A 286,001-nucleotide genomic window follows, 5' to 3' on the forward strand; every position below is an offset into this window, starting at 1 on the left:
CAGGGCATCCAAACAGGCCCTTCTGAATCAGCCAGAGCCTAGGTCCACTGGGAGATGGAGGCTGGATCTCCAGCAGCAGGCCACTGTATAAACTTGGGACATCCTGCAAGGGGTGGTACTACTGTACAAGGGGGAGTAGAGTCTCCTGATGATGAAGGTATGCCAGCCCATGCCCAGGAGGACTCTGCTTCGGGATATAGAAAAGAAAGTGTACAGGGGAAGCATCCTTGAATGTGGACAAGGGCAGAGTATTGTACCTTTGACATCCTGATTCCTAGCCCAGTTGAGAGTAGCCTAGATCTCTGGGCAAAACTGCTCTGAGTCCAGAACACAGCTGGGAAGGGAGTGAACATGAAGACACTCCCTCAGCACACAGCAAACATGGCTCCAGGGGAGCAAAATGGCTGATGAGGACCTGTAGGTCACCTCAATGTTCAGGTTGGGGATCAGACTATGATACCTCAAAGCGTGGCATGTTGATCCAGAGGAAGGAGGCTCAGAGGCTAGGTCTTTATTCTCTGTGCCTCTCTCTCCTGCACCCCATCACTCCCACTCCTTCCAAGCAGCCAGAAAGAGCAGAATTCCAGCTCTTCAGGCTAGAAGTTCTCGCCCAAAGCCTGTGACCTCCCAAACCTTCCCATGGAAGAGCTAGTGACCCCTCCGAGGACCTACTTTCTCTAGTTGTAGATCAGAAGACCCTTATTCCCACAGGGGTCCCCCCACATGTTTGGGAGGATGGAACAAAGCCCAGAGAGACCAAGACAAAACCTAATATACAGACCTCACTGGGTCTTCAGCCTGACATGTAAGCCTCCATATGATACATGTCTATGAACTGTAAAAATTTTGCTGTTGAATCTATGATAAATAGGGCATTTTCAAGCTGGACCCTTAGCTCAATGAAGAGAGTGTTTGGCTAACCCGCACAAAACACTGGGTTGCAATCCCTGTACTACATAAACTGTTTATGGTGGTAACCTTAGCCCCCAGGAGATGGGGGGTGGGGTGGGAAGATCAGGGGTCCAGGGGTCATTCTCTACTAAAAGAGAGGTTTGAAACCAGCCTGAGATCATTGAGATCCTATCTCAGAACAAAACAACAAAAACAAAGAAGTCAAGCCTGGAAGTCTTTATTTTGAAGCCTCCTAGGACCCAGAATGTTCTGATAAAGAAAACCTGTTCTGCCCTTCTCTTGCTGACCCACCCTCTGACACCAGAATGTTGGGCTGCTGTGGATGGGTTCCCATCTTACGCCCATACACCCCGTGGCCTGGATGCTTCAGTGAGAAAAGAGCGATCCAGGATTACAAGGAACCACAGCACTAACCATTCAGCTTCCAGCCACATCCTCCCCACAGCCCTCGACCTAGGGAGTCTCCAAGAAGACTATCTGAATGTTCAGGAAACAAAACGTCTCTCCAGTGTGTAAACAGATCCTCTTGGGGTTTACCTGACACTCTTAGTGACCTGACAGCCCTTGGGTCACTATAGTATTGCTTCCATGCTCCCAGGAGGCAGCAGATCCATCTGGTGAGCATTGCCTCTGCCAGATAGTTCCAGTCACAGGGTTCCAAGAATGGGGGACTCTAACACAGAGTAACTTTTCTCAAAGCTCTTCACAGAGAGTTGGGGTGAAAGAGGCAGGATTTGGCATCATCTATTTTTGCTGAAAAGCAATTTGTCTGTGGAAAGTACATATAGCTTCATCATACAGCTCGTAGGCCTTTCTGGGTGCATCCATGCGCCAGCTCCTGGTCTCTCTGGTCAGCATGCTGAGCAGTAGAGGTGAGCAGTACAGTGTGGTCAAACACACGCTCACAACCTATGCTCTTTGGCTCCACCACCCTTAGAGCTGATTTCTGGAGGCGCCTTAGCCCCACACTGCACCAAGAACAAACTAGAATTGTGGCCACCTTGTGTGCGACTAGTGTCCAGGGTACAGTGAGCCTGTCACTCAGCGCCACAGGTTCAGGGTGATGGAATTCTTTAGCCTAAACCTTGGTAATATAGCACTTCACATTCACAGTACAACTTAGGAAATTTCTGGGCAGGCACAGAGGGTGGGCGCCATTGTGCCTTGTGTCACTAAGAGCTGCTAACTATGAGACATTAAACTATTCTCCTTATGAACTCCAGTCATAGCAGCTCCTGGGAGCATGGTAGAACCTGGGAAGGACATTTTAATATCTTGACAAAAGCCTCTGTGTACACATGGTTTAGATTCTGAGGGGGGAGAATTCTGATTGTTCAATATCAGTGCTCGATATTCTTCTGTCCTAGAGCCTAGAGATGTAGCTCGGGCAGTTGGATGACTTGAGCTGTATCCCAGAACCCAGGGGAAAAGCCAGGTGTGCTGACATGTCTTTGAAATCCCAGCATGGGGTCAGTGAAGGCAAGTCAAACCTTTGCACTTATTGTCTAGTCAGCCTACCCCACTTGGTGAGTTTCAGGTCACATTGAGAGACCTTGTCAACCAACTTGAGGTTGACCTTTGGCCTCTACATGTGTGCACCCACAGTCCTACACCCACAATATATTTTGTTTCTATTCACATACTCATAATTGTATCTACTCCCTCCATGGCAATATTTTAGGAAAAAAAACCCAGACAACCATTATGAAAAGTCTCTGCCACACAGTGCTGATTTATCCAGATCAGGGCTATTTCAACTCTTTCTGCTTGAGATGGTCTATAAAATAGGATACAGTTTAAACATTTATAATAATAAATCATGAAGAAATTAACTTGAAAGCAAGTCTCCATCTGTCATCTATAATTTTACCATTTATTAAAGAAAAGAGAAAAAGTTTCATACTAATGAGATTAATGTGTTAAAGACTAAATGTTGGCAGAAAATTTGATACTTCAGGACACGAAGCATCGTCAGAGTTTTCCAGAGTTCATCAATATTTTGATTTTATAATCGTCACTGCTGTGAACTCAGCTTCACATAAATAACATAGTACAAAACGGAATAAGTATACCGGAGGCATTTCAGAAATTGTTGGGGATTCGGTCCTAACCCCAAGCCAAAATTTGTTTAACAAATTGTTAAATGAAACTCAAGTCAGCATCTTGAACACCAGTTTTTAAAAACCAGCATTCCAATGCAGCCAGAGATCACACCAATTTGATCCGTGCTGGGAGAGATGGTAGGAAAATATTAGAAGTCGTTGTTCCCTGTGATTAGGCCATCAGGTTTCTACTGAGTCAGAAAACTGGATTACAGAGAATGTAATCAGTCCGTAGCACACACAAGTCTTGACTCTGAGCCTAGGTGTTTCAGTGTTTGGTTGCTGTTGACTGGCATGACATCATGCACAGTGCACAGGCATGTGCTTTGTATGCAGAGCTGAGGCTTTGGTGAGGTCTCATGACATAACACAGCCAAGCACAGCCAGAAAGACCTCAGATTTGTTACATATTTGATTCTGAATTTTTGCTCATTGTGCATTTTGAAAACTTTTATTGTAGCCAAATTTTTGGTGATCTCTGCATTCATCCATTGGCATCTCCTTCCTCCGGTTTTTTGAAGGTTTCTCTGTGTAGCCCTGGCTCTCCTAGGATTTGCTCTGTAGACCAGGCTGGCTTCAAACCCAGAGGTCTTCCTGCCTCTGCCTGCAGAGTGCTGGGATTAAAGTTGAGCATCACTGCCTGGCTTCCACATTCATTCTTGAGCCACAGTTTTAAGACCCTGAGGCTGAGACACAGTGAGTGGTCCATGAGCCGGCAACAATGATATTGGAGCCATGTTCACGTGTTACTAAAAACATATAGCTGTTTCTACCCAACAACTATACAGTCAGGGAGCAAAGCCCTTTGGGCTTCTGGAATGAAAACATGAGATTGTATGTGTCATCTCTAGAGCTGTGCCCTGTCAGGGGAGCAACAGCACTCACCTTCAACAAGTGTGGAAACCACACACTGCATCTCCCATCTAGAGACCCAGGCTGTGTGTCTCTAACAGGGTAGTCTCTATTTTCTGCTGGTTTGAAATGAAGCTGACTGTCAGAATCCAGCAACTAAAACTACTTTCCAAAGCAAATGCCTTAAAAATTGTAGACAAGCTGTACCGATAGTGTGGGAAGCTCACCCATGGTACCCAGATCCCCTGAGGCTGGAGCTACAAAGGGTTGTGAATCTCAGCGGGGATGCTGGGAATCCATCTGGGTGCCTGCAACAAGTGAGCTTAACCACTGAGGCAACTCTCCAGCCTCTCCACCTTAACTTTTGAGCCAGAGTTTCTCACTGAACCTGGAGATTGGCTAGACAGCAAGCCCCTGGATTTTCCTGTTTCTGTTTTCCCGGTGCTGGGATTAGAGATGTATGCTAGCATGTCAGGCCTTTTGCCTGGATGCTGAGAATCCCAAACGAGGTCTCCATGTGAGTGTAGCCAGCACTTTGTCTGCTAAGTCATCTCTGCAGCATCTTCCGTGTGTCTGCTGCAGAGGTGACACCCTACTCCTTCCCACATAATCAAGAGAGAGTTTCCCTTTTCTCCACATATTTACCCATCATGACCAGCATGGACTCACGGGTTTAGATTTTCTTCAATATTTGTTTTGAAGGGAGCACCTTAGGTTTAGTGGGAGTGGCTGGTACTGAAAATTGTCCCCCATGTTGTCCTGACATTGTGATGCTAGCCTCTTTCCTCTTTTCTGCCTTTCTTGACTTCCTATTATAGCGAGATGTCCCAGACACATCCAGCATTCTCCAGGTGTATTGTCCAATTGTTTCTCCACAGAAGCAGTGCTTACAGTGGAGCTGGCACAGTCTCAGGGGCTGGAGCTCTAGGCACAACTTGGTCTCTTTTCTTGTTGCAGTGATGAAACACTCTGACAAGGGCACCTTGAGGGGGGAAGGGCTTGTTTGCCTCATAGTTCAGGCAACAGTCCATCATGGCGGGAAGCCGCAGCAACAGGAGCTTGAGGGAATTGAGAACAAGAGAGGCTTGAGTGCATTCTGGTACCTCTTTCACTTTCCCCACTTCATGAGCAGTCCCAGATCCTCTGCCCCGGGAATGTGAGGCCTACAATTAAGATAAGTCTTTAGCGCATCAATTAATGTAATCAAGATAATACCTCAGAGATATAGTCAGAGCTATAGCCAGAGGCTGATCTCTGAGGTGATTCTAGAGTCTGTCAAGCTGACAACACCAACCACTACAGGGTGGGAGGTATGCTCATGTCTGGGGGCTGCAACTGACCAAAGCCCATATATGTATCTATATCTGTATCTATATCTATCTATCTATCTATCTATCTATCCACATATATATGTATCTATATCTGTATCTATCTGTATCTATATACATAAATACACATATATATGTATCTACATCTGTATCTTTCTGTATATATAAATACACACACATGTATCTATATTTGCATCTGTATCTCTCTGTATCAATCTGTATCTGTACACATAAACACACATATGTATGTATATATTTACATTGCTTGAATATTAGGGGTAGATATGTGTGAAGTGAGTTCACTCTTAGCTTTGAATCTAGTCTGTAGGAACATTCTTTGCCTTTCTCTGTTCTCAAATAATGAAATTCCTAATTCCCCAAACAACAGCTTTAAGATTTGCTGGATGACATAATGAATAAAATAGTTTAATCTCTATACCTATTATGCAAGAGAAAAAAGACAATATAAGGAAGGGTCAAAACTATCTGCAGTTCTTTTATTCTCTAGGCTGAGATGTATAAAGTCCAAGCACTTTGTTTAAACATTACAAAAAGGCTGGGCATGGTGGTGCATACCAACCATTCTAGAATTTAAGAAGCCAGAGACAGAAAGATCAGGAGTGCCTGGTCATCCTTGGCTACACGGCAAAAACTACATAAGGACAAACATTTATTCTTTGGGTTCCCTTATGTTCTTCACCGGCAACAGTTGGGTTCAGATATGTGGTTTGGGATTTGTTTTTCATTTTCCTCTCCTTCTCCAGTGCTTTATTTTTGTCCTTGTATAATTCTTTTTTTGAGTCAAGATTTCATATAGCCCAGGATGGCCTCAAACTTGCTATGTAGCAGAGGAAGCCCTTGAACTTATGCTTCTTTGCCTCCACCTCCTGAGTGGTGGGATTATAAGCATGCGCCATCAAATCTGGTTTACGTGGTGCCAGGCTGGAGCTCAGGACACGCAGTCAAGGCAAGCTCTCTGCCAAACGAGCTACATCCCCTTATTTCTTATTTTAAACATGTAGATCATTGTCAAACTTAGAAAAAGATTCAGAGAGGTTGCTCCTCCCATCTTGTGTGTCTTTCTCTAGGGGTCCTTGTGGCTCACTAATCTTTTTCTTTCTTTTTTAATGAGACAGAGGTTTCATACTATAGCCCATGCTGGACTTGAATTTTCTATGTAGCTGAGGCTGGCCTCAGTCTTCCTGCCTTAGCTTTCAAACGCTGCCATTTACAGGCATGAGACACTATACCCACTATACCCAGCTTTGGCTCACAAATCTTAATGTTTTCTGATTTATCATTAGTGTGTGTGTTTTACCCAAACAAGCAGATATATTTATGTTTTCTTATTTTCTTTCATTTTTGTATATATGTAAAAAAAAAAAAAAACCAGCATATGATAATGCTCTCTGACACTTGCTTTTTTTGTATCATAGCATGTCCTGGAAATCACTGTGTATCTGTTCACAGAAGTCTGCCTTATTCTTTTTTATAGTCTTGCTGACAGTGTTTTGTCAAGCTTTTGAGTTTTTGCCAGTTTGTAGGGGGATAAATAGTATCTCTGTAGTTTTAATTTGAAATGGAGTGAAACTTAACATCTTTGCACACACTTATGGGCTCTTTTTGGAGCTTTACTGGGAATTGTTTATAGTGTCGCCCATTTCTTAGAGAATCCCCCCTCCTTAGTGTTTAAGTTTTTTACATACCAGAAATATCTTTCCTTTACCTACGTATATGGACATAATCTCCTTCAATTTGCTGTTTGTGGACATCTCTATTTTTGTAAGACACACACAGTTAATCCCGACTAGTTCAATCGCTTTTTAAAAATGTGTGTGTGTGTGTTGTGTGTGTGTAACATGATATGTGTTTGTGGAAGTGTGTGTCATGGCATGCATGTGAAGATTAGAGAACTAACTATGTGAGCTCACATCTTCCACCCTGCTGGAGATTTGGTTTCTTTGTTGCTAGCTGGCCTGCAACCTTCTCGGAATTCTCCTGTCTTCATCTCCCACCTCATCAGAGGAGCTGTTGTGAGTCCAGTCATGCACTGCCTCGTCAGACTTCCTGTGGGTCTGGGGATCTGAACTTAGCTCCTTACACTTGCATGGCAAGTATGTTACCCACTGAGGCACTGAGGCACTGAGGCACCGAGGCACTGGGGCACTGAGGTGCCCAGGCTTTCTACTGGTTTAAGTAAGAGGTATCTAATACAAGTGCTAAGGTATGTCTTGGTTATTCAGCACCATTTCCCCAAGGTGCATGGAAGTCACCTTTGATGTGTAGTGTTGAAATTTCTTTTACTCCTGGAGTATTTTCCTGATGAAAATTGTTGAAAGATATCTATTAAACTGAAAGGTCCCTTTTGGTGGTGATGGTCTCAAATCCAGAGCCTTGCTCATGGTAGGTAAGAACTTAGCTCTGAGTTATATCCCAGCAGAGATTAACCTTTTTGGAAGCTAGGGGGAGGATGAGACTGTTGTTTTGAGACAAGGTTTCTCTGTGTGGCCCTGGCTATTTTGGAACTCTCTCAATAGACCAGGTTTGCCTTGAATTTAGAGATTACCTGCCTCTGCCTCCTGCTTGCTGACATTAAAGGTATGTACCACTACAGGCTCATATATTAACATTTTAATATCACTTTTTTTTTTTTTTTTTTTTTTTTTTTTCTTTTGATGTTTCCTTCTCAGGGATTCCGATTCAGTGAACTTGGTTTGTCTTTGTCTTTCCTGGCTCTCAACAACTTCAACCTGAACTTTTTTACTTATTCCTCTCATCTCTGATCTCCTCCCTCCCTTCCTTCCTGTCCTTTCTTTCCTTCTCTCCATCCTTCTCTTTGCAAATGTGTGTGTAGTGTGCACATGTGTATATGCATGTTTGATTGTGTATGTGTGCATGTATGAATACATGCACATGAAGGCTAGATCTTACATGTTCCTGTTGGGTAGGGACATGTCATGCATGTATACATGTGTGTGTAGGTCAGAGGTTGACCTGTGGTGTGGTCTTTAATAGCTCTTCATCTTATATAGTGAAACAAGGTCTCTACTTACACTAAGGCTTGCTGGCTCTGAGCTTGTTGAACTGGACAGCTTGCCCTAGAGACTACCTGCCTCTACCTCTCAGGCATCATATCACAGGTAGGCTACTAAGCCTACCCACATTTTGGGTGGGTTCCTGGGGTTCTAACTCCTGGTCCTCATTTGCATGGCAAATACTTTAACTTCTGAGGCATCTCTTCAGACTGTTATTATTACTTCTTCCTCTTCCTCCCCTCCTCCCCCTTCTCCCCCTCTTTTTCTTCTGCCCCATCTTCTTTGCCTTCTTCCTCCTCCTCCTTGCTTATTCTTCTCTTTCTCTCTGTCTCTCTCTGTCTCTCTGTCTTTCTGTTTCTCTCTCTCATTTATATCAATCTTCCTGGCTCAGCCTCCTGAGTGCTGAGATTACAGGTAACACAACCACCATCAGTCAATGTGTGTGTGTGTGTGTGTGTGTGTGTGTGTGTGTGTGTGTGTTGTGGAGCAAAATCAGATGAAATGTTAGGATTCCTTCTCCATACTCAGCAATATGATCAATTGTCTGTTTTGGTTTTTGCAGTAGCAGTTTTGCTATCCTTTGACTTCACAGATAGGAAGCATTTGGGGGCAGGGCTCTGGGTGGGGACTTTTGCTTCTGTCCTCTGCAGTTTTCAACAGATGATGATACTGTGCTGGGGGAGGAGCCACTCTTGTCTTTCGTGTTCTTTGGGGTTTGTCCTGCTTCCTCCTCACTCCCTTCACTACCAGGCTTCTGAGGGGCAATGGTTGCTCCCACTTTTCTGACTTTCCCCAAGACTTTGGGCGTTACAAATCTCTCCCCTGGTCAGTACAGAGCGTGGATTCTAGTACTTGGAACAGAACTTCTCCTTATGGTATGACAAGTCTGTCTTCTGTGAAGGGCATCTGCAGGAATGGGGTGTCTGGTAGAATAGAGTGTCTGCTGAAACGGGGTTTCTTCTGGAATGGGGTGTCGGCTGGAACTAAGTGGCTCTTTCACTTCTGAGAAGTCTGAAGTCCAGACGAGGCTCAAAATCTTAGTAGCCAAAGGCTGTGCTCTTTGTTCAGGATTGGACTACTGTCCAGGGAGTCCCTTTCTCCTGCAGTCTGTGCAGAGCTCAGAAATATTTGCAGGCTCTCAAGTCAATGAGAAAATTCTTTTCCAGACACAGGGACTTAGAGAGTCACAGGGCACAGACAAGGTTACAGTCACCAGAGCTGCTGTCAGAGAACTCACTGCTGCCTGCTCTATTAAGTGGGTTACTATGCTGACCTCATTCCTTCAAGAAAGCAACCCTTAAAAAAACCAAAAATATTTAAAAACATAAATTACCATTTATCTCCCCCTTTTCCATATTTATTTAAAACCATCTACCTTCCTTCCCTGTCTTATTCTTGTTCAGACCGCAGGGCAGTGCATGCCTGCTATCTCAAGACTCAGGAGCCTGATGCAAAAGGAGTGTTGCGAGTTTGAGGCCAGCTTGGGCTAGTTGGTGAGTTCGAGGCCAGTCTGGGTTATAGAATGAGGCTGTATTTTTTTTTTTTTAAAAGGCAAAAATTAAAAATAAAACCCCAAAACTCACTATTGCCCAAATAGTAAATGAGACGGACTGCGGGTTGGGGCGACCTCTGCAGATTGGACCATTCCAGGTCTTTGGTGAACCGCGCGCCCGCGGCCTCCACCTGCCAGTCCCGGGGGCGCGCAGTGGGCGGGGCGCCGCTGCCATGGAGACTTGGCCCCACCCCCGCGCCCGCCCCTCAGCGTCGATTGGTCGCCCTTTGCTCCCTGACCCCGCCGCCGGGCCGCCGCTTCCTGCCGGGCGCCGAGCGCCGAGCGCCGCCCGCCGAGCGCCGCGTCTTCCCGCGCCGCCGCCCCGAGCTCCGCCCGCCGCGCGCTCCGCCCGCCGCGCCGCCAGGCTGCCCGGCGGCCGCCCAGAGCGAGGATGCGGCGGCGCTCGCGGATGCTGCTGTGCTTCGCGCTGCTCTGGGTGCTGGGCATCGCCTACTACATGTACTCGGGGGGCGGCTCCGCGCTGGCCGCGGGCGGGGGCGGCGCCGGCAGGAAGGTGAGTGCTGCGAGGCCTGTGCGCCGACCCGGGCCTGCGGCTGGGAGTCGCCGTGCACGGAGAGTGCTCCCCAGCTCGGGACAGCAGCCTCGGGGACCCTGGCCGGGACGCGCTCCTCAAGTTTTCTCCGGGCCCTCAGGCCAGCGGCGCGAGCCCCGGCCCAGTCCGGCTCACCCGGGGCTCTGGGTGCAGCGACTTGCCTCCCGCACGCGGGGCGCGGGCACCCGGAGCCACGTACCGCCCTGCACCAGGATCTTGGAGGCTGTTATCTCGCTGGCGACACTGCGCTCCACTCCCTGTGCTGCTGGGATTGTAGGGACAACCCTCCCTCCGGACTCTCTGCCCCCTGTTCCATACTCCGCCCAGCTCACCCCGGAGCCCCACTCCCTGCTCTGGGATCTTGGGGATCATTGTCACCCGAGACCCGGTGCGCCCCGAGCCACGTTCCGCCCAACTGGAACCCGCGACCCTCGCGTCTTGTACCCAGATCTTGGGGATCTTGGTCGGGCTGGAACCCTGGTGCTCCAGCGATCAGAGGCATGATTCTGCCCGATCCCCCTTATCCGGCAGTGAGGACGTTCCGAGATCCTACCAGACCTTCCTTCCCTCTTACTTGCTACGCTGCCCACTTCGGCCCTGGCCCCTCACGGCGGCGGGAACTGTCTAGTCTTTTGCGCTTGCATTTCCTAGCTCCAAGTCCCTCCTCGGTGTGTGTGTCTGATGGGTTCGGTGGTGAGGCCGTGGAAACCACAGGTCGCTTAGAGCTTACAGGTTCTGATTGAGCAGTCGTCTCGGCGGCTTGAGTACCTCGGCGTGAGGTCCTTGCCTTGGTTGGCGCTGTCTGGGCTGTTGTCTTCTCTCCGGAGGAGTTTGTGATGTTTTACTAGCTAATGAGCTTCAAAATATAGTTACCTTTTCCAAAGATTTGTAGCCTTCCTTACTTGATTATGAGTAACACTACAACGACCAGAAAAGAATGGAAGTAGACCACGGCTGAGGAAGCTAGGGCATAGGGTCTTGAGTAGGATGCACTGTCCATGAGCCGACTTTACCCCTAGTCGGATGCTGAATGTCAAAGGCACATGGCTGACTCCCTTTTTCTCTGGCATCTTCAAGTTATTCCTAGCTGCAGTTACCGAAGGAGGGAGGGAGGTGGAAGTGCCCTTTTGGCTCTGGAAGGGGTTCATGATTCGTTTTTATTTTCAGTAGTGAAAGTGGAAACAGTGTTTCCCTATGTTTGGCTTGTGTGGGGTTGACTCTGACTCTCAGCCCTGCTTTCTGAATGGTTGGTGTGTTGGGAGCCCCTGCTAGGTTTTAAGTCCAGTACGTGTGGCTGGTGGCAGCAGCCGGTTTTTTGAAAACCATTGTGACTCTGAGCAAATGTGGTTTGTACCAACTTTGCTTCCCCAGGAGACTTCCCTCGCCTTGGGAATAGCCTGGCTGCCGACAATGGACAATGCTTTTTTCCCATCCACACAAAGAAAAAGCAAACTGAGGAAGCCCTGGATCAGCACAGGTATATAGAAAGGCACCTGTGGCATTAGCCTCCCAGGGATGTCACCCTACTGCTGTCACATACTGCTCTGGCAAGCAGTTGGCTGGTCTCCCCATTAAAATCCTCTGGATGCCTCTGAGGTATAAGCTTTAGGTTTGAAGAATGCCTAAGACCTCTTTGTGATCTGATGGAGACCCAATAGAAAAAGCAAGTTGAGGACCTGGGTTCTGTTGTCAGTGAGCCATAAAATGTAGCCCTGGCTCAGAGCATCATGGTTTAGTGATCTGCGGGCCAAGGAAGTGATGTGTGAACCACAGTAGATTTGGAAATTCCAGTAGTGCTCCCACTGAGGTAGCAAGGTGGATCCTGAGAGAGGCAGAGGATGCCCCCAAACTGTGGAGTGCCGTCTTGAATCCCTTAGTGGCTTTAAACACTAGAAGGCTCCCCACATTTTGTTCATCCTCTTTCTTGATAAGAGGAAATGTGTGATTCCTTTAGCGTGTACGACATGAATGTGAGGATAAGAAGAGCAGCGTTACTGAAAGCTCGTAGGTTTTTTTTTTTTTTTTTTTTTTTTTTTTTTTTTTTTTGCTGTAAGTAGACAGCATTTTTTCCCTCGTATTTGGTGCTGATCATGGGGGAAGGGGGGGCTCGTGCTCCATCTTTGTTAGTTCTTCATGCTCTGCTGTTTTATTCTCAAGGGGCCCCAGGTCTCAGGATTGTGCTTTGGGGACTGTCTGAGGGCATCCTTTTAGGATCTCTGCTGCTTCAGCAGCCAGGCCAGACTGGGCACTGTGTGCCCTGCCTGCTGAACAACTCTGAGAACTGCTGTTCTCCATTTAGCAAAACCCAGGAAGTCAGCTCACCTCAGACTACAGACTGAATGAACTAAGGAGCTGAAAACCAACTGTCAGCATTTGCTGGAAAGCCCAGACTTGATGCTGAGGCTCCACGTTAAAGCAATTTATGCATAATGTTTAAAATTGCATTTCATTTGTGTAGGTATCTCCCCCTGCCATATTTACTCTCGCCTCCCTAAACTGATGATTTGCACTTCAAGAATGCCTTTCCTTTGAGCATCTTAAATGCTTTAAAATTTTAATCATGTTAAGTTTCCCTGGGGCCCTGGTATGCTGGCAGTGGATGGAGCTGCAGAGGAGGGAAGGGATTGCTGTTGAAAGGAAGCTGCCTCTGGCTGAAGTGTAGCAACAGGAAGGTTCCCAGTCTGAGTGAGAGCGGTGAGCTCAGCTGAGAGACTGGGGGTCCGTTCATGGACTGACTGAGAGCTTGAGGTACTGCTCTTCCTGGGAGCTGGGCCTCAGGTGCAGGTGTTTGGCGGTCAGGGTTAGACAGGAAGCATTGGGGAGGGGCTTCTGTTGGAACTATAGAGGGGACACTCACTGGGAGAACAGTAGGTTCTAAAAGCAGAGAAGGGACTTGAGCCTATGCTGTTCTGTAGAGGGCTTTCCACGGCAAGCTGGCTCACTCGATCATGTGGCTGATTTTGGAGGGAACCACTACCATCTTGAGTAGGTGTACAAGTGGATGGTGGCAGCATGGTGGCCCCAGCAGTGCTGGGGACATCTCGCTTTCTTCCTTTTGCTCAGTGACCCTTCCTCATCTCTGGCTCTCTGTTCTTTCATCAACGTTAGGAGAGCCACATCCTTATACCATGGCTTTGTTTGTTTTATTCTTTATTTATTTTAGTTCTTAGGATTATATGCTATTGATAAGCGACCAATAACCGATACAGAAAGAAGGAAAGAAAGAAATGAGAGGAAAATCCCCTGGCCCCAGAAAATGGGGTGAGCCAGAATCCTGTGAGGCCTTTCTTTCTGGCAAACTGTGTGCCTTGGTGTTTTCTTTGCATACCTCCTGAGGGACGGGTGTACAGGGTTCCTTCAGAGTTTGCATTGAACCTTGGGTTCTGTTAATGAGCCATTTGTGGGGAAATTCTAGGGACATCTGTCCCAGCTCTGGACCCAGCTGTGGTGTCATAAGGGGGTTCCTGGTAGCCAAGGTGGGTGGGGTGCGTACCCTGACTTGAGGGGAAGTCCATGATGGCAGAGAGTGTTGGACCTGTGCCTGAATCTTGGCAGGACAGGCTCCAAACTCCCCACTCTTCCTGATCCCTGGTTAGGAGGCGTGTCTGGGGTTATCCAAGGCTGACAAGAGGCTGCCACACGGTGTCCTGACCTTTGTCAGCAGGGTACCAGTGATAGGCATGCAATTTAAGAAAGGCCACTTGCACTATGTATGACACAGACCTGTCATCCTGGTACTTAGGGGTGGAAGCAGTAGGATCAGGAGTTCAAGGTCACGGTTTCTTACATATCACCTTCAAGTCTAGGCCAGCTTGGGCTCTATGAGACCCTGCTCTAAAACAATGGTGAGAGTGCAGTGGAGGTGGGAAGACTGCCAGGGAAAGCCCAGCATAGCCTCATCTACCCTGTAAGATAAGCCTCCTTAAGGAAAATAAAGTCCCCTGCTCCAGAATTCTGTTGTGGCTGCCCAGGGGAGTGCAAACACTTTAGAAACAGATTGGGACCCACAAACACTAGAAAGATACCCAGTTATGCCCTGGACCCTCCAGCAAAGGTGAAAATGAACCTGTTTACCAGGCGCTAGGGCCATCAGTCTGTTCTGCTTGCTGGGTGAGCTGCTGTGGGGTGGCGGTGGCGAGGCCCTGGAAGCAGGGAGAGTTTTTCTGAATCTTTTGGTCTGCTGGAAGAAAGGGAGTGAAGGGAGTTTGGGGTGGGGTGGGGGTCGGGGGTAAGGATGGGGTTGTTGGCTGCCCTTCTTGTCAAGGAGGTCTGTGAGAGGCGGTAGGCAGACAGGGATGCATGTAGCTTCTCTGCTGCCGCCCTAGTCTCGGGTTTCTAAGAAACACAATGTCAGCCCAAGGCTGCTGTGGTGCTCCTACCCAAAGTCATATTCAGAGGTGGCTGCCTGGGCACTGGGGGAGGCTCACACAGAGCTCAGGAAGGCTGCAGGTGTTTCTGGCGAGTTCTTGGTCAGTCTCCTGTGGGCTCAGCTGAAAACACCGGGAGAGACCTGGGCCTTGGCCCAGCCTACTCCCTGAGGTCTTGTCTTTGTCTCCCCATGCAGCTTGTTTGAGAACTTAGCTTGATGGTGACACGGAGATTTGCTGGCTAGGCAGGGAGGAGTCATGCCAGGCCAGACAGTCCGGTAGCCACTGTCTTGTCCACTGTCCCAGGCTCTAATTGCTTGCTTCTCCCTGCCCACCGTCCCTGTATTTTTGAGAAAGTCAATCTTCCTCCTGTCCCCTTTCCACACTGAGCAGCTAAGGGTGAACTCTGTCACCCACTATGGTTCCTGTGCCCACTTCCCTGTCTTGTCAAAACAGGTGTTACAGGTGCTGAGTGCTGGAACGCTCACCTCTTGTCAGTGACTTGAGGTCTGGCCTTGCCTTGAGCAGAAGTGCTTGTCTACCCACATGGTCTCGGCTCCTTCCTGCTCAGGTCCCTTTTGATGCAAGAACTCAGTAGTGCTTCCCACAAAGGCTGCCAGGAGCTTGAGAACAGGCTGGGCCAGGTAGGCAGCTTGCCTAGCTGGATGGTCACTGCTACTCTGATGTACCAGAGCCGCTCACCACAGCAGAACTTGACCTTGATCTCTCTGGGTGGGAAGACTTCCTGGCCTTTGGCCTGAGCATTATATTTAGGAGGTGAGGGCGGGTCAGGCTTCAACATCAGTCAGCTCACCTGCTGGAGCCCTTTGCTCTTTTAGGTTCCCATCCTGGAGTGGGTCTGGATTTGCTAGCACCCTCCTGACGTGGTCTGGACTGTAGAGCTGGCACCTCCATACTTAGTCTTCTGTAATCCTTTTTCTTCAACCCCAAGGCTCCCTTCTTTGTAACATGCTCTGTAGTTTGTGTGTCATAGGGAAACAAAGGACATTCCATTGAACCGAATAACATGCTTTCTTATCATTCAACGTTTTTATTTTCTACATACCGATAAAGCCCTTTCAGACTTAATCAGACATTGATTTTTCTATGTACCACTCTTGCACACAGACACAAAGGAGATCATAAGTGAATATTTGGGGTCAGGCATCCCCGAAACTTTTCTGAGTCCAGCCACTTTCTGTTTGCTTTTCTCCGTTGTCCACTGTGTCACCAAGATCGTTGGTGACAGCATTTCCCAAGGGAGGGGGACCATAAAAGTGCTAAGGGTCATTGGCTCTGCCTCAAGGCAGCTTGGCAGTTATATAATTAGCCACCCCTAATTCTACACGCCTCCCCTGAATCCTGCTGAATTCTCCATTTCACTGGCTGCTTTCGGCTTATCCTGACAGGATTTCTAGGGATCGCTGTTTTGGGATTTTCTTTTAAGCTTTTGACATATGTCCTGCGGATTGCGATGCCGAACCTGTGGTGATGATTTGGGGCCCTAGCCTGGCTTACAGAGACTTGGGTGGTTTGGGGGAGGCTTACTCCAGTTTCTCATGATCAGTGGTAAGCAAGGATTGGTCATCTCAGAATGGACCAGTCAGGGCTCTACTCTTTGTCATCTTTGAGAGCCCAGTTGCTCTCTGGGCCTCTATGTGACAGAGGAGGCTGGCCTCTGTCTACTCTGTTCCCAGAGTCCTGATAGATGTTTACTTCTTATTTCAGAGAGCAACTGAGAGTGTGCACCCATTCAGAAAACATGCTGGAGTATTCACCATATAAGAGGTCCCCTTGGGTGCCAGGTTGCAGAGGGGCAATCGTGTCTTACATTGAGATTTCAGTTAAAAGGTAGCTAGTGTATTTTGAGGTGCCCCTTTGGTGGATGAGAAACACGCAGTGAGGTTTTATCAGTGTTGCTCTGAAGTCCTGGAAGATCCTGACAGGAAAGCATTCACCATTTGTGTTGATTGATTTCTACTCCTAGTGATACCCCACCAGGAGCACTTGTGGCTGAGTGTGAACCAAGGTAGACACAGGTCACTGTCACCTAAGCTGCCTTCAGTAGCTCACAGCTTTTTACCTAACAAGGCTGGTGTGGCCAGTCAATGGGGGGTTTCTTGATTGCCCTGTATATCTGTGTCAGTACCCTGCCTTTTCTGTAAGGTGTAATTCTTGGTGACTTCAACTTATATCAGCCTTGACACTGTAACTCCTGAAAGGCTCTGAGTCCTGCTGTCTGTCTTGCTTCTCTGTAGGCCTAGGGCAGCACTGGGCTGGCAAGTTTTTCCTTTGAACACATTGCCAGACTGTCCCCCAGGTCACACAGTAGCACAGTCAGACTGTTTTAAGGTCTCAACAGCTACCTATGATAAGGCTTCTGGGAAATCCAGCACTGGATGGGCTGTTTTCAATCTGCCCTTGACACACAGGCACAGATACCAGGTCTTCCTCTTGTACTCAGCCACAGTTTCGGGCCAGGAGTGCTGATTACAGGGTTATTGTCTGCTTATCCTCTGTCAGAACTGCTGATGTAGATGAGCAGAAAGCTTGGGTGGTCTGAGGACCAGGCCCGAGCCTGGCACTGTGAAAGGGTGGTGACCTCAGCTTACCAGCCTTACCACTGAGCTCACAGAGGCAGGTAAGGGCTGGGGTGGCGCAGTCCTGACAGAGGAGAGAGACCAAGAACGCATAGCGGTAGCATCAGGGAATAGCATGGCCACCGTCCTCTGCCTAGGATGGCGTGAACGAGTTGATGTCCTTTGTTTTAGGAAGGGATGAACTATCTACCTTTCCTGGCTTAGGCTGTCATCATATCAGTAGTGTTTGATTTTAGAGTTTTTCTCCCCAACGGGACATGGGCGGCACACACTGTCATTTGCCTGTTCTGGCCGCCCAAGCTGCCTGGGTCCAGGAGCCGGTCCAGTGGTTTGCAAACAGTAGCTTCTTTGCCACCTGAGCACTGAGGCATGGGGATTCTAATGCTCAGGGCTGCACAGAAACTCTGACGGCCACCTTGCAGGGTCTGGAGACAACCTGGAAACTGCACTGGAGCTGCCTCTGGGTTCCTGTGTAGGACTGGTATGACGTGGCAAAGAGGATATAGCCAAGTGGCTTGGGCCTCAGCCAGGCTGCCTGCGTATAAATTCCTGCTTCCTGGGTGGCTCCGTGACCTCAGGGAAGTCACTTAGCCTTTCTGTGTGGTTTTATCTTTTGCCTGTCTCAGCAGTTTCCAGTGTACAGCGTGTTAGTATGTATAAACTGTTTGGACTGGCCCTGCTGTGCTCACAGCAGATGTGACGCTTGTTGTTAGTGCTAAGTGTTAAAGGTGGGAGCCACATAATGACGGACAGTGAAGGGAGCCTCTGCGCCATGGGGATGTCATCTCGTACAGTGGGTTGCTTGGGAAGAGCTGAGATGAAAGGACCCTGCACCCTTGCTCCTTCCTCACCTGAGGATGGCAGACTGGGCGGTGTCCCACTGTGAGAGCCAGTGCACAGACCGCAGCCTTCACTCCTCATGGTGAGAGCCATAGTGCACAGACTGCAGCCTTCACTCCTCATGCTGGGTTTCTCAGTTCTTTCCCAATTTCACCCTTTCATCCCTTGTAACTTGTCTTTGAAAATTTGTATCAGGATGCATGTTTTAACTGTGTAGCTGTGTAATTAATTTTTAAAACTAATTGTTAGTTGGTTATTTCAACATCTTGAGTGGTTACTATCTGAAACTTTCCCACAAACTTTCTTTTGGTTTCCTCAGTTCAGCTCTGCTTGCCGTTGGGATGGTGGGTGACCGACACAGGCAAGATAGATACAGAATTGTGACTGCACAGCACAGCTGCTGCAGGGCTGAGGCCTGGTCGGCCAATTGGCTCAGCGTTTACACAGTTACTCTTGGATTGCAAATTAGCAAATTTTACTTCATAATGATTGCAGCAAAGAATAAAGTCTGGATGTTGGTGAGGATGCTGGGCAGGAGGAAGGCCATCACTCAGCCCTGCGTTACCCTGGAGTGGCTCTGGGTTCCTGTCTGCACGGTTCACAGTGAAGAGGGGCGTGGTGGGGTCCGTGAGAGATGAAGGTGGGGTCCAAGGGTGCAGTGAGGTTCCTTTGCTGCCTTCACATGCTCATGTGCTCTTTCTCCCTCCTGCTGGAGATGGGCTTTCTGGGAGCAGCCACAGCTGAGCTGGCCGATGGGGAACAGTGGCTTTCCCCATCTTCCTGGACCATCTCCCTTCTTTGGGCCACCTGGGGTTGTCTTGGATCTAGGAAGGCCCCTGTTGTTAAGGAGACACTCTGGGTCTGTGAGGCTGTGTTTTGAGTTGGACCTATTTTAAGGTGTTTCCACAAGCCAAAGTATAGTGTCCCAGGGCAGTGGCAGTCGAAGGCCTCAAAGACTAACAGGTGGCTTTGGTGAGCGGACTGGGGCTACTGAACACGGTTTGGTTTGCTTTGCCTTTCTGGCGCCAGAGGTATCCAGGCAGGCTCTACTCTTCCCCCTTGAGGTCCTCCAGTGGTCCATGCCCATCCCTTGGTGGTCCACTCTTGAGATTATCTGATGCACCCTGATGTCTCTAGGTGGTGCCCTCCCCTAGGTCCCCTGCCTCTAGCCTCCCGGCCCCCAGTCCCTAATACATTAATGTGTCCCTGAGAGGCCAGTGTAGAACTGTCCTCCCAGCCCCCAGGTCCCTAATGCATTAGTGTGTCCCTGAGAGGCCAGTGTAGGACTGTCCTTCCATCTGAGTCATCCTAACCTGAACGTCTGTGGTCACCTGCAAAGGCCTGTTGACCTTTCTTCATGGAAGGAGTTTTGGATAATGACCTGCATCTGAGATTCTAGCCACTCCTCCCGTCACCTCCCAGCTAGCTCTGTGTCCTTCTGCCCCATCCGCATGTGGTCCTGTAGTCCTGGGAGGTGATGGACAGTATCGAATGTGGAGGGTAACTGAAGTGGAAACCTGAGGGTTCTTTGAGAAGTCGGTTAGATGGTGTTTTGCTGGGGCAAACACGCGAAGGAACATTTCGTTAAAGTGGACACAGTTGTGAAAGGCTAAGGCAGACTCGTGAAGGAAGGTTTCGCTGAAGCAGACACAGGAGAGAGGAAGTTCTGCTAAAGCAAGCACATGTGAAAGGACATGTTATGAAGGATTCTTTGCTAACGACACACATGTATTGGTCTGCCTTACACTGTGTAGTTGAGTTGCATTTCTTGGAACTCCATAGAGAGACACACACCAAATACCTCTGGTGATGTGCTGCAGTTTCTTGCTGCTTCCCTGACTTGAGCTGATTCAAGGCACGTGTGAGACAATGCACATGGAGGACACGTGATGTCTGGAGGGTGTAAATAGGACTCTACAGAGTGACAGAGACAGCTTGGCTTGCTGGTGCAGTTAGCTGTGCAATGCTTACAGGTCTCTCATCTTCAATGATCTTTGCTTCCCTGAGAGAGGCACAGCTGAGAATGTCTCCTGGTCTCCTCCTGGTCCCTTCTGCTGACTTGAGCCTAGGCTGAGGCCTGGTGTCTCTGCTAGGTCAGGTCACTGCTGTTGTTAACCCTGCTCTACCAAACTCGACTGCTGGTGTGTCTGTGAGGTGTTTGCCAGTGGATTGAGCTGCCACTGCCTGCTAACCTATGAACTTAACTGCTGATTTCCAGACAACACAGACAGGAGTTGCTCCGAAGAACCTTTCTTTTCCGCTACTTCTGGTGGGTGGTAAGTTACAAGGAAGGTTATAGTGTTTAAGAACCATCATTAAAATTAGGATTTGAAAAAATTAAAGTTACGGGTAACTGAGTGTTAGCTCTGTCTGTGGCTATAGGTAAGTTGGGTGCCATCCATGCTAAGGTGAATATTTTTGGTGGTTCTGCTGATTTGGGGTTACCTGTGCTCTGTAAGTCAGCCGACACACTCATTGGGTCTGGTTATTTTTAGTCTTTTGGTGGTGCCCTGTCCAGGGTGTGTGTGTTTGTTTCCATCGCCCCAAGGCAGTTCATACAACGCTGTGTGTCTCTCTCCCCCCAAGAGGCTCTTTTTGTCCCCTCTCAGTGTTTGAGCTGCGGGAGAGTCTGGCTCAGACGCCTCTCCTATACTCTGTTTTACTCCAGCATGACAACTATCTGTCAAGAGGGAGGCTTTGCACAAGAAGAATAGCTGACAGAGTCTGGAACGTTGGCCATCCTGGCTGATAGTCAGAAGGCCATAGGCGGGAAGGCATGTAGTAAAAGCCACTCAGCAGCTGGGCTGGTGAAGGGAGTAGGCTGTCTGCAGCCTCGAGTGCTCGCAGTGTGTCAAGGATTTAAAGCCCAACTCCAAGGCATTGGTACGTCCTTCAGAAAGCTGCCTTATGCTGCAGTCAGGGAACATGTGTAACATTGAGCGTTCTCAACATCTTAACTCAGTGTGTCTGGACTGATTGGGACCAGTTGTAGCTTTGTGGCCCAGAGTGGTAGCTATCCCCGTGGCCTGTTAGCCTTAGTGGGTGGTTGATAGCCCAGCCTACTGTCCGTCTTCTCCAGCCTGGAGGAAAGGGCACTACCAGATGCTATGCGCATGCTGTTGGGTGAGCTGGGCCTCCCTTCCCAGAACCCAGTGTATGGGTTCTAAGTCTTTTTGCCCTTTTATACTGGAATCTGCTGTGTGAAGAGGTCCTCAATGCTGGTCAAGGTCAAGAGTCAGCCTTGTTTCTGAGGTGAACTTGATTTTCTCCCCAGGTGCAGTGGGTACAAAGGTTAGGCGAGACCCCACTTCTCTTGAAGCCCTTCACTGAGGTTGCGCCAACCTGCCTCAGCTGTGTTTGCATTAAGCCGTTAGATCCTGGTGCATCTGTAAGTGGAGTCGCAACCTGCACTCGATGGGGAAGAGGTAGCTGCACAGTGCAGAGCTAGGTCAGGGAGTCTCCTAAGACTCAGGATCAGAGTTTTGGTCATTGCTCTCAGGACAGTCCTTCCCTCTGAGCCTCTGAATTCTTAGTGTCCTAGCTGAGTTTTTGAAACTGTTGCTACAATATTGTTACATTGGTAAAGCTTTCAGACAGGACAGAGATAAATTTCTGTGTTTGTGTGTGAAATGTTGTTGGGGATATCATGAGAGGGCACTTGGAGCCCATACACAGGTTCACCCCCAGTCAGAGCCCCTGAGGAATTAGACTCTTGCTGCACTAGCAGCTAGTTTGACGCTGAGTGAAAGGAATAAAGGAAACCTACGTTCCTTGGTCTCAGCTACTTCCTTGAGGGGTAAGATGCTGCAAATCCTGGAGACTAATGGCTCAGAGCTGTTGAAGACTCACTGGTTATCACTTGATAAGCCCTTACACATGCCAAGGACAACCCAGTGTTCTGTGACAAAACTTTTCCTGGGGAGATACAACACACACACACACGTGTACTTGCTCCATGTAGGGAGTCCACCACAGACTAAAGTATGGAATCTACCAGAGTCCAACTTGGTGGACCAGTGAGTTTTATTGGGGTTACCTACAGGAACATGGGTGAGGGGTCACTTACAGGAGCAGGATGACTCAAGGACAGTGCATCATCAAAGGCCACCCCAGCATGGGTGACGGCTCACAGAGCTCAGCAGCTCAGCATGTGTTGAAGAGTGCCCTTTCCAGGTGCTGCAGTTGGTCTAAACCTCTTCCAGGCAGTCTGGCTGATTTCTGCTTCCTTCAGTGCTGTCAGGAGTGGAGCAGCCGGGGGGGGGGGGGGGGGGGCTTTTCTAAGGCTTCTCGTGCTGGGTGGGGTCCTCTGATCAGGGTCTTGTCTGATACTCTCGTACTGTTACGATGGCGTCTGGTCTTCCGATTTGGAAGACCCAGTTACTGGCCTCTACAGTCAGAGTTGCTTCTTCTCACAGGAGTCTCAGTGAACTTGCTCCTTCCTTGGAGAACTCATTCTCAGCCCCAACCCATCTGCCCCTGCTGTGACACGGAGCTAGGGCTGCACCAAGCTTTGTCCCAGCACAGTGCCGACCTCCACTGGAAGGTGACCTGAGAGGGAGGGATCAGTGAGGGGGAGGTGACAACTTGGTCCCTCTTTGGCTCCTGTTGCCCCTGCTGTAGTCTTCTTCATGGCACTAACAGACTTTGCTCCTCACCCCAGGAAAAGAGCATCTCACCCTGTGGTCTCTGTCCCAGGGACTTTAACCTCAAGTGTCCCAGCCCTGGTAGGTGGGTACAGAGGCTCAGTCTGACCTCCCTGGATTTCCTTATACCAAGGTAGAGGCTGCTTCTGCAGTTGAGCCCCCCACCCCCCGACATATGTAAAAGTCACTTGACCACCATGTTACCCAGGTGGCCATTTATGTGGGGACTGCTCTATTGGAGAAATACCTGTAGTTCTGGGTAGATTCTGGCTGATTGTGTGGCCTGCTTTCCAACACTGTAGTCAGCATAGATGCATTCCACTTATTTAGACTGTGGTTCATGAACGCTTAACGGAGTTGCACTCGCTCCTTCTGACCTGACTATTGGTGTGTGTCTCAGAGATGCTCTCCTCTGTCCAGCCATGTTCCTACGCCTCAGGGAGATCGGATGGGCATCTGAGGGAACAAGTGTGAAATCACAGTGCTCAGCCATCTAGGTTGCTCACCTGTAAAGGTACTGGCTGCATGTCTTGCTTGGTAAACCGCTGAACAAAAGCAGTGTGGTGCAGAAAGGGTTTACTGGGTTTACAGGTCCCAGCCCATCATAAGGGAAGCTGAAGTTTAACTTCAGAGGAATAGCTGCTTACTGGCTTGCTTTTGATACAACCCAGGACTACCTGTCCAGAGATGGCCCCACCCACAGCGGGCTAGGCCCTCTCTCATTAATCACTACTCAAGAAAATCCCACTGGCTTGCCCATGGGCAAATCTGATGGAGGCAATTCTTCAGTTGAGGGTCTCTCTTCCTAGATGACTCTAGTTTGTATCAAGTTGACAAGAAGTGACAGCACATAACCAGCACAGTGCACAGGACCTGTGTTCATGCGTGACCTTAGTTTAATTCCCAGAAACCACTGTGAAGGAGAAAACCAGCTTCTGAAAGCTGTACACACACACACACACACACACACACACACACACACACACACACACACCATACACGCGTACAATCCTAATACAATTAAAACTTCATATACAGATTCAAAACCAAAACAGGAAGTGTAGGACCATGTGACGTGGGGCATGATGCGAGCGTGGGAGGCAGAACCAGTGAAGGATCCGGATCCTGCAGCTCCTGGGCTGATCTTGGCTCTGCTTCTCATCTGTGTTTAGTTAAGTGTTCAGCAGGGTCTAGCATGATAGATGGTGTCCCCAGGTCAGTCAGCAATCTGGGGCCGGGGGAGGGAGGGCTGCTAGGACCCTCCTGGTTTTGGCCTATGAGTCAACAGGTCAGAGAAACCCCTTCAGTTAAGCATACTTGTATATGGGTAGCCAGAACAAGAAAGGCAATCATTCACATTTTCTCCAAAACCGGGTAGCTCCATATGAAGAGTTGTTGTTTTTCCTCAAGATAGTTTGTCTGTGCCACTCTGTCCTGGGGCTCGCTCTGTAGACCGGGTCTTGAACTCACAGAGATCCACCTGCCTCCATCTCCTCTTATTGCTGGGATCTAAAGGTGTTCGACACCACTGCCTGGCTTGAAGGGGTTTTTGGTAGCCTTTCAACTTGGTTAAGACTCATGTGGTGCTGAGTTCAAGGTTGTGAGAGACAGTTCTGGTTACCGTTCATGGGGGGTGGGGTGACAGGGAGTGAAGGTGTGCTCATGTCTGTGTTCATTTAAGGAAGCGCCTGGATCTGATGTGTGGCTCTGCCCCAGGCCAAGGCGAGGATTACTGCCGCTTGGCTCTAATAAGCAAGGAAGCCTTGGCGAGCAGCACACAGATCAGCATGGACCAGTCCGAGGCTCGTAAGCCCAACGCCAAACCTGAGGCTCATTAATTATTAACTTGGGGCAGGAGTGTCTTGTTGGTTTGTGTGTAACCCATTGCCTGCCCAGGGTTCCTGGACCACCAGAGAACAGCTTTCAGGCTCTGTCTTCACAGATGGGAAGTGGATTCTGGGTCGTGACCCCTCCTGTGTTACCTGTGCTCATAGCTCTTCACAAGGTGGTCAGGGCCGAGTGATGCCATGCAGGTAAAACCGGGCACATTTTAGAGATCCCTAGAACTCATGATCACCTGGCTGCCTCTGCCACTCCAGAGTGTTATCAACACATTGTTCTCAGTCTCCAGCTGGGTAGCTGTGCAGTGTTGACAGGCAGTGACTTAGCCACTGGAGCTGAGAGCTGCCCCCAAATGTGGGCAGGTCCCAGCAGGTCCCAGGGGATATGCTTATGCCATGAGGGGTCAGATAGAGACCAAACACACACCCCTGATGCAAGCAGTCAGAAGGCAGATGCAAGTGGATCTCTGTGGCCAGTACAACCATCTCAACCCTGCCCCTTGCAACAAACAAACAAACTCCACAGGAAACTCTCTCACCAAACCAAACCTTGGGAGGCTTTCTTGCTGCCCTGTCTCCTCCAATAGAAAAAGCTGCCAGGGGGGATGAAGGGATCTCTGCGGTGTTGCCTAGGGTACAGGTGGTGTTGATGCAGATCCTGCCTGCTCTGCTCCTCACAGTTTGAATTCTGAGATGGCTGGGTCTACATCCTGGCAAGTGTGAGGAATTCTGGCTTCAGAGGGTGGTGGCCTTCAGCCCCGCCCCGTGTTGGTGAGTGGTCTGCAGCATCAGGGGATAGCACATTCTGCATCCCTGATTCCAAGGCTCCTTCTCACACCTGGGCCTCATGGACTCGGGACAGCCTGGTGCCTGAATGGATATGACCTTGGGTCTGGCTACCCTGTGTCACTAGCTGGGAGCCCAGCTGCCATGCTTAGGCATTCTGCCACTGTAATGGGGGAGGGGAGCCGTGTGGAGGGCCAGGTAGGTTGAGGCCTTTGGCAAATAAAGGCCCAGCACCAGGACCAGCAGTCTCCCAGGTAGACTTCCATGCCACCCAGTCCCCAAGGATCTGAGATGCAGACCCTTGTTCAGTCCAGTCTGTGGAGACCGGCAGCTTGAACTGCCTGCTGTGATGGACTCTAATGTTCCTGTGGATATGCTCAGTGAGGCCCAGCAGAGTGGGGCCTTACTCGGCTGGACATGGCAGGGGCTCATGGGGGTTCTCACCAGCCTGATGCTGCCTAGATGCTTTTGGTTTAAGACAGCACCCAAGTTAGACGGCACCACAGTTAGCACCCCAGTTAGCTGTGTGAGCCTTCCCATTCTAGCACCTACCACATTAGCTGAGAGAGTTCTCTCTTTTAAGAAGGTTCTAATTACTGAGCTACAATATTAACACATGTTATCTGTGGTGATTAGGACTAAGGCAGCCTGGCTGTGCAGCTTAGTCATCTGCTTAAGTGGCCAGCAGTGTGTCAATGCACAGCTTATCAGGGACCCCGGGGCAGGGTAGTTAGAGGAGTGCTGGCAGCCTCCCTGCTCCTCCACGCCTCCTGCTCCTCCCCTTCCTCCTTCTTCCCCTTTTCTCCCTTCCTTTTTGGCTCCCCTCTTCCTCCCCTGCCCCTTTCTCCTCCCTCCTGTTTTCTTTCCCCTACCCCCTTCACCATGCACCCCACCTACCCCACTTACCCCGCCTTTCTTTCCTCCTACCCCTTCGTTCTATTCTGGGCTCCTCTCTTCCACTTCCAGTCCTCTCTTCCCCTCCTTCTTCCCCTTCTGTCTCTTCACCAGGCTCTCTTTCCCCTTCACTGATGACTGATCTCAGCTCAGAGGCAGCTGTGTAGTGAGTCACTCTGAGTGATCCTGGTGGCTGAACCTAGAAGTCACGTTTCTCTCTGGGTTTGATCCACATGGATTCTCCTGCCCAGCCTCCTTGAGAAAGCTGAGACAGCTGAGGAGTGTATCCCACAGTGAGTGGTCCCTTCTTGCATCTGGTGGTTAAGACACAAACCAAAGGCTCCTCCCACTGTAATTAATGTTTGTTGTGAGGATTTCAAAACCACAGTGAGTGCTCTAGAGTTCACGGAGAAGGCAGAGAGTGGCAGAGAGGGAAAGGGCTCATTGGGTATTGCATAATTCTAGCCCAGGGCCATAGATGGCTTCATCTAATAATATATGCCAAATGGCTATTATTGTTTGCTGTGCTGGGATTCGAACGGCTGTTGTGTGTATGAAGCAAGTGCTATGCCACTGAGCCACACAAAGTAAATAAACTAAAGTGTAATAACAACAAAAAAGATTCATGGATGGTAGGCCTTTTGTTAGACTGTTTTGCAGAAGAGTAATAATATAGTATCTTTGTCTATTCAGCTAACAGAGGACTTTAACTAAGGTTGTTTCTTTTTGGCTGTTACAAGTAACACTGTTTCTTATAGTTTCACATTCAGGTGAAACATTCTGTATGGAATTTTAAACAATTTTATTTTAGAGAAGTAAGGTAGCATGTACCAAAGTACATTGTATTAGAAACAAAGACGGGTTGGTGATGTAGGGCAAAGTATATAGTAAATCTTTAGCTTGCCTTCTGCAAAATAGTTAATGTAACTAACTATGTATCTGTATTTCAAGGATCCATATGAGTTACTATGTGAAACTTCAGATGAGTTACTATAAAAAGGGGTGTATATGTGTTTATAGGGGACTTATATGGCTAGGTGACCCTAGGTGATCAATTGACTAATTATAAATATTAACACTAGATAATACATCCTGGTTTATGTGTGTGTGTATGTGTTCTGTAAATATCTACAGTAGTTTTATCATGATTTAATTCAAGACACTTCAGGCACTTTCTATTCTGTCCTTGCCAAGGCTTAAACTGTCTGGCACTGTTTGTGGAGTGAGGTTTGAAGCCATTTCTGAGTTGTGTGGCTTCTAAGAGTAGTGGTGCCTACTTGGAACTGGCTTTCTTTGTCTCTTGTCTTTCTCCTTTTATGTAATTCTGTCCTTACAAGTATGACATTCATGAGGAGGAGAAGCATTCTTCCCTAGACCTCCTACACACAGGCGTATAGCTTGTAGGTTTGCTGTATCCATTCCCAGGATGTGTTTGTTGAACATTTACTCCATGCACATGGCTTACCGTGATGCGAGGTGAGCCACAGGAACATATACCCCAAGACCAATCTGAGGTGGGGGAGAGTTTTCAGATGACGTGGACTGCACACAGAGCCATCCTGGGCCAGCCGCTCTGTCTTCTAGATGCATAGACTAAGGTTGGAACTCTCCTGCAGGCTTGTTTAGCTATAGGCTTCCAGTTTTTATTGTATTGTATTTCATTTTACTTTTACAGCCTTGGCCTTTGGCTGCCTCTAGCCTTCCTAGCCTTCTGCACTGTGGCCAGGTATCTTTGGGAAGCCGGCCTGTGCAGAGTTGGGTGAACACTCCGCTCTTCTAATGGCAGAAACTGTCAACATGTCCTTCCTCTGGGGCTGATGCCTGCAGGAAGGGCACTGTCCCTCCTGCAGTGCTCTTGAGACATCTGCCTTCCAAGGAGCTGCTTTCCCTGGGCCTGGTGTCTTGGTCACTGCACAGGTGACTAGTTAACTCATGTGTATTCCCTCCCTCAGAGGCCTAGGCTCCTCTGGGTAAGAGCTCCTGCTTCCCTGTGAGTGAATTCCCAGATCCTTCCAGTTTGAGTTACAAAACTAGGTTGTTCAGCAAATGATTAAAAAGTGAGGAGTTTGGTCCTGGCAGCAGTTTTAATTTGCTATAATTCTAGGCAGCTGCCCAAACACCGTGTTGTCTAGATTTTTGAGTGCATTTAAGTGTTTCTTGAATGGGTCCAAAGGATGTGGGTGGAACTTTATGCAGCAACTGTGAGCCTGGTACTACATACTTGCATGTAGACACATATAGGGAGTTGCAGGGGTGGTGTGTGTGTGTGTGTGTGTGTGTGTGTGTGTGTGTGCGTGTGTGTTTCACACCTGAATGTCTGCTATCTTAGGAATGCTTACAATTCTTGCCTGCCCTTGACTGGTTTCTTCTTTTTAGAGAATTGAGGTCCCTAGCCTGTGTCCAGCTCTAGATTCTAGATACCATGATTCTGATCCTCTTAGTTGTCTGTGTCCACAGAGAGCTTCTCACCTTAAGTATACATGGTCTAGGGCATGTTGGTGTGCATGTGGTTCCCAAGCCTGCTAAGTGTGCTGACATGGAAGACTCCTAATGCTTTATTAGTCCTGTCAGGCCCACCCCGCTGCAGTCAGAGCTGCAGATTCAGAGAGCAGCAGTTCAGGACCCCTGTGGCTCATTATAGAGCAGGAAGACCACATGCTGCCTCCCAGTTCATTCGTAGCCTGGGGCAGAGATGAAGAATCTGTGGCCAACAGCAGAGTCTTGGGTGGTGGATGTTGAAAGTAGCTGGCTGCCTTGACAGTGTAGGTGTGAGAACTTTCCTTTGAGGGGCAGTGGGAGGGTGGGCCAGGGGAGCAAGCAGGGACAAGGTGGCAGTGTGGCGGCGTGTGTCATGCTAAGGTCTTCCCAAGACTTCACAAAAGGTGTCTCATGATCAAGTTAGGTTTGCTCTTGGAGACCTCAGGCACCTTGCCTCTGTCCCAGTCTTGTGCAGAAAGTAGCTGCTGGCAAAGGCAGGTATGGCCTTTCTTTCATTCTTTAGTGATTGTTCCTCAGATGGCAGGAAATCCAGAAGTTGTAGGTTTTCATGATGTTCGTGAGCTCTCAGTCCGCACACTGGAGACCTTTGTGTGCATCCTCCTCCTTAGATGTTTCAGACCTGGCCTCTCTGGCTCCCTTGCAGCTGCTGCGGGAGGCGATTCATTCCCTTGGAGAACTAGCTGGAGTTAAGAACTGATGTGCCTCCCTGTTGAAGGGCTTGCTTGCTCTTCCTAGGAGAGCCTGACTTCCATCAGTTTCATCTTTAAAAACACTTGTTAGCATATAGTAACTGTACACGATTGTGGGTGTTCAGGTTTCTATGTTCACCTCAGGAACCTTGGGAAGAAAACCCAGTCTTGTGATTGGCTCTGGGCAGGAATGGGTGGGTGGCTACAGTCATCGGCTTCTTTGATGAGATTTCTGTTCCAGGAAGCTGACTGTGGCAACTTACAGATGTAATTTCTAGCTAGCTGGGAGGCTGAGGCAGGAGCATCACAAATTCAAGGCTTATCTTGACTACAGACCAAGTTCTAGGTACCTGGATGACGTAGGGAGGCCCTGTCTCAAAGCAGAGTGAACACAGGACAGACAGACAGAGATGACTCAGTGCAGAATGCTTGTTTAACTTTATTGAGGTGCTAAGTTCAGTCCAAAGCACCACAAGCCAAATTCCCCAGGACCAAAATGAAACAAAGTCAGAAACAGAAGGATTTTCAGTTGAGATTGGTTGAAGAGAGGGAAGGGCTGGGGAGAGAGAAAGTGAAAGAAACCCTGGCAGGCTTAGTATGTGGCCCCAGGAACATGCGTGGTTGGTAGCTTTAAAACAGAAATCGCCTAGCCCCAGCCCCCAGAACTTAGTCATTTGGCTCTGATCTGATTTGGACCTTAATTCTGGAACGACCCTGTGAGGTTTGGAGGTGCTTTTCCCCCCTCCTCCAGCTCTTGACTCTCAGCTGCTGCCTCTGGCTGCAGTCTAACCCTGGCAGTGGTGTCTCAAAGGAACCATAGCTTCTCCTTCACTCAGAGTTAGGGTTTTCCACAAGAAAGGCCACAAAGTCGGCCTGATTACGCCATTGAGGGTGCACCGTGCTTGGCAGTGGTAATCCTATACCTGTCCTTTGGATGCAGATGAAGACCCCAGACCTGCTTGGGCCACAAGGCTGAGAGGTCAGCTGGGGTTCCTCTCCTTCCCCACTAAACTTCAGTGGAACTACATCTAGAATGGTGGCTTTCAACCTTCTTAACTGTGCAACCCCTTGATACAGTTCTTCATGTCGTGGTGACCCTAGCCATTCACTGGTGCTTCATAACTGTACCTTTGATGTTGTGAATTGTAAGGTAAATAGTTTTGGAGATAGAGGTGATCCGAAGGGGTCATGACTCACAGGCTGAGGCTGCTGGTCTAGAAAGTCAGAGTCTATCTTCTGAAGGATCAGCGGTGGAGGAGGCTGGAAAACTGCCTCTCTGTCGTTATGGGCTAGGTCGTGAGAACAAGCTGGCAGCCTCAGGTTGTGGCTGTTATTCCAGCCCACAGGTCTTGCTTCTTACTCCTGGGGCTTCCTTTACCGCTTCTGTGTGCCTCAGGATAGTGACATCTTGAGACACCCCCCTCCCTGTTCAGGTACAAAGTGTGATGTGCAGAGTGGGTCAGGAGAGGAGGTCAGGACTGCGTCGTGCACAGCTACCTGCCCCACCATTGGCTTTTCTTAATAGGTTTCTGAAACCCTGGAGAGCAGATGCAAGTGCATGGGGGCTCACCCACATTTCCTGCAGACCCCGGGCTGTCTCCTCATCCGGTCCCCAGTGTTAGGGGTTGTTTTGCATGTAGTCTTTGGCCTGCAACTCTGCTCTCTGTAGGACTCCTTTTGATGGCACTCAGCTAGAGATACACTACCCAGGGTTCCTTTAGTCCCTCTGTTTCAAGTACAGGTTTGCATACTTGGAAAATGAGTCACAGAGGTGCATCGTACCCTGGTGGGTCTAGGGCTACAGCATCTGGTGCCTCTTCGGCTCAGTGCTCCTTCCTGAGGTGTGTCCTGTGGCTGGGGAGGGAGGGAGGGCAGCCCTGTGCTTTTGGCTGCTTAGCATTTGCCTGTTTAGTTCACCTGGCTTTTCACAAACAGCAGTCTGATGCGTTAGGTGTGGGTAGGGTGGAGGGGCCGACTGCAGTAGGATAGGTGATGGAGGACCTGCAGGAAGCAGTCACCTCCTTGGCCCCTTCTGGAAGGGTGTGTTGGAAGAGGCCCAGGGTACTGTGTTGTCCCAGTAGCTTCAAGTGAGAGGCTCTCCAGGCTAATCCATGGCAGCTCAGCAAGTCTCTGGGGGGCGGACAGGATCTGAAGTCAGCCTTGTCCTGGGGATAAACTAGGGGAGTCTATCAGAGCACTGCCTACCTCTCATTGAGCCCACTTTGGCTTTGACAATCCCCAGGCTTGAGCTCTAGGCTGCCCTGGGGCTCCTGTTGGGTCTTTCACAGATTCTCAGGAGGACTCCCCACCCCACATTTTGCTTCTCTCAGTGGCTGCCTACCCTACAGCCATTGTACTGGAGGCCCAGTGAACCCAGGGGTTTCTTCCCTTTCCACTCTCTCCTGTCAGTAGCCCTCTAGTGAAAAGTGCCCTGCTTTTCAAGGTGTCTCAAGGATCTTCACAATTCAGAACTTGCCTCTCAGGCCCCAGGGGCCAGCATCTGGCTGACTAACAAAGCTGATCATGTGTTCTGTGCACACTAGATGGTGATCCCACAGAGGAGTCAGCAGACGTCAGTCCGTACCCCTATGCCTCCTAATTTCCAGGCCTCTGTAGCATAGTGAATGCAATAAGGATTATTCCCTTCTTCAGCCTGCTCTTGGGACCTTCCTTCTCCAAAGCTCGTGCAATAGCCGCTGGTTACCTCTATACACAGTTGGTTGCTCACTCTGTGAGTTGTCATTTCCAGGGTTTTCCCATGGTTTCCTGGATGTTGGCTTACAATTTCTTCTCAAGCCATATGTCTCTGGATACCATGTCAAGTCCCTTATAAGCTGGGCAGGCCTGTGGAGGCAACCTCTCACTGTGGGAGGGTTTCAGTGAGAAAAGGAGCTGGGTGGAAACGCTGGGCAGGCTGCCCGCCTTAGAGCTGTGTGTCTCTGTGCACCTGAGGCTCCGGGTCCTGCAGTGTGCCGGAACTGACAGTGGCTTGGCACATTGCCTGGAAATCCAGCTGCCTGAGGTGCTGAGTTTGGAGCTTTCTGTTTTGTTAGCTCCAGTCCCCTGTGAAGCAGCAGGTACCATTCATTTCACACGAGCAAGGCACAGAACCACACACAAGGGATGAATAATGCCAGGGCATCTGCTGTGTGGCAGATAAGAGCAAAGGTATATTGCTTGGGGCTGTGCAGTGATAAAGCTTCTCTTTCTTGGCTCTGCTGACCCTAGGGTGCCGGGCAGTGTGCCTCTGCCTCAGTGAGGAATGAGCCTGCCATGTTCCCCTCCGTGGGGCTGGAGTGGGTGTCCATGGATGCTTCTAGCAAGTCCATCCTGCATACCCTCTCATTTCATCCTGGTAACAATACTCACCAGGCAATGTTGTTAGCCCGTAGTTCCCATGGCCAGGTAGCACTGAAGAGCTCTGCTGAGGACCTGGGACTAGAGGAGAAAGCGGCTCCTGAAGCAGGGCCAGGCCTGGGCTCTTCAGGCCCTCTCTGCAGGAGGCTGCGTCCCTTCAGAATGGTGGTGCTAAGATATGAAGTCTTAGGTCTACAGGGAGGAGTCTTGCTTGGTTGGCAGCCAGAGGAGACTCCCCTAGAGTGTGAACAGACTTGGTGTCTGAAGGGCAAAGATATGTCATTGACTCTGTGTGTGTGCGCGCTCACATGTGTGTACATGCGTATACACGTGTGTACATGTGTGTACGTGTGTAGACACGTGTGTGTACATGTGTGTGTGTATACATGCGTGCCATTCATTAAAAAAGAAGAATCACAGCACTGAACTCCCACAGTGCCGTGGTTAAGAGGAGTTTCCACCCTGCTTACTGCACAGAGCTTTTGGAGAAGGTTTGTTTGTTGTTGTTTGTTTGTTTCTTATTAACGAAACCAGCAGTTGTCTGAGCTACTGTTCATTAGACTTGAGGCAGTACAAGATTGGAGAAGACAGAAGCAGGATGTGGCAGTCGCTTGGGGGTGATAGGGTGAGGCTGCGTTTTAGGGGTGGTCATGGCAGGAGCTGGGCTCAGCTTGGGTTTCTGAGTTGTCTTCTGGGTCCCCATATTTGTGCAGGTACAAAGGTGAATGTTACTCTGTGAGGTGTGCTGGAATCATGCATTGTTCAGACAGACCCCATGGCAGAGGCCCTGGCTTACCCGAGAATGGGACGCTGCACCAAGATCCACACGGAAGGCTGTGCAGGCTGTGCCACAGGAACTCAGCTGAACGCTGTGAAGTCAGCTACCCCATGAGGCAGCAGGGATGATCCTGAAAGAGCAGCAGTTCCAGTCAGACACTTGAAAGAACTCCGGAAGAAGACAGCCTAGGGCGTGTGTCCTTTGTGTGTGTTGATTTGTGTAAGTGTGTATGTGCACATGTGTGGACAACCCCAGACATTGTTTCTCTGATGCCAGTCACTCCCTGCCTCTTTTCTAACTGTACTGGGGTAGGGGGACACAATCTGTCCCTGGTCTGGAACTCACCAAGTAGCAACCTGGCTGGCTTTGGGAGGAGATGGCCCGAGACTAAGCCCTGGGAACCTGCCTAGTACTTGTCAAGGATTTGTGACTTGCTGTGCGCCTGTGAGTGTGTATGTGCATATGTGTACGGGTGCCCACAGATACCACAGAGGGCATTGGATCCCCTGGAGTTGAAGTCACAGATGGTTTGGAGCTACATGCAGCCTCCAATCCAACTCCTCCACTCAGGGATCGAACCCAAGCCCTCCCAGCTTTCAGCAGGCTCTTTACGAAAGTCTTTCCTCTCTTCCTCATTTTTGAAGGTGGCATCGTTATGTGCCTGACATGTGTGAGTTCTGCATATGATGAGTGAGGCTAGTAATGACACATACGAGAAAGAATGTACACAAGGAGAACACGGGACATGCAAGCCGAGGCACACTGGAGAACCCGCAGTGGCCTGGGGCTCGCTTCTGCCAGTTGCCCTTCTGCTGCTGAAGAGCTGTCTCTCTCTCACACTGTCCCTAGCACAGTTGCCCACCCACCCACTTCCCGCTGTCTGTCTCCTCAGTGAGCCTGGATGGGTTTGGAGGCTAGCATCTGGATTAGCAAACCCTCCTGAGGCTGGACCACTGGGCAGGATGCCTGAGTGGTGCACCGAGTCCCTGCCTTTGTGGTTCTCTGCTGCTCTCTTGCCTTCTCTCTGAGTGGCGAGAAGCCCCCTTGTCCCCCCTACAGTCCCTCACAGATTTCCTGCTTCAGATTCCTGTAGCACGGGACCCCAACTGGATATTGAGACAGATGGCCCTACAGTGAGAGGCCAGTGTCAATTGGATGTGGTCACTTACAGTCTTGTAGCCAAGGGCCTTCCCTTCTTCTTTATGGCAGCTGTGCTGATCAGGGCAGACTTCAGGGCAGACTTCAAGTCTGACCTGCCTGGGCTCCCGACTCTAAAGACATCGGCAGTGTCCGTGTGTACCACATCAAAAGCACCCATGACTTACTGTACCGCTGAAGATGCCTAAGATTCCAGTTGTCACCGTGGTCACTGACATTCTTAGGAATGCTGTCATTCCTGGATCCTGGGGAACAGCAGAAAGCCTCTCATGCACCCCGAGGCCAAGACTGAGGGTATCTTGACCTCAAAATTTATTCTACGTACCCCAGCACAGGGTTACTGGTGTCCAGTGGCTCCTGGTGCCTCCTGCCAGTGTCTGTGAGCTAGCAGAACATGCTGGGGAACTTCAGTGCCCCTAAACTCCTCTTCCAGGCAAAGGTGAGTGCAGACAGCAGCCCTCATGCTGGGAGTGGCAGGTGAGACAGGAAATTGGTTGCTCAGAGACAGGTTTCCTCTGATCCCAGACTGCTCAGCAACAGCCACCCTCCATCCCCAGCCCCACCCTCAGTTTGCTGTGTTTGCTAGTCCAGGTGTTCTGAGATGCCAATCCTACACCTCAGTGCCACTGCGTTGTCTACAGAGAACACTGCGTTTGGTTCATTTTGTTTTGATTTTATTGTTGTGTATGTGTGCATGTATGCATATGTGTATGTGACGTGTGTGTGTGTGTGTGTGTGTGTGTGTGTGTGTGTGTGTGCATGTGCGTATGGAGGTATGCAGGCATGTGTGAGCAGGCAGAGGCCAGAAGAGGGTGTTGGGCGTCTTCCCATATTGCTTTCCACCTTAGCTTTGAGACAGGGTCTAGCACTGAACCCAAAGCTTGCTGTTTGGGTAAGGCTGTCTGAGCAGTGAGCTCCCAGGATCCATGTATTCACGCCTTTTGGGGCATGTGAAGTCTCGCTCACTGGGGGTTCTGGGTATTTTCACAGGTCCTTGTTTTCATAGCAAGCACTTGTATTCATGGAGCTGTCTCTCCAGCCACAGTTTGATATTTGGAGATAAGTATCAGGTAGCCCAGGTTGGCATTGGACTTATGCAGTTGATGCTGTCCTTGAACCTTCTGCCTCCACCTTCCAGGTGCTTGAATAACATGATTGTACACCATACTTGTCACCCAGCGTGAGGACACTGTTTGAGGACACTGTTTTAAGGAACTTAGAAAAGGCTGCATTTTGCTCTGTCATTGATAGAAATGGCTTTTTGACACATGAAGAGCAAGCAGGAAGCGTCTCAGACACACTGGGCTGTATGTTTGTGGACTTGTGGGGTGGGAACGGTTTCCCAGAGGAGGGTAGTGATATCAGGCAGAGGCAGGAGGTGTGTTTGAAGAGAGCAGGGAGGAAAGGGGGATGTGGTTTGGGTAGTGATGTCTGTGTGTAAGGCCACAGAGAAAGGCCTGAGCACAGGCTGCTGTCATGAAGCCTGGCTGCTGCTGTTATGGCCAGGGTGACTGAGGAGGAAGGTGGTGCCAGCCCCACAGAGATGCGTTCGATGGGGCTGGAGGCATATGATAATCCTTCAGGTTTGCTGGTGCACTGCTGTGGGTGCAGGGCCTGTGGTCCTGTTTCTGTGTGTCCTTCCTGTAAGTTACCGACAGCAGAGAGAACTCTGTTGTGTGTTCCAGGCCTGCTGAGAGTGACAGTCATGTTCCACAGTTGCAGGTCAAGGAAGAGGAGGGTCTCTTCCTTAAGCGTGCCCCCTTTTATCTCAATTCAGCTTATAAATCACCGAGAAGATCTTTTGGTGGTTTTAATTTTTGTGATTCCCGCCTCCCTTCCCGATTGTGTTTTTGCCATGTGTTGGGGCGAAACGCATCCCTGTCTCCACAGTGTGTCCTGAAGATGAAACAGCATTCAAGGGTGCTTTTGTCTAAATCACAATGGTTGTCACTAAAACCAAGGCCTGGGAAGGCCAGTGTCATTCCAGGGCAGAACACAGTCCTGTTGTGTCTATGCCTGACCTCTGCACTCTGTTCCACATGTGACACTAAGTGGACTGACTGGCCTTGTATGAGGGCCCAGTGTGGGATGAGAGCACAGGTGCGGGAGGAGAGCACAGGTGCACAATTTGAGCCTGGCAGTCCCATTCAGCTATACTTTTTCTGGTATTTTTATCCTCAACACATTTATTTTTCTGGAGACTTCTGTGGCAAAGTAACCCTAGAGATGCAGTTGTATTGACTGTGAATTGACAGTGATGAGAATATCATTACTGACTTAGACAGCTAGGAAGGACTGCAGAATCCCTGCCAGGCCTTTGGCTCAGGTTCCTTCCTGTACGAATGAACAGCACCTACACCAGGCAAAATATAGTGAAGCTGGGGTAGCCATGCTTGGCTTGTGAGGATACATAAGTATGTGTACACATGTATGTACTGTACACATCCACAAATGTGTGTGCACACTAAACACGCAATTGTGCTTAGTTCCATGTGGAAATGTAATGTGTATGTTTGTGTATGTGCATGAACATGCATGTTTGTGGGTAAGCACATGTGACACACATTGGTGCATTTACATACATGTATTCATACATGTTCATTACTCCCATTTGCGCTTGCACATATGTTCGTGTATTTCATGTGCATCCACAACATACTATAGTACACGTTGTGCACATAATATGCCACACATGGTACATGCCTATTTGTGTATGCTCATATCCATATGTGCATGTGACATGTGTTTGCACACATGCACTAACGTTCCAGGTGAACTCCCCAGAGACAGCCTGGCCACAGTGTTTTCTCAGAAGCCTGTGTGAGCTGACTTTCTCTTCCTGCAGAAATCACCAGGGATCCCTTAGTCCTGCCTCCCCTCCTCCACTCCATTAAGTCCCAGTGCCTGCACTTGAATGGAAATGTTTGCTGTTACACTTCTCGGTTTGATTAGCTTGTTGGATTAAATTAATTGTCAGGCTGCCTGGAACTAAAGCCTCTGAAAATGAAAACTGCTTCACTCAGGACATTTCTGCAAGATGAAGAATGGGAAGAACTTCCTGCGGAGAAAAGGCCGGGTCACCTGAATCTGGGGCTCTGGACCTGGGGCTGGCTTCAGAATGTACTGCCTGTCCCTGCTCCCCAAAGCCGGGATGTACACACCTGCAGGCTCCTTTTGTTCTGTTTTAGATGTGTCTCCCGTTTAGAGCCTCTTGGATACAAGTGAAAACAACGCAGGACAGGAGTAAACTGAAGAGGGAGTGCTTTGGGGTAGGAGGGCATCTCACTTCACTAAGAGGAAGGCTGCCGGGAGCTGGAACCTGGAGTCAGCCTGGGGATCTTGTATCTGTCTGTCCCCAGTCCAGCTTCTCAGTCTGGACTGAGCCTCCTTGAGGGAACCCACAAGCCTGATTTAATATAGGCTTCTGCCGTGGCCCATCTGCAAAGGGAGTATATGTCACGCAGATGTGGATAGCTGATAACGGACAGAACTTGAGTCATCAGATAGGAAAGCGTTTTGCTCCTATGTGTTGTGTTTGTCCTTAGCCTGAATGGCTAGGAAGGAGAAAGGAGGGGCAGTCAGCACAGGTGTTAGCATGCAGGAACTCTGCCCTGAGAGTTCCCTCTCTGGGCTGGGATTTGCTTTCTTACACAAGTTAAACATGGACCTTTGAGCTTCTTTCTGGGGTTGAGGGCAGTTCAAGTAAGGAGAGTGACAGGGTCATCTGTGTGTGGAGGCACACTGTACTGCTAAGCTTCCATCCAATCCTCTGGGGTACTCAGGGCAGGAAGCTCGTAAAGCCCAGGATGACCCTGGTCTGCTCTTGGGCTATGGGCCAGGATGAGAACTCACACCGAGCAAGCATCCAGAAAGCAAGCCGTCCTCGTGGACTTAGCAAAGTTTTGCCTGCATTCTGGATTCTGTTCTGAATTCTGCTGCCCATCTGCATGGAGTAATAATAATAATGACCACACCCAGGAAGCCAGAGTGACAGCATCAAGGTCTGAGCTCCTTCTTACTGCTGATCATGTGTGAGCATACCTTCTAGGTGCTTCCGGCATGAAGAGGTGTCCACCCCACCTGGCTGGCCAGAGAAGCAGAGCCCTAAGAGCAGACTTGTTGGGACAATTCCTATGATGCCCAGAGCAGCTGCTGGACTCTGCACAGGCAGCAAAATGAGCTGTTTGTACTGTGCTTGCGGCACTATGCCTAGGCTGTGTCTGTGGCTACAGGGTGCAGCTGCCATGCCTAGGTGTGTGGGGAGAGACTGTGGCTAGCCTTCCTTGGGTCCAGAATGCCAGCACCGTGAAGCTATAAAGCAGCATATGGGTACAGACTGTTCATTGTGTTTGGCATGGCGGCTGTGTGATGGGACAATCCTTACCAAGAGGGCTGGGAGCCAGAAAGGTCTCTGGCCTCTGATGGTGCCTGAGGGCCTTTCCTGGGTCAGATGTTCACGGTTGAGATCTTGTCTTCAGAGGCCCAGGGAGCAGTGCACAGGCACATTATGTCTGGTGGGAGGAAAGAAGTCACTGTCTCTGGGTGGGGCCCTTGGGGGGGCTAGCATATGATGTGCAGCCCAGAGTACAGAAGGTACCCAGGTCTCAGCATATGAACAGACACAAGTCGTCCTGTGCCTTTTTCTGCAGAATAATGGCAGCACGTGCCAGGTGTCTGACTCACCGAGAGAGGCAGTGGACGAGGCCTAGGTCCCCTTGCATGTCTGACATGAGGGCCAAGCCTGGGTCTCTGCCTCGTTCTAAGACAGGCTGCTGTTCACACAGGTTTCCTTTTGTTGCAAAGCTAGGTTCAGCTACAGTTGTAGGCCCTGACCTGCTTCCTTCTAGCCCTGGGTCAGGTTCTCAGGCCATGACATGTTCTTAGACCTCTGTTAAGATCATATTTCTATCAGTTTCCTGCCATGACGATGCCCGGTTTGGGCAGTCCAGTCTCCTGCATTGCCTGGTGGCCTCAGAACTGTACACCTGTGGAGGAAATGTACATTTCTCAGTCAAGTTCAGGGCTGCCTTGGGTTCATCCCCAGGTTTTACCTCCTTGGCCTTGCCTCTGAGTGCCCTGAGGCAGGAGACTCCTGTTGAACCGGGAACCCTGAAGAGAATGCTGGACTGCCAGGTGGCCTGGTGTGCTGCCTGATGCTTTCTTCCTGCCTGGCCTACCGTCCCTTCTACTTCTGTGCACTTGGCCCAGCTAGACTGTTGTGAGTGCTGCCACCAGGTGTGGCTGGCATTTGTTGCTGCTCTGCCCTTTCCTTTCAGGAGGGCTGGGGAGCGTGGGGGGGGAGGCAGTGTCCAGAGTCAGGCCAAGGTAGCTCGTCCTAGGCTCCTGGCTTCAGTGCTAGTCCTGCCGCATGGCATGTCCCTTACCCAAGCAGGCGTGAGGAGTGGAAGGCAGTGGTAGTTGTCCACACCCTGCCAGCCTGTGTCACACAACTCTGCAGGAGGAGGGAGGGGTGTGAACTGGTCCCCTGTCTCCCAGTGACACATGGGTGTCTGTCAGAGCAGGTCAGGTTTTGGCACCTGTGACTTTTACCTATGCCCGGGGTAGTTAGCTGTCACACACTTCTTCCTGGAAAGGGCTGGCCTCCGCTCCTCCTGGCGTTTCACATGATGCCTCCGCCCATCGGAACTCTGTGCTCTAAGTGGAATCCACGAGCCTCCCTCCCTGTGTCACTGTGTCTCTGCCAACTGAACACCAAACCCTGTGGCTCACAATCATGAGCCAGGCTTGCAGCCCATGTTCGTGCATGTTCTCTTAGAGACTTGGAGCCCTGTTCCTCGGGGTCCTTCCCTTGACTGTCTCCCTCTAGCTCCTCTACTCACACAAGCTGCTTTCCAGGGTCAGGTCCCCGCCCGTCACCCCTGTCTGTCACCCCTGCTTGTCACCACACCAGCCCAGCTGATGCTGTCATGGCTTCCACCCTTCAGTTAAACATTTTCAGTGGCTTCCTCCGCTCTTTAAAAAATGTCTTTTTATCTTATTTTATGTATTTGGGCACTTTACCTGCATGTATGTCTGCACTACATGTGTTCCTGGTGCCTTTGGTGGTAAGAAAAAGGTGTTGGGAGACCCCTAGAATTATGGACGATTGTGAACCACCATGTAGGTGCGGGGAATTGAACCAGGGTCCTCTGGAAGAGCAGCCAGTGCTCCAACCTAAGGAGCTATCTCCTCAGCCACTTCTTATTGTTGTTGTATATGTGAGTATATTATAGTCAGGGGCACAGTGTGTGTGTGTGTGTGTGTGTGTGTGTGTGTGTGTGTGTGATGGCAATGTTGTGGAGTCAGTTGTCTCGGACTACCTTTGTATGTGTTTTGGGGATGAACTCAGGTCATCAGGCCTACACAGCAAATGTCTTTACTGGCTGAGCTGTTTAGGCTAAAGGGCTTACAAATGAATATCTGTGTATGGCAGAACTCTTCCTGGAGTGGAAAGATGCAACACACACATCCACTCACCACACATATGGAGTACACAACAGACCAAAGTCCACTGAAGTCCAGCTTGGTGAACCAGTATGTTTTACTGGGGTTCCTTACAGGTGCAGAAATGATTCAAAGACAGCTGCATCACCCCAGCATGGATGATAACTCACAAAGCTGGGAACCTGGAGCACACTGCATGACCTGCAGGCAGCTCCACGGGTTAGAGAGTGAGCTTTCCAGGGTCCTCAGTTGGTCTAAATCTCTTCCAGGCAGGTCAGCTGGTTTCTGTTTCTAGGCAGCTGGTCTGGTCCAGAGTTGTCTTTGCAGCTCAGCTTTTATTGCTTATCCATCAGGAAGGGGCCTGGTCAGTTTCAGGTATTTTCTGAAACTATTCTTAGTTGTTTACTCTTCTATTTAAAGAGCGTCCCTGTAGGCTAGAATGTTTCAATCTAGGAGGAAACTGTTACACAGTTTCAGGCTAGTTAAAGACCTTGGCTTCCTCTCCAGAGCCTCTAGGAGCATCCCTGAGACTTAAACACCTGATGTTGTTGCCCTGTGTTGTGTCTCCTGTGATTATTCCCAGAGCCATGAGAAGCAGGTGGTAGCCACGTGGATTTACCTGTGTCCTCTCTGGGCACCAGGCCAGCTGTTACCTTTGCTTCTCTTCTTTCATCCAGAGTTGTGGTCTTCCACATGCCTGCTGCACGATTCCTAGAGTCCACAAGTGCACACGGGATTCAGGCAGAACCTTGGATCCCACTCGGAATTATACTGACATAGCACCTGTGGGCCAGCGCTCCTGGCTTAGAACAGACGCTAACAGCCAAATCTGTATAGATAGCCCGGTGCCATCCCATCTGCCCACTTGTTGGGCCTCCCTCTCTCTCATGTTTGTGCTGACTGTTGCTTCAGTTCTGGGACCTTTCTGTCAGTTGTCATCTTGGTAAGGAGGTGCCGGCCAGTGCTAGGTACTCAGCCAGGCAACAGGAGCCCTGGCAAGGATATATCTGGCAGGGCTTTGTTTTGCTGCTAAATACTAGTGCCTACCCTGGTCCCAAGAGGTGTTTCTTTCAGACTTTCCTGAAGGTGGATGGCTGTCTCTTCATGTATCTATCCCTCCTCCAGAGGAGAGTCACAGGGAGAGATTGAGAGCTATCATTTGCACTGGTCATTGTTTATATCTATCCAAGGCTTGAGTCTCATGACAGCTCTAGGAGTTCAGTGTCATTGTGAGCTTCACTTGACAAGAACTCACTGTGGTGGTTTGAATGAAAATGGCTCCCATAGACTTATAAGGAACAGCACTGTTAGGAGCCGTGGCCTTGTTGGAGGAAGTGTGTCACTGGGACTGGACTTTGAGGCTTAAGCCAGGCCCAGTGTTTCTCTCCTCTTGTTGCCTGTTGATGCAGATGTGACACTCTAAGCTACCTCTCCAGCACCATGTCTGTCTGCACACCACTATGCTTTTCACCATGATGATAATGGACTAAACGTCTGAAACTGTAAGCCAGATCCTATTAAATGTTTTCCTGTATAAGAGTTGTCATGGTCATGGTGTCTCTTCACAGCCATAGAAATGCTCACTAAGATGCCCATGGTGAGAGGAGTTAGCAAAAGCAGAAGAGGGATGCTAACTTCAGACCTGGGCATGTGGCCAAGCATGAACCTGCGCTCCTGAGCAGGATGGTGGCCTCCTGAACATTGGTGGAGCCAAGGATGGTGGCTGTGGGAATTGCAGAGTGCGGTATTCCTCACACACCTTTAACACAGCACCCCAGCCACTATGCATAGAGGGTGCTTAGGGAACCCGATCTTCTGCTGTTATTTGGAAAAGCATGCTATACAGCTTTCCGTCAAAGGTTCTTCCCCGGACTGAGGGTTAGGGGCTAGGTAAGAAGCCCAAGGCGGATGGGTAGTGACTGCTCTTCATACCTGTCTCTGCCCCCTGCTGCTCTTTCCTCTGTCTGATGTTTCTAGGTGTACTTCTTTCAAATTATTTTCACTTTGAGATTGTAATATAGTTACATTATTTCTCCCTTCCCTTTCATTCCTTCCAAACCCTCACATCTACCTCTCCTTGTTCCCTTTCAAATTTGTGGTCTCTTTTGTTCATTGTTATTGTGTATATTCATAAACATGTAAATACAAGCTGCTCAGTCTGTATTTTGTTACCTGTGTGTATGTTTTTAGGGCTGACCACTGGATTGGATAACCACGTGGTGTGCTTTTCCCTGGGGAAGACTTTCTCCTGCTCTCAGCATTCATCAGTTGTGTAGGTCGAGGCCCTGTGCCCCACCCCATCCACTTCAGCTTGTCTTTTGTTCTTGTTCAGCTCAGGCACAGGCACTTCTGTTGGTGAGACTTTATGGGTGTAGCTTCTGACATTCCAGGAGGCACAGCCTCACAGCAAAGTCCCCATTCCCCTGGATCTTACAGTCTTTCAGCCCTCTTTTCTGCAATGATTCTTCAGCCTTAGGCAGAAGCTACATTGTAGATATATGTATCCATTGGGACCTGGGCTCAGCTGAAGTTGCATTGTAGATAGGTATCCACTGGGACTCGGCTCTGCTACTCTGCATTTTGATTGGTTGTGGTTTCCTGTAATAGTTTTCATCTATTGCACAGAGAAGTTTCCTTGGTAAAGGACAGTGACTACACTTAACTTCGGTACAAGGAATATTTAGAATGTAGTAAGGGATTATGATGGTTTATACAGTAGCAGGTTCTCTAAGAGCCATGACTTTGACTTCATTAGTTCTGGGTAGTTGGCTAGGTTTCCAGCACTAGGCATGATTCTCTCTTGTTGAGCAGGACTTAAGCCCATTTAAAGAGCTGTTGGTTACTACCAAGGTAATACATGCTACTGCTGCATCCTGAGGGTCGCTGTGCCATGCCAGTTGTGGCTCCTGCGTGTTGTTGCTGGGTACATTGTTGGTTGGCTCCTTCCTTTAGAAGCTTTCATGGCACTTTCTGGTACCATGAGAACTAGTCTTCAAGGGGAACATTTCAGGTCAGTCCTAGTTCAGGGGTCCCTGGGCCCTGTGTCTGAAGCGCGTGGTGTCTTCAGCGATAGGCACTTACCTTCCACTTCTAGGGTACAGTAGCAATATAATGTTTGGGGAGTAAAAGGCCTGCTGCTGGGTTGTTTGTTTGTTGTTTGTTTGTTTTGTTTTTGTTTTTCCGAGACAGGGTTTCTCTGTGTAGCCCTGGCTGTCCTGGAACTCACTCTGTAGACCAGGCTGGCCTCGAACTCAGAAATCTGTCTGCCTCTGCCTCCCAAGTGCTGGGATTAAAAGCGTGCGCCACCACTGCCCAGCCCTACTGGGGTTTTTGTTAGGTGATTAAGTGTTTTAGGTAGATTCCTTACAGCTTTTTCAGACACCCTTGCTGTCATTTTCTATGTCCCCCTCCTCCTTCTGTATTTGTCTCCCTCCTCCCTAAGGAGGGCTGCTTCTTTTCTCCATGCCCCATCAGGTCTCCTGGACCCTGCTAGTCCCCTCTCTATTGCTCCCACCTCCACCCTAGCAATGGGTCTCTCTGCTTTCCTGGTTCCTGCAGTTACTCCAAAATGTTTATGTATGCAACATCAGAAAATTTGGAGCTGGGAGCTCTGCTGAGAGAGAACATGTAGCCTTTGTCTTTATGAGTCTAAGCTGCCTCACTCAATACAGTCATTCCTGGTCACATCCGTTTACCTGCACAGTTGATGGTTTCATTCTCCTTTACTCTAGCTGTACTTCTTAACAGTTTTCCTCTTGAGAGTAGGAGGCCTGGAGTCATGGTTGTACAGTCAACACGCAGGAGTGTGTGCGCACGGACATGTGGATGCGTTTTCCTCCAGAGCGCTTTTAAAAGGTCTCCACTATTATTAACGTGAATTTGTTATTCATATTTAGGTTAATGTGGATGAGTAAGCTATGAATCCATGGTGCGTGCCTGTGTGTGCATGTGCGCATGCGTGTTGGGGGTGGGGCTCTGCACAGATCTGATGAATATGTCTGCCTGACTCCTGAGTGTTGGCATCTGTACACAGAATCTTGTCTCTGTGTAGGCTGTTGTTCATAGTCATCTTGGTTGGCTGAGATGCTCCATGTCTCTCAGCAGCAGCAGCTCATTTGGGCTCGCACTGGGGAGGTGTGTCCAGGGACGACTTGTCAGGAGGTGGCTGGCTATGAAGTCAGAGGACTGGGTAGTGTGTGTCTTTGCAGAAATGTGGATCTACAAAGACACTGCCGAAAGGATGGCTCTGCCTCTAGTCTTGACGGGTGCTGTCCTGTTCAGAGCAGGTTGGAGTTCTGGTTGTTTGGCTTGGCTTGTTTTCTTCCTCTGTGACTTTCTGATCAAAATGAAGTTACCAAGCTTGACTATCCTGTGTCCATGGCTCTTAGCTATGGTTAAATGTCAGAACTTTCCAAAAATGAACATGCCTTTGATCTCAACAGCCGTGCTTTTAGTTTCAGGGCCATCTATCTCGGGAGCTTCCACCATATGGCTGATGGCACTATCATGGCGCACTGCTTGGAGCTCACCACAGTGGGCTGATGCTCCGGTCTTTGTGGGAGTTCCAGGGTTTGAAGATTAATGACTCATACCATCCTGCCTGAGGTGTGACTCACACAGTGAGGTTCAGACATCCGAGCCTTGTAGATCACACCTTTGATTTCTGGTCCTGCCATTTCTTCTCGGTCCCAGTGGTATTATGTTGGAGCACCTGTGGAGACAAACCTCACTTTGTTCAATAGACCTCTTTCCCTGGTTTTCTTATGTTCACAGGAGGAAAAACCTGCATTGTCTATAAAGCAGCAGGAGGGCTGTGTCCTTTTCCTGTATTGCAGGTCATAGAAATGCCCCCTGTACCCCACCCACAGTTTTGTATCCCAAGTTGGTCTTGAATTTGCTATACAGCTGAGGATGACTTTGAACTTCTGATCCTACTGCCTCCAACTAACAAGTGCTGGAATTACAAGCCTATGCCACCATAGTTTGTACAGTGCCGGGGCTGCAACCCAGGGATGGATTCATACTTGCTAGGCAAGTGCTCTGTCAACTACACTGTATTCTAGCCCCATAGGAGTGTTTCAACTGCTATTTCTGGGGTTGTTCTACATTACCCTTGTGGTCACGGTTTTGTTAGACTCTTCGTTCTGAAAATGGCCTGAACACTTGACAGGCACACTATGAAACCAAACCATAAAACCACACCATTGGGCATTCTGAAAATAAAAACCATCATGTCATTATAGTTTCTTTGTTGTTCTGGTTCTGCAGTGAACTCAAGGCCCACAGATGACCTTCTCTGCATGGTCCGGTCTCCAGTGATGACATATAGCTGGCCTGAGAGAATTTCTGCTCACTATCCTCTGGACTTCTCACAAGCTGCCTCAGCTTTAAGCAGTAGAAATGGCTGGGTGTGGTGGCATACATCTTTAATCCCAGCATTTGAGACGCGTGGGAAGGATGAACTCTGAGTTTGAGGCCAACCTGGTCTCATGTTGACCTCAACCTAATGAGTTCGAGACCAGCCAAACTTATATAGTGAGACTCTGTCCAACACCAACCAACCAACCAACAAAACAAAACCCAAATAAACACAGTGACTGTCACCAGAGCCACATACTGTCAGCTCTGATTCAGATGGAGTCAAATGAAGTCCAAGGCTGGCCAGGTACTTCTTTGAGTTTTTTTTTTTTTTTTTTTTTTCCTCCATTATTTCTGTTTCTAACTTTATCTCCTACAAGGAGACAGGGAAGAGGAAGACACCAGCACCCAAGAGCTGAAGGCTCTATGACCCCAGCTGTGGTCATTCCAGGCTTCTAACGGGCTAGCATTTTCCCTTGTTGCTAGTGGTAAACCACATACTGTGAAGAAGCTTAAAAAAATGCAAGCAGGACCTCTTCCAAAATCTGCCCATGGCGTGAGTCATGCTTAGAGGCAGCCATGGTGGGACGTGACAGGAGCTGTCCCCAGCTGCTGCTGCCTGGCCTTCTTCAGGGATTTCGAACTGAGGGTATGCCTTCCCAGTGGTTCAGAGCACGCTCAGTCCCTCCAGGTCCTTGGAGATGGGGTGTGATCAGAGCCCCACTTCCTTTGGCCTGAGCTCTTTGAGTGGTGTCAGCAGTCACAGTGGTGCAGGGTTGTGTGGTCTGCACTCAGGGCCCATCGGGCGGGGTTCACTCTGTTACAGGATGGAGCACAGCCACTTGGGTCTGAGGTGGTCTTATTCTCAGGTACCCAGCTTTATTTAGTTTGGGGGGCAGGTGGGACAGGCTAGTTAAGGTCTGGTGCCAGGTAGCTGGACACAGCCTGCTGTCCACACCGTGAGATCACTCTTCTGCTGTCTGTGAACTGTTCTCAGCCAGACTCCTAGATGTTGCCCTCCTGGCTGAGGTTATCAACCTGTAACCCATAACCTGTTATGTCCTGAGCCAACATTCTCTGTCCTTAGCATTTGACCCAAACGGTCACGTCTGCTGGCGGCCTGGGACTGCAGTGGAGGAAAGGACAGAAGCCATTAGTGGGGTCAGAAATCAGATAGAGCCTGCAAGCTGTTGGGATGAGTCCCTGGCCATGTGTAACAGAGGAAGGCGCGGCACGCAGAGGAGCAGAAGGCACTGCTTGAGGCCCTCACAGTTTTCGAGTCGCCCTCCTCCGAGAGTGCCAGCTTGAGTTCAAGTGTGTAACATGTTTTAAATTGAAGGCAGATGGGTAAGGAGAGGGGGGCTCGCTATGCTTTGAGCCGAGGACCTGTGTCTAACCTTGTGCTGTGTTTGTCAGGCCAATCGCGAGTACCAGAAGTGCTACAGGGCCTGAGCCTCCGTCCGCCCAGGGCTTGGTCTTTGGAGGTTGTGGGTTTTGATGGGCAGCAAGAGAGCCCCATGTTAGAGAGACCAGCAGCCGCCTCAGCCGGAGAACACTGGCTGTGAAGAGTAGCAGAACTTTGGGTCAGATGACACTGAGAGCTTAGAACCAGGTGCCCGGCATCCATCTAAGTGGATAAACTGCTCTCGCTTTCATATCTGCTCTGCCACGTGGTGTCTCCAAGGCTGAGGCCTGCACGGCTCACCTTCTAGAAGGGTTTTTATCTCTTTCCTGTTTGTTTCCCTACTTCCTTGTTTCAGGCACCAAGCTGACAGGTGCTGGGCAGGATGGTGGCCTCTCTGGTGCTCAACCAGATGGAATCACATGCCTACACACGCTATGAAACCACCGGGTCAGGTGCAGGCTTGGCGTGCGAGGTGTTCAGCAAAAGCAGAGCCACCCCAGAGGTGAAGGGTCACGTGGATGGGGCTGTGTTTGCTGCTTGGATGGCTGAAGCCAGCTGAGAGCAGATGGGACCACTGAGCCGTGGGGATGAGTAGGTGTGAAGTAGACTCAGGGAAGGGGAGGATGGGTATAATTTGAGGAGGAGGGGCTCTTCCTGCCATGGTAGGAGTGGCCTCTGAACAGACATAGTTCTGGCTGTCACTTTGTAGGCCCACAGGAGCAGCTGTTCTCTCTGTGGCACAGGTCACTGTCTGGTACTCTGGAGATCAGCCCTCTCCATCACTGCAGCCACAGCTTGGTGGCAGGTTCAGATCCTGGTGGTGGGAGTACAGACATAGCCTCTCGCTCCTCAGGGTAGACGTAACTATTTTGTACTGCTCAGGAGTCTGGGAAGACTTGGTGAGCAGAGGTCTCCTGTTGTGGACTGAGGCAGGGGTTTTGGCCCCTCCTGTTTGGGAAGAGGGTCTCTGCAGGGGTGAGAGGCTCCCCTCACATCCCATGTGAGCTCTGCCCAGCTGAAGCTGGGTGTGTCAATACCTCTCCACACACACCAGGCTCTCCCTTAGGCTTTGGGAGGTTGTCTTAATAGCTTGATTTAAAATTCATGACAAAAGGCTCTTCCATTTTGAAGAATGGCAGGTATGTGAGCACCTCGAGGCGGGCTGTGATGTTCCAGGGCGATGCGTTCTGCTTAGACTCCATCGGAACGATTTGTCGTCCGCTCCGCATGCACTGCCGGGTGCGGGAGCCTTTTCGAGGTGTGAATTATTGGTGGGTGCTATAACTCATTCCTTGTTACCACGGCAATGCTTACGTGGCGTGAAACACGAGCCGTGTTGATGAGTTTCAGATGGAGCCCCTCTCCGCAGCGCCCTGTGAGGATCCTGCAGCCCCAGCACATGCTGTGATGGGGTGGGGTAGAGTGAATGCTCCACACACATGCAGGTCTTCCTGCCTTCTCTGTAGCTGCTCACGCAAATCTGCTGGGTACAGGAATGGCCACTGAGTTCTAACTAGTGTCTGTGGAGTTAGTTCTCTGCCGCAGGCGCTGCTGTTTCCCACGCCCCGCCCCTGCTGTTGACTGTGGTTGGGTTTGTGGGTATGCTCATGGAGGCAGGAGTATGGTTTCCTCTACACTAGAGGAACTGGACAGTATCGCTTAGTTGAGACAGGGTCTCTCACTGGGACCTGGAGCTTGTCAGTTGGGCTACGCTGGTGGGCAGCGAGCCTCTGGAACCTGCTTGTCTCCACCTCCCCAGCTCTGGGGTGGTAAGTGTGGTTCACTAGCCTGACTTTTTCTCATGGATGCTGGGGTTCAAACTCTTCCAGCTGAGTCATCTTCTTGGCTCATGAGAAGCTCCCAGGGACAGCTAGTGGCCTTGCGTGGTCACAGCTACATACCCTGGCACGTGTTTGAGTCAGGAGGAGTCTCCAGCAAGACCCCTTCCTGAAGCCTGCAGCCCACATGAACTAGTTCTGCTAACTCTGGTCCTGTGCCTCTGCCTGCATCCCCGGGAGAGGGGGCTGTTTGGGGTGCTGTCACAGCTTCACAGGGTGCTTGCTGTTCGTTTGTAGTCTGCTTTTAAGCTGGCCCATTTGGAATTAGCAGACTCGTCTCGTGCTCAAAATAGATTATGCTGCCAGGAATCCAAGCCAGAGTCTGAGTGTGGGTAGCTGGGCTGTCGCTGTTCCTTACTGCCCTCCTCTCCTGTCCTGCTGCCTGCCTGCTGCTGAGGAGTGAGTACAGACATGGAGCTCTGAGAAGGGAGCAGCGGGTCCAGGAGTCCTGCAGTGGCCACACTCCCAACACCAGCAGGTTCCTGTACTACGTGAATCACTTGTTGTCACAACCTTGGGTCTCAAAAGGCACACACAGTCCCTGGCCCAAGGCTTGGCAGATGGGTGTTTCCTCTGTGGCTGCCTGAGGGCAGAGACCAGTTTGCTTGTTGGGATTCCACAGAACAGGAGTGATTGCAACCCCAGGATGTGGTGAGAGCCTAGCAAACAGATCTGTATGACCTCTGTGTCCCTACTTGTGAAGTGGGAGTCAGGGGAGATGGCCCATGAGTGGCTTCTAGTGGCTTTTGTCCACCACAGTTGTCTTAGTTACTTTTCTGTCCTATGAACACGAATAGAATCACCACCAAGGCAACTTATGAAAGACAACATCTGATTTGGAGCTCACAGTTTCTGAAGGTAGTACAGTTCATGACCGACAAGGCAGGAAGCATGGCAGCAGGCAGGTAGGCATGGCATTGGAGCTGTAGCTGACAACTTATGTGTTAAAACAACAGCCAGGAGGTAAGTGGAGGTAGGGGTTGGTGCCTAGGCTGACTGAGAATAGCACGAGCTCTTGGAACCTCAGAGCCCACCCCTAGGGACACACCTCCTCTAGCAAGGCCACACCTCCTAACCTTCCCACACAGTTCCACCAATGGGAAACAAGGATCAGATATAGGAGCCTGTGGATCCGTTCTCATCCCAGCTACCACAGCAGTCTGAGGGTTGTTTGTACTTAGAAGCCTCTTAACTGTCTGGAGACAGTTGAGTGCCCTCACCCTCACCCTGTAATAGATCTCATTGCGCTGGCTCAGTGGTTCACATGCCGGCAAAAGCACCTTAATGCCTTGCACACGCTCTGTGTGCCATGCAGTATATACTGTTGTTAACGACGCTGACGCCGTTTGATCACAGGGCTGCTCCTGTTTTCCCTGGGCTCAGCATCCAAGTTGCTGTGGTGCCATAATTTAAGCTAAGAACACACAGGGCAGGGCTCATGCTTAGCTGTGAGGGATCTAAAGCCTGCCATTTAACCCCACTGTGAGGTGAGGTGCCTCAGGAGACCAAAGTTGACACAGCCATTTGGCTTCTACTGGAAAGGCAGCCATATGAATCGCATGCCTATCTGAACAGGAAGGTCTTGTGCAGAGTGGGACAGGCAGGCGGGAGCTTCTGTGCAGCTATCCCTCCAGGGACTGTGGCTGACTTGGGATTCCTACTCAAGTAGATATGGGTGTGTCAGCAGTGGATCTTGTGTATTCAGAGTCAAGTTTGGTGGATCTTGGCCAAGCCACCTCATGAGTTCATGGAACAGAGCAAAATGGCAGACCAGGTCAGAAGACTCAGGGGCCCGAATAGAAGGAGGGTGGGCTTTTGGTTGGGTTTTGGGGGCTGAATCTCTGGTCAGTAAGGTGGAGAGCAGGATGTAGAGAGAGACAAGGGCTCGAATGATCAGAGGGTGCTCTCTGGCTAACCCTGCTCCCAAGCAGTTTCCACTGCCCCAGAGGACATACAGCCCTGGGGAAAGTTATGGAACTATGTATCCCTCCAGCTGGTCCTGGCATGGCTGTGACTACCTATGTCTCCATTTGGGGTTTGGCAGGCCCGGGTCTTGATAATGGTAATGTCTTGGGCCTAAATAAGGGAGTGGTGTGGCGTCAGCAATCAAGAAGCCTTGGGGTCCTTTCTTCAAACCAAAGATGGATCCTTCCCTAACCGGCTTGTTTCAAATCCCTTTTCCCTTGGGCGTCTCCAGGCTTTGCTGGGGCTAAAGAGCTTTTTGGAGACAAGTGGGCACTGGGCAGCTTCTAATTGTCTTGCTCTGCTAGGCCTCTTGAGAGCCTGACATAAGGCAGGGCTTATTCTGCCCCCAGGAAGTCTGCAAAGGCTACGTCTCAGGATTGTCAGCAGCTGTCCAGCTGGTGCAGGACCTGTTGCCCAGCTGTGCCCCTTGTCCCTGGGGCCACAGGCTTGCTGACCTCTGTCCCAGTACCTTCAAGAGTACTTACAGGGGGTTCTGTGCTGGTGGCCACAGGAGAATCTGATCTTCCCAAGTAGATGTGAATCACGCACCATGGATTCTTCCTTTTCCCAGTGCAGCATCAGGACTGATCTGGGTAGACGCTTACGTCTTGTCACAAGCCCTCAGGATGGGCTAGTACTACATTATAACTCAGCCCACACTGAGAAGGAAAGAGCAGGGAACCCATGTTTGGCTCAGGAGTGAGGCTGTGGTTCAGCTCTTATTGCCTTTCATGAACCAGAGTGAGATGTCTGCTCCCCTGAGTTCCGGCAGAAGGTGGAGGTTTCGTCCTGGCATTGTTAGCTTTAGAGCGCAGCTCATTCCGATCTCCCACAAACCCTTTTCACCTTTTCCTCCTTGGCTTTTCTTTAGTGATGATGTCACGGGAACGTGTACCCACTCATCTCTTGCCTTCCTCCTTTCCTGTCCCTGCTTGCAGAACAGTGTGTGGGAGCAGAGGCCACTGTTTGCTGTGCTGCCGGGGTTACTGTCCTGAGAGACCCTGCCATCATTTTCCAGGCACCATCCCGTCTGTCATCCCTGTTCCCAGCACTGAGATGAGGACACTGGGTGAAAAAGTACCAGGTTCCATCACTGTGTCTGAGGTGTGCTGGAAAGCCGGCTGCTTTTCCCTCCATGCTTCCCTGTCCACCTCTGTGCCTCATAAGCCAGGATCCATGGCCCGCTGCACCAGGCCTGGAGGAGATGCACCTGCTCACCTCCATGGCCCATGGTGTGGAAGCAGGCTGAAAGAGAGCCTGCCTTTCTCCACATCGCTGGGAAACAGCACAGGGCTCGAGTGGAGAACTGAGACCGAGGTTCCTGAGAACTGCGGTGTTTTGAGTCATTGTGGAAATATCTATTCAGCGTGAGTTTAAGCTCTGGAGGCCTGTATCTCTGATTCACAGGCTCATCATGGCTTTGTACAGTGTTGGGAGGCACCAGGACACAAAGGAGACTAGCATCCCTAGAGACCACACGACAAGTCCATCCCATGCCACTTCCCCAAACCCTCCTGTCCTCGGGTGCTGGCCCTCCTAACAGTGGACCCTCGTGGAGGGTTGTGGGCTGTGTGGAGGGCAGGGCAGGGTGGTCCGGTGGATCCTTCGCTCACATTTGTAGGCAGTTCTGAGAAAGCAGCGTATGCAGACAACGTTCTGTCAGTAAACAGTGTGTGGCCAGGAGGTTCAGCCAAGGATCAGATGTTTATTTCCATCCTGGCAATGCCTGGTTCTGACATGCTGTCCACAGCCGTCACCTCTGGACAGAGTGCCCAGGTAGCTGTGACTGGACTCTGCCCTTCCGGGAATAATGGGAACATAGTGACCATGGTTTCCCATTTGCAGGCACGTCCTGTTCTGTAGAGATTTGGAATCAGACTTAGAAGTGAAGGACAGTGTCCCCGCTGTCCCCGGTGTCCTACCGTGGCCGTTCCCAGGTTAGGGCTTTTCTGTACATAGGTCACGATTCCCCTTCCTCCTCTTCGCACTCTGTCGCTTGGGGTTACACAGACTCTTGCATTCTTCTAACCCTGCCCCTTAATAGTTAAACCCACATCCACCCAGTGGTAAGTCATTGAGAATAACAACTGAGGTGAATTTAGAGCGCCGTGTGCCCTCACCGTGCCTGGTTCAGTGTCCGCCTGTATTTCTGGGACTTCCCTTACCAGAAGATAGTGCTGAGGGGGGAGAAGTAAGATCCATGTGAGGTTCCGTTGTCTCTGCCCATGCCACCAAACAATTCTAACTTTTCCTGAAATACATATGTACCTGGGCAGACCACAGGCTGGACAGGAATATCTCGGAGTATGGATGGAGAGGCTTCTGATTTTGCTTCCTGGGGATCTGTGGTTTCCAGAAGCTCTGAGTGAACAGGAACTAGGTCATGCCAGGAGACTGGAAAGAGCTGATTTGTCTTAGAAGTGTGGGTACCTAATACTACATCTGGAGGAAGAGAGACCTTAACATCCTTAGGGCACATGGGTATGAGTTGTGTTGGCTCTGATACATCCAGCTCTGGTGTGCCTGTGTGTGCATGTGTGTGTGTGTATGCTTGTGTGCATGTGTGAGTGTGTGCTTGTGTGTATGTGTGCATGTGTGTATGCACAGACATACATGTACACTGTGTTTTAAGTTGTGGTAAAGCACACACAGTCCATATCACCTGTCTTTAAGCATGCAGTTTTCTGGCATTAGTCACTGCTACACTGTCATTACCAATGGTCCCTCACAGACTCTGCTTGTCCTTTACAGCTCTCTGACTGAGCAAGCCTCATGCAGTGGGCACACTGTCCTTTTCTGAGATGTGTTTTGCTGACCAGCGTCTTTAGGGTCACCTGCCATAGTATGTGTCAGATTGGCCTCCTTTTAGGGATGGATAGTATTCAGCTGTGGAAGTGCACACTCTGTATATGTGGATGGATACTAGGCTGGCGGTATAATTCCACAGTAAATATAACATGGGTCCTCTTCCACCGTATTGTCTCGTCTTCCCGGGTTTTCCTGGAGGTGTCTTGGTGACTATACAGTATACTTAGTACTCGGCCAGTCAGACAGGGAAGTCCTTGTCACCCTGTTCAATCTGAGATGAGCTGCACTTGGGGGCAGGTGCTGCTGCGGACAGGGAGCCTGTAGGAGAAGGTTCTGTAGACACCAGTCAGACAAGGGTGTCTCCTCTCTCCCTGACCAGTTCTCTTTCCTACACTTGTGTCCTGCTTCTACTATGAACCAAGACATCACAATAAAAGGCGGTTGTACTCATGTGTAGAGATGGTTTGCACTCCGGTACGGTTGGGCCCACTTGTGTTTGCCAAGGGGAGGTGGTTCGGACGTTGTAACTGGGAAAAGTGTATATGCTGGGCAGTCAGGTCCTGAACAGATTTGAGGCAAGTTTTGTAGTCATAAATTCTGCACATTCGTGGGAATATCTACCTAGTTAGATCTACCTATCTCCTGAAGAGAGACAGTCTGTTTTCCTCAAAGGTGATGTCAGATATGAGGCAGCTTCAGCTCCTGGCAAGGTAGATGTCTGTGTGACAGTATTCTTTGTCGGTGTGATAGCCCATCAGTGGGATACTCCATCAGTGAGATACTCCATCAGTGGGGTTTGGAAGCTCAGCGAAGGCCTCTTCTCTTTATGACTGCCCTATGTAACCATGTGCAGCACAGGTCTTTATATGGTACTCACACATCAGTCTTTAAGGTCAGCCAATGTTTCCTGGGCACAGACTGTGTGGTTCAGTGGTTAGAGACTTCCTGTTGGCTTTGTCATTGGCTGCTGGGACAGGTGAGTTGACCTTCAATGGCCTGCTCCCTCATGGGTGAGGACAGGTGGGCTGACCTTCAATGGCCTGCTCCCTCATGGGTGAGGACAGGTGGGCTGACCTTCAAAGGCCTGCTCCCTCATGGGTGAGGTGGATGTGCAGAGTGAGTGTCGCTCAGGCAGCTGCTGAGCATGGGTAGAGATGTAAGACTTGGCTTCCGTGGGTGGAGCAGGGTGTGTGGGGTTTGCCCCAGCCTGGGTTTCCCTGTGTAGTGTGTTTCTAGCTTTGGAGAGTCAACATTTCTTGGGATGCTCAAACCCTGCACTCCTTTGCCAAGCTTGGGCTTAAGTGTTCAGTTACGTGGATTTCAGAGCTTTGTAACCAGGCCCTTTCGGTGTGGTTGTGACATGGGGTGCTGAGGCCGAGGAATGTCACTACAGATCAAGTGGTGGCCGTTTCTCTGGCAGGCGGCTCCCTGTAGACGTGTCCATCCTCTCTGTGTGTGGGTTTGTTGTTGTTTGTTTTGACACATGGTCTCATGTAGCTCAGGCTGGCCTCATACTCACTGTGTAGCCAACGATGACTTTGAATTTGTGATCTTCTTGCCTCTACCACGGAGAGGCTGGGATCACAGGTGTGCACTGTCGCTCCCAGCCTGTGTTGTGCTGGAGATTAAACCCAGGGCTTCAAGCATCTAGTCAAGCACTCTGCCAGCTGAGTCTCATTGTTCTTTATTTAAAAGGGGCCTCTGCATGAGTTAATCCCAGAGGACATAGTCCCCCCACTTGCATGCCTCTCATCCAGTGCTCTGGAAATATATTCCAGGGTGCACCCCCACTGCCTTTCCGTGTACCAAGGTCAGTGGGGAAGGCCTGAGCATCCACCCGTGATCCAGGCCAGCGTGGTGCCCAATGTCGGTCCCTGCTGCTCTTGGCTCTGTCTCTCCTGAGGGTCCCTTCTCTGCTCCCATCGACCCATGGAAGCTCATATGTCTTGGCTGAGCTAAAAATAAATTCCTTTTTCTAGACCAGGGATTGTACAGCCAGCATCCTCTCTGATGTGTGGAGCTGGACACGGGAAGCTGATGATATCACAGGCTCTTGCTTCTTTTCCCTTGCTGTTCATGGGTGTCTGTGTGGAGCCCTGGGGTGCAGCCACGTGGCGGCTGTTCTCACCCATGCGTGTTCACCACCATCTGCTTCCCCAGGCTTGTGATTCCCCCCTGAGTGTGAATGGTGCTTTCATCTGTGGAAGCAGCGACTGCAGACTTGCCTCTGCCACTTGCTGGAGCGGTGTGTGAAGCCTCACTGTGTGCTCTTCCTGGCAGGGCTGGCTTTGGTGGTGAAGTGTCAGGTTTGGCATGTTAGCTCACGTAGGGGTGAAGCGAGGGCTGCCCCCTGGTTCCTGGCCTGTATTGTGTGTGTGTTCCAGAGGTGGCTCTGGTTTGGCATGTCGCTGAACCTCTTGAAGGGAGACTTGATTCTGGGGTGAGCTATGTGAAGAGCACATGCCGGAGCCTTTGCTGTGTTTGCTGCAGTAATCAGTTACAGGCCCTTGATTTGGAGGACGCGAAAGCACACCCAATGGTGCCTATGAGTGACTGGCAGTCACACGTGTGCACCTGGCCCCAGATCTGCTTACCCAGGTGAGGGGATGAGCACACGTTGTAACTTCCTGTCCAGGGTGGGGAGCTGGAGCGGAGCTGTGTGCAAGCATGAACACCGCCCAGCTTTCTTCTACACTAGGGCTGATTGGTAGGTCCTGCATGGTTCAGCAGGGCACTTTGGGGGTGGTCCAGCAGGGTACCTTTGGGGGTTTGCTACCACCCACTTGACACACATGCTCTTTGATGGGCTTCCCTGCCAATTCAGACCTTGAAAACCCACCCTGAAGTCACATGTGATGGCTTGCTCCTGTAATCTCAGTGCTCGGTGGGCTGAGGTGGGAAGAGTAATGGGTTATTCAGGTTAGTCTGGCCCGCAGTGTAGACCATCTTATCTAGGAATCTGCCCTGCTTATGCTGGGATGAACTGTGCAGTCTGCTCGAGGGTGGCCACAGGGCTCTGCAGCTATGGGGACCAGGTGATGGCTCTGCTCCCCTGTGTGGAGCCTGGTGACTTGCAATAGTCCTGTCCCAGAGGCTGTCTGTGTACCTGTAGCCTTTAACCTCTGTTCCTCCATCCCCTGAAACTTACAGGATCTCTAGGATGTCTGGCTGATGGGGGACCAGTGGGGCCGTGTCCTCACAGAATTTTCCTGCAGCCTCATAGGTCCTGGCTGCCACCTGTTGAATACAGCCCTGCATGTTAGATCTGAGACAGGGTGGTGGTCTGTGTGTCCACCCTGGTGTCCCAGGAAGCTCCAGGTGATGTCTACTTCAGGAATGTCAGCACAGGTTACCATGGAGACAGCTGTGGTACAGTACTTTTGTAAAGCAACAATCTCCCCAACGGTCGGGAATACCGTGAAGTAGCCCCGGAAGAATGTGCTGCAGAGCTTCCTGGCTTGGCCCTGTGCCCACCACACTGACTACAGGAATAGAAACAGTCCACAGTTCACGGTGGCTTGGCCTGTGAACAGAGGCCGAGAGGGCTCACCAACCCTCTCCCCCAGGGCCTTTGCTCCCTTGCTTCCTGATTCTGGCATGGTCTCCTGGCTTCACTGCACCCGATGTCGGGCAAGAGCCTCACCTGCCATCCAGACACTCGGGCAAAGTTTTCTAGTTGACAGTTGTGGCCCCAGTAAGTAGCTCCCGGAATTGCTATGGAAAACAAACAGCAAGCCTAGAGCAGTCTAGTGGGCAGTGTGAGTCTGTCCATGGGTTGAGCCTGTGTTACTGTGAGTCTGGAGGAAAGTCTGGAAGGTTCAGGAAGATGGGTTGTCAGAGCCATCTGGCTGGTTCTCTTGCCTGTGGGTCTCTCGCTGAACCTGATCTCTCACGTCCCCTGCCTCCCTGGGATACAGGGTGCTTTCACCCCTGGAGCCTCCTACTCCATGTACACCCCAGGAGGACTCTGCTCTTCCTGGGCCTTCTCTCCCCCCACCCCCAATCAGGCGTAGCACATCCCCTCTTGCCCTGTGTCTGCTGCCTCCACATGCCCTGCACTGAGGAACAGCTACCTTCTTTTCATGTGTGCAGCATCACAGTATTGACTGTCTTTCAAATCTTGAGATGGTCTAAAATTAAATGATGTAATCATGAGAAACGTTCTGTGCCCCGCCTGGGACAGATACAGCATGAAGCCCTGATGTCTTTCCCTCACCACAGGGCATTTCTGTGGCTGTCCTGATATTCATATAAAGGCATACGGGAACAGTCCAGCTTGAAGCTCATCCTTGGGCCCACTAAGGGCCTGGCGTGGCTTCTTTCTGTTTCTGTTGTATACACATTTCTACACATCAGAGGGGGCAAAACAACAGGCCTTACAACGACCTTGCTGTTCTATCCTTTTGAAAAACAACATCCCATTTTGTCTGAGGACTCCTAGACCCACCAATCACCAGTGCAGAGTCCCCTTGCAGCCCTCCCCTGCCGGCTCTTTGAGTCTACACAGAGGTCTGTGTCTGAGGTTCCTTTTGTCAGACCCATGAGCTCAGGCTGTCTGGGCTGTTCCCCACCCCTGGGAGATGGATTATAGCCATTGTTCTTGAGGCCTCCTGGCAGGGCTGACCACAGGGGCTGAGTTAGGCGAGGCCTGGCTCCCCAGAGGCGTTGGTCTGCATTCACTTGGCCTCTGCCTTGTGTCTGGAATTGATACGTTAATAAAAGCCCTGGTGCCCAGCCCCTCTTACGCACGTATGCAGATTTATTGTGTGGTCTGTCTGCCCGAGTGTCTAACTTATTAAAGACAACAAAATGGGTTCTTTTTCATCCATTATTTGAAGAGAATAATAAGTCTCTGTCAGATTAGCTTCTTGGGACTCAAAGCTCAATAGTGGCTGTCTGTGGAGCTCTTGGGCCAAGAACTCACCTCATCCTGAAACCGAGAATTGTATTCTGAATATCTTAAATACTTTACTGTTCAGCCCTGGCAGAAATCAAGCGGATAGAGCCCCTCAGTCACATGGGGCTATGTTCTTCTCTGTGTGGGGCACACTTACACAGAGAAGAAACACGGTCCCTTGAGCTTGCTGGCCTCTGCACCTGCCCTCCCAGGGCTGGTTCACAGCCAAAATCGCCAGGCTTTTTAAGATCAAGCCACTGAGGATGGGAAGGAAGCCAAAACCAAGGGGGCCCTGGGACCTCCTTTTCATGTACTCTGTCCCCTCAAGAAAATCTCTGGGGCAGTAAGCACTATTCTCCCGAATGAAAATGTAGGCCAGAGTCCTAATCCCCATGGCCTCAGGATGGGGTTATATTTGGTGACAGGGTCTTTGCCGAAGAAGTCTAGTTACAGTGAGGTCATTAAGGTGGCCCTAAGCCAGTGTGACTGGTGTTTTTATAAGAGGGAGACCGTGGGCACTGAGACACACTCACAGAGGAGGTGATGAGAGGATATGGGGACTAGGCCACCTGCAGGCGTAGGGGAGGAGCCTGGAGCAGTCTTCTCAGCCCCCTAGGCCCTGGATGCCCAGAGCTATGAAAAATAAACTGAGCCTCCCAGATTGGGGTCCTTTCAGGGCATCCCCAGATTCAAGTGATATCTTCTGAGTTATAAATTAACTTCAAGACATGAGCCATTTAGACTACACCCTCTCAGTGTGAGGGCCTGAAACCTTCGCTGCTTGGACTGTTGTCTGGGGTTTTGTTTCTAGCACAAAGACCCTTCTGGGCAGGCTGGAGTTTTGTCCAGCTTTGAGCACAGGCCCTGGGGAGGGAGCATGTTTCTCTCTGTCAAGTAGATATCACTGGGATTTGCTGAGGTTCTGCAGGGAAGTTGGGTTCTGCCCGCCTCCGGTGGGTCGGGGCCTTGGTTTCTGCTGTGACGTGTAGGAAACAGGCCTCTGAGGTCATGGTTTCTCACTCCCAGGAATCACTGCAGGTGATCTGTCCAAAAATTGAAAATTAGAATGTAATCCAATAGGCAGCTTTTTCAGGATGACTTCGTTCAGAGGCTAAGATAAATTCTCAACTGTCCCATACTCTTTAAATAAAGATTCATACTTGGGGGGTTAGTGGATAGGTCTCCCTTCCCCCAAAATGTTATATGTTGTTTAGTCACCCAGAGTTTCCTCTATGGGACTGTTAGAACTCTCTCAGTTATGGGCAGAGCATGGCTCTGTGAGGCCTGCAGTTTTTTTTTATGAAACTCCATTTCTGAGAGAAAGAGGATTTATAACCCCAAATCAGGTTCCAAAGAAATAGCACCCAAGGGATGGGCTACAGGCCATGGAGAACATTCTGGTCTATCACGGGGCCTGAGGAGATGGCCTGGATGGTAAAGTCCCTGCCGTGCAAGCATGGGAAGCTGGCTTCCCAGAACCAGTATGAGCAGGCTGGGTGTGCTGGCACATGCTTGCAGTCCTTTCCATTGCTGGGTGTGCTGGCCCACTGGACAAGCTCTAAGTCACCAAGAGACCCTGTCTCAAAAAACAAGATGGGAAGACATTGTGAGGTTGGTCTCTGGCTTCCACACACATGCACACACAAACATGCATACACATGTACACACTGAGAAAGCTATGTCAGAGTGTAGACAAAGGTTCATTAGAGCAAGGACTCCCTTTATATGGAAGCCCTGTGTTGGATGAGAGGACACCATCTGCTGGTTGGGGAAAGAGGCTAGCACAGTACCTGGGACAGCCTGTAGCTGCATAGCTGTGACAGTGGGCTAGCACAGTGCCCAGGGCAGCCTGCATTGCATGGCTGTGAAACTGGACTAGCACAGTGCCCGGAACAGCCTGCAGCTGTGTGACAGTAGCTGCTTATTGACTTGAAATGCAGGGAGGCCTAACCCCTTTTGATTGGTGTGTGTGTGTGTGTGTGTGTGTGTGTGTGTGTGTGTGTGTGTGTGTGTGAGAGAGAGAGAGAGAGAGAGACAGAGACAGAGACAGAGACAGAGACTAGCAGTGGCCTGGGGCTGGAGTAGTAGAGAGAGAGACAATGTGCGCAGCAGCTCCCTTGGGAGTATCTACTTCCTTGCCCATATTGGGCAGCTCCCAGTGGTTATGGGATAAGGCCTGCCAAGGTGTCCAGGTCATACATACCCAAGTCAGGTTATGAACCAGCACCTATAGCCTCATCTGTTGTTTTCTAAGAAGCCCTTCATTTGCAGCTACCTAGGTGGACCACCATCAGCCCGTTGGCAAGGCTGTGGACAAGGTAGATTGTTAAACAGGTGTGAATATAATAAGTATGAGGAGGACCAGCCTTGGGCTTCAGGCTTGGGAGGCAATGCTCTCTCCTTCCAGTACCTGTGGGCCACAGGCAGGTAGGCCTGTGGGCTGGCCGGGGGCCTGCCCTGTGTGTGTGTGGGCTGAGTAGATGAAACAGGGCACCCTCTGACCTCACCTGGCCTGGACAGGGCACTAAGGCCCCTCACTGGCTGTTGCCCTGAGCTGTCACCTAAGAGCTCTTTTACTCAGGACTTGCCCACACTCTGTCACCAGTTGCTCTTCTCTGGTGACTGTGATTTCCTACGTCTGAGGCTGAAATGTTCAGTGCTTCCTGGAGCTCACTAGAAGCATCAGGAAAAGGCAGGATTCAGGAATTCAGTGAGCCCAAAGCTGGTGGGAATTTCCCTGCTTGCTTCACTTTCTTTAGCTCTTGCTCCGCCTTCCTGCAGTCTGAGGAAGCCCTTTGGGATGTAATCTGGTTAGATTGAGAGCCACCAGACTTTCCCTAATAGGAGAAAAGGAAGCCACTCTGCTGCTTGATTGGTCCCTGAGGGCCACCTCCAGGGAATGGGATACTGTGGTCTTGGGATGCCACTCCGCCTAGTGTCATTTTTGTTCTCACTAGGTAGACTGCTCTTTGATGTGATGAGTTTATGGTCACATGTGGAGTGTGGCCAAATGTATCGGTCATTCTGAAGAGAAACAGTGAGGTCACCCACCTACCTCACCTGTAGGCAGGCTGGCCTCCTCTCCTCCTGAACAGTGACACACTGGATGGAGCATAGATGGCTTGGCTGGCTCTTGATGGAATCCTAATGATCAGAGTCTAATGTTTGGCTCTGGAAAAGGCACCACCTCCCATGACATGGGGGAGGCTGGCTGGATATCTCTGGAAGCCAGTGATCACCCACCAGGTGCCCAGTGTGTCCCAGGACCATCCTCCCTCCCCACCCCCTGATGTGTCTCCCACAGCTTCATGCCACAGGAAGGAGTGTTCCTCTTGGTGTTGGGTTCCTACCTGGTATTACTGCCGTGTGGTCTATTTTAGACGCGGTACCTGGAGGTTGTCGAGGTCTTAGCCTTTATCTGCGTTGGGTAGCAAGAGAGCGAGCTCAGGGAAGGTGTCGAGGTGGTTGGGACCACATATCATGGCTTAGACTCTGGCAGCTCAGGGTGGAATATTGGGGGTCTCTGGCCTCTTCCTTCTGGCATGGTCACATGAGAGATGGCATCTACACATAAGGACTTTTGTCAGTCTCCGTGCGTACCCACTCTCCTGGGTCCCCCATATTTACAGAAGAGTGCAGCACCAGATCAGCAGCTGGAGTTGTCTGCCATGGTGCCCACAAGACCACATAAGCTTCTCACCCAGGGAAGGAGGGCAAACCGTGGCCATTTCCAACTCACTGCAGTCCATTGCTCCAAACCAGTGTTCTTCATGACACATGTCAGGATGTAGTGCCAGACGTCAGATCGTGGATAGGAGGCTCCTGGCTTCATTTGAGCATTAGAATGTGGGCCCATGGCTTCGACTCCTTGGGTTTTGTCGATATTCCTCTGCTTCTGTCATATGTGTCATCCTCCCTAATCCCCCTGTCACCCTAGATGAAAACATGACTCCTGCTGCTCTGAGTCTGTGGTAAGAACTTGAGTTCGCCGCAGAGCAATTGCCATGTTGGGAATCACCCCGGTGCCTCATGAGGATCAAACATGGTGTGTGACCATCACAGAGGTGGCTTTAAGACAGGTGAAAGTAGGTCCAAAGTTCTGAAAATAATGAGAGGGGATGGACAGGACCCTGTGCTGTTGGAGCAGCTGTGGTCCAGCCTATAGCCAGCATGTGCCAGAGGGTGACCATTTATCTGGCCACCCAGACTGCCCCAGGACTGTCCCTAGGAGGTGGAGAGAGCTGGCACCCTGCCCTGGGCAGCTGCTATTTCACTGATATATACAGTGTTTGCCCTCAATTCTATCATCTGGGTCTCAGTTTTCTTTTCTTTTGAATGGGATGCTGGTACTGTTCCACAGATGTAGTAAAGGTCACACACAGACTTCAGGGCACCTGAGAGCTTGACAACACCAGCAAGTGGGATATCCACAGGAAGCATCAGCTTTAGGAAGGCAGTGTCATCTGTGTCACCAAAATGCTGATGTGGCGTCTGGTAGGAGCATCTGGCTCTCTGTGCACGTGGCCAGCCTCCTATAAAGACATCACCACCCGATGTTCTCCTAACAGTCCAGCTGTGGCTGTGTGCTCATGGTAAGAGCTGTATTCTTACAAGGCTACTTTGGCTTCTCCTTGGCCAGTTTTTTTTTTTTTTTTTTTTTTTTTCCTGAAGAAAATAGATTTAGTATGGAAAGTGATGTTTACCAAAAAGATGTAGAGACAGACCCAGCATTGCTCAAGTGTAGGCTACAGGGGTGTCTCTGGGTACTCACCTGAGTCCCTGGGGACCTTTGGATTCTGGGCTGCTGTGTAGACTACACCTGAGGAGCAGAGACGGGACCTATAGCATTTCTGCGAACAGCTTTCTTCTTGCCAGGCACTGTTGGCAGCCTTAGACCAGGCCTGGCCAGATCGTCTGCTGCTTCAGTAATGCAGAGTACCATGTAGATTTATGATTCTACCCGTAACATATTTGTGCTGGGTTTAAAAATTATTCATGAGAATAATTTAAGAACATGAAGGAGCTGGAGAAGTGGATCTACCACCCAGCTTTCTCAGCCAGCATGAGCTTCTCCGTGTCTCATTCCAGGCTGGTCCATATGGATGTGTATTTTTAGATAGTTGTTTTATTGTGTACATAAAATTTGGTCTCCTGCTTAACACAAGCATTTTGCATACTTGATGTGATCTCTATCATTATAATTTTTAATGAATGCATAATATCCTCTTAAGGGGCTGTAACATAAATTAACTGCTTAGTGGAGAATATTTTAAGTTTCTTCTCTACTTGTGTAAGTAATACTGTAGTATTTACGCTTAGAATGTGTTCCTTATTTGGGATTAGTTCATTGTAATAACTCTGCAGAAGCCCTTGGGTAGATCTAGGAGGGGGAGTGAAGCCCAGTCTCAGGGCCTAGAAAGCTGTGCCTGTCTTCAGGGCTGGGGGTCACTGATCACTCTCCTTGGGGGACATGCGAATACTGAACAGCGTAGCCACGACAGGACACAGGACGGTTGGCACTCGGGGAGGCCAGCCTTTGGACCAGGTGTGGTAAATCCGGCTCCTATGTTACATTGTAGCAGCCAACTTTCACCTTGTGCTTCCTCATTGGGAAAACCAGGGCAGCGAAGCACAGATGTATTGTGAATGAAGGCTGTGTTCAGTAAAAGGCAGATCAGATGGGGTGAGGTAGCAGACTTAGCAATGCTAGTTGAGGCTGATAAGGTGTGATAGCTAAAGGTCTCCCACTTCAGCTGGGACCTTGACTGGAAGATGCTGGTTCTGCTCCAAGAGCTGTGTTGCACTGACCCCTCTGCTCCCCTGATCCAGATACACTGATGGAGAAATCCCTGGATGCTCTGAAGAAGGTGTCTTCTGAAGTGCTACCAGGGTCCATGGTGGCTGCATGGGACCTGACCACCCAAGATACAATGGACCTGCCTTGTAGGAATTTGAGGCTGACATGGAGAGACAATCTTCTGGTAGTGAATAGGGCAGGAGGCAGCATGGTGTGAAGCATGAAGGATAGTGATGTGCCAGGTTACAGACACGCCAGCCAGGGAGACCCATCTCAGTGTCTGTTGCCCTCTGCTGCCCCCTCACCCTTGGCTGTACACTGTGAAGTGCCGTCTGTCTGTTGAGACTTTCCACCACGTCCCTGTCATCTGGTCGGAAGTTCTACTTTATTTTAAAATGTGATCGACTGGTATGAGTCACAGGGGAAAGCATTTGCTAAAAAACCCCTCCCTTGCATGTGGAAGACATTTTCCAGTCAGCTTTTGACGTGTGTCACTTGTGTCGTATGAGGGGATCTGCTTAGACTGGAGCCGGAAGCCCAGAACAAGCAGAACTAGGGCCAAGAGAGAGCTGTCCACCACACTGCACAGGCAGGCTCTCCATTTACTGGCAGGGAATGGATGTGGGTGCCACGCCCAGGTCACACCTAGCTCACCCACAACTCCACCCTTGTATCCTGAGGCCCCTGCCTCTGCCTCCAGGAACAGGACCAAAAGCTGAGTTGGCTCCCAGACTCCCACTCAGAATCCAGAGTGAGGTCACGCTGCACGTGAGCTGCTTACCTGTGCTGTCCTCTCACCGGCCTCCGTGGACGTCACTGACCATAGATAGGGAGCACCAGCTGCTCTTAGAAGGAGGGATGCAGTATGAAATAGGTCACTCCTAGGCCTCTCCCCTCACGTCTGCTAGGGCCAGCTAATCTGTCTTGTAACACATTGACTAATTTTCCCAAGAGATTTCTATCTTAGCTTCCTTAAAGGGAAATGGGGGTAAGATTGCTCAAAACTGCCATTCAGAATCTCCAGGACCCCCCCCCTCCCCGCCCCCTGGCCTAGGATCCACCTTCCCTTTATGAAAATACGGTCTCTGAGCATTTTACTTGTAATTTTTAAAACTTCAGATTTGGAGAACCTTGTGAATATTGTGTGGAGTTCCCATGTGCCCCTCATTCCGTTCTTGTGTACACAGGATGCCAACATGGGTATTTTAATTAGAGTTTTTGTTTATTCACTTGTCTCTGTCCAAACACCCAGGTGTGGTGACTCACGAGGAGTGTGTGTTTGGACTCAGAGTGCATAAGGGTACGTTTTCCTTTAGTGTTTAACCTGGCCTCAGGCTCCTGGGCTCCTACCATGTCACCTAGGTCCTCCTCCCCAAGGAGATGCTCTTTAGGTCACACTCAGAGACCTGCCCAGACAAAGCCAGGCTGTGACAAGGCACTGTGACAAGGTGGCTCCTACTGGGAGCAAGGTGGCATTGCACCATGTCCCTGTGGTACCTTGATCCTCAAGTAGTGCAGCCAGAGTTGCCTGAGGTGACAGACAGAACCGCTTAAGTCGGATCTTCCCCACTGTGTCTCAGGAGCCCTGGCCGACTGCTCCCGGAGGACTGGGTCACTAGCAGCCATTGCTCTTGCATGTGGCTGAGAGCATTTGGACAGAAGAACTCTGATGGCATGTGTGGTTGAGCGTGCAGGGTGCCATGCCAGATTGTGTGTGTGTGTGTGTGTGTGTGTGTAAGGTTTCATAGTGCAACACTAGTTGTGCCGAGTGCTCCCGAGACTTGTCAGCAGCTTTCCTGTGAGCACACATAGTGAAATAAATGCACAGACGGCCCTTGTCTGTGGTTTGTGGTCAACCGAGTGTATACAGAGCACACTAACTCACACCTCACTGAACCTTGCCCTCTGCCCACCAGAGCAGGACAGAGTCTACAAGCTGTGTGATGCAGTGAGCATTCAGGTGGGGCAGCATCTCAAGGCTGCCTGGGACCCCTCTGGTCCCAGCCAGGTCCTCCCTTGAGAGTGTGATCGAGTTGAGTAGGAGAAGCCATTGAGACTAAGCCCAAGTCTCAGAACTGGGTTTTTCATCTCCCTCAACTCCTGACTCTTACCCCTTCATGTCTTTGAACTCTGAGCTGAATGCAGGTTCTAGTGCTGTTAGCATGGGCTGGGAAGTCTCTGGTAGACTCTTCCTGTTCTTCAGATGCGTCCCAGTGCCATTTCTTTATGGTGGAACCTATGTATGTCCCCAGGAAGATTGACTACTTTACACTGTGCACGTGGTGCTAACGGCGCCCGAGAAGATCCATGGATCCGAGGGCTCCATGAAGCATGCGTGTGGAGCTAAGCCCCTCCTCAGCAGCCACTGACGGGGGAGGAGGAGGAGCTAAGCCCCTCCTCAGCAGCCACTGACGGGGAGGAGGAGGAGCTAAGCCCCTCCTCAGCAGCCGCTGATGGGGAGGAAGAATGCCCCTCATCTTCAGCCCAACCCATGCTCCTGGCAGGCCTTGAACTCACAAGTAAAGCCCAGTTGCTCTCCGAGGCAGAGGGGTCAGTGTTGCTGAGGAACCTGTTGTTGGGAAACCTGTAATGTAGTGTGATCCTCCCGTGGGAGTTGGGGGCCTCTCCCAGACTCTGGGTGCCCCTTCCTCAGTGGATTAGAAGCACGTTGTCTGGTTGGGTGGGTGGTTTAGTGTACTACTTTGGGAGGTTGTAAGAATTTTAGGAGATGATGAAGTCCATCTCTATAGTGCAGGCCTGGGGGTTGTGACCCAGCCTTTCTGTCTTGTGTCCCCAGTCTTCTGTTCTCGTCGCTTACAACCACAGGCTGTCCCAGCCGTGCCTCCCCTGCCGTGATGGACCATATCCACTAAAACCGTGAGCCAGAGTCAGTCCTCTTCCCTTACGTGACTACTTGTTGGGTATTTGGTCACAACAAGAGTAGCCGGCAGCCAAAGTAAGGCTCTGATCCAGCGAGCAGGAGGTGCCTTGTGCTGTCTGGGGAGCCCTGTCATCTGGGGGAGCCTGTCTGGGGGAACCTGTGGGTTTCTTCTGTTCCATCATGGTAGAACCACCTACTCTTAAGGACTCAGAGGTAGCCGGCAGTCCCTGCATCCGTCTGGGTCCCTTGGTGGAAATACTTGGCTGTTCTGCTCAGAAAGCCTGGCTTCAGGCCGAATGTGGTACCTCTGGGTTTGAGTGTCTGAATTTTGAGGTGAGCTCCAAGTCTGAGTAAGCCTCTTTCAGAATCTGGCGACCTGGCTTTTTATAAACACACGTGCTGCTGTTCTGGTCAGCCCTGGTGATAATTACTGAATAGTCTCTAAATGACGCTGACAGGTGACATTGAGGAACCCGACATTCTGGAGTATTTTGGGGACTTGTTCTGTGCCTGACCATATGGTCTAGTAGCTGAAATGATTTAACATCGACAAAATATGTTTCAGAATGGGAGATTTAAAACAGCCTGTTTATTTTCTCTTTCCTTCCAGAGGAATATTTTTATGCCTGTTACAAACATGGCAGAAGCCATGTGTTTACTGCCTCCACCCCACGAGCATAGACCTGTCACTAGGCAGACCCCGTCTTCTGTCCTCATAGCAGGAGAAGCACAGGCCCTGGTTCTGCCTGGACTCGTGGGCTCTGAGCAGGGATTTCACCACGTGGAGCATTAGGACATTTTCAAGAGCCCTGCTGGTTTAGATGCATTGTTAAGATCTGTAGATGCCGGAGCCTCAGAGGGATGACGGGATGGCGGGACCAGTGAGGGCAGAGCGTGCGAATAGCTGCATTCATCGTTAGCCATTCACCACATAACCGAGGGCACCACACCGCCAAGGGTGCACAAAGAGATGTGAGACAGTTGCTGGGACCACAGGGGACCTGGGGGTCTCGAATGCTCCATGCTACTGTGAAAGGCCACCAACGGCAGCAAACTCTGGCCACGGGCTCGCTTAGCCTCCCAGGTTTGAAGCTCAGTGAGTAGCCAGGGCCCATTATCACTGACTGGACCTTGCCTGGCACCCCAGGCTCAGGCTCAGGCTGTGGGGGGGAGAAAGTGTGTTTTGAGAAAAATGCTGAGAGTCGACCTGGATATGTTGATTCTGTGACTGCCACAGACTAGGACTCGATTGGGGAGCCACTGGCTCCGAAGACCAGCTCAGCGTTCGATCTCATTCAAGGCGAAGTAGTTGATCTGAGAGCCAGAGTATTTGAGAGTCGGAAGGCCTGGTGGGAGGGAAGTATTATTAGTCAGAAAATCTAACAAACCAGCTATGAAATAGAAGTGGGCTCTTAATTAAAAGATAGCACCTTGCAGCCCTGCCGGGCCGGAGCCGGCTGTTTTAGTTTCTAACATCCTTCCCTTCATTGCACAGTCACAGTCTGCTGTGTTCCTTGGGTCACTGCACAATCATCACCAATGGTGGGTAGAAAGTTTATTTATAATGCAATAATCAGAAGAGCTGATTGCAAGGATCGTTTTAGAATCTTCTGGCTGTAAGAAAAATTGTAACTGGAGCCCAGATGCATGTTCAAACATTTGTCACCGTGTGAAGCAGAGGGCTGGGAGCCCGAAGAGGCTGAGACGCGCTGGCTAGGTGGCCAGTCCACGATGTGGTTTGGAGCAAGGGGGTCAGTGTCCACTGCTAGTGTCCCCCACCCCAGCCCCTTGCACACCCTTCCCATGATAAACCAGCCTTATCACTGTGCTGCAGAGGCCAAGGGAGGAAGGAAAGGCTGCAGAGAGAGGAGGGGCTGAGGACAGGATGACTTCCTTTAAATGCAGATTATATTAAATGTCAGGGCAAGTGACATTGGGAGGAAATCTTAGATCTTGCACAGCACATAGCAAACACACACAGCAGCCCTGTCCAGAGAGTTTGGCTACATGGGAGCAGGCTGGGCTGCCAGGGAAGGTTCCTGCTGCCAGGCTCCTCATCTGCTCAGGAAGTGGTCTTCCACAGGGCTGGGCCCATGGGAGGTCTCGTGTTTGGGTTATGCACAGAAACTCTTCTCATTCACAGCAATCAGACTGGAGTAGGTGGAACATGCGCTAAGCTGTGTGGTGGTGGGGCTGTTGTTTAGTTTGATTTAATGTTGATAAATGACAGGCGATTGCTTGTCCAGATGGGTGGGGATAAATTCCACCAGAGCTCTCGTCTTGCTCTGCAGGCTGGCTCCCCGGCAGTCCCCGGCAAGTTCCTGGTGTACCGGCCATAGGATTAATGTGCCCTTTGACATCTTAGGAGCTCAGAGGGCCTAGACCTTTGAGATTTCCCAGGAGCCCTGGTTCCATGACTCAACCAGTACGACAGTGCTGTGCTCAGCACATGGCTGCTACGGTCCTCATTAGAGTCCTGCAGAGATTGTCCCATACTTTCTCCCTAGAGCCTAGTCTAGACGTCTGGGTGATGATGAGGGCTGTCCTACCATGGGAGCACTCCCGTAGGAGCACTCCCTGCTCGCGGCTGTGGTCCCCAGCGTGATGGCATCACAAAACCACTTTGAAGTGGAGAAGCTGAGTGAAGGTGAGGGACAGAACCAGACGACTCACTCAGTGTCTTTGTTTCTCCAGGGCGACTGGAAAGACATCGATCACCTTAAAAAGAAAGACCTTCACTACAGCAGAGGAGACGAGAAAGCACAGGGTGTGGAGACCCTCCCTCCAGGTACCCTGTCTGAAACTGGGGCTGGTCTTTCATGTTGTTAACGGTCTGAATATGGTGCTGGGAGCGGTGGCTTGGGGCAGAGAGTGGACGACTTAAGCTGCTGGGCGCTGCCCAGGAGCTCACCTTGGCTTCTCCTGTCAGGACCTTGGTGTGTGGTCAGCAGAATTTATTAAAGAGAAACAGAGTAAAGTATAAACAATAGGGTCTGTCTGAACTTCAGTTCATGAAAAAATTTCAAATTGACTTGATTTTTTTTTTTTTTTTTTTTTTTTTTTGTCATTAAAGAGTTTTAGGTTCACAGCAAAGTTGGCAAAAGATCCAGAATATTCCCATGCCATGCATGCGGCTCCCCACTGCCCATCTGTATCTCACTGGAGTGGGACACGGGAAGAGTCTGTGAACTACATTAAATCAGGGTCACCACCAGAGTCCACAGTGAGGGTCATGCTTGGTGGTAGGGCACACTCTGTGTGTGTGTGTGTGTGTTTGTACACATGTATGTGGATGCCTATAGAGGCCAGAAGAAGGTGTCAGGTCCCTTGGTTTTGTAAGTCACAGGAAGTGGGACAGAGAACTCAACCGCAGTCCTCTGCAGGAGCAACGCCACTCTCTTAACCGCTGAGCCGCCTCTCCAGCCCTCGCTGGCCGAGTTCTAGCACTGGGCGATAGTCGACTGCCTGCTACAGCTTATTTTTGCATTCACTTGCTGAATGGCGTCTTGGTTGCTTCTAAGTTTTGGCAGTTGCAAATAAAGCTACTATATAAATACTAATATTTCCGAACGCGCCTTCTGTTCCCAAGGGAACAAGGCAACGGCCGATTCTAAATAAGTGACCCCAGCCTAGGAACGTGAGCTGGGTGGCCCTTGACGACATTGTCCACCATGGAAGAGATTCCGTGAGGTTTTATAATTGTAGAAAAGAAAATGTCATGAGACAAGGTGTTCTCCAGCACCACCAGCGAGGACAGCCGGGAGACAGCGGCAGCAAATCGGGGTCTCCTCCAGGGTTGTGGACACCGTGTTCCAGATACAAGGATTGCACAGTATCTGTGAAGAGACTCAGGGAGGGAGGGAGAGGTGGTGCTGCTGTACACCCATTTGTGTGTTGCCTCCTAGAGTTTTATTTATGTCTAAGGCCCCCTTTGAGTTAGTGTTTGTGAAAGATGGGAGGTGTCTGTCTAGACTCCTGAATTGATCTGGTAATGGGCGTCGGCTGTTGAAAGTTTACTCTTTTGCTGGGTGGTGGTGTACTCCTTTAATCCCAGCTCTCCAGAGGCAGAGCCAAGCTGTTGTCTGACTTCAAGGACAGTGAGAGTTCCAGAACATCCAGAACGAATGAAGGGAGGAAGGGAAAGAGACAGACAGACAGAAAGAGGCATGACACCGAGACCGTGGAAGAAAAGGAAGAGGACCTTCAGAGGGAAGAAGGTGCCAAGCTGAGTAACTCTAGTTCAAATCCCAATGAGGGAGGTAAAGAAGGGTGGACTGCCTCCATGGAGCTTTCAGCAATTGAACTCCAGGTTACCTGATAAAGTATCTTGCTATTGTCTCCTTCAGTGTTGAGTCTGATGAGGACAGAGCTTTGTATGCTTGGAAGGAGACTGTAACCACAAAATTTATTAAACTGGAAGCACAAGAAAAACACCTTTCTCCTTCAGGTTCAAGAAAGTACCAGAATGTTTATGAGGATGTCTTAGAAGCAGTTCAGTCCCAACTGCCATGAAGGAAATACAGACTCAAGTAGGCTCTTAACAACCGGCTCACATCAGGGACTAATGGGTGAATTTGAACACAGCAAGCGGAGTCCTGACTAGAGCTCTGCTGGGCCCAGATGCTGTGAATAAACTGCGGCTTATTTAGTCAGAGTTGCAGATGAGTTGCTTTAGACCAGTGATGCTAACTGTGACCCACAACCGCAAAAATCATTGTGATGCTACTTCATAACTGGAATTTTGCTACTGTTCCGAATTGTAATGTAAATATCATATATGCATGAGATCTGATATTTGACTCCAGGGAAAGGGTAACTCAACCCCTAGCGGGGTTTCCACCCACAGGTTGAGAACCACTGCTCTAGATTCTAAAAGATGAAATTGATGTTTGGACGTTTTAATGTTAGTAAACTTGAGTTACTTTTCCTCCATTTCACTTCCATTCCTGCATTTCAAAGCTGCTTTTTCCTCTTTCAAGACTTGATTGTTAATGGAAACAATGTTTCAGACAGAGGGGATCTAGTGTATACTTAAGTTTTCCCCTGAAAACTTGTGTTTGTCATTAGAGATGAGTTTTTTCTAGGTATGAGGGATGCAGTCTCCATACTTAAGAGTCATGGGGTGGGGGTGGGGAGAGCTGGAGAGGTGGCTCAGCAGGTAAGAGCACTGACTGCTCTTCCAGAGGTCCTAAGTTCAATTCCCAGCAATCACATGGTGGCTCACAACCATCTGTAATGGGATCCAATGCCCTCTTCTGGTGTGTCTGAAGACAGCTAAAGTATACTCACATATATAAAATAAATAAATAAATATTTTTTCTTAAGAAAAATCAAGTGTGTTTAGAACAAAACAAAATGGTAATATTGGAGGTAAAATGCTTTTGGATAAACATAAGCCTGTTTTATGGCCTTTCTTAATTTGAACTCTTTGCCTTAAATGGTAGACTTTTAGACGTTTGCACAAAATACAAAAAAAAATTGTTTTGGAGGGTTAAGAAATAGAAGGTTGTGTGAATATGTGTGTAGTTGTCTATGTACACACATACATGCATGCATACATACATACATACACGCATGCACACAAATGGGCTGACTGGTTCTAGAGTGTTAAATCTGCCCTGCAGGTTAAACCCTCCATTGCAATGGCTGTCTTAGGAGGTTGCTAGTCTTGAACTGTATGTACACATCAGTAGCCACACTGCTTCCCAGTGATAGCAGCCCCGGAAGCACGCTACAGCCTACTAGCACCAGAACGCATGTGTTCAACTTGTATGTCTACAGAGCTGCTGTGCATGTAAGGGTAAGAAGCTGCCACTCTCAGGTAGCCTGCTGGGGGCTCGGGTTAAACAACCGATGCCTGTTAGGGTAGGTTGGTGGTTGTTAGGCTGGCTGGTTGTTAGGTTGGTGGTTGTTAGGTTGACTGGTTGTTAGGCTGGCTGGTTGTTAGGTAGGTGGTTGTTAGGTTGGCTGGTTGTTAGGTAGGTGGTTGTTAGGTTGGCTGGTTGTTAGGTAGGTGGTTGTTAGGTTGGCTGGTTGTTAGGTAGGTGGTTGTTAGGCCAGCTGGTTGTTAGGCCGGCTGGTTGTTAGGTTGGCTGGTTGTTAGGTAGGTGGTTGTTAGGCTGGCTGGTTGTTAGGCTGGCTAGTTGTTAGGTTGGCTGGTTGTTAGGTTGGCTGGTTGTTAGGTTGGTGGTTGTTAGGTTGGTGGTTGTTAGGTTGGCTGGTTGTTAGGTTGGTGGTTGTTAGGTTGGTGGTTGTTAGGTTGGCTGGTTGTTAGGTTGGCTGGTTGTTAGTTTCTGTCCATTTGCCACTTGTACTATGGAAGACAAAGCATTTTCTTTCAACAGCCTGTAATCTTTATTAATGTTGGGCCCAAAAAGAAAAAGATGTTATAAAAATGGAACAGATCTATAGTTTGGGGGCAAAATGATAAAATTAAATGTGTAGGTAACCTATTTATATACTGCTATAAAGTATTTTCTAAAGAAAACTATGCAAAGAAGCTATTACATACATCAGACACATATTTAAAGATTTGCTTTTTATCCTAGATACCAGGAAGATAAAGATGAATGAACATATTCAACCATGACATTCTGTGATTCATTAAGCAATACAAACTTTCATTTCATGGAATTTATCTGTGAATGCTGATTTAAACTGTCACTTGTCTTATCATGTGTGGACATGAGTTCTGTGGTCAAAATATAGGAATTTGAACTAATGTTGACTTAATTTGTGCTGTATCATCTTTTCACAGTTTACTTTTTCTCTGTTATCTTTCCCTTGTCAAAGTCAGCAGACTGTGTATGTGTATTTCTGAGGTTTTATTCAGATCAGTTAATATGTTTATGTATTTTACAAAAACCATAATTATTGCAACTTTATAGAAAGTCTTAAATTTGGGTGACATCAGTCCCTGACTTCATTTTTCTTCCTCAGGATGGCAACATCCCTTCTGGATCTTCTGCTGTTCCACTTCAAATTTAGAGTCCGTTTATTGATAGCCACACAATAGCTCACTGAGACTTTTATTGGTGTTGGATTTGTAGATCTGAGAGAACTGACTTTGACAGTGATGTGTTTCCTGCTCACAGACATGGCGGACATGGCCACTTGTCCCGTTTTCCTCTGGTATCTTTCATCAAAGCTCTGTAGTGTTCTTCACATAGCTCTTATGCATAGTTGTCCAGATTTAGATTTAAGATTCCTTTTGGGGAGTTCCAGGGTAGATGATACTGTGATCCTGACTTTTACTTTGTTCAGTGCTGATCTACAATGACCCTAGTAACTACAGTGACTCTAGTAACACTCTCATGTCTTGCAGTCTTGCTGAAATTGCCTCTAGATAGTTTGTTGTTGCTTCTTTCATACTTTATATACAAATAAGCACGGCATTTGTGAATAAAGATGGTCTTGTTTCTTCCTTTCCATCCATGTAGCTTTTCTTCTTTCTTGTCTTACTCCATTCACTAGGATTTTTGGTACAGTATGAAAGGGGATGGGCCACTCGCCTTTTTTCTCATCAGTGAGACAGTTGAATCCTCATATTTAAGCTGTGGATTTGTCTCAGACATGAGTTTGCTGGGAGTTTCTGTCTTGAAGGAGTGTTGGGTTTTGTCAGGGGCGTTTTCTGCATCGTTCAATATGGTCGTTTGCGTATATGCTTCGTTGATTGTTGTTTACCCAGCCAACCATGCATAACTTAAAAGTCCCACTTGTAGAATGGAATTCTTTTTATACATTCCCTGATTTAATTTGCTAATGTTTTGTTGAGGATTTTTGCATATGTTCATAGAAAAATGTGGTCTGTAGTTTTGCTTTCTTCCCTTGTCCACCGGCTTTGGTGTTAGGCCAGTTCCTTCCAGTTACTGCCCACAACTGCTGGATACCCAACTGAGGAGCCACCAAGCTCCCAGAACCACTCACTACCACAGCCCACACTCCCTGCAGAAGGAAAATGTTCACAAGGAGATATCCTCTGCACTCTGATGCACTTCAGGGGGTTGTCCTCCGGAAACAAGGTTTTTAGCAATACCTAAAACATCATGGTAGATGGATTAGCATTACTCTGGGGATGACTGGGGATGACTGAAGTCGGACCCTGCAGTAAACATGACTGCTTCTGTCGAGGGCTTAAGAGGAAAAATGGACTACAGGCTAGCCTGGGCTACATAGAGAGACCCTATCCCCAAAACAAACATGCAAGCAAAAGAACCGTGCACAAGTTAGAGAAGACTGGAGATTTGCTCATGAAGATTTGGAGCTGCGCAAAACCTCATGGATGTGGAGCAGCTGCCTCCTGCTCACGGCTGTGAAGCTGCTCATTCCATAGCATCGGTAATTCCAGACCAGTTCTGTGCGTCTGTCCTGGAGCATCTGGCAGTTCTTTAGATCTTTTGATGGGGTACTTTTTATTGCTTTGAATTTCCAGTTTTTTCATCCCTAATAATGAGTTATTTTAGGATGCTTTATTTCAAGAGAAGTCCCCCACAGTGGCTGTCTGCCATGACAGACACCCAGCAACGGCATCCTCCTCATCCCTCACTGAGGGCAGGCTTGCTTGATGCAGTCCTGGCCTTCCTTTCTGTGCTGGGCGCTCGCTGGAGCAGGAACATCATGAGGTTTTTCTTTTAAGCAGAGGAAAATTAGGTTCAGTTTGAGATCAGCCACAGAGTTGAGGGGCTTCAGAGCACAGGTCTGTCTGTGGGTTGTTGTTTACTTGCTTTCCCCTGCTGTCCAAGGAGAAGGTGGTTCTAGTTCACACAGGTGGTTGTCCAGGGGGCTAGCATTTGCTTGAGCTGCCTCTGCTAGGGAGTCCGTATCTGTGCTGAACTCAGAGCCTTGGAGCCCCTGACTTGCGGGCTCCTGCCTATTGCAGACACCTGTGGTGATCAAGTGTGCACCCATCCTCAGGTGCATGTCTTAGGTACCCCGCCCTTGACCCCCAAAGCCTCTAAAGCCCATGTGCATGTGTCTCTCGGTGCCTGGTTTCAAACATGCACCTAGCCATGTTAGTTCTGTGAAAATTCATCATAGATTGATGCAATTGTTGTTTCAAGGATAGGGCTTAATAAAAACAAAAATTTTACAAAGAAATCTACATTATTTTAAGTTAACATGTGTTAATATGAGTCTTGTAAAGGCCGGCACCTCCTGATCGAAAGTTCTGCAGTCTTTTCAGGTTCACTTATAGATGACTTGTTAGAGACTTGACATCCTCTTTTCTCTGGCCCTGAGGAGTCCTCTGGCCTGGTCACCCAGGCCCAGAGCTGGGTGAATAGCATTCCAGGGCCTTTGTTCCCTATGTAGCAGGCCTATGGATGCAGCCACCAGCTTGCACCGGGTGAGACCCGGCCAAGGGCAGGTGATGTGGGAAGTCCTTGCACTGAACTGGCGAGTCCAAGGATCGCAGCCAGAGGTGTGACTCATGAGCCCCACAGGAGGATCTGGAACAGAGAAGCCTCTGCAGCTCAACTATGTCTAACTAAGATGTTTAGTTGCAGTCCAGAACTCAAGCCAGACCTGCAGTCTGAATGTCAGGAGGCCTCTCAGGAAGTCATCGTGGGTAAAGAGTAGAGGAAGCTGTGGGTGGCCTGAGGGCAGACAGTGGCCAGGACAGGAGAGCATAGAATGGCCCAGAGGACAAAGGTGTGGGTGTCCTCCTGACAGCACCATCCCTAGGATCACCTCTTTGTGGCCCATGGGGACTCATCCCTTGTCTTTCAAGGGCAGTGGTGGTCCAGGCTCATCCTTTCCTGACTCTGAGCTGTTGTTTCCATGGCTGCGGTCTGTGGGCTGGGAATGATGGGCAAGGGCCTTCCTGCATCCTCTTATTGCTAGCCTAGCCCTTCCTCCAGCTTGTCTCCAATGGCCATCAGAGTCAATACAACAGTGAGTGGACAGGAGAGGAAGGCTACCCCTCTGTCTCACGTACCTGGGGATGGCATTACAGGGAGCTTCCGGGTCTGCGTAGGCAGTTGTTTTTATCCCGAACAGCCTAGGCTTTGGACGAAGGCTTCCTGTTTCCTGATTGCCAGTTGGCCATCTTTCCTGGTCTGCTGCAGCGGGGAGAGTGACTGCCAGCATGAAGCTGTGCTCCACCAAGTCACACTCAGCCTCAGCTGCTTGGTCCAGGGTGAGACCGCAGTAGTAAGGCAGTAGTCGGCAGGGTCTGTGACATATTTGGTACCTAGGGTGCCGAGAGTAAGAGCTAGCAGGTGGCCAGGGCTCTGATCTAGGGATTCTCATCCCATTTTATGGGGAGTAGTAGAAAACTGGATCAATACCAGGATGAATGGGACCTCATGGCCAGTGTTCCTCAGAGGGCATGGTCTTTACGGTGGCCTAGGACTAGCTGTGCACAACTAAGATAGGCAGGGAGCCCTGCTGGCTCCCTGAGGCTTGCCATTGAGACATGGCAGCCTTTCCTGTTCCAACCCAGACAGTGGAGGCTATAAGTCACTGTGGCACCTCCCTCTCCCTCTCTCTCTCTCACTGTCCCTCTCTCTCTTTGAGACAGGGTTTTTGTGTATAACAGCCCTGGCTGTCCTAGACTTAATTTGTAGACCAGGCTGGTCTCAAACTCACAGAGATCCACCTGCCTCTGCCTCCCAAGTGCCAGGATTAAAAGCTTGCGCCACTGCTCCCAACAGCACCTCATTTTTATGGCTGGTCTCCATATATACAACGGAGTACAGTTCAGCTCGAAGGTCATGTCTGGTCATGTCTGAGAGAAGTCCACTCATCAAGCAGACCTGCTGATGAATGTTTTCACACCCCTGGCCAATGAGTACCTCCTCCACAGCGGCTTGGGTGATGTGCCCCGTGGTGCTCGCAATGTCTGATGTACACTTTATTTCCCTGCCGCCTCCTCTGAGATGTTATCTCAGGATTTTCCATTAGCCCAAGGTGGGGCGTCAGGGAGTGGGGCTCTGACTGGTGACTGAAGCTTCTTCCTTAATCTTCTTTCTTAACCTATCATAAGATTGACAGTTTCTTTTCTGAAACTTGTAATTTCTAAAATGGAAAATTTTAAGATGTTAGGAGTACAAGCGGCCTGTAAATACCAGAATACGGTTCATTGTCCTATCCTGTGACTGGTTCTGCCTAGTTCTCAGCTCTCTGTTCCTGGCTGCCTGCCTGTCTGTGTGGGCTGGGCTCAGGTGTGGGCCTCGCTTACAGGGCATGGGCCAGGCTGCAGTGGAGGCCAACAAACAGAGGAGCTGGAACCTGTCCCCTGAGCTTTCCTCCTCTGTTTTCTGCGGTCTCTGCCCCAGGAGTCTTCAACCCAACAATTCTGCATGATACAGGCCAATTTCTACAATGTTCTCCAGCCCAGTGTTTTTCAGATTATGGGTTTCAAACCATTATTAGATGATGAAGTCAATTTTCTGTCACACCCACGTAAAAACATCGGCTGCACCTGTGCCCTCCCTGTCTCTGCTGAGGACGAGTGTTAACCGTGAGCCTCTAACCATTTGTAGGAATGCCTCACAGCTTCTGAGGGCTGAGTTGATGCATGTCATCATGTCACAGCTAAATGCATCTCAGCCCCACTGTCGTTCTCACCCCCTACTACGCTTTCTGAAAGGAAATGATACTTATGGCCTTGTGACTTCACGTCAACATCATAACAAGGTGGGCCTGTGTATGCAGCTGCATGGTCATGTGACTTCACATCAACATCATAGCAAGGTGGACCTGTATATGCAGCTGCATGGTCATGTGACTTCACATCTACATCATAGCAAGGTGCACCCGTGTATCCAGCTGCATGGTCATGGTCAGAGGAAGGGACTGCTGGAGAGTAATGGCATTGACCGAGGTGCCACAGGAGCTCCTGACCTCACTGCAGACAGGCCTTCTGTGGAGCTTTCTGGTCCCAGGTTTAGATACGTTCCTCTAGTCCGTCTCCCTCACCCTCGGAACAGGAACACTCCAGTGAGGCCAGACGGGAGCCTGCCTCTGCTCATCTGTGCCTTTGGAACCAGCCTGTGACTAGTGCCTGAGACACCGAGGCAGGCGTGTGAGATGGCCTGCAATTTCATGGTCTGATAAACCACATAAAACCCTCTCCTTGACCACGTGTCACTCCTAGAGAAGGCATAGGACTCTTGACTCTAGGGAAAGTGCCAACAGAAAGGAGCTGAAGCAACACTGGCTGAATGTCTGCGGGATGGGCAGGCTATGCTAGAGCCATCCGCCCAAGAACAGACCTGCATGTGAGGAATGACTGGGTCCTGTCTGCCATGCTGGGCTGTCTCTGACAGCCACACTGTTAACTTCTCCACAGAGCCAGGCATCCTAAGAGCTGCAGAGAGTACGCCTAAGGCGGCCTCACAGAAGGCTGTGCAAATGTCCTTTCTTAGGATGTGGGCGTTTTCTACATTGTAGGAAAATGCCCCTCTCCTGATGGCCAGCGATTCTGCTGACAGCAGTGGGATTTGGGGAAGAAACGTTTTAGGTGTATTGCATGCACAGGCTGCTGCAGGAATGAACGATGAACATCCATAGCCCAGTGGAGTTAACGCTTCCTCTTCACAGGGAGGAAAGAGGAGAACGCGATGATTCTAGTGAGGTCCAAGAACATACATCAATCCTGGGCATGGTGGCAGGGGCATCATCCTTAACACCTACTGAGTTTGAGGGTAGCCTGAGCTACATGAAACCAACCAATCAAAAGAACCTACAGCACTCTGGGTGGTGTGAGTCTAGCACCCACCTTTCCACCTGCCACTGACTTTCACCTGGAGCCTCCATTTGTAGGAGGCCTAGAGCATCTCCCTCCCCCCTGCTGCACCCTCAGCACCATCTCAGGGTAGCCCTGCTCTGGGCACTGGTTTTGGACTCCAACAGTCCAAACATTTATCCTGTTGGTGCCTCGTTGCACGATTGAGTCCTTTATTAAGTTATACACGGATTGTTTCCTTTGCCTGCCTGGGATGCTTTGGGGGCATGACCAAAATCTCTGGGAAGGTAGATAAACAGAGAACACACCCTTCCCAGAAAGAGAAATGGTGCCTGAGTTGCCAGATGTGTCTTGGGGGAAGGGGGTGCTGAGTGAAGCCTGAGCCCCGGGCTCATCTTGTAGAGTCTCGGCTTCCAGGTGACAATGTTCAGGGCCCTCTCAGCTACTCCTGATTACAGTTGTCATCCTGTGAACGAGGCCACTGCTGCTTGACCTAACACTTGCTGCCGTCTCTGCTGACACTCTGGTCTCATGTCCACTTGTCCCACACCCTCTGCTTTGCTTTTTCCAGGCAAAGTCCGGTGGTCAGACTTTAACCAGGAGGCATATGTTGGCGGTACGATGGTTCGCTCAGGGCAGGACCCCTACGCACGCAACAAGTTCAACCAGGTGGAGAGTGACAAGCTGCACATGGACAGGAGCATCCCCGACACCCGGCACGACCAGTAAGTCTCTGCAAGCACGAGGGGGAAGAGTGGAGCAGGAAAGATCCCGAAGCAAGGCTCGTGGCTCTCGGCTGTCTGCAGAGGCGGCAGGCTGTTGGCCAGCAGCAGAATCAGAAAGAGAAGGCTGCATGGGCCTTTTACTTGTTGATCTCTTAGTATTTTTAAGCTACACTCATAAAACACTGTTCACGGTCTTGGGAGAAAATCTAACTTCCTCTTACTGGACCAGCTGTAGTAGGGAACGTTCTGGAAACCAGAGAAGAGATTAACTAAGGTCTCAGCAGAGCTGGGAGGGACCAGGAGGCAGGAGGACAGGAGATAGTGCTGTACTCCAGACACTGTGGAGAAGGGCCGTCCGCATGCTCCTCAGGATTTCAGGATTCGGGTGGAGGGCACCCTGACTCCACCAAGCTCAGCTGGAAGCATTCTCAGTCACTGGAGACTATTCTGCCATCGCTTAAAGGAAAGGAGCACTGGCAGTCTTGGTCATCTCCCCCACAGTTGTCCTTATGTCCCAGAGGAGAAGCAGAGGCACCGGAGCGGGAGGTTCTGACAAAGCCAGAAGGGCCAGGAATTGTCAATTTGACAGGATTATATTCGCCTCGGAGACAAGGCTCTGGCTGTATTTATAAGGGAGTTCCTAGATTAGGTTAAGTGATGTGGGCCTCACCTCATGTGGGCGGCACCACAGTGTGAGCTGGGGTCCCAGGCTGAATGAAAACAGGAAGCTAGCCAAGCACCATGTGCCTCTTAGATTCCTGGCACATGCAAGGTGACCAGCTGCCTCAGGTTTCTGCTGCAGGCCTGCCCCACCATGGTAAACTGCACTTAGCACTGTGAGCCAAAATACACCCTAATTTCTTCATGTTATCAGACCTGTTTTTTTTTTTTTTAATCATAGAAGTGAGAAGGGAGCTGATCTGGGGTTGCAGCCTCGGAGCTCAGCAGTCAGGGTAAAATGTCACCTGGCCACTTGAGACGACAGAAGTTTGAGCTCCGTGTGACTGCTGAGCTTTGTCACCAGCTGGTGCTAGCTGGTTTTCCCACTAAGACTTCACCATGGCTCATTCTCCTTTGAGCAGGAAAAGGCGTGATTTGGGGGCTTGTCAGCGTGGGGCTGGGTTCTGAGCTGCTGCTTCCTTTGTGAGCGTCTAAAATTCCCTCAAACTCTGCAGAAGGTTTTTCTTTCAGTATTTTTGTAATGTTTGTCCGACCTAAGTTTTGATTATTCCTCCCAGGATGGGTTGATTTCTGCCTGGTCTGTGTCTGCCTCCTTTGCTGTGTTGAACCCGTGTGTGTGTGTGGGGGGGGGGGGGGGAGGGGTGCTTCCCCATTGCTTGGATTGGGGTAAATTAAATCCTGACAGGCATTGACCACTCGTGTTGGCCTGGGGAATCCATCTCAAAGCATCAGGCTTTCTATTCAGCTCCCTAAGGTTTCTAGAGCAGGGACAACATGGCCCTTTGTGTGAGAGTCTGACTTTAACTCTGAAGAGCTCACACAGCAGAAATCGGCCTCCTGTGGCTGTGGAGTTGGAAGAGGACCAGTGAAAGCAGATTCAGGGTGAGACACCCAGACCCTATCTGCCTGGTGTTTCCATCTGTGACTTCTGTCCCCTGCAAAATGGCAGGATAGCAATTATTTTGTGCTCTTTTGGCTCACAGGACCCCACCAGAACTCTTTATTCCCTCTGACCAGCAGCCAGTGGAGCATGGGTGTTTATGGCTGAATTGACATAGTGAAGTCCCGAGCCTCCAATGTGTCTGTATTTGGAGATAGCTTCTTTTATTAGGCATGGTTAAGGTTAAGTACACTTGTGAAAATGGGCCCTGATCCACTGGGATCCCAGTAAGAGAACAAAGGGGAGGAATTGGGTAGGGGGAGGGAGAGGGAAATGGAAGACATTAAGAGTGAGATCGTCCCCTGGCTGTGTGAGGATGTGTGAGAAGATAGCCAGCTGTCATCCCAGAAATAGTCTATACCGAGCACCAACCCTCAGTCATTGGAAGGTCCCCATGAGGTAAACAAAAGCAGACAGAAGAGAAGGCTACCTCTGTGGGCAGCCATGGCCCAGCAGGTCCTGAATGACTCAGAGATCACAGTGTCTGTGGGTCTGTGAGCCTTCCTCACATCCTTGGCAATTGGATATGAGCCAGGCAGGTCTCTTAGCTTGTGAGGCCACTTAGCAGTGCTTCTGTGTGAAGCGTGTGCAGCTTCCAAGCAGAGCTGGAGGTTTGGGGATGTCTCCTCTCTGCCAGGAGCTCGAGGGAATTTAAGATTTCTTCTGCTGGGACACCAGCAAGCCCACATTGGAAACACACTGTCGGGGATTTCCTCCCCTGGCCAAGCGTCAATTGCCTTTGTGTTTGTTCCACTAAATCCCACGGGACTGAGGTTGTTAGGTGAGGGCACAGATCCCCTCAGCCTTCGGACACCAAGTCAGGCTCAGGGTTCCTCTGTCTCTCTTTATCTTGAATTTCAAATGTTGGGACTTTGAAATGTGCTTGCATCTCAAACTAAAAGATGGCCCTGAGATTGTGGTGTCCTGCTGAGTCCCCCAGAGGAGCATCTGAGAAGGCTCTGCCCTTGTTACAAACCTGTCTGTCCAGCTGTCTTCCAATCTAGAATGTCTCATCTTTCTCAGTTTGCACAGCCTGGTTGCTCAGCTCTGGTGCTCTGAGAGATCTGACATAAACCCTTCAGAAGGTCTGGCTGTAAACAGAGCTCATACTTGCATCCCTTGGGGATGGTACACTCGTGAGGGTGTCACTAGCTTCCAGCAGGATGTTGTAGGTTGGTTGAGTGTTGGCACGCTGTGTGTGCTTGCTGTCCCTGGGTCATCAGCACTGGCCATGTTCTGAGAGGGCCTGGCCGGGATTGGAACTATGGGGCTGGTCATAGCCCCAACTCTGCTGTTACTCTATCCAGTGAACACTGCTAATGCCCAGAGTGGGCTGTCACAGGAGCTGCCAGCACAGACTGAGTGAGGCCTGTGAGACCTATGATTTTCCCCTGTGAGGCTTAAGACCTGGGTGAGGGCAGTGTAGTCCTGGAGTGACTGAGGAACCAGAAGATCCTTGGTCTTCAACGTCTTATAAGTGTATACTGTTGGAGGGTGTCATCTCTCTGGTAGAGATGTCACATGAAGTCTGTCCATCACAGGCTTTGCTTCCTGTACACATTCTTGAACCTTCTATGTGATGAGTATGAAGGAGCCTCTAGTTCACTTTGGGACCTCCATCTGTTCTGACAAGCTTTGTCCTGTGGGAAGACAGTTAACCCTTGTGTGTTTGATGTGTACTCTGGAGAACTGAGTTTAGGCCAATATTTCAAGGTGTGCAGAGTCCTGCTTGCTGTACCCTCTTCTCCTGCTCTCCCTTTAGGTGTTTTTCTTAGCAGCTAAACTGTTATCGTAGTTTCAGCTACAATAAACTAGAGTCCAAGCTGAGAGAATGTTTGTTACATTTTGAGTAGCATACTCACCAGCCCATCACACACATACACACACATACATACTCACATACACACACATACATACTCACATACGCAACACATACACACACACACAAACAGAAAGAGAGAGAGAGAGAGAGAGAGAGAGAGAGAGAGAGAGAGAGAGAGAGAGAATGAGAACACACAACACTCAGGACATCTTAATTGCCCTTAATTTTAGCAAACACCCTTCATATCCAAGCCTTTCTCCCTACCCTCATTCCTTCTACCTCCCCATCCAGCCTGGGACCCTTGTCCCTCTGTGTCCCATAAGTGCTCAGTGGCTCCTCTTGGCACCAGCTCAGGGCAGTAGATCCTACTGTTGTGTTTCACTTTGTTTCTGAGGCGCTCCCCCAGTTCCAGCTGAGAGTGCAGACCTCTTGGATGGCGGTTGCTTCTGCATCTCTCTTTGCTCTCAATCACTGTGTCTCCCACTGTTGCTGGTGAAGATTAACTGTGACTTGTTCTTTATGGAGCAGTGTGTCTTTGCCTACAGTTGCACTTGAAGATACGTCTCTACGCATGCTTTTTAGTAGTTTGTAAGAACACGTGGACATTGCCTTCTGTGATTTGAGCCTGTTTGAAGGGTTCGAAGGTTTGAAGGGTCTGAGTGCCTGTAACTCCCTCCGCCACCCTTGTGAGCCCCTCCTCTCCCTCCAAGGCCCTTGTCACATTATTGGGTATTCCCAGTGGCTGTCTGCCCTCTCACGTTCTTATTGTTTATTCCTCTGTCTCCATGGAGCCTGCTTCCTGCTCAGTGACTCTGGCATGTATTAAGTCTGCTTGAAATCCTTCTGTAGACAGAGGACATATAAGATTCTCTTATCCTGGTAGTGAATAGGTACAGAGATATTCGAAGGCCATACCTGGTGTTTCCATCTCCTAAGGAAGATCTTTGCAAATGACATAGGCAGATCATTTTTGTGCAATGCAGAAGTGGACCACAGGCTAGGTTTCCATTGGGAGGGAGCAGTCTGGAAGTTTGCAGGTCTTTCTTCTTCTAGGAAGCAGCTCCTAGGATTGTCCCCCTAATCTCGGTCCCATTGTATCAGCAAGTCCTGACTTGCGTTCTGGCCGCCTGTACAAGACCATTGCTCTGTTGGACATATTCTGCCCTGGCAGGGAAGGGAAGGGCAGCAGGAGCACCGGCCCCAGTCTCTCAGTGCATCTGGCTGCCTGCAGTCTCTCCAGCACTTCCAAGGCAGTTTATGCATCTCATCCCTGCCTCTCTGCTCTCCATGAGTAGTTTTATCCAGAGCAGAGAAGTTTATTGTCTCCAAGTGCAGAGGAACACCTGAGTGTTTCATTTAACATTCTAATTTAGCTTGAAATTCACAGGTCCTGCATTTCACCCTGAGCAGAAGTGTCGTGAACACGAGGACAGATGGCATGCATTGATACGGGAATGGAGAATGACTTTGTTAGTAGTTCTGTCACTTGTTACTCTCAGACCACAGTGGAGATGATCTCTGACCCTGGGCTTTTATTTGCAGAGCAGTCACAGTATAACGGCGACTGTCTCTCGGCCGTCAGTAAGCTCAGACATCTGTGGAAATATGAAAGGGCTTGTGAACCCCTGGCTTCCGTGCCAGTGTTGGTCATTGCTGTCCTGTGACCAGTGGCTTGAGTGAATCAGCTTGAGCAGACCAGGCTGTGCTCTGGGCAGCTTTGTTCTTGACTCATGTGGCATGCCACACCGACCTTGAGGACTGACCCTGGGTGTACTGTGTTGCTTCATTGCAATCAACAGAAAGACGGTTTAAGGAAATACCTTCGAAACCATGACCTGGCTACTACTGAGGGAATCAGAGCAGGGAAAACAGACTCAGCAGGCTAACCGGATAAATCAGGTCAATCCAGGCTGTCCTCTGTCAGCTGCCCATTTGAAAGCCTTCACTTCACCATTGTGAAGAGCCCCTGGGTGTATGTGTGTTTGCAATACTGGGATTGAACCTAGGGGCTTACACATGCTAGCCAAATGCCCCTCACTAGGGTACATGTTCAGACCTCTTTTTACTTTCTATTTTGAGACAGGGCCTCACCAACTTACCTCAGCTGCTTTCTGTAGTCACTCTATAGCACAGGTGGGCTGTAAGCTTGGGACCCTTCTGCCTCTGCCTCCTGAGTATCTGGGCTTCCAGATACATAGTGCAGGCCTGGCTCATTTGTCTTTGAAATGGAAAAGCTTCATGTAGTGTAGGAAGGTGGCAGAATGGTGTGAGGGTCTTGCCTTTCTGAGTCAATCGGCCTACACGCCATGCTTGGTCACGAGTTACAGCATCTCTTGCTGGTCAACAGTCAAGGACATTGATTAATGAATGATACCTGTCTGTTCTCTGTTGCAAACCATGTGGTCTAGAGATACTGGACCTTGGTGATGGACCACACGGTTGCCCAGAACCCCCACCTCAGTCTAAAAACTTACAAAGTTCAGACTTCAACAATAATAGCCATTTACCTTAATGTATCCAAGCAATCAACCACAAGAAGCTGGTGTGGCCAGAATGTATGTGCACACACATGTATATGTGTGTGTCAATGTGTGTGCGCCTATGCGTTTTCTATGGAAGTGAGTGCTGGAGGCATGCTGTAAGGATGTTGGCTTGCCCTCTCTACTTAGGCCCATTTGTGCCACAGTCACAAAACGCCAGTGCTTGCCAGGGTAGAAATGTGTCTGTCTTTTCCAGAGGATCACAGGGCCTGTGGGTTTGTTATCTGGAGAGGAGCTGGTTTCCACTCCCAAGATAGCACCTTGGGTGCTTTGTGCTCAATGAGAGGGAAGCAGAGGGTGGGGGGGTCAAACTTCTTGTGGAATAATGTATGTCAAGACTTGTGATGCCAGGGCTTGCCCATGCGCCTGCTCGTTCTCTCAGGGCTGGTGTGTGTCTGGCATTGGTGGCAGAGAGGACATGGTATGTGTCTGACAATGCACTGCAGATACACGGGCATCCCACAGTGCACTGCACACACACGGGCATCCCACAGTGCATTGCACACACATGGGCCCCCACAGTGCACTGCACACACACATGGGCCTCCCACAATGGACTGCACACACACACACACACACACACACACAGACACACACACACACACACACGTCTCTCACTGCTTCTGCCTGCAGGGTTTTTTCCAGCCCTCCAGCCCCTTCTCATGCATTAAGATTGGATCAAAATTTGCTACCAAACATGAAAAGAGTTGCCCACCCATGGCTTTTTCTCTCTGTTATGATGTAGCTGTAGGGGAGGGGGACTGGGTCCTTTCTAGGTGATGAGAAGCAGAGGGTCAGTGACAAAGGATCTCCCTGGTCTATGCAAGGCATCCAGCTTCACCTCTAAGGGGGCTGCAGCCACGAGGAAAGGTGTGGTTTGGAGGTTACCTTGTCCACCTTGCCAGATACCTGCTAATGGCTGCTTCTGTGACTGGTGTGCTGGCTCTCTGGCCGCTAACAGAGGGCCTTGGGCACCCAGGACTGCAGTTTTCTGTCATGGCATACTCCCTGGAGGCTTGCACACAGTGGTATGCTCAGGCAGAAGCCCTATGTCCTCACCTGAGAGTTTACTTCCTGTCTCATGCTTGGCCTTAGTGGTGCCAATCCATGGGAATCAGAGTAAGATGATGGCAATGACAATATTGGGGACAAGCGTGCTGCCAGTCGCCATGGCTGCTGGACTGTCTCTCAGGCAGATCTGAGCTGGATCTGTCACATCTTGTGTGGAACAGCCTGCGTTGTAAACTCCCTCTGTCCTCCTTCGCTTTAAACACTCCTGGTTTCTCAGACTGCCTTTTAAGTTATTATTTTGAGAGTGTATTTTTTAAGTAGGTACATCTGTTGTATTTTTTTAAAAGTAAAAAGGAAACCGCACCAGAAAGCTAAGAAGCAGTCACAGTCTCTGAAGGTTGTCCCTCCTGACTTGTTCTCTATCCTGCTGTTTGCTCACTGACTTGTCCCACCCCTCTCCCCCGCCCCCCTGCCTCCCATCCTGCTGTTTGCTCACTGCCAGGGAAACCCAGCGCCCATCTGCCTCTGGGTCTCACATGAGAAGCAATTCACGGGGTCTTTTTGTGGCTGTAGCTTCCATTCTGTGTGGCTTTGTGCCGCCTAGTTTATGTGCAAGCACGCAGCTCTCCCGGAGTGGACTAGGACGTCCCTTTCTTTTTTTGTGCTGACCATGTTGGGTGAATACTTTTTAGACATGTCTTTGCTTGGTTCTGACAAGGTCCCAGCATTTATTCTGTGTAGGGTCTACACTCTAGGCTGGTGGAGCCTGCTGCTTAGTTAGTTTCTAAGTCAGACTTTGTGGGACAGCGCCCTTGTCTTCCTCCTCCAGTTCATGGCTGTGGTAAATAACTTGACTAAATTGACTGGAGGGCGAAGGCATGCATCGCTGCTGTGCTTCCATCTTTGCACAGGGCTTGTTTCTTACACTTCATCTGTGAACACCAGCCACACCCATGGCCACTTTAATGATGCTAATCCTCTGATGGCCTCTGAGAGATCGCCCATGATGTTGGCGTGCAGCGACCTTTTGTGTTACTTGAAGATGTCTGGAGAGTCTGTCTGCCAGAAGACAGTGCTGTGCCTGCCTGCGCTGAAGTCTCCAGCAGTCATGAAACCTTTGTCTCTCACCATGTGGAGAAGTGAGTCTTCTTCCCTCTCTCCTGTCTCTCATCCTTGTCAGCAGAGCTCCTGTTTGTCTCAGATTTGCTCGTGGTGGAAGGAGAAGCCCCTGCTCACCCACTGGGTTCTGTACAGACTACTTTGTGTGTGTCCCCCTGCAGAACTGCTCTCGGGTCCTCACATGCCTGTTGTCACCTTGAAATCATGGTCGCTGTGATTACCCTCACAAGATCAGGATTTAATATTCTCTGGAGGGAGCTTGCTAAGATACGTGAGCAGCTAACACTTCGAGAGGGTGGAGACCTCTTCAGTTTTATCGCTTCCAGGAACTTTCCTATCGCCTACCCCCAAACTCTCTGGCTCTCCACTGGTCTTCCAAGGACACCATACTTGGGGTGAATACATGTTTGTTCACTTCTTTCTGGAAAGTTCTGTAACACCAGTGCATTGTGGTCCACTGGCCCCCTTAGGCTCCTCCCACATACAAGAGCTCAGGCTGCAGCCTGCCTGAGTCTCTTGCATCCCCGTATTGTGAAATGTAGTATTATCATTTCAGTTATTTTTAAGCCTACTTTAAAATAACCAAAATATTGCTGTTTCCCGCTTGTCTGGAGTTCTGCTCTGACTTTCCTTTTTTAACCCAGCGTGTGTTTAAGCAACAGCTTCACAATTGTATGAATTTTTTTTCTTCCTGTCAGTTTAAACTTAAGTCATTGGTTTCCTTCACCCCACTCCTCATCATTCAGGAGCCAGATGTTACAGCTGTGTGATGTTATTTTCTTGCCCGATACCTGTGACCTTAGTGTCACCTCTCTGTAGCTGGGGATTTTGCTGCAGATGTTTCTAAGAACATCACACATGTTTCTTCCCGCTTGTTTCCCACAGCGGCTTTAGAAAGTAGGTGTGTTCATTTCTGTTCCCGTGTCATATCGATGAGGGAACTGAGAATCAGAGAGATCTGGTTAAGCTAAGCAATGGGGGCAGCATGAGCATGCCTGTCTGCAGGGCCATGTCTTCATGTCCTCACTCTGTGTGTGTGCACATGTGTGTACATGTGTGTGCGTGTGCACATGTGTATGTGTGTGTGCAGATGTGTGCGTGTGTGTTTGTGTGTGTGTACATATGTACCTGTGTTCAGCTTAGACTGGCCAGAGGTAGGGTCTCTTCCTTTATCATTCTCCACTTTACTGTTGAGATAGGGTCTCTCGTTCTACCTGCAGCTCACTGATTTGCTTAGGCCAGCTAGTGAGCCCCGTGGACCTGCCTGCCTCTACCCTCTGTCCTGTAGTGCTGGGGCCTCCTGAGCCTGGCTTTTCCATAAGTTCTGGGAAGTGAACTCAGGTTCTCACGCTTGTGTGGAAGTGCTTTATTGACAGGGCCATGCCCTGGTCACGCCCCCAGCCTCCGTCTTCTCACTCTCGTGTTTTCTAGGTGTGTTTAACACGTTTTTAAAGTACCCAGAACTGTCTCAAGAGTGCAGAGCAGGCCTACTGCAGCAGCCTGGTTGTTTGTGCTAGAACTGATCCTGCTGACGCTTGGACACCTGTGTCTAACGTCACAGGCTTCTACTTATTTCTAAAAACATCTGTGTAACCGACTGCAGCGCTATAATCTGGCATACGGGAAGGAACATAAACTTACCCACTGTGTAACGTTTTCTCTTTGCCATTCACTTCGGCCTGTGTGGCACAGACAGGCTGCTGTATGTTTCTTCCTTTTGGGGTTGGGCCGGGGTTTGCTCATGCTAGGCCAGCGCTGCACTGCTAAGCCAAATCCCCAACCCTATTTTCACTTTTAATTTTGAAACAGAGCCCACCAGATTCCCCATTCTGTAGCCCAGCCTGACCTTAAGATCGTCTACCATAAGCCTGGGCCTTGTTAGTGGTGGACACAGCAGCGTGCCCTCTGGCCTTGCCGTTTAGTCTCCTCATGTGTTTAGGGTTTCTGTTTCACCCTGAGTCTTCACCTGGGCTCAAAGTACCTGAGACTGAATCAGTTCCGAAGGTAAAAGTTCGTTTGGCTCATGGTTCTGAGGCTGCTGCTCTAAGAGCACAGAGGGGCTGCTGCTTGGCCCCCGATGAGAACCCAGACAGAAGGCAGCCGTGGGGAAGACGTGGGCAGGCTCCATGCTCCTGGTCTCCCCTTCCTTCCTGCAGACGTGTGGATCTTGGATCTTTTGAGTCAGTCGCCGCCTTTGACGCAGACACGGTTTTGTTTGCTAGCCGTTCCTTGCTTTATTTTGTCCCTCCAGTTGGTTGACAGCGTTTGTTTTCTACTTATAACTCAATTAGTTGTCATTTTTAGCAAGAATGGTAATTAGACAAGTACTGGTTTAATACGAAGACTGAAACTGCCTGTTTTTAATGAGGAGCACATGTGCTTGTCTCTGCCCCACACTCTTTTGGTTTTGTTTGAGATATTTACAATCATCTGAATTTTTGTGATTTTCTTTTTTAATTTTATGTGTATGAGCATTATGCCTGCGTGTGTGTCTGTGTGTCATGGTGAGAACAGTACTATTGGAGGCCCAACATTCAGATCCCCCGAAACTGGACCTACACGTGGTTGTGAGCCATCGTGTGGGTGCTGGGAATTTATCCCCAGTCATCCGGGAGAGCAGCCGCTGCCCTTGATCACGGAGCCGTCACTCCAACACCCTCTAATCATCTTTCCAGAGAGTTTTATCTGGAGAATGGAGAGATCCCAAATATGGCTCTTGAGAGGACCCAGGTTTCATTCCCAGCACCCACATCAGGCAGTTCACAAGGCTCCAGGGGATCCAATACCCTCGCCTAGCCTCTGAGGGTGCTGCATATACACTCACATACATGCAGCTAAGATTTCCATTTGCACAGTGTTGTACACACAAGGTCCAAACCTGCACTGGTGTGGGGCAGTTTTATGCTTCCTCCTGTTTTGTCCCCTAACTTGTTACACCTTTAATTTTTTTTAATTTTAAGACATCTTTTCGATTTTATTTGTGTGTGCGTGCACACATGGTAGTGCACATGCAGAAGTCAGAGGGCGACTTGCAGGAGGTGGTTCTTCCACTGCACGGGTCCCAGGAACTGAACTCCAGTTGGTGAGCGCCGAGAGCTGAGCGGCTCATGGTTGCTGCTTGAAGAGATGGGGTAGTGATGGTGTCCTGTCCACAGTATGGATGGTGACAGCCCTCTGCTTCACAGCCACCTCCACACACCCAGGGATTAAACACCTGTCCGTCCTTCATCTCTGAAAACAGAGGCTCCAGCACAGCCTGCAGTTGCCAGCTGATCTGTTTGTCGAGCACAGAACATTGAAGGCATCTGTGGTCATGCAGTTCCCAGACCACCTGCTGGGCGGGGCTCAGGCTCCTGCCCATCCAGGGAGAAGAGCCACCAGAGCTAAGAGGCTCTGGCATCTGGCCGGGAAGAGATAAGCATAGAGGGGAAAGTAAGCCACTCACCCAGACAGTTCCTGGGAAGGCTGCCCTGGAGCTTGGCCACTTGGATACCAGAGGAGTGGAGAAAACAGAGGCATGGATGGCTGTGCGTGAGGCAGAACCGGGCCTTCCTATGCTGTAGAGGCTGGAGTTGGAGGGTGTCTGCAGCTGAGGACCAAGGCAGGCATCTGGTCAAGCAAGGGAACGAGTGCATTGAGGTTCCTGTTGGCTGCTCTGCAGTTGAACTCCTGGGAGAGCCCTGTCATCAGGAGGGATGAGTTTAAAGCACAATTCTCGCCTCACCTCTCAGAAGTGGCTCCAGCTCAGAGGCAAGTGCACACCGCCGGCGAGGTGCACACTGCCGCTGAGGCACTCTTAGATGGAGGAAGCACTCAGAGTGCTGTCTTAGGCTGTTATTTTCTCAAAGTTTTCCATTAAAATCTAACGTCTGGAGAACGGAAGGCCGTGGAGAGTAGGCGATGGTCCTGATGAAAGAGTTTCACCGCCTCACGTGATGGCGCAACTTGTGGAGCGCACCTGATGAGGCTCTGCAGGTTCAGACTTCCTCTGTGAGCTGGCACCCCCCTCCCTGGCTGTCCAAGCTGAACTGTGCTGGGCCCAGCTACTGGCCCTGTGCGTGCTCTTGTCCTGAACCCTCAGCCTCCCAAAGGGCACAGAGCCTTCGGAGGCAGGGCAGCCAGTCGGGCAGTCTGCGTCTTGTGTCGTGGGGTGATGAGTACTGTGAGGAGTACTGTGAGGAGTACTGTGAGGAGTACTGTGAGGAGTACTGTGAGTACTGTGAGGAGTACTGTGAGGAGTACTGTGAGGAGTACTGTGAGGAGTACTGTGAGGAGTACTGTGAGTACTGTGAGGAGTACTGTGAGTACTGTGAGGAGTACTGTGAGTACTGTGAGGAGTACTGTGAGGAGTACTGTGAGGAGTACTGTGAGTACTGTGAGTACTGTGAGGAGTACTGTGAGGAGTACTGTGAGGAGTACTGTGAGGAGTACTGTGAGGAGTACTGTGAGTACTGTGAGTACTGTGAGTACTGTGAGGAGTACTGTGAGGAGTACTGTGAGGAGTACTGTGAGGAGTACTGTGAGGAGTACTGTGAGGAGTACTGTGAGTACTGTGAGGAGTACTGTGAGGAGTACTGTGAGTACTGTGAGGAGTACTGTGAGGAGTACTGTGAGGAGTACTGTGAGGAGTACTGTGAGTACTGTGAGGAGTACTGTGATGAGTACTGTGAGGAGTACTGTGAGGAGTACTGTGAGGAGTACTGTGAGGAGTACTGTGAGGAGTACTGTGAGGAGTACTGTGAGGAGTACTGTGAGTACTGTGAGGAGTACTGTGAGGAGTACTGTGAGGAGTACTGTGAGGAGTACTGTGAGGAGTACTGTGAGGAGTACTGTGAGGAGTACTGTGAGGAGTACTGTGAGGAGTACTGTGAGGAGTACTGTGAGGAGTACTGTGAGGAGTACTGTGAGGAGTACTGTGAGGAGTACTGTGAGGAGTACTGTGAGGAGTACTGTGAGGAGTACTGTGAGGAGTACTGTGGTTTTGAACTTGGCTCCTCTTATGTTTATAGTACGCGGTGTCAGGACTGTGGACGTGAGAAGACTGTTTTAGGTTAATAATGGTGACATGAGACAAACAAACCCAGGGTGATTCGGGCTTGTCAGACCCTGGCAGCCAGACCTTAAGAAGCTTTATTTCAGAGCAGCCTGCAAAGGTCATTAAGTATTTTAGGGCTTGGCTCTCTGGTGTTAGAAGACCCAGGGCAGTCTAGGTAGATATCAGGGCTGGCTAGGAGCCACCTGGGGCCTGGATGTCCTGTCCCTGCTGTTGGGAGAGCCACCTAGAACATTTTGGTTAAGCAAGCATTATATAACAGCTAGTTTGGTTCTTTTAACTGTTTTTTGACGTCTGCCTCCATTTCTAATTCAGAAGTTATCCAGTTACTCACCTAGGCTTCTAGAAGATTCCATAGCAACCACCTTGAAATGTGAAGCTGCCCATACTGTTTTGCTGGGCAGAGCTTGAGACCTGCATCTAGCCCAGGTAGGGATGGGGTGGGGCTGTTTCTGGCAAGCCCATGCTGCATATCTGACTGCGGCTGAGTCTGCTGTGTGTGCTGTTGGCTGTGGTCAGAGGTGGGGACTCTGCTTCCACAGCACTCTGGTGCCGTGAGTAGCATCTCTCCAAAAAACCACGAAACTGGATCTTCTGACAACTGAGCCGCCCCACTCCCAGAGATCTACGTAGAGGACAATCAAGTCAAGATCACATAAACAGACACTTGCGCTTTGATGTTTATTGCAAGGGCTAGTCACAACAGGACCATTACGGAGGCAGGCCAGGTGCCACCAGCATGGGGAAAGGCAAGGAAAGTAGAGATGTTTTCAGCCGTAAAGAAGGAGCCGTCATGCCGTCTGTAGGAAAATTGATGCAATCACATTAGGTGACTCAGCTCTGTGTGTGTGTGTGTGTGTGTGTGTGTGTGTGTGTGTGTGGTCAGCTGTCTGTAGTCTTCCAGCAGCTGCCCACCCTGGATGTGGACTCAGGAGTGGGGAACGTGTTTCCAGCTCTGGCTTGGCAAGCACTCTGGTCACACAACAGGTTAGATAGCTGTTCCAGACACTTTGGGAACATTGTATTAATTGCCATGGCAGCCATTGAGATGACAGACTTGTCTTCTTCCCCCAGCTGAGAGGAACTGTGGGTCAGAAGCTGGGGGGGTGGGGGATTGGATGGGGATGGGGAAGGGGGAGGGGGGATTCAGGTTTCCAATGAGTCACTGCCTCTGCCCATGGCCTGCATCCCAGTGTTCTGGTGAAAATGGTCCTCCCTGCATTTTTCTGCACCAGCTAGAAAGCAAAATGATCTACCTTAAGTTCTTCAAATGTACTTCTTACGGATAGCACGCTGTGGAAACTCACACATCGGTGAGTGGCAAAGACAGAAGTCAGAGCAGCCACGGGGCTCCCAGCCACTTTATCTTCCCACCTCAGCAGCAGAAACAGACCGCAGCTCAGGACAGAGGGGGGCACATCCCACTGTCTTCCTAGATCCAGGGGTCTGCTCGCTGTTCCCAGTTCCTCTTGACAGAGTAGAACTCCCCACATCTCCAGGTGAGGACTAAATTCATTCAAGTCATTTGTGTTCCTTATATGGGGTAGCCTGGTTTATTCCAACTCAAGGTGGCAGAACAGCAGGATAACCCTGAAGCAGAAGGAAATTCAGGAGGGAGGCTGCAGTGGGATGAGATGAGAGTAGAGTGAATCACGGCAAAGGGTGAAGAGCATGGTGACTCAGTGCACGGTTACCCGTGCTCCTTCCTCCTTCACAGAGAGTAGGTAGGGTGTGTCTGCTCCTAGGTGGGAAACCTCCATAGTGTGACCTGAACACAGCAGGGTTGTGTGGCAAAGCTGTGAGCCCAGGCCAGTGGCGACTGTCCTCTCCATCAACTGAGTGCACGGGGGTCGATTTTAGGTTGTTCAGGAATGCACACATATGCCTTTTATGTGTGTGATTAGTTAAAAACATACCAAGAGGTGACTGAGCACCAAATCTGGGGTAGCATTTCCCCGCCCCCTGACAATGGGGGTTGGGAAGGGGCCTGAAAGGATGGTAACTGTTGCCTGTGAGCTGCCATAAAGACTCGACCACAAAATGAAGACCCTCTTGCTTGTCACGGTCCATCCATGAACCAGTAAGCTACATTACTAATGTCCTGACGTCCATCTTAATTAGAGTTTCCATTGTTGAGAGGCGACACCATGACCAAGGCAACTCTTAGAAAGGATAGCATTTAATTAGGGCTGGCTTTTACAGGTTCAGAGACTCAGTCCATTATCATCATGCCAGGAAGCATGGCAGCATCCAGGCAGACACGGTGCTGGAGGAGAAGCCAAAAGTTCTACATCTTGTTCTGAAGGCAAACAGGGGAAGGCTTCTGTCTTTCAGGCAGCTAGGAGGAGGGCCTCGAAGCCCACCCCCACAGTGGCACACACCCTCCAGCAAGGCCACACCTCTTAATAGTGCCACTCCCTGGGCCAAGCATATTCAAACACATGAGTCTATGGGGGAACATTCCTATCCAAATCACTACAATGTCACCTGAGGTGAGGTTGCCTGTGAAGAAACCCAGGGACCCTCGTCATCCTGCTGGCCTTCTTGTTGCCAGGACTTGACCCTCCTCTTGGCCATGTGACATGTTCTGGCCAACTTCCTCCTGTGTGTCTTCAGCTTCACCCTTGTGATGCCCATGGATAATGCCAGGACCAGTAAGGCCACACAATGTCAAGGACTGGTCACAGTGACATGTGTTAGTCTCTACCAACAGCATTTAGGATCATTCAGTGTATGTCTGTCTGTCCCTGGGAATCAGCTGGAGCTTTGATTGGCTATCAGAAAAAGTAAAGCAGAGAAGATGAAAAGCCTTAGTGCTTGCATGTTTGTAAGTGTGAGGCATGTCCTGGAGAAGCAGGATCCTTCTGGAACTCTTCAGCCAAACTAAGGATTGTAAAAGCCTTTTAACTTGACTTTTTAATTTTCATATACGTACATTGTATTTATGTAGTTTTCTCTAGCCCCTCCTCTGTCTCCTCCCAAATCCATGGTCTCTTTCTCATTATTGTTAACATGCGTGCATGTGTATACATGCACACACACACACACACACACACACACACACACACACACGTATATAAATACAACCTGCTGAGTATTTGGTGTTGCTTGCTTGTGTGTGTGTGCGTGCATGCGTGTGAGGGGGTGGGGGGGTATCTGGCTTGTCAAGTTGCTGTTTTAATGGGCAGGAAGCTTCCAGAATGACAGTGTCAGTACCATGTCTTTGGAGCCTCAAGTGAACCAGGGTTCTGAGTGGGCTTCCCCGTGTGTCTGGGAGAAGAGAATCCGTGTTCCCTTGCTGTCAGCTCTCAGTCCTGCCTGTCTGAGAGGAAGCACCCTACAGCTGACTGACTTGTAGCAGCTGCCACCCAGGTTCCCACTGTCTCTCTACAACAGCAAAGATGGGCTGACAGGGCCAGGCAAGACTCTTTAAATGCAAAATTAATTGCTTTTCTTTTTAAAGTGGTTCCCCTGGGGGCCCATCTGGGTTGAGTGTGAGGCTTATCTGGATCTGTGCACACACTCACTCCACCCATGGGGTGTGAGATCCTTCTGCTTGTCCTCCTTACTCCTCTTCCTTAAGAATGGGATCCTGCTCGCTTGTGATTGCCCAGACCCGAGCTTGGAGCCTTATGAATATGCAGGGGAGTTTTAATAAAATGGTGTGAAGCAGCCTGCTTGTTCCAGCAAATGCTTCCAGAGCCCCAGGAGACTTCCAAAAGCTCATGGAAGATGAGCTTCCTGCAGAGCTGAGGAGAATGAGAGACTAGGGCATGATTGGATGGGCCCGGAATCCAGCACTCTGAGAGTGAAAACATGCTACCCCATCTCCTCGCACTCCCACTCAGCCCTGAGTCAGGAGTCTCCCAACCCGACCCAGGGCTGCCAACTCAGTCCCTCCTGGGCTAAGTGGGGACCTGGCTACTGAGGGCGGTGAGCCTCCAAGCACAGAGCCCCCCCTTACAGCATTACACATTGGCCTCTTGACAGGGACATCATTCGGTCATTTGTTTGCAGTTGAAACTTGATAGATTCTTTAAGCTACCTTCTGCTAGTTTTTATCAATTGGCTTGTCCATGAAGGCTCATCTACAGTGAGATCAGATGCTAACTGTAGAATTCATTCCCCAACTCCCCACAAACAACTGCTATACATTTTTTGTGTGTGTGATTAATTAAAAAGAGTGTACTATAATGACTAAAATTAACCAAAGACGCGTCTTCTGCAATTGCAGCCTGATTGCTTTATAACTGTGCTGCTTTTCTTGCCGGTGCTCTTAGTCTGCAGGTCTGGGCTCGTTTCGTCAGTCCTGGGGAAGCACGCTTCTCAGTGCTTACCCTCTCCACTCCTCTCTGCTGCTGTCCGGCGGCTGCTACGCCAGCATCCAGCTCGTTGCTCAGCCGTTGAGTGTTGAGCCATGACTGAGCGCCAGGGTTCCTCCAGAATCCACCTCCTTCCCCACTGATTTCCATTCAAGATAAATACTAATTGGGGGATCTGATGAGCTGCAGGGTAAACTGAGTCTTCAGTGTATGGGACCATGGAAGGCTCTGCCACCCAAAGAGATGACCAGGGCAAGGAGGGGCCCAGAGGCAGGGTCTGGACCCCCTTGGGCTTGGAGGGTCCCCTCTTCGGTTCAGTACACCTGTCAACCTGGCTGCTCTGCGGGGCTCCTTCTCAGTCTAATATCACTGGCGTCACCATTGGCTACTCAGGACTTGGCTACACTTAGACTTAGCTGGTCGCTTCCCACGGCTCTGACGAGTTCTTCACCCTCCCCGAGGGATTGTGTAGAGACTCTGGGACACTGCTCCTTGCCAGCGTCCCCAGAGTGGCCTGGAGGAGTCCTCACATGACTTCTGCTGAGCTGGGCCCTACGTCACTGGGTGTTTTGACCATGTTATACTGGAGCAGCTTCATCGGAAGAGGCGTGGCTTTAAAACTGGCCTTCAGGGGCTCAAGTGTAAGGCGTCTACAGTCAGTGCAGAGGCCTTGTGCCACCTGCCATCTTTGCAGGCCCAGGTCACTATGGCCCTGTACTTGAGATAGTCCTGATGTGCCTGTCCACCTGCCAGTCTGGTTTCCATGAACACAGCCTGCCCCTCTGTCACCAGGTTACTGGGAAGAGGCCTGGCAGGCAGTGTGAAGGACGGTAGGCAGTGGGTTCTTTGATACTGTGAGAGCCAATTACCCAAGCGGCACATTGCCTGTAGCAGGCAAAGCACAAGGTGAGAAAAAAGCAACAGCTGGCTTTGGTCCTTCAGGAAAAAACCCATTGAGAACTGAGGCAGGCATGCGGCTGAGGAGTGTCTGTCTGGAAGTGGGAGGATTTCACTGCTTTAGAACACGTGTCTTACGTGTTAGAAATCTGTCCTCGGTTCATACAGCTTGCAGAACTCCATTGTCAGTAAGCAGAACCTGGTTGTATCTCCTGCTTCCATATGCCCATCTATGCCAGAGCCTCCCACAGCTGGCAGGCTAACCGCAGTCTCTCAGTCTTGGCAGCCCGTTGTGCTTATGAAGCAGGGATGAACCATCATTGCCAGGTGTGTCCATTGTTCACAGGACAGCCTTTCTTTTTCCTCAGGTGTCAGCGCAAGCAGTGGCGAGTGGACTTGCCAGCCACCAGCGTGGTGATCACATTTCACAATGAAGCCAGGTCAGCCCTGCTGCGGACGGTGGTCAGGTGAGGCCAAAATTCCCAGGGTCTCATGGGGAGTGTTTGGGGTACCTGACAACAGCTGCATCTCAGGTGCATCAGCTGGGGCTGCAGACAAGAACGTCAGATGCCAAGCACTGGGAAGCTATTGGCTCCTCTAGCCAAGGCTGGGGACCAAAAGAGAGGAGACTCCATTCAGAGCTCTGCCCTGACAAGGCTCCATCCCTCTGTCTCTCCTCAGTGTCCTCAAGAGGAGCCCACCTCACCTCATCAAGGAGATAATTCTGGTAGATGACTACAGCAACGACCGTGAGTTTTATCAACCTTCCTGGTCTGGGTGTCTGGGGGAAGTGGCCTAATGCAGTCTGGAGGGAAGCAGGCGCCTAGAGCAGGAAAGAGATGTCCTGCAGAGCCCCCAGGGGAAGGACTTTCCATAGGTGACCAAGTATGTGGCCTTCCAGCCTAGAGCCCTGTGTAGACTCAGGGATCACTATTGTCTGCCTCTTTTCTCTCCTTAGCTGAGGACGGGGCCCTTTTGGGGAAAATCGAGAAAGTGCGGGTCCTCAGAAATGACCGGAGAGAAGGTAAGAAAGTCCCCCTCTCTCGGCACTTGTGAGGCGGTTTCTCGTTGGTGTGACAAATGCAATTTAAAGAAACAAATTTATTTTGGCTCACAATTTCAGGGGTGCAGTCTACCGTGGTGACAGGAATGTGAGGCCGCTGGGCACAGTGGGCCCACAGCAAGCAGACAGAGATGAGCGTGGGTGCTCAGCTCACGGCTCCTACTTACACAGTCCAGGACCACAGCCCATGAGATGCTGCTTTTGACCTGACCTTAGAAAACTGCTCTCAGACATACCCAGATGTCTGTCTCCATGGTGATTCTAAGGCCTGTCAGATTGATAGTCAAGACCAACCATTACATGGCAGCCTCTGTATTAGTGCAATACCCTCTCTTGCTCCAGAGGGAAGGGAAAAACATGCTTTATTCTGAATCAAATGCAAATGTTGTGGCCTAGAAACGAAGAGTCAGATTGTTCTGAATGGCTTCTGCGGTGGAAGAGGGGCCATGAACTTAGTGACAGAGTACAAAGTCGTAAGTCGGCGCATAAACAAATATATTGGTGCGGACATTAATTGAACAAGTCACAGTAGAGGGGAGGAGCCTCTGCCATGGTGTCAGATGCTGTATATTGTGGTTGGTGGTCAGCAGGGATCTGATGGAGATCCATCGGTCATAGGATGCTTGGTCAGCAGTGATCTGATGAAAGTCCGGTGCTCATATATGCTGGAAATCCTTGGTCAGATACAAAGCTTGGAAGTGAGCAGACAGGCCAGTGGGGCTGAGCTGGCTCAACAGTTAAAAGAGCACTGGCTGCTCTCCCAGAAGACTCAGATTCAAGTCCCATACCCACATGGCGGCTCACAGCTGTCTGTAACTCCCAGTTTCAAGAGATCCAGCATCCTATCCTTACAGATATACATATGTATAGGCAAAGTATGCCCATACACATACAATTAAATTTTAATAAAAACAAGAGAGGCCAATGGCTTATGATCTACAACATTCAAACTTTCTGTGGAGTTCTAGTCAGTGGTCCAGTTGGCATGGCCTTCTACCCAGATACAGCTTCTTCAGAGATTCCAGTTCCCACCCACCTTCCTAAGCCCACTGAAACTACTTCAGGGAAATAGCAGTTTTCCCTCCACCACAGCCACCCGGGAGCCCTGACCCAGTAGATGCAGGAAGACTAGTCAAAGCCTAACTAATTGGAATCGTTTGCACATGAGACCATATTTTCAAATCACATTTGTATTTACACATTTGTAAAATGTGTAAATTGGCCTCTGTCTCCCACTCACGGCCTGGGAAGTCGGTCCCATCAGCAGCTTGGCTGCAAAGGTTTAGAGAAAGCGTTAGAGCTTAGCCTTGAGTACTACAGTGTCCCCATGTCCCCGGCATGCCATAGAATCACAAACTCAACTCTGACAGCTCTCTGAAGGACAACTGTCCCAAACGGAGCAAGAGTTGTCACCTCACGCTGATGTGACACTGCAGACGCCAGCTGTCTGTCTCATCTGTGTGGGAAGCTATGGGGAAAACTGACTTCCTGCTGCTGGGTCTGGGAGCCTCTTGGGGCATCTCAGGCGCTGCTATTTGGCCTCCCCTTCTTCCAGTTTCCAGCACTTACAGAGAAATGACACTCTCGACACACCACGGTGTGAGGCCGACATGGACCCAGGAGTGGCATTCATGTCCCTGGTTGGTACAGACTATCCTCCAGGTCTCCACTTGCAGCTCCAGTCATGGCAGGAGAGTGTTCTTGCAAGGATCAGTTTTTGGGTTTTTTTGTTTTGTTTTAAAAAAAAAAAAAAACTTTTTTCTTTTTCCTCTTTTTTTCCTTTACTTTATGTGTATGGGTGTTTTTTCTGCTTCTGTGTACTACATGTAAGCTCGGTGCCTGCAGAGACCAGAAGAGGGCGTCAGATCCCTAGAGCTGGAGTTACAGACAGTTGTGAGCCATCATGTGGGTGCTGCAAATCACACTCAGGTTCTCTGGAAAAACAGCCAGTGCTCTTAACTGCTGTGCCACTTCTCCAGCCCAGCAAGAATCTTTATATATATATATATATATATATATATATATATATATATATATATATATATATATAAATATATATATATATTTAAATATATATATATATAAATATTTAAAAATCGTGTGTGTGTGTGTGTGTGTGTGTGTGTGTATGCGTCTGTGTGTGTGGGTAGGTCACATGTGCAGGTACCCATGGAAACCAGAACAGGGCATCAGGTTCCGAGGAACAAGAGTTACAGAAGGTTGGGTGCTGGGAACCAAACATGAGTTCTCTGGAAGAGCAGTGAGCACTCTTAACCACTAAGCCATCTCTCCAGCCCCCGGGATCTTAAAAAAAAAATAACAAATAAAAAATCATTTATTAAACAGTGTATGCTTTGCGCTGTGCTAGACACTAGAGAATGCAAGGATAAAATGTGACAGTTATTATTCCTGCCCCTCGGTGCTTGCATTTTAATTTAGGGGATAAATACAAATGTGAAACTATCACGCAGACTGCTAGAAATTGCAGGGCAGCACATCAGTCATGGCAGGCTCAGAGCACTGCAGAGTCAGAGGAGGCTCACTGAGTGCAGAGGAGGATGGTCCTCAGTTGGGGCGGAAAATGATCTAAGCAAAAAAAGAATCTCCTAAGAAGGCAGAGGTGGGGGCTGTGAGCAGCAGAAGGCTCATTGGACTCTAATCAGTGCAGTGGCTAAGCCGCTGCTACCCAAGCCGGGCCAACAGCTCACCACAGAGAGCAAAGCCTTCCTCACTCTGAACATCTGCCGAGGACGAGGGCTTGAGTCAGTCCCTCAAGCCGGTAGTAAACCCAAGACTATGTGGTTCCCGAACAGCCTACCAAATAACTGGCTTCAAACTCAGTTTTTGCCCCATTCTCTCACCTGAAAAGGGAAAAGACCAACAGGGCTAAGACAAGAAAGCAAGAGTAGGAAGGAGGGTGGAGGGAGGAGGAACTGAAGACACATCGTGTATTTGTGGTCGACAGCTGGTGAGTCAGTTGAGCTGGCCAGAACTCAGAACAGCCCATCCACATGTTAGCCCCTGCTTTACTTCAGCCAAGTTGTTCTCTAGGGAGGAGCCAGCACCTCTGTGCTGCGGCGGGTGGTGAGACTGCAGAAGCCAGATCATGGCCTGGGTGTCCCAGAAGTGTGTGTGACCACTGAGCAGAGAAGCACATGAGGCTCTAATGCACGACTGAGCTGTGTGCACACTAATCTCAAGCTCCACACGTGAACCGTGGCACAGATGACAGAGTTAGCAGCGGAGAATGTGGTCCTGAGGGGCCACATCTGTAGCCACTCTAAGGAAGTAGACTCAGCTTGTGACAGTGAGCTTGCAGTTGGTGCCATGTCGGTAAGCCCTGAGAGCCTCCAGTGTCCCCTCCCCCTTGCTCCCCTCCCCTGTCCTGTTCCCTGCACCATGGCTGCCCCCTTTCATCTGTTAAGCTGTATACTCTATAATGCACATAGTACAGTGTTAGACATCCCTCCTTAGACCCTCAGTTATGTTTTAGAGAAATTAAGAGAATAGAGAGGCGGGCTATAAGACTCTTCCCGAGTCAGCTGCTCCCTTCCACACATTCCCATCTCTGTGAGTGGCGTTTGGCCCCCAGCCCAGACACTTCCTTCCAGGACTCTCCCACCAGCTTCTTCATCAAAAGAGTCTTTCCCTCGTTATTAAAGGGTGTTTTCACGGCCTGGAGACTTGATTGTGAGTTTTTCTCTCAGCTCTTTAAAATGCTGTTGCAGGGTCTACCTCTGTCTTCCTTTTCTTCTTTTCTTTTCTTCTTGTGTGTGTGTGTGTGTGTGTATCTGTCTGTCTGTCTGTGTCTGTGTGTGTGTCTGTGTGTTTGCACACATGCGTGCATCCATGTCCTCAGAGGCTAGAAGACAACACCTGATTCCCCAGAGCTAAAGTCACACATGGTTGAAAGCTACCTAGCATGGGTATTGGGAACTGAACCCCAATCTTCTGAGCAGAGAATGCGTTTAACCACTGAGCCGTTTCTCCAGCTATTTTTCTTTCAGAACGTCGTCATAATATGTATTGTTGTCCCTTGCACATGACAGGCTGTTGGCACCAGCAGCACTCCTGAGTCTTTATCGACGCCTCTGCAGTCAGATTTGATCCTCCTAGCCCTCGTTTTTTAATACTTACTCTGTTTCAGGTTTGCCAAAATCCTTTTGATACTTAAGTCGGTGCCTCACAGATTCAGGGAAGGGTTGGCCATCAGCCTCAGGGCTGTCTACCGTCATTCTTCAGCTCTGGCAGCACATAGCCACTCCCCGTCATCTCAGACACTTAAGCCTTTCACTCCTTACATTTTGTTCCAAATCCCTGGGAGATGTGTTTCTGTTGACCGTCCTCAGGCTCCCTGTCCGACTGCCGTCTCCACTCTGCCTTGAAGATCACTCAGTCTCCCACTGGAGAGAACTTCACTTTTCGACTCTGGAATAGCTGTTTGACTCTTCTGCTGAGGTTTTCCACCTGTTCACTGCTTAACACCATCATTTCCCACGAGTTCTTGAACATAGTCACGGCCATTTTAAATCTTCATCTCTTAATTCTAACATTGAGTCAGCTCAAGGTGACTTTCAGTTGAGGACTTTCCCCCCTTGGGTGTGGTCTACAGTCTCCCACTCCTCCCGTCTTCTGATGTTTCGATGTGTTCTGAATGACATAGTAGATAGTCTGAGTCGTTTCATTTTCCCCCAAAGAGTGTTAAGCTTTGATATTCAGGGAAGTGCAGTGACCAGCTGTGTTCTTCCCCTCTGAGACACAATACCTAGAAAAAGAAGTGTAGAGGGAGAGCCTTGTCTGGCTCATAGCTTAGGGCTCTCAGTCTTGGTCCTGTTACTTAGGCCTGAGGTCAGGTCCAACACCGAAGTGTAGAAGACTTTAGTGAAGTGGGGCTGCTCACCTCATGGCACGCAGGAAGCAGGGGAGAGACAGGGCTGGGCATTTGTGCCCTTCTACTGACCAGTATCCTCCAGCTGGGCACTGCCTACTTCTCACCAGCTCCATCTGCCATAGTGCCACCAAGTTTGAGAAGGATGGCTTATTCACTGTTAAGACTGGCAGGCTTACCGTCCACTCATGTCAAGGTACCTCCAGCTGGGGACCAAGGCTTTACCATGTGAGCTTGTGTGCAGAGAGGGTAGGCTTAATATCTCAGTCGGACACTGAAGACTTGGGCTGAAGGGGCTTCTCTGTACTTTGCACAAATGCATTTTGGGAAAATCCTCTATTTACAAAACAGTTGTATTCTAACTGTAATCCTGGGATTTTTGTGGGAGGGCAGAGGTGTTTTCCAAACTTACTCAGCAAGGCTCAAATCCCAAACCCTGTGTCCACTGGAGTAGAGAGCAGCTGAGGCTCCTCTGGCTGTGGCTGTCCTTAGGCTGCTCTGACCCTGTGGCACCTGAGCCAGTTGTTGGCCACAGGCTTCCAGGGCTTTTCACCAGATTAGGGCCTTCTTTCCCTTTCCAACCTCAGTAGAAGCCCTGCCCTTGGTCTGCTGACACCTCAAGCTGAAAGGACTGCACTGCAGCAAAGGGGACCGTACTCTGGGAGGAGAGAGCAAGCCCATGCAGGCCTGGGTCTCACTCCGCCATTCCTGCCTTCAGGCATTGAATCCCCTCAGGTTTTGTCTTTGAGTGACTTCTCGGAAGCCCTTTCAGCAGTTCCCGCTTGCGTTCAGATCCACAGCGGTCGCAGACACCTGAGCAAGGGCTTGAATGACTTAGAGTTGGAAATCTCATCTTTTTTGCCCCGATGTAGCATACAGTTGATAAGAGTCACTGAAAATCCATTTCTCCTGTAGATAAAGGAACTTAAAATACTCGTCCTTGCTCATCGTAAGAAGCCGCATCCCGCCCAGGTGTAGCGTGTCTTCTAGACTCGGTACATGGCTGGTGATAAGACTGTACATGAAGTACCTGTACTGACTGACCACAAGCCGTTTGTGCAGACTGGGGCCAAAAATGACACTGATTTTGTGTCACAGCCTCACAGGGTTTTGACTTGATGCCCTGGTGTCTGAAGACAAAGCCGTTTGCGATGCAGTTGCAGGTGCACCAACCTGGCACTGTTAGCTCTCAGATGGTGGAGTTACAGCTTTCCCATCCCAGCCAAGCAGGGACCTGGAACCATGACAGCAGGGTGTCATCCTCAGGGTATCTGACAAGGGTGACTTCTTCCTCGGGGACAGTATCCTTAGGAGTCACCTGATGAGTTGTTTGAAGTCCTGCTGGGAATCTGCCCCAGTGACGGCTGAGCTGTTCACCCACAGCTGGTGTATAGCTCCTCTGTGATGGGGCCTGGGGGGCTGCTGGCTGTGCCAGGCTAGCTCTCAGGTGGAGCCCCCGCCCCTCATGCACTCTGAATTATCTCCACAGGTCTAATGCGCTCTCGGGTCCGGGGTGCTGACGCTGCCCAGGCCAAGGTCCTGACCTTCCTAGACAGTCACTGCGAGTGTAACGAGCGATGGCTGGAGCCGCTCTTGGAGCGGGTGGCTGAGGTGAGCCTCGGTCACACAGCGGGTGCTGCCTAAGCTGGCTGGGAGTTTTCTTGTCACTAGGAAGGATGTGATGCCCCAGACATTGTTTTCATGATGTCCCATTGGTGCAGAACAGTCACTGCAACCAAAGAAGACAGCTTCCATGGAGCTGGCAGAGGCCTGGGAAGAAGAGGTGGCCGGTGGGAGACCTGCCTCTCGCACACGCGCACGCGCGCACACACACACACATGCACACAAGCATGCATACACGCAGATACTCATGATCAGAGGAAGCTATGTGGCTATCAGGATAGCCCATTGGCAAGAGTGCCATGTGGTAGGATGTCTGGGAGAAGGCCTGGTCGGTGCGGTGATACTCCTGTGCCTGGTTAAGGACAGACTAAGTAGCTGCTCTAGGCCTACAAAGAGAAGCAGACAAGCTAGCAAAGTGCCCGGCGGGCTTGTCGCGTGACCTTTGGCTGTCCCGGGCACATTGTGCCTTCCGGAAGTGTCCTGCGCTGGTACTGTGTTTGGCCCAGTGTTATTTTTCTTGCCCTCTGCTTGTCTTACTTTCGGTCCTTGCTGCCATGAAAGTGCTTCCTTGGGGACAGTGAAGCAAACGAAACGAAAGGAGGCAGAGGTTGGGACGCTCTGCCTGACACCGTAGAACAGCAAATCACAAAGCACTGAGCAGCCAAAAACTGCCAGAAGTCCCACCTCTGCCCTGTACTGGGCTCAGTGGCACGCTTGGTGCTCGCCCTTACCTGATAAGTGAGGAGACTGGGCTTCAGGGGTCTTCAGTAACATCCGGAATCACGAAGGAGGCCGGGTCCCCACTGGGCCCTTGGCTGGGCCCCTCTTTAACACACTGGCCTGTGTCTGACCCCCAAGCCCCGTCCCTGCCATGTGCCCCCAGCTTGGCCAGCTGAGGAGGGGGGCCAACATGATGGGTTCCTGTGATTCTCTTCTCATCAGAACGAGTATAAAGCAGACTAATCTCGTCTATCCAGGGCCAGCCTGAGGGGGCAGGAGGGTGGGCTGCAGAGTGATGCTCTAGTCTCCGTGGCCCAAACCTCGTTTCCCCATCAGCCTGCCAGCAGGCAGGGCGGGGCTCTGCGATGCCCTTGGAGAGTGCTTCTGAGCGCTGTGCATCCCGTTGCTGAACTTCAGCTAACAAGCATCCTCTAACTCAAGGACCACACGCCCTTTCTCTCTTATGAACACTCAGCGTGAGGCAGAGCTGAGTAGGAAGGTCGGACAAGGTCAAAGGCCTCCTGTTTGCCCTCACACGGCGGCACTGTAGAAGGTACAATCACAGAGGAGTTGAGTTCGGAAATGAAAATTCCGGTCAGCTGCTGCGGAGGTGACCCCCTTCCTCTCATGCCACCTGTCCCCAGAAACCCTTCCTGGCTCTGTAGTGCAGGCACTTCAGCCGTGAGTTCCTTCCTGAGCTTCACTGGTGCAGCTCATGAGAGGGTGACAGGCAGAACGTGACTGAGCTTAGCTCTGTGACACTGAGATCTACCCACGGTTGAAAGTCAGGACTCAGGGCCACTGCACAGCCCAGATCTGTGTCAGGGAAAAGAGGCAGCAGAATCGTCCAGTCAGCTGTCCCCTTTCATGCCACCACCCTGCACACCTTGGGACAGTGGTGTCTGCTGGGAAGGCCCGTTGGGATGGCAGCTCCTGCTTTGCTGGAGACGTAACAAGTATCTTTCCTTCCTTTCTCCCTCACAGGACAGGACCCGGGTCGTATCCCCCATTATCGACGTCATCAACATGGACAATTTCCAGTACGTGGGCGCCTCTGCTGACCTCAAGGGCGGTAGGTGTCAGCCTCGATTGGTCCACCTGCTGGCTTGTTCTGGCTGGCTGGTCCTCTGACCATTGCTGTCCCGTGGTCAGCAGTGACAGTGATAGCAGGGCTCTGGCTGGTACCTCACTGAAGGACTGGCCCTGCTTCCCTGGCAACACCACCCCCACCCTCCACTGTGTCATCCTCTCTCCCAGAGCTGCTGCTACTAAAGCTAGGGGACCCTGTGATGCTCCGGGGACTAGAGCAGAGGAGCCTCTACCCACTGGTGGGCTGGCCTGAGAGGCTCCAGAGCTGGGACCAGCAAGAGGCGGGGCCTGAGACACTCTGTAGGGCCAAGGACTAGCTGACTGGGCCTGGAACCTGTCTCTGTGTCCTCTGCCAGGGCCAGGCTTCCTCTTGTAGCCTGCCAGTTTGCCACCCCAGAGTCCTGCCATCCTGCTGCTGGCCCCTTACCACCTACCCACCAGTCCTACCTTTGTGCTCAAGTTTGGACGCCGGCCCTCCCTTCTCAGCCACCCAACCACAGCCTGCTTCACCACTGGGTGGCCTTTGTGTGAATGGACCAGTGTCTTGTAGGGCCACACAGCCTACAAATGTTACCTTCTGGTTCCCCTCCAGGGACCCAAGAGAAATTTGTTCAAGTTTCTCCTTTGCTTCTTAAGAATTGTTGAGACTCCAGTGCCTCTCTGCTGGGAGGGAAACTGCAGTAGACACTACTGTGGAGTCCCTGCTGCACACAGGAGGGAGCAGGTTATACTGTTCCCCAGGCTAGCCCCTAACTCACAAATAGCAAGTGGTAGGGTGGCCTAGGGAGCTAAGCTGGCCTAGAACCCAAGCTCCTCCTGTCTTGGCGGCTCTCAAGAGCACTGCTACGATTACAGGCCTGTACTGTAAGACTCAACATGTCAGATCTTCGGTCACTGTGGGAGCAGTTTTAAAGTTAGGGACCCCGAAATGTCCTGGTCCAGGCCTGAAAACACATGGGTCCCACAGAGGTACTAGGTGGTACTAGGTGCTGCACTGTGGTTCTGGGAGCCAACTACGATTCATCTAGCTCTGACTCATCCCAGGCTTGTGTGTACTTGTCCCCAGGCCCCCAGGCTTGTGTGCACTTGTCCCCAGGCCCCCAGGCTTGTGTGCACTTGTCCCCAGGCCCCCAGACTTGTGTGCACTTGTCCCCGGGTCCCCAGGCTTGTGTGCACTTGTCCCCAGGCCCCCAGGCTTGTGTGCACTTGTCCCCGGGTCCCCAGGCTTGTGTGCACTTGTCCCCAGGCCCCCAGGCTTGTGTGCACTTGTCCCCGGGTCCCCAGGCTTGTGTGCACTTGTCCCCAGGCCCCCAGGCTTGTGTGCACTTGTCCCCTGGTCCCCAGGCTTGTGTATACTTGTCTCTGGGTTTCCAGGCTTGTGTGCATAGTCCTTATAGGTGCAGTGGCATCTCACAGACACCAGTCCTCATGTTTCACATTTATTCTTACATTTGAATATTAGAAAATCCCAGCCAGGCATGGTGGCAATGTGTACAATCCCAGAACTCAGGGGGCTGAGGCAGGAGGACCGCTACAAGTTCAAGACCAACCTAGGCTATACCCTACATCAAAATTTTTTTAAAAAAGTTAAAAATAAAAAAAAGGTCAGAGGGGCAGGAAAGCTGGTTCAGAGTTCAGGAAAGTGTACTGCACTTCAGAGGGCCAGAGTGCAGTCCCTAACACTCAAGTCAGGTGACCTATAACCCCAGCTGCAAGGCCTCCAGCCCTCACTTCTGACTCCATGGACACCAGCACCCATGTGCACAGAACTGCACACAGACATACCTATAGTTTAAGGTTTTTAGAGGAAACCTCAGAGCTCTGTTTGATTTGGAGGGCTGGGAAGATTTCACTGTGCTCCATACTCATCAGCCACACGGTCCTCCCCTCCCCCCTCTTCTCCCCATTTTGGTTGGTTAGTTGGTTCGCAGTGAGTTCTATCCACATGTGTTCATTGTCAAGCCCACTAGGACAGGGCAGCCAGGTGTGAGCGACTATCTCCTCTCATTGCCCTTCTTTTCTGGGCTGGCAGGTTTTGACTGGAACTTGGTGTTCAAGTGGGATTACATGACACCAGAGCAGAGGAGATCCCGGCAGGGGAACCCAGTTGCTCCTATAAAGTAAGTGCAGCCTGTTGCAGGAAGCCCTCCTGGGAGAGCCCAGATTCCAGCCCCTGCTGCAGTGTGCATTCAGGATGGTGGGGCTCTGTGCTGCCCACCCTCTGGGTCCCTGGTCTCCCCTCAAGGCCAGCATCCGCCACCAGGTCACACCGCGAGGGAATTTAGGTGCTTTTCCTCAGTCACTAGCTTACAAGACGTCTCTGCTGGCTCTGCGTTGGCTCATGTTTATGGTGAATGTCACCATGTCACCTGTAGCAGAGCGGCACTGTGTGCTGCGGCCTTGAGGGTCACTTCTGAGGCTCTTACAATGACCTTGTAAGTCGAGGCATGTAAAAGCCAAGGGTCCCAGCCCCTGTGGGACCCCAAGCAGTGACTAGAGGCCAGTGGGGGAATGAAAGGCCCCTTAAAGTACAGCAGAGGATGGAGATCCAGCCTGTGGTATGGTCTAACCTTGCCCTTGCTCCCCTTGTCTTTCAGAACCCCAATGATCGCTGGCGGCCTCTTCGTGATGGACAAACTCTATTTTGAAGAGCTGGGGAAGTACGACATGATGATGGACGTGTGGGGAGGAGAGAACCTGGGTATGTGTGCCCTTCCCCCACCCCACTCAACCTCACCCCCACCCCACTGTGGTAAATGGGGAAGAGAGAGGTTGGGTATGTGTGTCTCTCCCCCACCTCGCTCAAGGCCTCAATTTCACCATGGTAAAGTGTGGAAGCGGGGAGAAGTTGGGCATGTGCGCCCCTCCCCTACTCTGTTCAAAGCCCTAACTTCAAGTTTTGGAGGCAGAGCAGCAGGTCAGCATTTAGGGAGGCCCAGAGCAGCCAGCCACTCAGTGGACAAACCAGCTCTTAGATGTGTGTGCGCGCACATGCGTGCAAACACACACACACACACCTGACCACAGGGATGGCAGGCAGTAAGACGTGGGCCTCCTGTCGGGTCATCCCTGCACAAACACCAGATGCTGTCACCTCCTTTGACCTGGGGGTTCTGAATACATGCCTCCAAAACTGAGAGGTAAGCCGTTTCCGGGGCTCTGGTTAACTGTAGGATACTAACGGGGTCGGGCAGCTGCAGGTTTGGCTGAATGTCATCATGCATGTCACATGGATGGGACCTGATAGTCAGACCCCTCTCCACTACTTTTAGGAGTCATTCTTTTTTTTTTTTTTTTTTTTTTTTAAATGACCCATGGAGATCATGTTTGCCCCGGAATGGGACATGGACACTTTACAGGTGGCGGTCTGCGTGGGCAGGCGCCTCAAGTGTCTGCACGACGGATGGAAAAACTACTTATCTTGTTCAGTCTTCGTCTCCCATCTTACTTGAGGCCTTTGATTTCAAGTGCTTGTCATTCAGAGCTGACTCCCCTCACTATCAGGAGTTTAGTTTCCTTCGTCCTTACGCAGGTGTGCCCTGGGAGGAGAGGGGGCCAGGACAAGGAGGGAAAGCCTCATCGCTGTCACTTTGAGTGGGTTTTCTTGTGACAGAGACTTTGATAGCTTCGTTGGCTTAAAAGAGCAGCTTCAGCTAGCCGTGTTCGAACGTGTCCTTTGAAGTTAAAGTTGGTGGAGACGGTTCATCTGGGAGGACAGCTCTGCTTAGCATGATGAAAGCCGCTGCTAGCTCTGGCACCCGGGGAGGAGAGGGAGGGTGGAGAGTCCGGCTCCTTTCCATGTTCTAGTGCAGTGTTGGGCCTGGGTGGGCTTGGGTGAAGTTTTGTGAGCAAGAAAGGCTTTGAGGTAGTGAACCCAAAAGCTTCCTGAGCCTCTTGCACTGTAGGTTCCAACGGCTGGAGCCACCCAGTGGGCCAACCTGTGTCATGGACTCAGGAGGCCACATCTCAGGGACCTGAGAGCACAGAGTAACAGACATAGCCAGCCAGCCTCCCATGGGTCTTGCTACAATTAGGGCAGGTGACTGTCCCTGGTCATGCTGGTACATGAGAGAAATAGGCAGGGACTCTTCCCCCACCCCCCTTAAGGATGGCCGAGTGCATCCTGGTACTCTGTCAGTTTACAGGAAGTAGCGTGGAGGAGCATGGTCTGTGCATACATCTCTAGATGACAGCTGCTGGGATACATGTGGTCGTAGTCTGGGAGGTGTCTGCTTTCAGACAAGGAGTCATTGCTGGGAGACCTCTTGTCCCACAGTACTTTCCATGAATGTTCAGTCTTGGGTGTGCTGTGGAGGCGGCCTGTCCAGGATGCATCCAGTGTCTCTATAAATGCTCCAGATCCTGCTCTGGGGAAGCACCCCTCACGGGGGTTCTCCTCAGCAGTGAAAGTGAGACATGGTAGGTGGCTAACCATGAGGACAGCAGCTATTAGTTCTAATGGTTGCCAACTTCCCTTCCTATCAGAGATCTCATTCCGAGTGTGGCAGTGTGGCGGCAGCCTGGAGATCATCCCGTGCAGCCGTGTGGGTCACGTGTTCCGGAAGCAGCACCCGTACACATTCCCCGGTGGCAGTGGCACCGTCTTTGCCCGGTAAGACATGAAAGGCCAGACCAGATGTCTGCTGTCTGCTCAGAAGACCCTGGGACTGGGTGGGGACAGTGTCCCTTGATAGGGATGGCCCCTGAGCTGAGGAGAGGAACAGTGGCTAGCATGCCAGGTGGGATTCCAGTGAGAGAAGCTCTCTCAGTGCGATCCGATCTGTGGAGGTCTCAGGAAGACTTCATCAGGGAGGGCGTGCTGTGGGGGTTGGGGGAGAGGGGGATAGCTGGAGTTATCCTAACTGGGACATCATGGAATGGTCACAAAAACCTACACAAATCCCTCAAAGGGAGAGCCTGAGTCTGTGCTGTCATTCATGGTGTTAAGAACAGGGTTGGCGTCTGCCCATCACGTACTGCAGTAACCAGTGCCACCGCTGGGTTATTATTGCAAGGAGCGGCATTGTTGGCTAACTGTCCAGGTGCTGACACATCTGGGACCAAGGTGTCAACCCTTGCCACGGGCGTCCTGATGCCCCACATAGTGAAGGGTAAGAGATGAGGATGAAGCACAGAGGACCAATTCCAGTCTGGTGACAATAGAGCCCCATGGCCTGGCCCCTGCTTCAAGCTCCTGCCTCTTGCTGCCATCTGATGCAAGTCAGTTTGAGCCTGCGTTCTGGAGGCGCAGACATTGAAACCATATCAGAAGGAAGTCACAGTGCACTCCAGCCAGAAGACATGGAGGCTCACACCGACGGATTACCAATGGGCAACAGATGTGAGGAAACAAAGCAAAACAGAAAGGCTGCTTGGTCCGACCAGGCTTTTCCTGGGAAAATTTTCCAGTTTTTACATTGTAGCTCACACCTTTAATCCCCATGCTCAGAAGCAGGTAGATGTCTGTGAGTTTGAAGTCAGCCAAGGCTAGATGGTGAGGCCTGTCTTAAAAAACCAAAAACCTGTGAGTCAGACCTCATGGGGCAGACAGTGTGGAACTGGGTCTCAGGGAGCAGAGAGCAAACCCCGTAAGCCGGACAAAAGGCTTCTAATGCTCATCTGGCCGGCACCACAGGGACGAGAACTTGGGGTGAATAGGACAGGCAGAGGGACTGGTTTGACAGGCTGAGGACACAGCACTAGAGTCCAGGCTGCTGAGGTAGGCTGCTCAGCCTGTCAGAGGCTGCAGGATGTTTGGGCAGCTCCATCCATGGTCACTTGATGATGGTTTCTGGACCTGTTTAGACAGAAGTGGGTGGTAGTGTCCTGTGAGGCTGCTCACTGCACAGCAGACGAGACACGGGACGTGGAGGGCAGGGACGGCCCCATGAGCATGGCTCCACCCCCCAGTAATGCGGCCATCTTCCAACTCTGCCTAGGAAGGTGGCCAGTGGTCAGGTCAGAGCCTTCTGGATCTCATCAGTCTGCTCCTCACAGACACACCGGGACCCAGAGGTCCATGTCAAGTCATCTGGGTGCTGCACCATGCTCAGACCTATAACCTGTGAGGGAGCGCTCCACAGCCACCCCTCAGGGCTACTAATTTCTCCATTATAAACTGTGAAGCGAGAACATTTCCACACGTATGTCATTCCTGGTTATCAACCTTGAGGTAAATTTCTGGGGTTAGCACCAGGAGTCCAAAGATGAGCGCATTTACAGCGTCCTGTCTCTCAGTGGCAACAGTCCACCCCTCCCCTGCTCGGGGACAACAGGACTATTTGTCACTTTATGTGGAAGACGGAGGCCCCAGGTGGAAATGGATTTACTAATTACAGCTCAGACAGTGTGACAGGCCCAGCGTTTAAAAGGCCTTACTGCAGAGAAAATGACCCACCTACAGGGTGACCACTTCCTGCTGCCTTCATCTTGGAAGAACATGGTAGGCTGTGTCTCCCCTCGCCTGAGCAGAGGGCCTGTGGCTGTCTGCTGATGGCGGCCCTTCCTAACTGTCATGGAAGCACAGCACGCTGTCTTTAAGCACTAGAGCTAAGGCCCCAAGTCTGCCCAGACCTGGGGCCTGATGCTCCTACTTCTGTACACTGTCATTTCTAATCTACACGATGTTACCTCAGTGGAGGGGCGGAGAGAGTTAGGGTAACCTCGTTCACTTTCCCAGTGTGCCGGTGGTGCCATATCCACTCATGTTGTGGAAGGCTGGGGTGACCAGACCCTCACGCTGTGGTCTCCACTAGAGGCTCCTTCTCTGAGGCGCAGCAGGGATGTCTCCTCAGTATGTCTGTGCCATCCTGCTCAGGCTGACTTGTGCTGAGTGACGGCGCCTCAGTGAGGGGCATGCTGCAGCTGCACCGTGCCGCCCTCGAGGCACTGTCCTCATTCACACTCCGGCAGACGTACAGGGACAGGTGACTCGTGACGGCTCAGGATGGCTGACTTTGTTTTCAGGAACACGCGCCGGGCAGCTGAGGTCTGGATGGATGAATACAGACATTTCTACTACGCAGCCGTGCCTTCTGCACGCAACGTGCCCTACGGGAAGTGAGTGCCGCCCGCTGCCCTTCTCATGGGGACCCTGGCAGAGGTGGGGTAGCTGGTAGTGTCCACAGGGGCCTCCAGCATGTCCCAGTGGGAGGTGAGCCGGTCCTGATCCCCCGAGGCTGGCCAGCACACGCTATCCCATGTAGGCCACCCGGCATCCAGGAGTGAATGTATTTTCCTTTCCTCCAGTATTCAGAGCAGACTGGAGCTCAGGAAAAAGCTGGGCTGCAAACCCTTCAAGTGGTACCTGGACAACGTCTACCCCGAGCTGAGGTAAGTCCTGGGCCTGAGTGCACTTTGTGACTAAGGGGGCTGCAGAGGCTTCATGTTTGCTCTGAGTGAGGCTGGGAGCTAGCTGCCAAGGAGAGCACATGGTCCCACCCCACAGGTGCCCCTCGCTCTGTGTGAGCCTGGGAGAATCCCGAAGCACCCCAGATTTGGCTTGTCCCTTTCTTAAGAGGTAGACTATGGAGGCAGAGGCTGTCTCCCGTGAGTGCCTCCTCTGCACACAGCTCCCTTCGCCTGCTCCTGCCTTCTCAGTGTAGAGCAGCATTAACAGTGATGCTGTCCCAGCTCCTACGGGAGGGTGAGTGACAGACAGCCTCAGCTGAGCCTCGCCTCAGCACCGCACTTCCCTCTAAGCTGGCAGGAGCTCTGCCCTGAGGGCACCAATGGACCAGTGGAGGAACAGCGGGCCTCTGGCCACAGGTGCTGCCGGGTGGTTCTCATCCTGAAGGACCCGCTCATTTCATCATTTCCACAGGGGAGAGCCAGTTGAGGGTTAGAGTGTGACCCTTAATCAGGAGACCGCAGCCAGTGCGCCTCAGAGGTGAGGCCAGGCTCTCTTCTCCTTCCTAAACACACAACTCTCCATCCACTCCATGCATTTGTGTAACACTTCCACAGGCTGTGCCCTACTGGGCAAGATCTTGTCTGTTGAGAGACATGAAGAGCCAGATGTGGCCCCTGTGTGTGCTTTCTGAGGGACAGTCAACAACCCACCTTGTTAGTAACTCACTCACCAGAACATGAGGAAACGGCCCCTGCTTACTGTAGTTGTTTTGAGATGGCAGGGCGGGGCGGGGAAGGTGCTCACTCTGTAGTCCAAGCTGACCTCAAACTCACAGAACTCCCTTCCTCGGCCTTCTGAATGCTGGGACTACAGGCATGTGCCATCATGTCTGGCCCACTTAACAGTCTTAAAGAGTTAGGAATCCAGAGGCTGGGGCCACATCACGTCCGGGTGACGCGAAGCTGTCCTGTTTCTGCTGTCTGATTTGAGGCCACGTGCAGAGGCCACGGTGAACAGGAAGCACGGGGTGCGGAGGTGGCCTTGGCTCTTACAGTGAATGCCTTTCAGGGTTCCAGACCACCAGGATATAGCTTTTGGGGCCTTACAGCAGGGAACCAACTGCCTGGACACCTTGGGGCACTTCGCAGATGGAGTCGTTGGAATTTATGAGTGTCACAACGCTGGTGGAAACCAGGTAGGTGGGAAGCGTGCTTGTCCCGCAGACCCAGAGCCTCAGCTAGAAGCCCTGGGCTCCATAGAAAGCCCCGGCTCTGCCAGCAGCCTCAGGACCAGCTGGGATGTTGCAGGTATTGCATGGTGTCTTGAGCGGCTCACATGCGTGGGCTGTGCTGCGCTGGTCAGCGGTAGACTGAGGTAGCATCAGCACATGTTGTTTAGGCTACAACTTCCTGCCAGCGCTGTCATCCCTGCTCAATCCACTACCATGTCCCAGACCTGCATCTGCTCCCGTGTTTGTCCCTGATGGTCCCTGCTTAGCATGTGCTCAGCTTCAGCCTCCTCAGGCCGAGGATCAGTGCCTGATGGTGAAGACCAGCAGACGTTGGGTTCTGACCCTTGGCATGGTTTATACCTGGGATACTTCACCCCACAGAGCAGCGGGGGTCCATGAGCCCCTCCTCAGTGCTAGGAGTGTTGTGGAACTACAGTTAGCAGGTGACTATGCACAAGACCTCTTGATGTGCCTACTATGGATTATGTCTTCAGTTTTATTTAGCTGCCAGGCTGGTGATTGGCATTCCAGTGCTTGGAGGAGACCCAGAGCAAAGATGGATGACACCAGCAGGTGTCCCTACCATGACCGAGTCCCCTCTGTGTTGATAGAGAGTGAAGGTTTTTAGATCAGGTGCCACGAGGATGGGGACCACCCTTCCTGACTTTAAGCAGCACAGCACAGACAGCAAGGACGGGGCTCTGTTATCCAGTTTCCAGCTGAGCCTCAGCAGCACAGCGGAAATGAAAGAATCAATGGCCACACTTTTTTAAGGATGGCAGCTCATAAAAGCATTTCTTAGGTATTTTACAAATTCAGGTTGCTGAAGGGTCAGCACAAGGTGGCCAGCTCTGCTGCGTGCAGCCCTGCCGCGAGCGTGGCCAAAGCACAGTTAAGTTCAGAGTATTACCCATCTTAAAATAAGGAAGTACACAGTATCTACATGTGACCTTCCTGGCCAGCTGTGGCCTCCAGCATCTTCCCATATGTGTCATATGAAGACAGTCTTGACCTTGGTGCCCAGAGGTCCCCAGAACTTCTGACCACAGGCAGGTGTGTCTCCAGCTGTTGCCCACACATCCTAGAGTTGCATCTCCACACCCTGGCACATCTGGAAGGAAGCACACTGGGTAGAGCAGACAGACTATATAAAGCTATATAAAGACTATATAAAGCTACCCTTTACTGTGGTGACAGAACCACAGACAGAGGGGTCCTTCTGACTCACGTCCCATGGGGTACATGGGAGTATGAAGAAGCTGGTCACCTTGAGTCCACAATCTGGAAGCAGACGGTGGACAGAAAGCAAGGCTGACTTCAGAAGGGCCTTCCCCAGTGACTCACAGTGCATATGTCTTCTGTGAGTTACTTCCTGACAATGTACAGCAGCCCAGAGGGACAGTCCTATTCCATGGCAGGGAGAAAGACAGAAAGGAAAGATTGGACCAGCCTGCCTCCAGGCTCACTGGACCCTCTTTTTCCAGCCTCTTCCCCCTCTCTCTTCCCAACTTTCTGCACTTCTCAGAGAGTCAGGCGCCCTCATGTTCCAATGTCAGCCCTGAACGCAAGTTCCATCTCATTTGGGTTTCACTGTTTTGCCGTCAGCAGATCACTTGCTCATAGACAGCAGGCTTCCCTGGCTCATCTGTCACCTTTGGCCTTGTGGCAATCTTTGCAGCCCTTACAGAATACATTGATGCAGCTTCAGTTTTCCCTTCTGAGGGACACAGAGGTCAGTGGAGCCAGAGAAAAGACAGGAAGCCTCAGGGCCTGGGCAGCTCAGTATCCCCATGGGATGCTGTGCTCACTGATGCCTTCACTTCTGGATCCTGGTGCCCTGTGTGGGTGGCTGTACCCTTAAGGATCTGGTTCTTAAGTGACTTTAGGAAGCCCTGTCTTCTGGCTATACATGGGACCTTCTACCTGGCCACTGCCGCTCATAGATGTCACTCTCTCTTTGTCCCCAGTCTTCCAAGCTTTCACATGATGTTGTGTGGTATTCAAAAAGGCTGTTGACAGCCCTGTCCTCTGTGTACACATGCATGTGCATGTGTTTGGGTTGCTAAAAGCACAGGCAAAGATATTTAAATGCATTCTGACCCAAATTTCTTGTCTGCAAAGTACATGTGTACACACACACGCCTCATGCAGCTCTTGTGCAAAGGCTTGAGACAGTTCAGCACATGGCAAGCATCCAATTAGGAGGAGCAATGCTGTGTGTTGATGTGTAGACTGTCCTGCAGTCACAGGACTTTGTGAGTACCAGCAGCAGGTGCCCGCAGACTTCAGCCATGTAGACGTTTGCTGAAAGCTACAATGTATCATTTGCAGACTTCAGCCATGTAGATACTTGCTGAAAGCTACAATGTATCATTTATGGAGTTTTCACAGACTCAACCTACATTCATCAATCTGCTTCCAAAGCAGAGTCGTTCCAAAACGATGTGGGAGGATTTGTGGGTTAGAGCCGAAGACAACGGCTGACCGGATCTCTAACTTGCACTTTGAGCTAAAATGCTTAACACAGTTAGCTAGTCACTCTTGATCCATCTCATTTTGGTCACTGTATTAACAACTGTTCTGACCAAATACTTAACAGAAATTACTTAAGGGTGTGTGTAGTCTCCTGGATGCAGCTGAGGCAGCAGAAGTGTGCACTTACTTCCCCAGCTTCCCAGAACAGACTGACAGCTGGGGCCCACATATGCAAATGCATTTGCCACTGAAACCTAACGGTTACCAAGGCCTGCTCAGCAGCCAGGTGTAGCTTTGTCTCTCAGCTGGGAGCACCTGACTGGCTCAGAGTTACCCCTGGAGTCCTCAATCAAGTTTCCCGCATGACTACAGCTTGACTTGAGGTGTACCTCTCCTTGTCTCTCCCAGGAATGGGCCTTGACAAAGGAAAAGTCGGTGAAGCACATGGACCTGTGCCTTACTGTGGTGGACCGCTCGCCTGGGTCACTTATCAGACTGCAGGGGTGCCGAGAGAACGACAGCAGACAGGTGCGTCTGAGGTCCCAGGCTTTCATGGCGTTGGCAGTGACGGGCCGAGTGCTTCTCCACCTCACACCTGTGGTTTAGTTGCTGCCATTCATCCTCTGGAAGTCTCATGTCACACAGTCCCAGGCTCCTTTCCTTGTCACTTATCTTACTCCGAGCTCACAGTGAGATCAGAGTCTTAGCCCTGGTGACAGTTGAGTGGCCTCTCTGTATAGTGCTTCTTCCAGGGACCAGAGCATATTGCAAGCCTTGGAAGCTGGTTCTGTCTGGCATATTCCCTGGGGATTTTGGACAAACCACCTTTCTGAGCTCTGGGGTGACAATCAGAGTGCAGGCATTAACAGTCCCTTCTAACCCGCCACAGGGGATTATAGCCAGTCTTCTCATAGTCCCTCCCCAGAAGACAAATGTAGGGGGAAACTGAGGCACATGGGCCACCAGAGCCCTCATTCTTCCAGCCACCTGATTGCACAAACGGAAGCAGAGGCCCAGGTTCCCTGCCGCCACCACCTAGCAGTTGGTGGTGAGGGGCCACAGTCAGCATCTAGTTCCTGTTTGGATCCTAGGTGTCAGAGAAACGCAGAGGGTCCTGTCTCCTTAGTCTATCCCCAAATCTCTGCTCCCAGCCCACCCTGTGTCCACTCTCTGTTAGTACAGTTGTATAACTTGAGTCAGACCCTATAGAATAAGATTATAAATGTTGAACCAGGAAGGCCACTGTCCCCTGGACCCACTTAGCCACCTAGTCAAGCCTTTCGGCCGTAAGACAATGGTAAAGTAAGACTTTGATCTGATCTGTTAAGCTTTAAGAAGGAAGAGAAGATAGAAACACCTACCCCATGTTCTCTGTGGGGGCCTTAACTGAGCTTCTAAGACAGAGAAAGCTGCACTTGGTCCTGGGCAATGAATCCAGCCTCGAGCCTTCACCTGTGGGGACGTGGGACTGCTGCTCCAGTAAACCCGCCACACTGCAGCATCCCATCAGGTGGATGCCAGCATCGAAGACGCTTTTCAGGGACAGCTGGGACTTGTTTTCTTAGTACCCTCTGTCTAGTAGATGCTTCGACACATGACAGACAGCCCCTTCCCCCCCAGAAGCCAAAATCAGAGTGTCTTCTCTCCACACGCTTTGTCAGGCTGTAGGCATGCTTTCCATGACAATGAAGGGGACACCAGAAAACTGACAGCAGCAGGGACAGGGAGGGAGGCAGTGCAGGTGGCAGAGCCTCTCTCAGGGTGACCGCCCCTGACTTCCACAGTGGGCATCTGATGAGCAGGTGGACAATATCCTGGGGGCTGAGAAAGGGCTTTGTGGCAGGTCAGCCTCATGCTGCGGGCCCTGCTTTGCTGCCCCTCCCCCAGCCTGGCATTGAGAGGCAGCTCCTTGACCTGTCTCTGTGCTACTGCACTGTCTGGCCAATGAGAACACTGGGCTTCCAGGCACTTGTATGTGTGCATTTGCACAGTGGAAAGGGGAGAGGAGGCAAGAGTGAGAAAATCTAATTCCACCGTGTCAGGGATTTAGAAATACTTGCTCCAAGGAGCCTTACTGCATGTGTAAAACAGGAATTCGAGCCACAGACCTTGTTAATGAAAGGGGAGCTGTTGGGAGAGAAAGGAAAGTGTGTGTGAGTTTACAAATGAAAGCACAGATGTTTAGGGTGCTTCTATCACTTGGTAAACAAGGTCAGGCTGCCTCAGACTTGAGGCTGTTAGGCCTTTGTGATGGCAGAGTGGGTGGGTGGACTTGCCGACTGCGGTCGGTCGGTTGAGTGTGCTAGCATTTGGAGGAGCATCACGGTGGTGACATGTGGGGCATGCAGCACAGGGGCAGCTGAGACTCAGGAACAGAGAGAACGAGGGAGGAAGTAGCAGGTGTGTGCCCAAGAGTAGCCTGCAGACACTACACTGCCCTAAACTCACCCCCTCACCCTCCTGTGCTCTCTCTGTTGCAGAAGTGGGAGCAGATCGAAGGCAACTCCAAACTGCGACACGTGGGCAGCAACCTGTGCCTGGACAGCCGCACTGCCAAGAGCGGAGGCCTGAGCGTGGAGGTGTGTGGGCCAGCCCTGTCACAACAGTGGAAGTTCTCGCTCAACCTGCAGCAATAAGAGGCCCCCAGGCCCACCGTCCACCCGCACACCGGCCCAGTTTGGTGATCACATTAATTATGTTTTTGAAACTTTCCGCAAAACTATATACCTCAGTGCTCCATCATGGTCTGAAAGTCTCAAGTCTCCAGTCTCCAGCGAGGCCTGAGCAGGGCCGACAGCTGTGCAGAAGAGGGGATGAGCCCCTGGGGCTCAGGACAGAGGGTCCCTCCCAAGGCTGGCACCCTCCGCCTCCCACTTTCTGCTTCCTGCTCACACCCCAGCAGAGGAACAGCCCAGTGCTGGCCGGAACAAGTGGACAAGCAGCAACCATGTTCATATCGAGGACAGAGGGAGCAGGGCAAGAGCCCTTACAACGAGAACTAAACAATCTCCAGTTTGGTTGTTTTTTTTTAATCTATTCAAAATCATGTGTGTGAACCAGGCATGGTGGCCGGTGCCTGCAGTTCCATCACTCAGGAGGCTGAGGCAGGCAAGACCCTGTCTAAGGAAAAAAAAAAAAATGATTTCCATAAAGCTGACCTTTCCTTGTCTTTCCCTGTCCCTGCACCTGGGCTCAGCTGGCCTCCCAGCCACGTCCCCTCTTCTGTTGACATACTTGCTGTGTTTGAACGTAAACTTTCCTATGGTGGGACACTAAATAGATACATATAAAGAGAACCATGGTCTGATCCCAACGCTTTCCCTAAATCATCTTGTGACTCGCGCAGCGCAGCGCAGCCATGCAAAGGTGCCTGTGCTTGCATCTCTGCCTCTGCAGCCTCACCAGCCGGCCCATGCTGCTCTTCCAGTTGGGGGCATCCCAAACCACTGGCCCCGCCCGCAAGCATCAATGTTTAACTTCAGCGAGGGGATTGCAGCTGGGTTAGAAAGTCCGCTTCGTGCCCATTGTCATCTGTAAACCTAAATAGCTCACCGATTTTGGCAAGTATTGCTTTGGGTTTTCTTTTAAAATTAGATTTCTTTTTCTTTAGGAAAACTCAACCCCACAGCTTCTAACTAATGTGAGCCAGCAGGACCCAACTGCCTTGTGACAGCCCAGGGATACTAGGCAGCTGTCACATGCTATCCCTAGGCTCACAGTGGTTTGAGACCCTGTACATTGGGTCTTTGGTACTAACTAAGCTGCCAGCAGAGCACAGGAGAGCAGCCCTTCAGCCTGGGGGTGGACCCACGTGTCTGTAGCCCTGGTATGGTTAACACCCCCAGTATATCCACAGGCTGCTGTAGGAACTGTGGGTAGAGCTCAGATCACAAGGCCTGCACATTCACATGGAGGACCTAGGCATGTGTCAGCCACAGAGGTGACCTGGATGCAGGGGAATTGACTCCTGGCAGGGCTGCAAGCATCATACATGCTTATCTCAGGGGTCCCAGAGATCTTGGGACCAGAGTTTCGGGAGGTCAGAGGGCCTGCAGGTGAGTGCTGTGCCTCCCACCTGCTCCAAAAGGAGGGTGTGGCTGCTTTCTTCTACTTGAGCCCCGTGTGTGTACACACCATGACCACGGACCCTCTGCGAAGGCCTGGCCAGGTGCTGACCCTCTGTCTTTCTACCCCTGCCAAGCAACCAACAAAAGATACATTGTAACAGACAGGGTGCCCATGTGTCTAAGTCCATACATGTCGACCTTCCAAGGTGGGCTCTGAGGACTGTCACTCACAGGTACAGGTGCAGAGCTGTCAAGGACGAGGCAGGAGTTTGCTGGAGTCCAGTCCAAGCATAACGTCCGCTGCTAACCCTGACACCTCTCCACTGCTTCTATCAGTGACACCACAATGTGAGACATCATAGGCTGTCCCCACCCCACCCTGTGGCCTCATTACCTTTGTACCATCTGATTGTCTGGCCACCGGGGTGCCAACTCAACCCAGCTCCGAGCAGAGGGGGTCTGGGCAAGGCCCATCGGTGAGCCACGTTTACATGACAGTGTGCCAAAGTGACTCGCAGGGCTTGTGTTGTTTTGTAGTCATCTGGGCTAGCCCACCTTCCCACTCCTGTTTTTAAAAACTAAAAACTCCCAGGAGCCCTAGGCGCGCACAGGCAAAGGTGGCTGTCTTCTGTGGTGGTCTTTGAGTCTCCGTGAAGCTGAAAATGATGGTGTCTGTGAGTATGTTTTGCAAATTCAAAATATAGTTTGGTAATTTTTTTTCCAGTTGATTTTTAAAAAAAAAAAAAAAAAGAACTGCTGTACAGAGCTTGTACTTTGTCCATTTTATAGATGGAAACCATCCTTGAAATTGTTTAACTTAAATAAAGAGAAGATACTTTATAGATAATGCTTGGCTGCCGTCTCTCTCGGTCTATCCAAGGTGTGGGACTGGGCAGAGGGCCGGAATCAGGGTCTTCCTTCTGCCCGCACTGACATTTCTCGTCCCCCCCTTAAAACGCATCTCTAATGCTGTGCCTCCTGGGTCTGATGTAGTCATGACAATTGTTTGCAGGGTGGGACAGTTGGGCTGTGCCAGCCCCTGCCGTGCACTTGCACTGCCTAAGCTCACCCTGATCCTGTGCAGCCCACTTCCTATAGTCTGCTCCGAACACTTGGTCCACACTCTCCAGCTACCAAATTTCTTAAAGTATTTAAAAATGCGTGGTTTATATCAGCAGCCATCTGGGGCTTCCCCAACCCTTCCTGGCCTTGAATTCCTCTTCTACCACACCTTGATGCGACTGGCTATGTATCCAGGGAAATAAGCACTGCCCAGTTGTCTTGCAGCTTGATCACGATTACGACAGTGGAGGGACTGGCCATCAGACCACACTGCATTCACTTCATTATGTGAGACACCAAAATTTTGACTCTGTAGCCATCTGAGAGACAATGGCAGTAACTTATAACTTGGCAATGTCCTAGGACCTTGGAATATCTGAAGAGACTCTCAACTACATTTCTATAAGGCCTTCCATTCCTAGGTCTAGCCTGGGAGCTAGGAGGAGGGTTGCAAGGCAGGTAGTCAGGAGGTCCCTCTGTGAGTTAGACTTAGACCCAGCTGCTGTGTTGAGCTTTGTGAAGGGGTAGCCATGGGTGGTTTCTCTTTGAGTATTTCAGTGAGACCCAGAAAGGCATGGGCCTCAAAGATCATGGGCTTGCCAAAAGACATCCCAGAAGGCCCCTTGTTACCCTTAAGCTGGAGAGGTCTCTAGGAACCAGGCCACCTACAAGTAGTTCAAATACACACGCTCACTATCTCATAACAAGAAACCCAAGAGTCTGCACTTCAGCTTTGTGCTGAACAAACTGCCTGCTCCCAAGTCCCACCGTGGCATAGGACAGACACCTCTGATCGTGAGCCATGCTGCTCCTAGATGGGGCCCTTGCCTAGAGGCAGGATGTGGGTCTCAGGAGCTTGGGAAGCAGACAGGGACTACCCTCTGTGTCCTTGTTGGGAGCTAGAAAAGGAATTGTTTGCTGAGCCACACAGCCTCCCGGACTACTATGTTGGAAGGGTTTGAGCCACTGTAGGGTGCACATAGGATGGACGGGACCGTGATAATGGTTTTGAGAGGTAGCTGCTGGCCTACTGAGCCCCTTCCTCCCCCTGCCCTTGGCGTCTCTAGTACCTGCTGGCAGCTCAGGGTTCTCAGGAGGGTCCCAATTTTAAAAACACATTGCAGCGGACCACAAAGAAGCCAGTCATACCAAAGACACAGGGATCTGCTTTTTATCAGCACACACTGGGTAATGCTGTGTTGTCTCATTACTACTGTGTGTGATTCCAAAGCCGCAGTGGACACAGAATGCAAATCTGTAATAACGGGTGGGATGAAGATTGCCGATTTTAAAAAGGAAAAACAGAGACAATGCCCACTGTCTGCAAGCTCCAGTCATGATAGAACAGAATGGTTTCAGGAAGAGGTCAGGATAAGGAAAGGAAAGCTTTAAGGTTCTCAGAAGTATGCTGGCTGAGTTCTTCTAGTCTGAGCCTCAGAGCGCCCTCGTGAGCGCCCCCGTGTGGCTTGCAGGACACTTGCATCTCAGCACCCCCTGTTGGAGAATAAGACTTCCCATCTCTGCCTTTCAGAGAGGGGCTTAACTTTACATATTCTCTTACCTGGGTACCAGGTGCTAGGTGTGTCGAGAAGAAACCGGCCCAAGCGTGACAGATCCAGTGGGAATAACTGTCCCCCATACAATGGCATGGTTTAGTCATCCAGTGGCTCTGGCGGAACAGAAAGGTGAGTTCTCAGGAGCTGGAACTCTCCCTGTTATGTGCATTGATTGGCACAGAAGCCCTAGGCTCTCTGACCCTTGAGTTCCAGAACTTTCCTAGAAACCCCTGGTTTCCAGGCTTGTGAACATGGGCTGAGCTACATCCCAGGGCTCTGGCCTGCAAATAGCCTGGGTCTTCTCCGTCTCCACAGTCAGAGAAGCTGACTGTGTATAACTAACTACTGGTCTGTCTAGGAATCCCTGACACCTGTGAGCGCCCAGCTAGTGTTTTTACTAGTGTCGCCTGCAGATGCTGTAGGTAGGTGGGCAGCTGAACCAAGGAGAGAGTTAAAGTCTCCCCTGCCAGTCTCCTAATACCTACAGATAAAGCCAGAGGCCGGGGGAGTGGCCTGGGTCATAGCTAGTCACCTTCTACCTTGGAACTGTATAAAAAAAGTGAGGTGGGTGAGAGAGAACAAGACCCCAGAATCAAGAAAAGAAAGAGACCGTATGAGAATGAAGCACCCCTTGGCCATGTTATGTAGGGGTAGAGTGCTAGGGGCTGGGATGATGGGGTAGACTTACCCTGGGCCTAACTCCAGCTGTGGATACAGGCAGGTACCCGCCACATCCCTGAGTTCTATCCAGGTCCAGTAAGAGGATGAAGGAGGGGGAGGGTGTCCAGTCTTTGTACTGAGTTATCACGTGTCACCAGGGTACCACACAGGGACAAAGGAAAACTTGAGAGGCAGGAATGGGTGGGCAGAAAAGGACATGGGAGTTCCCTGGGTGACACTGGCTAGGATTGGCCAGCTTGTGTCATTGCCAATCTCAGCCATGAACTGGAGGGCCGGGACTCAGGCTACACACAGCCCTTGGCCTCATCCAGTGTCCCTGTGATCATGGCTCAGCTTGTCCAATCACAAGGTTACCCCTGCTATTCTTCTCCACAGTGACCTCTCATCAGACCTGGCTGGGGGTGGGGGTGGGGGCAAAGTACTGCCTCTCCCACTCTCCAGGTCCCAATTGTCCTTCATGCACAGTGAGCTTATCCTTTTCTGGAAAATATGGTGTAGCATCAGCGACCCCCAAGTGTCTCAGTACCTCACAAACACAGAATCCCAGACCGTGGGATTCGGCAGCTCCTTCCCATCCCTGTCCAGTGACTCTGTTAGTCTCAGTGACTGTGTTGCTGCTGGACTCGTGGGGCTGTGACTTTCATAATTCCAGCTGCCCTCACTCTCCAGTCCACCACACTATTTGGTCTGGTTTGTGGTAATTTGAGGTTCTGCTGCCCTCTGCTGGGCAGATCAGGAACAGCCTCAAACAGAGGTGGGGACATTTCCCAGGAAAGAAAGGCAAAAAACAAAACAAAACAAAACAAAAAACAAAAACAAACAAACAAACAAAAAACCCTAGGTTTGGGAGATCACTGGACCCAGGCAAGGTCATGCTGTCAGATCTGTTGCTGTTTGGTTACTCTGACACTTTTGAAGTTAGACAGCAGTACCTAAACCCGTCCCTCTCCCAGCCCCAGTTCAGTTCACTCATGCCAGAACAATACCCTTGGAGTCCTAGATACCCTGTACTCTGATGTCCTTAGGGGTCATAGTCTTGACTCCTTTTCAAGATCTTCAGATACTCTGCTTGGCTGCACGGGATCATAGACCCCTCCCCCACCTCATACCAGCTTCCCTGTGCCCGCTCAGAATCAGACCTGATTGCAGAGGCCACACCATCCTATTAGCACCTGGTACAGACACCAAGGTTACCGTGGGCTTCTTGGGTGGGGATAGGGGGATGTCTAACAGCCACTTGCCTCCCAGAGAACTAACAGGCACAGTCTCTGCACTCTCTTGCCCTGCAGAACTGTCTTGAACACTTTGGGCTCTCAGAGGTGTTGGCCCCAAATTTGCCAGGGTCAGAAAAGGTTTGCTCCAGGAACAAAGGCACTCGGCTTGTAAAGTGGCACCTCCCTCCTGACCTGCCACAATACCTCTACCCAGTGACAGTGAATGCCAGCCCACGTGTCCCCAGCCTCAGCCTTTACTGTTAGTGCCCCGGCCACGTGAGAGATCTGGTTCCCTGCTCTCTGCAGTTCTCCCTAGACCTCAAGGTCTGGGATTTGGTGGTGCTCGGTGGTTTTGTTTAACGATGAGTTTGGTCTACTTGCTGTGGCTGTCCTCCCTCTCAAGCCAGCCACAGCCAAGGGGTCCCACGGGCTCCAGCTGTACTTGAACATGGTTGGTGTCCTCCCACCCCAAGGCTCTACATGCTGAGCTTCTGGTTTGGAGGAAGGGCCTTTCTTCTGACCTGGACAGTCCAAGCTGTCCTCAGACTCAGAACAAAGTAAATTTCCTTTCACCACGTACTCACACATGCACACGCATGTGCACACACACAGGCATGCACACATGCATGTATGCACACATACACACTCTGGGATGACAGGTATGTTCCACCATGCCTATGTGTTGAAATTCAGTGCCCACTGGGAAGCTTTAAGAGGATAGGACTTTAGTCTGATTGTCATCCAGTCAGGGCTTCGGAAGGGGGATTTGGATTAGGAAAAGTCATCAGGGTGGAGCCCCTGACTGAATCCTGATGGTTTTTATAAAAAGACTGGCTATGGAGCCATCCCTTGTCTCCACACTATAGCTAGGCCACCTTGGGATGGTGCAAGCAACAAACCACCACCAGATGGAGGACCTGGGCTCTGACATTGTTGGGAGCCGACTTTAGCAGAAAGCGGCTAGATCAACTTTGCAGCCATCTGGAACCATATACCCTGACAAAAGATTTGGTTTTCAATAGCCTACAACAGCTGAAGCACACTCTGATATCCCACATATTTTGTGTTGCTGTTTACTGCCCCCAGCTGCAAGGTGCACGTGGTAGTCACGCCTGCAAGGCATGCAGTTCACGTGCTGTCCACGTGCTATCTACGCCATACATGCTCATAAGGCGCACGTGCTATCCACGCCTGCAAAGCATTGCAGTGCACGTGCTGTCCACGCTATAGATGCCTGTAAGGCTTACGTCATATCAACACCTGCAAGGCACGTGGTATCCACGCGCCTACAAGGCACGTGGCAAAAGCCTATAAATAGCTCCGAATTCCCTTCAATAAACGAGACTTGATCAGAATCTCTGTCTTGTCTCCATTCTTCGCGTCTCTTCCCCTTTATCCCCACTCTCTCTCTCGCTAGACCCTGACCCTCGGACCGGAACGGGCAGTACGGGCTGCAACAGTTTGGTGCCCAAGCGTGGGAGGATCGCGACAGTTTGGCATCCAACATCGGGCTCCAGTAAGCGCAACAGTTTGGTGCCCAAGCGTGGGGGGTTCGCAACAGTTTGGCGCTCAACGAGAGGCAGCGGGAACGAGAGACCCAGTGAGGGACTTTACGGAAGAAGGATCCGTTGGTTGCCGCAGGAATCTGCCGCATTGAGAAAGGTAAGGAAAATGGGACAAGAAATTAGTCAACCTGAATCCAAAATTAGTCAGCTTGAATTCAACTCTCTGTTTCGGTTTTGTTTGCTGCTCACATGTGTTAATTTTCTGCTTTTGTTCTTGAATGCTGTCATTTTGGTTCAAAATAAAAAGAAGCGTAAGTTAGAATCCAAAATACAGCCAAAGGTTGATGACAATTTGTCAGAGCCAGATTGTGCTGACCGAGAGGAAGAGGAAGTCAAATTTTATGATGCTGAAATGCCCTTTTTCTATGTGCCTCCACCTCCAAGTGTTCCCCCAATGGAGACAATGGTTGTAGATCCTAAAAAGGAGTTACAGGACAAAATTACTACCCTTAAACAACTGATAGAGTTAGAAAAAGAGTATCAGGGCTTAAGTAACCAGTTACAGAAATTAAGGACAGGGAAGAGGTCTCAAGAGACTAACTGCGAAAATCCCCCGGATTTTCATGTTCCTCAACCTGGTGTCCAAAGGCAGTCCCTATCCTCTAGCTTTAGTTCAGCTACAGATCAGCCAGAGGAGGGAGACACTAAGGCTTTCCCTGTATCAGAGACCAGAGACGCTCAAGGGGTTGCTTGGAGACATCACACAGGGTTTAATTTTCAAATTATTAAAGAATTAAAAAATGCAGTATCTCAATATGGTGCCACTGCTCCCTTTACTCTTGCAATTTTAGAATCTGTTGCAGAGGAGTGGCTAACTCCTAGTGATTGGAATATGTTAGTGAGGGCAGTTCTTAGTGGTGGAGACTATCTTATTTGGAAATCAGAGTATCATGAGAATTGTAAAGAGACAGCTAGGAGAAACATTCAGGCAGGCAATGGTTGGTCCTTTGATGCCTTAGTAGGAGAAGGGCAATTTGCTTCTAGTGATAACCAGATGCAATATGACCCAGGTTTATATGCTCAAATTCAAAATGCAGCCATGAAGGCTTGGCGTAAACTCCCGGTAAAGGGAGACCCTGGTGCATCTTTAACAGCAGTCAGGCAAGGGCCTGATGAACAATTTTCTGACTTTGTTCATCGATTAATGACAACAGCAGGGAGGATTTTTGGCAATGCAGAGGCAGGTGTAGATTATGTGAAACAACTTGCATATGAAAATGCTAATCCTGCCTGCCAAGTGGCCATTAGACCTTATAGGAAAAAGACAGACCTTACGGGGTATATCAGACTCTGTTCTGACATAGGTCCCTCTTATCAACAGGGCTTAGCTATGGCAGCTGCTATGCAAGGAAAATCTGTAAGAGATTTTTTTGGCAAATAAAGACAGAAAGGCATGTTTTAAATGTGGTAAGCCTGGACACTTTGCAAGAGATTGCAAAGTAGAAAATGAGTTAAGCCAGAGACAGCCCAGAAAACAGCCTGGGCTCTGCCCACGTTGCAAACGTGGAAGGCATTGGGCTAGTCATTGTATGTCTAAAAGAGACGCACAAGGTAACACCCTTTTCTATAATCAGGGAAACGGGAACAGGGGCCAGCTCCAGGCCCCGAACCGACACAAGCCAAAACAGGCTTATGGAGCAGTCAGTGTCCTACCAGCAAACACCAATCCCTTTCTGAACTTAGTCGAGCAACACCAGGAAGCGCAGGACTGGACCTCAGTTCTGCCACCCACACAATATTAACCCCAGAAATGGGACCTCAGGCTTTACCCACTGGAGTGTTTGGACCACTCTATCCAAATGTGTTTGGCCTGATAGTGGGAAGAAGCAGTACTACTATGCAGGGATTACAAATTTTTCCTGGAGTTATAGATAATGATTATCAGGGTGAGATTAAGGTAATGGCGCAGGCAATTCAGAACATAGTCACCATTCCTACAGGAAAGAGGATAGCTCAACTATTGTTACTTCCATTGTACCCTACTAATCACAAATATAAGAATCCTAAAAGAGGGGATCAAGGTTTTGGTTCCTCTGATGCATACTGGGTACAGCCTATAGTTAAACAAAAACCTATGATGACAATTTGGCTAGATGGAAAGGCATTCCAAGGCTTGGTTGACACAGGAGCTGATGTGACTATCCTAAAACAAAGTGATTGGCCTGCTACCTGGCCTCTGACCCCAACCTTAACCAATTTAAGGGGTATTGGCCAAAGTCAAAATCCACTACAAAGCTCTAAGGTGCTAACGTGGAAAGATAAAGAAGGAAATACAGGAAATATACAACCCTATGTCATCTCAGGCCTTCCCATTAATCTCTGGGGCAGAGATCTGTTATCCCAGTTGGGATTGATTATGTGCAGCCCTAATGAAGTAATCATGGCTCAAATGGTAAACTCTGAGCCTTCCCCAGACAAAGGATTAGGAAAAGATGAAGATGAAATTATTCATCCTACTGAAGTTTATGGTAACAATGAAAGAAGAGGCTTGGGGTATTTTTGATGGGGGCTACTGATTCAGCTGCACCCCTAGGACGTTGTGCGGATCCCATCACCTGGAAAGGGGACTCGCCCGTCTGGGTGGATCAGTGGTCCCTAACCACCGAAAAATTACAAGCTGCCCAGTTGCTAGTGCAGGAGCAATTACAGGCAGGGCATTTGGAAGAGAGTAACTCTCCCTGGAACACCCCAATATTTGTCATTAAGAAAAAATCAGGAAAGTGGAGATTGTTGCAAGACTTGAGGGCTGTTAATGCAACCATGATTAAAATGGGAGCCTTACAACCTGGGCTGCCCACACCGGTGGCCATACCTTTAGGTTATTTTAAAATAGTTATAGATTTAAAAGACTGTTTTTTTACTATCCCCTTACATCCTAATGATAGAAAGCGTTTTGCTTTCAGTATTCCCTCTATAAACTTTAGAGAACCTATGAAAAGATATCAATGGAAGGTATTGCCTCAGGGTATGGCTAACAGTCCTACCTTGTGCCAAAAGTTTGTGGCTTCTGCCATAGAGGGTGTTAGAACTATGTGGAAGCAAATTTACATGATTCATTTCATGGATGATATTTTGCTAGCTGGAAAAGATGGAAAACAGGTACTCCAGTGCTTTGATGATCTTAGAACAGCTTTACAGACTGCAGGGTTACAAATAGCACCAGAAAAGGTGCAATTACAAGACCCATATACCTATTTAGGATTTCAGATTAATGGTCCAAGTATTATTAATAGTAAAGCCACACTGAGGACTGATTCCCTTAAGACACTTAATGATTTTCAAAAACTACTGGGAGACATTAATTGGCTAAGACCATATTTGAAACTTACAACAGGAGAATTGAAGCCTCTGTTTGATATTCTCAAGGGAGATCCTGACCCTAAATCTGGCAGGGCTCTAACAGAGGAGAGTAGAAAAGCCTTACAGAAGGTAGAGAATGCTATTTCATCCCAATTTGTAACTCATATTAATTATTCTAAGCCTTTATATTTTCTTATTTTTAACACTAAACTGACTCCTACTGCAGTTTTTTGGCAAACTGCACCCATATTATGGGTTCATCTTCCCTCATCCCCCAAGAAGGTTCTTAATCCATACTATGCAGCTGTAGCAGATATGATTATGTTAGGCAGAGATAACAGTCAAAAATATTTTGGAAAAGATCCTGATGTCATAGTACAACCTTATACAAGGCATCAGGTTGATTGGCTTATGCAGAATTCTGAAGTCTGGCCTATTGCATGTGCCTCATTTGCTGGTCAGATAGATAATCATTATCCACCAGATAAATTGGTTCAGTTTTGTAATCATCATGAATTTGTTTTTCCATCTCGTACTGCACATGAACCTATCAAGGAAGCATTGCTAGTTTTCACTGATGGTTCCTCATCAGGAACAGCTGCTTATGCCTTTAAAGATCAAGTAATCTCCTTTGCTACATCATCTGTGTCAGCTCAATTGGTTGAATTACATGCTGTTATTGCTGTGTTTCAAGCATTTCCAAATCAACCCATTAACATTTATACAGATAGCTCATACATAGCTCAGTCTATCCCTCTGCTAGAAACTGCTGCACAAATAAAGCATTCCTCAGAAGCAGCTGATTTGTTTTTACAGTGCCAACAATTAATTTTGAAGAGAAAGTGTAAATTCTTTATAGGACATCTGAGAGCCCACACTGGGCTACCAGGTCCTCTCTCTGAAGGAAATACCAAGGCAGACCTAGCTACTCGAATAGCTGCAGTGACTTTATCAGATCAAAAATCTAATTTGGATCAGGCCATAAAGGCTCATGAGTTACATCACCTTAATTCTAAAACCTTAAGAGTTATGTTTAAAATTACCAGAGAACAAGCTAGACAAATTGTCAAACAATGTCAATCATGTGTTAAACTTTTACCAGTTCCTCATTTGGGTGTAAATCCAAAGGGACTGATACCAAACAGTATTTGGCAAATGGATGTTACTCATTATAATGAATTTGGCAAGCAAAAATATATACATGTATGTGTAGACACATACAGTGGTTTCATCTATGCAACATTACAAACTGGAGAAGCAAGCAAGCATGTAATTGCTCATATGCTTGCTACAATCGCTGTAATGGGTGTGCCTAAACAGATAAAAACTGACAATGGCCCAGGTTATACAAGCTCCAGTTTCCACCAATTTTGTGAAAGTTTGGGAATACTACATAAAACGAGTATTCCATATAATCCACAGGGCCAAGGTATAGTAGAAAGGGCACATCAAACCATTAAATGTCAATTTGAAAAAATTAAAAAGGGGGAATGGTACCCTACCAAGGGATCCCCCAGAAATATCCTTCATCATGCACTCTTCATTTTAAATTTTTTAAATTTGGATTCTGAAGGAAAATCTGCTGCAGATAGATTCTGGCATCCTGATACAAAAAAAAAATTTTGCAACAGTCCTCTGGAAAGATCCATTAACTGGAACCTGGAATGGGCCAGACCCAGTGCTTATCTGGGGAAGAGGTTCTGTTTGCATATATTCCCAAACTGCAGATGCTGCACGTTGGCTGCCAGAGAGACTGATTAAACAAATAGACAACAATAACAAATCCAGGGAGGAGAAACCCCCTGAGAAGCGTATTTTTTCTTCACAGGAAACATGAAGATGCTTCACAATTGCCTTCAAATTGGAACAGATCAACGAGTAAACCTGACTTGGGAAGTTATCAGTGCTGAAGAAGATATCACCACCCATATCTCCAGGGTGGCTCTATTGGACTCTTGATTCCCTGACTTATGATTTAGTGGGGAACTAGATTGTTTTAGATTTAGTGGGAATTTAGATTAGGAGAAAACCCACTATCACAGTTACTATAGTTGTTTTTTGGGTTTGAGATTGACTAGAGCAGGAACAGGGATTTCCTTAGTTTTCTTTAGATCAAAGCTATGATCAGTTTTGTATTTATATAGATTTAGATTCTGATATAAGACATTTATAAACAGAATAGAAGAGGCTTACACTTTTTACTCCTCTGATAGAGGGAGTTATGTGTTACCCTTAAAAAAAGAGTGTTGCTTTTATATTGACTGTTCAGGCATTGCTAAGTCTCTTGTCTCTTGGGTTAATAAGGTTCAACAAACTGATGGCTTTTGTACGAGATACTATTCAAATGAAACCCATACAGGTCCACTATTACAGGCTGGAAGTAGGGGACTCTGAAACCTCTGTCATCAAGACTGATGAGGATTAACCCCTAACTTACGCGCTAAGCCGGATAGTCAGTGACGGGTAAGAGAGCATACCGAGACCCTTGCCCCTAAAAGAAGGGAGGCCTCACCATCCTAAGACAGGAGCTCAACCAATGGCTGTTGAGTATCCAAGGACGGGAAAGGGAGGCTGGGGTCCTTTGTTCCCACCTAGGACAGGCACGGTTTCCGTAAGTTTTCCCAGCCTTCCCTTTTGAAAAAAAAATTTAAAAAGGGGGACCTGTTGGGAGCCGACTTTAGCAGAAAGCGGCTAGATCAACTTTGCAGCCATCTGGAACCATATACCCTGACGAAAGATTTGGTTTTCAATAGCCTACAACAGCTGAAGCACACTCTGATATCCCACATATTTTGTGTTGCTGTTTACTGCCCCCAGCTGCAAGGTGCACGTGGTAGTCACGCCTGCAAGGCATTGCAGTTCACGTGCTGTCCACGTGCTATCTACACCATACATGCTCATAAGGCGCACGTGCTATCCAAGCCTGCAAAGCATTGCGGTGCACGTGCTGTCCACGCTATAGACGCCTGTAAGGCTTACGTCATATCAACACCTGCAAGGCACGTGGTATCCACGCGCCTACAAGGCACGTGGCAAAAGCCTATAAATAGCTCAGAATTCTCTTCAATAAACGAGACTTGATCAGAATCTCTGTCTTGTCTCCATTCTTCGCGTCTCTTCCCCTTTATCCCCACTCTCTCTCTCGCTAGACCCTGACCCTCGGACCGGAACGGGCAGTACGGGCTGCAACAGTTTGGTGCCCAAGCGTGGGAGGATCGCGACAGTTTGGCGTCCAACATCGGGCTCCAGTAAGCGCAACAGTTTGGTGCCCAAGCGTGGGGGGTTCGCGACATGACATTGGGAATAGTGAGCCAAAATCAGACTTTAGAAAACAACCTAGCTTTGGGCACATCACTAGAAGGAAGAGGAGGAGGAGGAAGAGGAGGAGGAAGAAGAGGAGGAGGAGGAAGGGGAGGAGGAGGAGAAAGAAGAGGAGGAGGAGGAGGAGGAGGAAGAGAAAGAAGAGGAGGAGGAGGAAGAGGAGGAGGAGGAAGAGGAGAAAGAAGAAGAGGAAGAGGAGGAGGAGGAAGAAGAAGAAGAGGAAGAGAGGGAGGGAGGGAGGGAGGGAGAGAGGGAGGGAGGGAGGGAGAGAGGACAGAGACAGAAACAGAGAGAACTAACCAGCGGTCAAAAGCCTATACCACTATAAAATATGACCAGAGCTTAGTAACTATGATAGAAGGCTGGGACTCAGGATTAGTAAACAAATTCCACCAGCCCACCTAACTTCAAGATCTCTTCTCCTTCAGGGTGTATCTGCCCCAGGAAATCTTTGATAGAAAAGTGCCATTCTCACATTGCTCCTGTGAAAGGACAGATGAGGGCCCAGACCTGAGCTCTGAGCCAGAGGGAGGGAGGAGGTGCTGGTGTCCCTGAACTCACCATATAGCAGAGGGACTAGTGGTCATCTAGGGGACTGCTGAGCTCATTCTCTGATGAACAGAGAATTGAACATCCAGGAAAGACAGAAGTCCAAGCCACAGGACTGTCGTAACAGCATTATCCCTTCGGATGGGAGAAGCTCTGGCTTGGGAATTTTTAAAATGAATGTGGGTGTTTTACCTGCATATATATATGTGCATCTCATGTGCCTGGCCCAGAGGTTAAAACACTGAGTAGGATCCCTGGAACTGGAGTTACAGATGGTTGTGAGCCACCACGTAGGTAGGTGCTGGGAATTGAAGCTGGGTCCTCTGGAAGAGCAGCCATGTTTTCAGCCCTGGGCTGGGTATTCCATAGGATCCTCTATTGGTCCTGTTTAAGACACTCAGCCTCATTGCCTTGCAGTCATTTCTTCTCACAAGGTCTCCTGAGAACAAGCCACCATCACCTCAGGGACTCCCTGTCACATTCCTTGTCAAATGCTTTCAATCCTCGATTTTCAGAGGTCAACAGCCACTGCTGTCAGGGTCAGGGGTGGTGACTGCTGAAAAGGCCACCATCTCGGGGGAGGTATGTTGGCCCAAGAAAGAGGGGACTCTTACGAGACAGGCTCCAGTACGGGGAACAGTGATCCCACGTCTTGAAGGTGGCTGAGGTTCTATGTTGGGTTTACCTAGAACTTAGGTTGCATCTTTTCTCTAGAGACCTTATAATCCCCTTATGACTAGAAAGTTGAGGGGGTCCTCGAGTCTCTCCCCAGATGTTCCACAGAGAAATAGGTCATCTCCATGTAAGATCAAGGCTTTTATGGGGACTTGACCAGTCCATGCAGACCTGGGAGAAGGCCAGTCCAAATAAATCCTCAGAGTGGGACTATGCAAGTGTCTTATCTGGCCTTACCAGTTGGTTAGCTTCTTTTAAACAATAGTGGGCCTGTCTCTCTTGGCTGCAGGTGGAGGCTGCAGTGTTGAGCCGAGACAAGGTCACGGTGTCCCCTATTTAGTTATTAAGAAGAAATTCATTAGTGAGAAATAATTGTCTAAAACATCTCATATGCAATTAAACCCAATATTTGGCCTTACAATTCCCCCTGGACTGTTAAAGTAGCAAGCCAATCATTTTTAGTTTTTGATTATACATTCCTGCTGGGCGTTTAAGACCTTGTAAGTGGCCAAAATCAATCAAGGCCAGTTGAGAATCTATTCTCCCTCATCCCTGGCCTCTGGATCCTCTAGAGCCCCACCCCCACCCCCTCACCATTTATCAGTTTTTCTATCTAGGTGAGGTTAAGTTGAAGGCCTTGTGTGAATGCTTTCCTCCATATTGATTGTCCTATTCATAGACTGGACACCATTTTGCACTAACTGGGTGGGGTCTCCATGGCCTCCACAAACAAGGGAACAGGTGGTTCCCCCATAGTTACAGAACATTTTGAGAGATGCTTGCACAGTCCCTTGGGACCTATTTGACCCTGGAGGGCGAAGCGAAAAACAGTCTCCCTTTTTAATCCCATTAGTATGGCCTCCAAGTATCGCTATAGGAGACCCAGAAGGTCAGTTACCTGGTCTTATAGCTGCTGTGAATATTTAGATAAAGCTTGGGCAAGAAACAAACCTTAAAACTGACAAATCTTTTCCCTGTTAGGCCAGTCCTTGTGATGTTACAGAGTTGCCCAACAACTCTATTGAGCTAAGCTCAGATTTGATATCAGTGTATTACACCTTGACTTTTATATAGTTTATGTAACTTGCTTAAGTTTATGTAACCTTTGTAACATGCTTACGTTTTAAGAAGATGGTCTTTTCCATTCTGGAAAAACATCTAGCAATCTTACGAAACATAGTAACATCGCTAAGTCAACAGCCAGCAGCTTAACTTTGAAGACCTTTTGCAGGCCGGCCCAACTGGCCTCAAGATTGTTTAGTTTGGAAGATATCACAGTGTTACATCACCTTCATAAAAGAAAGCTGAGTGGTGGAGCGATGGCTCAGTGGTCAAGAGCACGGCCTTCTCTTCCAGCAGATCCAGGTTCAATCCCTAGCGCCAGCCTGGCAGCTCACAACTGTCCCTAACTACAGTTCCAGTGGATCTGGTACCCTCCCACAGACACACGTGCAAGCAAAACACCAATGTACATAAAACTAAAAAAGAAAGAAATCATTTTTAAAAATTTGAATAGTAGCACATAATATTACCTGTGTGCATATGGTTAAGCTATGGGACCAGGAAGTTCCCAGGTAAGCCTTGCAGAAACCCGTGACAGCCTTTACAGCCCAGAGTGACCTGCCACAACTGTGCTCCCAGTGTTGAATGAATGAAAGCAACGGATGAGAGTTATGTCAGGAGATAAATCGTAGTCGCAATGCCTTTGCTCTTTGGCTGCATCTAGAAGCTGTGGTACTGAAGTGAGCCAAGGTTACGGTGTCCCACATCTGGGCAACATCTTCCTCATCAGGAAAAAATTCTTAGCGAGAAATGGTTGCCTAAATATTGTCTCACACTCCAGTAAGCCTGATATCTCGGGGCATCATCCCCCTTAGACTATCTCTGTCACCTCCTTTCTTGCTGCCACAGAGTTGGGAGACAGCCTGATTCAGCAACTGGGATTTCGGAGGACATTTTATAACAATTGCTTGAGTCTGAAGTTGGAGACCCAATCCTATCTCCAAGCCAAATGGCACAGGGCAATATTTATTTGTCCCTCTATAAAACTGAGCCCATGATCCTGAGGCAACTACCACCCAGTGCCACGTGGCACTGTGGGACACAGAACCACTGAGATGACCCAAGATACCCAGAGCCCCAGGTGTCACTAGGAGGATGAGTGGTGTGGAGATGGACGAGAAAGAGAAGCAGAACATTGTGTGCAAATGAAGAGGGGGAGAACTGGAAACTCCAGGGTAGTGAGGGACAGCCACTGAGGTCATGGTGTGGTCCTGGCCCAAGCTGCTGCTCAGGGCCATGTCTGGGTTCCTGACCCTGCAGCAGTGGGGGAACTGTTACCACCAAAGACGATGCAGATGTCTCTAGTCTGGGCTACTGCCTGAGCCATGTTCATGTCTGAGGGCTGAGCAGAGAAGGCCCCACCTCTTGCCAGCTATAGAACCCAGGAGATCAGCCCCACACCTCGCCTGGGCAGTACAGTAGAGCTGGCCCTTCTGGGAATGGGAGTGGGAGAGCTGGCCCTGCCCCTCACTTGGACATTGCTGGAGAGCTGGGCCAGTATGGTGTGAGCACGGGAGAGCTGTCAGGCTGACCAACTCAGCTACTGCTCAAGCCCAGATCCAAGACTCTGAGTTGATCCACCCCAACACCTACTCCATTTATGAACTGCTGAGGTATTTGAGGGGACTGGTCCTGTAGAACCAAAGCTGCAGGATCTCCATGACACGGGGCATCAACAGGATATCTGAGAGGAGACCTGGCGAGGATCCAGTACTGATAGTGTAGCAGAAGCCAGGGATCTCAAATCAGACCAATGACTCACTACAATGACCATTTGCAAGAGAAGCTGTTTGGACAAAGGGTATGCGGTGTGACACATTGTGACAAGGTGAGATTTTTAAAAAATTGTTTTCTTTTGGGGGAAGATTGCAAGGGTGGAGGGCGAATATGGAGGGGTAGGGAGATGAGTGGGGACCGGGGCGCATGATGTGAGATGCCCAAAGAATCAGTAAAAAGTTAAAAAAAAACAAAAAGAAACTGAACCCAGTGGTTTACACTCGACAGACTTGCTGTGAGTCTCGCGACGCCTGACTGGACCCACAGCCCCGGCCCTTATAACCAGTATAGGTGTGTCCAGATGGCTCATTTGGTGGGTTGAAACAGTGGCTGACCAATTTCATGAAAAATGCAATACTCTGTTTTTTTTGGTTTTTTTGTTTTTGTATTATCTTCCAAAACCTTTGAACTATATAAGCTATTTCAGTGTTTCTGTTGCTGTGATATAATGTCATGACCAAATCACCTTGGGGAGGAAAGATTTAATTTCAGCTTGCTTGTCCTGATCACAAGTCATCATGAAGGAAGTCTGGGAAGGAATTCAAGGCAGGAGTCTGCAGACAGAAACTGGAAGCCGAGGTCACAGAGGAGTGCTGCTTACGGACCTGCTCCCCCTTGGAGCCTGCTCAGCCTGCTTTCTTACACTGTCCAAGACTGCCTGCCTGGGGTGGCAGTGCCTCCTTCAGGGAGCTGGACCCTCCCACATCAATAATTAAATCAAGATAATCTCCCACAGATTGCCTACAGACCAATTTTATAGAGACATTTTTTTAATTAGGAGTTGCTCTTACTAAATGACTTGCTTGTATAAAGTTGACAATAAAACCCAGCCAGCAATGACGTCAGAGGTGAGGTGAGTTTGGTGAGCTCTAGTGGTCGAGAAAGATTCAGATGACAGAAGTTTCTACCTTTACCTACATCTACCTTGAGACATCCTCCTTGGCTAGACTTAGGATGGCTGCCCTGGCTAGTTTTATGTCAGCTTGACACAAGCTAAAGTCGTGAGAGAAGGAAACCTCAGTTGAAGAAAAAAAGATGTCTTCAAAAGATTGACCTGTAGGCCAGAAAGAAGGCTTTGGCACAAAATTCTACCAGACTTTCAAAGATGACCTGATGCCAATACTCCTCAAACTATTCCACAAAATAGAAACATAAGGAACATTGCCAGATCCATTTTATGAGGCCATAGCACCTTGATACCCAAACCACACAAAGATTCACCAAAGAAAGATTACAAACCGATTTCCCCTATGAATATAGATGAAAAAAAAAAAACACTCAATAAAAAATCTCACAAACTGAACTGTAGAATGTTATCAAAACAATCATCTACCATGACCAAGTAGGCTTCATCCCAGAGATGCAGGGATGGCTCAACACAGGAAAACCAGTCAACGAAATCCACCATATAACAAATGGAAGGAAAGAAAACACATGATTGTCTCAGATGCTGAAAAAGCCTTTGACAAAACCCACTGGCCCTTCATGATAAAACGTGGAAAGATTAGGTAGGGAATACAAGGACCACACCTAAACATAATCAAGGCAATTTATGGCAAGCCTTTAGCAGACATAAAATTAAAGGAAGATAAACTCAAAGCATTTCACTAAAATCAGGAACAAGACAGGGCTGCCCACTGTCTCCATGTCTGTTCAATATAACACTCGAAGTTCCAGGTGGGGCAATAAGACAACTGAAGGAGATCAAGGGATAAAATTTGGAAAGGAAGAAGTCATGGATGGCACCGTTATTTACAGATGATATGATAGTATACATAAGCGACACCCAAAATTCTACCAGAGACTCCTACAGCTGATAATCTCCTTCAGCAAAGGGACTGGATATAAGATTAACTCAAACAAATCAGTAGCCTTCCTGTATACAAATGATAAACCGACAAAGAAACCAGGGAAATAGCACCCTTCACAACAGCCACAGACAATATAGAATACCTCGGTGTAACTCTAACCAAACCAATGAAAGACTTGTTTGATAAAGACTTAAACGATTTAAAGAAAGAAACCAAAAGAGATACCAGAAGATGGAAAAATCTTCCATGCTCATAGATTGGTAGGATTAACATAGTAAAACTGGCCATTTTACCAAAAGCAATCTACAGATACAATACAATCTCCATCAAAACTCCAACACAATTCTTTATAGACCTTGAACAGACAATACTCAACTTCATATGGAAAAACAAAAGTCCAGGATAGTTAAAACAATCCTGTACAATAATAGAACTTTCAGAGGTATCATCATCCCTGATCTGAAGCTGCACTGCATTTAGAGCAACAGTGAGAAAAACTGCATGGTACTGGCACAGAAAGAGACAGGTGGATCAATGGAATCGAATCAAAGACCCAGATATAAACCTGCACATCTACAGACACCTGATTTTTGATAAAGAAGCCAGAAATACACAATGGAAAAAAAGAAAGCACTGCCAATAAATGTTGCTGGTCTAACTGGATGTCTGCATGTAGAAGAATGCAAATAGATCTATATTTATCACCCTGTACAAAACTCAAGTCCAAGTGGATCAAAGACCTCAACATAAAACCAGATACACTGAACCGGATAGAAGAGAAAGTGGGGAATAATCTTGAACTCATTGGCACAGGAGACAACTTCCTGTACAGAACACCAATAGTGCATACACGAAGATCAACAATTAATAAATGGGACCTCATGAAACTGAAAAGCTTCTGTAAGACAAAGGACACTATCAGGAGGACAAAATGGCAGCTTACAGAATAGAAAAAGATTTTCACCAATTTCACTTCTAATAGAGGGCTAATATCTAAAACGTACAAAGAATGGGGAAAAAAACCACAAGACATCAACAAACCAAACAATCCAATCAAAAACAGAGAACAAGTCTAAACAGAAAGAATTCTCAACAGAGTAATCGCAAATGGCTGAGAAACACCTAAAGAAATAAATGTTCAACATCCTCAGTCGCCAGGGAAATGTAACTCAAAACTACTTTGAGATTCCATCTTATACCTGTCAGGATGACTAAGATCAATAACATAAGTGACAGTTCCTGCTGGCGAGGACATGGAACAAGGGAAACGCTATTCCACTGCTGGTGGGAGTGCAAACTTGAAAATCAATATGGTGGCTCCTCAGAAAATTGGGAATCGATCTACCTCAAGACCTAGCTCTACCACTCCTGGGCATATACCCAAAAGACACTCTTTCCTACCACACAGACACTTGCTCAACTATGTTTGTAGTGGCTTTATTCATAATCAGCCAGGAACCGGAACTAACACAGATGTCCTTCAACTGAAGAATAGAGAAAGAAAATGTGGTGCAAATTTACAGTAAAAGCACTAGTCAGCAGTTTAAAAAATGACATCGTGAGATCTGCAGGCAAATGGATGGAAATAGAAAAAAAATCATCCTGAGTGAGGTGACCCAGACCAAGAAAGACAGACATGGTATGTGGTCACTTATCAGTGGACATTAGCTGTTAAGTAAATGACACTCATGGCTACAGTCCACAGACCCAGAGACGCTAAACAAGAAGGGACACATGGATCTCCCTGGGAAGGGGACACAGAATAGATTTTGTGGGTGGACTGGGGGTGAGTGGGGATGTGAACAGGAGGGATCAGGTGGGGGATGGACGGAGGGGGAAGGTTGGAACTGGAGGGCATTTGGGGGTGATGTGGAACCTAGAACAGCGGATATTTCCTGGAATCCACGAGGGTGACCCTAGTGAAGACTCCGGTGATGGATGGTGTGGGACCTGACCAGGCCATCTTCTCTAACTAGACAAGACTTCCAGTGGTGGGGCTGGAACACCAACCCAGCCACGAATCTTCTACCTACAATCCATTGCTGCATGCAAGACATGCTCAGAACTTACAGGGGTGGCCAACCAATGACTGGTCTAATTTGAGGCCCATACCCCAAGAAGGAGTCTATGCCTGGATGACCAGGAACCAGAGGCTGGATAGCCTAGAGACTTAGGGTAGAGCCAAACATCATTATCCCCACCACCACCAAAAAATAAATAAAAATAAAATCAAATTAACGAATGACTCCTAACAATGTTCTGCTATGCTCACAGATTGGTGCCTGGTCCAGTTGTCATCAGAGAGGCTGCCTCTGGCAGCTGATGGGAGTAGACACAAAGACCCACAATCAAACATTAGGTGGGGAGAGAGCCTAGGTTAAAGTCTCCATTGGGTCTTTCCCCTTAGAGCTTGGAACCTGGCAGAAGACAGGGAAGGAGAATTGTAGAAGCCAAGAACACTGAAAGAGCAGGATCAACTAAGTCCTTAGTGGTTTTTTTTTTGTGTGTGTGTGGGGGGGACTCCTGACAGTGGGGGTGTCTCTGATTCTTATGCTCTTGGGACCCCTTTCCCCCCACTGGGTTATTTCACCCAGCCTTGATGAAGGGTTTGTACCTGTATTATTATAATCTTGTTGTGCTGTGTTCAGTAGATATCACTGGGAGGCCTGTCCACTGGGGGTTGGTGAACCTGGGGGAAAGGTGAAATGGGGGGCAGAGACGGGTGGAGGGAAGGGAAGCTATGGTCAGGATGAGAGAAGAATAAAACCAAATGTAACAAGATTGGCCTGCAGGGCATTTTCTTAGTGATTGATATGGGAGGGCCCAGCCCATAGTGGGTGGTGCCACACCTAGGCTGGTGGTCTGGGTTCAGGCTGGGCAAGCCATAAGGAGCAAGCCAGTGAGTGGTACCCTGCCCCCCCATGGCCTCTGCATTGGCTCTTGCCTGTAGGTTCCTTCCTTGCTTGAGTGTCTGTCCCAACTTCCTTCTTGATAATGAACCTGATATGAAGTGCAAGCAAAAATTACCCCTCTCCTCCCCGTGTTGCTTTGGTCATGGTGTTTCATCATAGCAATAGTGACCCTAAGACAGTGAGCAACTACCCAGAAGCCGGTGCTTACAGTCAGTTCACATGTGCCTGCATATGAAAGCAGACAGCCTCAACAACTCAATACCCTCTATTCTTACTTCAGACTCTGCTGAACCAAGTTCTAAGAACATAGGTGGTCAGAATTCTCCCATCATCGCCTGTAAGGGAGACCTCCCAGGGGATGCTGGGATCACACCTTCAATGAAATCAGGACTTTGTTTGCATGTCTAAGAATAAATCTGCCCCGTGTTTGAGAAAGGAGTTGGGTGGTGACTTTGGAAGAATCTTGGAATCAGATTTGTAACTATGTAACATGATTTGTAACTGTGTAACACATGTGACTAACACCTACCGACCTCCTGTCTGCATCTGGTTGTCTCCAGCTGTGTGAAGTCTGTGGGCTACTGATCACTGCTGATATCTTAACTGTGGGGTTTGTCCCTCTTGCCATAAAATTGAGGGGGAAAGATACAGAAGTCTTAGGCCGGGGTTCCTACCTGCAGTCCCTGTCCACCTGGATGGGCCTCTCCAGGCTGTCGCAGCGGGCAGCTAGTGCACGTCGTTCTGTCCTAGGGAGAGGCTGGCTCACGTAATGGGCTTTCCACATCAGCCCATGGCTCAGGCCCCTACCATCCTTCTTTTTTCTTCCAGTCTTTCTTATTACCATGCCTCTGTCTTGTCCTTGGCCACAGGGAGTCAGGCCCAGGTTTCCTATAGTTTTGTTTGCACTCAAGACATCTGATGCCACCAGTCCTGAAAACACTTGATTTGTCGGAAGAACCACTCTGTGTAAACCACATCAGCTCCAAGAGGTGCCAGGAGCCCCATTTACTGAGTTCAGTAAGACCATGCTCTGTGGCGGGGACGCTCTGCTCTAGCCTCACATCACCCCAAACCCCACAGTTAAGATATCAGCAGTGATCAGTAGCCCACAGACTTCACAGAGCTGGAGACAACCAGATGCAGACAGGAGGTAGGTAGGTGTTAGCCCATTGGCCCACGGGTCACATGTGTTACACAGTTACAAGTCATGTTACATAGTTACAAATGATCAAGGTCCAAGCAAGGGTGGGGGATGGGGGGCGCCAAGCCTCATCATGAGCGTGTTTTCCAAAAAGCTCAGACTTTAAGCTCTGCCTCACTTTGGGACCCATCCACCTACCAATGTAGTAATTCCCTGTTTTTATTTACAGAAATGCCAGAGAACGGGATCACTAGTCCATTCTCAACCACAGCCAACTGGCAGGGTTAGTCCTCTCTTACACTGTGCCTCTGGTGCCTGTCACATTCCTATCCCCAGATGAGCAGGCAGGGGGCCTCACCTGTGTCTTAGCCCCAAGTGTAGCGTCATCCAACTGAAACAGGTTACATTCAGCTCGTGGGCTCTACAGGTTGGTCTGAAAGGCTCCAAACATGTGCTGGGCCTGCATTCGGCCACTGCTATTTGTCAGCCCCTCTTGCCCAGTTTTCATCTGGCTATTCATATCCACCTTCCTGTTACACCTCATGACACAAACATTGGGCCAAGGGCTCAATGTTCCAAGTACCACCGGGAACGCAGGACGTGGTCACAGAAAGTGGAGCGTCACTCGGAAGGTCTGAAGCCATCTCTGGTGGAGTAGAGGGTATAGAAAAGGGAATGTATCCTAATCCCAAGGACTGAAGGGTTCACGGTGCAACTGGTGGCCCGGACACTCCAGTCCACAAAGATAACAATACTGTCCAACCTCCAGAAACACCCTGGTATGTCCAGGCCAGGGTCAAGCCTAACGGGGCATTGTCTGAAGTGGAAAAGTGGGGCCAGAGGCCATATCCCGCTTTTAGCCACGGGGAGTGAGAGGATGTGGGAGAATCAGCCCACGAACACAGGGCTAAACGGTTCCTTTGTGCCTGGCCTTGAAGCACGAGTGCTTCCTGCCATAGCTTTATGTACCCTCTGTTGCCTATGGGGTTTCCATGGAGACCATTCCTTTATCAACAAGACTCGGCAGAGAAGGAAAGCACTTAAGAAACACAGGCCTGCATCTTTCTTAAGCCTCACTAGCAAGCATGAGTCCATTTAGCTCTGAACCCACACCAGGCTCTGCTCCCAGTGTGGAGACTTTTCTCTCCTACTGGTTTTCACATACTCTGATATTTCCCACAGAAGACCAATTTCCTTAACCTCCAGGCTCATGTACATAAGAATACCAGGTGTTCCTACTAAAGGCCCACAGATCAGAGACCCTAAGGTAAGAACACAGTCTAGGGGGGCTGTCTAGACTCCCCACCTGTAAGACAAAAGCTATACTGGGGTATCTTCCAGACTTTGTCCTTCTCATTAGAGTGTCCTCCGGAGATTTACTCACTTCTTTAGGGACTTGGCCATGGGTACCTGCTTGGGTTATTTACTCCTTGCCCGCGTGCCCCTGTGTAATACCCGGTGACCTTCATGGCCTTCTAGTATAAAATCCACCATTACATACAACCTAGAGAAATGTTCCCTTTGATCTGTTTCTCATGTCTATAATCTAGGCGCAAGCATGGAATCCACCCACTGTGAATAACTTGTGCCATGTACCTGTGATCTCGAGAGTGCAGAATGCTCTTTTTCCTCATCCCGTTTCTGCTACAGCAAAGGAGAAATAAAAACAAACAGGAAGAGAGGTCCTGAGGGCGTGGTAGGACAGAACAAAAGCAGGCAGCAGGGGGGGAAGACTACTCTTCCTCAATCAGAGAGAAACAGGCTCCTTTCCAGCCTTGCACCCAAGCAAGTTGATCATTTTGGGCCACCACCAGCTGCTGGCAGCAGCTTGTCTATTCCACCTGGGCCTGGACTACAACGGCACTTTCACATGAGCTCCCAAGGTGTAGCCATTTTAGTGCTACAGGCACCAGGCTGGGGAAACTCTTAAGGGTCCTTTAGCTGAATGGCCCGACTGTCAACGATTGTTGCAGGGGTGGAGCCCAGGGAAAGGCCTGTACCACTGAGCCTCCCCTGCAGCCCCGCAGACAACGCCCTACACTCTTCCTATTTTCTTCCCTACTAACCCATCAGCTTGGGGGTCCTCTGGAGCCTGCTGTTCGTTCTGTTTGTTTGTTTTGTTGTTGTTGTTTTTTGGCAAGGCCAGCAGGGAGCATTACATATACATCAGGGACATGGGGTTAGCCTGGGCTAAGGGGGGGGGGAGGCATATGTGTGAGAGGGCATTTGTCCTGCCACCCCAGCAGTATCCCACGTGGGCTCTGGACAAACAGTTAAAGCCCCTAGGAGGTACCAACCCCAACAAAGCTTTCGTACCCAGTGACAGCCCCTGCCCTCTGGCTCAGTTTGAGTTCCAGGCTCTCCCCACCCTGACCTCAAAGCAGGCTTTCTTCCCTCTACATCAGAAAACTTCAGGACTACTTTGAGTATTGCTTATGTGTTAGAACATCTCAAGAGAAAACCGAGCAAGTCTTCCTTGCCTCCAGCGGGCCCCAGGTGCCTACACTTTGCTATTTACAGCTCAAGAGCCTACGAGCCCAATGCCGGCTGAGAGAGCAATTGAGCAGAGAGAGGCCTGTGGTGACCTTCCCATGGCCCTTTCCCAGGTATAGCAGCGGGAAGAGCTCTCTCTTCCTCCCCGGGAAGACCATTAGTTCCTTGAGATCCAGTTCGAAATATCTCTTGGCCCAGGAGTCCTGGCATAAGCTCCTGCTCTAGTTCTCTAAGGAGAACCAGCCACCCCAACCCAGCCGTGTGAAATCATGTCCGACTGAAGCCCGTTCCCTTACTCTCCTTGTTCGCAATGGCGGTGGGACTGACTGGGTTCGACCATGCTAATTGTGAGGGTGTCCCCTTGCTCAGAAGGAGCCCTTTCTTACCAGATTGTCACGGCCACTTCCAAGTCCTCGATTTTTAGTCAGGTGTACATCCTTAAGTAGGCGTTTCAAATCGGAACAGGAGAAGCCTGGAAGTGTGATGGGGGTTGCTGAGAGTCATCTAAGGGGGTCACTGAACTCATCCTCCCAGATGGACAAAGAACTGAACACCCGGAAGAAACCATGGAGAAAGGAAAGTAACAGCTTCCTTCCTTCAGGTTGGAGAAACCTCGTGGGAGTCCGGTCACGTCCGGGTATTTTATAAACCCCTAAGTCTTCCTCTTGCCCCTATTGGTCCTGTTTAGATGCCCATCCCATGCCTTCTCGCAATGACTTCTGGGAACAAGAAGCGGCTCTCTAAGCGAGCCTCAGTTCCCTTTCCTTGTCTACCTGTGTCTCTCTAACTCTCCTTCAACCAGAGGAATCCTGGGGAAGGAGAGTAAAGGTGGAGACAGAAGGTACTGCAGAGATGCGGACGGGGCCATAGAGGGAAGAAGTCAAGAACGGGAGCTGGTAGCCGGGCGGTGGTGGCGCACGCCTTTAATCCCAGCACTTGGGAGGCAGAGGCAGGCGGATCTCTGAGTTCGAGGCCAGCCTGGTTTACAGAGTGAGTTCCAGGATAGCCAGAACTACACAGAGAAACCCTGTCTCGAAAAACCAAAAAAAAAAAAGAACGAGAGCTGGAGACAGTCACTGCTTGTTAAAAAGTTACCATAACAGCATACACACACACACACACACACACACACACACACACACACACAAAACTGTGAAGGTATAGTCTGCACTTACTGGGAGATCACTGAATATTTTTTATTTTTAATAAAAGGTTTAGAAACTGTCTTTGGCCAGTAGAAAACCTACAAGCATTGCTATAATGTGTTGCAAAGATATTTTAATGGTGGAGCTTGAGAAATGGCTCAGAGGTTAAGAACACTCATGGCCTTGCCGAGGACCGTGGTGAGTTGCTCAAAACAACTTGTAATTACAGAGCCAGGGGATCCAGTGTCTTCTGTACCCACTGTGTATTGGTGCACAATGGATAAACAAGTGTGCATGCATGCATACACACACATGCACTAAAAATTATTAAAATAAATATATTAATGTCCTATTTTATGAAGGACGTGCTACTCAGAATTCTTTTTAGTTTCTTGCAAGAGGCATGATTATTTCCCTGTATATTTGCATGTGTGTATGTGCACCCTGCGTGCATGTGTATTTCTCTGCAGGTATGCCTGATGCCAGCAGAGGTTGATACAGAGTGTTGGATCACCTGGATCTGGAGTTATAGATGATTGGTTGTGAGCTACTATAGGGGTGCTAGGAGCCGGGACCAGGTCCTCTACAAGAGCAACAAGTGCTCTTAGCCATGAAGCCATCTGTGATGGTTTATGTACGCTTGGCCCAGGGAGTAGGACTTTAGAAGGTGTGGCCCTGTTGGAGTAGGTGTGTCACTGTGGGTGTGGGCTTTAAGACCCTCATTCTAGCTGTCTGGAAGGCAGTCTTCTCCTAGCAGCCTTCAGATGAAGATGTAGAACTCTCAGCTCCTCCTGCACCATGTCTGCCTAGGTGCTGCCATGTTCCTGCCTTGATGATAATGGACTGAACCTCTGAACCTGTAAGCCAGCCCCAATTAAGTGTTGTCCTTATAAGAGTTGCCTTGGTCATGGTGTCTGTTCACAGCAGTAAAACCCTAACTAAGACACCATCTCTCCATCCCTCCTTAAAATACTTTTGTTCTCTTGTAATAAAATATAAAAATAGAACCCTGGAAAATGAAATCAGCAAGGTCATAACTGTTCCCTTCTCATTTATTTGAACTTCAGTCAAGAAGGACTTCCTGGGGCAGACTTAGTAAGCAGGACTTCCCTTGGAAAAGGTATTATGCAAATTCCCAGGTCTCTAGATCGCAGCTGATTGGCCAAGTCACTCGGGAGCCCTGACACTGGGCACAGTCCTTTGCAAGGGGCTTCTCCTCAAATCTCCTTTGCTCACACTGCGCCTTTGGGTCTGTGCACTTGTGACTGTGGTACCCATAGAGACAGAGGATGCAAGAGCCAACAGATCAGAGGTCATGGGAGCTGCTAGCTGCACAGGACAGTCTGTGAGTAGGAGATGGGAAGTGGAGCCAAGGAAGATACAGAAACCATCTTCTGAAAGGGCAGCACAGAACCCTGGTCTGTCTTCTCTTCATCTCCCACAGCCCTGGGCGGGGTCCCAAGCTTAGTCTAATCCAAGATATATTGGTCAGCTTCTGATTTTTGTGACAAAGTATCTGAGAACCACACTTAAAGGCGAAAGATTTATTTTGCCCCTTGGCTTCCATGTATTGCTTTCAGGCCAGAAGCACAGCAGAAACACACGGCAGAAGGAAATGACTGAGGAGAGATGCTCACCCAGGAGATCAGGCGGCAGAGGATGAGGCACAAAGGGACCAGGAACAAGGCAAATCTTTTAGAGGCATGTCCCCAGTGACCACCTTCTCTATCCAGGCCCGGCGTCTGACAGCTCACTCAGCTGAGAATTTATCACTTGCCTAAGTCATTGCTCCATTTAGTGTCTCCACGGTTCAGTCACACACCCCCGCCCTGCCCCAGGGAACAAACCTTCCATACATCAGTTCCCAGAGACATTTTATATCCAAACTGTAACAGCAGCTGTGATCACCAGCAGACTTGGTGCTTTGTGTGAGCATATGTCCCACACCCTCTCACCCCAAAAAGAGGCCATCAGAATGGAAAACAGAATGTGTGACTGTGTTAGAGTTTGGGGCTGTACAAGAACTCTGTTCGGAAACAGCCATGACTGGGTACTTGAATTATCTTTTTTTTTTTTTTTTATAAAGATTTATTTATGTATATGACACTGTCACTGTCTTCAGACATGCCAGAAGAGGGCATTGGATCCCATTACAGATGGTTTTGAGCCACCATGTGGTTTCTGGGAACTGAACTCAGGACCTCTGGAAGGGCAGTCAATGCTCTTAACTGCTGAGTCATCTCGCCAACCTCAATACCTGATTTATCTAACAGGGCCACATGTCACCCAGAAGTCTCCAGACTTACCTCATGGGCTATGGAACTTACAAACCCAGACAAATCTTGGGAGGTGTGCTTGGGCACAGATGAGGGTCATCTCAAGAGGACACGCTCTGTGTTACTGTGTGGCATGTCTGTGGCTGTGACATCCTGGAGAGCCACACATGTAGGTCCCCATAAAACTGACTGTCTGCCCTGGAAAATTGCTAAATAAAAATCACAAGGGGGAAATGAGGGGAAACACCAGGAAGTGTTGGTAGGAATTGAAATCTCCAGTCTTCTCCGACCACGCATTTCCCTGTCATGGCTGCTCCCCAAGAATGGGCAGGACCCTCTACTTGAAGGAGAGGGCTTGAAAGAGTGTTCTCATGTCCAGGCTATGTTCAAGGTGTTAGCTCATACAACCCTTAAGGGAGGAGAGTGGGGATCAGGATAGGCTAAGTCACTATTTGTGAGCTAGCTCTTCCTGTGAGCCCAGAGCCAGGGCTTGTCTCCCTGAATGTATTTTTTTTCCTTTGGGGTACCCTGCCCAGGTCTACAGATGGATTTAAAATCACCTTCCACTCACCAGGTGCCAGCACACCTTGAAAGCATCTTTCAGGGCCAGTTGCCTCTGGCAAGTTGTCCCCATCCTCTGAAAGTGCCCTGACTCCATCTAGCTAGACACTTGCCCCGTGCTGGAGGCTGCATCCCAGTGATATTCAAGCACCAGACTCCATCCAATCCTGGGGACACTCAAATCCAACACCATTTCAAAGATGACCAAGAAACCCAGAGGCCAATGTTCTGATCCTCCCAGGTCAGTGCTAACCACGTATCAGTCCCAGCTCTGTCACCCACCCTTTCCACTTGGCTTCAGTGTGGCTCTCCCATCCTTGTGATGGGAACCCCTTGATGGTCATTGGCTCTGGCTGTGGGTGAGGCCAAGACTGGATATCTGGTTTGACTGTTAGGATCCCAGAGAACCTTGCCTGCCTGTTTAGGGGGACACTGTCCTCCTATGGGTTTGGATGTTACTTGGTACTGTGGCATCACAACAAAATGACCGTAAAATAAAATAAAGCAAAATTAAACTAAAATAAGCTCAAACAGAAACCTACACATCCCTCAACCCCAGGTCCTTACCTTATACCTAAAAATGCATCCAACCAAATACATCCATCTAACGCCAAGCTCAAGGAGCCTCCAGGTGATCTTTATAAATATTTATATTATTTGTGTGTGTGTGTGTGTGTGTGTGTGTGTGTGTGTGTGTATGCATTTTTGAGTGCAGGTTTCTGCACAGTCTAGAATGAGTATGTAGGATCCCTGGAGTTGGTGTTACAGATTCTTATGAATTACCTGGTGTGGGTTCTGGGAACTGAATTTGGGTCCTCTGTAAGAGCAGTAAGTGCTCTTAACTGCTAAGACATCTTTCTCTCTGTCTCTGTCTCTGTCTCTGTCTCTGTCTCTCTCTCCCCCCCCCCACCTTAGCAACATTAGAAGGAAACTTATAGTAAAACAAACAAACAGACAACCTAAAATTTCTCTGCCTTATTAATAGTTTTTTTTTTTTTTAACCTGTGTGTATTCACTTGGCCTTTGTGTACATGTTGGGTAGGAAGAGAGGGCACCTTGCCCAGGGCCTGTTCACAGTCAACTTCCTGTTTGTGTTAACCCACTGCAGGTAGGCCACACAGAAACAGAACATGACCTGTACCCTTGATGAGCCCACAGGCAGTGGGATCTGTCCCACCCGCCTCACAGAAAGTGACCATGGTGCTGCCTGCCCTTGTAATAACTGCCCCATAAACAGTCTTTTACCCACATGGCCAGGTGCTGAGCCTGGCTTCAGGAAAGCAGTCACCCATGGCCTGCCTGCAGATGAGAGATCTGAACCCTTCAGGCCTTGTGTCAGGTAGTGTTCATCTGGACTCCTGCACACAGACTATTCCATCTTCATGGCTGGCCTCCCCGATTAGCAGTCAGAGAGCCTTTGCCTAGGATGACCCACCTAAGTATTCAGAGACGACCCAATGACAGTAGCAGACAATGTCCCAATCTGAACCTTATCAGCTAAATGCTGAACCTGGAAAGGAAAGGGGCAAATACAGAGTTCACATTGAGGCCCCAGAGCATGTGCTGCTCAGAGCCTTAAGAGCCAGGTTCCTTGAAGAAACAGGAAGGTCTGGAGTGCATGACTCTTTCATTTCTGTGTCTGGTAACAAAGAAATCCCCCAGGGAACATGCTTAAGTGGAGAGAGGCCTCACTGGCCATGGGATTCAGATATCAATAACCCCATGTATTCTGCCAGGTCTGGGGAAGTGGTGGCTTGTGGGATATGCAGGATGCATTTGGGACTTGTGCTAAGCCTTTCATGACATTCACTTCCTGGGCTGCCAGAATATGGATCTTCAGTGTCCTCTCAAAGGCTGAGGTTTGAAGGCATCTCCCTGTCGATGGCACTCTTGGGAGGTGGCAGAGCCTTTAGGAAGGGTGTCTAGTGGACCAGGGTGTGCCCTTGAAGAGGATCCTAGGACCTGGGCTCTGTCCACCCTTCCTTTTTTACTCTCTACTTCCTGGCTGTCATGACGTCAACATCTTTGTTCTACCATGTCCTCCTGTCAAGAAATTCTGCCTTAGCCGGGCGGTGGTGGCGCACGCCTTTAATCCCAGCACCTGGAAGGCAGAGGCAGGTGGATTTCTGAGTTCGAGGCCAGCCTGGTCTACAGAGTGAGTTCCAGGACAGCCAGGGCTACACAGAGAAACCCTGTCTTGAAAAAACAAAAAAAAAAAAAAAGAAAAGAAAAGAAAAGAAATCCTGCCTTAACGCAAAGCAGAAGAGCAGTGTGCAGTGTGAACTAAACAAACATCGTCCTCCCATCTGGCAGACCAGCCTTGCGTCTTGGTGACAGAAAGCTGACACAGGGGCCTCTCCCTGGTCATTGGGGTTGTCTGATTCCTGAAAAGCCAGTGTCTGCTTAAGGACCAAGAGAAGCTGTGAGTTTAACAACAGCAGTGATTGACGTCTTGCTAATTCTGTGGAGGCAAGGTATAGGTCCAGAAGGTTTTCTAAATCCATACTGCATGCCATTCTGACCTTTATGAAGAAATAAAAGCTCTTCAGCTTACAGACGCCTCACAGGCTGCAGTACCCCCACCCCACTGCCTAACTAGCATCTTCCCTACTGACAGAACAGGTGGCAAGAGAGCCACACACAACACCTCCGACCTGGGAAGTCTCCAGCAATTGACAGTCTATAGAACACCGCCACCTGCTGGCCTGAGATGCACACTGCAGTCTGGGGCAGCTACTATCCATCCTTCAGCAGGAACACAGTTCTGAGCCCCAGCCCCTCCGAGGGTGCTGGAATTACACACTATGTTTCTTCCTTTACGTACGCTCTTGTGGCAAAGTTTAATTAGGCACAGTAAGAAGTTAATGATAAAATACAACAACTGTAGCAATGTGCTATAATAAAAATTTACAACTTACGGATTGTTTTATTTCTGGAATCTTTCATTTAGTATTTTTGGATCATAGTTGACCTCAGGTAACCAAGACTAAAAATATTGGGGGGAGGCACTGGACAACTACACTCAGAACTGCTACTGCCATTCATTCGTATATATATATATATACACATATATATGAATACACACATTTGTGTGTATATATATATATGTATATATGTATGTATATAAATATATCCACACATCAAATCCTAACTGATTTCTTTTTATAAACTGATCAATGGTTCAAGATTCCAAGAACAGTTCAGCCCATGCGTACCAGGTCACACAGTGGGAAAGCAAGTTCTAACTTTCTAACTCTGACCTTTGAAACAAAGCCACATACTAGCAGCCAACATCTAAATAGACTTTTATTTTTATTTTTCTTGTTTGGACAGAAAAGAAAAAAGTCATTGGCCTTCATTAGTCTCCCTAAGTGTTGGAAACACCTGAACTCAGAAAGAGTGGACCTCGTAGAAAAGCATCACAAATTAAAAATATATTTCTCCATGTGGTAAAAGTGCTTTTGATCCGACTAAGGGTTCAGCAAAGGTTATCTCACACACAAACTGAAGTTGGCCTAGGATCTGTGGCAACGTGGGTCCCACCACAGGCGAGGGTGCTTGTGGAGAGGGAGGACACAGATGTGACAAGGTGTGGAGAACATCCTGCCAGCCACACATCAGCTCACTGAATGAATGAAGGAGTGTCCCCAAAGCCCCCACTGAGGACATTCTCCATCTGAGGACATTAGGTGGCTGTGAGATCGGGAGGAAGGGATGCAAGGTGTAGAAAATCCTTGTTTCCCATCTGTGGGGACAGTGGGCCCATCTTGGGGCCTGGGCTCCATGGAGATGTGTCAACCTCTGGTGGGAAGGACCTGGGTCTGTGGGAGGTCCCACATGCTTTCCTGCCTGGGCCAGTCCCCAGCCAGGGCTTCTTAATGCTGCTGTGCCTTTCAGGGGGACCCCATCCCCACAGACAGAGGGCGGTGAAGAATTTTGTTTTCATGATGCTACATAGTTTAAAGACAGGTAATTCTGCCAACAGTGACAAGGTGACAGAGTATTCAGCCTGCAGGCTCCCCAGGCCTTGATACCCCTAGCCATATCTGGTCCTGGAAGCCAGCAGCCCTTCCTACCCTGCCACAGGCCAGACACAGAACTGTGATCATGCAGGAAGCTGTGAGGGTGTGTGGTGTCGGAGGGGGGGTGGGGACGGACACATTTGTTCACAGTAGACCTTAAGCAACAGTAAGGAATTAACCTGAAGATATAATGAAAACAAAACAAAACAAAAAACGGCATCGCTCTCCCCTCCTCGCCCTGCTCGCCGTAGCCCCCTGGAGGATAGAACAGGAACACCCTGTTTATAGTCAACAAGCTGCAGCCGCTCCCATCCCGTTGGCTCTGAGTTTTAATGGCACCACATTGCGTCTCTTCTTCTAAAGGAGCCATCTAGGCGGATCCCACGGGAGAGCGCTGGGACCCCAACACCCCGAGTGCGGATGGGTGGCACCGAGTGGTCCGTTTTGTAAGCTTGCCTGGTCTGAACTTGAGCCCATCACGATCTTTCAAGCTCTGGAAAGCAGAGCACGGTCCACTGGTCCTATTGCTGGTACTTTCCGAGGTCACAGCCCATCCAATCACCTGTATCAGGCTCCGGGGAGCCACCCTTTGTGGGGGTGACGCAGAAAGCAGACCTCTGACCACACATGGGCCCTCCAGCGGTCAGGCAGGTGACAGGCTCCTTCCTTGTCCCTGACACCCCGGGGCCGACAGTCTCAGTGGGCTGGTGATGTGTCTTCCTCCAGGCCCAGCAGCTCCCTGACAAGTCTCTCCCCGAACTGTGCCCGGCTGTACCTCCTCACGTGGTAGGCATCTGACATTTTGTACAGGATGTACGCGTTGTTGACAGCGATGCTGATGGCGAACCAGAACACTTGCTGCCACGTCTTGTTTGGCTTGTGAGAGATGAAATACCTGGGGAGAGAGGAGGCACAACGTTGGGCAGCTGTTTCCTGAGGTTTACACGCTCCCTCATGGGGGAGGGAGGCTCTGTAAGACTTAGCAGGTGAATAAAACCCACAAGACAAGATTAAAGGAACCCTTTAATCTGTCACTAGTATCTGGTGGGCAGAACAGGCATTTGTCCACATCTCCTCAGGAAAGTCTCACAACAGGCATGCTGGCTATAGTTTGCAGGGGAGAGGAGCCTAGAGGTTGAGCATCAAGCCACAGTATCTGCAGGCTCCCTTCTGGTGGATGCACTGGAATGAGCTGTGGGCGGGGCTCAGGGGCGGGGCTATGACAGGCCCTGCCCCCATTCCCCCAGCACCTGTCTTCTCAAAGCCCTTCTCCAGGCCCATCCATGCCTAAGTGCTCAGTCCCTCAGTTCCAGGCCTCGTGATGTGTTCTCTCCTGTCCCCTTTATCCATTTGTCCTTCCTCAGGGAAGACTCGGGGCCCTGGGACTGACCCTGAGGACACTATTACACACAGAACCTCATTTTAGGATTCACTTGTCCTGTTTGTCTCCACATCTTGGCCACATCGTAGCTGAAGAACGCCAGGGTGTCCAGCATAGGATGGACAAAACCTAGATAAGATAAAGGCTGAACTACATGCCAAGATGCCCACCAATGGGGTATGAGCAGTGGCGGGTACCTCAGGTGGAGCTGGAGGCCTGGGGTGTGAGTGGAGCTCAGGGATCTCTTGAGGAGATGGGTGTATTGGCCACCTGGCGCCAAGATGAGGGCCGGGGTCTGACTACCTTGTGGGTCCTGATACTACGTATTTATGTTCTTCACTATGTGTGGGACAACACTACCCTCCCTACACACCACTGTGCCTGTGTTGTCGTCCTCCCTACCCCCCATGCCACCCGCATACACACCGACTGCCCACGCACCTAATGTCACCCCCCATGCACACTGGCTGCCCACACACCCGATGTCACTCCCACGAACACCAGCCACCCACGCACCTACCAGCTGCCCACGCACCCGATGCCACTCCCGCGTACACGGGCTGGCCATGCACACCAGCCGCCCACGCACCCAACGGCTGCCCACGCACTCACTTGCTGTATTTGTCGTCGTATCTGCAGATGTAGCTGAGGTGAGCAGCAAAGGCCTCCACGGCCAGAGGGCAGGGGATTTCCCCACTCCTCCGCTTGATGATGACGCCTGTGGGAGAGACAGGAGCTCAGTCCCGATCCAGGCTGCCCAGTTCCTGGGGGTGGGGCGTGGTCGGGAACTGGACCAGCCCGGCCCATCACGTGCTTCAGCAGAGCGGTGGGCGTGAGGAGGCATTGGAGGCAGTCAAGTGCACAGTCATCTGACTCTCGGTAGCTTCATGGGCACAGGGACAATGACAGCCACAGGCGACTCTTAAGAGGCATCTGTAGATGCTACCGGGACAGGCCTGAGGAGAACTGAGGGGAAGGAGGCTTCTCTATTCCTCCCCATACTGGTTGACTAGCTCAAGGGCTGCTGGGATGGGGCAACTGTGGCAGTTTCTCGGGGATCATGTCACAGAGGAACAAGGCCAGCCCTTCCACACTTGGCCCGACGCCCTCACACCTCTCAAGGGCCTCTCCTCGCCAACACGCCTCCAGGGTCACAGCACAACTCACAACCAGCAGAGCCCGGGAACCAAAAGGACACCCACGAGACCTCGCCATTTTATTGCACCAATGGATGCTGTCTGAGCTCTGGCCTGCTTGTGCGCTGTCTGGCTACCCTCTGCGGCTACAGGAACAAAGATGGAAGTGTCCTTCCCAGCACGGTGTGCACCTGGACATAGGGTTTCCCACTGTGCCGGCTAGCTTTATGTCACACTACAGAGGCATACACCACGCAGAGAACATAAAATACATATGCACACTGTACCACAGAAGCACATGCGGACCACACATGTAACATGACCATACATACACTGTACAACTATCTATATATAGTGTAACATATATATGTATATATATGCATATATAGACACATAATATATATATGTATATATATAATATATAGTGGTATAGTGGTGTATATATATACACATATATATATACATATATCAACATACACATGGTATGTGTATACACTATACACACTATATAGTATGTATATATATATACACACATATATATAAGCACACACATGGTATGTATATACACGCTCTCTATATATACATACACACAGTATATAGTGGTATATATATACACATGTATATATAAATACACACATGGTATGTGTATACACTATATATATATACACACACACACACACTATATAGTGGTATATATATATTCATACATGGTATGTGCATACATATATACATACACACACACTATAATGGTATGTATACACACACATATATATATATACACACACACTATATAGTATGTATATATATATATACACACACACTATATAGTATGTATATATATATACACACACACTATATAGTATGTATATATATATATACACACACACTATATAGTATGTATATATATATACACACACACTATATAGTATGTATATATATATACACACACTATATAGTATGTATATATATATATACACACACACTATATAGTATGTATATATATATATATATACACACACACTATATAGTATGTATATATATATATACACACACACTATATAGTATGTATATATATATATACACACACACTATATAGTATGTATATATATATACACACACACTATATAGTATGTATATATATATACACACACACTATATAGTATGTATATATATACACACACACTATATAGTATGTATATATATATATATACACACACACTATATAGTATGTATATATATATATACACACACACTATATAGTATGTATATATATATACACACACACTATATAGTATGTATATATATATACACACACACTATATGTATATATATATACACACACACTATATAGTATGTATATATATATATACACACACACTATATAGTATGTATATATATATATATACACACACACTATATAGTATGTATATATATATATATACACACACACTATATAGTATGTATATATATATACACACACACTATATAGTATGTATATATATATATATACACACACACTATATAGTATGTATATATATATATATACACACACACTATATAGTATGTATATATATATACACACACACTATATAGTATGTATATATATACACACACACTATATAGTATGTATATATATATATATACACACACACTATATAGTATGTATATATATATATATACACACACACTATATAGTATGTATATATATATACACACACACTATATAGTATGTATATATATATACACACACACTATATAGTATGTATATATATATACACACACACTATATAGTATGTATATATATATATACACACACACTATATGTATATATATATACACACACACTATATAGTATGTATATATATATATATATACACACACACTATATAGTATGTATATATATATATATACACACACACTATATAGTATGTATATATATATACATACACACACACTATAATGGTATGTATACACACACACATATATATATATATACACACATGGTATGTGTATACACTATATATACACACACACTATATAGTGGTATATATATACACATGTATATATACACACACACGGTATGTATACACACATGCTATAATGGTATGTATACACACATACACACATATATATAACACACACAGTATGTGTATACACTATACACACACAAACACACACACATCACACACATGGTACACCACAGGAGCATGCATGTCACACACCCAGTGTGCACACAGGAATACTAGCCGTTCATGTGCATACCACTCTGGATTCTTTTGCAATCCTCTCAATTTTTGTCTCGACGGCTTAACGCAGTCTTAACTGTCAGTTTCTTTAAATACAGACTCTGGGCCAATTAAGTCCCTCTACTCTGCATTGATTTTAAATCTCTGGAGAATTAGCGGGGGAAACATCGAGCTGCCTGGCAGCCAGGATCACACAGGCGCTTTGCTTCCAGGAGTCAGAGATGATAAAACGACCCACAAATTGCACCCACAATGTAGCCCATTACCTTAGCCCTAAACAATAGAACCATCACACCCTAACAAGCAGGTGAGGCCAAGCCGCTTGTCAATCAACCCTGCCTCCCCAGCCTGGCAAAGCAAGCTAAGAGCCTGCCCCTTGCCAGGACAGCACAACCAACTACTAGGGGCACAGACAGCATGAGGGTCCTCCATGCGTGTGCCCTGGGTGCACCCCATTGCCCATACCCACGCTCACACTCCCTACTTACCTTGCTGCACAGGGGAGTAGGCGTTGGTCAGGAAACGGAAGTGCCCCTTGTTGTACCAGCAGATCAGAGACATGTTGCCCTTTGTCCTGATCTGGTGCTGGCCTCTGGCAAGTGGGATGGCAGGGTTGGTCAGCATGGATGGAGGGAGACCTGTGCAGTCACTCTTCCTGGAGCTGAGGAGGCCACAGCAGTAGATCCCTGGAAGGAAAGAGGCAAAGTCTCACATGTGCCACTGTCAGGGTGCCCCAACTCACGACCGGGAAGGAGAGCAGAGCCCTCAGAGGCAGCTGCCGAGGCCTTTCCTCTCTGCCTCCCCATCCCTCTACAAGAGCACACCTGAAGGTCACTAAGGCCATACCTGATGCAAATAATGGATCAATGCGACAATATGACCCTTATCAACAGGGCCCTTGGTTGGCACTGTGGGGCATACCATCCCATCCGCTTCAGTAAACGGAATTTGCCAGGGTGTCACATTACAGGAGAGGAAGGAGATGCGGAGGGAAGGCCCCCGGGTCATAGCTGAGCTAAGGATAATGTGGCTGTGCCCAACAATGCAGCCAGAGACCTCAGGATGGACACCCCTGTCAGCTCTTGGGACTCTTGTCACTGTAGACAAGGCACATGGTATTCTACTGCAAAGAGCTAAGTGGCTCTAGATGCTTCTAAAAACTCATAGTGATATCATTTTTATATTACTTAACCTTAGAAAAAAGCAAAATGTCCTATCCAGTTACTCTCTTCCAGTCAGGGGTTCTCTTTCTATCTCCTAGCTTGCTGAATCTTTCCCTTGGGATCCTAGAATCAACTCTCTTAACTCCTGGGGAAGGCACCCCAGTGGCCTAGGCCATGTCCAACACTCATGTGGCTCTGTACATCTGGCATTGGGGACACACACACACACACACACACACACACATACACAATTCAAGAGGTGGACCCTCACATACATATGCTCACACCATCAAGGGTTACACTTCTATAGACATGCCTCCACACACCATAGGTCTGCTCAGGCAGCAGGCCAGCCCCCCACTGTGCTTCATGGAGACCTCCTTCAAAGCAGCTGTGTCATGTGTCCCAGGAGCATGTCCTGCAGCTTCCATTTCCCTCCTTAGTCTGATCTCTTGCTAGGTTCTTGCCACAAACAGGCTGAATCTGCTGGCACCACCCAGTGCTGAGGGTCATCCTTACCTAGACTGCAACGCTGGCTAGCCGGGGCTGCCTGCTCCCTCACTTCAACCCGGCTTCCAAGGCCCAGGATGTAAGCTACCTGTCACTCCACAATACAAGAGGGTTCAGTTTTAAGGCCTGACATTCACTGTGTTGCAGAGCAGAATGCCTCAATTCTAGTAGCTTCTAAGAGTGATGCTTTCTCAGCTGTCCCCAGGCACAGCTTGGCACTTAGGTCTTCATTTTTTACATCTAACATCTGCCAAACTCATGGGAGGCTTATCCAGTCTGCAAAGAACAAGCAGCCTCTTGCTCCAGGAGCCTAGGACCTTTCGGAGGCCTGTACGATTGTTCCTGACCACGTGTGTCTCTGTCAGATGGGAAGGAGACTCACCAGCTATGGAGGATGACTCTGGTACCTTCTAGCCCCACTTTTTTACTAGGAACTTTTCCTCCAAGCCATTTATGGCCAGAACCACACAACAAAGGACACACAAAAGAATGCCCAAAAGACTGTCAGGGCTCTGTGCCAATGCTGTCACCTGACAGTGAGCCCAGGACTCACACACCACGAGAGCACCAGAACCCAGACATACAGGGCAGCCGAGACATTTAAGCAATCTGTGTTAGCCGCTGCTCCTACCCCCCTCACCCTCTGGTCACTCCCCACCCTCAAGGAGCTGGCCATGCTGGGATGGCCTCTGGACAAACCTTGCTTCTCAAATTCTTCAAACAGATTGAGGCTGGTGATGCTGGGCCCTGTGAAGATGATATAGTTCTTCCCGGCCGCGTTCCTGCACAGGCTCCGGGCCACCATGCTGTGCAGCTGTGGCTTGTTCTTCAGAGCATCCAGGCCATCTGGGCCACCGCCTTCCTTTAGGTGGACATAGATCTTGAACAGAAAGGTGGAGGGGTCAGAGTGCCAAGGGCAATACAGACCACAGCCCGAGGCTGTAGAAAACATAGGGTCAGAGAACACAGGGAAACCTCCCACCCCATTATGTCATGAGCCTCGGACAGTCCTAGGTCACCACCATGGCTACCCCAAACCTGAGTGGCTCTTGGTTTAGCCTGGAGGCATCTGTCTGCAAGAGTCCGGCGGGAGAGGAATGGTTACAGATGGTGAAACTGGCAGTCAAATTTAATGCAAACCTGCTCCTAAGTCCCCAAACATAAATAAGAATCGCACACATACACAGAGAGAAGCAAAAGCCTCAAAGGCTAGGTATACTATTATATGGGTGTCACGCACTGGGCAAATGACTAGTCTGTCCAAAGACAGGTAAGACAGGCCTTGTCTGTCTCACTGTACCAGAGAGGCAACAGAGGTCAGACACATCCCAAGGGCCATACGGAGCTTGGCCCAGTCCCTAACACAGAATTCATACCAGCTCCATAATTACCACCAAAGCCTTGTATGTGGGAAAGCGGCTGGATTCAAGTACAGACAAGATCTGCATATAGGGCGCTGACGTGTCTCTCCTAAGGAGAGTAGAAATTCTGGAGAATGTTCATACTTCTGTAGACAGATGCCCACCGGCACCTATCGTGTTCCTATGCCTGTCCTGTCCTGCAGAACAAGCTGACATTAGAGCAATCTGACATGCTAGAACTCGTAGGAGCTGGGATACCAATGGTACTCTCTGAGACACTCGCAGAAGGAGCATATGGAAGACCCGGCTACTATGCCAGGACCCATCCTGTTTGATAAGTTTGGAAGCTCACCTACCAAGCACCGGTGTCCGTAAGAACAGAAACCATGAAGGCATGACTCTGTGTTCAGGTCAATGCACAGAGATGTGACTTAGCAACAAAGTCTTCAACAGAACGGGTGATACTTCACTGGGAAGTGGTGCCAGACAACAGAGTCACCGGGTTCAGCAATGTCTGGGAAGCTGGTGGGTTGTGGCCCTCCATGGATCTTCTGTAATGTGCACCTGAACATGTTATTGGACTCTACACACATACACACTCGGCTTTAGAAGCACTGTACTCCAGGGATTTTTAAAATTACTGCATGTACCACAGACGTACCCGTTGACCGCCCTCCCCGCCACACACACGCCATACACAGTATAGGATGGGAGACTGCATATGGCGCAATCAGCTCTTGTGTTCAGGCCCCATGAGGCTGAAGTCAAAACATCAGCTCGTGTGCTTCTGTGTAGTGCTCAAGAACCTCCTGGGGCAATTAGGTTGTAGGACGGCGTGTGTCGATCAGTCTCTGGGAGCCATGAGGGCTATCTGTGTCTCTACCCCCTTAGCTTCAGTCAGCATGGCATATATAGATATGTTGGCTGCATACTCAAAGGGCTGTTTCTGCAGGTTATGGCGAGCATACGAAATATTCTCCACGTTTGTGTTTAGACATTTGGTCCCGGCTGGTGATACTGTTTGGAGAAACTGGGGAACCTTTTGGAGGTGGGGCCTTCCTGGTGGATGGGGTACTCTGGCCTTGAGGGTAGCATCCTGGTCTTTCTTTCCTGTTGCGCGCTGCTTCCTGACTGTTGATACAATGTAACCAGCCACCTCCCCCTCTGCCACAGGCATGAGCTGCTTCTGCTTCCTCTGTGTCTGCCTCGGTCTTGAACTAGTAGAAAGCTTTCCTAGGTTGCCTCTTGTCCTGTGTTTGGTTTTAGTGGCAAGAAAAGTAACTAAGATGGAGAACAATGAGCATTTACTAGGGCCGGAAAGATGTCTCCATGGCTTAGAGCACAGGCTGCTCTTGGGTTTGGTCCCAGTATTCACATGACGACTCACAGTGGTCTGTAATCCAGTCCCAGGAGATCCTATGCCCTCTTCTGCCTGCACAGGAACCAGGCACACACATGGTGCACACAAGCACACACAGGCTCTCACATGGTGCACAAGCACACACATGGTGCACATACACTCAAATGGGCAAAATATCCTATACATAAAATGAAAGCAAATGAATTTTAAAAACACAAAGCATATACTGAATTATGGATATTCTGGGATTGGGAGGCGGTTGCTGAATGTAAAATCGAGTTAGGAAGAGACACTAATTATAAAAGCCCTTCTCCACCAGCACCGGTACGTGCTGCTGGAACCTGGTGTGTTCTAGGACACGAGTTTGTGGTCATTGGTGTGGACTACCTTCTTCGCAGGTCTGGAGATGACCAGGACTCAAAGTTAGGCCAGGGTCTTGCTCTCCTGGGACTGGAGAGTTTCCCAAACACCAGCAATAGGCAGCTCAGAGTTTGCCATTGGCTTGGAACACAATTTCAAGACCATCTGAAATGGCTCAGCACTTTGCCCACATGGGCAAGCCCATGCATTCTAGGGACTTGCTCCTTCTCAAAGTGTAAACACTGTGTGATGTTAGTTCCTTCTCAAGGTGTGAACAGTATAACATGGACTTCTGCCTAGCCAGAGCCTTCTCCCTATCATAAAATCCGCAAGTAGCACCAGAGGCATCCAGAGACTCCCAAGTGAGAAGAACTCACTGCTACACAATAATAAGTTCTATACATTAAAATATATATTTATTCATTTTTTATTGTGTGCATCTGTGTGTATGTGTACGTATGCATGCCTATATATGAACATGCCACTGTGTATCAAGTAAGTGTGTGTGAGTCAGGGGACGAGATGGGGGAATTAGTTCTCTCCTTCCACCATGTGGGTCCCAGGGATCAAACTCAGATTATCAGGCTTGGCAGAAAGCCCCCACTGAGCCATCTCACAGACCCTCTATACTTGCTGTTTGGAGATAACAGTGTCACTCTGTAGCCCAGGCTAGCCCGGAACTCAACATTCCTGCTGTTTCTCTTCTGATTCCTTCAAAACACACGAGAGCCACTGCGCTGTGGTGACCTGTGATGGACACTGAGGCCACAGAGATACAGGAGGTGACACGTGCTCACTGGGGTCTGTCTGGTGCACTGGGGCCTCTGGAAAAATGAGCCAGAAGTCCCCATCATACTCACTGGCTGTTCCCTGGCATTACTGTCTCTCCTTCAGAATAGGACAGGACTGGGGTTCCCTGCTGCCACTGCAGAACGCATCTGGGGACATAAAACTGGTGAATCTCATCAGCAGCTATGTGAGGAGCCAGAGATGATTACATGAGGTCGCCATGGCCAAGCAGCACAAAGGATGGTGGAGGTGCCTAACCACGCTAGTGTGCCCTGAGGCTTACATGCATCCCTTCATAAGAGATACCGAAGACACAAGGGTTGAGGGGTTAGAGTGGAGGCATGGCTGTCTCACTCACGGCCTGTGTAACTGTGAGCAAGCAGACGACCTGCCTGGGGCTCTGCTTTCCTGGTCCATAAGGACGGCTTGCTGCATGCAGCCTAGGGGTCATTGTGATGTCGGGCACCCAGAACCGCGTTTTCATTTTTCCTAATGTTTATCTTTCTAGAAAGGGTTTCATGTGTGGCAGCTGGCCTTGATCTTATTATACAGCAGAGGATGGCCATGAGCTTCTGACCCTCATGTCTCCTCCTAAGTGCTGGCAGAACAGGGATGAACCAGGCTATGCGGTGCTGGAGATCAAATACAGGGCTCTGTGGGCGCTATGAGAGCACTTTCCCACGCTGCATCCCTAGCGCCCAGAAGAAATTTTTCCTTTCAGTCATCACCACTATCCTGGGACGGATGCCGCAGAACCCCCAGCAGACACCGTATATTCCCTGTCCTGTCACATGCTGTGGCCACAATGTTTGCAGGTTGAGATATGACAACATGAGCCCAAACCTCCGTTCTCCACAGCTCCACAGGTAGATTCCTCTGCAGGATAGATCTTAGCAGGGCCACCATTTTTACCTCCTGTTTAGAAGATGTGTTCTGCTGTACATTTTTGACAAATGTGAGCAGTCAGCATCGCTCTCTCATTTGGGGGCCACTGTAAAAGACCTATGGCTCACTTTGGGCAGAAGCACTGTCAAAGCTGATCTGGTGACTTATGGGTCGGTCGGTGGGGTGTACGGAGCACATACGTCCAGCAAAGGACGACTCACTTCTCAGGGTGGACTCCAGATTTCATCTCCATATTCAAGAAGGACACAGAACTTAAGAACTGGTTATTTCTGGAGTGTTTTGCGTGACATTTTCAGATGGCAATGAATTAATTGCAGGACTGGAACTTGGGGAGAACTGTGAACTGGGCCATGTAAATGTGACCAGGAGAGAGAACAGTGTCCATAACAGCCCTTGAGACACCTGCTGAAGGTGTCTCAGCAACACAGCCGGCTACTAGCAGGCCATCAAGGTCAGCATGTTGTTAGTGAACACATCCCAGACACGGACAGAATGGGACTCCAGTCACCCCTAATGGCCTGAACAACACATGATAATCTCCACATGTGGGCTGGGGGGACATGCATGGAGCATGTGGGCTCACCATTGGCTTGGCCCATGACAGTCAAGAGAACTAGCCGATCTCAAAGGAATTACTTCAGCCATGGTCTAGCCTCTGCCATTGCCCTCTAAGAACCCTAGACAAGGAAGTCTGATGGCATTTTACTCCGACTCTAAGGAGCTTCTCTTTCTTATTCTTCAATCTCTTGCCGTTCCCTAATTCTCCGTAATAAGGCTCGGTTCTATATTACATTCTCCAGATCTCTGTATCTTTAATCTTCATCAGCTCGAGACAAACCCAGAGCCACTATCCCAGCCCATCTTTGGTGCCTCTGAGTGTCTGGCACCCTAGGTTCTGATATCATGTCAAGACCCCTACATTACAGGGGAGGAGTCAGGTATAATTGTGCGCTTTCCAAGGACCAGCTATCCCCCAGGAGGCTAAGTGAGAGCGCACTGGCCTCTGCTTGTACGCTGGGGATGAGTGTGCCAGTCAGAAGACAGTGAACTGACTAGTGTGCCAGTCAGAAGACACTGAACTGACTAGTGTGCCAGTCAGAAGACAGTAAACTGACCAACTAGTGTGTCAGTCAGAAGACAGTGAACTGACCAACTCCCCAGCAGCCTGGGCCCATGGCACCCCTTATCTTCCCTAGCTCCCCGTGTCTGCACATCCCAGAGTCCCCACTTCTCATCCCCTTCCCAGTGTCTCACCTGGATGATGAACCCGGTGGAAGAGCACTGGCGGACCCACAGGCTGAATTTCCGCTTTTTCCTCTTCCTCAGCTCTCGCTCCGTGCACGTGGCAATGAACACAGGGTCCTCGTCAATCAGGGGTTCATGTAGCACCTGTGGGAAAAGGGGGATGGATGGGGGATGTTCTCACAGGGCGTTGTGAGCTCAGCTCCCAGCAACACCTTCAGAAGGCTGTGACCGAGACTAAGTCACCTGACTTCTCTGACCTGGAGTCTCTTTATCTGCACTGCTGCTCTAGGGAGGGCTCAGCTGGGAGGCACGGGCACACTCGCCTCCATCCTGATGCACAGCGGCCGTTCCTCCTGAAGAGATGGCCGTGGTTCTTACTATCCACTTTACAAATGCTCACACTGTGTGTGCCTTTAATCTCCACTGGTGTAAGACAGCAAACTCAGAACCATTGTTCCAGTCTGCCTTTGGTGCCTCCGTTTGTCTGGCACTCGAGGTCTTTGGGGCTGTGGCCCGGATCAGTGATCACTGGCCTAGGATCTCCAGGCTCAACTCCTGTCAGTGCGTATGGAGTGTGTTTGGGGGTACATATGTATGGGGGTACATGTGTAAGTGTCTACAGAGCCAGAGGTATCTGATACCCAGGGACTGGAAGTACAGTGGTCATGGGCTGTCCATTATGGGTGCTCTGAAGTGAGCCTGGCTCCTCTGTAAGCAGAGCAGGTGTTCTTAGTCTTAGTCACCAAGTCATCTCTCCAGCTCCCCTGCCTCTAAGCAATTAGTATCCTTACTTCACTTTTCTTTTGTTGTTGTTTACTGTCTTGCCTTGTCTTGAGACAGGGTTCCTCTGCGTAGCACTGGCTGTCCTAGAACTTGCTCTGTAGACCAGGCTAACCTTGAAATCACAGAGATAGCTCAACCTGCCTCTGCCTCCCAATGCTGGGATCAGAGGTATGCATCACAACTGCTAGGCATGTCAACTTCTTGATAACATGAATCTATGACCTTTCCAAAGACAAGACAATAAGGTAAAAGACTCTAAGTTGGTTTTTCAGACGAAGGTGCTTGGGAAGCCTCTGGGGACATTGTGGCGTTACCGTGACTCCCTCTGCTGCTCTATGCCAGGATTACGGATATCTTCAGTAAAGCAAGGTGACATGTATACACGCTAATTTCCACACTACACAATATTCTAGATTGAGGATCTTCAAATCACTCCCTCCTTCCTAAACAAAACTTATTGGAATAATCCCCTGTTCTCATCCACTGGAGCTCTGTGTCCACATGAAAGAAAGGACAAGACTTAGTAGAGATCACAGAAAATCTAAAATAGTATCTGACTCTGCGGGAAAACCTTCAACGGGCTAAGCTCCTAGAGGAGGTGGCCAAGTGTGGCTCTCTCTTGGCAGGTTTGAGTCAGCTCAGGGCCTGAGGTCTTCCCCCAAAGCCACATCAGTCCATGGCCTGGGATGGATACACTAGACCATCAGTCCATGGCCTGGGGTGGGCACTGTTCCATCAGTCCATGGCCTGGGGGGGCACTGGATCATCAGTCCATGGCCTGGGGGGGCACTGGACCATCAGTCCATGGCCTGGGGGAGGAGACTGTTCCATCAGTCCATGGCCTGGGGTGGGCACTGGACCATCAGTCCATGGCCTGGGGGGGCACTGTTCCATCAGTCCATGGCCTGGGGTGGGCACTGGACCATCAGTCCATGGCCTGGGGTGGGCACTGGACCATCAGTCCATGGCCTGGGGTGGGCACTGGACCATCAGTCCATGGCCTGGGGGGGGGCACTGTTCCATCAGTCCATGGCCTGGGGTGGGCACTGGACCATCAGTCCATGGCCTGGGGTGGGCACTGGACCATCATTCCATGGCCTGGGGTGGGCACTGGACCATCATTCCATGGCCTGGGGTGGGCACTGGACCATCATTCCATGGCCTGGGGTGGGCACTGGACCATCATTCCATGGCCTGGGGTGGGCACTGTTCCATCAGTCCATGGCCTGGGGGGGGCACTGTTCCATCAGTCCATGGCCTGGGGGGGGGGGACACACTGGATCATCAGTCCATGGCCTGGGGTGGGCACTGGACCATCATTCCATGGCCTGGGGGGGCACTGGACCATCAGTCCATGGCCTGGGGTGGGCACTGTTCCATCAGTCCATGGCCTGGGGTGGGCACTGGACCATCATCCATGGCCTGGGGGGGCACTGTTCCATCAGTCCATGGCCTGGGGTGGGCACTGTTCCATCAGTCCATGGCCTGGGGGGGCACTGGACCATCAGTCCATGGCCTGGGGGGGCACTGGACCATCAGTCCATGGCCTGGGGGGGCACTGGACCATCAGTCCATGGCCTGGGGGGGCACTGGACCATCAGTCCATGGCCTGGGGTGGGCACTGTTCCATCAGTCCATGGCCTGGGGTGGGCACTGGACCATCATCCATGGCCTGGGGGACACACTGGATCATCAGTCCATGGCCTGGGGGGGCACTGGACCATCAGTCCATGGCCTGGGGTGGGCACTGTTCCATCAGTCCATGGCCTGGGGTGGGCACTGGACCATCATCCATGGCCTGGGGGGGCACTGGACCATCAGTCCACAGCCTGGGGTGGGCACTGGATCATCAGTCCATGGCCTGGGGGAGCACTGTTCCATCAGTCCATGGCCTGGGGTGGGCACTGTTCCATCAGTCCATGGCCTGGGGTGGGCACTGGATCATCAGTCCATGGCCTGGGGGGGCACTGGACCATCAGTCCATGGCCTGGGGTGGGCACTGTTCCATCAGTCCATGGCCTGGGGGGGGGGCACTGTTCCATCAGTCCATGGCCTGGGGAGGGGGGACACACTGGATCATCAGTCCATGGCCTGGGGTGGGCACTGGATCATCAGTCCATGGCCTGGGGTGGGCACTGGATCATCAGTCCATGGCCTGGCACAGGTACTGCACAGTGGTCTCAGCACTCGTGGCCCAGCACTCGTGGTCCAGCACTCGTGGTCCAGCACTCGTGGCCCAGCACTCGTGGCCCAGCACTCGTGGCCCAGCATGCTTTTGGTAACAGCACCTTCAGTTCTACTTTTTTTAAAAAGCATCAGCCCCAGGGCTTTAGCGACACTCCTCTGGCAGAGGAATCAAGTTTGGTTTCCAGCAGTCATGTGGTAGCTCACAACCTTGTAGAACTCACGTTCTCGGGGACGCAATGCCCTCTCCTGATCTGCGGGCAATGCATACATCTATGTGCACACATTAACATACATGCAGGGAAAACATTCATGTACATAAAATTAAAAAAAGTCTTTTTTTTTTTTTTTTAAAGAACCACACCTCACTGCACTGCACACTCTGCTCCGAGAACTTCAGTCTGAGCCCCTGACTCTGCTCAGTTTGGAAACAGACAAGTTGGCCTGCCTGGGCTGCAGCCAAAACCCTCACATTCTCTGGCTCCTTGCAGCTTATGAAACATTCAAAGCCCCATGTGGAACTACCTAGCAAAATGGACAATCTAAGGGAGTCTTAGGAACAGGGAAGATGGCATGAAGGTGGCCCCAACTCCCTGCTCTTCCCCGCCCATCTCCTTGTCTAGACCATGAGTCTGCTGTTTCCAGCCATCCAAGAACAGAGCCTGCCTCAGTGAGCCAGGGAGCCCATCTCCACTGATCTCCAACCACAGCTACAACTCATCACAGCAGGGCAAGCAAGAATCTCTGTGTCTCTCCTCCTCCTCTGGGGAGAACACTCAGTTCTGTCACACAGCACCATCCCTGAGTCCCCTCTGTGCGACAAGCCACTCAGGGTATGCCAGGCATCAAGTATGGCAGGCCAGGCATCTCTTATTTGCATAATCCCTCTCCAGGGAGAGTTCTCTGATTAGTCTGGCTCCAGTTTTGACGAGAGGAACGCCTCTCATTTTGTACCTGTGTGCAGACATCACACAAAAATGGCTGCTGTGTTTGCTGGTGGATTCTGGTGTCTTCCGAAATCACCTGCAAAGGGTAACGCTTGCTATGATGATAGCTCCCAGTGTTGCATGCTCAGACTCGTGCCTCTGAGTGTGTGTATGCCTGTGAGTGAGCGCCTGTGTGTTCAGGGCAGAGTCATGATGGTGGTACAAGAGAGCAGCAGGCTCTGGGCCACCCCTGAGAACCACAGTAAGTCTGACCCTCAACTCTGACAAGGGTGTGGAGAAGAACAGCATCTCAACTGGTCTGCAGGCAGACCTCCAGGAAGAGGGAAAGAGAAGTTTCCAGGCAAGGATGGAGCTTACCAACCTCTCCCCCACACCACACCTCTGGCTCGTACTCGGTGCCTGGAAAGTTCTAAACAGGAGGAGCCCATGTGTAGAGCATTCCAAAGCCCATGGACCTGAGACATAGTAACACCCCACAAAAGCCCCGAAGTTTCCAGTTGTGCAGAATAGGAGAACATTATAGACTGGGAGTGGGAGCCCAGCAGAAGCCTCTTAAAAGGCAGTCGTAAGCATAAAAACAGTGTGACTGTGTAACTGGACTCTCTCCACAGTGGAAACTCAGCTGACTTACCTAGGAGCAAAACTTTCTGAACTATCAGTCACCTCTTCAATGTGCTAGATCAACAGAGCAGTTCTGAGATTCTGTCACCAGACTGTGACAGCACTGACTGAAGGTGGACGTGGAAGGCAGTGTGGTCAGGAGCTGAGAGCCATGTGAGAGCCCCTGCCTTCTGGAACAGGTTAAGGATATCTGGAAGACGTCAGGGGGCTGTGACAGAGTGCTGAGCTACCTGTCCCTGGACGAGACTTCAGGTTCTGGCCAGAGTGGCCAGGTGGACCTTGGCATCTAAGAAGAACCAGTGACTAAACCAATCACTACAATTCCAGGTCATTCCTTCACCGTCCAGAAGGTGTCTAGCCAGGAAGTGCCCCCTCGGCAAACATGACAGGGACCCTGAGGCTAGTCTGTGTAAAACCTCGTGTAGGAAAAGCTATGGATGAGGAGAACGTGGGAAAAGGAGAGTGCTGTAGCTCTGAGGAAAGGGTTAAATTCCAATTGTCTGGGGGTTCGAGCCCCTAGCCTCCCTTACAATCACATTTGGCTCATAAGGTTAGCAGTATGGCTGGTGACCTTGAAGAGACTTGCTCAAGTCACCAGGGAAAAGTAAGCCTGGACAGAGAAAAAGGCATCCTAAATCCTGTCCTGAGCCAAAAGTCTCAGGTGTTCAATGGCACCTGGCATGCAAACACATATGCGTGCAAGGACACATGTATACATATACATGCACATATACAAACACATATGCATGTGTGAACACACACACACAAACACATCTGCATGCATGGACACACACACATACACACACAAATACATTTGCATGCATGGACCTGCATGTGGAAATGCGTACATGCAAGTGCACACACATGGTCTCACCTGGGTCTGAGATGGCCTGAAAGCAGCATCAAAGCCACTCTGCAGGGAGTCAAGGAAGGGCTGGACCTTGTAGAGCCCATGCGTGGTCTGGCTGGAACGGAAGGCCACAACATGGAAGTACTTGAGGATCTTCTCAAAGCGGGCCTGGCTCATGACGAGGGCGAGGCTCCGGTTGCTATAGAAACCTCCACTCCAGATGCTGAGTACGGACTCACAGTGCGAGACACTGGTAGAGATCACGTAGCCCAGGAAGGCCTTCATCTCTGCCAGAGTCACCTCCACCCAGGCACCGTCACTGCCAAATCGCTCCTGGAACTTCCTGGCATACATGTTGGTCTGTACCACCATGTTCTTGAGCACGTTGTCTGGGACAAAGAGCTGGAAGAAGTCCACCGCGCTGGCGCTGGGCGGCATCTTTCTGGTTGGACCTGAAACCCAAAGACAGGTCAAGTTCTCAAGCTCAAAACTATCAACGCCTGACAGGGGCAGGAGCCTCCTGGCATTGGGCCTTAGGCCACAACTCTGCCTAGCCTCCCTTCCTTCCCTCCTGCGTCTGACAACTTGCCCAAATGGAGGCCTCCTAGCTCTCACATCACCTGGGCTCCTGCCACTCAGATGCTCCTGTCTTATCCCCCAGAACACACACATTATTCCCACCTTCCTTCCCAACATGACCTCCCCCAACACCCAAGTTCTGTTGTTCTGTTCAGGCCCCTCACCCTGTCCTTCTGTCCTCACCCCGTCCTCTCTTGTGCCCTGATCCTTCTGTTGCCAGACCCATCACACCTAAGCCATTCCCTCATGCACCCTGTAGGACAGCAGTGGCAAATGCAGCTCACCCAGTGAGGACTCATCTGAGGACAGAGACATGGAGGGAGTGAATATGTACAGCCCCCTGTCATTCTCCAACATGTGCCATATGGGTTAGGGGAACTGTACCCATAATGCTTCAGCTGCAGCCAGTAGAGAGCAAGCTTTGCTAAGTAGTCCCACATAATTTCAAACTGTTGGTGGATTAATTCAAAGGGACTAGTGTAAGGCAGTTTCACCAATGACAGACAGGCCTCACAAATTTTGACTGATACAGCCTCTTTGCACATGTGCGCGCACGTGCGCCCCCCCCCCCCCCAAGACTCAACTTACTATAACATTCTCACCATGAACCAAAACCATCTTAAGTGGAAAATGCATGTGTCCCCCAACCAGATTGTTCTAATTCAGTCTGAGAAAACTGTGGGTGTCGGCTGCTCCCCTCACAAGGGCAGGTGGCAGGGAGCCGTGGCTCAGCATCACTGTTCCAGACCTCAGCAGGAGTATCATCTGACATACTGCTAGCCAGAGCAAAGATCCAGGTTTAAAATCCACTGTGCTTCCTACTCACCCCTCGTGGATAACCCTAAAGTCAGGAAGTCCTAAGCTGAGGCTTCTCTGTGAGTTGTGTGCACACATGTGTGTATTCGTGTGCACATGCTTACATGATCCCTAGGAGCTACCACTTGCAATTCTATTGCACAGGCTTGAAGCAGCATGCTCTGATTCGTAGCAGACAAGCTTTCTTTTACATCTGTGTGGCAGTTTTTTTTTTAATAAAAAACTGTGTGAAGACAGAGTTTCAAAGGCCTTCCTTTCCCACCAGCTTGTATGGTCTATAAAAAACAAAAACCCAAGCTGTTCCCAGATAAAGCCAATGTGGTAGTCAGGTTTTTGAGCAGTGGCTAGATCCAGGAATGCAAGTACCTTTTTTTGTTTCCATTTCACGTGTGTGTGTGTGTGTGTGTGTGTGTGTGTGTGTGTGTGTATGAATGCTTGTGTGTATGGGGGGCACATGTGGGGATGCACAAATATGTGTACATGTGCACATGCATAGGGAACCCCAAGGTCGAAATTGGACTCTTCTTCAATCACTCAACTCCATCTTATTCACCGAGGCAGTGTTTCTCAATCAAACCCAGAGCTCACCGATATGGATCCAAACTCCAGGCCTCATGCTTGCATGGTAGGCGCTTTAACCACGGAGCCACCTCCACAGCCCCCGACTCCTTAAAATCCATCATATTTGCTGGTTGCTCCCAACTCTGGTTTTTCCTTTGTAGAACAGACTGAGTGAAATCAACTTCTAAAGTCTGTCTGCAGAATAAGGTGGGCAAGCCACCAGATGCCCAGCACAGCACGGGTATGAGGAGACACGCCTAAGGCTCGGCAGCTATTTCTGGGACAGCACCTGTAGGAACTCACTGAGGGCTTTGCAAAGAAAATTCTGTTTTCCATTCACCTAGACAGCAGGGCGGCCACCACACTCACTGTCCCCAGCCACACTGTAAATAGCCACCAGTGCACCAAACTGAACCAGGAGGCGATCCTGTTGCCATAGGAATGCTGAAACACAGGGCTATGTTTACTGGTGTGCTGCAAGTAGTAAGTACCCGGTGAGCAGCTCTGCATTTCAGTAGGCCTGGCAGCCTCCTGTGGGTAGAGCCATCAATTATTCACACGGTGATCAGCGAGGAGAAGCAACATTGTAACTGCAGGATCATGCTGACTGAGGAGAAGCAACATTGTAACTGCTGCATCATGCTGACTGAGCGCCACAGAATTTTCTCTTCCTAAAGTTATGTCTAGAGTCATCTTCCCTCCCATTCATTCCATTTCTGGATGGACTGCCAAGGCCTGCTCCAGCCTGCTTCCTGAACACACCACCGAGGGGCCGGCTTCCCTCACCTATCCGGATTGACAAGCTCCCCCGTTGGCCTTTCTTGGTTGCTGTGATTCCTGCCACTTAGGATATGGTGACAGAGGCTAGCTGCCATGAAGGAGGGGAGTCGTTGACACAGCTCCTACCCACAGCCTCACCTACTCTCCAACATGACTTATCTAACTTGGTATTAGCCCCAAGGGGCACTAACCCCATTCAGACAGATGTCAGTAGGACATAGCCCATGCTCTCTAGGTGACTTATAGCTGATTTGCTTTGTAGCTCTGCATGGGAGTTCACCTGTAGTCTGTGGAGATTACTAAGAATGCCGCATGGCCCCATGGAGACAGCAATGATGTGTCTCTCCAAGACACTCTCCTGCTGTGGGGTGAAAAGGATAAAGTCACCCAGTGGGTAACTTAAGAAACAGAGGCCTATGTCATAACTGCAGGGAGGCCTGAGGCATGGGTGGTGGGAGACCTGGAAGAGGTACCACCTGCATTTAGGGTCTGGTGTTCTAGCCTCCTGAGCTCCGAGCCCCTGCTGGCTTCTTCGTCCAACTCTACAGACTGCCTGCCCTTTGCACAGGCCCAAGGTTCTGCTCAGACATGGCTGCCTATGGTACCCACTCTCGACATCTACTGAAGCAAGAAGGCCAAGGCCATGGCTCCCTGACTCTGTCCTCCAAGGTCAAGATGTGGTGTGCATAACACTTAACCGATACACAGCAAGAATGGAGACTGAGAGACAGGAGGGTGGGCTCCATACTGCATGCAGAGGGCATCTGCTGAGCCTAGTAGAAGCCAGGTGTCTGTGGCACTGCTTGGTGACAGGGCCAGCCACGTCTGCCATACCTTCAATGGTGCCATGGAGGGCTGATAGAACAAATAGGAGTTCACTGTTGTATGTATGGACAGAGCCCTGAAAAGGCAAGGTGCTTTGGGTATTGGGCAGAGTGGCATATGCATAACCTGTCTGGAGGCAACTCTGGGTCCGGCCTTGTTTTTTTCCGTCTCTTTTATTCTTCCAGCTGAAGAACGCCCCTAGGGGACCACTCACTCCTGGAGGACCACTCCTGGGAGGACCACCCTTAGGAGACCACCCCTAGGGGACCACTCCTGGGAGACCACCCCTGGGAACCACTCCTGGGGGACCACTTCTGGGGGACCACCCCTGGGGACCACTCCTTCCTCAGTTCCCTCTGCCTTCATCTCAAACACTAAGCCAAAGGCAGACAGCACAACCCTTATAGTCTCCAAATAGAGGCAAGGCACAGCCTCAACAGGCGGGACTGAACTTGGTGGCGGGTGACACAATGGGCTGCTCATTCTTCATTCAGGCAACATGCACTTCATGACCATTGATGTGCGTGTCAATAAGCAACCCTGAAGGCAGAATGAACCCCCAGCTCCCCTTATCAGAATAAAAGAGTATCTGGGGGAAGTGGCTCCTCTCGCCATTACAAGGTGGCGCTTGGCATAGGCATCGCTTGAGAGAAAAGACAACTCCATATATGGAGTTGTATGCGCTGAGAGGTGTGGTTACCCGATCACCCCACCTCACATCATTGAGAATGGCCAATCACCAGTGTTCGTGGCAGCTGCTGATAGGATTAAGGCAATGCTCATAAGGGGATGCATGGGGAAGAAGAAGGAAGAGAGGGGGGGAGGGAGGAAGCACGCTGTACAGGGATAGCTGAATAAACCACTTGAAGAAGAACACGGTTGCTGTTGCCTTATTCCACTGGTCGGACGTGGGTAGCGACAAGTATCTTCTTCCATTTTGGAACATTCTGGAGCAGCCATGCTGCCTGGGGTAAAGACAGCTATTGGGATGTTTGGAGCAAAACTGTCAGCAGTTGTGGAACAGCTAAAGATCAATTCATATTTTAAATGCAGAGTTGGAATCACTTCTTTCCAGGTTAAATCAAATGAGTTCAAAACCAGAACTAGAATGTCCCATATTACCACACACTGCCTCTCTCTGGAGACACTGGGGGGCATCTCATTTGGTGAAGGGTGGTGCAGAGAGAGGCCTGCAGTCCCAGATGTGCCCTAATCCCAGCACATGAGAAACTGGATTGCTGTGAGTTCAAGGCTAGCCTAGTTTACATAGCAAGTTATAGGCTAGCCTGTGCTACATAGAGTAAAGCCTTATCAAGGAAGGAAAGGAAAGGGAAAAGAGATGAATGGGAAGGAAAGGCCAGAGGTGACAATGACTGATGGGAGAAGGCAATAGGACAGTCAGCAGGACCAGGAGCAGCTGAAACACAGGAGGAATCCATGGACACAGAAGAGGGTTGAGGACACTGGGCTGCACCCGTGCACTGTGTGCAGACGCCATGCATGCACTTGATCCAAGTTGTACAGTCTCTTAGACCCTGGCTTCAAATCTGTTCTTATGTTCAAATGAACTTAAACAGAGGGTCGGAGGGGTACGCAGAACAGGCTGGACATAGAAAACACGTTATTTTCCTCATAATCTCCCCCCTCCCCCAGCATTTAAAAAATGACCATGAGTCCAAAGAAGCAATCAAAACCAGGGTGGTCCAGGCGGGTCTTAGCTCTGGAGAAGCCAAAGGCTCTTCAAGGCCCAGCGAACAGGCCTGGCTTTTTCAACCCAAACAATAGGGTAAAGCTAAGACCTCTAGCTCAGGCCAGACCCTGATTAAACATAGCTCCTTAGAAACAGCAAGACGGAGGGAGATGGGTGAGGGTGTAAAAGACATAGGTGAGAACCGCACAGGACAACGGATGGTATGGATGCAGCTGGTCCTCTACCTGACCATGACCCCAAGCACAGACCTACTGTGTGCTCTCTGCATGAATGGTGTGTATGCACGGAGGGCAGCACCAGGCTTCCTTCCCAGATGAACTCACTTGGACAAGTGGCTGCCTCCCACCCACCTAAACACATCCAGCTGGAAGGCACTGAAGGTACAGCCCATCACAACTCACACAGACTCATGGTCCCTCCAAACACACAGCCAAGCTCATAGGACCCACAGAGACCTTTGTTCCGCTAGTAGGCTTTCTGTTTGCTTTGACTTTGGGAGTGCACAGGGGTCACACACTGGGATTGCAGGGTAGACTGGGTCGACGGCAGCAAGAAAAGCTTGGTCTCTGGATACCCATGTCCTCATCACAATGCTGTCCCAGAAAAGCACGCAGGCTGAGCTGCTTCGCCCTGGGTGCTAATTATATCCCTCGCATCCCCTGTGTGTGCACCCACCCACGCCCTGCTGGGAGAAAAGAGAAAGAAGAAAATGAGAACGGGGAGTTGGGGTACAGAAACTGATCCCAAGACAGTGGCATTGCTCAGAGGCACGGGAATGACAAGGCACAGACTTCCGTGTCTCCATTTGACATTACGCACTGGGCTGGGTCAGAACAAGGAGCAGCAGATCCAGGAGACTAAAAGTGTGAAGGCCAGAAGACATGCAGGCAAGAGACTCCCATCTCCCCAGGACAGGAGCTGAGGGACTGAAGAGGACCAGGCTACAGCTTTCCCATCTTCCCAGGACAGAGCTGAGGGATTGGAGAGAGCCACCTGCAGCCTCCTGTCCACAGTTTGGGCCACACTTCAAGAGTATTAACTCCGGAAGCACTGCCAGGGAAGCACTTTGCTTGTTTATCCATAAGTAGCAGCATGTCAAATTCACTTCATTTAACATACACACAGCATTTAGCACGCCTTTTCATGTAGGTGTGTGCTCTTTCTGCTTCACAAATGATAATTTATCTGTTCCTTGCTCAGTTACCAGCTCCATGCAATCTGTTCTATTATTAACCCATCTACCCATAGGGGAAACTAAGTCACAGAGGGATTCTATTGTTGTTTAAAGGGTCATTTCCAAGGCCGTGTATGTAAGAGTGGGTGTGGTTGTTAGCTTTCACTGTCAATTTGATTGGATTTAAAATCATCACGGAATGCCTCTTGGGCATCCATGAAGCCATTTCCAGAGAGATTTAGCTGAGGTGGGAGACCATCCCCAGGATGTGGGTGGTACCAACCCACAGTCTAGGGTACCAGAATGAATAAAGAGGAAAGTGGGCGCCAACATCCATCTCACACTGCTTCCTAACTGCGGACATAAGGTGACCAGCAGGCTCATGCTCCTGCCTCCGGGCCTTCCCTCCACGATGAACTGTTTCTCTTTGAACTACGAGCCAAAATGAACTGTTGTAATTAAAGCTTCTTCCCGTCAAGTATTTGGTCATGGCAACAAGAAAATTGACTAATTATTAACACAGTGTTAGAAACAGCTAGCTCTGAGGAACCTCCTGCTCACGGCTCCAGCGGGGTCCATTTCATCAGAAGAGTCCCCTGTAGCACAGGTCTCCAATATAACCTCACATCCCAACACAAAACAGCTCCCAAGAACATGTAGGAACCCAAGCACTCTGAAAGCCATCTGCTGAGAATGGGTCCATGTGTTAGGAATATAACCCACAGGCACAGGACAAACATGCTCAATGAATATAGATGGCAGAGTGACAAGTCCCGAAACGTGACTAAGACCTCCTCTTTCCTTCTGAGTGTGGATGGAGCTAGGCAGCCCTGTCCAGGGACATTCCTCACACACTTCAAAAGGGAGATGGACACAGACACTTCTAAGTACAATGGCACTCATGTAGTGACCCATGTGGGTCTGAGACAGAATCTTAATATATCCCAGGCTGGCCTTGAACTTACTATGTAGCTGAAGATGACCTTGAACTTCTGATCCCCTTGCCTCCACTTCCTAAGTGCTAAGATTACGGGCATGTACCACTGTGCCTGGTTTATGTGGGGCTCACAGTTAAATCTGAGGGATTCATGCATGCGTGGCAAGCACACTACCAACCAAGCCACATCAAGTCTGCTAGAGTATTTTTAAACTGCAATTTAAGCTTTCCAGCACAAAAGCTCCTCAAATTGCCCCATCCTGTGGCAACAGACATTCTTTTCTAAGCTTCAAATTATGAGCTGTTAAAAAGACAAAAGCAGAGATGAGATAAAGTTCTCAGTGAGGACAGTAGCTCCCTCCCCGACCCTGCATGTCTTTTATCTGGGACCCAAGCAGCCTTGAAAACAAACTCAGACCAGTGGAAGGAAAGTCAGCTGTGACCTAAAATCAATATAATTTAGAAAGTCTATTCCTTTGAGGAATGGAAGATGCAAAACTGACCGCTACCTATCCATTCTGCACACATGTCACTACTTAAAAGAACATGGGATTACATACACAGGGCCTTCTTGCTCTCAAGAAGCTGCCATGTAGTACCCTCAACTCCAGAAGTTGAGGTGAGTGGTGTGTGGGACAATAATTCAGCCCACTATGTGCCAGGAGCACAGCTTGTGACTCTCAGAACTCATAGCCACATTCCTGAGGAAGCTTTACAGATGAGGGTCAAAGGGCTTAGACACACTGTCCCACTGTATCCTCTGAGTGACGGTGCCAGAGTCCGTGGCCAGGCCAGCTCTCTTCCCAGTGACACTGTCTTCCCACTGTGATGCTAGTAAAACCTGCATGTCACATGCTATCCAAGCCTTGGGAGGAGGCTGAGTAGGCATGAGGAAGAAGGATGCAGACAAAGGCTCCCACGGACAGGACAGCTACTTGGCCATGTCATGCAGAGGGGACTGTGTTCCATTACAGTGAGAGTAACAGGGCCCTCCAGGGCATGTCCCAGGACACCTAAGATGGCTGGCTACACAGCTAAGTGAGGCAGGTGAGGTCACGAAACAGCCTGCTGAACACAAGCGATGGAAAAGCAGGGCCTGGTACTCAGCACCGGCCCTCTGACAATCTCTACACCCTGGCTAGATTCCACTGGGTGTGATTAGTTAGAACAGTAACATTGTTGCTGGGTTTGCCTGGATGCCTCTGTTAGAGCTGGTTCCACCCTAGAAAGACACCAGGAGAGTACATATGGCACCTTGCTGGTCTCACACACAAACACACCAACATCTAGCATGTGACCAAGAGGGAAGGCAACTGAAGACACCAGACACTATGGGCCAGCCATGGCAAATGCAAGATGTTTTTCCCATTGAGGCAGGGCTGGAAGATGGAGAGAATCGGGGGAGAGAGAAAAGGCTGGGCGAGAAGGAAGGCTCTGGGACTGGATCTGCTTTTACTGATGAGAAACACACTCTTCAGATCCTACTGACAGGACTCACTGAGATGCGTGTGTTTTCTGAAAGGCAACTTACCAGAGACAGTAAGTTGTGCTCACTTAGGGGCCAGATGAAGAGCTGCCCAAGACACTTCAATCAAGACTGTCAAAGATGGAAGCAATCAAGGCCGTGGTTACTTATGGATACATTGTAGCCAGCATGTCAGTCTCTTAGACATAAAGGATACCTTATTAATCTAACTCACAATTTTGTTTACTGAGAAAAACTCTAACTTTAAAGCTTATTATAAATTACACTCTGGGCAATGTTAGGAGAAAACAAAGTGGTTTCTTAGCAACCTTCAAGCTCTAACTTGAGAGCCACAGATCCCATATCTATGTGCAGAGGAGCCGGACTCTCAGAACCCACACTTGTCAAATCAGATGGCTTCACTCTCTCAAGAGCACTCTCCGTTTTCTTTTTAACCCAACTTTGCCTCGCATTTAGTTCTCTCTGAAATGTATTTCTAGCCTAAGCCATGAATCCCAGGTTTGCCGGGGTGCCGATCTCTGAAAAGAACTCCCCGGCTACTGCTTTGGCATAGCCTTGCCTTTCCCATCGCCCACCACAGTCCACTCCTCATCCCTTACTCCTGAACAGTCCTCCTGAACAAATACAAAGGACACAGGACACACCTCTCCAAGGAAAGCCCAGGAATGGAAGTAGGCAGCAGACGGCATAGCACTTCGACTATCTCTTATTCACCACCATGCTCTCTCGTGAGACGCCTGCCAACAGCCTGACAGCCGACGGCCACGGAGAAGGATCTGTTGTGCCCTGGTGCAGGTGGGCTCTCTAGACAAGAGCTCACCAGCACAAAGATGCCTCTTACCGATTCTCACTGTGGCCACCTGAGGTACCAGCAGTGACATTCCAAGACCCAGTAGCAGGTAGCCTTGCCTGCCCCAGTCTCAACTAGGCCTTCTCCTGGTGCAGCTCTCAACCCTACAGTGCCTCTAATTGAAACTCTGCCAAGCTGCTGGCTGGAAGCTCAGCAGATGAAGACTAGAGGTAGGGGACTTACGTTGATAACAACTTCCAGGTGACTGAAGGATTCGTCTAGAGGCAGGCTCCGTACTGGCTATTGATAAAGTGGGCAGTGCCCGGTGCTGTGGTGGGTGCTCAGACGCCAATGGACATGTCCCCACAGCTGTTTCCCAAATCAGCCCTGCCTTCCCTCTCCAGACACACCCTCCATGGATGGGCAAGATGGGACTTGGCACACCACAGTGAAAGGTGGCCCCTGTGTGGAGGTGGCACATGCTTCTGTTAGAGTCAACCCACAGAATCTACACATGTGCAATGAGGAGACTAAAGCTCCCTCCAGTGCTGTGACAGAAGCTCAATGCCTGCTTCAGGTGATACGGACCAGGGTGTCAGGGGCCATGTCCTTGCCACGTTCCCTGTAGGAGAGCAATTAGGAAGATAGTTTCTTCCCAAATATCTGAGCATTTTTTAAAATGTATTTTTATTTTAAGCATATTTATTTTAAGCATACCATGTACATGCTGTGACCTCAGGGGCCAGAGGAGTGCACGAGCTCCCAGAAACTGGAATTACAGATGGTTGGAAGCACCCACATGGCAGCTTATAATTGTTAACTCTAGAGCCTAGGGAATCCAGCGCCCTCTTCTGGTTTCTATGGGCACTGCACACGTGTAGTACACATGCACATGCAGGCAAATTATATGAAAAATTAAGTCTTTATATTATAAAGTAATATGAGCAAAATAGCCCAGCCCTACTTAAAAAGTTAGAAGAAGAGTTTGCATACGTGTGAGGCAGGGGGTGAGCAGGAGCCACACGTGCCTCAGCCTAGGATCCTGGGAGATCTCCAACTTGGTCTTTAAATATTTTGAATTATGATTTCTGGAAATCATTGACACAACTAAATATATGGCAAAGGTGGTAAAGGATGGGGGAGGGGAGCGCCTGGAGAGACGGCTCAGTGGTTAAGAGCACTACCTGCTTTTCAGGGGTCCTGAGTTCAATTCCCAGCAACCACATGGTGGCTCACAACCATCTGTAATGGGATCTAATGCCCTCTTCTGGTGTGCCTGAAGACAGCCACAGTGTACTCATGTACATAAAATAAATATATGTTTTTTAAAAGGTGGTAATGGAGTCCCAGTGGATTGTGTGTGTGTAGGTAGGGGAGACTGCTGGGAATAGAACCCTACACCACAGAATAACAGCTGTTAATGTCAGCTTCACAAGATATAGAGCCACCCAGGGAGAGGCTCCTAGGTGTGTCTGTGAAGGATCGTCTAGATTTGACTAAATGGGGAGACCCACCCTGAGTGTGGCAGCACCGTTCCACGGGTTAAGGTCTCAGGCAGGATTACAAAAGGATGTGAGCACACTGCTCTCCACTTCCGGACTGTGGATGTCATGTGACCCGCTACCTCCCAGGTTCCTACTGCCATGCCTTCACCTGCCATGAAGAAATGCACCCTTAAACCACGAGCTACTAGAAAGCCTTGAACTGCTTTTGTGAGTCTTTTTCAGTGTTGAGAAAGGAACCCACACGCACACCACAGACGTGCGCAGACAGTCCCGGTTCCCGGCACTCCGCCTATTCCATCTGCAAAAGCTGCACGGGATGCTATGATTCCTCATCCTCTCCAAGAGTGGGCACTCTCTGTTGCCAGTAATCTGTCTCAGGGTCCACTCTTATCCCCTAAACAGGAGCCAGAAGAGCCCGCTGGGGAGCAGGTCCCAGCGTTCCCAAGGCTCACGGCTTTCATAACTTCTCTGATTTCTCCCTCTGGTGCTAAGTTTACATAAAGGGATAAGAAAGCAGACAAGGAAAGCAAAATCACGCAAATGTGTATGTGCAGGCTGAAAGCAACAAGCCTCAAAGAACGCATGTTTAATGAGGCTGTAAAAAAAAATAAATGAATCCCTAAAATGTTACTTTTACAGTCAAATAGTTGTTTATGCTTTCCACTGGGTATAAATAGCCCTTTTCATAACCAAGGGTATTGTTTGTCAAACTTGGAGAACAAAAGACAGCTGTTAGCAGATGCTGGTGAAATGCAGGCAAGGATAAGGGGGTTGTACATGGGTGAGCAAGTGAGGGGAGGGAGAGCCAAGGACAGACACACCTCATACACACCCTCTTCCAGATGATTACGAGTGGGTCCCACAGGTCTACCAAGGAAAACGCCCAACCTGGACCATAATGCAAATGCCTCCAAGATAAGGTTGGCCTTGAGTTTTCTAAACTCCAGCTCAGCTCAGCTTTCCTTCCTGTGGACCTTTTGCATTGTTGCTGCTATTTGCTTTATGAGACATGGTCTTATTCTGTGACCCACCTTGGCCTGGAATTCACTCACAGACTCTGAGTAGCCTCAAACTCATGGCAACTCTCCTGTGTCAGCCTCCTATGTGCTGGTGATTACAGATGTGCGTTATCACACCAGGCTTGTTTTGTAGATTTCAATTCACAATAAAGTAGTAGGCTACCAATGGGCGGCTCTCTTCCTCCACAGCCCACCAATGGACGGCTCTCTTCCTCCACAGTCCACCAATGGGCGGCTCTCTTCCTCCACAGTCGCCCAATGGGCAGCTCTCTTCCTCCACAGTCCACCAATGGGCGGCTCCGACAGTCCACCAATGGGCGGCTCTCTTCCTCCACAGTCGCCCAATGGGCAGCTCTCTTCCTCCACAGTCCACCAATGGGCGGCTCCCACAGTCCACCAATGGGCGGCTCTCTGCCTCCACAGTCCCTCAGAGGCCAGCAGCTCCCACATAGCACACTATATTCCCTTTTATGTTTATTTGTGTATGTGTGAGCATGCATGTATACATGTACAAGTGTGGGCACAAGTGTAGATCAGAGGATATCTTGAGGTAGTCAAGTCTTTCCTTCCACCATGTTGTCCCTGGGATCGGACTCAGGTCATCAACCTTGCTGCTAAGCGCCTTCGCCTGCTGGGCTTCTCACCAGGCTCCGTATACCATTTCTTTCTTTTTCCTTCATTTCTTCCCCCAAATGTAGAGAAGCTGTGAATACAGCTCCTGGCGTCATAGTCCAATTGACCCTCGTGTCTGCCTTGGTCTACCTGCCATGCAGGATGGAGTGAGGACCACCTGGCATACAGGAAATGCAGGCCACTCCTACTGAGAAGGCTAGGCTGATTCTGTGACAGACTTAACTGGCAGTTAAGGAGCCTATGTCAATTACTAATAGAAAAAAAGCCCGGGTTTCAGCCTTCACACCCAGGACTGTGGAGGAAGAGAGCTTTCCATTGGCGGACTGTAGATGCCCATTCCTCAACAACAGATTCCAGCTCCCATGCCCAACAGTGGTTTCGGAAAGCTTAGAGGCAGAGTAAGATGAAGCTCATCTGCCCTGGAATTCCAATGTGCTTTCAGTCGAGCCTGTACATACTGTTTGAGTCCGGGGAGTCATTCTTTGGAGAATCATGGTCCCTTACTCTGCCAGGATTACTGTTTGTATTTCTTCCAAAGTCAGCCAAGACAGTGTGGCCAGAGTACCCTGAGTGACTGCACTGAGACTGCCATTCCTGCCTTCCTTTGAAGGCACATCTCTGAGACAAAGTCTAGAGAGGGGATAGCTTGCTAAGGAGAGGATCCCAGGGTGAAAAGAGGTTGCTCCTTCAACCTCAAACCTGTCTAACAGTCCTCGGAGCAGGCCTACCTTCCAGGCTTGCCCACCTCGCCTACTAGATTCTGTTGTCTTTTCGGGCTGTAGGATCCCTGCATGCCGAGGTCAAAAATGAATATAGAATGTAGAGTCATCCAGCAGCTTCGTCTACCCCAAGCACCCCAAGGGCCTGGCCTCTGTGTTCCTTCCAACCCTCCAGAGCTGCCCCTCGGCTGCCCCGCCTACCACCTGATGGGCTGTTTCTATCACTACTGCTCCAAGTCCTCATTCTGACTCCAAGGTTGCAGAGCCCAGGCACCGCGCCAAGGCCTGAGGGCTGGAAAGGGAGCTGAGACATTGCTCAGATAGCAGACGGGGCAGACCAGGCTGGAGACAGTGAAGAATGAGTTTGAGTCCCTGTGCAGAATAAAAGCTGAAAATGTGCCCTTTCTGGCTCTCTGACCAACTGCTTCTCCAGTCAGTCTCTGTTGTTGCTCCTGCTGTGGGAAAGGAAACCTCCCCTCACCCACGGGGCCCAGGAGAGAGGCTGGAGAGTCTCTGTGAAGTAGTTGTTAGCATAGTGAAGGCACAGACTAAGTTCTCAAGGACAGTTACAACATGGCCAGAAAGCAGGCAAAGGCCAACCGAGGCACAGCTTCTCGTCTGTACAGAGCCTGGCATCCTCCTAGGATGCTGACTCCAAGTGCAAACATCCACGGGCTCTCCTGACTTCAAGCCTGCACAGTCCCTGGAGATCCCCATCCCTGACTCCAGTTTCCCAAGGTCTTCCCACCCCATTCTAGATATATCCAGCACCAAGAGAGCATCCAGGAACTCCAGGGACAAGCCGACCCTGAAGCCGAGCCTACAGAGACCTGGGGCAGATTTCCAGCTCGAGGCCGGTTCCCAATTCCAATACTGTGTGTGTGCAGCTGAATTTGAAGACCACAGAAGCAGAGAAGCAGCAGCAACTGGGTGAAGGACTGAGTCCTACAGTGCCAGGCATGTGTACACACAAGCCACCCCCACATACATGCTCACATACACACACACTCACACACATATGCACACTCACACACATATACACACATACATACATATACAACATACACATTCACACACATACATACATGTAGGCACATATACACACACATAAACACACACTCACACATATATACACATATACATACATATACACACATACACTCACACACACACATACACATATATACACTCACACACACTCATACACACATACACCCTCTCACACACACACACTCACACACACATAAATACACACACCTCACAGAAAAGATACAACAGGAATACACCCCCACCCTCAGGATGGCCCGGAATGCACAGCCAGGGGCTTTGCCATGACAGCGCTGCCTGGACTGGATCCCTTTGGCCACAGAGGCTGATGGAGCATCAGGCTGGCCACAGTGGCTCAAGCTTGCCTTGTGGTAACAGGGCCCAGCTCTGCAGCCAGACAAGCCTGACTTCCACATATGTTCTCTAGACATGGCCCAGAAACCACAAAGCCCTCATTTTCCCATCTTCAGAAGAAGAGTTTTCAACACAGAGAATAAAAAAAAAACCTGTGCAGGAAGCAGCAAGCTGCATTAGGTTCACACTGGGTATGGAATAACCACCGTTCATAGCCACTGCTATGAAAGTCATCTGCCAAGATGCTGGTGTCACCGTCATGTGCCTCAACACAGACACAGTGACTCCATCTAAGGCTCCCTCTATGGAAAAGCTAGGTATTCGCCTCGCCCCGGACTCTGCATCTGTGGAGTGATGCGGATTTTACAGGCCAATAACAAAGACGTGCCCACTTCAGGTCTCTTAGCTAACCCCCAAGTTCAAGCTCAAGGCTCCATGGGACAGAGTACCAGGGTTAGCAGACCAAGCACACTTTCTGAGATCAGCAGTGGCAGGAGGTATTTGGGGGATGCTCTTCATGGGCCTCCAGTCTCTGACTGCTCCACTTCCTGTTCTCCATCCATTCAGATGACTTCACCCAACACTAAGGAGCAGCCATGTGCTGTTTGATGAGATGGCAGGCAGGAGGTGCCCCCACAGAAGCTCTGCTGCCAAGGGCTGCTGAGCATGGAGATAAAACCTTTCCCTGCCCTCTTCCCCCTGCATCAAGTTCTCCAGTACTTGGGCCACATGGCTGGCTTATGTCCCACCCACATAACCCCAAGCAGGGGTCGGGAAGAGTGGCAAGCATGGTGTAAGGCCTCGGGCTGGGGCTCTTCTTGTATACACGAGGCTACTGCCCTCTCCAGTTCTGTGAATAACTTACCTGCACCTTTTTGCTGCATACCAACCTACAAGAGCAGAAATACTTACCAGCGCCAGGCACCTACTACAAGTGGGTGCAGCCTGTGATATCCCAAAGAGAAACAAATGTCCTTTTGACACCTTTGGCAATGCATCTGTTCAACACCACTGTGACCAGGGACAACATATTCTCCCCCTCCCCCACATTCCTTCTTTTCTTCCCTTTGTTGAGACAGGTCTTCATTATATGACCAGGCTGCCCTCAAACACGCGATCCTCCCATATGCTGGACTGACAAGATGCACGTCTCCACCAGTCAAGCCAATGGGAAGAGCAGCTGTCCAACATCCCCCACATGCAAGATGGCATCACATGCCCACAAGGCTGTAGCAGAACCAAAGGGAGCTTTCTCTGTTCCACACAGCCAGCCTAAAGACCAGAAACTCAGCAACCACGGCCTACACTCATTTCTGATGCCCATTCAAAGTCCAGTGAGAGGAAGGACCTCACTCTCCGCCCTCCACCTTTCGGTTGCCTGCCAACCCATGGCCTCCCGACCACGGCTACCTCAGTTTTCCCTCTACTGTCTGTGTTCTACCTGCTATCCGCAGACTGCCTCTCATGAACTCCTGTTCACTCAGTGTGTCTCCAGCACTGTAGGAGAATCTATAGCTGCTGGAGCTTCCGTCCCCCACGCCCATATGATTATCAGCTTTTTGGGCTTGTTTTTAAAGACAGATTTATTTCATGAGTATGAGTGTTTTGCCTGCATACATACATGTGCACCACATGTGTGCCTGGTCCTTGTGGAGGCCAGAAGAGGGGTGTCTGATCCTCTGGAACTAGGTCGTTTGTGAGCTGCACTGGACACTAGGACCTGAACGTGGGTCCTCTGCAAAGGGAGCAGTACTCTTAACTGCCAAGCCATTTCTCTGGCCCCACGTTTGTCTGTGTTTTGAGGTGGGGGTCCCAAACTCATTTTGTATCTGAGAAACTGAATTTCTGATCCTCCTGCCTCCACCTCTAAATGCCAGGACTACAGGTATTCACCAGCACACCAGGTTTAGGTGCTGCTGGGATCGAGTGCAGGGCTTTGAGCATGGTAGAAAAGCACCCTTCCAACCGAGCCAAGTCCCCAACTCCAGGATTGTTGGTGTTTGATTTTTTTTTTTTTTTCAAAGACAAGGTCTTATGTTATCCAGGCCAGCTTCAAACGTGATCCACGGCCAAGGATGATGACCTTGAATTTCTGGTCCTCCTGTCTCCAGCCTCTAAGTGTTTAACTCAGGGCCTTGGGCTAACTGAACCACATGCCCAGCCCCCAAGATTAGTTTTTAAGATGACCCTTTTCAGTCACTCTCCTGCCTTATGTGTTCTGCAAGCACCTTCTGTCTCCTGCATCAGGAAGAGCCTTTACTTTCTGAGTCTTGAGTGATAGATAATTCTGCCCCTTTACAGCCCATTCGTGTCCGAGTGTCATTTCATGGGACTGGCCACACCAAGGCACTTGGTCATCAGCACACGGGTGGCTTGGCTCTCATCTGCTAACCTCCCACTGCTTGCTCCCGCTCAAGATCAGCCCACCCAGCCTCCCACCCAAGACCTGCTTGCTCCTTCCTATTCAGGGTTAGATGCTCCTAGTGTGACACACTGCACCTGCAGCCAGATGTCATGTCCTCTACATTGTCAGGTGCCACCTTGTGGGCTTATTTAGTCCCCAGCTCCCCAGGAGACCTTATTGTACCCACTTCACAGATGAAGCAAACTGAGGCTAGGGACCTCATATCTTCCCCATCGGCTGGATCTGAACCTGCCTAACAACAGTTTAAGGTTTACTGACTTAACATGTTGGGAGTGTTTTGTCTGCACGGCTCCATATGTGTGCACTCTGTGCATGTCTGGTGTCCCAACAGGTCAGAAAACGAGAGATACCTAGAATTGGAGTCACAGAAGGTTGGGAGCTGACATGTGGTTGCTGGGATCCAAATCAGGGCGCTCTAGGAGAACATCACGTGCTCTTAACTGCTGAGCCATGTCTCCCCACCCCTGCCTAGCAATTCTTCATCACCACATCAGAGGGACTTACTGTTAAATTACCCAGTGTCTATTTAATTGGATGTACATGGCAGCTCTGCAGAGCTGGACACCAGTTGCCCTGCACCACACAAGGAAAGCAGCTTGGGCAGGGGGCACTTTCCAGGATAACTAAGCAAATGGCGAAGTAAAGATCAGAGCCCCACACCAGAAGAGATAAGCGGAGTTTTCATGTCAGCTCCCTTTGCTTAACCGCAGGGAGACATGAACCCTGCTTGGAGTTGTGTAACTCTGGTGCCAAGCTGGAGTCACATGGTCTCTCCTTGCTCTGCCTCCTGGTGTGGAGCTCTTGGCAGAAAACTTCCAGGCTTGGCCTGCACTGGACCATAAGACTAGTGTGGCCACCCTGAGGGCTGTGCATTCAAGGCTGGAATACCCACATCTCTCTCTTGGGTGGAAGCCCTCCAGTGTCTGACTTACTGGCCAAGTGGATGTAAGCTTTGCTGCCCATCTGTGTCCCTGCAGAAGCTGTGCGTGCTCCTTGCTGGGATTGGGGGATGGGAGGGAAAACTCTTCAAGCAGAGAAGGCATTGGGCAGAGCCAAGCTGCAGCTGCACAGAGACCAGGGGCTCGGCTTCTATCCAGACCAATGTCCTGGTTCCAAGGCAGTGTGTGCAAGTGTTGACTGCCAACCAACTGAACTGTCCCAGGTGAGAGAGCCTAGCTGAAGTGACACAAATAAGCAAAGGATCAAGTCAGCAGAAACAGAGAGAAAATTACAGCGGGCATCCAAACTGGGCATGGTGGTGAGCACTAAGTAATCCTAGCACCAGGAAGGCAGAGGCAGTAAGATCACTACAAGTTCAAGGTCAGCCTGATCTACATTGAGAGTGAGGCCCATTTCAAAAATACAGAATTAAAGAATGTGCCACAGCCTTTGGTCACAGAAGGGTGGGACAGGTGGGTGCCTGCAATCACATTCTCCCCAGGGAAGGGGAGAGTGAGTTAGGTACCGACCTTGTTCACACTGCTTTACAGTTTACATGCACATGACTGACCTCTAAAATGTGTGTTCTGCTGGGGAAGTAGGTAAGGCAAGGCCAAGCCAGGCTGCAGAATACACCCACACCAGCCCATGCTTTTTACCTGCCAATGCTTGAGTGCTGCCCATGTGGCAGTAGACACACCTGCCCACAGTCAAACCCTGATGGAACATACGAGGCCAGCAGACTGACGGTGAAAACCGCCAGCCACTCCCTGGCCATCTCTACGGAAAAGTAGCTTGTCTCTTAGCTAGATCCTGGAGCTGCCCAAACCTCAGGCATTTCCAGAGAACCCCATGATAGAAGCTGCACCTCCCACACATCTGAAGTCAGGGGAAGATTTATACCACGAGGGAAAAGAAGTTATCCCCACACCTGCTCCAGCAGACCAGTGTCTGCTCTGAGCCCCCACACCTGCTCCAGCACCAGTGTCTGCTCTGAGGAAGTTCTTGGCTGCCATGGTAGTTACCTTGCTGGCCTGAGGCCTCTGACCAAGCACGGTGAGGCCTCCATCAAGTTCTGGGCTGCCAGAGTCCTCACTGGTCACTGATCCGAGTCCCAGCTATGTGAGAAGCCACGTCAAACCTTTCTCTCCGAGTCCACGGCAGAGCCACCCACTACTCTTCGTTTGCACACAGGGCTGAGTGGAGGGACCCATCTCCTCTCCCTCTCATTTCTCAGCCTGCCTTTCACTCCTAGAGCCTCAGTGTTCTGAAGACCTCCATGGTCACACTCTGCCTTAGTCTAACGCTTCTTCTTCCACACCACCCTACGGCTCTTCCATCATCTGCAGAGAGAGCTTACAAACCCTGCTCAGCCGCCACGTTCTCATAAAAACTGCAAAGTTGCCTCGTCTTTATATCTTTTGCATCTTTCTCATACCAAGTCTGACTTCCAACCATGAACACGTTACTCTCATGCACGATTCCATTCCTTGTGACCAGATGGTCACTTTCTGTTGAGGGTCCAGGCCAGCAGGAACCAAGCAGCAACATGTGCTGCTTTCCCTGGTCAGGTAAGAGACATCCAGAGCTAACCACTCCTGAAGCAGCACAGTACTGAAGTCTGTAGTCTCACTGACGGTGGGTGGGGACTCCAGCCTCTCTACTCTGCATGGTCACAATGGCATGGAGTTGGTTCATCACTGTTGGGAGGGTCACAGGATGAACACACATCCAGGTTTGCAAAGGTCCTAGAGATATTCCCCAACCCGGGACGTCAGCTCTGAAACCAAGACAATCACAGCAAACTAGGATACTCAGTGTGAGGTGATTAGCCTGGTGTGAAAGTGTGTCTCAGGCATCCAGGTCTCATCAAGTGTCACACAATGTTGTCACACAATGAGGCAAGGGCGTTTGTTGGCTCTTGTTCACAACGCCCTCTGGCTGGAATTACTGGGGCAGCCATGTGCCAGTGGTTCTGTGCCAGCCTACTGGCTCACAGTGCCTGAGCCTGGGGCAACAGATAAGGTACCTGGTATTGGAGTGCCTTTGAAAGGGCCTGTAGTGTCCAGCCTGACCCCTATGTGGCTTTCCTACTTCCATTTCCAGTTTCCCAAACTCTCTGGTCTCTGACCTTGTGGGCTATGTGGGCTGACCAGGCAAGCAGAGAAAGGAACAGAGGCCAGACACTAAGAAGCCAAGGCAAGATGGGCAGAGCATGTCAGGCTAATTCCCGTGACATCAGCATAACAGCCTACTTGCCCGTCCCACCCATGCACAGCAGAAAGCCCCAGTGTTGGCGAGCTGACCCGCAGGGTGGATTGGTAAAGATTACTGTTGAGTATCCTGTTGAGAAAAGATTTCTGGAGCTATGGAGAGAGGAGTGCATGCAGATTCTCCGACACTCTGATTGGGGGTCTAGGGTTCTGAGAAGGAGAGGAGGCAGCAAGGCTGAGAGCTGGAAGGATGAGTGAGAGCTTGAAGCTCGGTGGCTCTGTGAAGCATGGAGAGACCTCAGGACTGACACATCCTGACTAAACCCTGGCCCTGTGGTGCTGATGTCCCTCACAGCTGTCCTCCATTCTTACAGCCTTCCAGCTAATGAGCATGTCACTTGCTAGGCATTCTGCTGACATCCCTGCGGGGGCTCCCACCTTAGTCTCACAGGGGTAACTTGTTCAAGGCTCCTCAGGCTGAGGGGCAGAATGAGGTCGGCTTGGCTTCCATGATGCCTGTCACCTCTCGCTTCCATCTCCCTAAAGTGGGAGTCTGTGGTCAGAGAACAGTGTTCCAGCGGAACTGTCACCTGGTGGAGTCTCAGCCCTTCCCACTTCCCCACCCCCGTTGGCCATTGCTCTAATACACGGTCACCAGAAACACCATAGCAGCCCTGATTGCTGGCTTTTCCAGTCTTCTTCGAGCTGAGCCGTAGCAAAGCCCTGGCTACAGGCCTGGTTTTATATAAACATGTTTTCAGCTGCTCAGCATAGCTCTGCCCTCGGCAAAACTCGAAGTGGAAACCTTTGATCATCCAGTCAGCCCAGTGCATGGACGGCTCCTGCTCTGATCACAAGCTGCTCCGCTCACCCGTTCACCTGGCCTTGGGGCTGGGATCTCAGCCTCCCATTTCCAAGGCCCGAGTAACTTTTCCCGACAACACTCTGTCCTCTTGCCTGCTGAATCACCATACCTCTGTCTGCAGGGCCTTGACTTTGAATGAAGAGACAGATGCCCTGTAATTACCAGGCTTCTTCCTGATAGCAGGGGAATTGGCGAGACACTGCCTTGCTTTGAATGGAGAATTTTGAGCCGTATTTTAAAGAGCCAGGCTAGACACTTAACAAGGTGACAAGAGAAACAAGAAGGGTTGCTTCTGCCTTACTAAATTAGAGCCCAGAGGCTCAGACTCACAGTCCTGAGATTCTAGGGACTTAGTGACAGCACGAGAAAAGGCGAAAGGATGCCACTGCCCGTCCAGTGCCACACTGAGCCACCTTCTTTCTGAGCCTTGTTTGCTAACCTGAAGGACACTTCGTCAGGAATGTTTAACTTTAGAACTTCCGGTGTGGCTAAATCCAAACCCATTCGATCACGCCACATCACCAGGCCCACCACGGGTTCTTCCTTTCCGTGACTGCCACTGACCTTTTGAGTTAGTACGATGCTCCTATATATTTAGAACATAAAATTGAAATATTACAAATAGAGTCCAAATTCCAAATGTGACACTTGGCCCAGCATTGGACTACATCCCCAAATCAGGAAGGATCTTATTAAGAAAGACTGAACTGGGGGACCATGTCCACCTCACTCACTCCTGAGCCTTTCTTCCTGAAACCGGCACCAACATTAAGCTGAAGGGGCTCGGAAGATGGCTCAGCAGTGAGGAACACTGGCTGCTCTTCTGTGGCAACAAGGGCAGTGGGTACTCAGCGCAGAGCTGGCAAAGAACAGGAGATAAAATGTTTAAAATAGCCTTGTCAGAGCCTTGTGCTTGACACTGGCGTAGGTCCTTATCACACCCCCGCTGCTTCCGTGTGTGTATGTGTGTGCATGTGTGTGCACATTCATGTATGTGTGTATGCATCTGTGAGTGTATGTGTATGAGTGTATGTGTGTATGTGCATATGTATGTGTGTGCATGTGTATGTGTGTGCATGTGTGTATGCAGTGTGTGTGCTGTGTGTATGTGCATATGTATGTGTGTGTATGTGTGTGCATGTGTGTATGTGTGTGAGTATATGTGAGTACATGTGTGTATGTGCAGTGTGCATGCACATGTACATGTGTATGTATAAACATGGTGTGTATATGTGTATATACTTGAGTCCCAACACCTATATGGTAGCTTGTAATTTCTGTTAACTCCTGTTCCAAGGGACACAAAGCCCTCTTCTGGCCCCTGTGGGCACCAGGCATTCAACTGTTAAACAAACATCCAGGAAAAACACTCATACATAACCCCCCCCCAAAAAAAGGGTAAAGTCAAACCTGGTGTTGTAGGCCTGTAAACCCAGCTATTCCAGGAAGCTGAGGCAGGAGGTCAGCAGCATTGAGAGCCTGTCCCAAAATAAGCTCGAGAAGAAGGCTGGGATGTAGCTCCCTGGTGGAGCACCTGCCTAGCACATTGCAGTCCTGAGCTGGAGCCCAGCGTCACAAAACCATCATCGTGGGCTAGAGCCTCACTCGGGGCCTGCCGCAGAGACACGGCCATCTTCACTTTCAGGTGCCAGACTTTTAAAAGCAAGTGCTAGAAGCACTTTTTACTTTTTAATACCCTGCAGCCTGGCAGACCGGCAGTCGTAATGGAGAGGGCCATTTATTTGAAATCTTAAATTTTCTAAAAGGCGAGCAGAGACCCAGATGGGAGTCCTACCGTAAGCTCTCGGCCACACCGCCTCGCTTACGACCTTGTTTCCAGACCTGTGTTTCTGAGCCAGCAGTAAGTGGGGTTTAACTAAGCACACCTTTCTCTCTTGACCCTGATTCAATGCCTTGTGAGGGCGTCATCCATGTGGTTCCGGATGAAAACTAAAAGACAAAATGGGTCTTGTCTTGTGGCCCCGAGGGAAGGAACAGTTTCTTTACCAGCAGGGAGCAGGCCAGCCCTGAGGTCAGGCTGTTAGGAAGACAGAGCTTGCTTCTGTCAGGCTCTTGGCCAGGGTTGGATTGATAGCCTGATTTTCTGCCTATCAGAAACTGTGAGGAACCTGAGGCACACAGTAGGGGTAATCAGGGCTTAGAAGGTCCACAGCCCCGGTGAAGGAAGGCAAAGGTCACAGGGACAGGCCCTCAGAGGCTGCTATGAGAGAATACGTCCAACAGTCTGGACCTCCTTTTCAAAGTTGTGGCATGTTCCACAGCCCCCCACTCAGGTCCCCAAGCGTCCCTAACACTGTCAGGGGTCCCCCAAAGAGAGCTTTCAGGGTGTCAGTTTAACTCTAAAATCACCTGGGAGACAGGCATTATCTTATTGCATTGAGGCAAAGAGACCCACTCACCGTGAGCAGGGCCTTTCTTAACTGGGCCCTAGACTATGTAAGTCGAGTGGGGGTTAACAGTAGAATGTGTGTAGTCACTGCACCCTTCTGCTTACCTCTGAGCAGTGTGACCAACCATCCCCAAGCTCCTACCCCTGTGACTTCTCTCCAGTGATGGACTGTAACCAGGCGCTGTGAGCTAAGATCTTTACCACTGGGTGGCTTTCCAAGCCTACTTTTCTGCCAGCCAGTGCCTGTTGCCCAGAACCAAACCCAGTATCCCTGCCCAATCATGATAGATGGCTGCTAAGATATAAATAAGATACAAATCTGTCAATCACAGATGAGAAAGAACAGCACAGAGCTTGGCTGGGACCCTTGAGGCAGACACACCATGGCGTGATCCCTGAAGAGAATGTAGTTGTGTCTGGATGTAGGATTCAGGCATATAATGGGCCAGCCACCCACGGCAGGGTTGAGTGAGACCAGCATTGCTGTCTCATTCAAACACGCACCCCAGGTTCCTCTGGCTTTATTACCCATATTGGCCCAGGAATAAACTGCAGAGTTAGCAGGCTCTGAGGCCTCCTGGGGAGCCAGCCACATGTCACTGTTCTGGGAGAGGTGGCAGAGGGGCTATACAGCTCAATTGTTGAGAGCACATGCAAAGCTCTTGGATCAATCCTAGCACTACATGAACTGGACACAATAGTAATCCCGGCCCTTGGGAGCAAAAGGAGGCAGATCAGAAGTTCAAGGTCATCCTCTGCTGTATTAGGCCACCCTGTGTTACATGAGACCCCATCTCAAAAGTAAATAAACAGGGTCTCGGGGTAAGTGCTTGCAGCACACACATGAAGACTGAAGTTGAGGGCCCTAGAACCTACATAAGTGGCAAGTGGTGATCGGCCACCCAGTAATTCCAGTACCTACAGACTGAGGCAGGGATTGTGAAACAGGCTGGCTGGCAAGGCTAGCCTATATCGGGAGCTCTGCGTTCAACTGAGAGGCCTGCCTCAATGAACAAGGTGGAGCTCGATCAAGGAAAAGTCTCAGGGTCAATCACACATGTTAAGTAATGTACACATGATCATACAATTATAAACATACATACACACATGCAAAAAATAAGCAAAGAAATGCACACAGTGTACTCATGGATACTGTCTCTGTGACAGATGAAATGTGCCCAGACTCCAAGACTGGGTACCTCCACCTACAGTCTTCAGGATGTCTGGAGGGCGAGGGAGACAGATCACCCTGAAGGCTTAGGGCAAAAACTGGAGTTTTAGAAGGACCTGTGGAGATGTGCAAGTTCTGCAAAAGGATTTATTAAAAACAGGAACTGGGAAGCTATTTGTTTAAGGTATGTCGAGGTATAACACAAAATTCAGCCTTAAGACATTATGGTTTGGATCTGGAGTGTCTCACGAAGGCTGGAATGGAAGGCTGGATGCTCAGGGCGGGGTCGTTGCCACTCCAGTGTGAGGCCTAGTAGAAGTTATGCTATTGTTTTGTGTTTAGTGTACCCTAGAAGGGGATACTGGGATTCCTGCACCCCTGGCCTCTCTGCTCTCTGGCTGCTATAAAGTGAGTGGCTTTGTTCTTCCGTAAATACTTCCCATGGTCCTCTTCCTCACCACAGGCTCACAGCAATGGAGCCAGCCAACCATGAATGGAGACCGTGAGCTAAGACAAACCTTCCTTCTTCACTGGTTATTTACCCTGGGTTCTTTGTCATAGTCACTAATTTAAAGCTATCTCAAGAGTAACTTGACTCAAGTCTTTGGAATTCACGTGTGACCTGGGATATGGAAAATGGAACCCATTTGCTATGATTTAGGACATTGCCCTGCCCCAAAGTGGGAGCACCTACAACAGGAAAGGAGCACCCTTAACCTCTCCTCTAAGAAAAGAGGAGGGTGGGCTATGGAGAAGCTCCCACGGTAAAGTGCTTGCTGTACAGACCATCAGGGTCTGAGCTACCCACCCCCCCAGCACAGGCATAAAAAAGGCCAGGGTGGCAGTTCACAGTTATAGTCCTAGTGACAGAGGTAGAGACAGGCGGGTCCCCAGGGCTCAGTGATCAGCTGGCCTAGCCCAACAGGTGAATTCTAGGTCAGTGTGACAAACTGTCTAAAAAGACAAGATGGATGCCTCCTGAGAAATAACACCCAAGGCTGTCCTCTGGCCTACACACACACACACACACACACACACACACACACACACACACACATACACACACACATAAATACACACACTCACACACACACACACACACACACACATAAATACACACACACATAAATACACACACTCACACACAAATAAGCATGTATACAAATAAACAATGAGTAAATAATAGAGAAACTGAAGTCCAGAGAAAAAGTGGCTTTTCCAAATCACACATCAGGGAGGTGTGGGGATGGGATATGCCTGGGTCAGCATCTGACAGTCAGCTGGGATAGCCTCAGCTCAGGGGTCAGCATCTGACAGTTAGCTGGGATAGCCTCAGCTCAGGAGTCAGCATCTGACAGTCAGCTGGGATAGCCTCAGCTCAGGGGTCAGCATCTGACAGTCACCTGGGATAGCCCCAGCTCACCGGTCAGCAGCTAATGACCAAGCTAAGATAGAAGGAGCATAATCAATGCCCCCAGAATATAGCAAGACACCCTGGAGGCCACTTGACCACAGGATAGCATTAGGCAGAGAGCAGGGAAGAACAAGGAGACACCCTTCCCAGCATCCACCACATCCAAGTGACCTCTATGAGTTACCATCGCTGACTCAGCTCACACTCCCTCTGCCTGTCAGAGCAAAAATGTCAAGATGTGGCATAGCCTGCCACACACCTGCATGCTTATACTGACCCACTGTCACCTGCATATATCTACTGATCCACTGTCACCTGAATGTATATACTGATCCATTATCACCTGCATGCATATACTGATTCACTGTCACTTGCACATATATACTGATTTACTGTCACCTGCATGCATACACTGATCCACTGTTACCTGCATTCATATACTGATTTACTGTCACCTGAATGTATGTATATACTGATCCACTGTCAACTACATATATCTACTGATTTGCTGTCACCTGTACAAATATACTGATCTACTGTCACCTGAATGTACATACTAACCCACTGTCACCTGCATATATACTGACCCACTGTCATCTGCATGTATAGACTGATCCACTGTTACCTGCATGTATATACTGATCCACTATCACTTGCATATATATACTGACTGTCATCTACATGTATATACTGATCCACTGTCACTGACCTCAGCTTCCTCAGATCACCCAACGAAAGCCCCAGCTCTCAACTGCTCCTCGGCTCATCTAGAGCACATCTCTTCTGACCACAGCAAACGAAATCAACACAGGCGTGTCTGAGGCACTGTGCTCCCAGCACAGGCGTGTCTGAGGCACTGTGCTCCCAGCACAGGCGTGTCTGAGGCACTGTGCTCCCAGCACAGGCGTGTCTGAGGCACTGTGCTCCCAGCACAGGCGTGTTTGAGGCACTGTGCTCCCAGCAGCCCCTCAGCTGGCATCAGAGAAAACGAGGGCAGGATCTGGAGAGTTGACTTGTTGCTCTTACGGAGAATCTGGGTTCAATTCCCAACACTCATGTGGCTCACAACTCCAGCCCAGGGGAACCAACACCTTCTTCTGACCTCTGTGCATACCAAGCACATAATAAGCACATATGTGATGCACATACATATATGCAAGCAACAGTCACACACATAGGATATCAGCGCATATGTGATGCACATACATACATGCAAGCAACAGTCACACACATAGGATATCAGCGCATATGTGATGCACATACATACATGCAGGCAACAGTCACACACATAGGATATCAGCACATATGTGATGCACATACATACATGCAGGCAACAGTCACACACATAGGATATCAGCACATATGTGATGCACATACATACGTGCAGGCAACAGTCACACACATAGGATATCAGCGCATATGTACGTGCAGGCAACAGTCACACACATAGGATATCAGCACATATGTGATGCACATACATACGTGCAGGCAACAGTCACACACATAGGATATCAGCGCATATGTACGTGCAGGCAACAGTCACACACATAGGATATCAGCGCATATGTGATGCACATACATACATGCAAGCAACAGTCACACACATAGGATATCAGCACATATGTGATGCACATACATACGTGCAGGCAACAGTCACACACATAGGATATCAGCACATATGTATATACATACATACTTGCAGGCAACAGTCACACACATAGGATATCAGCACATATGTGATGCACATACATACGTGCAGGCAACAGTCACACACATAGGATATCAGCGCATATGTATATACATACATACTTGCAGGCAACAGTCACACACATAGGATATCAGCGCATATGTATATACATACATACTTGCAGGCAACAGTCACACACATAGGATATCAGCACATATGTGATGCACATACATACTTGCAGGCAACAGTCACACATACAGGATATCAGCACCTATGTGATACACATACATACGTGCAGGCAACAGTCACACACATAGGATATCAGCACCTATGTGATACACATACATACGTGCAGGCAACAGTCACACACATAGGATATCAGCACATATGTGATACACATAGGATCAAAGTTCAAGGTTATCCTCGGCTATATAGCAAGTTTGAGGATCACCTGGGTTACACGAGATTGTGTCTAAATAAATCATCCATCCCATGGCTGGAAGGCACTCACTTGCTTCCAGCACCCTGAAGGGCCCACCTCGTTTCGTCCTGAGTAGCCACTGTGCCTAGGCTGAGGTTATCAGGAAGGCAGAGAACACAGCCAAAGACCACGTGCCTGAGTGTCACGCAGGTGGGTGTAGCCGACAGACAACTCCTGGAAACTGCAGCAGCTCAGAATGCAGGTGCAGGGCGGCCCTGACTCACTCTTGTATAGTCACCGAGACACTTGGGAAGGAGTCAGATATTGCTCATGGAACGACAGTCTAGCAATTTTCCCATTTCCCCCTCATTTTGTTTTAGAGAAAACACAAATTTGCTTCATCTTCACCCACAAAGATATGATGGAATCTGTCCCAGGATGCATTGCACCCAACAGGACACCTTAACCAATGCTGGCAGCAGTGAGAAGTATTATGCCAGACACTTTTTTGACACCTGCTTTAGATTTGATAGACAGTTTCCAGGACCCCAGGGACACGAAGAGCTGTACCTGGTCACGCACAGATTCCACAGCTGTGGTATTTAGGCTACACTTAAGAGAAAGCACAGTTTTCAGGGATAAGCCCCACCCATGCCATTTCCCACACAGATGCTCCTTCCCTCGGTGCTCTGGCAGTGAGAGTGAGCTGAGAGAGCCCAGCTGCCCTCCTGCACAGGGAGCCAGACACGAATCCCACCGAGCACGCAGCCATTCACAGATAGATGAGGTTGGACAGGAGCAGGAGATGAGAGGAAACTTCCCACAGGGGAAAGCTGGCTCCAGTCTTTCTGGATCACAAAGCTTCCCCTACCAGATGTGCACATGGAAACCTAACTTCTTTAGATTTCTGTTCCCCCGACCACCAACCCTCTGTGAGCTCTAAGATACTGATCCCCAGCTGGCCCTGGTTCTACCCACACCTAGGCTGTGCTGAGGGGTGGAGGGAATTGGCATCACGTCATGAAGGGACCTGTGTGTGTGACTAAGAAGCCTCCACGTGGCCTGCAGCCTGTCTCTGGCCTCACTCCCCTCCCCGTACCCCACTGGGTAGGAGCAAAAGCTCAGAAAGGCAGAACCCGGATGTCCGCTTATAAGACAGGCTACCATCGAAGCCTCAGCTACAAAAGCTTCAGATGCCACTGAGTTATAGGCAGCTCCTTCCCCCACCAATCCCAGTTACAAAGCGTTTGCCTGTCTGCTCTCAGGAGTTGGGAGGATACCTTGGAACTGTGGCTCTGTCCCACCCTTGCATCTGCTCATATGGCTTCATCCCAAGCTCCATGGAAACACGTCCTTGCCAAGAAACTGTTGATATTTCCTTCCTCCCAAACCGTGGCTCCATGGCCCCATCTCCGACTGGCTCACGCTCAGGTGAAGCCCACGTGGTCCCTCAGTGCAGTGGCCTTTATCCGCTCCTATTCTGCCCTGCCCTGGGCTCCTGCTGAGGCTTGGAAGTTGATGCAGGGGCATGCCGAACAAAGCCTGAGGGTCAAGGATACGAGATAGCCAGGGAACAGTACTGGCTGGCACGAAGGAGGGTCAAAGATGGAGTGAGGGCAGCAACACCCTCATGCTCCACCCAGGCAAGCACCCAGCACAGCAGGAGATGGGCAGTTAGGTAGAGAAATGAAGGTAGATTTTTATACAGATATGAGAACAGGAGGGGGCGAGCAAGAGGGACACACAATGGGAAACCCACCTGAGACCTTCTGCCCACAGACCTCCAAGGGCCAGAAGTTCCCATGGGGCAGGAGAGGGTCTGTCCCTCCTAGAGCAGACTTTTGTTTCAAGGCAACAACCCGGCCCTCAGCTGTCACAGGGGCTTCAGCAGCAGCTCAGAAGGAAGAAAAGACCCCACAGGCCCTAAAACCCATGGTCTCTGCTGCTTCCACCCGCCTCCAACTCTCTGCTTTTCACTCTGGGTGGGCCGAGAACCTTGTAGAAAACCAGATTCTCTCTCCCACACTCCATCCACAGCTCCTCAACAAATACCCCTCATATAAAAAGCTTTCTATCTTTCAATTTCTCCAGAGAACCAAGCCTTGGTCAGGGAGGGCCACTAAACACTCAGGCATGGAAGGCACTGGGGCACACTGATCACCAAGACTAAGCCAGGCCTAGTCGCTAAGTGCCCACAGGAATGAACTCTCTGTAACCCTACACTCTCAGACTGGCTTGAGAATCAAAGCAGATCACTGTCCTCTCAGAGCCCTGTCTCCCTATAGAAAACACCCAAGGAAGGAGAGAGCCTATCCAGGAGGTGTCAGTCGGATCAGACTGAAGAGTGTCACGAGCCTGTTTGCATCAGTCAAGTGGTCCCTGATGTTCTAACGACTTTCTGTAAATCCAGTGGTTCCCTGCGACTTCACACACCTGTGGGTCTCCTTAAAATCTAGGCGCTAAGTATCTGACCCTTTCCAGGGAGCATGCTGGCACAGCTGAGGACAGAGCTTCAGGCAACCATATGCCAAAACCCCAGCTGTTGGTTGTGGTCCCAGGAGCCAGGAGTCACACTCTACCATGGTCCACACCAGCCTGTCCAGGAACACAGATGCAGGGATCACACGTGACTGCATCAACACGGCATGTACAAGTACATGTCTACGTAAGCACATACCAGAAAGAACACACCCCTTGCGTGAGCACACCCAAGCATACAAGTGTGTTTACATGTGTGCACGTGCCTGTGTGATCACTCACATCTGTATACTCACCCCGAGCCTTCAACTGGCCACTGTAGATGAAGTCCCTCCAGTGACCCGTGCTTGAGACCTGGGCGGGACACTCACCTGAAAAGCCCGCCTCTTCATCAAGTGACACTCCAACCTCATTGGCAAGTTCACCTGTCCATCAACTGACACGCCAACCTCACTGGCAAGCCCACCTGTCCATTAAGTGATACTCCAACCTCATTGGCAAGTCCACCTGTCCATCAAGTGACACTCCAACCTCATTGGCCAAATCTCTCAACCCAAGTCCCTGAACAGGCAATGTAAAGCAAAGCCCCACAGCAGGAATCTGTCGACCAGGATGACCAGCACATCAGTGACCTGGTCACATCAGTGGAATTCCAGGAACCAGCTTCCACGATGCCCTCTCCAACTAACCCTGACTTCTAAGTCCTGTTTCTGAATCTGAAGTGACTTTTTAATGAAGAGAGACACATCTTTAAATGGCACGCTAATCCAAACAGCACCAGGGATGTAAGAATATTTCTCCAGTGGATTTCTAAGAACAAGGACATAAAAGCGATACTTTAATTACCCAAAGATGTAACTGCCATAAGGATCGCTTGCTGTAAGGATCGCTCTAGGGTATTTTCCCAATCTCCTCACAGAGCCCATACATGATACATATAGACTTGGCCAGAGATGTGACCTCAGTCTGTGCTTTCTTCCTTAGCTATGCTAGAAACATATAGATTATTGATGGCTTCTGAGCAGGGTTGACAGTTTCCTCGCGTGACCCAACCTCTGCTGTCAGGGGAGGATCCACACCCAAGACTATGAACATGCAACTGCAGAATCACTCTGGGTGCCATCTGCCAAATCCCCTCCTCCACAGGCTTGTAAGATCTGTTCAGGAGCTGTGCCCCAGGAAGAGTGGCAGGCCACAGCACCAGATCACCAGATCAAGTCTATACTGGTACCTCTTGTTCCCAGTACTGTGGTCCCAGCAGGTTATGGCTAGGGCCTGCTCCTTGGAGAACACCTTTGAACCCCAAGAGTCAGCCAATACCACCTGCAAACCTCACATGATCTGGCACCTCCTCTGATTGAACGATAGTTACCATAAGAAGTCCCACAAATGAGGTAGCTTGCACTAAGAAATCTTCTTCCTGGAGGCTAGAAGTACAAGATCAAAGCCACGTGCAGACCATCTTCCCACTGCGGTCACAGGCTCCCGCTTTTTTTTGTGTGTGTCTATGTCTTCTTTCAAGGACATAAATCAGATTGGACTAGAGCCCACCTTAGCAACCCCATTTAACCTTTATCACTTCTCTCAGGACCTTGTCTCCAAATAAAGTCCCATTCTGAGACAGTGGGAATTGAGATTTCAATGCATGAATTTTGAGGGATGGGAATTCAGGGAGTCCAGTCCTGAATGGCTAAGAGGTGACCATCAGCAGACCAGATGCTAAGGACAGAACTATAAAGAACTCCGGGCAGAGCCATCTCCCCCAGCAGAACCTACTCAAGTCTCTGTGCTCCAGCACTGACCCCACACCTGTTTTCCAGAAACTGTGGACGCTACACATCTGTGTATCAGCTTCCAGCTGCATTCCCTCCCTGTGTCCCACACTGTCATGGTCAACAGGACTCAAGATCCGGTTTCAGACCTGCAAATAGCTCATCTATGCAGAAGACACTGAAGTGAAAGGTGGTCAGGGCCCCGTGGAGTGCTCCCACGCTCTGATGTGCAGCTCAGTCAACGGGGAAAAGGCTGACCCAGGAGGAGCCCGGGGAAACCAACAAAAATCAAATGGTCTTTTGAAGTCAATTCCTGTTACTTAGCAACCTGACAGGTTGCTAGGGTGGCCTGTGTAATGAACAAGAACCTGCCGGGAAGAGGACCCAGATTTAGCAAATGGAAGTGCAGGGCGCCTAGTTCAATTTAAATATCCGATAAACAGGGTATGTTTTCCTATGTAAGTATGCCCCCAAGGAGTATCTGGGACACTTATAAAGAGGTTGTTTATGTGAGCTCCAGATGTACTGGGGTGAGTCACCCATGACTTCTCGAACTCTAAACAGATTCTCCACTAGAGTCAGCTTCAACCAGTGTTCTCATGAAGCCTGTGATGGTTAACACTGTTAAGTCACCTAAAAGACAAGCCCCTGGTCATTAAAAAAGCATTTTACATCTATTTGTTTATTTTGTGTCCACACCATGTGGCTCTGGGACTGAACCCAGGTTGGCGGGTTTGGTGATCTGCAACCTTACCCTCTGGGCACAGGGGTTTCTGGATGGGGTTAACTGACGTCATAAACGTGGGCAGCAGAATTCTATGGGCTGGGCTCCTGGATCAAAGTAAGAGAAAGCCAGCTGAACACCAGTATTCATCTTTCTCTCTGCCTCCTGACTGTGGATGCCATGTGACCAGATGCTTTACGCCCCTGCTACACGCATTTCCTGCCATGGTGGACTGCATCCTCAAACTGTGAGCTAAAACAAGCCCCTCTTTCCTTAAGCTGCTTTCATTAGTGTTTGTTACCACAATAAGATAACTCCACACGGGGCTGTGCCTACTCGCCCCATAAAGGAACACACGGCACCCCACTCCTCTGCATCCAAACACTCAACCAATGTGGGCTGTACAAGCCACACCTCTGGTCTGGTCCCCAGACAGCCACAATCAATGCTGTCAACGTCAATACTGACTTCCCAAGTAAAGGGCCTGGTAACCAACAATCTCCAGAAGACGCTGCCGATGGCATCCTAGCTTTCTGCTGAGTCCATATCTTGCAGAGATGGTATCGTTTCTTTACTGTGCTGGACATCCTCCATTACTCAGTTCTCAAGGTCAGTTTCTCAACCCACGAAGAGTTCAAAACATACCCAGAAACAGACACCCCTACCCTCACCATCTCATCACACAACAAGTGTCCAGTCACACACACACATCCTGAGGTCTCATCTCCATTCAGGACATTTCTTCAAAACCCATGCTCAGGCCCCATATCCTTTGCTACAGGACACCAGAGACTCCACATCTTACAGCATAAGCCACGTCCTGCGGGATCCCTTCAAACCTCCCCTTCCTTAACCTTCTGACCTCCTTCTTCTATGACCCCCACTTCCACGGCTTGCTCGTCACCCCTTCTGGTGCCTTACTGCCAGTGAGCTGGTACTGCAGGCCTCATGAAGGACTTCACCTGCCTGTGTGCATGCAACAGCCACGTCCTGTATGGGCACCTGGCCGACTCCCTTAGTTCCCCAGAGTGAGGCCTGCCTTACTCTACAATGATCCTTCTCTGCTGTCACTTCCAAGACCCTGGATCCTGCCCACTGCTTCTTTTGTAACACTTTGTCCCCAGCATGCCGTCAGCCCATCACGCTTCCTGCTGGCCATGATCCCACTGTGGAGCAGATGCCTCACCCACTCAAGGGTTCAGTTCCTTTCATAAGTGTGTCCCAAGAGTCAGGATCAATACTTGAGATATGCGCTCAGAACCTCATGTGCTTCCACGCACACCACACAGGTACAGAAGAGCAGAAGAAAGAGCCAGCTGCTTCCTGGGCACCCAAGTGCCATGCTCAGCTCTGCTGCCCTGTAATGCCTGCAGCTCTCTGGAAAGTATGGCTGTGACATTCTCTGCTTTGCCACTGAGAGAAGCAATCAGAGACTCAAAACACTTGTCAGATGTAAAGCATCAGGCCGTGGCTATAATCAGTCAGTATCAAAACCTGGGTGATTCCCTGGCTACCCTGAGAGAAACCCAAAGTAGAGGCCATTGAGGTGGTTCAGCAGGTGCTTTCTACCTAAACTGATGACCTAGTCAGTCTCATCTCTAGAACCCACACGGGGGTTAAACACAACTCCTACAAGTTATCCTCTGACCTCCACGCCCATGCCACAGAATATGCACGTTTACACATACACACGCATGCGCAGACACACTCAATATCTCAATATCATTTTATTACAAGAAACATGTAAGGTTTCTATAGTCACCTCAACGGTGCCCACCTTTCCACCACACTCTAGTTATATTAGCACACAGTCCTTTAGAGGTGCCGGACTCTAGACAGGTACTGGAGCTGGCACGGCTCCATATCTGCCTTAGCAAGGGCCAGCAGGACCCTAACTCCAAAGCTGCTGCCAGAAGCAAAGTCTCATGGGAGGAGAGCGCCAGTTCCTTAACCAGACCTAGATCCCAGAAGTCTGTAGGAAGTGCTAACTCTCCCTACTGAGCCTCAGGAACAGAAGCAGGAAGTCTGCCCAGAAGAAACAAACTGCACGTCCAGGAAGAAAGAGCAGCTGGGGGGTACAGGTGTAGCTTGAATTTTAATTAAAATAATCACAGCACCCAAAGGATTTCCACTGTGATACATGGGAGTGAGGGGGTCACAACAGAGTCACCATGACAACCCCACATCTCTTCACTAAGCAACTTTTCCAGCAAAAATGGTCATGGTGACGACTGCACAACTGACTTGGGAGACGAGCAAAGCAGGGGGAAGAGAAGAGCATGAAAGATAAGGCCAGACACCTCAGGCTTTGTGCGGAGATTCAGCCATGGAAGGCATAGCCAAGGCACAAGTCCTGCAGAGGTGACAAGAAAAAGCGTAGGGGACACTTCTAAGGTGAAAGAAAACCAAGGTCCATGTCTCAGGCAAAGAGAACTCAGAACTGGAAGAAAATGGGTACAGACTGGCCACCAGGGAGCTGGGGACTTCCCTCTGCAAACCACAGCCCTCAAGACAGGAAGTGCACTTTTGGAGTTGTGTGTACCCCAGGCCCACAGCCAGGGGTCACAGCCAGGGAGGTCTCAAGAGCAGAAGCCATACCTGAGAATCCATGATGAGCCAGATGAAAACTGACTAGCAAGGAGCCAAGCCTTAGCTTGAGCAGGAGCCTAGGGAAGGGGTGATCAGTACCACCTAACGACGTAGCTCCAGAGCCTCGCCAGGAAACCTGCCTAGCACATACCAGACAACTAACTCAGACGGGTGTGACCATCTGGCTTTCTCATACAGATAAAGCAAAGGAGACACAACTCAAGCTGAGGACATTCCCAAACTCTGGGCACACTGAAAGTCTGTAAGAATGAGTATGCTTGGGGCTGGCAAGATGGAAAAGGTGCTTGCTACCAAGCCTGGCGTCCTGTGTTCGATCCCTGGAACCTACATGGTAGAAGGAGAGAACTGACTCCCACAGGTTGTTCTCTGACCTACACACACAGTCTCACACACACATACACTCACATACATACATACTCATACACACACACAAACTCACACATACACACTCACACACACTCACATACATACACACTCATACACACACACACAAACTCACACATACACACTCACACACACTCATACACACACAAACTCACACATGCACACTCATACATATACACTCACACACACATATATATTCACTCATGCACAGACACTCACACATACTCACATATACACATACATACATACTCACACACATATACACTCACATACGCTCTCACACACACACACACACACACACGTATGATAAGTAAGTGTAATAATTTTTGTTTTGTTTTTTTGACTTTTGAGACAGGGTTTCTTTGTGTAGCCCTGGCTGTCCTGGGACTCACTCTATAGACCAGGCTGGCCTTGAACTCAGAGATCTGCCTGCTTCTGCTTCCTGGATGCTGGTATTAAGCATGTGTGCCACCACCGCCCAGATTTATGTGGAATAAAAAATTTAAAAGAACAAATATACTCAATGACAAAGGGGAGTTTTTCAATAACTAAAGATTTTTGTTACTGTTAAATTTAGAACAAAACCCAGAGCTTACCAGAATCCTGGCTTCTGTATCTACTATACCCCCACAAACACAAAAGCAAAAGAAAAATCTTAAAAGCTTTCATATATGAAAAACAGAGTTAGCACAAACATAACGAATACAGTAAGTGTGTTGCCAGGTAACTCTTTAATAATGTGTTTATTATTGCAAGTGTACGGGTGTTTGGCTGTGACCCATGTGTGCATGACGCCCTCGGAGGCCTGAAGAGAGGAGCAGATCCACTAGGACCAGAGTTGCAAACAGATGTGAGTTATCACGTGGCCGCTGGGAATCCATCCCAGATCCTCTGGAAGAGCAGAAGTGTTCTTAACTGCTAAGCCATCTCTTCAACCCTAATGCCTAAATAAACCTTGCAGAAAATATTTACCCTGAGGGCAAGCTTGAAAGAAAACCACACCACACCACACCCACATATACATACTCACATACATATACACACACACTCATAATCACACACTCTCACACACACAAACACATATATACATACACTCACACATACTTATATACACACTCACATACACACATACTCACTCACACACAAACATATATACACTCTCACACACATACATTCACACACACTCACCAACACATACACACTTTAAAGAACATTCTTTTAGAGCTGACATGATATAGACAGAAAAATCGCTTAGATTGCATAATAATCTTTGTACAACTGTTTTCTGTATTAAAACACGTAATACTAAACTAAATAGCCCTTCAGAATTTAATGTGATTTTACAGCCATTTAATTTCATTTGGGACTGTGACTATTTCAAAGAAAAGTCCTGTTGGGGACTTCATCTACTGAGTAAGGGTTAAGAGCAGAAAAAGGAGAAGCTGAAAATTCAGAAACAGGTAAGGAGTCCAACATTCTTATTCCACCACCTCACAGCAAACACTCAGTCTAGACTGATAAATAATATGCAGCATATAAAAAAAAATTCTATAGAAAAACCATCTTCACTCATGGAACCTATGCAAATCCTATAGGAAGGCCGAATGATGTCATTTTCCTACAATTCACGTCTAGGATACCAGCTGAGGCACTAGGAGTGCCGTGAGTTCAAGGCCAGCCTACACCAGGCACTGAGACTTGGTCAAAGAAGGAGGTGGGAATAAGTCCTTGTAATTTTCATTTCTAGAGACTGAAGCACCACTCCACTTGAGAGTTGCCGTGAGCACCGGGGACAGGCTGCCATGTTTGTCCTCCAGGAGACAGAGGTCACTGGGATCTGCTCTGACTGTGACTCAGAACTGTTGGGTGCTTCCTGGAAAGTGTGGCACTGAGCGGAGTCGTCCCTAAGTTCATGTGCGCTCTCTGTCCCTGCTCAGCGGACACTTGGCCATGCCAGCACACAGGTCTCTGTGATCAACAGCCTGCTAGATTAAGGAGTTCCTGCATTTGTTGCCCCCAGGGAACCCTGGGAACAAGAGATCAGCCATGGGAGGATGGGCGTTCTCACTGCACAACACTTATCTCTGCAGAAAGACGCAAAAACAATGACTCTGTTAGTCTGAAAGAATAGTACATTGGTTGACTGCCGTGTTGATGAGAGATCCTAGGAACAGTGATTACCTCCAGAAACATGAGGAAAAAATGTCAAGTGGGAGACCCCTGACACTCCTCCTAAAAACACCCAAAGAACACCCTGAGGCACTGAGCAAGGTTCATCACTCCCCGCTTTAGTGAATGAAACGGCATCAGCCCACCAAGCCAACCCTCACATCTGTACAAAAAGACAGACAAACTCAAACCAGCATGAGCAGCCAGTAGAGGAAAGGACGCACACCCCAGATGAGGGGACCTCCCTGAACCCTGTGCAAAGTGAACATCCCTCTCTCTTTTCGTGAGCTCCCTCCCAATAGAGCAGCTGCAGGTGAGATCCAAGCTCTGACGGGGTGAGAAATTATTACTCCTGAGCTATGCAGTTGATCCTTCCAACACTCAACTCACAGATCTTTATGTAAATGCTTTTAAACAAAACTTCAGAAGGTGTTCTTTTTATCTTAGAAGTTCATTCTACCGTCAGCTTCAGTCGTGACTTAAGCAAACATTTAGCCATTTGGAAAAAAAATGTATGTTTAATCTCTCTCTCTCTCTCTCTCTCTCTCTCTCTCTCTCTCTCTCTCTCTCTCTGTGTGTGTGTGTGTGTGTGTGTGTGTGTATGCATGTGCACCCACGCCTGTGATCACATCCATGAATGTGTGACACGAAGGATTGCAAGCCATAAACCCTGGAACTGTATGATAGAACGATAAAAGTTTCTGATGCAGGAGGTCCTTTCTTAAATTCTCAGTGCTGGGGATCAAAGCTGGAGCCTTCCATGGTAAGCAGACACTCTAGCAGTGAGTGACATCTTCCCAGTCAGAAAATGTCTTGCTTTGTCAGTCAATGTATTATTTTCAAATTACTGTGGAGAAATGGGTATTTTATCATAGAGTAAGTGAGCCAAAAGAGACATAAATAGAATTAAGATGGAAAATCGGGACTGGATAGATATGGGACTCACGCCTAGCATGCGCCAGACCTGGGTTCAATCTCTGCAGAAAAGGGGGGCAGACGGGGGGGGGAAAGAGAGAGAGAGAGAGAGAGAGAGAGAGAGAGAGAGAGAGAGGATATGACTATAAATGGCTGCCAACTGATATTTGACAAAGGTGCCAAGATGAGACAGCTCAAGAGAGAAAGGATGGTCTTTCTAAAAAGAAAAAAAAAAAAATATAGAGCTGAGAAAGTGAATGTCCACATGCAAAAGAGCCAAGTGGGATCTTATGTCACTTGGAGCATAACTCCGAAAGGACTGAATACAGCCACAAGCTGAGAGGACACAGCCCTGTGCTGCCTGACACTGTCAGCCTGAGAGGACACAGCCCTGTGCTGTCTGACACTGCCTGTCAGTTGACAGGACACAGCCCTGTGCTGTGTGACACTGACTGTCAGCCTAGGTCCTGGAACCACCCAGCATTGGACACGCCTGTGAAAGGTTTTCCTGAATAAATGCGTTGCAGCCAGAAGGCCCGCTCTAACCTGAACTGCATAAAATGGAAAAACCAAGCTGAGCACCGCTGCTCACCCCTCTTTGCTTCCCGACCACAGAGGCAACGGGACCAGGCAACTGCCAAGACTCCCCTCCTATGATGGACTGTATGTACCCTTGAACCATGGCCCAAATAACTTCCCTTAAGTTGCTTTCATCAGGGTCTTTATCAGAGCAACCGGAAAAGTAAGAGAGCTTCTAGAAGAGAACACAGGGACGCTGTGGAGTGACCCTGATCTTGTCACTGCTTCCTAGCTAGGACATCAAAGGCACAAAGATAAAGCAGGCAGGGGTGGCATCAGCAGGATGTACAGGCTTTCTGATTTTAAGGATACATTTGAAAGTCATTTATCTACTGGGAAACGAAAACCCAAGATATATAAAGAGCTCTTACAATTCAATGGCAAGACAAACAAGGAAACCTGAGCAAAAGACAGGACCAGACTCTCCAAAGGGGGCTGGGTGGGGAGGTGATTCCGCTGACAAAGTGCTTCCATAGGAGGATGTGGACCTGAGTTCAATCCCCCAAACCCACGTTTTAAAAAGGCCAGGTGTGGTGGCGTGTGCTTATAATCCCAGCACCGACGAGGCAGAGATGGGAAGCTCACGGAGGCTCACTGGCCAGCCAGGCTGAACCACGAAATCCAAGTGAATTTAAGAGATCTCTCAGAAACGAAGCAGAACAAAAACCCAAAACAACAACAACAAAGCCAGCGCTGAGGGACTAAGAAACACACCGAAGGTGAACATCTGGCTCCAGAGGCATTTAGAATATTCTAAAGACAGCAAGGCACGAGGAGAGTCGCTCAAATGCATGAGTCACTGGGGCTGCCCAAATCAGAACAATCTGAGATCCACATTGCCCTCAGTAGACTGACTAAAGTCAAACCCGTAAACTAGAGCAAGCGAGGCCCCAGGGACAAGATGGAATAGCCTAGCAAGCCACACACAGCTGCTGGGCTTGGGACACAGTGCGGCCACAGAGGAAAACAGTAAGGGAAAATCTCCTTACTGTAGGAGCTGACACCCTCACCCCTGAGGGACAGACACGAGAAGGATGAGGACGGTAGTCACACAAAGACTTAAGGTTTTGGCTGTTATTCTCAAATGTAGTTACAACCGAACAACCCTCTGCTAATTGCTGGACAGTGTGGTATGAATTGAGCCCCTATTATCTGAAAGTAACAAATTCAAAATGCCCTAAAATCTAAAACTTTTGGAATGGTATCACATCTAGGTATGCTGGTACAGGCTGCACTTGGGACAGAAAGTCCGGGTTGGGTCACATGTCAAGTTCCATGTTGGCTTTAGGTGCTTTGTAAGATCTTGTCTCCAAAACCAAAACACAATTAAGAAAAAAAAAAATCCTCCATACAAGAAACAAACTCCTCTATCTAAGGAGAAGCAGAGGAAGAGACCCAGAAAAGCACTAAGCCCAAGGCCAGCACTGCAGTACAGTACAGATTACAGAGCAGAGTCTCTCTCCAGAGACCTTGAGGCAGCCAGCCTCCTATGACCATCCTACCACACTGCCTGTTCCTAGCCACATGTAAGGCCCCCTCCCACCCTCTCCGAGCTCTCACTCCCAGGAACCTTTGGAAACACCCACCCCTACTCCCAGTGAGGGTATCCTGTGTGCTTCAAGGTCACGTTGGAGTTCAGCTCCTCAAGGTCACAGAGTTTCAACAACATAATCTCCAAGTTTCCAATCACTCCTGAGAAGAGAAACCCAGGATTCATTCACTCAGGGAAGCTCAGTTTTGTTTGAAGGAAGCTGCTCACAGCAAGATGGAGTCCACCCTTACTTTTCAACACCGGGTTTCTCTGAAAGGCCCTGGCTGTTCTGAAACTCACTCTGTGGACCAGGCTGGACTTACTCACAGATCCTCCTGCCTCTGCCTTCTGAGTGCTGCTTCCATCAAGGTATGCACAGCTGTCACTGCTGCCGCCATCATAGGCTTCAATCTCTCTTTTTAAAAATCTTTATTTTTTATGTGTTTTGCTTGCATGTATTTAAGTATACCGTTCGCAAGCTGTGCCCACAGAGGCCACAAGTGGGTATCAGATCCCCGGGAGCTAGAGTTATAGATAATCGTGAGCCATCGTATAGGGGCTGGAATCAAACCTGGATCCTTAGCAAGGATCCTAAGCGCTGCACCATCTCAGTTAAGACACCTTCCATCCCCGACTAATTTCTAATTGTTCCTACGCCATGCTCTGGAGTCCTGTGTAAATCTCTTTCCCTTGTTCACCCTTTTCTCCTCCATTTGTCGCCCTCCCTCCCCACTCCCGGGAGACTGAACTTACTTATCTCCTTATCCCAGAGGCTCAATGTGCTTGCTGAATTAATATCTGGCATGTCTCACTCCCTGCCAACAGAGACTTAGCGGGAAAAACTGTCACTGCCCACCACAGCAGTGGTCCCTTGCACATAGTCATCCTGTCCCAAGTGGGCCTGACATGCAGCTTAATGGCTCATGAAGCACAGGGCAGACTCCCCGAAGTCAAAATGATCTACTCTAAAGTCTCAACAGACATCCAAGCCATGCCCAGCAATCCACTCTCAGGTATGTGTGCCCAAGAGGAATGGAGGAACATAGGTCGTAAAAACACATGCAGGTGGGTGGAGGGATGGCTCAGTGGTTAGGAGGGCTGTTTTCCAGTGGAGCGGAGTTCAGTTCTCAGCACCCCGTATCAGGTAGCTCACAACCATCTCTAACTCCAGCTCCAAGGAATCTGATGGCTCTGGTTTCCTTGGGAACCTACACTTGTGCACATACCCACACGCGGACGCGTACTTGCACATAACATAAAATAATAAATCTTTTAAAATTACGAGTAATTTTTTAAAAATATGAGACATGCGATAACATAAATGAGTCTTAGAAGAATAGTATAATCAATATTACTTTAGGAGATAAAATTCTAGTGGCTGTCTCTAGGAGAGGGAGACGCTGGCTGTGGGGAGCAGGGGCATCTTCTAGGTCTTGAGGTGTTCTTGACTTGTGTCTGCATGGATGTGTGAATGCACCATGTAAACTGTGCTGGGGATTCAGGACCCCATGTCTGCTACACTCCCTACAAATACTTCCTTGAGTACAAGTCAAGGCACAGCCCCCAAACCACACGCTGGTTTGCCGTCCTGAAAGGTGATGTTAATCACTTTGGAGCTGAGCATCTGTCCTGATTAGTTTCCACTGTCAACTTGACAGTGCCTAGAGTCCCCGAGGAGGGACTTCAGCTGACACGCTGCCTAGATCAGGGTGTGAGCATGTGTGGAGGCATTGTTCCGACAGCCTTCTTTCTTGGTGTCTGCCTTCCATGACTTTCCCATCCTCCCTCAATGATAGAACGTGAAAGGATAAGATGAAATGAACACTTTCCTCCCCCAAGTAGCTTTTAGTGTCTTATCACTGCAACAGGATGATGGTACAACAGTGCCCCTAAAAGCCTTGGTCCCCAAAGCAAGAACCTTCACCCACTGTGATGGTTTGTATGTGCTCATCCCAGGGAGTGGCACTATTAGAAGTTGTGGCCCTGTTGGAGTGGGTGTGTCACTGTGGGTGTGGGCTTTAAGACCCTCACCCTAGCTGCCTGAAAGCCAATCTTCTGCTAGCAGCCTTCAGATGAAGATGTAGAACTCTCAGCTCCTCCTGCACCATGCCTGCCTGGACGCTGCCATGCTCCTGCCTTGATAATGGACTGAACCTCTGGACCTGTAAGCCAACCCCAATTAAATGCTGTCCTTGTAAGATTTGCCTTGGTCATGGTGTCTGTTCACAGCAGTAGAACCCTAAGACACCCACTGATGGATCACAAGCTCGTGGCTCTCTAGAGAGGTGGAAATATAAACTCTGAAGATAGCCTGGCTGAAGGCAGGACTGGAGGCATGCCTCTGAGGGGTGTTTCTTGTCCCTGTCCCTCCATCTCCATCCCCTCTCTCCAACCCAGCTGCTATTAAGGGGAATTCCTTACTCCACCACCGGTTCTGCTACGATGTCCTGTCTCACCCCAGCCTTCAAGCAGTGGAGCTGGCCAGAGTCTGGAACCTCTGGAACCTCAGAGGTGTCTGTCACATGATCAAAACCTCTCATGGATGGGCCAATGCCCTCACTATTGGCAAGGATGTAAACAGGTATACTTCTAGAACATTCTTTCACAACATGTACCAAAACCTCTAAAAAAACATACAAATATCCTTCCCCTTGATTCTCCTAAACTGGTTTTATGTTAAGGATCAAATCGAGGCTGGCACACCAGAGCACACATGCTCCACACACATCACACACACACACACACACACACACACACACACACACACACACTAAAACAACTTCTTAAGGCCATAGGCTCAGGGCTCACCAGAGGAATCACTGTATTGCGGACTCATTAAATTTTTACGATTTGAAAATTTAACAGAAAATATCCACGAGTCATTAACTACAATTAAAAACAAAATCAGTTCACCCACCATGATGTAATCTTATAATCTCATATTCATGGCTTATGAATTTAGCGTCACAAATGGTTTTCTCCAGATAGAGAAATATTGTGGAACTAAAAAAAAAATTAATACATTATCTAAAATGAATGTGTTTATTATGCTGTTAAGAAAAACATACAATCACAGTTTTTAGAAATCAAGGTGAGTCTGATGCCCCAGAACTGAGTGGGGGTCTTTTATAGGCCCTGCCGGCACCCACAGGTACACTTTCTGGAACAGGAAGTCCTGCCTCCTGAGAAGCAGCACTAGACTCCTTGGGAAAGCAGAAATTCTAGGAGCTTCCTGTTCCTCCCTGACAAGAGTTGCTTATAAAAGTACACTCCAGAGCTGGAGAGATGGCTCAGTGGTTAACTGCTCTTGCAGAGGTCCTGAGTTCAATTCCCAGCAACCACATGGTGGCTCACAACCATCTGTAATGGGATCTGATGCCCTCTTCTGGTGTGTGTCTTAAGATAGCTACAGTGTACTCATATAAAATAAATAAATTAAAAAAAAAAAAAAAGCTTGTAAAAGAAAAAAGAAAAAAAAAGTACACTCCTGTGTTAAAATCCACAGAACAGCAACCACACCCCCACCTAGTGAAAAAAAAAATTGTATGTATTAACATGGGAATAAGCCAGGGAAGAAATAAGCAGAGCTGAAAGAAGTTCTAGTAACAGAGGGGGTGGAACTGCCTGTCTGAGGCGTCAGGTGTGACTAGATGGCCTCCACCTGGCCAGGTCTCTCCACCTGCCCTCACAGTTAGGAAGCTAAGACCATCTTCCTATGCAGAGGCGACAACTTCTCTACCAGAGTGAAGCTCCAGGTTCCCTACCTTGGCCAGCCTTGGGATACAGGGCTCCCAGGAAGCCAGCTGCACTGAGGTTGCACGGCTGCTTGGCAGCACTACCTGAGACTGCAGTTGCAGCTCCCTAAGTCCCAGGCTCCTCCTGCTGCCACTCAGCCTGGCACAGAGCCAGGACTGAAGGTACCACTCCCCTGATCCCACAGGAAGGCCTCCTGCTCTCCCGGGTCACAGACTCCACTTAACTCTGGATTTAAAAAAAGAAAGGTTTTTCTCTTCTTACTCGTGAGTTGAAAAGGCTTTACTAGATGGTATTAGAGAGATTCAGGACTGGTTAAGACTTCAAAGACTGTCTCTGGAGTCTCAGCTATAAATGGGACGTATATATCACATTCCTGCCTGAAAGGCTCAGGGAACATTGGACGAGGGGAAGTGGGAAGGGTCAGGCTGGGGGTGGTGCGGGGGGCTGGGGTGGTGCAGTGTCTCCTGGACAGCAAGGACCACTACATTCAAGAAGTCTTAAGATTGAGATCCAGTCAGTCTACGTTCCAGCACGGATGGGGCACAACAGCCCCACCTCCAGCTAAGGACCTTGGACAGTTAGCATATGCTACGAAAGAGTCAGTTTTTGTTAGGGATGTGGTACCCGATAGGTTGACCCTGTTCCAGCGGACAATCCCACATCTCTGCATAGCTGGGCAGCAGAAATTAGACTCCGTAGGTTATTAAAAAGAGAGGGGGGAGGGAGAGAGAACAAAGTTGGGGGGCAGATGTGAGGGGAGAAGGTCTGGGAAGAGTTGGAGGGGAAAGAGTGTGAATATGATCAAAATACATTGCATAGGTGCATGAAACCCTCAAAGAATAAATATATAATGAATAAGGTAATTGTTATGAACGCTAAAAATAAAAGACTATTTTAATAAACCAGCAGTAAACCAGGTGCCGTGGCCCTCGCCTTTAATCCCAGCACTTGGAAGGCAGAGCCAGATGGATGTCTGGGTTCGAGGACAGCCTGAGGTACAGAGTGAGTTTCAGGACAGCTAGGGTTACACAGAGAAACCCTGTCTCCATAATAACAACATGATAATAATAATTAATCACCATCATCTAACAGTAAACTCTAAGGACAAAAATTCAACAATGTTAATTCTAACCCCACATTCCTCTCATCTTCCCAAGGTCAGCCTCCTGCTGGAGTCTCAGAGGTTAGCATGGATGAGAGGGGTCAGTCACCACAGAAACCCAGCAAAGCTAGAACAGGTGACCAGAGACTGTGGTGCTGCCTGCTTCTCTGCCTCAAGAAGTGATGGAAGGCACTCGGAGGAGGAAGTCTGAAGGTCAGAGGCCCCAGACACAGCCTGGCTGAATTTCACACTGCTCCCAGGAGAGCTTTGCATGCTGTTGGCGATTTGCACACTGGGGAGGCAAGTGAGGCTGGCAGCTTGCAAGCTGGGCTATTTTAGAGGCTTCAGCTATAAGTCTGGACCCTGTGCTCCCAGAAAGCAGTTCAATTCCCAGGAAGACTCTCCCATCTATACAAGGGTTAAAGCATGGACACCAGCCTGCCAGTGTTTATGTGTAAGTCTTCCCAAGGGGACCCACACCTCAGAGCAGAGCCTGAGGGAGGTGCTGGAGCCACTCCCCTGTCATTGCCAGCTGTGATTCCCCAAGCCTGCTCCATCCAGATAGCTGGAGTCATGGAAAATAGGAATGAGGCAGGGAAGACTTGAACAGTCTGAAGGGCCAGTATTCTCACCAGTAAGTATGGAATCTCTCCTTCCCTTGTCTCAGCTCGGTACCAATAACTCTCTACTATATGCACAAAAATCTCCGTGGAGCCACAGAACTGCTCTACAGCAACTCAATATGTAATGGTCCCATCATGCACCTCTTTCCTGCCCAAGACTCAGCAAAGGTCTCCAGGTCTTCAAGGGAATCAGCTATATTCTCCCCTAGAAAAGAAACTCTCCCCAGCTCGACCACCAGCAGCAAGGGAACTAACTGCTCCACACACCCATCTGCACACTGACACTCATGCACAGACACAATTGATTACAGTGGGGCAAGTCCCATAGCAACCTAGAGTCCTGTGCAGTCCTCAGTAGACTGCAGCGGCCATAGCAATCACAAACATTCTATTATGAAACAATGTAACATTGTAACAGATCAAAACACCACTCTTCCTCTCCCCCCCACCCTACCCGCCCAGTTACATCTGTTAAGCAACTGGGCCACACAGAAGGGAGAAAGATTCAGGCTGCCTTTGTGGAGGCGTAGCGCGGCAATTGTTGGAGTGTCCCTGATGCTGGAGCTTAGTAGGCTGAACCTCTCGGCTGAGCGCTGCAGCAACCAGCTTCCTAATAAACACATCCATCTCTCTCCATGCCCTGGGCTCAAGGATCTTTTCTGACCAACCTACAAATCGGAATCTATTTTAAGCTCTGATAAATAACATTCCTCGGGCTCAACAAGCCATCAACTTTGTCCCTCTACCCTTTCCCCATGTTTCCCTTGGGGGAGCAGGTACCACAAAGGAAATTCTAAAGTAGATCTAAATTTGAAAGAGAGGGACCACTCCTAAAGCAGAAAAACAACACCGGCCACAAATACTACCAAACAGCCGCTAATGCCTTTGCCTAAAGAACCCCTTTGCCTAAAGTGACTCTCAGGAATAGGCACAAACTCAGTGGCACTGTCAGGAAGCAGGATATGACCCTAATGCCAGTGACAGGCAATCCTGGTCTTCATGCTGGGAGTGCACAGTGGATACAGGGCTTTGCTTCTTGACTTATAGGTTACTAAGAAATAAACTACTGGTTAAATCACTTTGATGTGTTTACCCTTCTCAATACCAGACCCTTCATCTAAACTAAGCCTTAGCCAGTACAACGTCCCTATTTTGCCCTGGGATCTCAGTTTTGCTGAATTCTCCTCTGTAGACGTCTACCTTAAGTGCTGCAAAATCAACACGGGATCACAAAGGCTCATGGCACAAAGACTGACAAACCAGGGCACCAGGCTGGTACAGTCCCAACAGCCAATATGGAAAGCAGCTGTCCAGGGCAGGAGGCCCTGAAGGCACACTGGGGAAAAAGGGTGATACAGGAGGACAATTTAGAGTACCATAAACCACAGCCAAATGGCTGGGCTTTAAAATATACCCACTTAGAACCTTGCATGGTGAGAGTAAGCCTCCAACCCAGCTGCAACTTTGCCCATCCACACTGCAGCCTGGCAAGGCTGCAGACCACTCCCTCCGGGGCTGGGCCAACCTTTCCCATTGCCAGCTCCCTGCAGCTATGTTTCCACACCCAGGCCCTGGAGTCTGCCTCCTGTACACCTGCAATCTTGATGAACAATAAGTATAGTGTCATGTACACTGCCCAAAGTGTGTGTGTGTGTGTGTGTGTGTGTGTGCGCGCGCGCGCGCATGAGAGAGGGGGGAGATTATGCAAAGGGCACTCCCTGGTGCCCATTCACACTGGTTGTGCACACTTCACAGAATATGGTGGAACATCTGCCTGCCAGGAAGCCATGGCGCCTAAAAAGCAGCACTGAGGGTCAAATGGGAAAGCAGTTTCTACGTCTCACAAAGCAGAAGCCAAGACGCTGCAAAGCAGCACTACTTTAGAATTCGACTCTGCAGAAGCCAGCAGCCAGAGGGCCCAGGGTGGCTGAGTGGCTGTGCTCAACTCCATTCGCCTCCAGATAATCTGAGTCTGGTCTACACACCTTGAAAAGTAACTCGGACTAACACTCCCTAACGCAGTAGAATCACCCTTTGCTCCTTCCGGTGCTCAGCGAGAGATCGACTGGCACCACAGGAAGTTTCTCAGGAAAACTGAGTGCAGTGAAGATGCTGGGGTGCCCTCGCACTAGGCTATGTGCTTCAGCTGCGACCGGCCTGACCCCTGACACCTAGGTCCTGAGTACTGCAAAGGACCCAGCCTCAGCCTTGCCAGGCATTTGGATACCCTCAACCAAAAAAGCCATACTTTACTGACCCCACAGGTGTGACACCGCCAGAGGACGGAAAGCCTCTGGCAAAGTGCTGGCTTGGTCACCACCCACGAGAAACCTGGGACCACCACCCTGTGCAGTAAGACCGACTCTGTTTAATCCCCGCTCCCCAAACCAGCTGTTTCCAGAAACACACAGGTGCGAGTCCGGTGTGTCTGGAACCAGTCTGGCCCGTGCTCCAGCCTTCAGACCGCGCCCTGTGTCCCGGCATCCCAGAGTCCCCGGTCGATCCTCACCACCGGTGTCCTCGAAGCGCGGGGGCGGGCGATCCCTCAGCACGGCGCTCCAGCCCTCACTGGTCTCGTCCTCCTCCACTTCCAAGGGATCCGCGGCGTGGGGTAGCGGGGCGGTCCCCGGAGGCGCGGGGCGCTCACGCTCATCGTCCGAGGAGGCGGCCGAGGAGGAGCGTGAGGCTGCGGAGGTGCTGTAGAAGGGGTTCCCGCCGCTGTCCGGGCCCGACTCGCCGAACACATCGTCCGAGATGTGCAGGCTTTCGTACCGTGCACGGGCTGCCTCCAGCAGCGCCGGAGCCCTCCTTCGCGCGCCCCCGCCGCCCTCGGCCATAGCCCCGGCCGCCGCCCGCGCGCCCACACCCCACAGCGCCTCCCAGCCGCACACGCCGGGCCCGGGACCCCCGCCGCGGCCCGCGGCTCCCCACCAGCGCAGCCCGCAGCACAGCGCGCGCCGCCCCGCGCCCGGCCGGCCCGCCGTCTTGGCCGCTCGGGCCGCGCGCCCGGGATGCGCCTTGGAGCTCGGGCGCCGCTGGCTGCGGCCGCGGCGGGAAGAGACTCAGCCGCTGCCCCGAGCCGCCGCCGCCCCCACCCGCTGCGTCTCCGCCGCGCCCGGCCCCGTCGCGTCCCCGCGCACCCTCCCCGCGGCAACCGCGTTGCGCCGCCGACCTTCCCGGGCGCGAGCCGTGGACCGGGCCCGCCTCCAGCACCTCCAGCCGCTGGCCAATGGAGAGCGCGGGCCTCGCGGAGGCGGGGCTAGCCGGTCTCCCCGCCTCCTCGGGGCGTGGCGCTAGGGCAGTCAGTCTCGGGGAACACCGCCCATCGGCTCCTAGTGGCTCTCGGGCGTGGGGAGGGAGGCGGATCCCTGTGCTCCGAGCTCTCTGGCCCGCCCCTTGCGCAGCCGCGCCCGGCGCCGGGGAGCTGTCCGCCCAGCGGTTCTGAAATTCACGCTGCGGACACGCTCCAGGTGGGCGGCCCGCCGAGCCTGCGCTGCGCGCTCCTGTGAATTTCAGACTGCCCTCCTAGCCTTTCCCGAACCTTGCTCTGTTGGGAAGCTGGGTCAAACACTAAAACAGTCTCATCTCCAACAACTGTCATGTAAGGACCGCAACACTGGACTGAGATGGCTCGTCATTTCTCACAGTCCTTGACGCTGAACTCAAAATTGCTTCCAGGAGCACCATCACCACCTGCGCTCTGGTATCGCTTGCGCAGGCCTAGGACACGCACATCTGGAGGAGGATTATATGATCAGGAAACAAACAGCTGGTTGCCAGGGCTTCAGGGCTCTAACAATGGAGCAGAGTCCCTCTCCTCTCTTTTGGGGCAAAGTGTAAGGCCGGCCGGCCTGCCTCCCTTCATCAGAATGTCTTCTCCCCTCCTCCTCCCAAATATAATGCAATATGTCACATTAATGATAATTGGGTCATAAAGTCACTTTCACTCCGACATAAAATAAATCCACGTAGATGTGAAGATCTTGAAACCCCTATTGGGTGTAGCAAATGATAATTGCACAAACGGAAGGCGATGGGTTTCTATTTCTAAGAATAAGGGTGCTGGGACCCATCTGCCACTGACTGAGCTTTTCACTCGTGTCTTCCTGTACCCAGACCCTGTGACCTCCAAACCAGGTCTCTGCCCAGGCTTTGAATTCATGATAATCACAAGCAGCCAGGCTGGAAAGAGAAAGGGACTTCCGGATCATCCTCCTCTGTGTGTATTTGACCGATAAGCAAGAAAGTATTTGCAAAGCATTACAACTCTCTTGGAAAAGCATGCTAAAGAAAGGCGGCTTTCCAGCATTCCTTTGTACAGCAAACTGCCAGAGGCTGTGAAGTGGGTACTTATAAACAGACTTGATCAGAAAAAGGATGAAAAAAGCAGCTACTGTGGGTGTGGGAGCATGGGACAGAACAGTAACAGTTAAAGCAGCCATTCATTGACCCTGATATGGTGCTCAGACCAAGGAAATGCAGGGCCTTTGTGCTTTCTGGACTCCTCTTCCAGTAGCTCACATGGGCAGCAACAGAGAAAAGAGAACTATATGCGCAGGTCTGGGGATTTAGTTCAGCTAGCAAACTGTTACTGAGCATTCAAGAACCCCCTTGGCTTGATCTCCAGGACTGCACAAACCTGTTGTAAGGGTACAAGCTTGTGATCCGGAGCACTTGGGAGATGGAGGCAATAGAGTCAGAAGTTCAAGGTCACCCTCAGCTACATAGTGAGATGGCAAGTTGGAGGCCCGCCTAGATACAGCAGGCATTAGCTCCAAAAGGAAAAAATAAAGAAGTGGAATCGGAGAAAGAGAAGGAAGAGACTGGGGAACAAAAGTTTATCAAACAGAAATAGAATAAAGGAGCATGTCTTGGTGGTGGTGGCCTGGGGAGAAGGTTCAGTGGTTAAGAGCACAGGCTGTTCTTGCAGAGGACTAGGTTTAGTGTCCGGCACCCACACGGCACTCAGAACTGTCATAACTCCGTGAATAGAGAATCTGATGTCCTCTTCTAGCTTCTGAGTGTAACAGGCATTCACACAGTGCACATAATAGACACGTGCATACCTAACATACAAATAAATACATCTTTTTAGAATTAAACACCGTTGTCATTTTAATTGTGTTTGAGCCTTCTTTTTTATCTTTAGTTTTATATTATTGATCGATTGATTCATCCATTCATTCAGTCATTGGAATGCTTGGGATTGAACTAAGAGCCTTGCATACCTGGACTCCTGTGCTGTATTCCGAGGCCCTGACCCTCCTTTTACAGTGCACTGCCTTAGGTTGTCTTACTCTGTTTGTTTTCCTGTTAACATGATAAAATAGTCTGGCAGGAGCAATTTTTTTTCTGTTTTTTGTTTGTTTGTTTGTTTGTTTGGGGTTTTTTTGTTTTTTGTTTTTTCGAGACAGGGTTTCTCTGTGTAGCCCTGGCTGTCCTGGAACTCACTCTGTAGACCAGGCTGGCCTCGAACTCAGAGATCCGCCTGCCTCTGCCTCCCAAGTGCTGGGATTAAAAGTGTGTGCCACCCCTGCCCAGGTGACAGGAACAATTTAAGGGAGAACAGGTTTATTCTGGCCCACAGCTTAAGGGTACAGCACATGGTACATGCCACCATGCCCAGCTTTTTACACAGGTTTTGGGGGGCAAACTGAAGTCCTTGGAGTTGTAAAGCAAGCACTTGACCAACTGATCAATTGCCACAGCTCCATTCAACTTGTAGAGCGCTGAGCTGCTAGGGGCTGAGGCAGTCTGTCCCGGAACTACGTCCTTTTCAAACCAGCATTTAAAGCCAACCAATATCACACACTCTCTTCTCCTCCACCCCGCCGCCACTGCCACTACACCTGGGAGACTAGAATTGATGCAAGTGAGGTTGGCAAGCAAGAATCCAGGGAAAGATATGAACAAGAAGGCAGGAAGTGGCTCCTCATCCTAGGATTTTTTTTTTCTCCTGAGATGTTTAAGTAATTTACATTCCCGTGCTGCGATTAGGGCCGCAGACCCCTGCCGGGGAGCACAAATGACTCTGATTAGTGTTTCAACCTGCTTTTCTTTTTCCGGGGTTTGAAATGATAGTTTTTTCCAAGTGAATAGTATAGAATTTTTAGAGTGGAAAAAAATATTCAAGTTAAGCTTTCATATTCTTAGACAACAGGGAAACTTAAAGGATCTGTGCTGATTCCAAAACTCTTACCATGAATTTTGATTTTGTTTTATAGATAGGTTTGCCTATGTTGTCCATGGTGGATTTTAGGGATGGGTCACCCAGTCTTTCCTCCTTGTGCTCCTCATAAACTGTAGTCTCCCTGTGTAGTCCATGCTGGCTTTGAGCTAGTGATCCTCCTGAAGCAGAAAAACAAGGTGCAGAGTGAGGTCCAGAAGGTCATGCACAGAGCCTCATGGAATTAGCAATTGAGAGAACACAAGCTGGGACAGAGAAGAGAGCTATACAAGCCTTGTCTTGGGTGGAGCTGTGGTCCAGGCATAGAGGCACACAGGTAGTCACCGAATGCGGCCCTTGCCTCACTGTGCTAGCAACAGTGGGTAAAGATGTAAGCATGTAATTAGGCATCTGATGCAGAAGCTGCATCTTGAATGACTGGAGGGCTGGAGAGACAGCTCAGCCGTTAAGAGCACTTTCTGCTCTTCCAGAGGACACACAGGAGTTCAGTTCCCTTGTCTGGTGGCTCATAACTGCACACAACTCCGGCTCTATGGGATCAAACACATTTCCCTGGGAGTACAGACACATGTACTCTTGAGTGCACACGCACACACACTCACATGCACACTTGCACATGCACACACATGCACGCACACTGACACACATGCACACACTCACACAGGCACACACTCACACATGCACACACACACTCACAGATGCACACACACACACTCATACACACACAGAGCAGAAGCCGTCAGTTGTGCTCACACCTTTCATTCCAGCACTCGGGAGGCAGAAGCAGGTGGATCTCTGTGAGTTCAAGGCCAGCCTGGTCTAATAGCAAGTTCCAGGACAGCCAAGGCTACATAAAGAGATCTTGTATCAAAACAAACAAACTAAACTAAACTAAAACTAACAAGCAGAAAGTTCTCTCACCGGGGATGAGGTCCCTGAAGGCTGAACTCCATTACGTCATGCTTTAATAAACCGTCCTATATTTAAGTCACACAGGCAGACACCAGTAAGTAGACACAGTGAGCTTTTTAAAAATAAATAAATAAAAGAATACATGAGGTTTGGAGGGAAATGTGGCAGTGAGGGCTAGAGGAAGGATAGAGGGGTAGGGAATGAGGGGATTTGGTCAAACCATGTAATATATGTGTATGATGTTCTCACTCTGATCTTTCCTTTACACATCTCTGCCCAAGTCTTTGTTCCTGGGCACAAGAACCTGGAAATCCCAGCAGGCTTTGCAGAAGCCATCTCTGCATAGCCCACTCCTAATGGCGGCTACCTAGGGTTCCTTTAGCTTCATTTGTACTTCATCCCATGCCCACGGCTTACCCTTGTCAGTACCGTAGCCAGGGGATTGTGCCAGAAAAGTGAAAGCTGCTAGGCATTACTTATGCCCCGGGAGTGAGCGCTGACTTCTACACTCTGCTTTAGAGCTTGGCTTTGTCCAGGAAAAGAACTTTCCTTCCCGCCACCATCGGAATTAATTGTTGTGCAGGAACTGATTAAGCTACAGGGGTCACGTTCAGTTTACTGGGTCATACAGAAGACATAGGATTTTCTTTAAAAACTTTAAGATGCTGAAGGTCCTCGTTCCCAATGGGTTTTTGATCAATCAGTAAAGAGTCAATGGCTAATGACTGGGCACAGGGCGGGACACTTAGAGTTGTGTGGGCAGGATGCAGAGGAATGGAGCAGAATCGCCATGATTTGGGGTGAAAGGATTGGACACAGTAGCTGCAGGAGATGAAGCCAACCAGCCATGTGATATTTCAGGTAAGGGGCCACTGGCCACTTCCCCGATTGTGCCTGGGGTGGCAGGGGAAGGTTTAGGAGTGCCCAGCCTTTGAGGTAGCCAAGGCATTTAAAAATAAGCTAGTGTGTGTGTGTGTGTGTGTGTGTGTGTGTGTGTGTGTGTGTGTGTGTACACGTGCATGTGCGTGTGTGCGTGTGTGTCTTTCGTTCGAGGATCCAAACATAGCTTCTGGGTAGGTACATGCTTGCGATCTACAGGGAGCCAAAATGGTGTAGCCAAAACTCACCACTTACACGTACCCACATGAAAAAGAAAGAAAACAACTGAAACACTGAAATACAGATTTTCATAATATTTAGTTCAGTTTCTGCCCATCCCCCCATCATCCTCCCTGGTAAGAATTTATAAATATCAAGGTTGGGGTCACAACCTTGGTGTTGTCAGTGCCTCCCCACCTCCCCAAATTCTACGGTTTGGGTGTAATTTCTGTCATTCTCCTGGGAATTCCACTTCAGGACAGACTGACAAGACTGGGAAAAGGTTCTGGTAAGAGTCAGGTGTAACACGTCTATAACAGAACTGTCTACAACAAAACCTGCTGCTCCCCGCTGGAGCACCCCATAAGACTTCCCACAGACGAGCAGGCCCTGTGGGTCCTTTATTTCTTTTCATTTTGAGACTCTTTGTACAGACATGGTTCTTGGCCCACAAAGACAAACCAAGACATCCCCCACCAAGACTTCTGCTCCTACTGGGACTCTGCCCTCCTTCTGCTGCCTGGCTAGATGCCCGCTCTTGTCTGCTAGACCAAAGCTCGAAGCCACGAACTGATACATTTCCATGCACGAGAAGCTGGACCTTAATTTTAGGATGTAAAAGGCAGGGATGCCAGGAGGACGTTAGGAGAATGTTAGATTGACATCACGGAGTTGGGAAAAATGCCGTGGGTTCTTAATTGTCACATGTTCCATCTTACCAGGATAGAGGGCGCATCAGTACTTTAGATAATTGATGTATTTTAAAGGCACATATGTAAATCCCATGCAAATATATGTAAATATAGACATAAAGACAGATGTGCTGAAATAACATATTAAGAAATTTAACAAACGTTTTTATACTCATTGCAAGACCAGTCTCTACCTCCCTGAATCTAAAAGAGGGATAGTGTGTAAGACTCTTAAAGGCCTGGCAGCAATAGGGTGGGCCTTATGTGGCTTAGGAGGCTTGCAGGGCACAGATTGTCCAGAGGACAGTGTTCTCCCACTGCAGCAGAGACAGGGCCATTCCTCAGCAGCATAGCAGCCACCTGCTTCTGGCTGTGTATGAAAGTGCCATCGAAGGCGGCAGTGGCAGTGTTTTTGCTCCTGAAAGGTCACTTGACTCTGTCTTCCTCCTCACCAGCCCCTTTCCAACCCCCAAGCTGAAGTCTTACTGACTCCAAGTTGAAACATGAGCACCTGTTTCCATGATAAGTAGAATCAAAAAAATAATATTTTTTTCCAAAACATTAACATTGTGTTTTTTTAAGGGCGTCCCCCCCATTGTGAAATCTTGTGTTCAAGAAGACATTGACAGCACGGTGGGATGAATCCTTTCCAAGTCTGGAGGCTGCTTCCTAAGGCACTCCGTCACCTCACTGCATAAAATGCGGTCTCAACGTGCTCCTCAAATGTTGTGTTCTGGGATCCTAGCTGCCAGTGCAAGGGTTCGACAGATTCCTGGTAAGATTATAGAAAACAGGGCTGTCAGCTGGGAAAGGAGAGAAGGCATGAACACTTGCTAAGTGATTTTCAACAGCTTCAGGGCTTCAAATGTCTCCAGGGAGAGGGGTCTTATCCTTATGCCCCCATAATGCTCCTTGTCTTCTTATCCTGCCTCAGAACCAGCTGCACTGTGGGCAGCCCATGGTGGTCCAGGGCAACCCTGGGAAGGGCCAGCAGCTCTGCTGCTCATCTTGCAGTTGGGAGCAGTTTAGCTCTGTGCTTGTGTTGTTGGGTGAGGCTGATGGTTCAGTAGTGAGGGAGGCCTATGTGTGTGTGTGAGCAAGAATGGAGGGAGGTGTGTGCACGGTGAAGGGAGAGCCCAGCCTTCTCGTTTCCGAAAGGAATTCGCTCCTCCGTAATAAAAGCAAAAACCAAATCAGAACAGAAATTTAGCTCACACACTGGAAATTCAAGGTCAAGGTGAGAGCGAGTCTGGCTCCCCTCAGCCCCTTTTCTGGCCTTGCTGATGGCATCTTCTTTCTCTGCCCTCATGTGCATCCTGTGTTCCGATCTCTGTTTCTATCAGATCAGATAGGGACGCACCCTACGGCCCTTTGATGGCTATTCTTGGTTGGCAACTTGACTACACTTGGAATGAACTATAGTTCATGTGGCCCCCACCCCAAAATGGGGCACCTGTGAGAATTTTTTTTTGCTTAATTTGAGGAAGATTCACTTCTAATCTGGATATTTGAGGTGGGAAGACGCAACTTTATTCCACATCTTTTGAGGTGAAAAGACCCTCCTCTAACCTGGGCCACGCCTTTTGGTAGAAGCTTATTAAAGGACATGGGAGAAGGAAGTGTTTGCTCTCTGCTTGCTTGCTTTTGCTTGCTAGCAAGTCTGTTCCTTGACTGGCATCAGAGCCTACTTCTTCGGGACTCTAGTTATTCTGAAGACAAGCTAAGACACCTACCCTCAAGGACTGAATAACCCCTGGGTCCCTCATCTTCCATTCACAGGCAGCCACTGTTGGATTAGCTGGACCTCAGCCTGTAAGTCATTCTAATAAAGCCCCGTATTTATTGTGTGGGGGAGAGATGTTCATTCTATAAACTCTGCTACTCCTGAGAACCCTGACTAACCTGTACTCCTATATTAACTTAATTATTCTCCCTCTCTTTAAGAGACAATTTCTCTAGGCCAGGATGGACCCCAAGTCCCTATATAGCTAAGGACGGCCTTGAACTTCCGATCCTCCTGTCTCTGCCTTTTGGGTGCTGGGACTACAGGTGTGTGCTACCACATTCAGTTTATAGAGTGCTGTGGATTGAACCCAGGGCATCATGGATATTAGACAGGCATCCTGCCAACTGATCTACAACTTCAGGTCCCTTTTACTTAATGACTTGTGTGACATCTCTGCTTTCAAACATTTACCGCCATATCAAGAATTCTGACTTCAGCAGGTGGACTGTGGGACTAACAGTCACAATTCAGCTATTTACAACAGGAAAATTGCATTTGAAACTAATATGTGCCTTTTAAAATCTAATAATTACATTTTTTTGTTCTCCTCAGTTTATATTAATACGTATCTGTAGCTTCCTGAAGCCTGTTGTAGAAGAACAAAGAATGTTCTTCTATAATTCCACATGTCCAAAATCAAAACAAACCAACAGCCCATAATTTGGGATCTGACCACCTTATGTTCAGTGACAGAAAACACCTGCCTGGGGCTTTTCCTTTGTTCTAGCACGAAATTAACAGGGAGAGGAACTGAGCATGTGGGCATCTCTGAGGAGTTTGGTTTTAATCCTACTTGATGCAGTTGTCCAAACCTAATTAGCTGCTGGCTACACAGAGCAGGGATGAGGTTAATTACATGTCACTAGCCGCTGTGGGTCCCTTTCATTATCACGAGTGTTTCTGTTACTTTTACACATAAGAGACAGGCTTCATTCAGAACCCAAAACTCATCAGATGAAAGGTATTTGCTGGGCCATCTTCTGTACCAATGCATTTCTAATTGGTTAAAGAAAAACCCAACGATGACGACAACAACAATAACCATCTGCTTGCTTCTCGGAGGAACCTATCTCTCTGTTCTGTTTCTACTGGGAACCTTTCTCCAGGAAGAATCTAGAATGTTCATCAAGTGCTCATCCCACCAACGTTGCTGTCAATACTGACAGAACCACAGCTCTGTGAGGCAAACAGTAGCAGCCTGAGGTTAGGGACCTCAACTCAGGCAAAACCAGGTCCTTAGCATTAATGCAGGAAAGACTTTTGGATGAGACAGTATGAGAGTTGAAATTTGTGAAAAGATCTGAATACAGATTTAAAGCATGAGGGTCAAGAAAAAAAGTAAGGCACTTGGAGACACACTGAAGAAGTATGTGTGGAGATTATTTTTAACATTCTTTTTATTTTTATGTTAGTTTATGTGTACGGATTACTGAGGTTAGTATTTAAAACAGCAGCACCCAATCTGACTTGTTCTTAAGCAACCACCATACTCCCGACTAGACAAGGCCTGAGGCCAAGAGCAGCAGTGTGCCCCACCACTGCTCGGCTCAGACCGAGGCTCACACAGGCCAGAAGCACTGGCTCTGGAACCCACGAGATGCCAGCATGGTGGTTATCTCTGCCAGTCCACCACACTGTCTCCACAAAGCTTGGATGAGCCCAGACCATTCCGCTACCCACACAGTTCCTGGTAGAAATGAGACGCTAAAGCTTAATTATTCTCCAAAGGCTTTATATATTTGGAAATGCTCAATTAACAAGATGCCCACACAACTAGCATTGTTACCCAATACCTAACCTAGATATTATAGAGACTAGACTGCTAGAGACACGTGCACATCCTCAGCCATCTTCTCCTCCCTGGTTCCTCTCCTAGCTCCTCCTCCTTCTTCTCCTTTTTTTCTTCTCTTCTCCCAAATTATTGAGCTTTATTATAAAATGTAGTGGGGGGGGGGGATCCTGCTACAATGGATGTCCTGCCTTCCTTGTATGTCTGCACACCACGTGCATGCTCAGTGCTCCTGGAAGCCAAAGGAGGGCATCAGATCTCCTGGAACTATTGTTACAGACAGTTGTGAGCAGCTGAGTGAGTGCTGCAAATCAAACCAGAGTCCTCTGGAAGAGCAACAAGTACTCTTACCTGCTGAGCCATGTCTCCATCCCCAGCCCAGATTTCGTTTGTTTATGATTCTGGAGTTCCTCCAGTATATACTTTCCTTTAAGAACCCACTTTTCAACTTAGTTGTTCAGCTGATTTTATATGATAGTTAACTAAAATTAATGTCATCAGGGAACCACATAGATTGAATATCCATAATATTCTTAAAAGTATCAAAGGATCCGTAAATGTGACAAAAATGACGAAACAATGTTTCTAGTGCACTTGCTGTCCGTGCTGACCACACCGAAGTCTTTACCTTGGTGCCAAATTCCCAGCGTAGGAAATACACGAGCAGTGGTGAGCTGGTCCGTTCTTGTCAACCTGGCATAAAGACTTAACCCAGTATCATCTAGAAAAAAGCAACCTCAACTGAGGAGTCCCTTTGACCAGATGATTTGTGGCCCTGTCTATGTAGAATTTTGTTGATTGGTAATTGATACAGGAGGCCTTGGCCCCCGGCACCATCCTTAGGCATGTGGGCCTAGGTTATATAAGAAAAGTAGCTGATTGTGAGCCAGTGAGTAGCATTTCTCCATGGTCTCTGTTTCAGTTTCTACCTCCAAGTTCCTGCCTTGGCTTCCCTGGATAATAGACTATAACCTGTAAGAGGAAATAAACCCTTTTATCCCCAAGCTGCTTTTGGTCATGGTCATGACCAAAGAGGTCGTGAAAACTCAGGAAGCCCCAAAGCCCCAAACCCCATGATCAACCCAACTGTGATCCAAAAGTAATCTGTTGTTGTTGTGACATGCGATGGTTAATCTTCACTGTTAACTGCACTGGTTTAGAGTCACCATGGAAACAGACCTCTGCATGTGTCTGAGTGTGTGTGTTTTCAAAGAGGTTTGTCTGAGATGGGAAGACTGGCTGTGAATGTAGGCAGCAGCATCCCATCAGCTGGGGTCAGGGAGTAGGCTGAACACTGGCCTTCACCTCTCTCTGACTGGATACAATGTGACCAGCCGTCTGACCGCTGCTGTTGCTGTGCCTTCCCCCACGATGGACTGCACCTCTTCAAACCAGGAGCCAAAACAAATCCTTCCTTAAGTTACTTTTTGTCTAGCATTTTGTCATAGCAACTAGAAACATAATAACTAATACACAGGGTCTGTGCACGTAGCCCAAGCTGATCTCAGACTCGTGCAGAGCCTCCTCCTCCTGCCTCACCAGGGATGGGATTACAGGCATGAGTCACCATTCCCACATCCAAAAATTAACTTGAAAACAAATGTACTTTTATTTGTTACAGAGGTATGGTATTTCAAAGACAGGCTTATCACAGCACGACACTGAGCAGCATGGCCTGCTTGCAATGATCTAGATGCCGCGTGTTTGAGGATTACTGAACTCACAGATTTACAAAGCATCCAGGCTGGGAGTGGAACCTGGATGACATGGATGGGTCAGCCGGGCTGGGAGTGGAACCTGGATGACATGGATGGGTCTGCAAGTGCACATCAGGACACCTATGATAATGGCTTTCAGAAGCCATTTGTCTACCTCACTGGAGTGTATTTAACCTTGCCAATGTAGCTTCTCAGAGTTAAAATACAATTTAAAAGCTTAAGGCCCACAACACAACTGGAAGTCAGGATGTTCGGGGCAGGAAATAATAAAACCACCGTGTCATAGTTGACATATGTGATTCCTTTGCAGTCAGTGACTCCAAGCAACAGGACAGTTTGTTTGCAATTGCTGTCATTAAAATGCAAACACTCCATAACTTCATGTTCAGTGACTTCATCCTCAAACACTGCAGACTGATTGGACCTTGGTCACTACTATTACTGAGAAGCAGTAATCTAGCATCTAGTAGTGTGTGGAAGAATCAGTCTTGTGACTGTCTAGGAATTCAGATGAGCCTGTGTCTGTCCCATCAGCTCAGATGGGGATTTTCCCAGGAGAGAAGGGACACCCACAGCCTTAGCCCCGCCTTTGGGCCAGCATAACTTTCGCCATCACAGTTCAGGTGGTGGCTCTTCCTCATGTCCTCAGCCTGGGAACCTCTTGCTTAACCCATGGGTAGTGTTTTTCCTATGGCCTCGTTAGCACACAGGAACACTGTCAGAAGACACCGTCTGTACTTAGCGAGAGTAGTCACAATGACATCATTTGATGTCAGGACACACAGGGATCACCCTGAGAAGTGTACTCTGAGAATTTCATTCACTTTGTGATCCATAAGCCTAGAAGATAAAGCCAACTGCCCGCTTAGCTACACAGTGTCTGTATGATACAACCAATGAAAGGCCCCTAACTCCACATGCACAGAAACAGTGTCAGGTTAAATCACACACAAGAAAAAGAGCATATGATCAAGAGTCAAGGTTGGCTGGGGTGTGGCTCAGTGCGTGGGGTGCTCAGCTTGAGTATTCAGGGCCCTAGGTTCTATTCCACAGCACCACATAAAACAGAAATAACAGTGCATGCCTGTAATCCCAGCACTCGGGAGCTGGGGGCAGAAGGACCAGGAGGTCAAGGTCACTCTCGGTTAAGGGACTTTGAGATGCTGTGTGCCAAGGCTTGGTATAAACTAAATCTGGGATGTTCCTTCATCCTGGAACCCAGCTCCAGGGTTAGGAAGTGATTACATCATGAGGGCTCTGCCTTCACAGAAGGATTACTCCACTGACAGGTTTGAATTCTGAATAAATGGATGGGAGGTGGTGGAACTGTGGAAGCTGAGGCCTGGCTGGAAGAAGTAGGTTCCAGGGGTGTGGCTTGGAGTCTGCGTCCTGTCCTGACTCCTCCCCTTTCCTGTTCACCAAAATCTGAAGTACTCCACTATGAACAAAACCATGGAGACAGTTAACAAAATCAACCTGCCTTCCTTTGCTTGTTCTCCTGAACTTCCGTTTTATCAGTAAGAATACACCCTCGAATAACGACTGGAGGAAAACACACACCCACAACAGTTGCTGGCAAATTAACCAATTTTCTCATTGCCATGACCAACCAGCTGATAACAGGCAGCTTAAAGGAGGACAGGTGTATTTTGGCTCAAGTTTTGGGTGATATGGTCTAGTATAGTATAAGGAATGGTGCCAGGAACATGAGACCAGCTGATTGTGCTGTATCCCCAGTAAAGAAACATCTGGGAGAAAGTTGGACCTAGCAACTAAATGTCAGGGTCCACCCACAGTGACCCACTTCTTCCAGTGAGACTCCACCTTCTAAAGGGTTATCACTCTCCCCCATACAGGGGACATGTTACATTCAAAGTATAGCAGTTATGTTTTATCCCATGTGTGCTGGGTGGAGCACCGTGGTAGGTTTGCTGACACCAGGGAACCAGGGTGCTGTCTGTAATGTTGTCCTCACTACGGGATTGCTAGTCATTTGAATTTTTTTCAGGTTTTTTATCCCCTCACAGGATCATTTTGTGAACCCCATCCATCGTGGACTGAGACGTGGTCACGAGTACATGGTAACTTACAAGAACATTCATCCACCAAAGAGTCTTTGGCAAGATCCCCTGAGCTGATGCCAGCAAATGGGGACGCCAGAGCAGAGCAGCAGACAGGCTCAGAGTTTAAGGATGGAGCTGTGTCTGTCTCTTTTACCACCTGCCTTTCACAGCCAGGGCTCAGCACACCACAGGGCAGCCAGTGACAATTCTGATTTATCCCAGGTCCCCCTACCTCATCGCCTATGTCTTGGGTTCTCAGGTGTGGGGACTCACAACTCTGAGATCGGGCCAGGACCTCCCGGAGCCCTGCCTCGGCTGCTGTGATTCCATAGGAGATAGTCTCTTGTTCTCACAGCCTGAGCCAACTCTGACATCCTAACCTTTCTGTGTCATAGTGTCCCGGGAGGGATGAATGAAGACAGACACAGCATGGAGTCAGCAATCCCAGGCTTCCCAGAGCAAGCCCAGCTGCCCCGAGTGACGGAAATCATTATCAGGGTCAATAATGCAAAAATCAAGAAATAATGACTTTCATTGTCTGAGATAATAAAATGACAGCACCAACCATCTCCGTAACCTTTACCAGACATTTACTTTGAGAATCAAAACGATGGTTTTAAAGGGTTTTGTCAATGAGTGACTCCCCCTGCACCACGCCCCCTCCCACCTCCCCAATGAAAGAAAAGTCAGTTCTGAGGTTCAGGGAGCAGGCCTCAGAGCTGACAGGTTAACTTTGCCATTATTGAAATTGATTCGGTTTGACCCAGTTTTGCTCTGCTTCAAGGTCAGAGGCACTGCAGTCTCCTGGAGTGACATTCTCCACACCTACAGATCAGACATTTGCACAGAGAGCCTCAACCTGAGTTAGGAGCAAAGGGAGCAGGAAGAACTGTCTTTTATTTTTAATTGCAAGACAAGATGGCGACTTTAGGGAACACTTGTTTTGTGCTAGACAGTAGGAGGCTGACTGTATCTCCTACCTTTCCTAACTTCATCTTGACAAAACTATTTCTAACATTTATACACAAAGAAATGGAAACGCCAAGATCTCCCGATTAGAAAATGGATCCCATGGGTTAGATAGCACAGCTTCCCAAGAGAAAAGAAAGAATTCTTTGCCTCCTGTTGGCTAATATTTCACGTTTAAAAGATAATTATTCTTATTTTAAATCTCATAGGTATGTTTGCTTGTCTGTACATGAATATGTGGGTGTAGTGCCTAGAGAGGCCAGAAGAGGGCGCTGGATCCTCTGGAGCTGTAGTTACAGGCATTTTGTGAGCATCCATTGTGGGTGCTGGGAACCAAATCGGGTCCTCTGGGAGAGCAGAAAGAGCCATTTCACCAGCCTTTGGTTAGCAGGATTTTTTTTTAAATTGAGCAGTCATTGTCTTGGTGCCATAAGATGCTCAAATCTCAAAAGGCCCGTTTGGTAAGTTTAAACATTAGTCTGAACATTTGGCTGAAATCCAAAGCTAGATAAAGAAATCTCACTCAGGAAGCCCCACCGCCCTGTGGTGAACGCTGCCGGCCCAGGACAGCTTTCCTGCTTATGTCGCTGTGGGTTGGCTCTCTGGTTCTGTGAGCTCGTCTGAATGGAATGGTACAATCTTTTAATTTCCTTGTCCAACCTCATTTACAAGCTTCTGAGATTTACAAGCACGCACACACACACTGCTTTTTATATGGTTGGTTGTTCTTTTTCATGGTCACTTAAAGGACAGTTTTCTCATTTTTCTATTAATAAGCATTTGGATTATCAGGAATAAGGTTGTTATGATACCCTCGGCACCCTCATACAAGGAGTTTTTCTGTTGTATATGGCACAGACATAGATACAGAAGATAGGTCATAGGTAGATTATCTGTCTGTGTGTGTGTGCACGTGTGCACGTGTGCGCGTGCACAAGAGCACGCACCAGCGCCCACAGAGACCAGAGGTGGATTCAGATCCTCTGGAGTTGTAGTTTCAGGCAGTTGTGAGCCACTCCATGAGGGTGCTGGGAACCAAATTCCAGTCTTCTCCAAGCAGGCTGTCTTAACCACTAAGCCATCTCTCCAGCTCTGTATTTTCTTTCTTTCCCTTTCTTCCTCCCTCCCTCCCTTCCTTCCTTCCTTCCTTCCTTCCTTCCTTCCTTCCTTCCTTCCTTCTTTCCTTCCTTCCTTTCTTTCTTTCTTCTTTTTTTTTTCTTTTCAAACAAGTTCTCTTACTAGCCTGGAGCTCACCAAGTAGAAGAGACAAGTGATCAGTAAGCCCCAGGATCTGCCTGTCTCCATCTCCTCGGTCCTGGGATTACAAACACCTGCCACAGAGCTTGGCTTTATCTGTTTATGTTTAGGTCCTGGAGGTCAGCATGGGTCCTCTTTACCGGTGAACTACTGCATCTCCCCAGCCCGGTACTTAAACTCCTAAAGGAACCACGAGGAACATCTCCAAGGCACTGCCCCTTTAGATTAAGTTCTGGGGCTCATCTGACAGACATTAGTCAAGAAGCTTTTCAGAAAGAAAGAACAAAACCTCACTGTTGGAGACAGCTGGCTGGGAAGACATCATAGACAAACGAACAGCCTAAATCCAGGAAGTGAAATGAGGTGAAGGGCTCAGAGAAGAGCAAGGTTCTGAAGTGGGGAGAGCATGGAAGGCATCGCCAGTGTCCTGTCTGTGTCCTGCCTAACCTTGTCTTCAAAAGACAAGGGGCTCTGTAGATTCATGCTCAGAAGCCAGCTCACAGACTTCATGGAGGGGAAATGGCAATCTGGATCCCCTAGCTGGCTGTGAGAAGCTCTTACCAGTGGGCAAAGGGACTGTGGGCTAGCTCAGGCTTCTGCCCACGGGCTAGCACAGGTTTCTGCGGGCTCTCCCCTCTGTAGTAGGTGTTGTATCCTGTTGTCACCATTCCCCTGAGCCTTTGGCAAGTCATTACCTGCTCTAAGTCTCAATTTTCCTATTTTGAGTAAAAATAGAAGTAAGCCTGCTAGCCTATCTCTGGAGCATGGCTCAGTCAGCAAGGGTTGCCACACAAGCATGAGGACCTGAGTGGTACCCTCGGTACCTACGCACACAGCTAGTCCCACTGATGCAAGTTTGTAATCCCAGCACCGGGGACATGGAAACAGAGGGTACGAGGGCTTGCTCGATGGCCAGCCTAGTTGGTGATCCCAGGCCAGTGAAAGACCTTGTGTCATGAATAGAGGTGGGCAGTTCTGATGAGTGACAAGTGAGGTTAACCTCTGACCTCCATATGCACATGTGTGCATACACACCTACATATGTATTTGCATTTACACAAATACACAGACCTGTATATAGTCCTAACTTCATTGGGTTGTAAGGTCAAAGGGTATTGTGCTTATAAATCACTCAGTACAAGGCCTGGAAAATAACAGGCACTCAAGCCTTATTGTTGTTGTTGTTGTTGTTGTTGTTGTTGTTGTTGTTGTTGTTAAAGATTTGGACTGAGGAAATGGCTCAAACATGAAGGTCAGAGTTCATCTTCCCAGAACTCACAAAAATGCCAAGAGAGTGTGTTGCTTTCACGAGTGCAGTGTGTGCAGAGGCCAGGCAAGTATGCTGGCCCACCTACGATCCAGCATTTGGAAGGCAGGGACAGCTGCATAGCCAGACTCTCAAATTGGAGATTTCCAGTTCTATTGAGAAACTGTATCTCAATAAATAAGATAGGAAGTGATCAAGAAAGCTTCTGATGTAAACTTTGGGCCTACACACACACACACATACACACACACACACACACACACACACACACACACACACCTACAACTACACACATAATTACATAGACCAAATATGTATAGATTAACACACACATCACACATCACACATCACACACACACACACACACACACGGACACGGACACGGACATGGACACTGACACTGACAAAAACAAGACTTGGGTTTTGTTTTTTATGTGACCCATCTGAGTACTTGATCCTGGAAGCTGGCCAACTGGTGCAGAGTTCACGTATTCCCTGAGACTTGTAACCTCCTGGTTAGGCCTGTTTGAGTCATCCCTGTGCAGGGGACGGAGTGACACTAATCTTGTCTGTCATTCCTGTGACTTCTTCCTCTTCTTTGGGCTGGCATTGGGTATGGGATGCAGCCCCCTTTTCTTGATTTCTGCCGCAGTGAAGCAGTCAGGTAAGATTTACAGGTACAGCTTGAGTAAGACAGCCTCACTGGCTTGTACCAGCCCTCAGCACCATGGCATGGGATACCTATGCTGGATTCTGCCCCATCTGAGCCATCCCACACTGACAACCCTCCTCTGGGTTCCCCCTGATTGTTCTCAGCACTTGCCACCTGGGATTTTGGTTCTTTTTACCAAACTGAAGTTTAACTATGTTTTCATGGTCTCTAAAACCTCAGAGTTCAACCTTGACCAAATAAACAGCTTATTAGCCAAGCCAATTTCTTTGTTTGGTGCCTCCCCGGGGTCTAACAGCCTGTGGCTTGTCAGAACAGGTGGTATCTCAGCTCCTCATTGTGACTTTGGGACCAACAAAGAAGACATGAGATTTTCTGAGCTCTGATTTTTCTGTCTCTTCTTTTTGCTTCCTGCCGCATCCCTGTCTCCTCTTCTTGCTTCCTGGGCCCCTCTTGTCACCTCTTCTTGCTTCCTGGGCCCCCTGGTTTCCTCTTCTTGCTTCTTGGGCCTCCCTGGTCTCCTCTTCTTGCTTCTTGAGCCAGACCCCCCCCCCCCCCCCGTCTCCTCTTCTTGCTTCCTGGGCCCCCTTTGTCTCCTCTTCTTGCTTTCTAGGCTCTCCCTGGCATATGGCCAGGGCTGAGGCAGCCTGGCGAAGCCGGCTCTGTGAAGTCAACTTTGCCTCCGAGCTGTACCAGCAGGCTCTTCCTGGGAGGTTCACATCACTCCCACGTGTTTGCTCCACTAAAGAAGCCTCTGGGTTTTCTTTATGTCTTCTTAACGAACTATGTTCTGTTTCTGCGCTATTCTGTCTTGTAATTATGCCTTCAATTATGCGGCTTAACGGTCTCCTTTTACTTTGCTTCTTTGTAATTGCTAAGCTTTCTAATTTAATTTTTTTTTCTAAAAATTCTTTTAGCACAAAAAAAAGAAAGAAAAATCTAACAAAGTACACACAAGACTGTGATGATGGTTATGTTGAGTATCAACTCAACAGGGTCTAGAACTGCCTAGGAGACGAGCCTCTGAGTAACAATGTGAGGGGAATATCTGTATTGAGGTGACTGGCGTGAGAAGACGCACCCTAAGATGAAGACAGTGCCATCCCATGGGCTGTGGTCCCAGACCGAATAAGAAGAGGGTGAGCTGAAGACTAGAATCCATCTCTCTCTGCTTCCTGGCTACAGATGCGACGTGACCAGCTGCCTCACTCTCCTTCCTTGCCACGATGGATTACACTCTCAAACCGCGAGTGCAACTAAATGCCTCCTCCCTTAAGCTGTGTTAGCTATTTAGTTAGAGCCATGAGAAAAGTCACAAATACAAACACTGTGTCAGAAAACCACAAAGATATAATGAGCAAAAAAACACATTACTAAGTAAGTGACCGACATTCCATGTTCATGGAAGGGGAGATCTGCCCAGTGATCTGTAGCTTTAGCGTGGCCTCCATCAAAACCTCAGAAATGAGTGTAGACTGACTAACCGATCCTAATGTTCATTTGGAAAGGCGAAAGGCAGAGAACATGAATGCCGAGTGAGAAGGCAACTCCCCAGTGTGAGACTTACCATAAAGCTCTGGGAACGGAGAGGCAGGGTGGAGTTAGCAAGAGAAAAGATAAGCAGATGACAGGAACAGCTTTCAGGGGATAGACTAGAGAACCCAGAAATAGACCTGCCCTGATACCGCCAACTGCTCTTTGGCAAAGGAGCAAAGCAGTGAACTTCAGGAAGGAGAATGGTTTCAATGAAGGGTTCTGGACATCCACAGGCAAACCCAAACAGGCAGACCTCCTCACTCCCCACAACTCACTTAGATGAGATGCAGCAGGTCATGGTAGGCTGAAGAGGAAACTGTGATAAAAACAAGAGAGCAACAGGTCAGGTGGGGCAGGGACCCCAAAGTAATGGTTCTGACAAGGTCCTTGCTGGCAGCCAGCATGCGTTCTTGTTACTGGCTACTTCCCTCTTACTTACCCTTGCCTGGAAGCTATACATGAAGATGAGGCAGAAATTGAGGGGACACACCTGGATATTCCATGGTTGGGCCAAATGGTCTGAGCAGTTCATGCCCCACCCTGTACCCCACCTCCATTTTCTTCTCTAAGCTATATAAAAGTCCCAAGCCTAGTATGTTAATGATGTATTGTTACCAGTGGGTTTTCCTTAGTTCAATAGCTCTACCTCCACCCTGCCTCACCCCACCCATGAATCTACACTAAACTTCTCCCTAATGCTCACCGCCCTCTATGGTCCATGAATTTTAGTCTTTTAATTCCTAAGACAAGAATTCAGAGGTCATGGCTCAGTGGAAGTTTTGTGTAACATTTGGCATCCTAACTCCTGAGTTAAAGCCTACTAGAGGGGCTGGAGAGGTGGCTCAGCACTTAAGAGCACTGACTGCTCTTCCAGAGGTCCTGAGTTCAATTCCCAGCAACCACATGGTGGCTCACAACCATCTGTAATGGGATCCAATGCCCTCTTCTGGTGTGTCTGAAGACAGTGACAGTGTACTTACATATACAGAATAAATGAATCTTTTGTGTGTGTGTGTCCAAAATAAATGAATCTTTAAAAATAAAAATAAAAACACCAATGGAAAAAAAAAGACAAAAGCCTACCGGAGGCCTCCATTAAACTCAAAGACACCCCCCCACCCCCATCTTTCCTACATCATCTGGGCTGAGATACCAATATCAATAAATTAAGAGTTAAAAACTCTTGCTCTCAGCTGGACAGTGGTGGTGCACGCCTTTAATCCTAGCACTTTGGAGGCAGAGGCAGGCGGATTTCTGAGTTTGAGGCCAGCCTGGTCTACAGAGTAAGTTCTGGGACAGCTAGGACTACACAGAGAAACCCTGTCTGGAAAAACCAAACCAAACCAAACCAAACCAAACCAAACCAAACCAAACCAAACCAAAAAAACCCTCTTGTTCTGCAAAAGACATTCTGTTACTGTTGTTGTTGTTTGAAAAGGGGGCTCCTACATAGATAGTGCTGGCTGCCTGGAACTCACCATAGTCCAGGCTGGCCTTGAACTCACAGACACCCACCTGTCTCTGCCTCCCGAGTGTTGGGATTAAAGGCGTGCACCACCATGTCCACCCCACAACAGACATTATTAGTCGAGCTAACTTGGATACTTTGCTCATTTCTTTAGAGACTTTCTCTTTCCAATGGCAAGACTTAAATGAATAGACATCTGCTTTGATGCTCCCACCAGTCCTGTGTATGTTATTTTAATCAATTTGTATATCTAAATATTTCCCCGCTTCTGCTGTCATTTTGTAACGGAACAATGAGTAGCTCTGGAGGGTTTTTTTTTTTTTTTTTTAATGTCCAAACATCGTGCTGTACCCCTTCCCCCCCCCACCCCCCAGGCTTGAGGATCATTGCAGCAGAGGGGACAGAAAAAGGTTAGGAGCTAGAAGTGGTGCAAACAGCACCTTCCAGACACACCAGAGCGGCTGCACATACGAGCCTACAGTGATTGTAACGGCATGCACAACACCTGTAGGAGCCCCAGCAAAACCAAATCTCAGCTGCCAGGGAAAAAGGGGGCCAGATTTCTCTAAGAGTGTAAACTATAATAGGTCAGCTATACTCTGGTGAAAGGATGCACCCCAAGAGTCTGGGCAAGGAGGCAGAGGCAAGAGAATCTCTATGAATAGGGGGCCAGCTTGACCTACATAGTCAAACCCAGGCCAACCAGGGTTACATCATGAGACCCTGTCTCAAAAAACCAAATGATCAGTTAGCAATAAGAACCTTTACCCGTGAGCCATCATCAACCCAAGGAGTCTATTTTTAACACCTAGGTGTGTAATCACGTCCTGGTTCATGCCACTGTTGTGACTGACTTCTCTCCTGGTCACAGCACCACTGTGTCCGAAGCTGTTCCCCACAGGTTGGGGAGGGGGTGCTGTAATCTAGAAGTGGGGCTCGTTTCTACTGGGTGCTGCATGTTTGTGTGTTTGTGCTTTCTCTGGGTTGGAGAATGTGTGTTCTCCCTCCCTCTTCTCCTTTCTCTTCGACTCTCCAGGGCTGTCAAGATTTTATTCACACACACAAGCCTACCGTCCTTCAGTCTGTGCGGTGGCTCCCTCAGTGTCGCAGCTGCAGTCAACCACAGAGAGAGACTTTTAGATTCTCTCAGTCTTAAGGCAAATTGTATACCTCTCCTTTTAGACCTGTCAGGTTTTGCTGTATGTGTTTTAAAGTTAAATATCATGTTCCTACCAGTTCATTCTCATAAGCTGAGCCTGGGTTTTTTTTTTTTTTTTTTTTTTTTTAACTTTCTAGCAAGTCTTACTTTCTTTAAAGTCTGTTTGTCATCTTTCGGGGGTTAATGTTTGCCTGATACTCAATCTAGGATCTTTAGGCTTTAAGTACATCCTGTCCTCATTTTTAACTTTTTGTGTCTTGTGTCTTCTCCTGGCTTTTCCCCTCCTTCCTTGGGCTGGTTAAATATCCCGGCTTCCACCATGATTCTTTCTCTCTTCTTTGTTGGGAAATCACATGTCCATTCTTTTTAAAGCCCTCCATTGTGTGGACTTTGCTGGATTTGTTTGGACGGCTTCCTGCCTCCTGATGAGCACCGGCTTGTTTTCAACATTTGCTGATACACACACTCAGGCTGAAAGGGTTCTGCTGCTTCTGTCCTACCGCCCGCGCTCTACCAGCCCCGCGCTCTACCAGCCCGGTGTTCAGGCTCCTGACTCATCCTAGCTCTTCCAAGACCCAACTCAGCCTCAGAAGACCAAAGCTCGGCAGCCTCCCGCACAGCTCTAAGACCTCAGGAAACCGTTCTGCCCTCCTTTTCATAAGGGCCTGCGTCTGCTTATCATCTGGAATGCACTGGGTCCCTTGGATCAAAATTTGGTGTCCTTCACAATTCTATGAAATGTTTTTTCCTAGTTTTTCAGGTTTTGGAGAGTGGGTCTCACATAACCAGCTGACCTCAAACTCACCGTGTGGCAGGGGTTGTCCTTGAACCCCTGACCATCTTGCCTCCAGCCTCTGGGTACTGGGATTTCAGATGCTCACTATCTCACCCAGTTATGCAGTGCTGGAGGATTGAACCCAGGCCCTCATGCATCCTAGGCAAGCACTCTACTGAATTAGCTATACCCCAGTTCCTCTAATCGTTTAAACTATGGCCTAATCTTCCACTCTCGTGCTGACACTTAAGACAAATGCTCACACTGTCATTTTAGTCTCTATAGCTATCTCTTCCTTCCTTCTTTCTTTCCTTCCTTCCTTCCCTCCCTCCCTTACTTTTCTCTTAGTGTATGTGTGTGTGTGCACACATGTGCATGCATGTATATATGTGTGTATGTGTGTGTTTGTGTGTATGTGTGTGCACGTGTGTGAATGTGTGTGTGCATGTGTGTGTGAATGTGTGTGTGCACGTGTATGTATGCATGTGTATATGTGTGTGTGCATGTGTGTGTTTGTATGTGTGTATGTGTTTGTGTGTATATGTGTGCACGTGTGTGAATGTGTGCGTGCATGTGTGTGTGTTTGTGTGTGTGCATGTGTATGCATGCATGTGTATATGTGTATGTGTGTGTATGTTTGTGCATGTGTGCACATGCATGTGTGTGTTTGTATGTGTGTGTGCAGACTGGAAATGGATATTGATATCAAGGATCTTCCTCAATTCTCTGCCTTACTTTTTGAGACAGGATCTGGAGTCTGGAGCTTGCCCATTAGGCTGAACTAGCTGGCCAGGGAGCCCCCAGGTATCCCAGAGGAGGAATTTTTCTAAGTGAATCTCTAAAGGTCAGATTGGATGGCCCTCAAGTGGAGGTAGGCTAGTTGGATGGAACTCCTCCAGCTGCCAGAGGAGCTTTGCAGGGCCATTTTCAAAATATTCCAGAGAGAATAATGTCTGGGGTTATAATGTGCCCTCTGCAACACAGAGACTGCCAAGAACAGCTCCAGGCATCTGAAGGCAACATCACCCTGCCTCCTGAGACCCCTGCTGCAGCTGTTCTTGCCTCACGGAGAGCATCCTTTAGACTGAGAACACACAGGCTGTGCTCACAGGAAGTGCTTATGGCTGCACTTAATCACACTCAGCACACATGTGAGAGGTCCCAGCATCAAAAGGAGCCCAGGAACACCTGGTCCCAGCAGCAGTGAAATAGTACAGGGAGGTGAATTTTGACACCCACACATCTGAGAGAGACAGAGACAGTGAGAGACAGAGATATCCTGGTCAACTTGCTGGGCATCACCTTTGCTTTCTCCCCTTTGAGATGTGCCAGGGTCCATCCATCATCCTGCCAGTGGAGGGGTGACAGGAGGTGAAAGCCATTTGGACAGAGCATCTCAAAAGACTAGAGGAGACTGCTGAGTGTCCCTGAAGTAGCTGTACTCATGGGAGTAGCTGTGCTCACTGGAGTAGCTCTGCTCACGGGAGTAGCTCTGCTCAAGGGAACAGCATTTACCCAGAGACACAGCAACATCTCCTCATCTATTTAAAGGGAGTATTCAGGATGCGAGGTGAGGGGTATCCAGGGTGTGATGTGGCACCACTTACCCCATTGTACACCCACAAACATACCAGCCATACTGCATGCTTATCTGAGGCAATTTTTTCTCATTCCCCAAACAGCTGTTGGTGACGTGGAAAGAGGACATGACAGTCTGGGTCCCTTAAGCCTCTCACAGCATGGTAGGAAGGCTCAGTCCAAATTGTCTGGTTTACATTTTAGAAATCAGTTATTTCTTTGTTAGTCTACTCTTGCAATAGAAGATGTGACGAATATGATCCCAGGTGGATGCTGTTCGATCATGAGGCATAAGGTGCCGATGGCCATCTATCTCCCAATGTATCTATTGCTTATCAGTATTGATCAACTACTTGTCATTTATCTATATCTATAGCCATTACATATCTATATAGCTGTCATTTAACTATCAGCTATTATTTGTCTATATTTATCTATCATCTATGAGATATTTACATAATCATTTGTCTGTATCTATCAATTTATCTATCATCTGTGTATAATATCTATCTATCATCTGTATATTACATTCCATTATCTCTTTATATTTACCATCTATGTAATTAATCATCTATGTCTATCAACCTAATATCTATCAATCATACCTATCCATGTATCATCTCTCATATACTATCACATTCTATCAAACGTCATAGTCTGTCTTTCCATCTGTCCATCAGTCACCATCGTGATTGACTTTTATAAATGAACAGTAGAATCACGGAAATCCCACATCTAGAAAGACCCTGAGGACAGTCCCTTTCTGTCCCTTCTCCCTGTCTTCCCCTTTCGCTCTTAACCCTCTTGGGAAGCTCCTGTGAATTATATCCGTGCTCATCCAGGGCGAAGAGGGAGAGACCAGCATGGAATGTCTACTCCGTTGCTGGAGTTATGAGTCTGGGAATGGGTGGCAGTGTTTAAGGCAGGAACAAGCTCCGAGCCGGCACTTACGGACACTCAGATGTTCTTCTATGCTCAGTCGCTCATTAGTGAGCTGTTGTGGGATATTTATTAGCAGGGTGATAGTGGGGGGAGACGGCTCGGATCACTTTGCTATGAAGAAACCTAACCTGGCCTGTGTGTGCCACGCCCACCTTTAGACAGAGAGCGCATGCGCCTATTGTCTCCACAGCCGGCATGTAGAGACACTGGACCACCGGCCATTCCGAAAGCTGGTTGTGTTGTAGGCTGCCTCTGCTCTGTGAATTCAGGGGTCTCCAGAACCTCGGTCCAGCGTGGCTGATGGTGACCATTGGAGCCATCACATCTATTATCAGGGACACAAGACAGACATGAGAAAAGCTCAGTGATGGGCAGCAGTAGGAGTCATGGAATGAGAGCAATGGGGAGTGCCCAAGAGGGAACACTGGAAGTCTGCAGCCTCCCCAGCCCTGCTGGTGAGTGATGGAGGCCATTGCAGAACAGAGCCATAGGTCATTCTTGTGAGGGTCACATGAACTCTGTTCCACTGATGGTTTAGGTAGAAGAATTATTATTATTATTATTATTATTATTATTATTAATTTTAGAGAGAACAGTTCTGTTCTTGGCGTCTTTCTTATTCTGTCTCAGTGCGTGCCCCTTCCCACACTCTGACCACAGCAATCCAGTTTTCCTTGTAGCTTTGTTAATGTAAGAATGGAAATCTTGAAGGAAATGAGATAGCAGTGTATGAATTACTGCAGATGATAGCAAAACAGGCCATGAATCTAGAAAGATACGGAACCTGGCATCTTCAGGAAGATTTGCCTCAGTTTCAAACTGAGAAGTCACACGATTGACTGTGCAGAAGACGGGGGCGGCGGGGGTGGGGGGGGACTTCTTTCTTGTAGTAACGATTGGAGGCAGTGCTGGGAGTAAGGTTCAGTGCAGCTCAGAAGAACTTGCTCAGCCCTGGCTTCAAACCCCAGCACTATAAACACGTAATAGTCGTAAAACTCCTGCTGATAACAATCGTTGAACACACTGATTTTTGATACGAACAATGCACGATCGGTCTGGACATCTGCATATTGACGGTCAACATGGCTAAAAAAAAATCTGGCTGGGCAGTGGAGGCGCACGCCTTTAATCCCAGCACTTGGGATGCAGAGGCAGGCGGATCTCTGAGTTTGAGGCCAGCCTGGTCTACAGAGTGAGTTCCAGGACAGCCAGGGCTACACAGAGAAATCCTGTCTCGAAAACAACAACAACAAAAACAATCTGGATACCTCATTAGTTACATGGTCCTTGAGACTGGATGACCAGTAGTCCCAATGTGGTGTGAAGGCTCAGAAGGTCCCCGGAGAGCCTCGCTTGATCTGGTGTCGGCGGAGTAAAGAGCAGGCGCAGCAGCAATGGGACAAACTAACTCTAAGAAAGGGAGAGTCAAGTACAAAGGTCAGGTGATCTTCCTCCGCCACGCCCTTTCCATGAGGGCAGCTACCAGAAGGAACTGCCCACGTTCCGGTGGGTCTTCCCACTTGGCCTGAGCAATCTGGACCCTTCTTCAAGTGATCTCCCTATTCTGGTGATTCTAATTTGTGGCAAGTTACCATTATCAAGTGCTGCAGAGGTGGCTCAGCCTTTGTAAGCACTGACGGTTCTTTCAGAGAACCTGGACTCAATTCCCAGCACCCACGTGGTGGCTCACAGCAATCTGTAACCCCAGCTTCAGGGGAATTGATGCCCTTTTCTGGCCTCTATGAGCATCAGGGACACACACGGTACACAGACATACATGTAGGCAAAACATAAATACATAAAATAAATAAACCTCAAAATAAAATCAAACCAAGCCTGATACAAAGGAATATTGCTTGACAGTAAGAATATGTGACCATTAATATCATGGTGACAGAAGTTCATCCTGGACACCAGGAGGGATTGAGGAGGGTCCCAAGACAGTTAAAGGTTACTGGGGAGATTCTGAGGAAATCCAGATAAATTATAGACTTTAGCTTATAATAATATATTGGTGTTGGTTGTTCTGTTGTAGCAAATTACTGCCCTAATGTAATATATTAGTAACAAAGAAGTGCATTTTAAAGTACATTACTCCCAAACAGTGCAGTAGCACCTGAGAGGAGGCAGAAGCAGGAAGGCTATGGTCACTTTCCTGCCTTACACCCCCATGCCAGAGCATTGAGACCTTGAAGGGCATGATGGGTAATCTCCATCATCAGGCTGATTGGATCTGGAAGAAACCAAGAGGCATGCTGGGTGGGTCTCAGGAGGTTTCCATACAGAATTAAACAACAGGGGAAGACCCTTCAAGTCCCAGAAAAGCATACTCACCTTTGCTTGCCGATTATATGTCAACCCTATTGATGGCCACTGCAGCCTCGTTCCTTCCCTGACACCAGAACACGGCTGTCTTGGTCCTCCAATGTGGACTACCCAACAGTGACTCTCCTGGCCTCTCCTCCCAGCCTCCATGGACAGATTGGAATTGCTAAAGTGTCTAACACTGGACTGAGCAGCAAACCTACTTCTCTCCCTCTCTAGCATGCGCCAGCTGTCACTGGACTGCCCAGCTCATACTGTGTAAGCCAATCTAATAAACCCCCTGTAATACAGGCTCATTCTCTCAGTTCTGTACTTCTAGAGAACCCTGAATAATAAAGTGGGGATCTCCGAGACTCCCCCTAAAGAGACACCTCTGGACCCCAAAAGGGACAGAAAAATCTCCATGGGCCTCCTTAAGTTCCCTGGTTTATTACCATTAGATCAATCTTATTTCTGCTGTCTAGGGGAGGGGTGCAGGGTCTCAGGATGTATCAGGGCTCACCTGGAACTGCCTCCGCCTCTCAGTGCCGGGGTCACAGGAGTGAGCTTAGCTTCTCCCTCATCGGATCTAAAACACACAGGTTTTAACCATGACGACAAAATTTTCCCCAGGGGGAAGCATAATTGATTCCTTTGCCACCACAAAAGGAGCCAGTTTTTCATTTATTAAGGGATTCATGCTGACGTCGCTGGTTGCTTCTGTGTGTGTCTGCTCTTGGGAAGCTTTCCTTCTAATGAGTTGTGACCTATAATTGTTTCCTCAGGTTAAAGAGAATACAAAATAAATCCTTTGGCGTGTGTTTGTGTTTTATTAGCATAAGAGCTGTACTATTGTTGTTGGAGAAAGTAATCTTTAACGATATTAAAATAGAGACTAATAACCTAAGTAAGCGGCTTACAATAACTGAAAGGTAAAGCTTATCCAGGAAGGTCTTTTCACAAAAGATTTCTTTATTTTATGTGTATGAGGGTTTTGTCTGAATATATGTCTGTGTACCAGGCGTCCGAAGAATATATGTCTTCCTGGTGTCTGAAGAGGTGGATGAAGCTATCACATCCTGAAACTGGAGTTATGGGTGGTGATGAGCCATCATGTGGGTGCTGAGAATTGAACCCAGGTCCTCTGCATGAGCAACACGTTCTATTAGCCTTCAACAAGCCCACTGAGTCATCTCTCTAGTCCCATAAATGTCTATGTTGTTGTCGTTGGTTTGTTGCTTTTTGAGACAAGTCTTACACTGTTGCCAGGCTGGCCAGGAGCTCCCCATCCTTGGCCTCCGCTTCCTAGGCAGGAATTATAGATACATGTCAGCATGTCCAGCTGTCATTTTTTTTTTTACCTCCTCGATGTCCCCCACAAGAAGCTTGAGATCTTTTTTGATGTTTGAGTATTGCCTGTGCCCTGGACAGCTCTGCAACTGACCCTACCTGCCCTTGGGGCTTGAGGGCAAGTTGGCGCAGAGTCAACAACACAGACTCCAGGTGCAGGTTAGAAACATTGTAGCAAGCTCTTTGAACACTGCTGCAAGCTCCTTTAATAGCCTCCACCTGTGCCCCCATGGTCTCAAGAAAGCGGCTCTTCTAAACAGCAGTTTCTGATTGGCTGGTATTATTTGCACTGGCAATCCTTGGTCTCTCAGGCAGTCCTCAATCAGGTCCTCCTGTAGGAGATGCTTTTGTGGCTGTGTGGGCCCTCAGGTGGCCATGTTGTTCCTGCTACATTTGAGTACACCATGTTGAACATATCTGCCCCATGTTCTTCCACGAGAGGTGGAAAATCTGTGAGAGAACTTTCTAGAGAGAATGAGGCATGTTCTATATGCTGCCCTGCTTCTACAGTGGCAAAGATCACTGAGAAAACTGTTGAGTATCCTCTGTGTTTGTGTTAGTCATACTGGAAGGAAGAATGGAGTTGGGGACAGTACAGAGGGAGGGATGGGGGAGGGACAAGGGGAAGGACGCAGTGAGGGACAGAGGGAGGGAGGGGACAGTGGTCTCATCAGAGAGCTCTGAAGGTTACTACTGACTAAAACATCGGTGCTGCACAAGGAAGGGCTGAGAGGGGTCTGAGTGCAGCCAACTGACAGAGCACACGCTTTGTGCCCACGAGAGACCCTGGGTTCTGTCTTGGTTTGCACTTGTGTGATCCAGTAACCCAGAAATGTGTTATTTGAAGAACTGAGATTTTTCACCATGGAAGGGAGGCTCTGGTATGAAATGGAGTTTGCGAGGAAAATTCCTACATACTAGATATGAAGCTGGGATGATCTATGAATTCAAGAAACACACCACACACACCACACACAGACACACACACCACACACACAGACACACACACACAGACACACACACAGACACACACACACAGATACACACACACAGATACACACACACAGACACACACACACAGAGACACACACCACACACACAGACACACACAGACACGCATACACAGACACACACCACAGACGCACAGACACACACCACAGACGCACAGACACAGACACACACACACCAGCCCCTCTATTAACAACCAGACTTCAGATTTCTCCTGCAGACACTGAGGTGGTCTGTACAAGGGTATGCAGGCGAGCACCCCAAGTCCTGACAAGGCTGTCTTGGTGATGGATGGGACGCAAGGGAGCTGTGTGTCTGCTGAAGCCAGGGGACAGTGCAGGAGGTAATTGGAGACGTGAGTTAGGAGCCGCTGCCTGAGCGTGTGTTATTTTTAACTTCCCCACAGGAGGGGTGAGCTTTGCTCTGGTTGCCAGGGAAATTGTGTTCTGAGGGATTATATATTGGTTGCTACTTTTCAAAGTCTTAGGGGGAAGCCAGGAAACTTCACAAGCCAATCTGGCTTCTGAACTTGGACTGTCGTCCTGAGACTACATGGTCATTTTTCTCTCTGTACACACACACTGCCTTTGTGGCACCTCAGGGATGCTGGCTATTGTGTAGAAAACCCTGCTGCCTTAGTAGGGAGCCCAGCAGGCAAGGCGGGCCTGCAGGAGGGCATTGGAACAGGTGGGACATCCTGGAGCCACTGGAAGTGCTGGGGCCCAGAGAGTGGTGTGAACAGACCTGGGACCCTGGTTTCCCAAAGCATATTAAAGCCTTCATCAAGGGCCAGCATGCTTCCTCTCTGGGTCATTAAGGGAAGAGTCTGGGGTGCAGAGGAACATCCCTGGCTGAGTCTGGGGTGCAGAGAGAGGTACATCCGGTACTGTACTGGAGACTGAGTGACATACTGAGTTTATCAGGGTTTGACTTCAGATTTAGGTCAAGGCCACTCAGTGGAGAAGGTTGGGGGAAGCTACAGCCCCAGCTCCATCTCAGCTTGGTCAGCAGTGATTAGGCCTGTCTCCAAAGCTGAGGGCAATTTAGGACTCTCTGGTCCTTGTTGGGCATGGTTGGGAGCATGGGGCTGGGAGGCAGAACCAGGGCTTAACTATAACAGGTGTATTTCACACAGACGGGAAGATACCCTGGGCTCTCTTTTCTGGGTCTTTCATTTAGCATTGCATTTTTTATTTGTTCTCCCCCCCCCTTCCCCATATGCTACTGGAGACAGAACCCATGTGCTAGGCGACTGTTCTACAACCTAGCTACATGCCCAACCAGGACCAGAGTCTGCAAGGTGGGGAGGCGTAGGGATGGGCGCCATAGAGACAACTCTGCACTAAAGGTCACTTCAGGCTGAGAAGACGGAGTGTCAGGTGGGGGGGCATGAAGTTCTAGTTTTAGGTATGCACTATGAGAATGTTCTAGAACAGAGCTTCTGAAAGTATTCCACGAGTGACCCTTTTTTTTCCCCAGAGACATTTTTAAATGATCCTGGATATATTAGGCTCATAAAACAAGAACATAAACCAAACACTTATTGATATAATAACTCATAAGGTTATTTTAAATAATTATTTGGTGTATATATATATATATATGTACATATATATATCCACCATGTATTAAAGGTAAAAGCCCAGTTGTATACCTATAAGATGTGCTTGTTTATTTTTTGCATAAATCTTGGTTGAATATTTGATGTGCAGGACACAGAAGCATTTTCAGTGGTTTACAGAGTTTGCCAATATTTTGGTTTTAATCATTAATGCTGAGAGTGCCCCTTCATGTGAACCTGTGATACAAAATGACTGTTCACACTGCATGTTCACACTGTTTCAGAAATCACTGGAAATTCTGTCCTAAGCCTACCATGTAACCGTCTAGGAGTCGTGGTGGACTTCGTTTTCTCTGCCAGTTAAAGAGTTAAGATGCAGGAAAATTATGAAGTACATCAGGTGGCAGCAGAGAAGTCCCAAGCTCTGTAGACAGCAGCAGAGAACAGACAGGACCAGACAGCAGCAGACAGAGAGCAGACAGCAGCAGACAGCACCAGACAGCACCAGACAACAGCAGACAGCAGCAGACAGCACCAGACAGCAGCAGACAGCACCAGACAGCAGCAGACAGCAGCAGACAGCACCAGACAGCAGCAGACAGAACCAGCAGCTGAAGAAAGTTGAGGATGAGGAAACACACACAAACACAACACACACACACACAGCAAATGCACAGGGAAAAAGACCCCCCCCCCCAAAAAATCAAAGATGGGAGTCTCAGGAAACAAATATCGAGTCTGTTCTCACAGGCTGGGGTTTTAAAAGAGTTTCCCACCCCTAAGTTAGGCTTGGTCACTTTGGAGAAGCATCAGGGATCCTCCAAGCTCCAGTCTCACTCTCCAGGGGACCCTGAGCCTCTTGAGACTCCAAGGGGAACTTAGCTGAGAAATCAGGGACCCCAGGGTTCCAGCCAACAGACTTTAAAAGAATAATTCCGCTGGGCAGTGGTGGTGCACGCCTTTAATCCTAGCACTTGGGAGGCAGAGGCAGGCGGATTTCTGTGTTCGAGGCTAGCCTGGTCTACAGAGTGAGTTCCAGGGCAGCCAGGGCTACACAGAGAAACCCTGTCTCGAAAAACCAAAAAAAAAAAAAAAAAAAAAAAGAATAATTCCAGGAAGACTGCACACAGTGACTACTCCTTTCTAGAACTTTTTCTAAAAATCTCTAGCACATGGGTGTGAAATCTTGTCTCTATTTAGGGTGCCTTTGTTCCCAAATGCTCGGCTGCTCTCCTGGAGCTGGGGGTGGGGCCATCTCCACACAGCCCTGTCTCTTCCTCTCATCTCCGCATGGCCTCTCTATGTGTGATGTAACTCGGGGCTGGGAGATGGCTCCACTGGTGAGGTGCTTATCTCACAAACGTGAGTACCTGAGATCAATTCCTATAACCTAGATGAGAAAAAAGGTGAAGCGATCCCAGCATTAGAGAAACAGAGGCAGGAGGACCTCTGGGGTCCAGCCAGTCTACCCTAATAGACAAGATTCCTAACAATGAGAGCCCTGTCTCAAAGGAGGTGGGCAGTGTTCTTGAGAATATTTGACATGTACATGAACACATGCATGCACGCGCGCCACACACACACATCACACACCACACACACACACACAGAGACAGACACCACACACACCACACACACCACACACACACACAGAGACAGACACCACACACACCACACACACCACACACAGACACTACAGACATCACACACACCACACATACACACATACACACACACACCACACACACCACACACACACACAGAGACAGACACCACACACACCACACACACCACACACAGACACTACAGACATCACACACACCACACACACACACACACACACACACACACACACACACACTTTAAAACTTATTATAAATTCCTTTCTCCCAGGGACATGTGACTCTCCCACTCATTCTTACCCTCCTTTGCAGACTGGGGCTGAGGCTCTGCAAGCACCAGTTTCCTGTGTGACCATGGCACAAAGGGTAGTGGATCAAACAGCATTCCTGAGGACCACCTACCCACTGGATTTACCTCACAGCAAAACTGATCAAAATAAACAAGAGAACATCTGTCCAAACCTAAGGGAAGGGCCTCTGAGAAGAAAGACGTTGGGAGTGGCTACACCCCTGCCCACATGGGGCCCATATTCTGGCTAGTCACTTCCTGTCCAACTCAGAAAGCCCTTCCCAGGGAGCACGTGGGTGCCTGGACTCCCACTTGAGGAAAAGTTTTGACTATGTCATTCCTTTCCTTAGCCTCCGCTTGATGCTGGCACCCACTGACTGGCTCCCTCATAAAGAGAACCAATGTTGGATTACTCTAAACTCTGACCTCCGCACCAGGTAAGCTAACGGTTCCATTCTGTATAAGACTGTTCCCACTTCAGGTACAGTCTTAGGATCCCCCTTTACCCAACCAGCAGCTGTAAGTCTGGGGGCTCCCAGGACCCCCTCAGGTTCAATACTGAATGTCCTAGTCTGACTCACAGACTCACTATGAGCTGTACTTGAGAGTCGAAGCTTTGCCTTAGGGGATTGGGGCTGTCAGACAAAAGCGAAGACACAGGAGCAAAATCAAGAGGGTCCTAAGTACAGGAGCACTGTCCTGATTTAGTAGTGATTACTCTTCTGGTCCTCAGCGCTCCACCAAGCAGGGGAGCCCAGATCACTGTCTATCCGTCTAATCTCATGCGCTGCCTCCTCCCTGAGGTCGGGATTTAATGCATGCCAGGGACGGGTCAAGTGCTAGCCACAGTTCAGGGTGGGTGACAACTTACCTTTACATTAGTTAAAATGTGGGTGGCATGGCCAGCCTGGTCTGCAAAGTGAGTCCCGGGACAGTCAGGGCTACACAGAGAAACCCTGTCTCAAAAAAATCAAAAAGAGAGAGAGAGAGAGGAGAGAGAGAGAGAGAGAGAGAGAGAGAGAGAGAGAGAGAGAGAGAGAGAGGTTTTCTAGGAGACTTAATGGGATGATGCGTGGGACACTTAGTGGAGTCTCTGGCTTGGAGTCAGTGATCAGTGAAAGAGAACTATGTTTGGCTGACGGGAGACAGACGTAAAACAGGAAGCTCTCCCTAGTGAGGGTGGGTACAGGTGTGCTCTCCCAAAGCTGGACGATGTGTTCACTCACATAGTCACACGGGAGCGCTGGCAATGTTTACTGGGGTTGAATGTGCATTGCAAGTGGGGGCTTGTAGGACACCGAAGGGCTTCTATGCCCTGGCTGAGACTTTCCGTACGCTGCTGTCTACTAAGTAACATTCTGTGGTTCCTCTAAGATCAAGACATCCTGACTAAGGCATGGTGCCCCAGGAAGGGAATTTACACTTGACATCCTATTGCCCCCCAGGTGAATTCCTGTTTTTCCTTGAGTTTGTGTTTTTCCTTCCCTGGCTTGGTGTATATATTGAACCTGCTCAGTAAAGGCATTGGCATTCTCTCATAACGGATGACAGAAGTCTGAGTCTCTTTAATACCCCAGGCCTATGCCCGAGCTCGGTACCGTGGCAGTGCTGGGTCTGTCAGGGGCTCAACAGAAATGCCAACCAAGCGCACCAAGATGTATGTGAGAGAGCTCAGAGCAGCGTGCCCACCACGCCCAAGACCTGGAAACCACTTAGGTGAGCATCAGTGTTGGATCTCTCAGTGAGACACACCCATCATGAAGAACAGGCTCTGTCAGACACCACACAGGCGACCTCACGACAAGAGGGAGGACGAGAAGCTGTGCACAGGGTTGTGTGAAGAACTGGAAGAGGTGAGCTGTGTGTGAGAAGCAAGCGCACAAGAGGCCATTCTTGCTGGCCGTCGACAAGACTAGGCCAGCTGGCATCTAGCCACTGATACGGCCCCTTGGTTACCACGGTGAACCTGCCCATACAGCTTGTTAAACTGTGTGCGATGCTATGTGGGCATCATAATAAACCTATTGTAATTCAACAGATACTTTTGAAATAAAGTCTCAGGTAGCCCAGGCTGCCCTCAAACTTGTTACATAGCCAGAGCTAACCTTAAACTTCTGAATCTCCTGCCTCCACCTCCTGAACACCAGGGTTTGAGATCTGTGCTAGCACGTCTAGTTTGTGTAGTGTTGGGATCCTATCCAGGGCTTCCTGCGTGCCGACCAAACACTCCACCAAACTGAGCTCCAGACCAGACCTCAGTAAAAAAAAATTTCTTATAAAAGACATAATTTAAAAACTAAGAAAGGGAGTGGAGAGCAATTAAGAATGCAAACAGCTCCTGCAAAGGGTCTGATTTAGTCCTCCGCACCTTTGTCGTGCCGCTCACAAATTCCTTACCTTTAGCTCTAGGGAAATCTGATGCTCTCTCGGGGTTGCCTGAGTGACTGCCTGCACAAATCTATACACATACATACACTTTTTTAAAAAGCAGGGCCTTACCATATAACACTGGCTGGACTGGAATTTACTAAGTCCCAAAGGCTGGTCTTGAATTCTCAGAGATCCACCTGCCTCCTCTGCCTCCCAAGTGCTGGGATTAAAGCACATAATTTTCTTAAATCTTCAATAAAAATAAATAAGAAAAGCCATTCAGCCATCTTTAGTTGTGGGTGTGGTTTAGCTGAGGTACAGTAGGCTTGCCCTTGTTGACGTTTAACGCTAAGGAATCCATTAGGCTTGGTTACACAGAGCCTGCCACACTTTCTCAAGTCTTCTTTGGAGTGATGAGTACAGGTCTCCTGGGAAGATGACAATGTCACACACATCCGTGAAGCCACCAGGGTCTGCAATTGTAGCCTTGCCTTGGCTGTGCTGTCTGCCAGAGCAATCTGGAGCAGAGATACACAAGTCACAGAGGAAGAACACGTGACCCGCTCCAACTGAACAAACCTCACCCAAGCACCCGGGATCCGGCAGGCGGCTGTTTCCACGTGAACTAAGAAGGCTTGTGCCAACCAAATTTAGGTGTTTGAAGGAAATGTGACTTTCTTCCGAAGCCACACACTCCCACACCTGACATCCTCCCTTTTTAACTGAGAAAAGGAAAAGCAGGTGCAGAGAAAAAACTAAATAGCAGGAGGAGGGGAGGCTGGGACCCTCTGTCAGGAAGGAGAAGGGGGAAGAGGGGAGGAGCTGAGGGGGAGAGACCATAGCAGTAGAACTGTACTGCACAGGACTCGCCTGCACGCACAGATCCTGAGAGTAAGGAGCAGATATATTAGTGCAGAGATTTAATTCTCACACCAGCTCTGTGAAATAAGACAAGCCATAATGGGATTTCCTCGAATGTACGATGCCGGTAATTAAAAATGTACATTATCCCCGCATGTCGTGAAGGAAGCAAACAGTCAATAGGGAAAGTCCTTCACTGCTCGGCTTATCCAGCGCTCTGCAGCCCCAGGCACAGAGGCTCAGAGCCAACGTTGGATGGCATCTCAAAGTTCCATAGTGGCCCGACTCACCTGAGCGGCTCTCTTAGGATCACTTATTTGGTCCGAATGTCCGCACACACCATCACTGGAAAACAGGATGCTGAGAGAAGACGCCCCACAGGAGAGTCATAGCAGGAAAAGAGGCAAGCTCTCAGGGGGAGAGACTTGTAGAGGCGACCCCAGCAGACAGAAGCTGAACAAGCAAGCTGTTACTTCAAGTACACGTTTGCCCGTGGCTAGTCTGGGCTTCCTGGCACACTGTGCTATAATGTGGCCTTAGAAAGTTCCAGAACAACTGTCTTCTACTGATCTCACTGCCATTCGAGAACAGTCAGACTTCCACTTAAGGAATGGCGTGTGGCGCGCACAGAGGAAAAAAAGACCGGGGACTTTGGCATCGTCGGCTTGTTTTGTTTTGTTTTTTTGCTTTTCCAAGGTAGGGTCTATAATGGCTAACATTGGTTGTCACATGACAAACTTGTGCCGAAAGGAGCACAGTTGAAGAATTGCTTCCATCAGATCGGTCTGTGAGCACATGTGACCATTTGCGGCAGTTTAACCCGGGAGTCCTATTACACAACCGGGAGCCTACGCTACCTCTGAGCTACCTCCCCATCCCTGGAGATTTTTCTTTTGTCCATTCTGAGGACAGAACCCAGGCCTTACACATGGTAGGAAAATGCTCTAATATTGAGCTATCACCAAGTCTTCCTCCACAGAAGCCAATCTAGGACATGTTCTTGGAACCAGAAATGATCTTTGGAAGTGAAAACATCCAGAGTCCTTTTCGGTGGAACACTGGAGCTTGGTGAAGTCAACCTGAGCCCCCAGTGGAAGAGACCATGCCTGGCAACACCCAAGGCTGACCTTGTTCCTTCAGCCCCATCACCAGGGCTCAACCTGCTGCTCCATCCAAGGGACTTGCCCACACCTGAGGACTCACACGGTACAGAATTTAACCGTCTGTAAAAGGTTCATTCAACATTGCTTCAGACCAACTATTCTAGCTTCCTTTTGGTTGCTGTGATAAAATACTGACCAAAAGCTATTTAAGGCAAGAAGTGGTTTATTTAGCTTATAGTTTCAGGGCATGGTCACACTGGGTGGAGTCAGGGCAGGGACTCAAAGCAGGAGCTTGAGGCAGGTTTGCACACTATTCCACACAGCATTACCTCCAACCAGGAGATTCACTCACAGCCGAGGAAATGCAGCGGGAAGCATGGAGGAGGATGTTTGCTCAAACTGGGCTAGCTTTCTTATACAACCCAAGACCACTTGCTCAGGCAATGGTGCCTCCCACAGTGGGTTAGCAATCATAACACGTTCCCAAACCAATCTGTCCTAGACAATTCCTCAGTCAAGGCTTCTCAGGTGACTCTGGGTTGTAGGTTTTATCAAGCTGACAATTACAGCTAACTTGGACTCTCCAAGGGAACCACTGGATAGGAAAGGACACATGACTTTAGTCACAGGCCCTGTGGCTCTGGGTACTAGAAGGGGCCATTACTTGTCATTTTGACACTTCCCTTACCTCTGTCTGCTTCATTTTCCACTGAACAATATTGAGGGGTTCTGGGTTTGGAGAATTAGATCTGACCTTTTTGGATCCATGACAAAGTGGCATATGGCTCTTTCTTTTTTGCTGAGCAGGTGACAAATAGGCAGATGCAGGAATCAGCTTCTCAGAGAAGGGGCAGCCCAGTGGGCAACACCCCCACACACTGTTTCTTGTTAATAATCCCAGAGCATGGGTAGCTAGCTTCTTCCAGGAAGTCTGTGCTGCCTACATCAGCTCTATAGAGCTGTGTTAAACAGCTGAGTGGACGTGGCCCAGCTACCAGGGCCTCTATGGGTCACTCTGTAAGCTTGGGCTTCTTGTCTCTGATGCTTCAGGCTCTCTGAGCACTACAGTTGGATGAAGCTTGTCCCGTGGGTTCAAGTGGCAGCTAGAGTTGGTGGGACTGTAACAGGCAAAGCCTAGGAAAAGGCCTTTAGATCACTGGGGCCTGTCCTTATAAGAGATTAGGAAAGTTGTCTGAGACCCCTGTGTAGCAGGATACTTACTCTGCTACATTGTATTCCCAGTGGAGCTTTGTGATTAGGCGGTAGAAGAGGAGATGGAGCTCAGAGAGAAAGACAGGAAGGGGAGGAGAAGAAGGAGGCTCTCCGCTATGGAGAACCACGGATGAGGTCGAAAGCTGTCCTGGGTAGCAACTTCTATCAAAAGGTTAGATACTGTGAGGATGGCAGATATTGTCTGGGGTTCAGTCAAGCTTTGTGGATGCAGCCTGGGGGATCCCCCATGCTAGTGTCTCATGGGTGCCAGGGCCTGCGCATCTAGCTAGCCAGAGCCCTGGTCGGGGTCAAGGAGCAGCAGGAACATGGAGGATGCCAGGGAAGAAGCCAGAGCAGGTGCTGTTTTCTAAATATACCCCTGTACCCCTGCGCTCTGGCCAGACTGACCCTTGAGTCTCTCTCTGGGTTCCTGTTTCCAGATGTGCTACCCTCCTCCTGTGTTCCCACCCTGTGACATCATCTGCCAAGAGACCCTTAGCAGAGCCCTTTGCATCAGTGGCAGACCTTAAAACGTCCAGAACGGAGAGCCACATAAACCTCATGTCTGTAGAGATCGACACAAACACGTCAAGTGTTTCATTATCATGACAAAGTAGGGTTAACTCAGTGTGTATGGAAAAGGCTGGGGTCCAGATGAGGACTACAGAGCCCGGTCCTCAGGAGGAGGGGAGGAAGAGGTTGCACAGTGCAGACCTGGATCCAGTCAGCATGGTGGACTACTACAGAGCCACTGTTTAGTGCTTCACTGCCAGTGGTAAGTGAACAGTCCACAGCTATAACTTGAGAGGAGCGTGAGGACTAGCATTGCTCACCCCTAGAGGAAAAGAATATTGGTCACCCTGTCAGGAGTCCTACACATGCATCCTGAAGTCTGCAAGTGCCAGCTGCACTCCTTGGCTCTGGGCCTGGGTGCCCAACACACTGTTCTGCTAGAGATTTCTGGCAAATCTCGTGTCTGGTTAAAGGGGTGGAAGGTAAGACAGGCTTTGCTGCTGCCTAGAGTGTCCAGGGCCACTGATTGTGGGCATCAGAATGGGGATTGTTTTTCATCTAGCTGCCCCCCTTAGCTCTGGCTGCTTCAGTCAGAAGCATTTTCCAGCAAACAATATTGGGGTTTTCATGGATTGGAGAATTAGGACTGACCTTGTTGTGTCCCTGACAAGGTGGCCTGTGGCTTTCTCTCTTCAGCCTAGCAGGTGGCAGATAGGCAGGGGCGGGATGGGCTTCTCGGAGGAGCTGGGAGGCTTATTTTTAGGAAGGAGTTGACCTCATGATTCTGCGAGGGGACTTTTTCCTTTGAAAATACTCTTTAATGTTTCTGTGTTCCACTTTCCCAGGGAATGGAGTAGTGGCAGCCTTTCAGAGTGGCTACGGACAGCCCAAGCTGAATGCAGCAGAACAAAGGGCAGGCAGGACCCAGGCCTGTGGTCTGCATGGCTCACAAAAGCTGATCAAAATTGTTGAGGCCTCCACTTGGCTGGTGGCACAGACAGGATTCGGGGAAAGAGGGCTTTGGGCCCTGCTTCTCAAAGGCAAAAGACATGAGAAAGAGGGCTCTGCTGGAATCCAGAGCTCAGGGACCTCAGTGGCCTCCCTGCCTCAGGAAACTATCTAAAGGGAGACCTGGAGAGGCTCACACAGCTAGAGCTGGGCCAGGTTTGGGTCCATCAGCCTCCTGTGGGTTTGATATTTTCACAAGTCTGAATCGGCAAGTCCCTTATCCCCAGCGGAGGGTCCCAGGCTGGGTTCTGTTTCTACTCTCATCACAGTATCGCTCATGTTTGCCAAAAGGCTGAGGAGGTGGCGAGGTTCCCACGGTCACTTGATAGCAGGAGCTTGAGCACTATGGTTCTTTGAATAAGAGTGGCCCTCACAGGCTCACGTATTTGAATGCCTTGTCAAAAGGGAGTGGCGCTATTTAAAAGGGTTAGGAGGTGTGGCCTTGTTGGAGGAAGTGTGTCACTGGGGGTGGGCTTTGAGGGTTCAAAAACCCAAGCCAGGTACCAACCTCTCTTCCTTCCTGTTGCCTGAGGAGACACACATGAGCTCTCAGCTACTTTTCCAACACCAAGTCAGCCCGAGTGCTGCTATGCTTCCCTCCATGACAGTGGACTAAGTCTCTGAAACTGTAAGCCACTCCCAACTAAATGCTTTCTTTTAATAAGGGTTGCTGCGGCCATGATGTCTCTTCACAGCAACAGGACACTGACTACCACATCATCCATAGCTTTGGCAATTACTGGGGGTCATAGAGCCAGGCCCCGAAAGGGACCACTGCATTGGTTGGGTCAGAAGACAGGATGAACAGGATGAACATTTTCTTCTTCCCATCCTCACATCTACTCCTGAGGACCTACTAAGTGTCAGTGTTGTACAGCGTCTCCATTGAGGCTACAGGCTCACCCCTGAGCACCTACTAAGTGTCACTGTTATGCAGTCTCCACTGAGGCTACAGGCTCAGGCCTGCCTGCTGCTATGGTCAGGAACATGGTCCCACATGACAGATTGAAAAGCAGGGAGCATGGTCTGTAGTAATTCTCAGGGTAGAGAGTTTGCCTACTGGCAGGATGTCCTGGATTTCATCTCTAGAACCACAGGAAAAAATAGGGAAAGAGAATCCGTGAACAGGGGGAGGAGAGAGACGAAGGCTATAGGAGGGGAGACAAGAGGCATGTATGTATCCTGCCTGTGCTCTCAGCTAATAGCACCGGGACGCTAATCTTTTCCCTATCACTCATTAATTCAGAGAATGTTGGCAGAATACTTTCTTCAAAAAAAAAAAAAGCAGGCATTCTGGATCCCGCTGACATACACAGGTTGGCTAGCAACTTCTTTATGGCCCCTCCCAGACTCTACTGTCCCTTGTCCTGTTGGAGGACAGATGCTCAGATTATGACATCACCTAGAATCAGGGCTATTTATAAGCGACTCAGAGTAAGTCATGGCACTGGACAGGGTGACAGTATGAACTGCCACCGGGTGCCACACAGTGACATTTCTGCTAACGATGATAGATCTGGAAAATCCCTATGATTTAAGTTTTTACTGTCCTTTGTCTGTTTATATATGCAAACAGCATTGTAGTGGAGCTGCTGCAGAATTCTGTCCAGCAGCAGGATAAAGACAACTTGTCCAGGGCTGTAGCTAAATAACTAGAGGTTGCATTGTGGGGCTGAGGGGCTGACAGCTGCAGCATGCAACCAAGCAGCCTAGAAGGCTGGACCATGTGGCCAGGGAGGTGTTACAGGCTGCATGGTGAAGCCCTAGGGCTACAGCGGACTGCACTGCCTAGGCTTGGGCGAGTGTGTTGCATTAATACATCATAAAAACAGCCTAAGGACACATTTTCTCGGAGTATCTCACCATTAAGCTAAAGCTGTCTGTATTTGCCTCTGACCCCGTAAACGATGGCCACCACACTGTCCTTTCTGTCTTAGTCACTAGAATTGATGACGTCACTAGAATTGATGACGTCACTAGAATTGATGACGTCATTAGAATTGATGACGTCACTAGAATTGATGACGTCACTAGAATTGATGACGTCGCCACCGAGCAGCTAATTAATGCCTGCTGAGCAAGTGGTGTTCAAGAAGTGGTGACTAACCTTGAGCTTGTGTTTCCGCCTTGCACCCATTTTATCTCCGGCATAGCAGAGAAAACAGGGACCAGGCACTTTCCAAGTTTTTATAAAGACGTCCCAAAGATTTCATAGTTATATGACTTCCCGATAAAGAACACGCCAAAATAAACCTAATAAAGTGTTAAGATATTTATGAAGCAAAGACTCCAATTTTGCTTCAGGGTTGATGAGGGTATATTGACCTCATCTGTCTCCGAGTTGGGCTCTTTAACCCCGGTGGCTGTTTACAGGCAAATGGATCTTGAAAGCTACTTCTGAGCAGGGAACATGTTCACAGAGCTGCTCCTAAGATTGTCTCCAACCTGCTCTTTGTGTGAATGTGAGTATATATGAGTGTGTGTGTGTGTGTGTGTGTGTATGCATGTGTGGTATGCAATTGTGTGTATTCATATGTAGTGTGCATTTGTGTGGGGGGATGTGCATATGCAGTGTGCATTTGTGGGGGGAGTGCATGCACAGTGTGCATTTGTGTGTGTGTTTATGTTCAAGTACAGTGCGCATCTGTGTGTGTGTGTACATATTTAGTATGCATCTGTGGGGAGAGTGCATTCACAGTGTACAATTGTGTGTATATGTTCATGTATAGTGTGCATGTGTGTGTATGTGTGTATGCATATTCAATTTACATGGGGGTATATGTGCAGTGTGCATTTGTGTGTGTTTGCATCGTAGTGTGTATTTGTATGACAGTGTGCATATGCAGTGTTCATTTGCATGGGTGTGTACTGCAGTATACATTTGTGGGGGTGCTTGCACAGTGTGCATTTGGGTGGTGGTGCCCATACTACATACAAACACACGCAGAGGCCAGAGGACGTGAGATGTCCTCCTGTATCACTCTCTCACTAAACCTAGAGCTCGCTGCTTTTCAGTGAGACTTGCAGGCATCTGCCTGTCACTGCCCCACCCCAGTCACAGGAGAGTGCAGCCACACCAAGCTTTTACATACGAGTGGGGATTGAACCTGGGTCCTCAGGTTCGCATAGCAAGCACTTTACTCACCCAGCCATCCCCCCAGTCCCTCATTCCTGCTGTTGAGGCTGTAATAAGGAGAGGTCAAAAGCTGGTTTCAAGACTCCTGCCTCCTTAACATGGATGATGCTCAAAGATTGTTAACAAAGAGGCCAGGCCACAACCTCAAGGGTGTGAACCCTCTGTGTGAAACCAAGAACACACGGGTCTGTGTTGAGGACTGACCGGTGTGCATGGGCCTTAGCCAGGAAGTACAGTGGGATGCTGCCTGAGGCAGTAGACTTTCCATGTCAGACCAAGGATGAAGTTCATCTAGCTGTATAAATATGTGGGGGTGTACATGTGCGGGGCACCCCCACAGTATAGCATAAGTCATGTCTTAATACTGATGATGGAGAACAGGACCTGGGGCTGGACCTCTCCTCCCCCCAATACCTCTCCCTCTCTGTCTCTCTCTCTCACACATACACACTCACACACACTGTCTCTTACACACACACTGTCTCTTACACACACTCACACATATATAGTGTCTCTCTCACACACATTCTCTGTCTCTCTCACATATACACACACACTGTCTCCCTCACGCACACACACTAGTCTCTGTCTCTTTTACACACACTCACTCACACACATTCTGTCTCTCATACACATACATACTCATGTACACACTCTCTCATACACACACTTTCTCTGTAACATACACACCACATAAACTACATACACACCATTGCCACCACCACACACATACAAATATATTACATACACACTACCATTCACACATACACACATACTATGTACAAACACATAACACAGACAAATATATCTCATACATACACAAACAGCATATACAAAACCACATATACACATACATCAGATACCACACAGAGACTATATTTTCAGGCCAATCACATTGAGCAGTTCTGTATTCATTGTCCCTGGAACATTCCCAAGGTATGTTAGCCTTTCCAGGTTCTGAAAAGCCTGTCTCAGGAGGTCTGCTGCCCTTCACATCCCAGAGGTGTGGTATTTCCTATGTCCTGTGCTCCATGTTGCACAGTATGAGCTAGAAGGTTGCCGTGGGCCATTCCCCTCTCATGGGTACAGGTCCCTGTGACTCATTTTTCCATACAAAATCCTGGTGAGAAGAAATCTTAGAGGAGACTGTCAAGTTCCTCACACAGTCAACAGCTCTCTCTGCCTGAGGCTCTGCTGAGCCCAGGGTACCCTATCTTCATGCACATTAACCACAGGCTCAAAGACAGGTTCTGGCATTGGCTGACAGGAATGAGGAACACTGCAGGGACCATTGAAGCTGGTGGTCTCTGGGAGTCTGAGGGCACCCCAGTTAAAGCCCTCCAGTCTGCTGACTTTGAGTCTGGACTCTAGCCTCAGTCCGCTGAGCACAGACTGACTCTCAAGGAAGCTCTGATAACCGGAAGCTCTGTATGACTTTCAAAGCTCTCAGTGAGATGTGGGCATGGGGAGTGACCGGAAGGTGTTAGATGGTTCACTGCACCAATGTGCGTGGAGAAGCATGGGACACTGGGCTTGCTGAAGGCTGCAAAGGACCATTTACCTGATAGAGACTACGAGGCCCTCACCAAGGGACACTGCCATCTAAAGCTGGTTTCAGAACCATACGCCCTCTCCCCTAAAAGAAGAGATGTAGTGAATGGCAGCCATTGGCATGTTGGGGGTGACTGAGAACGATCTCATTGCAAAGTGGACTCCTGAGAAAGGAGGGCATGGTTGGATGGCTTGCTACTATGGGCGCTGGTGGAAATTGCTTTTGAGTCTGTTTAGCCCTGTTATTGACATGGGATGCAATGGCACACACCTGTGATCCAGTGCTTGGAAAGTAGAGGCAGGAGGATCAGGAGCTCAAGGTCATCCTTAGCAACATAACAAGTTCAAGTCCTTCCTGAGTCAGTCTGTGCTAGACTCACAGTGAGCAGAGTGGAGGATTTTCCTGGGCTACCCCAAGACCCCCAGAGAAAGCCAGCTCCAGTGGCAGCTACAGTTCAAGACCAGCCTGAGATACTTAAGACCCTGTCTCAAAGCAAGCAAGCAGACAGACAGACAGACAACTATTTGTTTTGTTCAAATGTATTTAAAGCATCCACAGGGAACATACTCAGTCTCTCTGCCAGATTGTCTTTTTTTGACTTTTTTTATTCGATATTTTATTTACTTACATTTCAGATGTCATCCTCCTTCCCCATTCCTCCACACACACACACACCCATTAATCCCCTATCCCATCCCTCCTCCTCCTTTTTTGCCTTTATACTGTTTAAATTACATGCAAGTATTAAGGTCAGTTCTAGGTTGAGGAACTAGCAATACAATAGATGCAAATAGTCCAGGATCAAGAAAGACAATAAACCCAGATAATCAAAGAACATGCACGACAATAAACAGAGTCCCATGATCACTCCTGTGATCACTATTTCTAAGGGCTTATCAGGATGATCAAAATATCTGAGCATACTTCCCTGTCCTAGCCCAAAGTCATTTTCATGCCTGAAGCCTACTTCTTTGTTCTAGCTTAAGATTTAGATTCCTGCCTGAAATTTCTTTTTTGTTCTAGCCTAAAATTTAGATTTCTACATGAAATTACTTCTTTCTTCCAGCCCAATGTCAGGTTCCTTCCTGCAGTCCATTTCCTTGTCCTTGTCCTATGTCAGATTCCTTCCAAGTAGCCCATTTCCTTGTCCTTGGCCAATGACAGATTCCTGCCAGGCAGCCCCAAAGCTCTCCACATCTCCCCTTTTTTTATTGCATAAACCAGACTAAGACTGTTTTAGGTCATTCTGACAAAAAAGCCTCCCTTACCTGTTGTGGAATATGCATTATCATAAGCAATGCACTTATGTCTTAGGTTGATATGGCTCTGTGCAGAATCTTACCTGTCCTTGGCTCGCCAGCCTGTTAAATTAATAACTCTGTCTGGGGGTCTATTATCAGTTCAAGTCATGTACTTTGGCTGCCAGCCTGTTGATGTAGTTAGAGACAAGCTTTAACATGATGTTCAGGAATAAAAGTAATTCCAGGACAGGAAGGGCTAGCCTGATCAAGCTATATGCCATTCCTGAGGTTTGACTAAAATGAAAATATTGACCTCAGGCCATGGATAATTTTATCGGCATTATCTGCAGCATCAAAGCTCAACAGAGCAGCATTTTTAAAAAAAATTTATAATCTCACTGTGCAAAGTTAACACACCCAGAGAGGTGTTGGGATTATGCCAAATACCCTACAAGTAAACTTTAAACTTTTTTCTAATTATAATGACAATCATTGTAAATTTTAGAAGTAACACTACTCCAATGATGTTTGTCGTGACACTTGGGATGGCTCCTAACTCTTGAACCCTGAACCTCCTTCAGATAATTTGAATAGGTTATACAGCATCATCCATTGTTCCAGATATCTATATAAATCCTTTTGTATACTCAACACATTAGCAACATTTTTTTTGCTAGATGGTTAACAAAAATAGTTGTCTTAACTCCTTGTGTCAATGCTATTGCAGAAGCAGTGGTGCTAGCAATTAAAGGAATTAAAGCTGTTATACCAGCAATAATCAAGCCCACTACCCTCTTGCTTCTGCTTAAAGTCTAACTCACTTCTTCCAGCACTTTCAAGCTTTTTTCAGAGAATCAAGGTTTTCTAATACTCAGGGCAGTGAGACAAAAGCTGGTTGATATACCTCCATAACAGACATACCAGGTTTCAACACACTAACACAATTGGAAATTACACAGTCAATGCAACTTACAATAAATACTGTGGAAGAGACAAAACCAATTTTAGCTTGACAATTAAAGGAGCCTTAAAACATGCACTAACCCTTGTTTGAAATCCAGATCCTGTCCCAACTTTATCTCTTGCTATCATAACATCATAGTGAACTACAGCTAACTTCCAAATATGTCTCTGACAATGTCCAGATCCAGACTTCCAAGTGTAGACTGTTATTTCCAATATTGGATTGATTTCTAGACCAGCACATGATTGAGTCCTAACAGCTGGTCAACTTTAAGAAAAATACAAGAGACATTATAATTTCTCTTTTTGATTCTCTGTCCCACAAGGTCTAAAAACTTAAGGCAAGGGCTGGAGAGATGGCTCAGTGGCTAAGAGCACTGCTTGTTCTTCCAGAGGTCCTGAGTTCAATTCCCAGCAACCACATGGTGGCTCACAAACATCTGTAATGAGATCTAGTGCCCTCTTCTGGTGTGTCTGAAGACAGCTACAGTATAATCTTCATATATATAAAATAAATAAATAAAATATTAAAAAAAAAACTTGAGGGAAGGCAGCTTGTCCCATCTGGGATATAGGCAAGCAAAGATGGGTCAGGAACATATGTCCAATACAGCTCCCCAGTCACCCTTGTCAGGGCACTTAGCAAGCTCACAAGTCGGCATCATTCTTTGTCTCAGCAACAGGGTGTCTCATCAATCTTTCTAAAGTTCCATGGGCCTCTTCCACAATACCTTGTCCTTGAGGATTATACAGAATCCCCGTAATAAATTGTTGACAAGAAGTCTACACTGCTCAACTACAATCGTCAGACCCATTATCTGTTTTTTAATTGGATATTTTATTTATTTACCTTTCAATGTTATCTCCTCTCCCATTTCCCCCCCAAAAAAGCCCTTATCCCATCCCCCCTCCTCCTATTTCTATGAGGGTGTGCTCCCGCCATCCTCTCATTCCTGCCTGCCTGCTCTTGAATTCCCTGCACTAGGGCATGCAAACATTCAGGGACAAGGCCCTCCTCTTCCACTGATGCCTGACAAGGCCATCTTCAACTACCTATACAGGTGGAGCCATGAGTCCCTCCCTTTGTGTTCTCAGGCTGGAGGTTTAGACCCTGGGAGCTCTGGTTGAGTATTTTGATACTCCTTCTAAGAAGGACCAAAGCACCCACACTTTGGTCTTCCTTCTTCTTCTTGAGCTTCATGTAGTCTATGCGTTGTATCTTGGGAATTCCGAGCTTTTGGGCTAATATCCACTTATCAGTGAGTACATAACATGTGTGTTCTTTTGTGATTGGGTTACCTCACTCAGGAAGATATTTTCCAGTTCCATCCATTTGCTTAAGAATTTCATGAACTCATTGTTTTTAATAACTGAGTAATACTCCATTGTGTAAATGTACCACATTTTCTGTATCTATGCCTCTGTTGAAGGGCATCTGGGTTCTTTCCAGCTTATGGCTATTATTAAAAAGGCTGCTATGAACATGGTGGAGCATGTGTCCCTGTTGTATGTTGGAGCATCTTTTGGGTATATGCCCAGGAGTGGTATAGCTGGGTCCTCAGGTAATACTATGTTCAGTTTTCTGAGGAACTGCCAGACTGACTGCCATAGTGGTTGTACCAGCTTACAATCCCATCAGCAATGGAGGAGTGTTCATCTTTCTCCACATCCTCACCAGCATCTGTTGTCACCTGGGTTTTTGATCTTAGCCATTTTGACTGGTGTGAGGTGGAATCTCAGAGTTGTTATGATTTGCATTTCCCTGATGACTAAGGATGTTGAACACTTCTTTAGTTGCTTCTCTGCCATTTGAGTTTCCTCAGTTGAGAATTCTTTGTTTAGCTCTGTACCCCATTTTTAATAGGGTTATTTGATTGTCTAGAGTCTAATTTCTTCAGTTCTTTGTATACCTTGAATATTAGCCCTGTATCAGATGTAGGATTGGTAAAGATTTTTTCCCAACCTGTTGGTTGCCGCTTTGACCTATTGATGGTGTCCTTTGCTTTACAAAGCTTTGCAGTTTTATGAAGTCCTATTTGTCAATTCTTGATCTTAAAGCATAAGCCATTGGTGTCCTGTTCAGGAACTTTTTCCCTGTGCCCATGTGTTCAAGGCTTTTCCCCATTTCTCTTCTATTAGTTTTAGTGTAGCTGGTTTTATGTGAAGGTCCTTGATCTACTTGGACTTGAGCTTTGTACAAGGAATGGATCAATTTGCATTCTTCTACATGCTGACCTCCAGTTGAACCAGCACCATCTGTTGAAAATGCTATCTTTTTTCCACTGGATGGTTTTAGCTCCTTTGTCAAAGATCACATGACTATAGGTATGGAGGTTCATTTCTGGGTCTTCAATTCTATTCCATTGATCTTCCTGCCTGTCTCTGTTCCAATACCATGCAGTTTTTATCACTATTGCTCTGTAGTACAGCTTGAAGTCAGGGATGGTGATTTCTTCAGAAGTTTTTTTATTATTGAGAATAGTTTTCGCTATCCTGGGTTTTTTGTTATTCCAAATGAATTTGAGAGTTGCTCTTTCTATCTCTGTGAAGAATTCAGTGGGAATTTTGATGGGGATTGCATTGAATCTGTAGATTGCTTTTGGCAAGATGGCCATTTTTACTATATTAATCCTTACAATCCATGAGCATGGGAGATCTTTCCATCTTCTGAGATCTGCTTCAATTTCTTTCTTCAGGGACTTGAAGTTCTTGTCATACAGATCTTTTACTTCCTTTGTTAGATTCACACCAAGGTATTTTATATTATTTGTGACTATTGTGAAGGGTGTTATCTCCCTAATTTCTTTCTCAGCCTATTTATCTTTTGAGTAGAGGAAGGCTACTGATTTGTTTGAGTTAATTTTATATCCAGCCACTTTGCTAAAGTTGTTTATCAGGTTTAGGAGTTCTCTGATGGAAGTTTTGAGGTCACTTAAGTATACTATCATATCATCTGCAAATAGTGAAATTTTGACTTCTTCCTTTCCTATCTGTATCCCTTTGACTTCCTTTTGTTGTCTAATTGCTCTAGCTAGGACTTCCAGTACTATATTGAATAGGTAGGGTGAGAGTGGGCAGCCTTGTCTAGTCCCTGACTTTAGTGGGATTGCTTCAAGTTTCTCTCCATTCAGTTTGATATTGGCTACTGGTTTGCTATATATTGCTTTTACTATGTTTAGGTATGGGCCTTGGATTCCTGATCTTTCCAAGACTTTTATCATGAAGGGGTGTTAAATTTTGTCAGATGCTTTCTCAGCATCTAGTGATATGATCATGTGGTTTTTTTCTTTGAGTTTGTTTATATAGTGGATTTCATTGATGGATTTCTGCATATTGAACCATCTCTGCATTCCTGAGATAAAGCCTACTTGATCGTGATGGATAATTGTTTTGATGTGTTCTTGAATTCAGTTTGTGAGAATTTTATTGAGTAGTTTTGCATTGATATTCATAAGGGAGATTGGTCTGAAGTTCTCTTTCTTTGTTGGGTCTTTGTGTGGTTTAGGTATGAGCATAATTGTGGCTTCATAGAATGAATTGGGTAGTGTTCCTTCTGTTTCTATTTTGTGGAACAGTTTATAGAGAATTGGTATTAGGTCTTCTTTGAAGGTCTGATAGAATTCTGTGCTAAAACGGTCTGGTCCTGGACTTTTTTTGGTGGGGAGACTTTTAATGACTGCTTCTATTTCTTTAGGGGTTATGGAACTGTTTAGATAGTTTTTCTGCTCCTGATTTAATTTTGGTACCTGGTATCTGTCTAGAAAATTTTCCATTTAATCCAGATTTTCCAATTTTGTTGAGTATAGGCATTTATAGTAGGATCTGATGATTTTTTTTAATTTCCTCAGTTTCTGTTGTTATGCCATCCTTTTCAGTTCTAATTTTATTCATTTGGATACTGTCTCTCTGCCCTCTGATTAATCTGGCTAAGGGTTTATCTATCTTGTTGATTTTCTCAAAGAACCAGCTTCTGGTTTTATTGATTCTTTGTATAGTTCTTTTTGTTTCTACTTGGTTGATTTCAGCCCGGAGTTTGATTATTTCCTGCCGCCTACTCCTCTTTTTTGTGTTTGCTTCTTTTTGTTCTACAGCTTTCAGGTGTGTTGTCAAGCTGCTAGTGTATGCTCTCTTTAGTTTCTTTTTGTAAGCACTTAGAGCTATAAGTTTTCCTCTTAGCACTGTTTTCATTGTGTCTCATAAGTTTTGGTATGATGTGTCTTCATTTTCATTAAATTCTAAAAAGTCTTCAATTTCTTTTTTTATTTCTTCCCTGACCATGTTATCATTGAGTAGAGTGTTGTTCAGTTTCCATGTGAATGTGGGCTTTCCATTGTTTTTGTCGTTATTCAAGACCAGCCTTAGTCCATGGTGATCTGATAGGATGCATGGGATCATTTCAATTTTCTTGTATCTGTTGAGGCCTGTTTTGTGACCCATTATATGGTCTATTTTGGAGAAGGTTCTGTAAGGTGCTGAGAAAAAGGTATATTCTTTTGTTTTAGATGAAATGTTTTATAGAAATCTGTTAAATCCATTTGGTTCATAACTTCTGTTAGTATTACTGTATCTCTGTTTAGTTTCTTTTTCCATGATCTGTCCAGTGCTGAGAGTGGGGTGTTGAAGTCTCCCACTATTATTGCATGAGGTACAATGTGTGCTTTGAGCTTTAGTAAGGTTTCTTTTATGAAAGTGGGTGCTCTTGCATTTGGAGCATAGGTGTTCAGAATTGAGAGTTCATGATGGTTGACTTTTCCTTTGATGAGTATGAAATATTCTTCCTTATCCTTTTTGATAGCTTTAAGTTGAAAGTTGATTTTATTCAATATTAGAATGGCTACTCCGGCTTGTTTCTTAGGACCATTTGCTTGAAAAATTGTTTTCCAGCCTTTTATTCTAAGATAGGGTCTGTCTTTGTCACTGAGGTGGGTTTCCTGATAGCAGCAAAATGCTCGGCCCTGTTTGCATATCCAGTCCATTAGCCTATGTCTTTTAATTTGGGAATTGAGTCCATTGATGTTAAGAGATATTAAGGAACAGTGATTGTTGGTTCCTGTTATTTTTGTTATTAGAGGTGAAATTATCTTTGTGTGGCTATCTTCTTTTGGATTTGTTGGAAGAGGATTACTTTCTTGCTCTTTCTAGAGTATAATTTCCCTCCCTGTATTGGAGCTTTCCTGCTATTATCCTTTGTAGTGCTGGGTTTGTGGAAATATATTGTGTAAATTTGGTTTTGTCATGGAATATCTTGGTTTCTCCATCTATGGTAATTGAGAGTTTGGCTGGTTATAGTAGCCTGGGCTGACATTTGTTTTCTCTTAGAATCTGTTTGCATCTGTCCAGGATCTTCTGGCTTTTATAGTATCTGTTGAGAAGTCTGGTGTAGTTCTGATAGGTCTGCCTTGATGTGTTACTTGGCCTTTTTCCCTTACTGCTTTTAATATTCTTTCTTTGTTTTGTGCATTTGGTGTTTTGATTATTATGTGATGGGAGGTATTTTTTTCTGGTCTAGTCTATTTGGAGTTCTGTAGGCTACTTGTATGTTTATGGGCATCTCATTCTTTAGGTTAGGGAAGTTTTCTATAATTTGTTGAAGATATTTATTGGCCCTTTAAAGTTGGGAATCTTCACTCTCATCTATACCTATTATCCTTAGGTTTGGTCTTCTCATTGTATCCTGGATTTCCTGGATGTTTTGCATTAGGAACTTTTTGCACTTTGTGTTTTCTTTGACAGTTGTGTCAATATTTTCTATGGTATCTTCTGCACCTGAGATTCTGTCTTCTATCTCTTGTGTTCTGTTGGTGATGCTTGTGTCTATGACTCCTGATTTCTTTCCTAGGTTTTCTATCTCCAGGGTAGTCTCCCTTTGTGATTTCTTTATTGTTTCCACTTCCATTTTTATGTCTTGGATGGTTTTGTTCAATTCCTTCACCTATTTGGTTGTGTTTTCTTGTAATTCTTTAAGGGATTTTTATATTTCCTTTTTAAGGTGTCTACCTGTGTTCTCCTCAATTTCTTTGAGAATGTTATTTATGTCCTTCTTAAAGTCCTCTATCATCATCATTAGAAGAGATTTTAAATCTGAATCTTGCTTTCCTGGTGTTATGGGGAATTCAGGACTTTCTTGTGTGAGAGAACTAGGTTCTAATGGTGCCAAGTACCCTGGGTTGCTGATGCTTATGTTCTTGCACTTGCCTTTTCCATCTGGATCTTTTTAGTGCTGCCTGCGCTGTCTCTGACTGGATCCTGTCTTTCCTATTATCTTGGTTGTGTCAGAACTGTGTGGGGTGGGTGTTGCTGCTGGGGTAAGAGCAGAAGCCCAAGATCTGCTAAGTGCTCAGGCACAGACCTGAAGGAACCAGTGCCCCTGGCCAGGAGTGAATTCCTGGATCCCAGTGGGTCCCAGATACTCCCTGTTTGGGGCAGGTGTTGCTGTCTAATTTTTAAGATTTATTTTGTTCTCAATAATGTGTGTGTGTTCGTGTGTGAGCATATGCATTTGATTTCTCATGCCTGAAAACATCAGAGGTGTTGAATATTTCGGGAGCTGGAATTACTGGCATCCGGTTAGCAAACTCAGGTCCTCTACAAGGCCTGTCCACAATGCCACTCTGAACTATCTCTCCAGGTCCCTCCTGTGTGTCTTTAGGAAGGCACATGGAGAAGCAGTTTGGTAAAACTCTGAGGCCTATAAGCTCATTAAGAACCCCTAGACATTGCTAAAATAAGCATTGTTTGACAGTGGTGGGGGATGCTGGGAAAGGGGAGGAGAGTACAGGACAGGGACAGAGAGCAGCCTTTCCTGTAGCAACCGCAAGCGGGGAGGGTGGAATATCTGGAGCACCATCTGTGCACTAAACAGCAAGTGCCGAGATGAACCCTGGAGGCGGCCCACAGATCACCATATGTGTCCTTTCAGAGCTGACCAGGCCTCCAGCAGTAATGCAGTGCAATGGTGATGCAGAATAACTGATCAAAGAGGCTGGATTCCTATCTTCCCTCCAGTCCGGGTGGTGATCAGTGACACAGTGGCGAGAGATTGATTGCTCCTGCCTTACCAGCTGTGGGTGAACTTCCAGAGGCTTTGAGAAGCCCGGATGAAAGAGTTAGGCAAAGCAGAATTTTTGGGAAAGATGATAATGAAATCTCTTAGTTTTATCTGATTGATTCCTCTTAGATATCTGAACCCTGGCCAATAGCGGCATCCACAGTGTGGGTCAGTGCTGTGTAATAGAGATGCATGGACTCTACATTCTGGATCAGCTCCAGGAAGACAGGCTCTGAGGCCTTGGAATAGCCACCCATATAACAGGGGCTCTGTGCTGTGGAGCTTCAGGCTGCACCAAGGTGTTTACGGTAACCATGTGTGTTTGGTGGTACTGTTGCCCATGCCATCCAAGTGGGACCTTTGAGGGAACTGGAGACTGAAGGACAGAGACCAATCGTGTAGGTACTCTGCACTTCAATGGCCAATGGGTGAAGAAGGCCTGCTCCTGGTCCTCCCCAGTTGGTCACTCATTTCCCAGGGCCCAGAGTATGTGATGACTCTTTAGATTTCTTTCAGGTCTCCCAGCTCCACAGGCTCCTGTGGTCTGTGCTTTATAAAAGTATGATTTTTCTCTGCCTGTAGTTCGGTGTGTGATAACTGGAGCCTCATCTGAGCCCACAGACTGGGAGGTCACAGGTGGGACACACTGAGTGCTCCCACTGTGTCCTGGGACCTAGCCCTGCACCTGACACTTTGTAAGACAATCTACTATGAATGGCCTCTCTGCCTCCCTTCTTCCTCTCCTCCTGCCTTATCTCTCTCTTCTCCTTCTCTTTCTTCCCCTTTCCTCTTTCCTTTTCTTCTTCCTTGCTTCTCTCTCTCCCCCTCCTTCTCTTTCTTCTCTGTCTCCTCCTCCTCTCTCTCTCTTCTCTCCTTTTCCTCTCCTCTCTAAAATATTTTTGTTTTTTTCTAGTTTTCTTTCTTTCTTTCTTTTTTTTTTTGACAGGCTGACCTGGAACTTGTGATCCATCCCACCCCAGCTTCCCAGATGCTGGACTCACTGATACAGTATCTGGTGTCAAACTCATTCCTGAGTGGTGTGGGGAGCAAGAATCACGTCAGAACCATTCTGTACTTGTTGAAATTGTCTTAATGTCTCCTTCCACACGAACATATTCTGTTCTTATGCTCTCTTGCCTTCTGGTTTGGTCATCTGCTCAAACTTAGAAAGGAATTACAGAAGCAGTATCTGCTGAGGCAAACATCCCTCACGGGAGAGTTATAGACCTGGGCCTTGTGGGTACAGGATGGATGAAGATCAGAGGGCAGTGTACAGAACAGCATAGACAATGTTGAAGGCACAGGACTACCTCCGTGGGTCCTGCTGTGTGCAGCACCCTCTGCCATGTTTCTTGGCCACAGAACATATCCAACACATGTCCTTGCCAGCAGATCTAGCCTGATGCTTTTTTTTAATTAAACATCATCATTTTTAAAAATACTTTATTTATTTTTTTATATATGATGAGTACACTGTAGCTGTCTTCAGACACACCAGAAGAGGGCACCAGATCTCATTACAGATGGTTGTGAGCCACCATGTGGTTGCTGGGAATTGAACTCAGGACCTCTGGAAGAACAAGCAGTACTCTTAGCCACTGAGCCATCTCTCCAGCCCCCACCTGATGCTTTTCTTAAGCAGCCAGGAAGGGTTGGGATCCATTATTTATTCAGCAGTTTCTCTTTTCATGGAGATATTGGTTGTCTCCCATCATGTGACCACACCTTGTGCCACCTCTGTAGCAAGAAGCCACCACCTTCGAGGAGATGCAGCACCTTGACGTTGACCTCAGGGTACAAGCAGGAATAAACCTGTCTTCTACATAAGTCATCCAGGCTGAACAGAATACCGCAGTTACACAAGCACCGAACCTTCCTGATTCATGGAGGCCAAAAGGTGTTCAGCATCTCCCTTCAACCCGACACCCTTACAACAATAGGTCCTGCGGTCCTGTGAAGCTGTCCCCATCTTGAGCCACTCCTGATCAGAACCTTGATGCCCTGCTATCTGCTACATCAAGACTTTCTCAATCTGGAGCAGCTCTCGGTTTCCTTTAGAACCCTGAAGAGATGCTGTGCAGTCCCCTCAGACTCCACCAGTCCCCGAGGTTTCCCTCATCACTGCCCCTGTGACTTTTAACTCTCCTGCCATCCTGTCATTAGGAAAGGGCTCCTGCCCTGGAAAACTTACATCGAATAAACTATTATACAAAAGTCTTATTGATTCGCCCTTTATCAGTTTAAGTCATATGCTCCTGGGTATGGGGGGAGAAGAAGGAAGAAATATGAACTCCGAGCAAAATCACAGAAGTGAGTAGACTCATGTTCAGTCCCCTCTAACTCGGAGTCCCAAGAGTAGCCGCCCAGAGTTAGACCAACAATAAGGTATACCTGGGTGTCTGTTTTCTAATCTTTAAGGCCATAAAGAGAAAATTGCTTCAAATTATAGTGATGGGAGGAGCCTGCTCACCTCAGAAGACTAAGTAGGCTGTGCCTTTGGAAGAGAGTTCTCAATGTCTGCTGGCTACTGTGGGTTTGACTAGCTGCTTTAAGCTCCTGTCTTGATTTCTCAGCAATGCCGGATTGTGACCAGGGATTATAAACTGACATAATCCAGCAAGTTGTTCTTTAGTGACAGGGTCTTGAGGGGAAGGATGAGCTCAGGTTAAAAAAATAAGGAAACAAAGACAGTTGGGACCAGGAGGTCTCATGTAAGCTGTGTATGAACTGATGGCTTTATCAAGCAAGCATATGAACAGCATCATAGAGAGTTGGCAGTGGGAAATGAGACACAACTAGCAGAGAAGCATCATCCAACAGGATCACGTCAGCAAGAAGCTATCAAAGCAATGCTGCACAAAGGAGACGCAGTATCTCAAATGTGACCGAGCGATTAAGTGTCCTTGGAACTAATAACCACAGACCTTCAAGAGGGAGAAAAGTTAGGTTCTCAGGATCTGAAAATGCAGCCCCCGATCACCACCCCAAGGTCCTGGCCCTGGGCCATCACTGGCCTTGCCAAGTGTATTCTGGTAGATAAGGAACTATGCCCCTTCTCTAAATATCCGGCTTCAGGAAAAAGCTCCAGCCCAGGCCAGCCCTCAACAGTAAACCACATAAACTCTCCCCTTTAAAGTTGTATGTGTCACGGAATTCTACCACTGTAACAGAAACAAAACTAGACACGTGGTGTGTTGCAAACTCTGGGTAGACGCCAGTGAGCATCCTACCATATGCCCTCTTTATGGCAACAAAGACCTCAGTCAGAGACATAAGAAACCCAGGTCACTCAGCCCTGAGAGGAACCAAGCTTGGACCTTGGGTGTTCTGGCTCTGGTAGGCCCATTCTCAGAGTCTATGCTGAGCCCCTGATAGGAAGATGTCACTGCATCCCAAGTGGCAGTCAAGACCTGGCTGTGACGTTTCTCCTGCTGTGTGGATCGGGCTCCCTTTGTCCCTGTGTTATCCTAGTGCATTCTTCTTTCCTAACACGCTGTTGTCACTGAGACTTCGTGTACTGGAAGAGGGCAAAGCTGCCTGAAAACCATTCGACTCCGGGCTTCTCTCTTTTATTCGTGGGATGGATCCTTCTGCTCCTTGCTGGAGAGTCCCAGCAACCGTCCTTTGCACCAAGTTCATTGCAGGCCAGGGCTGTGTGCTGAGCATGAGACAGCTGCGTACACCGTCCTGGACGCCTTCCCAGCCAATCAAACAATACCATTTGGGTATTGATGAAACCAGTGACCACTCCACTTAATTGTAAAGAGTATCTAGTACATATTTTATTATTCAGTCTGTACACAGTCATGGGGAGTTGGTCAGGTCCCTTGTGAGTTTTCTAGACCCACCCATCCTGTAACCTCATCCCAAGTAATACAATACTCAGAACCTTGAATCGTCTTTTAACAAAATAATTTTTAAATGATTTTATGAATGTGGAAGGTGCAGTGTCTTGGGTGGGTACTAAACTTGTGTGAGAATGAGGAAATCTACCCATGCCTAAGCAGCCAGTGAGCAATCAAAGTGGACTTGTCAGTCGCTGCTCTTGACCATGGACGAGTTGTGACCAGCAGCTAGGGTTCCTACTTGACTTTCCCCCACTGATTGGCGGTGTCCTCTTCTAAGTCTCTCTGGTCAAGGTGCTCTGACAGAGCGACAGAGATGAACTGGAAATATCACTCGATGTCCCCTGGCCTCTGCTCTGAGGAGGACTTCAGAGCCACACTGTGTGAGATGCCATTTGGCATTGCCTTTCTCAGAAGCCATCTGCTGAGGCAGTGCTGCACTTACAAGGCTGAGAAGCCAAAAGGAAAAGCAGCACGAGGCTGAGAAATGGAAAATGATACCTTCTTCCTCAAGGGGTGGGGGGGAAGGCCAAGACCCTCCAAGGAGGGTCCGATGGGCCCAAGTTTGGGACCCAAAGAGTGTTTGACAGAAGGGCAGGCAAGTGATAATGTAAGTAATTATATTATCTTATCACATTTAACTGTTAAATGTGTCCTACACAGGGCTGGAATCCTGGCTCCCAGTCAACTCTGCCCCCACAACAGCGCCATCTGCTCCAGCCTCTTTGGGAACTGAGACTTCACCCTGGGCTTGGGTGGCTCAGAGGCAGGGCAACTTAGTACAAGTGAAGCTGGGGGTTCAGTCCTCTGGGCCAAAAATAAGTAAGTAGATAACTTCAAGACGTTGATCCTCTTTGGAAGACGACAATACTCAGAACCTTGAATCGTCTTTTAACAAAATAATTTTTAAATGATTTTATGTGCATGTTTGCCTGTGCATCATGTTCATGACTGGTACATACATATGTATATACGTATATATTCAGGGTCTTGCACACTTGAACATAAACAATGATACAAGAAAGCCATGTGGAGTGGTGCATGCCTGTGATCTCAGCACTTGAGAGACTAAAGCAGGACTATGACCCTGAGTTCAAAGCTAGTTTGGCCTACAGGGTAAGAATATCTCAAAAGCAAACAAAGAAACAAACAAAGATGACACCCACAAAAATAAAAACCAGGAGGTCAAAAACTGAGGGGAAGAGGCAGGCAAGATGGCTCAGTGGGTAAGGATGATTGCTGCCAAGTCTGATAACCTGAGTTTGATCTTTGGAACCCACACAGTAGAAAGAGAGAACCAAACCATGCAGTTTGTCCTCTGACCCCTACATGTCCCCCATGCCGTGTGTTCTTTCACAGTACATTCCTTCAAGCATGCATGCATTCACACAAATACGAACTTCAGAACATTTATTTTATGTATATGAATGTTTTGCCTGCATGTGTGTCTGTGTACCATGTGTGCAGTGCCCTTGGAGGCCAGAAGGGGGCGATGGGTTACTCTGGAACAGGAGTTGCAGACATGAGGGAGCGGGAATCAAAAAAAGCAGCCAGTGCTTTTAACTGCTGTGCCATCTCCTCAGGCCTAAATAAAAGTTTTTAAAAGGGAGAAGAGATGGTTTTTCCAATAGTTGGTGCTGGCCTGTTATAGTTTGAATAAAAATGGACTCAGCAGGTGTGGCACTATTAGGAGGTGTGGCCTTGTTGAAGGAAGTGTGTCACTGGGGGTAGGCTTTGAAGTTTTAAATTCTTGAACCAAGCAAAGTATCACTATTACTTCCTGCTGCCTGCTGACCCAGATGTAGAAATCTCGGCTCCTTCTCCAGCACCATGTCTCCCTGGATGCTGCCATGCTTCCCACCATGATGATAATGGACTACACCTCTGAAACTGTAAACTAGCCCCAATGAAATAGTTTTCTTTATAATAGCTGCCATGGTCATGATGTCTCCTCACTGCAATAGAAACCCTAATTAAGACACCTATCACATATCTACCGTAGTAAAATAAATAAATAAATAAACAAACAATGTTATGTGCCAAAATCAAGCCCACACAGAGGGTAGACTTGAAAAATAAAGCAAGCTTCCACAAGATAACACAAGAGGAGAATTTACAGACATCGGTTAACTGAGGGTGTATTAAGTGCCAATGATAAAGAGAAAGATGGACAGCCATGTTACATGAAAAAGATTGGAGAACGTAAGATGCGCCATAGTCTTACGTTTTTGTGGGCTGGTGAGATGGCTCAGCAGTTAAGAGCACTGATAGCTCTTCTGGAGGTCATGAGTTCAAATCCCAGCAACCACATGGTGACTCACAGGTACCTATAATGAGAGCTGATGCCCTCTTATGGGGTGTCTGAAGACAGCTACAGTGTACTTACATATAATAAACAAATAAAAACCTATGGGCCGAAGTGAGAGGGAGAAAGAAAGGGAGAAAAAAGAAAAAAATTTGTGATATTTGTATTTGATAAAAGACTTAGTTAGGTGCAGGATATACACACATGCACTTTCAGTGAGAAAAGTACCTGTTATGCAGGTGAGCTCAGATTCTTACCACCTTCTCTAGAAG

The 286,001-nt window shown here is 49.0% G+C and overlaps 2 protein-coding genes and 2 long non-coding RNA genes across 6 annotated transcripts; 1 reads left to right on the plus strand and 3 right to left on the minus strand.

Annotated features, from left to right (window-relative positions):
- The first annotated feature begins 10,096 nt into the window (after positions 1-10,096).
- Galnt2 (polypeptide N-acetylgalactosaminyltransferase 2) lies at positions 10,097-125,331 on the plus strand. 2 transcript variants are annotated; one of them, XM_034522389.2, is made up of 16 exons: positions 10,097-10,295; positions 70,874-70,967; positions 81,439-81,592; positions 100,346-100,444; positions 100,659-100,726; positions 100,936-101,001; positions 107,418-107,539; positions 109,256-109,343; positions 111,393-111,480; positions 111,958-112,061; positions 113,846-113,972; positions 116,327-116,419; positions 116,609-116,692; positions 117,780-117,906; positions 120,826-120,945; positions 122,898-125,331. In XM_034522389.2, the coding sequence occupies exons 1-16, from the start codon at positions 10,173-10,175 to the stop codon at positions 123,051-123,053; spliced, it is 1,713 nt and encodes a 570-aa protein (XP_034378280.1). In that variant the 5' UTR covers positions 10,097-10,172; the 3' UTR covers positions 123,054-125,331. The 2 variants fall into 2 exon arrangements, with proteins under 2 accessions (XP_034378280.1, XP_076772155.1); XM_076916040.1 differs by lacking the exon at positions 10,097-10,295 and adding an exon at positions 47,884-47,902.
- Positions 22,187-26,602, minus strand: LOC143435016 (uncharacterized). Its single transcript, XR_013104978.1, has 3 exons — positions 26,318-26,602; positions 23,032-23,240; positions 22,187-22,689 (listed from the first exon to the last, which is right to left on the minus strand). It is a non-coding gene; the product is annotated as an uncharacterized LOC143435016 (long non-coding RNA).
- LOC143435015 (uncharacterized) lies at positions 118,863-147,095 on the minus strand. Of its 2 annotated transcripts, none has more exons than XR_013104976.1 (3): positions 146,643-147,095; positions 127,108-127,215; positions 118,863-119,053 (listed from the first exon to the last, which is right to left on the minus strand). It is a non-coding gene; the product is annotated as an uncharacterized LOC143435015 (long non-coding RNA). The 2 variants fall into 2 exon arrangements; XR_013104977.1 differs by lacking the exon at positions 118,863-119,053 and adding an exon at positions 123,401-123,537.
- Positions 147,096-156,872: 9,777 nt separating this feature from the next.
- Pgbd5 (piggyBac transposable element derived 5) lies at positions 156,873-225,441 on the minus strand. Its single transcript, XM_034523145.2, has 7 exons — positions 225,082-225,441; positions 175,473-175,900; positions 170,073-170,207; positions 164,742-164,922; positions 162,858-163,055; positions 159,600-159,705; positions 156,873-158,501 (listed from the first exon to the last, which is right to left on the minus strand). The coding sequence occupies exons 1-7, from the start codon at positions 225,407-225,409 to the stop codon at positions 158,303-158,305; spliced, it is 1,575 nt and encodes a 524-aa protein (XP_034379036.1). The 5' UTR covers positions 225,410-225,441; the 3' UTR covers positions 156,873-158,302.
- Between the last annotated feature and the right edge of the window lie 60,560 nt (positions 225,442-286,001).

Source organism: Arvicanthis niloticus, chromosome 18 (assembly GCF_011762505.2).
Source record: "Arvicanthis niloticus isolate mArvNil1 chromosome 18, mArvNil1.pat.X, whole genome shotgun sequence".
In the NCBI taxonomy this organism is placed as follows: domain Eukaryota; kingdom Metazoa; phylum Chordata; class Mammalia; order Rodentia; family Muridae; genus Arvicanthis; species Arvicanthis niloticus.

Coding starts and splice junctions, on each gene's coding strand:
- Galnt2 (XM_034522389.2), top strand. CDS start 10,173: ATGCGGCGGCGCTCGCGGATGCTGCTGTGCTTCGCGCTGCTCTGGGTG. Junction 100,727..100,935: donor AGATGACTACAGCAACGACC/GTGAGTTTTATC, acceptor TTCTCTCCTTAG/CTGAGGACGGGGCCCTTTTG. Junction 116,693..117,779: donor AACGTCTACCCCGAGCTGAG/GTAAGTCCTGGG, acceptor AATGCCTTTCAG/GGTTCCAGACCACCAGGATA.
- Pgbd5 (XM_034523145.2), bottom strand. CDS start 225,409: ATGGCCGAGGGCGGCGGGGGCGCGCGAAGGAGGGCTCCGGCGCTGCTG. Junction 170,208..175,472: donor TCAGGCCATCTCAGACCCAG/GTGAGACCATGT, acceptor CTTTTCCCACAG/GTGCTACATGAACCCCTGAT. Junction 159,706..162,857: donor CTACTCCCCTGTGCAGCAAG/GTAAGTAGGGAG, acceptor TCTCTCCCACAG/GCGTCATCATCAAGCGGAGG.